Source organism: Pleurodeles waltl, chromosome 10, assembly GCF_031143425.1.
Source record: "Pleurodeles waltl isolate 20211129_DDA chromosome 10, aPleWal1.hap1.20221129, whole genome shotgun sequence".
Taxonomy (NCBI): Eukaryota; Metazoa; Chordata; class Amphibia; order Caudata; family Salamandridae; genus Pleurodeles; species Pleurodeles waltl.
Window position 1 is genome coordinate 55,043,294 of NC_090449.1, and position 288,358 is coordinate 55,331,651.

Genomic DNA, 288,358 nt, shown 5'->3' on the forward strand with positions numbered 1-288,358 from the left:
ATGCGGACCCTAATTCATTCAAACAGGTGAGATTTAAGTTGATCACTGATGCATGCATAATTTAGGGTGAAATTTGTTCTGCTTCCCAAAATACTTCATTACACTTTTATACATCTTTCTGGAAGAATCCATCTTTGCTGTCTAGCTTTCAAGATTTAATTGTGAGGGTGTGGTACTCCTGTGGGGATAAAGCTGTTGGGCAGCTGTTTGACCAGCAGGGTTTTTCTACCTTTACAGCCCTTAAGAAGTAATTTAGTCTTCCTCATAATAATTTCTTCAAGTATCTTCAGATCCCGGATTATTTTTTGTGTAAGGATATTAGTAAGATTATTAGTTATGACCTGGAGTTACTATCATATATATACTCAAGGGACATAAACTTACTATTTGGATGCTGTATCAGTTAATAACTGTCAGTAAGGAGAATAACCTTGGTATCCTTGCACAAAAAGTGAGCTCTAAAATCAGCTTGCCTGTTCGGGCAGCAGACATTAAGGATTCCTTTGAGGCTACCTACTCTTCTGTTGTGTCTGTAAAGTTGCAACAATTTAGAGCCCTTTGTAAGCTGTACTACACTCCAGAGAAGGTGGAGAACTAGTGTGGCTGCCCAAGGTGTGGAATAATTGTAGCAGATATAGTGCATATGATTGCTAGTTGTCCGTTATTAACACACTTTTGGAGTAATGTAGTTCAACGTCTCGCTCAGCATCTGAAGGTTGACATGCAGTTAACTGTTAGAGATACTAGGCTGGGCAGGAAAGCCAACGTAGTTCTACATATATCGGGAGCCATCTCTGTGGCTACTATCGTAGCGTGTTAATGCATCACTAGATAATAGAAAGTGTTTGCACCCTCTACAGTCAATCAGTGGTGGGCATTATTGAGGCAGATCAGAGAGACAGAGTTTGCTATTCTTCGACTTAGGGGTAAAAAGGGCATACAACGTATAAATCAAAACTGGTCTCTGACATGAGTATGTAATTAGTTAGGCAGAGATCCGATATTCAGCTACTTCCTGTTGTTATGGAGATTGTTTTCCTCTCTTGTGTTCCTTGTTTTTGTCATTTACATATGTGTATATAGTGCATATTTGTACCGCATTTGATTCCAAATAAAGCTATACACACACACACACACACATATATATATATATATATATATATATAAAGATGTTTTTAAGGCAAAGTTTTTTGGTAAGTCCTCTAGTTTGGAGTTAGGCAAATCCTTGATCAATTTTACGATTTTACAGATGGGGTATAATTGCTTTCGGCGGTTTATCACGTCCATCAAGCTAATGCTGGTTCATTAAGAAACTACATTTGCCAAAAGCTAGCAAATGTTTCTGAACAACAATGCAGATTTTTTCATATCTTTCTTTCAACTCTCGGCCAATGTAAGAATTTCCTACCCTGAAATGCGGAACAGGTTAAATTTTGAAGTGAAAATTTTAATGAAGAAATTGTATTCAGTGAAAAAAACAAAGGTTAGCGTAACTTTATATTTAGGTGAATATAGTTCAGTGACAACTTTAACGTTTTGAACTAAAAAAACACAGAACTTCACCAGTTATCGTTAGCAGAGCTAACTATTACTTGTTCCCCTTACTGCTCATGACCTCCTGTATTACATCACTCACGACGTTCTAAAACATCATTTATGACACGCACAGTGTAGGGCTGGCTTTCGGGCTCTGGGGACCATGGGCCTATTGGGGCATTGTATCCCTACCTTGCCATCTTCTACTTTGTTTTCAAACTTCAGAACAGGCAAATAAGCGCCAAAGTCCTGTGATGGGTGGCAGCAAAATGTTTTGATGTTGCTGGCAGCCTGTCAAAGCACTTGCCCCAGCTAAAGTCTGACTTCCATGGGAGCGAATTGGCCTGAGGTGAAAACTATTGCCTGGGCCAATCAGAACATCTCATTTTTTGGTTCGATGCTCCCACAAAAGTCTTAGGAGACTAGGGCAGACCCAACCGTTCAGATACACCTTCATTTCTAAAAATCTACTGAATGAATTTACATCAAAGCACAAAAAGCACAATCTGGGGACCAAGGTCTAGCTTCTTGCCAAATTTGGTGTAATTCCATTCAGCAGTTTTTGCTGTAGTGCTTCTATGAAGAAATCTGTGGAAAATGAAGAGGGGTTTTGCGTTTTGGCCCTGCTTGTTGGCTCTCCCCAAATCTTTCCATGCACAAAATAGTCAAAAAGTAGCACCTTTTTGTAAAGACTCATGGAATTAAAGTTATCTCACAACAAAAAATGCTGACCTGTCGATGGGCAGCGGGGAACGCCACTGGGTTATATATGTGTGTGTGTGTGTTTGTCTGTGTGTGTATAAATATATATATATATATATATATATATATATATATATATATATATATGTGCTTGAATATATCTATTTAACCTCTGGCACCCTGACAGATTACCATCTACCAGATTTAGAGAGCTCCACAATCCCAGTAGAGATTTCTGTCATTCAAGAAGCTGCAGTAACCATTGTGATTTTGATGAGCATCTGCTTAGCAAAAAAGATCGGAAAAGATAATGAACCTGACACCTGGAAGTTTTCTCCAAGGGTGTGGAGTTAATATTTCTTTCTTGTGGGTGGAACCAACAGGCTTTTTCCAGAAGACCTCATAACATCTGCTCTAAATAGGCTGTATGTCCTTTTGGGCATCGGTCTATGCTTTCCACTAGCGGAGCCAGCAGGGGGCAGCACTAGAGGAACAATATTGGTCAGTCCTCTAAACTCTAACTAGAGCAGGCGGACCATCCGTTTGGGAAACAGTGTACTCCTCCGTGTGTGAGTCAGTGTACCCTGTTCACCAACATCTAACTAAGGCTCATAATTCTGTTATTGACTGATTATAATGAGTGGCTCTTGCGTTGGTTCAAAATATTTTTTTTATTTTTTTTATTTTATTAGACCAGTTATAATGTGTTAATCAAGTGCCTCAGTGCTGCCTGAAGCAACATGATGCATGGCCAGCAAGTGAGGCTATAGACAGAGTCAGGTGCCTTTACAATGCAAACTGATGACAATAAATGTGTAGCAATAGTGAAAGGATCAGAATAGGACCAAACACTTTAATGCATTATTTAAATTGTATTTACTTGAACCGAATAAAGTTCTTCTAAACTAAAAAGAAAAGAAAAATTGAAAACATTCTGCAAAGTGGTCTTTCAGAACAGTAATTCAACCACTTTCTACCGACTGCTTTACTCGGACGTAGGGGCTGCATGGAGTTATCTGACGACTAGTCATCTGTAAGAAGGAGGGCAGAGAAAGGCTTCAACCATCTGTGGGATGTGAGGTGGTCTTCCCGGTCAGCTCGCCCTACTCAATTGTCTTCCAGATACATCTTGGGCCTTTGCTCGGGACACAGACCTGGTTCTTCCTCTGGTTCTCACCGTCACCGCCTTCGTACTGCTCAAGGGTGCATGTCCTGGGTTCCGATGAACAGGGTTGAGAACTACATGGCACGACCTGTTGTAGATATTTAAAAGACAAACTGGTTACCAAAAGACCACAAACGTAGTCTCTAGTAGTGTTAATGTTTGAAGATGTCATTCAGAGCAAACATAATGAAGAAACTTCAAACACGGTATCATCAAAGCTGACTTTAACTAAATTGTTATTCTTCAAACCTTTAAAAATGAGTTTATTAAAGAGGTTGCTCACTGTGATTGTTACATCGAATATTGGCTTTTAAATGAGGTATCAATGTTTCCGTCTGGAGAGAAGATGTAAAAAACGTGCCCTTGCTACACAAGGTGCTCAGAAGGGCTGGTGATGTCTTGGGCAATTCTCTTTAATATAAATGTCCCAATAATAGAATTAAGACGTAGCTTTTGAGATGATATACGTAAGATTAACCCCTGAGAAAATGAGCCATGTTAAGTGAAGAATATAAATTGGATTTGTGGATTTAAAATCATGTGTTTCATTTTCAAAGTGTTAGGAGGTCATTTAGACTTCTGAAAAAGTGGGAAAACGCGTCACGCCCAAGTTCGCATTTATTGCCATTTGGAGATGAGCATGAGCTCTATTCTCCCCTGGGTCTGCCCGAGCAGTTAATCACTAGAAGTACATTGTGATAACTGTGTTGTAATGCTTAAGTGAGTCATACTTGGAACCTTGCCGTCCCTGTGTTCCAGGACTTACTTCTGGAGTTGTGGGACGCGAAGGTTCTGAGAGAAAGGCGGTTGGGGAGAGCTGAGGAGTTGTAAGCTGACGGAGCACGGATCCTATCTTGGGTTGTTTTCCTGCAATAAATCCTCGTTTAACTTGCAGTGTTTGTCTTGCCATAACACTGGCGACGATCTACCAACCCTGAACCCACGGACTCGTCGGCCACTTGATTTTTGGATCCGCGTTTCCGCTTATGGTGTTTGAGACTATTAGTCTACAAACTGAAGATTGCTGGAGGAGTACTTGAGGTACTGTGCCACAACGGAGATTTCAGTCGTATTTTATTTTTTCCAGCTCTTCCCGTGTGGAGACAGCTGTCGAAGCTCGTGCTGTGGGCGTTGTTGTCTATCGTAGCGCGCCCTCTCTCTCGTGCACCCTCGCGCCTCCTTGCGCGCATGTTTATTTGTAGAACTGGGCAATCCTGACGTCACGCGTGCCTTGGGAGAGCGGTTCAGGATCTAGACCGCTACGTGCAGAACTTGGCAACCAGTATCTTTGGTGTTTTGTGCAAGCGGTTAAAGATTTCAGGATTGATCTACAGCTAATGAGTTGTGTGTTAAACGTCCAAGCCATAATAATCTAAATATAATTGTCTCTCTCTCTATCCATCGGTTTCCACAATTTCAACGAAGGAAAAAAAAGGAAAGAGAACTCAAATTTTTCTTGTTTTCTTCATTTATTTATTTTTACTTGTGTTTCGATTTAAACTTAATTTTCTTGTGCGCTACTATGGCTACACCTACTATGTCACAACCACCTCCTTTCTTATCTGACAAAGGTGACCCCATTCTTCCATGGAAAAGGTGGAAAAACCTTTTTGATTCTTATTTAATAGCTATTGGTGGAGAAAATTTTTCACCAGCCAGGAAACAAGCGGTTCTTCTACACAACTTGGGAATTGAAGGCAGAAATATATATGACAGTTTGGAACCTTTGGCTATTGGTGGAGCGGATGGTGAACCTAGAGATATTTTTTAGATGTCAGTGGCAATCCTTGCAGCACATTTCGAATCCAAACTTAATGTTGTTTTGGAGAGACATACATTTTTCGCAAGATCTCAAGGTACCACTGAGAGCGTGGGGAATTTCGTAGCTGCCTTACGTACTCTGGCACGCACCTGTGATTTTGGTGAAATCACAGACTCTCTTATTCGCGACCAAATTGTGCGCTGTACCAACAGTAAAAAGGTTCAGGAAAAACTTTTAACGAAAAACCCCGACTTAAGAGAAGCCATTGCCATCGTTGAAGGAATGGAGAGTACTAGCAACTGGATCAAAGAAATGAGTCATACTAAAGGGGACAATATGGCTACTGTGCATTTACCAAAGGTTCAAGAAGAAGTTTCTAGGGTTAGCAATGACTTTAAAGCACAAGCATCCATTCAAGAGAAGAAAAGAGACATTAAAGGGTTGCGTTGTTATCGTTGGGTTAATGCGGGTCATGCTGCTAACAGTGCCAATTGTTTTGCATGTAACTCCTTATGCAGAAAATGTGGGAGGAAGGGCCACTATGCTAGAGTTTGCAACAACGATAAGAGCAACATTGATTGTGTTACCGATAATATCAATAAGATGGTATTATGTGTGTGTCAAGAGATTGACCATGTTGGGCAGGTTTCGGGCACAATTGATGAGGGTCCCGTGGTCATGCCTGAATGCACTATTAAACTTGATAATAGAACAGTGGTGGTTTTAGCAGACTCTGGTTCTCCCTACACTATGGTTGGTGTTAAGAACTGGCAAGCCATTTTTGGGGAGTCTCTGGACTCTCTCATTGAACCCGACATCAACCCGGTCAGCTATGGGGGAACCAGAATAGAGATAGTAGGATATAGAGTTATGAAGATACAATTCCAAGACAGAGTGACCATAGGAAAGGTTTATGTAGCTAAACGCGGTAATAACTTGTTAGGATGGCGACACCAACGAGACATGGGTATTAAATTAGATCCCAATGCAGACAATCAAGTCATGGTGGTAAACATTGAAGATGATACGTTACAGATTTGTAATGAGTTTCCGAGGATGTTCAGTGATAGTTTAGGGTGTCTAACTAATTTTGAACACAAGATTATCCTAAAAAAAAATGCTGTGCCAATAGTACATAAAGTTAGAAGAGTACCTAAGTTAATGCTAGAACCTCTCAAAGCAGAACTTAATAAGTTACTTGAAGCAGGAGTTATTAAAGAGATAGAGTTTTCAGAGTGGTTGGCCCCTGTTGTTTTGGCACCCAAGGATAATGGGAAACGCATCCGGATGTGTGTGGACCTCAGGGATCTTAACAAATACATTTGGATAGATCGCCAACCCCTACCTAACATTACAGAGGAATTGTCAAGTTTAGGTGGGTCTAGAGTTTTTAGTGTATTGGATCTTTCCTCGGCTTACCATCAGATTGTCTTGCACCCCGAGTCCAGGCACCTCACCTCCTTCGTTACACCTTTGGGGGCTTACCAATTCTTGAGGATGCCTTTTGGCCTAGCCTCGGCGGCCGCGTGTTTCCAACGCATCATGAAAAAAATCTTGGGGGAGGTCGCAGGCACGTTGTGTTTCCAGGATGATATTCTAGTTCATGGTAAGACGATAGCTGATCATGACAAGGTATTAAGGGTAGTTTTAAGTAAGTTAGCAGAGGCTGGTTTTACTGTTAAGAAGGAAAAATGTAAGTTCAGAGTCACTTCTGTGTCATACCTGGGACACACCATTTCAGGTGAAGGGATCAGACCCAAGTTGGAACTAGTGGATGCTATAATGCAGGCACCTGAACCTAGAGACAAGGATGACGTGAGGTCATTCCTAGGGTTGGCGGAGTATTATTCTAAATTTATTCCCAATTTTTCTAGCGCGACTCAACCCTTGAGAGCCCTTTTAAAGAAGGGGTGTGAGTTCGTCTGGGGGGAAGAATGTATGACTGCTTTCTCTTTTGTCAAGAACTGTATTGGAGTGATGCCCACCTTAGGACATTTCGATGTAGGTGCGAAAACGTTCTTGTACACTGATGCTAGCATCAAGGGTCTTGGTGCTGTTCTTCTGCAGAGAACTGGTCAGGAGGAGAAGGTAATAGCTTTTGCTTCTCGTTCTCTTAAAGGAGCGGAACAAAACTATTTGGTCATAGAAAGAGAGGCCCTTGCCTGTATGTGGGCGGTTAAACACTTCAGGTTTTATTTGTGGGGCCTACCTTTTGTGGTGAGGACGGATCACAGACCCCTTGTCCAAATCTTTTCTCCTAAGAAAAATGAAGAATTGACCCCGAGAATACGGAGGTGGACGGAAGGATTGTTAGAGTACAATTTTATTGTAGAGTATGTGCCTGGACCGAAGAATGTTGTGGCGGATTTTCTGTCCCGTTTTTCGGTTGACAGAGGTGATGAAGTGGATGATGAGGTCATGGTTGGTTGGGTAAGGGAAACGGCCATCAACGAAGTGGAGTGGAAGTTAGCTGCAGAAAAGGACTTGGACAGACATAAGCTTGGTGAATTTATTATTAGGGGATGGCCAGAGTTTAAGGATATACCTGACTCATTAAAAGGCTATTGGAATGTGAGAAATGAACTTTTCTTAAATGGGAGTGAGTTGTTTAGGGGAAGCAAATTTATTCCTCCCATGGGGCTGAGAAGTAAAATTTTGAATCTGGCTCACGAGGGGCATCTGGGCAGGAGTTTAACTAAATCCAGACTTAGAACTATCTATTGGTGGCCAGGGCTGGATAGTGAAGCTGAAGCTGTTGTGAAAGATTGCTTGAGTTGTGCACATAATGACAAGAGCAAAGTGGTGGCGAGAGCGCCTCTCTCTCCTGTCGAGGTCCCGGATAAACCCTGGGTGAAACTAGGTCTTGATTTCATGGGACCCTTTCATCTGTTACCACCGAATGAACGATATGTCATGCTCATGGTGGATTATGCATCCAAATGGGTTGTGACTAAATGTGTGAATTCAATTGATACCCGTACTGTGATTGAATTTTTGGAAGAGGAGTTTTCTAAAGAAGGAATACCTAGTCATTTAGTCACGGACAATGGAGTGCAGTTGATTTCACAAGATATGAAGAAATTTCTAGACTCCCTTGCTATTGTGCATTTGAGAACGGCCTTGTACCTGCCACAAGCGAATGGTTTAGCTGAGCGTATGAATAGGATGGTGAAGGCTTGTGTGCAGGAAGCTGTTCAGACTAGGACTCCCTTAGCCATTCTTCTAAGAGATCTGTGGTGGGCACATCGCAACACTCCTAATAGCATCACCAACATAGCCCCTTTTGAGTACATGAGAGGAAGGGTGGGTCGTACTAAGTTATTCCCGGCATGGTTCAGTAACACTCTACATCGGGTTGATTTGGACCCAGATAGGTTTGATAAGGCACCTAGTCTCCGAGATAAGTACCAACACAATTACAAGTTGCGTTTTGATGCTAAGCATTGTGTTGGCAAGGTGAGGTGGAGGGTTGGTGACCTAGTGTTGGTGAAGATTCCGAGTTTTAAAACCAAGGGTAAATCATCCTTCAAGGGCCCTTTCCGCATCAGGGAAGTTAAAGAAAATGTTGTGATCCTGGACAATGGGGATGTGTGGAGCATATCCAGAATAGCAAAATGGTCTGGTGTGGAGAACTCCTCTACTGGTGTCGAGAGCTCTTCCACCTTGAATGATTGGAGAGGAAATCTCTCTACAAAAATGTCCATGGAGTCTACTAATGTTCCGTCCAGACTACGCTGTAAACCATGCTGGATGAAAGACTATGTTTCTTAACGTGTTGTTAGCTGTGGGTTATTTTAATACTGTATTTTTCCATCGCTTCATTTCTTTGCTTGTTTTTGTTCTGTTTGGGCTCTGGGACATCAATGTATAGGGAGGGGGATGTGTTGTAATGCTTAAGTGAGTCATACTTGGAACCTTGCCGTCCCTGTGTTCCAGGACTTACTTCTGGAGTTGTGAGACGCAAAGGTTCTGAGAGAAAGGCGGTTGGGGAGAGCTGAGGAGTTGTAAGCTGACGGAGCACGGATCCTATCTTGGGTTGTTTTCCTGCAATAAATCCTCGTTTAACTTGCAGTGTTTGTCTTGCCATAACAAACTGCGTGTGGAAAACACTGTGCGGAGGGGTTAACAGACCCATGGAAGCAGGTTAATTCTCATGTTTTACTCAGAGATGTAAAAGAGCCGCAAATAGCAGCGCATCCCATCACAAATGGTGTTTCCTCCTTGGTGCGTTTTGCAGCCTAATGTACTTTCCGGTGTAAATAATGGACAAACAGGCACACCATTGGCATTAACACACAGAGTGAAGGCTTGAGCTTTCTATGGTGATTAAGATATTGCAAGAATATTATTCAAACAGACATCACAGCTTTGCTTTCCTCCACTAACGCTGCATGAGGTATTATTGTGAGATTTTCTAAGGCACAGACAATGTCAGCTCACTATAGGGGTGACCTGGAGCCAGATTCCAGCAGTGAACAGAAAATGAATTGATCTTATATCGAAATTGTTCTGGTGAAGAGCAGAGAACAACATTATTGATGTGTCTCATGCCTTGTCAATTTTGCCGTCTCTCCTTCATTGATTATCTCTCCATTCAGGTGTTCAGTTCCCCTCCATCTTCCTGTTGCTCCCCCTTTTTGCCCCCTTCCCTCCCCCTGCCAGACTCCCTACCTTCTACTTATCTGGTAGCCCTGATAGGACCCAGGACCAGAGACACACTCACCTTACATTCACATCCTTCGCTGTAGGCGCCCTTGACGCCCAAGATTCGCTTGGGAGACAGCCCGCTCCAAATCTCGATGTAGCTGCAGCTGCTCACTGTGAGGTCACCATTGTTGTTGTCAGCTGGTCAGAGAGAGTGGAGAACGTAAAAAAGCATCCATTAGATTCATTACAATGAACCCTCTTACTAACATGTGTAACCACGCAAACTTTCAGTTTCTTCAATTCATTAAATTACAGGTGAGTTGAATTAAGACTATGGGCCTGATTTAGATCTTGGTGGACGAGTCACTCCATCACAACGATGAACGATATTCTGTCCGCTGAAATATAAATCCCATGGGAAATAATGGAATTTTTATTTCGGCGGCCGGGATATCCGTCAACATTGTGATGGAGTAACTCGTCCGTATCCGTCCGTCAAGATCTAAATCAGACTCTATAGCTTGAGAAATAACCTGATACATTGGTTCCACTGGTTAGCACAGGGCTCCTCCGCTCACTGCGAACACATGATGGCTCCTACATGTGACAGTCTGGATCCATGTTGCAGATTGTAAACATCTTGAAGGACTTTCATGGGATTGTGGCCAAAATACTTGTGAAGAGAAATCAGGTCTCCTTGCAGCATTAGTAATTCATTTGCCCTCTTACATGACCGATACCACCAGGAAAAAGTATTTCATGAAATCCAGCTTTTAGCTCTACAGCTCAAGAGAGGGGAGAGGGGAGTCTACATTCCATGCAGTCACTGGATACTCCAATAACAGTTTCTTTAAAAACAGCTCATCTGTCAACAGATAACAATAACTAAGTTAGTTCAGTCACCCTTTTTTCCTTCCTTTAACCTTGAAAATGTTACTTGGGCTCCAACTTTGGCCTTAGGAATTATATAACTATGTCTCATGTTATCTTTAGTCATGTACCAGTCACACCCACTCTGCCCTCCCCCTGCTCCCACTGAACTATAAAGTACCAGTCATGATCCCCATAATCTCTCATTCCCACTGTAATTTCCTCAAACCTTTCAGCATCCTACATGTTCAGGGGAAATATAAACATGCCCATGCTCATTCTAAGATCTCTTCATGTCTCTAACAGGGTAACTGATTCTTCAGGAGTTACAGGCGTCTCATAATGAAATCATAGTACATACTCCATGACTTGAAGTCTTCATTTAAAAATTACTGCAATTTTTAGGGTCATAATGAAGAGGGCAGGACACTCACAAAGGTCCACAGATATAGTAAATAGAAGTGTGGGGTATAATTGACCCACAAATGTCTAAAACGTAGAATGGGATTTTAGACTACATGTTCTTTTCTAGAAGCCACTCCACCATGAAATGCAATGTATACTAGTATCTGTACCTCTTGATAGTAAAGCATTAATCAAAAGCATTTTTCACTGTACACCTCATATGAGCTCAGGCTCAAAGTAGCAGTGGTGACAATAAATTCATCTTACCTGCATAGCCTGTTGTCTAAAGGGATCACAATCTACCTGAGCTCAAGTGAAGTTCATGCCAAAAGACACTTATCGCAAGGGACCATAACACATTCACATCTCTTGTTCTATCTGCCTGCCAGCTTGTACATAAAATTACTGACAACAAAGTGCATAACATTACAGGGAGGAAACGCTGAGGGCTGTCAAGTACAACATTTGTGAGTGAACACTCAGACAAGACTGTCTGTGCAGTGGGCTGAACTGCCAGAGACCCAAGTGGAGTTCACATTTGAGGAAGAAACTCTCCAGGTTAGATTGTGAATTCATGTAAGGCTGTGTAATTATCGATGCCTCGATGTGTGAAGTCAGAAAATGATGTGCTCCTCTCTGCCAAAATACTAGAACTGGGATGACTAGGATTTCGTTTTTTTGTTTTTTTGGGATTGGCTAGGTCTCACTGCCAAAGACTGATTCATCAGTTAAAGGTCCCCTCAGGTCTCACTGAAAGGAGAGAACTGGCCCCAGGATTGGTGGCACCAGTCTTCTGCTGATGTACATGGCTGGACTAAGTGGGGTTTAGGAATTGCAAGAAAATTGTGTATGTCAGTTGGAACTTTTCTCCGATAGCAGGCAGGTACAGAATCCCCTGAAGAATAGGACACTATCCTCCAAGGAAGAATTCCAGTGGCTCGGTTAGACCTGGATGGTTTTTTTGGGGGAAAATTAAAGCAGGGTTGCGGGACTGGTCAACAGTAGTCTCAAATACCAGTTCAGAAGACAGGAGGAGTCTTCTTCAAGAAAGCAGTATAACAATGCTGCAGAACTTGTGAAAAACTGTAAACTTGTTACTTCTGGAAGACTGGGTCAACCTAGAAAACCTACCTGAAAAAGAAGCAACTTCAGCAGCTTTGATTAGAATTTTTCCTCCTTTGATCTTTTCTGGTGGGAAATTTCAGGTTGCTACTGGGCCGCTTGACAAAAAACCCAAATTTGTCGAGCCTTTCCACATGACAGCTTGCCATGCTTAAGGAAAATGATGATCAGAAAAGTTTCCAAATTTAAAGGTAAAAGCGTCCAATGGGACCTCCCATCAAGTTCTCTCTGGCCCTATTCAGTAGCAGGTCGGTCACAGTGGGTGTCATTTCTAATCTGATAACCCTGAGTAACTTTTTCATACGCTTTTCTCTGTAGAGTTTTTTGCATGTTTCGTAAATGATGATCCCTACAAACAATTCCCTTTATTTTTTTACATTTTACTTATTCAATGTGTGTGTTTTTATCTAATGTGGTTTAGGTCTCTTAAGTACTTTATTTCCTAATGGAGTCACATTAGGCAAATAGTTGCAAATTTACCAGTTACTACAAATGCATTTTCTCTGGGGAAGCCTTCTTGTACTTTTAAGCTACCAAGTGTTTCTCAGAGAAACTGGGTTGCATTTGTGTGTTTCAGTCCTGTAGAATCATTGTCACACCACAAATCAAGAGTTCCGACTATAGTCCCTAGCTTAACACTGTCTAATAATTCCTTGTGGACTGAAAGGACATGGCTAGATCATTCTAAAGGTCTAGGTAAGGACTGAAAATGCAACAGCACGTTTCCATTTGCAATAGAAAGTTTTTCCAAGCACACTTGAGGAGGATGAATAAATTGTAAGCCTCTATAAATTTTTGTTTGTATTGTTATAAGGGTTCGTCCGTTTCAGAGTGCGTGTGCAGAATTTGAAAGCACAGATCTGAGCTTGAGCATTTTTTGCACGCATTGGAGCACTTGTAATTGGACTGCAACCAGTGACAAAGAAGTGGACATACTATGTCTAATTCTTCTATTTTTCTGGCTTATTTAGATCCCAGTGGAGGGGGATACTCCATTACAAATGTGACGGATATCCTCTCTGCCATATTATGATCCCATTAAGGCCTGTGGGGATTGTAACATGTCAGATGGGCTATCCATCACATTTGTGACGGCATAGTCCCTCCAACAGGATCTTAATCAGGCATTTAAGGACTAATTTAGAGTTTGGTGGACGAGTTACTATGTCACAAATGTGACGGATATCCCATACGCCATATTACAATTTCCATTTGAAATAATGGAATCATAATATGGTGGACGGACATCCTTCACGTTTGGGATGGAGTAAACCCCTCTGCCAAACTCTAAATCAGGCCCTTAATCTTCTCAAGGTCTGTCACTTCTTTTTTTCATAAGGATTTTAAAATCTGTTCATCTTAGTAAATCACCAGATGGTGGCTACAGATTTTTATTTGGCTACATCAACAGTTATCTCCACTTCCTTGTGGCATAGAGCGAGAATTATCAGAATTACTGATAATTAGGAGACAACTGGGGAACTGAATGACCCCTAAATCTAAGAATTGTATTGCAGGTAAGAACCCTGTTGGTTCCAATTCATGTTTTTGAAGTTGATAAATTAGGTGGTATTCAGTCTAGTAATAATACCTGTTTAAGTGTTTTGAAACTTTAGTAAGCACTCTGTTATTAATGGCACTATCAAAGGTATTTTTATGTCAAATGAACAGTTTGAGAGTATGTGTGTGGTAAGGGATGTATAGGAGTGTACAAGATGGGTAAAGATGTTTCAGATTGACTGTCTGAGAAACAGCAATAGAGAAGTTGCAGGAAATCACAAGGTCCCATCTTAAAACCTGCCTGAAGTTACATTCTTCAGAACCATACCAGAGATGGCTTACCTATGATCAAGTAATCCACATTGAATCCTTTGGGACTATGATGGTATTCACAGGAGGTCCCCTTCATCGAATCGATAAATGTCACTGACTTCAATGCATCATCTCCTCTCAGTACCTTGCATGAGAAATTAATAGGTTAAGGCATATCTGCACATAAACTGCATACATTAACAGATTATTTACAAACAAAAAAAGTCATACATTTTTATTTCTCAGTCTTGATTCTCCATACTTGATGACTGAGACATATTAGTTGTGCCAGTGGCTTGAGGCTGAGGGGAAAAAGAAGGAGTACGGACAGCAACACTGCCCCATTTCATTGGACACCTGAAGATGTGTAAATATAATTTCATAAATCCTTGCTCTGGAGATTACCAGAATGAGGAGAAAACCTCATTTTGCCAATACTTTTTTCCTTTTTATTAATTTTTTAGCCATACTTCGATTTCTATTGTGATCCTTTTGTGTTTAAACTACACCTTCACATTACCATAATCCAAAACCATTATCATCTACTTTAAATCAATAAGAACCATATTTTCCTCTCACATCCATTCAGGCTAAAAAAAACTCTCTATACCTATGCTAAGTACACCTGCCTGATATGAGGAGTCCCTACTGTTTTTTCACATATATGAAATGGTTATGTTTTTTAAGCAAACATTTGACTGTCATATCTTTTATTCTCTTTGTATTGTTCTGGCATATGCTTGCAATAAAAATTTTTTTTTTAAAAAACAACAATTGCAACAGCTTGCAAGGCCTGACCTGTTGGCTTTGCCAGTGCTTGTTAATAGAAATTGTTGCAAAGCATATTCAGAGGCTCACCAGTAGCATGTCCTATCTCTTTTACTCTCTTACTCATTTTTCACTTTCTTTCTCCTCAGGTCCTTTCCATTCTGTAATTTACAATGTCTATCTTTCTTGATGGTTCTTCCCTCTGAATTATTTTTTTTATTTGTTCACTGTGCTCTTTTCATTTTATCTCTCTCTGCCTCTTCCCTCCTCTTCTCCTTTTACTCTCTTCTACTATATATCATTTAAACTTCTGCTAATTTATTTCCCTCTTTTTTCTTTTCCTCCCCACTTCACCTTTTCCTCTTGCTTGGTTCTACTTCTTACTTTTACCCACCTTCATCTTTCTCTGTCTTTCTATTCTCCCTTCCTATTACTACTTTCTCAGATGGAGGTCACACCTAAAGAAACTCTGTGCTCGTTGTCTTTAGCAACTTCGAGGTGGGATTAAAGCAGAGCTGTTCAGCTAAGGCCAGATCTATTGTCTTTGCCAGTGTTTGTTTATTTGGGATGCAACACTCCATGGGAGAACATATGTTTCCTTACTTTCTCCCCCTGCTTTTCCCCCTACCTCAACACCCCACCTTTTACTTTACTTTCAATCCTCTCTTTGCAGCTTCCTAAAGCCGCAACCTCACAGCAGCCCCTCTCTCCATCTACCTCTTCATGTTAATTCTTTTATTTTTTTTGGTTCAAATTTTTTGCTTTGCACAAAGTCCGAGGAACTGTATAGTGCTGCCGTGGTACTTGCTTCGTTATTTGTGCTCCGTATAGAATTGTTTTTCACTTTTTTTTTTTTTCAGTTAAGGAACCGTTCTAACATGGCCAACCTCCACACTGGAATAATGAATTAAAAATGGCAATCATGCACCACACTGCATGTGTAGGCAAGCTTCAATATAAAGCCTGTCTTATATGCTCTTAAGGACAGAATAAAATGACCTTGAAGTAGTGTTTTGAATCTTAGCGGTGAGAATATTCTGTTGCAATGGGACAGAGTGGATTTACCACCATTATGGTCCACCTGCCAAATTTAAAAGCAGGCAGACTACAGCTTGACCACGACCAAGACTACCTCATCTACCCCCTGATTAATGTTTTCCAGTGACCTGATTTATTATGGTCATTCAACGAATCGGCTACATGTCAGTTCGTCCAATTAAGCTGGGTGGATCTATAGTTGTTTTTTACCGTCTGTCATTGCCATGCAAACCCTGGCGGTAAAGGCCAGTGAGAAAAAAAAATGCCCCCCCCCCCCTTGCCATTGGAGGTGACTACCAAGGTGAGGGCAGCATTGTGCATTCTTTTTGCCATAGGGCAAAGTTCCAATTTATTCGCAGACACCACCTTTGCAGTGGTTCCTTTGCATGCTAGAAATGTCTTGCTATACTACTTCCTAGGGCACCTCTCGCAGTGAAAAACCAGGAAGAGCATGGCAAGGTGTGTGTGGAAGAAGGAAACAGGACGGCGATATTCTGCTCGGCAGGACGGGAGGGAATCAAATAGAAGACACAGGAGGTCTTCTGTGGACCCACAGCGGCTGTGGTGCAGGAGAAAGCAGCTAAGGATGAGAGGTAGCCTGCTGTGCCAACTGGAGCACAATGGGACGAAGCCGACCAGGATTCCAGTAGTGAGTACTTCCACGACGAATGCCCAAGTACACCCAAGGTGATGAACCCAGCAGCCAAGGAGGACAGGAGAACGATGTAGTTCCCGATGCCATGACCCTGGGGGAGGGCCTTGTCCTCAGCCAAGTGTTGTTTGTTCATTATTGATCTATACGGCGGTGGAGGTTGGGGTCGCACCTTCCAGTTGACAGAGCTCAGTTAAGACAAGGGGGGGCATGCTTTGGGAGAGAGAGCGCTACACTGCAGAAGCACAGTGGCAGCTTCACTAGAGGTGAAAAGAGAGAGCCAAAAACAAAATGCTTAGTCTGGTGCATGGTTACTTTGAGGTCATAAACTCCCAAAACTGTCCAAATTATAGCCATATATGAGAAATATTATGAAATATTAACTTCTCACATTTCTAAACACAAAACAAAAATTATACATATATCAATAAATGCAAAATATGAGATTATTTATAAGGCATCCAACTGTGCATTAACTCTTAGAAGTAGACCTATAACAGAAAATCTGGAAAGAAAGAATTATGCAATATGTATTAAACCATATATTATAGGTTGTTAGACAGTTGAGATAGTAATATCGTACAAATCCACATATATAACATTTCAAAGGGAGATATTCCTGCCAATTCAACAGTGTTGAATTGGTGAACAGTAAGTCCTACTTAAAATAACAGTGTTAATGGGTGAGATGTCAATTGTCTTAATAACAGCATGACTCAAAACAATAATAAAAATGTCTTAATAAAGATAGGAGACAAAGAATAAGAAAACGTTTACGTGTGAAAATTAATAGAATATGTATTAGCTAGAAAGGGTTTCCAAATTTGGATGAAAATCCCAACATTATCTTGCAATCTGTAAATCAGCTTTTCATATGATGCCATGTTATACATTTCAATAAGCCATTCATCATGTGTAGGACGTTGTGGTGTTCTCCAATGTCGTAATACACAAATGTTTGCTACAGTGAGTGCAATAGCAATCAATCGTCTTGTATGGTTTGTTAGATTTGGGAGATCAGTAACATCATGTAATATAACTAATTTTTCTGTTAAAGGAATGGGCACATGTATAGCTCTGTGTATAGAGGAAGTTATAGAAGACCAGTATTCCGTCAAAACTTGGCATCGAAATAAAATGTGTAGGATGTCACAGCCCTCATGAGGACACCTCCAACAGGTAGAATGGTGTAGTAAACCTGCTGACTTGAGTTTATGTGGTTACCAGTACCAATTATGAAGAATTTTGAAAAGAGTAAACTTCATTCTTGCCTCTCTGATTCCTTTATCCATGTTCATAACAACATCCATCCAGTCCTCATTGGAATACGCTATATTAAGTGATCGTTGCCATTTGACGTGGAGTTGTGCTAGTAATGGTGATAAATGTAGTTAATGGACAATGAGATTATAAAATCCAGAAACCGCTCCTTTCAATTTGCCCCAAGTTTGTAAGTATTGTACGACTGGGGAATCCTCAGGTATCTACGGAAATGGTCCTAGTCTACTAAGTAGAGCTTGTTTCAACTGTAAGTATTTCCCCTTTTGAGAGCTAGGGAGTTGAAATTCTATGTGAAGCATCGTAAAGGTTTTAAGCTTGCCTTCTAAAGTGAATAAATGATCCAGCATTAGAATACCTGCTGTCTCCCATGTATCCCAGGAAATTGTCTGTTTCCCTATTCTAATATCAGCGTTATGCCATATGGGAGCCTTATTATGTAGCCTCGGATTACTCTTAAAGAGTTTGTGGGAGTGTATCCAAATCTTAAGCATAGACTGAATAATAGGGTTAGAACTTTGTAAAGCAGGCGATTTATGAGTATAAAACATTTGCAAACCTGAAGATACCTGTAAAGATTGCTTTTCAATAAGAACCCATAGTGGGGGGTCCTCCTGTATTGGCCAAAGATAAACCAATTGAGATAAATGGAGGGCTATATAGTAATGTTCAATGCATGGTAAACTAAGGCCACCAGATCGCCTGTGAGCAATCGGTTTGGAGATTTTGAGTCTAGGTCTCAGAGATCCCCAAATAAAGGTTTTAATACCTTTGTTAATGTCTCGCAGTATTGATATTTTAACTGTCAAAGGTAACATACCTAAAACATATGTGAAACGAGGCACTATAATCATTTTCACTGCCTGGACTCTACCCCAAAAGGACAGGTTAAGATGGGACCATTTTTCATATTCTGACTTCGTTTTAGCAATGAGTGGATCTAAGTTATCTTGAATCATACGTTCTAAACCAGTGTTGATATAAATACCTAGATACTTCAGGCGATCCGCTTTCCATTGAAAATTGTAGCCTAAGATAGCTGCTTTGGTTGTGCCAATGGGAGAGCTTCACTCTTATTCCAATTGACTTTGTATCCAGAAATGTTTGAGAAGTGAGAAATAGTAGACATGAGTGCCGAGAGTGAAGTAGGTAGATCTGTAAGTGTGAGTAATATGTCATCCACGTATAGAAGTAGTTTTGGGATGCCTGCTGGTGTAGGGATGCCTGCTATTTGTGAACACTGTTTTATATCTGCAGCCAGTGATTCAAGTGCAAGAAGAAATAAGAGGGGCGATAAAGGGCAACCCTAGCGGGTGCCTCTTTGCACTAAAAAGGTTTTTGGAAGGAAACCCCCACAATTCACTTGTGCAGATGGTGTCTTGTATAACCATTTAACCTTAGAGATAAAATCATCACCTAATCCCAGCCTACGCAAAGTACCGAACATATAGCTCCATTCAATGCGGTCAAAGGCCTTCTCGGCATCTAAGGATAATGGTACTGTGTCTTCTCCAGCATCCTTGGAAAACCAAAGTATATGAGCCAAAGTGCGGAGATGGCTACGAGAGTTTCTGCCTGGCATGAATCCAACTTGAGAATTATGTATGAGTTTAGAGATAACTTGTTTGAGTCTTTTGGCAAGAATGGTGGCTAATAGCTTTGAATCTGTATTCAGAAGAGAAATTGGACGATAGTTACTGCAGTATAATGGATCTTTCTCAGGTTTGGGAAGGACAGTTATGATAGCTTTATTTGAGAGTGAGGAGAGACTACCAGTTTCCTCTGCTTCTTTATAAACCTCATAAAGGGCATCTATTGCTTCTGGTTTTACCCAATGGTAAAATTCCCCAGGAAAACCATCTTCTCCCGGTGCTTTATTGTATGGGAGACTGGAGATTGCTTGTGCAATTTCATCCTTTGTTATTTCGCCAGTCAGTATGAGCCGGTCCTGTTCATTGAGACAGGGGAGTGTTATTTTATCAAAGAATTCCTGTTCTTTGAGGATGCCATCATCAACTTCTGGACTATATAACTTGTTATTATAATCTGCAAATGTATGAGCTATTGCTTGAGTCTCAGTTATTAGTTTACCCTCAGGGTTATATATAGCTGGAATAGCTGTCATAGCTTCTCGCTGTTTTAATCGTGCCGCTAGTAAACGGCCTGCTTTTTCTCCTTGTTCATAATTGCGAGCCTTAAATCTATATAGCATATATTCTGCTTTGGAAGTATATAGTGTATTAAGTTCCATCTTAGCTTTTTCCAATCTGCATCTGGAAGCTTCAGTTGGATTACTAAAATGAGTATGTGTCAGTGTTTTGATATCACTTTCCAAAATGGTCTGTTGTTCTATTCTGCGTTTATTTGTTATGGCAGAATCCCTCATAATTTGCCCCCTAATAGTGGCTTTTGCAGCTGCCCATAAGATTTGTGGAGAAGAAACTGATCCTTTGTTATCTTTCATATAAGTAGTCAAATGTGATTGTAATTGTGACTTTTCTGCCGGTAGTTTGTAGCGCGATATGTTTAATCGCCATGGTTTCCTACAAGGGCGTTTCAGACCCCAATCAAGCTGGAGACTGATAGGAGCGTGATCTGACAGTGCAATTTCTAAAATATCACAATCTAGTACTTGTGGTGTAATAGAATGTGAAATAAGGAAGTAATCTATTCTAGAATGGGAATCATGTACTGTCGAGTGATATGTAAACCCCTTATCTGATGGATGTAGTAAATGCCAGATATCGATCAAACCATGATCTTCTCTGATGTCTCCCAGTATGGCTCTATCTCTACCATGAGTTGTGTCCAGGGGACGAGTTGGCGACTTTTGGGCAGGAGGAAAGAACGGAAGGGGGTTCAAGCACCGCCACAGTCCTATGGTAATCCTGGGGAGGAAAAGACCCTACTGGAAAGCAAAAGGAAACCTAAGCAAGAGTATAGGTTAAAAATAAAAGGCTGAAAGCTATACCTTCGTATGCATATATGTCCAGGGCGGAATACCATTCTATTGAAAGTAAACAGTGGTGTTTGGTTTGATGATTAGCTGGGTGGCCGCTACAGGTCACCTGGCTCCGTGAAGAGGGAAATGGTCTGAGATGCGAAAGCTGCTTTTCTTTTGTTATCCCACTCCAAATTAAGGCCATACTGCCAACATAATGGCAGTGCCCTTCACTCAAGTTGTGAATTATATGAAACAGAAAAAAAAAAAAATTACCTCGAGGATGTGAACTTTATAGCCCTTCACCACATCCGTAGGGCTCTCTCCAGGCTTCTGGGAGGGTTCCAGGAATTTACCTTTAAGTACTGTCAGACAAAAAAGAGACAATCAGCACCAAATTACCATCCCTTAATCTTTTAAGTAAGGAAGGTTTCTATTACTACTTGAAAGACTAAGGAAAAAAGATGTCAGTTTTATCTAGCTGTGTGGCTTTGTTCTGTACTGGCTTTGTGAAGGACTACTAGAACATGGTTTGTTTGTATGAAAGTGCAAAAGAAACAAGAAGCTCCAGAAGGGCACTCTCAAAGGGACTAACATTCCTCTTAATCCAGTCCTGCATCTTAATCAATCACCAATGATAATTATGTTATCTTGTTTGATGATGTCAACTTGGGTTCTGAGATGTATTGTGACATGGTTCACTTGATACCCACTTTACATTTTCTCCCCTTGAAGATGGGAAATTTTACAACACTGGAAGAGGACTGTATGCAACATGTGTAGAGTCCTCCCCAGCAAATAACAATGCCACAGATGGAGCTGTAAATCATGTCTTTATTCCACTGAATGTACTTGTGAACTCAAACATTCTAAACCAAGCTTCCATTACATTCCATTCTATCGATTACATCATACCCATGAAGTGTCTGTTAAGAGCCAGAGAGGTTCCCTCCTAAAACATTCAAGACACTACAACGTGCATGCGTCTCAAATTAGTTTTGGTAGAAAATTATGTTTTCCAATAGATCCAGGAAGATTAGAGTCTTGGCAGGTGTTAAGGCCGTTAAATGCTGAATATAATGGCCTTCTTTGGAGTTTGGTGGACAGGGTGCTTTATTTAGCCATGCGAACCATTATGTTTCTGCTGGCAGAGTCCTTGCTGCCACTGCCGGCAGAAACCTTGGCTGAATACCCTATGAATTGACTTTTTAGGACGAATGCTCTAACTGTTTTCCTGGGAAAGCCTGGGAACCCTGCACAGAAAGAAACACAAATGAGCAACAAACCCTGAAAAACAAATTCCACGGGTGTCAGGCTTATTAGTGTTCCGATTTGCAAAACAAATGTTACAGAGGGAGCGTTTTGCTGTGGACACATCCGTAATGCAATTCTCAGTTTTTTTAAATTACATTTTTTATTGGGTTTTAACAATAAACCTGAGCTTGTTACACATAGGCCAAAGGCCGCCTCTTGTACCCTTAATCTCATATTACGAGAAGTGTTAAAAACAGCTCTGCATTTGTCACATCAAGCAACCAGTCCAAGACCCCAGGCACTGCCGGTGCTTTCTAGGACATTGCTATGCAGAGATTCACCAGGACTAGAGGCTGGTCCACAAAACTCCCCAGATATTTGGACTTGCTCGTGCGGTTGGCCGGGCTGAGTAGGCAGAAGATGGGGTGTTTAGGGATCACTGTGTCTGTGATGTCTGTCAGGGTTTGTGTTAGTTCATCCCAGGGTATAGACTACACTGCACAGTACCAGACTTTATGGAGGAAATCTGCCTCCACTAATGCACAGCGTGGGCAGTTATTTGTCGTTCCTTGATACATTTAACCTCTGCATTTTTGGGGCCCCAATACACATGATGTAAGTAATTAAAACATGTACATTTTAGTCTTGCATTTTGGAGACCGTTTTGACGCTTTCTAAACTTGTCCCTATTTAACGTCTGTGATCTCCAAATGCAGGCAGTCCATCCACCTATGATGCAGATATGGCATCGAGATGTCTCTCCTTTGCAATACTGCTGTATAGAGCGATGTATGACTCTTCCATAGTTCCTGTGTGTGACAAATACCCTCAGGCCTGTCGAGACCACTGGTTCCTTATGTGTAGTTTTGGAATTTAGCTGTAAGCGGGTCTGCAGTGCTCACTGTAATAGCAAGCTACCCGGTCCATATTATATTGGCTTGTCAATTCTTCAAAGGCCCTTGTTTAACAGGTCCCCGAGCTGTGAATCTACCTCCCACCATGATCTTGTGTTGTGATGGCGTGTGCGTCGAAAGCAGTCAGGATGTGTCCACAGCGGCATCTCTGATGCATATGGACTCTTACCGCCCTGTGATTAGATATATGTGTTCCAGTTCCATTTTGCTATTTCCATATATAATAGCTTGTCAGCAGCAAACTCAGATACGGCAACGCACTCTATGCGGGCACCACCCAAAAACTCTAAAAGAAATTGCAGAGAATCCCGAATGCCCCAGCCAGACTTATAATGAACACCCCCGCCACAGCTATCTCTGGTCACCTGAGAGGCCTTTACTGGCTCCCAGTCAACAAAAGAATAACCTTCAAGCTCCTCACGCACACCTAATAGGCCTTCCACAACATCGGACCTGCATACCTCAACCACCGCCTTTCCTTTTACATACCCACCAGACATCTATGCTCCACCCACCTTGCCCTGGCCACTATCCTAAGGATCCGCAAGACCTTGGTCAGAGGAAGATCCTTCTCTTACCTCACTGCGCAGACCTGGAACTCTCTGCCGCTACATCTCAGACAATCACCCTCACTGCCTCAATTCAGGAAGGACCTCAAGACCTGGCTCTTCTAATGAAATGCACAACCTCCCCCACCCTCCAGCGCCTTGAGACACGAACAGGTCATTAGCCATGCTCTACAAGAACCATTGATTGACTGATTGATTGATGAGTGCATTGCTGGGAATGTCAGCCCTCTCACGTGTCATGAGCGAGTGCAGAATGTCAGGCCATCTAATCATGTCAGCATGTCTTCCCATTCTGTATTTCAGGTATCAGCTATCCAGAACATCGGCCGTTGAAACTGGGGTGCAGCATAATACAGCTCATAGTTAGGGGTGCTACGTCCCCCTTCCACTACTGGCAGGTAGAGTCTTGATTGTGCCACCGTACATCTGCCAGCACCCCATATAAATTGTGTCAGCAGAGAGCAGAGTTCTCTGAAAAATGGTTTTCGGATATAACAACTCTACCCACTGGCGATAACGTCAGGGAGCACCAGAAGGAAATCGAGCATCACACTGTCACCACTTCTCTTACCATTAAGTAGGTTGCGCTGCTCGTGGTAACTCCCAGATACTTAAATGTATCAAGTCACCATTACATCTCAACCATTGGCATCAAGAGCATTTGCATTTCCATCAGAGGTGCGAACTAAAATAAGCATGATTTCCCCCAGTTCACACGAAGGCCAGATACTTCTGCAAATTCGTTCACCGAAGCCATCAAGAGTGGTAAATTGTGGTTTTCAATAGTGGAGGTACAATAGAGCATTTTCGAGATACATTAAATGCCATTGATTTGCAATTTACAGACCCCAGCTGGGATCCCAGCTCGATAGCAGGCATGCTAGGGGCTCTATTGCTGGAGCAAAGGCCAACAGCGAGAGCCAACAACAGTGTCTAGCCGCTCTTTCAATAGTGATATTGTCAGAAACCACTTACCCATGGGGATCTGTGCCAGTGGCTACATATAGAGGAGATGCATCTAACCCAGGAATCCCGGGCCTACCCATGTGATGCAGAGTACCTCATCTGGAAAGGCCATATTAGCATATCAAAGGCCTTATCTGTGTCTAAAGAGACCACCAAATGGTCTTGTTTCTCTGCGTTGGCCCAATCCATGGCCATGAAGAGTCTCCATAAGTTTAAAAATGTATTTTGACCCAGTATAAAGCTGTTCTGACCATTTTGTGCCAAGAGGTGTATAATATGCATGAACTAGTTCGCCAGAAACTTTCCTAATATCTTGCTATCTTGGTTCAGTAAAGACAGTGGGCCGTAAGATCCGACCTCCACGGGATCCCCTCTAGATTTGGGGATGACTACTAGCAAGGCCTCTCTCATAAAGAAAGGGCAGTAGGCATTTAACTTTTGACCCTTCTAGTACAGGTAGCAACTGTGGTGCTGTACACGAGGTGCATACTGCTTAAAATTTAACTGGTTAGCCATTGATGCCCTGTGTCTTATCCCCTGAGCATCTGTTTATTCTCCTCTATGAAAATTGGTTCCTCATGATCAGGATTCTGCATTTTAGAGATTCTTTGTGTCTCTCCGGGGCAGAGTACAGGGTACTTTAGTATACTTAGAAAGTGGTATTAGCTTCCTCTTTGGTGCTGTCAATAGCTCCCTGGTGTGTGTGGATGGCTCTGATGAAGATGTAGCTTGAGCTGAGCAGCCAAGAAAATAGGTTGCCTGTTTTGGTGTTACATATTCCTTAAAGTTGATATGGCTTAGTTTGCCCAGAAGCTCCCTATAAGACTTTCTACAGTCACTTAACTTTGACATAAGGCCCTTGTTCTGTAACACCTCCTTTTCAAGGTCGCTGATGTCGTCCAGTTTCTCAGATCGCCCTCAATGTGGTCTTAAGGCATGGGCCTCTGATAACCACTTTGAAGACGTCCCATTCCACTGTGGTTTCCGTTCAGTGCCCTTGTTCTTGACGAAGTATTGGTCAATGTAAATCCCCACTACCTCCTTCAAACATGGGTCCTTCAGTGTTTCTATATGAAGGTGACACCTGGGTGTATGTGAGCATGAAGATTTGAATTTGAGAAGGCTCTGTTCTCTAGTCTCTGGGTGGTGTGCCCGTCACTGCTCAACAACTTGGGTATGCATGGCTGATTTGCATAGGGCTCTGGAGCCCTTATCCTATATATGTCCCATAAGGGGAGAGTCGATCGGTTTAATGCAGTATCAGTCACCTTGTAGAAGTCCAATCCGCAAACGCAGGATGTTGTGTTGTAAAGGAGCAAAGCTAGGGTCACGTAATTTAGGAAAGTCACCAGTCCTGTGTTGAGGCATATAGAGCCACCAGCAGAAGTGGATTGCCATTTAATACACTTCGACAACAACATATCTGCCCTCTTGGTTGACTGATGAATGACTACCTAGAAAGGGTACTCAGGGCACTATCCAAATCAGGACTGCCCTAGCATACTTTGAGTTATAGGGGCCAGATGTAGGTAGGTGGCAAATTGCGAGTTGCAATTTGCGAGTCCTTCCGACTCGCAAATTGCAACTCGCAATTTGCTATGCGATAGGTGTCTCAGACACCGTAAGCGAGTCGCTATGGGGTCGCAAAGACCCACCTCATTAATATTAATGAGGTGGGTCGCAATTTGCGACCCCATAGCAATTCAGGGCACTCACGGGGATGGAGGCTTGCTGTAGTCAGCAGACCTCCATGTCCGTGACTGCTTTTAAATAAAGCAGTTTTTTTTTTCAAAGTGCAACCTGTTTTCCTTAAAGGAAAACGAGCTGCACTTTGAAAAATAAACCGAAACCTTTAGTTTCGGTATTTTTCAGGGCAGGTAGTGGTCCATTGGACCACTGCCTGCTCTGAAAAATTATTTTTTATGCCAGACACAAAGGGGAAGGGGTCCCATGGGGACCCCTTCCCGTTTGCGACTGGGTTACCATCCACTTGAAGTGGATGGTAACTGCGATTCCATTTGCGACCGCTTTCGCGGTCGCAAATGGAATTGCATCGCATTGCGAGTCGCAAATAGGAAGGGAACACCCCTTCCTATTTGCGAGTCGGAAATGCATTTTGCGAGTTGGTTCCGACTCGCAAAATGCATTTCTACATAGCAAAAGGGCTTTAGCGACTCGCAAACTGCGTTTTTCCCCGTTTGCAAGTCGCTAAACCTTTGCTACATCTGGCCCTAAGTACCCAAACCTATACCTTACCACCTCCTGTTAAATTTCACCAGCTCCTGGACAAGGTAGTGAGTCTCCTGTAGGCAGGTGAAATGTATATGCCTGCATTTAAGGTATAAGTGAATGCAGTATAGTTTAATGCACGTCGCCATTCCCTGAGCATTCCAAGTTAGCAAACTGTAATTATCCATCACCATCGCATGTGTTAGTGGTGAGAAGTACTTCCTGGGGTGGTTGTTTAGGGGCCTGCTGTGCTACTCTTTGATATTATGATATTCCTGCTTCTGTTCTCATTGTGTGCTGACCTGGAAAACCTAATAAACAGTAAGCCTCAACTGAGATGTATCATGACTGATGACCCCCATCCCCTTCAAACCTGTATGAGCAGTTGATCTCATATGATGGTATAAGCAGTCATTGGAGTAACATCTGGTCCGTCCTGTAGTTCAGATTTTAAGATAACCAACAAATTATCCTTCAAGACAGCAGTTGACTCAGGGGCTTGAGATCCAGATCCCCAAAAGGAGCCAGCATGAAGTTCCATAATGTTTCCTGGCTGCTTCTGTTGTGTAGAGGTAGCACTCCCAGTGTGGGGGATTCTCTTCACACACGCTGCGCATCACCCCATCAACCCCATTAGTCATGGCACCTGCTGGATCCTGCCCTGCAGGCCTTACTCGCCGGGGGAGGGCTTTGGGGTGTGGGGCTCACTGGTGTACCTTCCCTCCCCTCAGTCCCCTTCCTTGGTGGCCTTGATTAGCATGTGCAGCCCACTGTCTTCCACAAGGTATAGCTGCTTGAGGTCCCAAGACAAGCCTTGCCTCCTCGCTGATTCCAGCTCGTGCAGTCACTGAGAGCAGCAGCAACCGGCTGTCACCCTCGTCGCTGGGTCATCCATTTTACTCTGTCTCCGCCAAAGTAAGAGATCCGTTTAGCCTGCCAGAGTGGGCTCTGATGAGTCGGTGCTGGGGGGGGTGGAGGAGACTGTTGTCTCTTCCTCTGCAGCTCTGCACACTCCTCCTTGCCTTGGTCACTCGAAAACACCACTCACGCACTGGCAACTTTTCTCAGCTGCTCCCCAATTGCTCACAGTGGGGACCTCCCACCATGCAATGCTCTCCCATGTGTCCAGGTGTCCCCTGAGGTCCCTGCTGCTGACCAGGGGAGTGCTAGTGATGCAGGATGATGAATCAAGGGGTGGGAGGACGGTGCTCCTTACGGCATGTCTGCCCAGGTCACAATCTTGGACACGCCCCCACTCTAATGCAATTCTATGTTGACCACTCTCCAACCCTTATGCTCGAGTTTAGATCCACAGTGAGGCCATAGTATATGACTAGCATAATTTTGTTGAGTCGGGGACAGATCATAGTAAGAACCACATAACGAGTAGTGTCTATACATTATGTAGTTTACTACTGTTGGACCTGGTCCTATTTGCAGGGTCATCCCCAATCCTGTTGCCTCATTCCTCCTATTTTTTCTGACCAGTTTTTGTTGGCTTTAGGACTGTGGGCACTTTACCACTGCTAACCAGTGCTAAAGTGCATATGCTGTCTATGTAAATTGTATTGGTGATTGTTTTTTTCCCTGATTGGCATTTGTAATTTACTAGTAAGTTCCTAGTAAAGTGCACTAGAGGTGGCCAGAGCCTGTAAATCAAATGCTACTAGTGTGCCTGTAGAACTGATTGTGCCACCCACATGAGTAGCCCTGTAAACATGTCTCAGACCTGCCACTGTAGTGTCTGTGGGTGCAGCTTTAAACTGCCAATTCGACCTTGCAAGTGTACCCACTTGCCAGGCCCAAACCTTCCCTTTTTATACATGTAAGGCACCCCTAAGGTAGGCCCTGGGTAGCCCCATGGGCAGAGTGGAGTGTATGTTAAAGGTAGGACATGTACTGATGTGTTTTACATGTCCTGACAGTGAAAAACAGCCAAATTCAGTTTTCACTTTTGCAAGATCTATCTCTCTCATAGGTTAACATGGAGACTGCCTTTAAATATCTTTTAAGTGCAGTTTCCCTATGGGAGCAGATAAAGATTGGAGTTTGGGGTCTCTGAACTCACAATTTAAAAATACATCTTTTGGTAAAGTTATTTTTTACATTGTCGGTTTGATAATGTCACTTTTAAACAGTGAGCATTTTCTGGCTTAAACCATTCTGTGACTCTGCCTGCTTGTGTATTACCTATGTGGGTCAGACTGACAGCTGGGCTGGTTGTGAATCCCCACTAGACAGTGACATAGAGGGAGCTGGGGTGTAGCCTGCATATCCTGTTGGGTCATCTGAGATAGAGTGGAGGGAGGGGCTGACATTTACACCTGAATGGGCTGTGCCTGTCCTCACATAATGCAGTCTCCAACCCCCTGGTGTGTGTATGGTGCCAGGCCTGGGCAAGGCAGGATCTTGAGAACAACAGAGACTTTCCTTTGAAGTTTGCCTATTTCAAAGGCAAAAGGAATATAAATTGTGGACCCAAAACCCCAGATTTTCAGATTACTTCTGGAACCAAGAGGAACCTCTGCCAAGGAGAAGAGCTAAAGAGCTGGAGGAGGAGTACTGTCCCTTTGCCTGTGACTGTGCATTGCTGGGTTGGCTTGTAGTTGCTCTTCTACCTGAAAGAGGACAACGACTGAACGTTGTGGCATATTCCTGCCTGTGATATGTCTCCAAGGGCTTGGATTGAGCTTGCCTCCTCTTTTAATGTCTCATGGCCAATAAAGTCTTCCTCTGCCAGCACCTGGACTCCCTGCTGAGACTCCTACCCTGCCAAGTGGTGCCCTATCCAGTCCCTGGGCCCTTGAAAGATAAAGCTGGTGGAACCAAGGTGGAAATCCAGAGACCGGAGCCGTGCGGGGAAAATTTTGATGCACTACCTGCAATGCGCTTGTAAAAACGTAACGCCACCTGTCTCGCACCTGAAATTGGCTCACCACCTGCATCACGGCTTGGAAATAGACACATCACCTGCATTGCGGCTTGAGAAACCATGCAACATCCACTTGTGGCAGCTAAAATCGACGAAAACCCCATGCAATGCAGTTTTCCATCACCGTGCGGCTGGATTTCGCACACATCATCGCTGGGCTTCAAAATCAACACGAACCTGCGTGGATCTGGGGTGCTACTTCCGGAAATCAGCAGATCGCTCTCTTGCGGGAGAGAAAAATTATGCATCGCCTTCCCAACCGGAGAAGAAACGACACACGTCCAATCTTGCGAGTAAGCAATCGACGCATTGCTGACTTTTCCGGTGCACTCTCACCCGTGCGGCTTTATTTTTTACGCAAACCAGGTATTCTGTGTAACAACAACATTTCCATTCTTTTCTATGGAGTAAGATGCTATTATTTTAAAAATTCATAACTTTCCTTGTGTATTTTGGACTTTTGGCATTTTGGTCTTGTTCGATTTAGATAAACATTGGCTATTTTTCTAAACTGGTGTGGTGTCCATTTTGTAGTGTTTTCAATACTTTACAGATTGCTTTTGAGATAAGCCTTACTGCTTGTGCTGAGCTACCAAGCGGGTGAGCAGGGTTTTTCTTAGGAGTGTACCTCCCTTAAGCTTACTAGAGTGAGCCTCCCTGCTTGGAGAGAGTGCAAACTGACTGCCAACCAGGGACCCCATTTCTAACATTTACTTTCACATCATGTAAGAATAACCATATATGTGACTTAATCCTTTTTTAGATATCTATACCTTCTGAGATGATTATCTTTGACTTGATTTTGGTGGGTCTTCACATTTAGGGCAGGAGTTCTCATGGCATGACCCATATGTTTTCGTTCTGGAATGTTCTTATTGTTTGTCTCTGTCAATTCTCACATATGAAGATAATAGGCTATCAATTATGTCATTTGTTCATTATCAAACACCACAGCGGGCCCCCTAGCTTGCATCTCTTGGAAAGGACGCCATACTTGGACTTAAGCTTTACAGGTTCATGCAAACTGACCTGGTAAACACACTTTGTTTTACATATGCAAAGTGTGTGGAAAACTATTGGACTTGATCCTCTCTGCAAGGAGGTCAGCCCCAATCTTTTTGCCTTCACCCCTCCTATTTTGGTGAATTTGTTTTTGCTGGTTTTAGGACTTTACCAATACTAACCAGTGCTGAAGTTCTTATGCTCTCTCCTGTAAACAGCATAGAATGAGCTTACTCATGATTGACATACTTACTTTACTTATAAGTCCCTTGTAGAGTTTTACACCATATACTCAGGGCCTGCAAATTAAGTGGTACTAGAGGGCCTGCAGCACTAATTGTGCCACCCACTTAAGTAGCGCCTTAAAAACATATTCCAGGTCTGCTGTTGCAGCCCAAATGCAGTTTTAAACTGCCAATTTGACTTGGTAATATAACTCCCTTGCCACACCTTAAATTCCCCTTTTATTGCATATAGGTCACCCCTAAGGTAGGCCATAGATAGCCTAAAGGACAGGGTATGTTATAATTAAAAGGTGGACATGCACTATTAAGTTTCACATGTTGTGGTGGTGAAAAACTCCTTAGTTTGTTTTTCTCTATGGCCTACCTCTCCTTTAGGATAACATTGGGTTGCCTTTTTTACGTTTAATAGGTGCTAATTTTTGATTGGGAAAAGTAAACATTTCATGTTTGTTGTCTGAGAAAGTATAATTAAAAATTCTCTTTAACAGTAACGAAGGATTTTAAGTTACACATTTTCCTGCACTAACTAGTTGGGGCCTGTTACTGGGTCACATGACTGGGTGTAGTTGGCAGTTGGACTTTGTTTATTCCTCCCAGACAGTCACACACTGAAAGGATTAGGTGTGCCTGGATGGGCTATCAACAGGCAGAATGGGCGGTGAAGCTGGGTACATCCCCACTTGCAAATCAATAGGCTGTGATTTGTATTCACACAAAGGACTTGTCACCTCTGCATTGTTCAGGCAGCCAGATTTTAGCCAGAACAGCACAGTCAGGAAACATCAAGCACTTCAAAGGGAATTCTCTAGAAATGTCTCCTACTTCAAATAAGACAGCAGGTATAAAAATAGGGCCTTAAGATCCACTCTTCCATTCACTTTCTGGACCTGCAGAAGGCCCCTCAGTGAACTACCTGCTGCTGAGGCCTGCTGTGTACTTCAGAAGATAGCCTTGTTACATCTGGAAGTACTGCTGTGCTGCCTGGAGTCTGCCTTAAACCCTCACAAACCCTATTTGAGTCCTATTCTGCTGCTCAACTCAGGACTACCATAGTGACTTCAAGGGCTAGTTGGCTGGGATCCTGCTCAGAGCCTCAGGAACAGAAACGACTACAACCACCTTAAGCTCACACCTGTACCCAGCCTGAGTGAATCCTAACCCCCCCAAGTGGTGCCCCTCTAGTCCTGGACCCTTAGTTTTGATGCTAAATATGCCCTGATAGCCAAAATCCAAAACTTGGAACTTAGAAAATCGTGGACAAATAATACTCTGAGAACCTAGATGAGACCGGGACCAACCTGCCTTTCTATCCACCCAAGGTGCATTGCTGGTTGACCTGGCTTTGCAGCAGCTTCTGTTATGTTCTTCTCAGCACCAGCCAATCCTGTTCAGTGGTCCTTCGCCAAAGGGGGATCCAGTTTGTGGAATTTCTGTTGGCTAAAACCTTCAGCTTTGTCCCGTTGCAGATTTTCAACTTTCAAAAAAGTGACTAAGGGCTTGATTTTGTCAACATTAGGGCAGTGCGCGCTCTACCGGTGACTAAAATGCAAAAACCCAGCCTTTATGCAAGAGCATAATTCATGCATTGTGTTTATATGCAGTATGTTAACCTTTTGCATTTCAGACTTTAACCTTGAAAAACACTGTTAATGATGTTTGCAATAACTGTTCTTTTGCAAGGTATTGCTGCAGACTTACTGAGTGTGTTAGGGTGTGGTCCCTTTCTAGGGCCTTCCAGAAGCTTTCTCTGCAGCATGACTGGGTGTGGTTGTGGGCTGGGCCAGACTCTATATAAGGGAGCTAGCCCAGCTCCAGGTGCTCCCTATTCAGAGGTCCTGGTGCAGAGCAGCAGCAACTTCCTGAGCTCCTGTTCCGGAGGCCTACTTTGACCTTCCTGGCCTTGCCCTTCATTGTATTGGTGATCCTTGAACAGGGCGGTAAAACGGAGGTCGGGCTGGGCCCCCGACCCCGTTTTCAAAGTCATTCGAGTTTTTGGCCCTGGCTTTCATGTTGAAAGATTTTCCTTGTGCGTGTGAATGTGCTCGTGGTTTCTGGCATTTACATGTTGGTATTTGAATCGACAAGACACGCAATTCATTCTTGGCATTTGACTTTTGAGATGTGGGTCGGCAACAATGTGCGCGACCATTTCTTGACATTTGCATATTGGCTTTCGAATTGGCAAGACGCGCGATTCATTGCTGGCATTAAACTTTTGTTATTCAGTGTGAGCTACCATTTCTTGGCACTTGCATGTTGGCATTCGAATCAGCAATACGCGTGATTCATTCCTTGCATTTAACTCTTGATACTCATTGTGCCTGACCATTTCTTGGTATTTGCATGGTGGCATTCAAATCGGCAATACGCGCAATTCATTCCTTGCATTTAACTCTTGATACTCATTGTGCGCGACCATTTCTTGGCATTTGCAGGGTGCCATTCCAATCGGCAAGAAGCACGATTCATTCCCGCATTTAAAACCTTGATGTTCAGATCGCTTCCAGAGTGCATGATCATTTCATGGCATATGCATATTCTTGTTGAGATCGGCAGTGTGTGCGATTCATTCCCGCATTTAAAATCTTGATGTCCAGATCGCTTACAGAGTGCGCGATCATTTCATGGCATTTGCATATTCTTGTTGAGATAAGCAGTGTGCGCGATTCATTCCCGCATTTAAACCTTGATGTTCAGATCGCTTACAGAGTACGCAATCATTTCATGGCATTTGCATATACTTGTTGGAATCAGCAGTGTGCACAATTCATTTCCCGCGGTTAAATCTAGGAGTTCAGATCGCTTACAGTGTGCGCGATCATTTCATGGCATTTGCATGTGCTTGTTGGAATCGGCAGTGTGCGCAATTCATTTCCCGCATTTAAACCTTGATGTTCAGATCGCTTACAGTGTGCGCGATCATTTCATGGCAATTAAAACTTTAATGTGTAGTGTTTCCTGAAGTGCACACAATTATCCAGGGCCTTTTGAATTTTCTGTAAAGGTGTTAAATTCAAGATGTTACATTCTATGTGCATATTAAGTCCTTAGTACAATTCCTATTGTTTTCCAGGGAATGTTCAGATTACCTTTTGTCCTCATGTAATGAGGCAATGTTTGTTCTGGAACATAATTCTAGAAGGTTCTTTTATTTCTATACAGTATGTGACATTTCATGAAAAGTTCATATGAAACATTGTATTAACCATTCTTGATTCCTTCCCAGGTATCCAGACATCTTGAGGTCTAGTTTTAGTCCTATGTAGAGTTATCCATGGTTACAGTGTGGCAATGCTTAGAATCATAGTCTAGTGAAAATCAATGTAATAATAACTTGATATTGTGTTGTTTAACCTTTTGCTTCCTACAGGTCTCCTTCCCAGCTATTCCCATCCTAATCCCATTTTCCCCCGCTTGGACTCTCTCAGGCTCTGTGATATTTCTATCAGAGTTTTGGAGCTGTCTAGTGGTGGACATGTTGGGAGCGTACGCAGGCCCCGAGGATCTGGTCTCCCTGACAGATTTAGAGATTGGCGGAAGGGTTACTCCATCACAAACGTGACAGATTTCCAGTTCGCCGTATTACAATTTCTATGGGATATTATGGAATAGTAATACAGCAGATGGGATATCCATCAGGTTTGTGATGTAGTAACCCATTCACCAAACTCTTAATCAGGCCCTAAGTCTGAATGAAGAAATCTTTACCACAACATCATCCAGTGGCTCCCTGACAACAATGGCTCACCCTCCCTGGACACCGCCTGCAGCGTTGTCCCGCTGAACGTCTATCTTCTCACAGACTTTGTAGCGAAATTTCTTCTATGTCCAAAAGTAAGTGCCAACTAGGCCAAATCCATTCTTTGTATCCGGCCTGCGCTCCATTGTGGTTGGCCTTATTTCCCGACTTTGAACCTGTCATGCATGACTAGATGTCCACGGTTGTCACTTTGATCTTTTAGGTGCAGTTTCCACCTTAAACTTTAAAAATTCATAACTGTGGTTCTACTAATCAAATTTTTATTGTCAAATAGTTTATTAAAACATACTCTATTTTCTAAATTAATGGGGATATTTCTTGTGTTGTTTTCCCTTTACTACTGTTTGGGTGCTACATAAATACTTTACACATTGTTTTTAAGTTAAGCATGACTGCTTTTGCACCAAGATACCAGAGTGAAGCATGGGTTCCTTTAATGATTTTTGAGGTTCACCCTGCCAAGGATTGTGGTTATCCCAATTTCTCCCCAGCACACATTGTGTTTGCTACATTTTGGCATGTGTGCATGCCACTTTGTGATTGCATTTTGAATTATACTGAAATATGTTTGCTTAAGTCATGTATTGCTTCACCAGAGATCCTTTTTACATTGACTCCAGCAACAGGAGCTGCACGAGGTTCATTGGGTCAAATACTAAGCATTTATTATTGTCCACTTGCAGTACTCACATAGAGAGAATTATATATTGTAGGTCTTAAAGAAAGCCCACATGCACCTCTTAAAGGGGCAAGATGTAGGGCTGAAACACGTTGACTGGAATAAGGGGTTGAATTATCCCCCTTCTTTTTACAAATACCTATATGGAAACAGGAATAAATGTACTAGTAGTCCACCATTAAGTATTTCTAGCAGTTTTAATCCTCTGTACATATGTAAGAGAGGGCATCCCACCATCCATGTCCTGTTTAAGACAGCTACTCATCATAGTACTCTCATTGTGAAAACATCGCCAGCACCCCAAGGTTGTAACCCATGAGGAGCCTTATGATGAAGCATGCCACAAGATTGGTGGGTAAGGGCTACTGTTCTTCAAAGTTTTATCTCAGACAGCACATGACATCTACGGCTTTGTCCACATTCCCAGTGGTAAAAAAAAAAGGTCACAATTTGTTAAAATGCTGACAGTGTCAGGCCTGGTTTCTCCTATTGCTCCCAGCGTTCTGGAGTAAGCAGCAGGGCTTCAGGTCTCTCTCCAGCCATGGCTTCCACAGGGAGTGGGGCTGTCCACTCCCAAATGAACATCCCATTCTCCCACATAAGGTAAAGCTCTTCTTTTAAAAATAAAAAATAAACAGTTTTTGCGATTTTTGAAAAACAAACAGGAGTGTAAAGATATAACTATTGTACACAATCATGAACAGTAGCCTCTGAGCAACAGTCTGATAACTAGTCCCATGTCCCCTAGAGAGTGATGGTTCTGCAATTATGCATGAGGCTGGTCTACCCATTGTGAGGGGTTAGTCCATGAGGGGTTCCCTATGAAACTTTACTAAAGAAGAACAGTGGGGGGCATGTGGAAGGGCCAGGTTGTAGCAAGGAGGATCAGTGCAAATGGGGGTAGCGGTGGGCGGGCTGTCTTGTGGGATGTTGCCGGAGTCCCAACCTTAATATCAGAGTCAGTGGGGGATGTGACCTACTTGAGTAAGTGTTGTGCCAGGTGGAGGGTCTTTGAGGTGTCGTAGGCGGGATAAGAGTGCCAGTTAGTGAGGTCCCCTGGGAGGGGGAGAGGGCATGGAGTCTGCCGAGCCCTGGAGCTGGATATGGGAGGGGGCTGTGGGAGGGTGAGCTGTGAAATTAGTCTAGCAGTGTGTCCCAATCATTGGAGAAGGGAATTTTCCATAGCTGACGGGCCCCCTCATATCGAAGGGCCTCAACCTCAGCATTTCCCTACTTACAGACAGCCCTGTGCCATGCTGCCACTAGCAGTGCCAACGGTGCCCTCCAGTGCATAGTCAAAGTCTTCTTTGCTAATAGAGTCAAGCTGGCAAAATGGGCACTCACCTTGTGCCCTTTAGGGTTATTGAAGATGCCCAAGATGCCAGTCTCCCACTGGGCAACATCAGAGAGCTCCATGACGTCGCGAAGGGTCTTGTGTATGTAAGACCAATATTGGGAAAGGGATGGACAGGACCAGAACATATGGTGCAGGTCAGCCGATGGTCCGGTGCCAGCGGATGTATACATACAGGAAGAAGCAATTGAATTGGATGGGTGTAAGGTAGGCCCGATGTAGGATGAAATACTGCATGTTTTTGAACCAAGTGTTCTGGGAGACTGCTTGGGGGCATGACAAGGCTTTTTCTCACTCTTTTCCATGTAGCACAATTCCGAAGTCATCCTCCCACTTGGACCTCAGTGTCATGAGCGTGAGGCAGGGTGTGTTCCCTGAGAGTCTTTTAGATCCAGGTGATGAGGTGCCTCCTGGTTTCCATTTGAGCAGCATCGTAGGACCATGAGGGTTGGGGGCTCATTGTTCACTGCAGACCAAACAGTGCGGCAGGTGTTGCGGAGTTGACTTTAAATTAGGAATTTGCCTGGGGGTACCCTATGTTCTGCTTGAAGTTGCTCGAAAGTGAGCAGTCACCCATCTGCAAAGAGGTCCCTTATTGTGTCTAGGGAATGTTCACACCAGTGTCATAGATCTAGAGCAGTGTATGTCCCGGGGTGTGGAAGGCCTAGTAGTGGGAGCACAGGGGTGTATTGTGTGATATGATGGTATGGAAGTGTACCCTGACATACAGCATTGAACTTTTGTCTTTTGTGGGGCCCGGAGATGAGGGGGTGTGTTTATTGGGAACAAAAGACTCCTGACTGAAGTTGTTGTGAGGGTGTGAATCCCCTGGTCCATCTCGCCTAGATTCTGTCCCTCTAGCCAGCATGACAGCCACTGCAGGTGAGCTCCCAGATAATAAGCCCCGTAATTCACCCATGCCTGTTGGCATGGGTATTCCATCGCAGGTCAACCACTTGAGCATCATGGTCTGAGATTACTCATCCCAGGTAGCCTGCTCAGTGCACCATACTCAGGAAGGCTTGAGAGCAGAGGATGCTGTCCAGGCGCACATAGAGAATGTGGGGTGCAAGGTAAAAACAAGATGACCTGGGCTTTGGAGTGCTTTGCCCTTCAAGAGTTAGCTTGGAAGTATGTCCAAACAGGGTGGTACAGATAGTCATCAAATGATGAGGGGTCATGGCAGTGGGGCAGTGGACGGTGTCCGCAGGTGGAGCTGCTAATATATTCATATCATGGGAGGGCCAGGCTCGATAAGTAGCGAAAGTAGATCTGGATAGGGTGGGGTGGGGTGGAGTGGGGAGGGAAAGAGATATGAGTTCCAGGTCCCAGAGCCCAGGGCTACAGTGTGCCTGTGGTGAGGCAGTGAGTTGTGGGCGGGTCATGTTGTGGAAGGTGGCCATGAGCAGCAACACTCAGTTGCTGGGGCGATCATATCAGATTGTCCACGGCTTGCGTGGTCACCAACGGGGGGGAGGTCTATGAGTCCTGGAGGGGACCATGTGATGTACAGAGTCCTCATACATGGTAAAGATGAATGGCCCACTTTCCCCATCCATGGTCTCCACTCCATCACTAAGGGATGCGGCTGCCTGGAGAGCCTGGCGTCTGTCCACAATGATTTCCTTTAGGACAGGGGCTTTCATGGGCATGGAGGTGGGGGAGGGTCCTCACTGTAATCAGTTTCTTCTTTTGAATCTGGGGCACAGAGGGAGAGGGGCTGACACTTTTGGGACTGCATGGGTGGCAGTAGGTTACTTGTTTGCCCAGTCCCAGGCATCACAAGGGTTGGAGAAGAAGATTGACATACCATCTATTAGGATCTTGAGGGGACCTGAAAATAGCAGGATGTTTTGGACGTGCAGTTGTTGCAGGAATGTTTTTTTACTCCCAAGAAGGTAGCTCCCTGCCATTGTACAGCCTGGGTGTAATAGAGAAAAAGTATGACAGTCTTGTCTTCCGTTTTAGGAAGCACATTTATCCTACTTTGAAATGTAGGAGTTTTGCAAGCATTGGATGTGTCAGGGATCCTGGTGGGAGCTGTCAGGCTGGAACCCGATGGGTTCTCTCCAAGGAGTACAATTGAGTGAGATCCATAAAGTGCAGAACCAGTTCTCCAGGAACAATAGAGGGTCGTGGCCCTGGATGCCCTGAGGCAATCCAAGGATTCAGATATTGTGCCTTCTGGAGTGGGCTTCCGTGTCATCAGGCCACTCCTCGAGAAACTGGACTCTTCCTTGCAAGTCTTGGATGGAATGCTAATCCTCCGTTGTTTGCGGTGCTAGTGAGGCCAGCGACTTTTCTCCATCCACCACTCTATCTGCTAAATTTCGGTGGTCATCCCAAAGGAATCCCATCTCTGTCATGAAGAAGCCCAGCCTTGACTTTATAAAGGCACAGGAGTTTTCTACTGGTGTCAGGACAGCACCCAACTTATCTGCCGCTGCAGGTGTGATATGCTGTATGACCTCTGGAGTCAGGGTGTCTGGGACTGCAGTTGACGGGATGGTGGATGGAGGCACACTGGATCGCATCTTGCCCATGCCTGCTAATTTTTGAAGTGTGAGAAGCATAGGAAGGGGCAAGCTGCAGTGGGTGAGCCAGGGTGTCCATTGCCTCTGTGCGTGGCGGGCCAAAGTGTGGGGTGCCTTTCTCCATTTCTCCGTGAGGCTGGACAATGAATGTGCAGTCTAACTTTGCAATGCAAATAATTATGGTGACCACTCAGGCTGATGACCGCCTCTGCTGCCGCTTCAGCATCTCCCTTGGGTTGTGCTAACAAAGCATTGTGAGTCATCACCAGCACAACAGCGGACACCAATGGGCAATTTGGGGAGCCTTCTCCAAGTTGGGTCCTCAAAGGAGATAAAGTCTCCCTAGAGGCCACAGAAAGGAGCCTCAATTGGTAGAGGGCCCCCCTCCCCCGGTGTGTCCTGAGGGATGTGGCAGCTGGCTCCCCCTGGCACCTCCACCTCACAGCCGCAGGGTCTCCATTTATTTGTGCCTGTCTGGGGATTCCCATACACCACAGAACCCCACCGTTCTGCTGAACACTAAGGCCCTCATAATGAACACAGCAGTGTTTACCGCCGTGTAAAGGCTAACTGACCGCCAGGCCCCCTAGGGCCACGCCAGCCACATAAAGAACATTCTGCTGGGCCGGGACATTGCCAGCGGCTCCACATGGAGCCGCCGTCAATGCCTCTGTGCGGCGGGTGAAGCTGCACCCATCACGCAGATCACTGCCCGTAAATCGGGCAGTGAGCTGCGCGATGGGGCACTGCACAGGGGCCCCTGCACTGCCCATGCCAAGTGCATGGGCAGTGCAGGTGCCCCCAGGGGGGCCCCAGAGCACCCCTTCTGCCAGCCTTTCCATGGTGGGGGAACCCGCCAGGGGAAGGCTGGTGGCAGTAAGGATCATTATCCGAGGGGCAGCAGCACTGCCCTGTCGGATAATGATTCCCTCCACCGTTAGGCTGCCTGTTGGAGGCAGCCTGGTGGTGGAGCGGCCCTCCATGTGTTCATTATATGACGGTTCAGCCCACCATGCCGGTGGGGGTCTTTTCACCCGCTGCTGGCATAGTGGGCTGAACCGCTGGGGTTCATAATGAACCCCTGAGTATGGGGAGCTCCTCTTCTGCCCCAGGGCTCCACGTCTGAGGGCTGCCACCTTGCAGAAGTGTGCTGGTGGTATGTGCCTGGGCTGCCCAACTCCTCCCAGCACTAGCAAGAGAAGCAGGGGTGAAGCCTCACCACCAGCATCAAATGCTCATTGGGTGCAGTGATGCTGGCGGGCAGTGTCCTGGATAATCCAGGTCCTGGGTGGGGTGATCCATGTCCTGGTGGCAGGGTTTCGCTGTGTGCCCAATCCAGGGCCATTGTAGTCTGGGTCGACCCCACTGGATTTCTTATGCGGGCTGGGCACTGTTGAGCCAGGCATCGGCAGCGGCTTCAATGTCCGCTCTTCAGCTCTTTTTCATAGTTTGTGGAGTCCCGCTGCCTGGCTCCCCATCTCCATGCCTGGGTCCCTTTGATCTGAGGGAACCCCCAGTGGTGGTACTGTTAGGAGAGTGGAGCGGGAGATACACCACGGCCTCCCCACTGGCCTCACAGGAGAGTTGCGGCTCCGCCACTCTTAGGCCTCGATGTGTTTTAGGAGTTAGGGCGGGCCAGGTTTGCAGCAGTGTGGCTCAGGCCATCCGACAGCAGCCCCGCTGGGCTGACCTGGGCTCCTAATGACCCGCACCACGGACGGTTGCAGGGGTATCAGAGCAGCTGGGAGTCCAGCCCAGCTCACAGGTTGGTGATTTTAGCATTTTTTACCCCTTCCCCTTTGTGAATGCATGCAAAAACGTTTTTTAAGAGCAGGCCGTGGTCCCTCAAACCACTGCCTACTCTTAAAAAAATAAAACTGAAACATTTCATTTTTTTCTTTTCAAACTCAGCCTGTTTTCCTTTAAGAGAAACAAGCTGCGTTAAAAAAAAAAAAGATTGCTTTATTTAAAATCAATCACAGACATGATTGTCTGCTTACCCCAGCAGGCCACCATCCCTGTGATTTTTGCTATTCCCGGTGAGTTGCAAATTGCTATCTACCTCATTTATATTAATGAATTAGGTCTGTTTGCAACCCACAGGGAATCGCAAAAGAAACTCAGTCGAGTTTCTTACATTTGGAATTGCAATTTCCTAATTGGGATTCGTATGGAATCGCAATTAGGAAATCGCAATTCCAAATGTTCGTACATGTGTCCCTAAATACTTACTTTCAGCAAGTGTATGCATATCTATCTTCTGAGCTATGTTAAATCTAGCCATGTACCTTTTAAGGACACCACACAGAAAGCTTACAAATTTACTCCTTACTTCTTCATTCTCTGGCGAAGTGCTAGATCTGTGGGGCCTTTTCCTTTCATATGTTCTGAAACTATGCCTATCCTCCCGCCTGTGGACATAACACATCTCTTAACTCTCTAAACTTAAAAAAAATGATTGTGACCCACTTTTGACAGGAACTGTGCGAGGATTTTTAATGCTTTAGGGAAACAGAACGTTGCCTCCTTGAGCCATGTCCATGCCCTAGAAGGGCAATTTTGTGATCTCTGGTATGCTAAAACACGTTTTCAGCCTGCCATAGCTGGTATTTGTGTGCACACTTTTACCTATGGTATTCTTAAACATGTATCCAGCCTGTAATAGCAGGCCTGTGTGTGCACATTGGCACCTATGGTGCTTTAAAATGTGTCCAGCCTACCAATGAAGGTTTGTATGTGCGCATAGACATATATGCCCAGAGACTGTGTGTTTTCACTACATATGAGAGCTGCTCTGCCTATAGTTTAACATAGGAGAAGTACAATTACTTCTAGCTGCAATAGTGAGTTGCAGTAGAGCAGCCTCATCATGTTTCCTATCATTAGATCCTTACAGACAAACCCCTTCCCATGGTGAAGGTGTTTTGTTCAATAAAAACTTAGAAAATCCACTTCTAGGAAGTGGGCGTTTCTATACTCTAAAATGCTTTGCATGCTTTTTAATTCAACTCGAGTCCACACTAGAGGATGGGGGAGCACATCTGTGCATTCTCCAGCGACAGCTATAAAACTTTGGCACATAACTGGTACAACAGACCTCTGGTATTTGTGGGCCTTTCTGGATAGATTGGAGGAAGAGGTTTTGACACTTGGACTCTCAGGGCCAGATTAATGGCCAACTAAAGAATAAGGTCTGCATTCCACAGACCATGGCAGATAGGACTGAAATTTAGGGGAGACATTTGTGGTTTGAAGGAGAACCCTCTGAACCTTCCCAGCTTCAACTGCACACTACAGTATAACTACTAGTAGCACACTGCAGCAAACTGGAAATACACTTGTGGAGACGCAGGTCTGGAGTTACCAAGTGTTGGCGTGCACACTGCCAGAGGATCTGTTGTGTGCCAGGAGTAATTACAGCCCTGGGAAGGGACTGCACACTCTTCCTTAGGAGTGGCTGGCCTGGACAGGTTGCTGCTGCTGTGTGGCACCCCAAAGTGTGCTCTCCAAGGGCTTGTTGGCTTGCTCCCTGTGCTTTGGTGCAGGACTCAGGGACATCAACGACCTCCCGCAAGGGACCTACACCTTCTACCCATGACATCTGGAGAGCAGTGCCCTCTTAAGTGCCCACGTCGTCTGATGGTTCCCATCTGATAACAACGGTGTAAGCTTGGAACCAAGTATTGTGCCTGGAGAACGGATTGCCCAATGCAGGGCCCTCAAAGTACTGCTTGCATTTAAAGAGTGTGGCTCTTCATTGTGGGGCCTCTTACACACAGAAGCTTCTTGTTTGGGGTGAGCAGATTTACCGGTTGCAAGACCATGCGCGGCCCGCTTTGTCTGAATTGCCGCATTTTTCTCATGCAACACACCAGCTGCACCCTAATTGCGTGCTGTGTCCGATTCATGGGGTACAACCCTGGGTGGTGGAGGCATACCTGGAGCAGTGCTGCATTCTACCTCATGTGGCATCGCTGAACATTGCGTCTTTGTCTGTGGTCAGAATTTTCTGGTGCCACTCATGTCATCGCACACCAGACTAGCAGTGTTGCATTCTACCTCATGTGGCATCACTGAACATTGTGTCTTTGTGTGTGTTCTGAATTGTCTGGTGCCACTGAAGTCATCACGCATCAGACGTTGTGCCTCATTCGTAGGATGTACCGAATTAGTAACTCTTTGTATGTGTTCAGAATGGTCTGGTGTGACTCAAGTCATCGCCCATCAGATGTTGTGCCTCATTCCAGGCAAGTACGGCATTGGCAACTTTCTGTGATCAATCACAATTGTCTGGTGTGACTTAAGTCATCTCGCGCCAGATGTTGTGCCTCATTAGGGAGAGGAACGGAACTTGGTAAGTCTACGTGTGTATTCAGAATTGTCTGTTACGACTCAAGTCATCACACATCAGACATTGTAGTTTTATTGTTTTTGACACGGCTGGTCCTAGTACTGCTAGTGATATTTCCTAATGTGATTTACGCTAAAGGCGGGTGGAGCTCACGGAGTTCTACTCCATGGAAATACGAGGAGTTGACTAAAAACTCTGTGGAATTATGCAGACTTCTGCATGCGGCAGAATGCCGCGTGCCCTTTCACCACTCTGGCCTGAATGCACCCTAACCAGGCCCGAATCTGCTTAGCGTTTCCTAGGTCAGGCACATTCAGGACAGAGTGGTAATCCATAGGCAGCGAAAGCTGCTGTTTCAGGCCTCTCTTCTGCCCACCGGCCTGGAGCCTGCTGCTCTCAACCACATCTGCACACTTCCCTTCACCAATCGCCCTCCTTCACAAACTTGCTACGGAGACCCAAGCACACCCCCTGTCTTGCACCAGCCTTGCGATTGCTTCCTCTTCACTTACACACAGCCTCAGACCACCCTTTCTTTAGGGCCCAGCACTAGCAGCAGCAAACCAGCTCACCACCAGCAGCCTGGTATTTTCACAAAGAGCATAGCCTTGCTTGCCACTGGGCTCTAAGGCACTCTCTCAGGGTACACACATCTCTATCTGGCAGGAGCTGCCGAACTAGCACTCAGCAGCAGATACTCTCACTTCCTCTGGCTCTCCTTCCTGGCCTCAGCACCGTACCCCATAACACCAGTTCCTTTTCCAGGGGCTCTGGGGAGACGGGTTCTTTTCAAGTGGAGCTCTGACTGCAAGTTTTCTTTTTTCCAAGCACAGAAGCCCCTAATATGGAAATACTGTCCATGCCTAGTGCCATCCCCTGTGGGCACATAGAAAAGGAAGCAAAACAAGGGTCTGACCTGGGTCCGGGGTCCCCATTGCCTGTGGAATAGCTCTCTGCCTCCCTCTGCCCCCTGCTCCCGGGCAGCTGACGACAGTGAAAGGAGGGAGGCCTGGAGCTGGTGCCGGTGCAGCCCCTCAGCAGCAGCTTGCAGCAGCTCCACGGAACAGACTTTGAGGTGCAGCGGAGTTATGGGCCACACAGTGCAAGCGCAGACTGCACTTGCGAGTCTGCGCTTGCGCTGTGTGGCCCATAACTGGGATGCTGCGCATGCCGATGAGCTCCGTTTCGCTGCCATGGCCAGGGACGTTTTGGGCCAAACTCCGTGCTGTAATTGGAGCAGGGAGTGCCAAAAACTCGGTTAACTCTGCCAGCGGAGTGGAGCTCTTGTTGTGTTATTTAATGTCTATGTTGAATACAAATCTTCTTTACATATATCATGTGTGAAGTCTCTTTTATGATGCTCAGTGTATTTATCATACAAGTGTGCTGTGCCAATGTTTTACACATTGCCCTGTGATAAGCCTGACTGCTCAGTGCCAAGCTACCCAAGGATGAGAGTAGGTTATACAGTGAGTGCAATCACCCATTCCTGATGGGAGTGGTAAGTATTACCTGGCTAAGGCTTTGCCTCACCCAACCAGAGGAAGCTGCCACTTACAGCCCTCTACAAACTAGGATGATATTGCGCTACAGTCAGTGCCGAATTTGTAAAACAATAAGTGCCATGGCCCTTGTCAGGAGGCCATTGCAGCTTGAACCATTCATTGCCCCTCCAAGTGCTGTCAATGACAATACTAACACGACTACTAGCAACTACACTCCACAAGTGTCACAACTCTGATTATTCCAAGCTGCCAAAGCTACAAGATTGGCTTTAGCAGCAGGTATTTGTAATTTTTAATGTATATTGAATGAATGTACAACTGTTGTGCTCATCTCTAAATTAGACAAACAGAGTCAATATGTGGCAGACTGTCATAAGTGCTAGTGCCGAGCACTGGAAACCACTGGCTCAAATTAAGCACTAAGGGGGTTATTACAACTTTGGAGGAGGTGTTAATCCGTCCCAAATGTGACGGTAAAGTGACGGTTATACCACCAGCCGTATTATGAGTCCATTATATCCTATGGAACTCGTAATACGGCTGGTGGTATATCCGTCACTTTACCGTTACTTTTGGGACGGATTAACACCTCCTCCAAAGTTGTAATAACCCCCCAAGTCTTATCCATAATGGAAATCAAAGAGCTCTGTTGTAAGATGTTCAAGCCCACCTTGCTGTGTGAAGGATGTTGGAAAAGTTCATTAATGGGCAGCTCTGCAAATACTTTTAACAGGGTCATCTGTTACACTTCTCACAGTTAGGATTCAGACCATGATGTAGTACTGAATAGGCACAAGCGGAGTTAACAGAATCCATCAAGTTGGCACTTGATCAGGGGAAACATGCTGCTTGATTTTACTCGATCTATCCGCTGTCTTTGACACAGTGTTTCACTCTATTTTTCTGCAGTGACTGGAAGAAATGGGAGTCAGAGGTTCTGCTCTGGCATGAATTGGCTCTTTCCTCTTGGACAGAGGACCATTGTCCTGGATGGCTCTGTATGCATCTGACCCTAGAGTGACCAAGTTTAGAGTCCCTGAAGGCTCTGCTCTGAGTCCAACTCTTTTTAACATTTATATGGCTCTTTTGGCCTCTTTAGTGGAGTCCTTTGCGGTCTGGTAAGTGTTGTATGCTGATGCACACAGCTTTATCTTTCTATGGAAAAGAATCTGCTGAAGGACCTAGGACATTCAAGAAATGTCTAGTGGACTATTTTTAGTGGATGTGGGCTAGTCATTTACAATGTAATGCCAATCAAACCGAGATCTTGTTGTTTGGCTTCCTTTCCCCTTATTAGGGTGTGAAGTGCTGGCCGACATGTGCCACTGCATGGCCCTCTCCAGCCACTGTTGCTCAAACGTAGGTGTGAGATTGACTGCCAGTTAACCTTAGGCCAGTGGTTCCCAATCTGTGCGCCGCAGTCCCTGGTGCGCCGTCAAAACTAGCCAGGGGCGCCGCACACAGTTTGGAAACCACTCGGAGGTGCTTTGAATCGGTAGCTTTCATCGTGGTATTGTAATCAGAACACCCTGAATTAATTACTGTGACCAGAGGAGGGCGCCAAAGTACCATTAATAATATCCCTATGACAAAAGAACAAAAATAGTTTCCAATAAATTATTTTCAGCAACCTGAACGAGAGAATAAAGAAGACAAACTGTAAATAGTGTAGGTACAGGTAAATAGAGACAGACATGAGACTCCAGAGCGCCCAGCCTCTGTGACTAATCTGAATGTCGGAACAATGAAACCAGAGTTCATTTCTCTGGCGCTGACAAAGCAAGACGGATACCAGAAAGACATAGGCCCATATTTATACTTTTTTAGCGCCGCATTTGCGCCGCTTTTTGACGCAACAACGGCGCAAACTTACAAAATACAATGGTATTTTACAAGTTTGCACCGCTTTTGCGTCAAAAAGTGACGCAAATGCAGCAATAAAAAAGTATAAGTACGGGCCCAAATGTATGAAGGTGTCTGAGAAGAAAAGAAAATATCCAAGAAAAACTGAAAAATAATAACTGACCCATTCTAGCACAGGAAGGAGATTTCAGAAGCAGCCGCCAGATGGGTTACATCCTTTCACCAGTTTTGTCAAAGGAGGAGATGTGGCCTAGCAGTTAGAGCTGTTGACTTTAGAACTGGGGAACCAGGCTGGAGTCCTGGCGTAAACTACCATCCTTTGATTCTGTGCAAATTACTTAATCTCATCAGTGCCTATTTAAAAATAAAACCTGACCCTATGTAGTGTCATCTGGTGCTCTTCTAAAGCTCTCTAATGCCCTCATCAGCTTCATCCCAATTATTTTCCAGGCTAAAAATGGCAGTACACCAGAGGCTGGGATTACATTCCCCCACCCGCCAAAAAAAAGTAACATAATGGGGAGCCGTGGCCAACACGGCCAATAGGTCAAAGGAGCCGGGGATCGAAAAAGTTTGGGAACCACTGCCTTAGGCCCTCAGTTAGCGACAATAGTCGGTTCCAGTTTTGGGCTCTTAAAACCTGTAAACAAATATATTTATCTGCTCCCTTTCCAGGTGCGCAAAGTGATACATGTTCTTATAACTTCCCAATTATATTTGACCAATGTTTTATAATTGGGCCTTCTAGCCTATTTGTTGAAGAGGCTGTAGCTGGTTCAAAGTGTGGCTGCAACAATGTTACTAAGAGTCCATAGGTAGACGCCTAGCTCTTCTCATCTAAAGGCACTGCACTGGCTTTCTGTTAAAGAGAGAATTAAATTAAAAATATTAGTGCTGGTCCACAGAGCTTTTTATTGCACGGTCCCTGGCTACCTTTCTGCGAGGATTACTCACTATCGTCCAACCAGAACTCTTCACTCCTCTGATGTCGGGATAGTCCTGGTACAGAGAGTCAAGAATTAAAAATGGGGTGGCTTGTCCTTCTCCCACCTTGCTGCATGGTGTGGAATGCCCTTCCTCCAAATTTGCGTGCATTAAGGGAGGAAAATATTTATAGGCGCTCATCTGAAACCTTGTTATTCAATACAGCTTTTCAGTGAGGACACTATTGTGAAAGGCTTCAGTGAAGGGAATCCTTTTAAGCACCAAGACACTCTGTGAGCAGACATGCGCGCTATAAATCCCTGATTGATTGATTGATAGACAAAATGCCAGTCACTCAGAAAGACGGTGGAAGTATATTAAGTAGACAATAAAATCAAAAGATCTTGACTAACGGGTGGCATTAAAACGCAAGAATCTCTGTTTACAAAAAGTAAAGAATATCATTTTTTGTTTATTCTACTCACCAGCAACACCTGAGTTGCAGTAAGAGTTCTGTAGAACTGATGGCAAACATATGCAAGCTTCAACAGGGCTAGAGATCTCCAGGAGCAGAAGACCTGCCACAAGGAGGATGCACTTTCTGCGGTCCATGGATGTCCTGAGGTTCAGCAGTTGTACTTCTCTTGGGACTGTTGTAACAGAGACAAGAAATTAGGTGAGCATCATTGTAAATTGTGAACTGTTGAGGTTGGGTACAGGTGGCAAGGTGGTACCCCTCACTGCACTAAATCACAGAAAGTCCCAATACTTCTTGGGAATACTATAAATGTACTAATATTCTCCTGAGTGTGGGCATGCACTGCAAAGACAACGAATGTGGCCAGATTCACTGGAGTCTTTGATGTCCTTGACAGTGGTCAGTTTGTTGACAGCAGTTTATAATCTTCAGGTTGCACAGGCTGAAGTACAATTTCAAGTAAAGCATGCAGGTCTGAGAGGGGAGACTAGCAGGTAGGCAGCTTGAAAATTAAACTGTTGAGAAGTTGGAGGCCCGATTCACAAATCTAAGGCCAGTTGTTTTCAATGGTCATTTAGACCCAGATTTATGAGGCCTCATAAATATGGGGTAAGGCAAGGCAGTGCAAACCGCTGTGTTGCCTTAGTCTGTGCTAGAAAGGGATTCCATGGGCGCTGCTGTGAGTGTAACTATATAATACCCATTAATTTTGACGTATCCCCATATTTACAAGACCTTGTAAACCTGGGGATGCGCCAAATCCTTAAGCTATTACTCCTCATTTTTTTCCACTTTCTATGTGTGCTGCATTCTACTGCACACCTAGGAAGAGGAAAAAGTCTCCCAGGATTGTTTTTGTCCAGTAAGCTGCCCCTCTCTGCCCCTTTCTGCACACAAACAATCCTGCATGCAACACAGGCACCCTTGCACCATGGTGCAAGGGTGCCTGCATTGGGGCTATCCAGTCAAAACAGCCCCAGTGCAGGGAGAAAGGACAGGAATGCTCTGTATTGCTTAAAAATGGTGCATTCCTGCCCTTTATTTATCCTTGACACAGGGCAACGCAGCAAGGGGACTTGCTGCTCTGCCCTACGCAAAAATGTCATAAATAAGCCTTTAGTCCATTGTATAAGTTCAGCTGAAGTTTAAAAACCAACAGGTTCCAATTTTCAAACAGGAGCTGCGGGTAGGGGAAGGGCCAAGTAAAGAGTGCCAATGTTGCACTTACATTTCCAGATTGGCTTTCCATGCATAATAAAGCATTACATGCACCCAATGTTCAGTTATGCCTCACTGCCTGTGAGCCAGGGAGTCATGGTGCGGGGGCCTGCTGTCGTCAGGCACACCCCAATATCCATGTCACAACTGGGAACAGCTTTGACATGTATAGGTCTTAAGGGGCCCACATATGTCAATGATAATATTTACATTTCTACCTCTTTGGGAGACTTTGTAATGTGAATGTATAGTCCATTATTCATGCGTCACATAAAAATTGAGCAAGGGGTTGCAATGCAGATAAGGGACTCCTCGGTGTCCTGCCAACATCACTCCTTCCACAGTTGCAACCATTTGGTAGGTAAGATCTTCTATAGCAGAAGGGGTGTCTATCAGGAACCAATTGCATGGCATATCTCCATATTAGTGCATGCACTGCAATCTGCACTTCCCACCACCCCTCAGGTTGTAATAAAGAGGTTAGGGTTTCATACATGTAGGAATCTTCCACACAGTGTAGGGAAATGATTAAGGTGAATTACACTTTCAGATTACATTGCTCTTTCATGAGCCATTTACAAAAGGAACACACTCCCCTGTCCTGAATGTAGAATAATTCTGCATGAAGTTACGTAACAGTATACTACACACAATTGCCTATGGATAGGAGCTACGTACTACAAAGATGAAAAATTTAATATATACCTTTTTACTGATAACAGGGGGCCACACAGGAGTTCAATGTGTACATTAGATACATTGGTGTAATAACTAATGTTGTAATGTAAGAGGCTTCCTAACAGACCACGCCCATGCGTAATAAGGAGGAGAAATCTTAGGCAATCTAGTTTATTAATAACAGGATGACATGCACACTGTTTGCAAGTGTGGATGCATAAGGTGAAGACAAACCCAGCTGCAATAAAGTGTCCAGAGTCCTCATCAGGTTTCCCATCTTTCACTCTGCAGGAACTAATGTTTCCTCAGTGCCGGCACCTGCCTCATTCTCCTTTTTGAAAATGACTCTTAGCTTGTTTACCTCTTCTGACGTGCGTTCATTGGTTCTTGTGAGCCCCACAATAGCAGCAAACCTGCGGCTTCTCCTCTTTTGGCTATAGCAAGACACCATTCACTTTCTGCCAGGCTGTGAGTATATCAAACACCATTCAACCTGCTCAAGCGTCTTAAACGCACCCAGTTCATCGTCTTGTCTCCGAAACGTCATGTAAGGGCCTGATTGTGAGTTTGACGGACGGTGTACAGTCCCCAGGGTAGTAAGGGACATTGCCTCTCCCACCCTCACAAACTGTCTTCCGCAAAATTTAGAGATGCGGTCATTACTGTACCTTGAAAGGGAGGGCCATCTCCATTCCTTTTAATGTACAAAGTGTTTGCTAGACGGGCGCTGTCAGATTTCACGGCCGTTCACAAACATTTTTTTCTCCAGAAAACAGCTCCCAAAACTGGAGTGTGTTTCTGAAAAACAAAAAACTACTGACCCCATTCCTGATTTACCGTCCTCTTTAAATAAATACATTTAATTTTAAAAAATGTTCCTGCTGGTTTCTAAAACTGCATGTGCTGCTAGTCTTGAATGCAGCTGTAAAAATTTGACTTTCAGAAGCACAGCAACGTCTTGACTGATGATTTAATATGAGTTCTAATGCTCAAGAGCGAAGCAGTACACAGCCTATCTAGCTATCCATCTATCTCTCCTGAAAAAGGTTAAAGCAACATTATATTTAGGTGAAATGTTCAGCAACAACATAACATTTTAAACTCTAAAAAAACATAGAAATTCACCAGTTATAGTTATAGCTATGATAATCTCAAGTAACTAAACCTCATGCGTATGACCCGCACCCAAGCCATGCACAGTTTTCGCATCAATAATTTAATTGCAAATGTTGCAGGCAGTGATATTATCAGTGATGTCATAATTGATGTAATATGTAGGGTAATTTGCAGTGCATGGAAAGGGCGCGAGTTATAGTTACCTTAGGGCAGAGGTTCCCAATCTGTGTGCCGTGGCACCCTGGTGCGCTTCCAAAACTACACAGGGGCGCCACGACGTAAATATTCTGAGTGCAATTTCTTTCGTTTTTCAAGCTAGCTGTTTTGCTAAGATGAAACTCTCTCTAGTACCACTAGATGGCAGTGCGACATGCAAAATAGCACAGAAATTGCTCCTATCTGTCAGAACAGTTAACACAAACTATGAGCAATGCAGAAATAAAAACAGAGGCACGTTTTGGACTGAAGTATGTTTACGGTGTCACTTTTAAGGAAATTGTGGTATTGTTTTAATAAAATATTTTATTTAATCCTGAAGGGCACTGTTTTTAGTCTTGTTAATGTTAGTTGGTGGGAAGACTTTTTAACATCTTTTGTAGTGTAGGAAAAAGTTCTTATAACTACGATAGTATGCAACATGTTTAATGCATAAATGTGTTTTTACTTTTTTAATATGGTGTTATGTGGACCTCCATCAGAGTTTTGTACCATAATAAGAACTGAATTGACATGGATTGTGACACACGACTGTAGTGAGAAGGAATCAGAGACGGCAGACAAATATTGAGGTCTGAGATGGGAGAGTGCAAAGACTCCATCAGACACTAGAATAAACAGAAGCAAAGTTAAGATAATGGTGGCTGCTGGAACATTTAGTAAAGTACTTTAGTAAAGTACTTGAAAGTGAAATATAGTAGTGCTGATTAGTGGAGCTGCATTATTACATATCAAAAGTGGCTCCTTGGCAACTAGAATGACTTGAAGGAGAGCTCCCTGTGCTGAAGGCAATTTTTAAGGAATAAAATAATAGTTTAAAAGAAAATCATTATGCAGACCACAGTGCTGAAGAGCATTGTTTCTGCCTTAACCTATTAAAGTTTTTTTTTTTATTAAACAACTGTTATATATTTTTTATTTTGCAACATCTATGATTTATAATACCTTCATAGTTCCTACCAAGTATTTTTGAGGGAACAAAATGGAAGAACCCCAGAGGGCGGGCTTATAAGCCCCCCACCCCTCTGCCCCACTTGCTAAAACAAAAATAACACAGTGGGGAGCCGCAGCCAACTGACAATAGGTCAAGGGAGTCACAGGTCAAAAAAGTTTGGGGACCACTGCCTTAGGGTAACAAATATTGAATTAAGTTTTATTAAATTATTAATCTACATATATATATATTTAGACACACATACACACACCGAGAGAGAGATTTACAAGTGAAGGAAGAGGCACGGAAACAATTCTCTGAGTGCTTTCATTCAGAATTATTGCCTTCTGCTCAGAGCATTAACAGCTGTTATTTGCCCATCACTCAATCAGGGACAAGGCTGAAGCCAAATTGTGCTCCTCATACGCTGCGTGTTCTAAATTTAATATGCCTCTTAAAGTCCAAGCACTCCCTGGAAAACTGCCTGACAGCTTTTATCTCTGCTTCGATCAAGACGTTTCACTGTCTTTCTAGTAAATTAATCCACAGATAAGTGCAGTAGTACAGTCTCCATTTTAAACATGTACATACAGACCTTCCTCACCTGTTTCTTCAAGCTCAGCTGTACCGCCTCGAAGTCTGATGGTGCAAAAGCTTTTGCTTCCTTTCAAGAGATGATTGCATTGTGAGTGGACCTGAAGCCCTTTTATAAGACAGTCAGCGATGAGTAGGCAGGCTGGACCTGTTCCAGTGGGAGAGGCTCCCTGGCAGAGATGAACATGATGCTCCTCTTATGTGACACATATCCAATTTCAACTATGGCAAATACCACGTAAACAGCAAGGTATGGAGGGTTGGAGAGATGTTCTCAATAAAGAGCTATAGAAAACAATAACAACAAAGGAAAACAGTCAGGTAAACTAGGAAAAATTAAATGAAATATACCTAAGAAAGTTAAGGTAGAACTTAAAAAAATACTGAAGGTAAAATGAAACACGCATTGGCAAAGCCAGAAGGTCTCAACTTTAATGCACTGGAACAGACCTATTGGGTTTGCCAGTTCTTATTTACATTTGTATAATGTAATGCCCCTGGCATTTCAAGAAGGCCATCTATGCATGCATGTGGAAGAATAGGCATCCATTTTGGAACAGAGTTTGTCAAAGTATTTGCAAAATGACCACCATGTTTAAGCGCAAACACACACACGCACACACACACACACACACATGCTGGATGCTCTAAAACAGTAGTTTGATAATAGGCTAGTTTTCTGTTAGGAATCATCCATAAAATTGTCATATTGGTATTCGACTGAATGTCAATAACACACTACATGAATTTAGGGGAAAGACTTAGAGAAAATCGAGCTGCTGGCATTGTACTGTAAGGCTTGGAAAGTCAGGGGCAGCATTCGACTTTAGAAACATTTCCTGCTCCCAAGTATCCCCAGAATAGAACTGAATGCATGCTACAGGTAATTGCACATTGCAGCTAATCAAATCACCAAAAGGCTCGTATTTGGTCTCAGCTCTGGGGTATTTAAATTTTTAAGAAATGTTTCAGAGTGAGGTGTGAAAAAACATATGTGAATCGAATATAAATTGGGGGGCATATTTACGAGTCCCTTGCACTGCTGTTGCATCACCTTTTGTGACGCAACAGTGGTACAAACCTTTAAATCATATCTATGAGGCCACACAAAAACACATTAAGAGGCTTTGAAAGGCCTCGTAGATATGGAGTAAGGGGGAAGGCAGGGCAAATTGCTGTGTTTCTTTAATCTGTGTTAGGGAGGCATTCCATGGGCTTTGTGGTGGGTGTTCCCACACATCACTCATGAATTGTGATGCACCCCCAGATTTACAAGACCTTGTAAACCTGGGGATGTGCCAAAAACTTATGCCTCCCCAGGTTAGGCGCAATGAGGAGAAAAATCACAATTTCTCCTTTTTATCCTTTATGTCTGCTGCATTCTGCAGCACACATAGAAAGGGGGAGAAGCCTCCCAGGACTGTTTTTTTGCCATGAAGTTGACCTTTCCTGCACAAGAACAATACTACATGCAACACAGGCGCCCCCGCACCATGGTGCAAGGGGCCTCTGTGGCCCTAGGTGGCTGAAACAGTGCCAGCGCAGGGGGAAGGGACGGGAATGCACCTCAAGCTAAGGATACGGCCCATTACTCCATATGGGAGCAGGGACAGCATCATTTGCCCCCTTAAGAACTTACTGTCTGGGAGAAAAGGGGGAAAAGGAATAGGGAGGAATCAGATGGGGAGAATGGGTGAGGTAGAGGCATACCCAGATAATCCTGCATACAGACACAGTGTAACACTGCTGGCCTCAATCCGATTTGAGCGTACAGCGCAGTTTTATTACTTTCATTTTTATTTTTAAGAAAAAGACACCTCAAACACAGAAATATTGATGAGGTAGACTTATGGAAAATGTGTTTCTTTTTACCAAACTTTGATGCTTTTCATGTACCGATTCATGACCCAGTTATAAACAAACTTGTGGCAGCAAGAAGGGTCCTAGTAGTCGCTTCTCAGGGTTTAATTAGTCTGCATAAATGACAGCCTGTCACCTGGATTACAGGGAATAAATAGCCTGTATAAATTAATGCCTGCCTCCTTGACTTATTTGGTTAAACAGTTGTTTGACCTGCATTTTTGCATCAACTCTCTTCCTGTCATTAGGTGGACAGGTGGGTCTAACCAAGGCAGGAAGGACTAAGGGCCAGATGTATCAAAAAAAATTGCACTCGCAAACGGCAAAATCGGCCGTTTGCGAGTGCAAAATAGTGGTCTGCAATGCATCAAAGGCATTCGCAGACCACAAAATAGAAATTGCAAAAATTGCGATTTTTTGCGTTGCGACCTGGATTTTGCGAATCGCAATTTGCGATTCGCAAAATCCAGGTCGCAAGGCAATTCTGAAAAAAATCGCAAATTGCGATTTTTCGCAGAATGGTATTTTGCACATGCAAAATACCATGGTCTGCAACCAGGTGGTAACCTGGTGCAAAATTTTAAAATGCAGTAAAACTGCATTTTTAAATGTAACATGTAAAGCACACATGCCCTTTTGGCATGTGTGTACTTTACTAAAAAAAAAAAAAAAAATGGGGTGCAGGAGAGGGGGCCTTAGGCCCCCAGCACCCTGCCCTTTTGCATTTCCAAAATTGCGATTTCTGGTTCAGAAATTGCAATTTTGGAAATGCAAAAAATTTGCAGCTATGGGCCATAGCTGCGAATGGGGCCAGTATCGCAATTTGCGATTCGGTAATTGCATTTGCGATTTTTAAGAAATCGCTATTACAGATTCGCAAATGTGATACATGGCCCTTTGAGATTCGGTAATAGCGATTTCTTAAAAATCGCAATTACCAAATCGCAATGGGCCAGAATCATACATCTGGCCCTTATTTATCTAAAAATTGAATTATACTGTGTTCTATCCAGGGAGAGAACATCCTCACTACTACTCTCCTCATCGTTTCCCTCTAGCCACACAAGCAGTGGAACCAACATCAATTATAGGCTCTTGCATACATTATGAAAACAATCCTCTGCCATGTGGGGCAGAAAGTGAACTGGCAGGGCCCCTGCTTGTGTGCGAGCATCTTAGTTTTGGGCTATGCAAGAACCGTGTGGTAAGATGATCAGGAGGAATGCCCCTTTTCTGCTGTGAATGCTTCCTGCATTGGTCAGTCCAAAGCTTCCCACTGTGCTAACAGGGAGCTGTTAAAGCAGAAAGCAGAATCTCTGTCCCAGTGCACGTCTTTGTGGTAGAACTCTGAGAATTGTATGAATTACAAACTGCAATTCTGTGCTGCATTACAATGAAAACATGCACCATAACCTGACTGTTAGCAGATCTAACGTTGTGGGGATTAACACAATTGGGCAATGAGTACACATCTGTTTGACTCCAGACACATAATTTAAAATAAGTAGGCACACCTTTCTCCAAAGTTTCTATTTGTATTGAGCTGTGTTTCGCAAACAAACATGTTGCAAAGTTTATATAACGTCAGGAGGAAATTAGCAGCATTTCAAAATATGGGATTGAAACGTACTGCTTCCTGCCCATGACAAAAGGCTTAAAACAATCAAACACTCTATCTGTAGCAGAGTGCGAGTCATAATAGTTTTGTCGTCACTAATTAAATGAATTAATTTTAAGCAGAGAGTGTTGTAAGAGGGGCAGGGTTGTGATTGTGAAGGGAAACAAGGAGATGGGGAAGAAAGCAAGGAAAGATGCGTTCCAAAGTGTATTTGGCAGGAGAAGCACAAGAGGGAGAGACTTAGAAAACAACGCACTCACACAGAATGGTTAAGGAAAAAATGAGGGCCTTAATTATAAGGTTTTGGCGCAGGGCAGCGCCGCAAGGATTCTTGCAGCGTTGCCCTGCCTGAAAAGAAAAGGGCAGGAATGCGCTGTATCTATGAGATAGAGCACATCCCTGTCCATCTCCCCTGCTCTGGTGCACAACTGAGTGTCATGCGCCAATGTAGGTACCCTTGCAAAACGGTCCGCATTGTAGGGATGATTGTTTTTGCGCAGGAAGGGACATCTTCCTGCACAAAAACAATCATCAGAGGTGTTTTCCTATTTACATGTATGCTGCATAGTGGGGAGGAACAGGCTTTTGACTCATTTGCAGGTTCACAAAATCTCATAAATCTGCGAATTTGTCCAATGCCATGTGTGTTACGTGGGAACACCTACCCTAAAGTCCATGGCACACCTCCCTATCGCAGGGTGAAGCAACGCAGCAACTTGTGCTGCTCTGCCTCAGCCCATATCTACAAGCCACGTAGGGTGGTCTTATGTGGCCCTATAGATAAGGCCCTGCAGTGTACACCGCCAGACCGCCACTAACTGGCAGATCACAGGGGCTTGTAAATAAGCCGGGTAGTCCCTTTAGGTACACAATGGAAGGATACAAGTCAGCTAGTCACAATTATAGTAAAAAGGCTATTCTCAAGGGGAAGGACAAACACAAGAGAGAAAAGATAAACAAGGAAAGCCATACAATGAGAAGCAAGGAATTAAGAATAAAAATATAGCCAACCTATGAAAGCAGTGGGTGGGCCCTAAGCTGACTTTTCCTTCTTGGTAAAGCCCACCATAGATCTTTTGCAACCAGAGTGCTAAACGTCAGGGGCAGCTCCTTCTCTATGGCAAAAAAGCATCACCCTACTGGTTGTGCCAAGAGCAGAAAACTAAAACAATACTCCTCCATCATTTTATTCTTCTGCTTCTGGCACAGCAATGCACGGAGGTCTGGGGCTGGGCCACAAGAGGTGGGAGGGGAGAGTGCAGATGTGTGAGACAAGACGGCGGCTGTGTGGGTGTGGGCGGCCGAAGGGAGCCTCCTCCCTATTGACTTGACGTGCTGCAGGTCCACTAGTAGCATTTAATCTACAGGCCCTAGGCACAGGTAGTGCACATTACTAGGGACTTATAAGTAGATTAAATAGTCCAATCAGGTATGATCCAGAGTTACCATGTTTAAAAAGGAAGAGAGCATATGCACTTTAGCACTGGTTAGCAGTGGTAAAGTGCGCAGAGTCTAAAAGCCAGCAAAACAGGGTCCAAAAAGTGGAGGGAGGCAGGCAAAAAGTTAGGGGAGACCACCCTAAGGCATGTCAGGTCTAACAGGAGAGTGCAGATGTGTGAGACAAGATGGCGGCTGCGTGGGTGTGGGCGGCCGAAGGGAGCCTTCTCCCTATTGACTTGACGGTGTGAGCAGCTCTGTTTTCCCCTAATTGTGGAATGTGTGGGACCAGAGCAGCAGTGCTGATCGGTATGGCAGTGCTGTGGTATCAGCCCTGTAGCAGGTGTGGACCGCAGAGCCATGCCAGTGTGCATGGCTGCTTGGAAAGGAGGTGTTGGCAGCCGGGCCTGCTTAATATAGCCACAAAAAAAAACATCAGCACTCGAGGGAAACATGGTGCCGGCATATCCGAATGGAAGCAGCCCCTTTCGCTGGGGGCTGCTCCTGTTGACAGACGGAGAATGGCTTCGAAGCCCGTTGGGGGCAATCCCAGGAAAAGCCATGACCTGACTGAGGATTCTAATGTGGAGAATGGATCCAGGAAGGAATTACAATCCAGTATTGGTCCAGTGATCCTGGACATATTGAAAGCCCCTCAGCAAACAAAACGACCTACAGCTCCAACTGGGAAGGGTGTAACCAAATTTAGAACTGAAGCACAGTGGGAACGGCCACGGGAGCGGCTGGAAGCAGGTGTCATTCACCACAAAGTGGCAGAGTCGGAGCTTGATGTTAAAACCCTACCCGGTCAGTGACAGCATAACAGTAATTTTAGAAGATTCAGTAGTTGCCGGAATAAGCGATGGGGCTCTTTGATCTAACTTGGGGGAATTGGCCAGAGACCCCAGGGCTCACACAGGGGGGGTGGGAAATGAACTGAAACTACGCTTCGGCTCCAATAACTAGAGGGTATGAGGCGAAACAGGGTGATGAGTCAGGCACTGCAGCGTGGGAGTGAAAGCCCGAGGACTCATGCCGTTTTTGACAGCAGACCACCCAAGGGATTCGAACTCGAGCAGGGTGAGGTGGCAGAGAACTTTATTTTGCTTTCAGATCAATCTGGGGAGGGGTAGGAGTTTGGCTCATTAACAGAACTGGACTCTAGTAGTAGCTCTAACCCCTCTAATCCAGGGTCAAGCAAGGCACCTCCTAAAAAAAGGTTCTAAAAAAGTCAACTATGGGAAAAAAGAGAGGGCCATCACTGGGAAGAAAAAGAGAAAAAGGCTGATAGGGGGGCAAGGACAATGTCATGGGATTACTCTGCGACCCAGCAACTTCACGATAATGCAGATGCCTCCTTCACGGATCCTGGCCTGGAAAAGCCCCTTGAACCCCCTTCCCTGCACCTTATTTACCAAACTATGATGTTACAACACAATCAGACACAGAGTGATAGCAAGAAGGTAAGGGTTGCTAGTAAGCAGCTTCAAGTGGCGGTAATAAAAATTGAGAAATCTTGCTCGGAGATCGGTGAACGTATCACTGCTATAGAGACCCGTACTAGCATGTTAGAGACTGATATGGGCACTGTGACATAGCAATCTGCTAAACATAAGTCACAGATTACGGACTTTCTGTGGCAAATAGAAGATTTTGAAAATCGTCAATGACGCACTAACGTGCAAATTTTTGTTATTAAAGAAGGGGTAGAAGGCGAAGATATGAGGGCTTATATCATCAAATGATTTAGAGGTGCCTTCCCCGAACTAGAAAGCTTGGACTGGGAACAGGAAATACAGAGAACCCACCAGTTTCCGCTAAACTTGAAAAAAGGAAGAGAAGAATCTACGGATTATCAGCCACAACCTATGGCTGTCATTGTTCATTTTGGCAATTATTTTTGAGAAAGCCCTTCCTGATTCTAAAATTAATTGTGAGGATGTTTCTTTTTTTTCCCACCCGGACAACTGTCATGCCACTGTTAAACGGTAAACAGATACGACCACAGCACACAAAGCACATATAGTACAAAACAGGTGCAAATATTGGTATGACAGATCTGTTGATGAATAATACAATACTCTTCCCTGTGTTCCAGAAAGATATTTATTTAGATCAATAGTTGTGTTTCGATGAACACAGCCAATCAACCACAGCCAAAATGGTGATGGCATTTGCAACAAATGATAAGCCCCTTCCGGGAGAAAGGGGAAGAAGCATATTTACTGAACCCTGTACATCTAAAAACTGACTATAAGTGTACCGTACTGGTATTCTCCTCAGAAATGAAGGCCAAAGAGTATTTGGACAAACTGATGTACTTTTAGACTGTTAATGGTATAAGTCAGATAATTGGTCAACTGTGATACAGGGCAAGAGGCAGGCTGATCCCACAACAATGTAATGATTACGGAGGATTGTCTTTTTGTTTTCCTGTCTGTTTTTGGGTACTGTGTTCTTTATTTAAGGGGAGAGAAGGGAAAAGGAAACAAGGGTAAGGAAAGAGGAAAGAGAACAAAAAAGGGAAAGAGATGGGGGGGCGTAGCTAACCGGGATTAAAGTCTTTCAGAATCATTGAAGCTATTGGGTTGAGGAGGAAGCAACCTATCCATTTTACAGACCCAAAGTCTGGCAGTCTCATTTGGTAGGTTGGGGGGTGATCAGGTTGCGAGGGAGGCGTAGGGCTTTGGTGTGGGCTAAGGGGGAGCATAGGGGGTTGAGGAGTTTGGGGGGGCAGGATTAGGGGACGCACAGTAGGACATCGGATTGAATCACGAGCATTCACTTTTGGAATGGAAAGGGCACAGGTACATACAAACATCGGTGCATCTATATTTGGTGATGAAATGGCACAGGTACACACAAACACAGCTTTAAATGAGCTATGGCAGTAAACTGAGTATAGCCTCACTAAATAATTGTGGGCTAAACGACAGTTGGAAACAACGCTTTGTAGGCAAAGGCTTAAAAACATTGAGGGCCGATATTATTTGTAAGCAGGAGACACATGTTATTGGCTCCAAAAAACACTTGATGGAATTTCCGGGGCTTCAGCTATTGGCCTATACCACACAGGGAACAACAATAAAGGGAGTGGCAGTATTGGCACGCAATAGTACGGTAGAGGTTGTCGAGAGATCCATGGATAAATTGGTCCGCTGGGTGATTTTAGAGTGTACAACTGGTAGAACCAGATTTACTTTGTGTTCTTTTTATGGATCTAATCTTGGCGAACAAGAAGTAATTGATTTCATTAATATCGAATTAGCAGCTTGGGTTTTACCAATCATCGTATGTGGAGATTTGAATATACACATTGACAGCGACTCGCCCTGTCAGAAACCGGGACGGTATATGGGGAGGAAACCGAAAGTATACCATGCTCTTCAAGCTCTGGTTTTAAGCCACGGACTAGTTGACGTTTGGCAGCAGTGCAAGGCCTCCGACCTTGGGTTAACTTTTTTTTCTCATCCCCATAGGAAATCCTTTAGTCTAGACTATTTTTTTCTGTCAGCTACACTATGTGAGGGGGTAACGGTTGAGAAGTACCCCAGAATTATGTCCAACCACAATCCTCTGGTAATAGAAACGTCAGTGCTAAGCAAGGAACAACACCCCAAGATATGGTCATTTAACAGGGGACCGCTGTTGGCTCAGGCATTTATTATACATATGAATAAGTGGATACCAGAATTCTTGGAAACCAATCAAAGGTCTGCCCCTAGCAGGGTGATTTGGGACGTCTTAAAGGCTGGAATTCGAGGGGAGACTCTAAGCTATAGGCTAAGCAAGGTGAAACACCGCCCATAATTTATAAGTGCTGCTCAGGCCGAGTTGATAACACTGGAAGCCCAGATAGTGTAGGAGGTTAAAAACAAGTTACCATTACAGGAGACTCTAAATCAAATTGCTGCGGTGAGGGCCACAATCTTTCAGTTTTATTAGGAGCAAGATGTAGTAAAGATGCAGACGTGTCGACAGGAATGATACAAATTTAGCAAAAAGGTCGGTATGTTGCTAGCTTGAAAACCAGACAAAAGATGTTGCAAGGTATATTTTGTGCCGTCAAAGATAAAGATGGGCAGATAGTGAAGGGAAGCTTGGCAGTTCGATGGGTGTTTAGAGGATATTATCATATATTATATCATCAGAAGGCCTAGGATGCCCATGTTTGGGAATGCAAGCTTCACCAATATCTGGATGAAACCCTGAATGGTGGCTGCACGAGGACAAAAGGTGTCAGCTTGCAACCCCGATAACTTCTGAAGAGATAGCAGCTGCATTGAGCTCCTTGGCCACCGGAAAGGCTCCTGGTCCAGATATGATCCTCCTGGAGTTCTTTAAAGTGTTCTATAGGGAACTGAGCAACAAACTCCTCATATTATTTAATGCAGTGCAAGACGGAGCATATACTCTGACATCATGGCTGGTAGCAAATATTATAGCTTTTTTGAAAAAAGAAAAAGATCCTTTATTGTCGGGCTCTTACCGTCCTATTAATTTAATCAATGGGGATGCCAAACTTTACGCCAAGGTCCTTTCTAGAAGGTCGTGATGGCGTCACAGGGCCGCAGGCACTGCAATGGCGTCGGGTCGTCACGGACATTGGACTTCTGATACTCCGGTGTCAGCGAAGTAGGCGGGATCAGCGGCTGCAGTGAACCAAGGCTTAAAGGGTCATCAGACTTTCCCAGGGTCCACGGCCTGTGGGCATGCGGCATTGAGGGTCTGTGGTAGTGACATCAGCTCACAGGGTCTTCGGAGTAGTTGCACTCAGCGAGGTCCATGGCCTCGGGGCAAGCGGCGTTGGAGTTCCAGGCAGCGGCGTCCTTTGCAAAGTTGCACAGCGTCGTCCGACGTCATTAGATTGTTTTTTCTCCAGAAATTCACATCCAGTGGTCCAGGAACTGGCATGGCCCTCTCTGGCAAGCTAGAGTCCAGAGCAAGTAGACTCAGGTCTGGTTGGTGAAGCCTTTGCTGTCACTGAGGCTTGAAAACAGGAGGCAAGCTCTACTCCAAGCCCTTGGAGTTACTTCTCAAGCAGGAATGCAACAAAGTCCAGTCTCTGTCCCCTTGCACAGGCAGAAGCAGCAACTGCAGGACAGCCAAACACAGCACAGTCACAGGTCAGGGAATCACTTCTCCTCAGCTCTTCAGGTCTTCTCCAGGCAGAGGTTCCTCTTGAATCCTTGAAGTAATCTGAGTTTCAGGGGTTTTGGGTGCTCTTCTTATACCCTTTTCTGCCTTGAAGTAGGCCTACTTCGAAGGAAAGTCTCTGTTGTTCACAAGATCCTGCTTTGCCCAGGCCAGGCTCCACTCTCACACCACTGGGTTGGAGACTGCATTGTGGGAGGGCAGGCATAGCCCTTTCATGTGTAAGTGACTACTCCTTCCCTCCCCTCAGCCCAGATGGCCCTGATGGGCCACTGTCTAGAGGAGAGGTGCAAACAGCCCAACTGTCAAACTGACCCAGACAGGGAATCCACAAACAAGCAGAGTCGCAGAATGGAAGCAAGAAAATGCCTACTTTCTAAAAGTGGCATTTTCAAACACACAATCTAAAAACCAACTTCACTAAAATATGTATTTTGAAATTGTGAGTTCAGAGACCCCAAACTCCACATTTCCATCTGCTCCCAAATGGAATCTGCACTTTAATAATATTTAAAGGCATCCTCCATGTTAACCTATGAGAGAGATAGGTCTTGCACAGTGAAAACCAAATTTGGCAGTATTTCCCTGTCAGGACATAAAAAGCTAATTTGTATATTTCCTACCTTTAACATACACTGCACCCTGCCCATGGGGCTACCTAGTGCTGCAGACCCAGTAGTAGCATCTGATTTATAGGCTGTTGGCACCTGTAGTGCACTGTACTAGGGACTTACTACTAAATAAAATATGCCAATCATGGAAAGCCAATTACACATATATTTTACACAGGAGCACTTGCACTTTAGTACTGGATAGCAGTGGTAAAGTGCCCAGAGTAAGAAAAACAGCAGAAAAAGAGTCCAGCACACATCAATAACCGGGGAACAGAGGCAAAAAGTTAGGGGAGACCACACCAAGGATGCTAAGTCTAACAGGTTACAACTACATAACCTCAAAATTTCTTGGGTCACTAGAAAGGTAACCATGGATTTCAACATTGTTGGCATTCTTGCTATCACAAATCTCTTATTCTGATTACCCCCTTGCACCGCATATCACCACTGATTCCAACAAAGATTGATCCGTAGATAGTACCAGCACTCTATCAGGATATTCATGACTTGTTCTGTGAGCAGAAAGCTGCTCAGTTGCCTCCCCACAGGTCATATGACTGCCATATGGACTTACTTCCAGGGATAGCTTTGCCATGCAGTAGGGATATGCCCTTTCTGACCCAGAGACTCAATATCTTTGAGAATATCCTGATGATCTGTTGTCTGAAGGATGTATACGCCACTCTACATCTCCAGTTTCGTCACCTTTGTTTTTCGTGTCAAAACGGAATGGGGAACTGCGTGCTTGCATTGACTATTGACCAGTGAACAAGGCAAAAATAAAGAATCGCTATCCTTTTCCATTGATACCAGTACTACTGAATCAAGTACGCAATTCAACTATAAACACCAAGCTAGACCTAAGAGGGGCCTATCACTTAATTTGTGTGCATGAAGGCGAGAAGTGGAAGACTGTCTTCCCGGACAAAGTTCGGGCTGTACGTATATGCCGTCATGCCTTTTGGCCTCTGCAATGCTCCTGCAGCCTTTCAATTTTTTATTAATAGGTTTTGCAGGAGTTCCTTGATGTCTGCATTATAGTTTATATAGATGACATCCTTATTTATTCTGCTTCTACTGAAGAACATGTTGAACAAGTCAGAGCTATACTGCAGCAGTTAAGGGAAAACCAGCTGTTAAATTAGGAAAGTGTGTTTTCCATGCTCAGAAAATCGATTTTCTAGGTTACACCATTGCACCAGAAGGTATTTACATGGATCAATCTAAGGTGCAAGCCATCCGAAACTGGAAGAACCCAAAGTCAGTGAAAGTGATCCAACAGTTCCCGGGGTTCGTGAACTTTTATTGGGAGGTCATATCCCAGTTGTCCACAGTAGTGTCCCCAATTACTCACATTTCAAAAAGGAGTGACGTTTCACTGGGACTGACCCTGATACAGGCTGTTTTTACCCAGTGGCTTATTTCTCTAAAAAAAACTACTCTCTGCAGAGCACAATTACACAGTGGCTGAACATGATCTATTGGCCATCAAACTCGCCTTCCAAGAATGGCATCACCATATTTTAGGGGCCTGACATACCATAACCTCTACACCAACCACCATAACCTCCAATTCTTTCATGCCACCAGAGCTTTAAGACCCCAACATCCTCGGTGGTTGTTATTTTTTAACTGATTTGATTTTGTTATTACTTACAGACCAGGGTCAGCCCAACAAAAAGCAGACACCCTATCCAGGTTAGGTTTCACACAAGAGGACACAGATCAGAACAGATTGGATCTATCATACCTGCTGAGAAGATTGTGGCAATTTATTCACCCATGATTATCTTGACAATCTATGTATGGTTCAACAGACGGCAGACTGTCCACCAAAAGTTTCTTTAAAAGGAGGATTCCTTTATCATGCAGACAGACTATACATTCCCACATCAGATTTGCATGAGACCATCTTGCACTGGGGACATGATTCAACTCTACCTGGCCATTTGGGTGAGAAAAAGATATTAGGCATCTCTATGATGGTTTTGGTGGCCAACCCTGATGCAAGATGTCATGACTTACATCTGAAAGTGTCCTGTCTGCAGCCCAGACTCCTCATACTCCACCCAGTAGGGTTTCTTCAACTGTTACCCATCCCACCTGCACCATGGCACACCATAAGAATGGATTTCATTACTGATATTCCTGTCTCTAATGGGTACTCAATCATCCTGGTGGTAGTAGATTATTTAACTAAAATGGCCCATTTTACTCCCTTGAAGAGGGTCTCCAATCCTTCTGTTCTTGCTAGCTTGTTTATTCAGCACATAATGAGGTTGCATGGTTTGCCTTCCGCTATAGTATTTGATCGTGAACCCCAATTTGTCTCCCAATTTTGGCAAAGTTTTTGCTCAACCATGGGGATCATTGTGCATTTGTCCTTTGCTTATCACCTCAATTGGATGGTCAAACGGAATGAGCTTATCAGTCCCTGGAGCAGATTTTAAGATGTTTTGTGTCCTCATGGTTCAGCAAACGGGAAAAGGCTGTCAAGGAGACCAGATCCTCTGGGCCTGCGCACTTTCCCAACATGTCCACCACTAGACAGCTCCAAAGCTCCGATAGAAATAAAACAGGGAGTCTAAGTGGGGGAAAGGGGGATTAGGTAGGGAACAGCTGGGAAGGAGACCTGTAGGAAGCAAAAGGTTAAACAACACAATATCAAGATAATAATCACATTGATTTTCATAAAAACTCTCTGTTGAATCTAGGGTCCAATGATACTCGAAACATGAAATAACACTCTGTTGAATCCAGGGTTCAATGATATTTGGAACATGAAATAACACTCTGTGGAATCTAGGATTCAATGATATTCGGAACATGAAATAACACTCTGTTGAACCTATGGGTCAATGATATTCGGAACATGAAATAACACTCTGTACTGAAGAAACATGAATGGCCTAGAACTAGACTCCAACTAGGCCTAAAAAAATCTAGGTACCAGGAAAAAATCAAGACTGGGTTAATACAATGTTTCATCTGAGCTTTTCATGAAATATCACATGCTGTCTAGAAATACAAGAACCTTCTAAAATAATGTTTCAGATCAAACATTGCATTTTTACATGAGGACAAAAGGTTATCTGAAACATTCCCTGGAAATAGGAATTGTACTAGGGACTTAACATGCACAAAGAATGTCACATTTTGGATTAAGCATCTTCACAGGAAATCCAAAAGCTTGGGATAAATGTGTGCACCTCAACAAACACAACACACCAAGTTTTAATTGCCATGAAATGAATGTGCACACTGTTGCAAATCTAAACGTCAAGTTTTACATGCTGGAAGTGGATCGCACACACTGTCGATTCGAACAAGAATATGCAAATGACATGAAATGATCGCGCAAGCTGTTGCCGATCTGAACACCAAGTTTTACATGCGGGAAATGAATCGCGCACACTGCTGATTTGAACAAGAATATGCAAATGCCATGAAATCATTGCGCAAGCTGTTGCCGATCTGAACACCAAGGTTTACATGAGAGCACTGAATTGCTCACTCTGAGAGTTTTACAAGTAGGCCCAAAACTCGAGAATCTTTGAGAACGGGGTCGGGGGCTCAGCCTGACCTGCGCCTTACCGCCCTGCTCAAGGATCACCAATGCAATGCGGGGCAGGCCTGGAACATCAAGGTAGGCCTCCGGAACAGGAGCTCAGGAAGTTGCTGCTGCTCTGCACCGGGACCTCTGAATAGTGAGCACGTGGAGCTGGGCTGGATCCCTAATACTGAGTCTGGCCCAGCCCACAAACCACACCCAGTCATGCTGCAGGGAAAGCTTCTAGAAGGTCCTAGAAAGGGAACACACCCTGACACACTCTGTAAGCCTGCAGCAATACCTTGCAAATGAACATTATTTACCAACATTATTAATAGTGATTTCAAGGTAAAACTCTGCAATGCAAAAGGTTAACAAACTGCATATAAACAAAATGCATGAATCATGCTTTTGCATAAAGACTGGGTTTTTGCATTTTAGTCGCCTGTAAAGCACGCATTGTCCTGATGTTGACAAAGGCATTACCCCTGGTGGAGTTTGTGTACAATAATAGCACTCATGCAGCCACGGGAGTGTCCCCATTTTATTTGATATCTGGTTGACATCACAGAATGCTTCCCATTTTAGATCCAAATAATCCCTCCAAGGTACCTTCTGTACAAAAGCACAATGTTCAGTTACGGGAAATTCAATCACAGGTCCTCAAACATTTAGAACAGAACTGTATGCAAATCAAAAGGCAGGCTGATAAACCTAGACAACCATCCCCCGTTTATCAGAAAGGTAACCAGGGTTGGTTATCCACAATGACTCTCTGGCTAGCAGGATCATGAAGGTTACAACCCTGTTTTATTGGCCCATTTCTCAACCCAAGAATCATGAATCCGGTAGCTGTTGAATTAGTCCTACCCTCAGACTATAAAATGCACCTTGTATTCCATGTGTCCTTATTCCTCCCCAATTTCCCAGACATCCACCCTTAACCACCATCTCCCCCCTTGAAGGTAGCTGGGAACTGGGAATATGAAGTCACCAAAGTGTTGGATTACAAATTAATTCATGGAGTATTACACTATCTGTTGGCCTTGAAGGTATATGGTCCCGAGGACAATTTCTGGGAACCAGCTAGTTTGGTCCGTGCCGCCCATTTTGTCTGTCAATTCCATCTCCGGAGTCCAACCAAGCCCCGTCCGGGTGGACATCCTTTGCTGGGGGGGACTGTTGTGATTCCCTCACCTTTATCTGCTTTTTGTACTGTGTGTAATAAACTACCACCGGGTTGTTGGCTTGATCATGTTCAATTGGGGTACTTATGTTAAGGTGTAATGTTTACAGTTATTTGGCCAAAGCTTGTTGCCTTTGTAGGTTGAAAAGTATGTACACCATGTTTTTACCAAAGTTTGTTTACCCAACGTTGCTTGATTTTATCAAGGCTTGTTTACTCAACCTCCACAAAGTTCTTTGGAGCATCTACGGGGTTAATTAGAAACACCTGAGCTCCTGCACGTTGTTGGACAGCTGTCTTCTCTGATTTTTAGGCAGCACTCGTGTTTTCTGAGCCATGTGCTAATCATGACTCATCACTCAGGACTCATTCCTGCACAAACTATGAAAAGCCTCACAGGTATTTGTCAGCGTTTGGCTTTGTTCCGATTCTTCTTGAAGCTGACATCGAGAGCCTGCTCCTGTGAATGCCTTGCAAAGCTTCTGCATCATTGCTGGGCAACAAGAGAGGAAACAACTTCTTCAGCCTCTGTACCCTGGCAGCTGTTTACATAAGCTAAGTGGAGGAAGCGCACTCTGTTGAGCGAATTTGTTTTTCAGATTAAGAATTTCAGTGTGTAACTAAAGGACTTAATTTTCAAGAAAAGTAAAAGTTTTGAGGTTGATTGAGAGAATGCATGAAATCGCTTAAAGCTTTGACATTTATTGTGCATATGTTCCTGGCCTTGTTGATTCATTCTAAAATTGGAAAAGACATCAGGCACACAAAGAGAGTGTTGTGAGATGAACAACCTTTATATGTGTGTGACTTTGCTAATTACGTCTGTGTCACTTGTTATGATAATAATCCTCATTTTGCAGGAACTCTTTAAGTATTGTCTAGAATTGATATCAGTGATTCCTCAAAAACAGAAAAAGCAGGCTTTCACATGACTGTATAAATCAGTGTAAGTTTTTTCATTTTTGGAAAGAGTTTTTGTTGTGTGTTTATGTGCTATAGGTTTTCAGTGTTAACAACTTCCCCCAGATTAATTACTCTAAGCAGTATGAGCAGAGAGAAGATCCAGGCAATGATGGTGCATTCCTGTACGCCCAAGTGAGTGGAAAGGAAGTGCGAGGAACAAGTGGCAGCTCTGGTCACTCAACAACTGACGCTGACAGCGATTACCTGTATCCCAAAGCATCAGGAGCCCAGCTGGCCCAGGCAGCAGAGACAATATCTTTCTTCTCTCTCTCTGTCATCCAATCCTCCCACCCTTTTGGGGATACTTGCTGTGACTCCCGTATTATGTTGGCACTGTCAAGAGGTGTCCTGGAAGGACGGGGGAAACAGTCATCACCCCTGCAGACAACCTGCCTTTCAGGTGAGTGGTCAAGCTCTTACACGTGCCTCAAAGGAGAGCTTTGGGCACCAGCACATTTTTATTTGCAAACCAAGCACTGACTTTAGCACTTCTCCATGTTAGGTATTTTGGCCAATTTAAGCACTTTGCACATGTGTTGAAATTTTGGAAATCTTCTTGGAAACACACATCATTCTCGATATAACTTTGATGTTGTTTTTACAAGAAAATACCATTGCCCCTAGGTCCCCTTCATCATTAGTCAGGTGAACCCACCTTGCCAGAAAGAAGAAAGAACAGAAGAATACTAGTATTGCCCCTCCCCATAGGGCTGGAGCCTACATAGGCAATACTTACCCAGCATTCCTCCAGTTCTTTTTTGTATGTCTTTTAGACAAAGAGGACAAGAAGAGGGAGGCTCCGGCGGGGCACGAATTTCATGGTACTGTTATATCCAGCCTTCATTGCAGTGAGGCAGGAACGATGGCTGGTTTACAGTGAAATATGCATCTCTCTGCAGTATTTGGAGAAAGATACTGAAGGCTGCATATTACATGGGTGGCTGCAGTGAGAATTCACGCTTCTGTGATTTGCTGAGATTGCTCCCTCCTTCTTGCACTGCACATGCACCAGTGTGAGTCAGTTTGCAGTTCTCTCAGTGACCGAGGTTGTAGGAGGATAAATTGCCAGCACTGAGGTAAGTCCTCATAGTGGTCTTTGATTATGGTGTTGACAGCAATTGTAGCAGTTTGTATGATGGGCAAGCAGTCAAAGAAGAGGTGTCATGAGAAGCCAGTTCCTCCTTCTCTGTTTTTTCTGCCTCTCCCCAGCCTTCTAAATGATGCAGAGAGAGTAAGGAGGACAGATTAAACAGCAGTGGCTCCTCCACTAGGGCGGAGGAGAGTCGCCCCCCTAGCAGCAGAAGCTGCAAACCTTTTACAATGAAAGGATAATAAACTATGTTTATTATCCTTTTGTTGTGAAACGAGCGGGCCTTGTGGGGTGACCTGGATGAGGGGAGTGTACTGTGCACTCCCCTCAGTGTGCATGTATATTTGGTCGGTCGTCTCGGGCCGGCCAAACAAACATGCGCAGTGTGCTCTCTACAGGCAGGCACTGTGTTTCCGGGCTAGAGAGAGCAGGCAAAGGTTCACAGTCTGCCTGGGCGCACCTTGGCTGGGTGATCCCAGCAATCCTAAAGCTGCTCTAAGCAGTGTCAGGATTGGCCGCAGGGCAGGCTGGGATCCTGTCTCTGCCTTCAGCGATGGTAGAAAGAGGAGCGTCGCAGCGGCGGATCAGGTAAGTTTTTGTTTATTTTTATTTTTTCATTAAATGTTACCCCTAATCCCCCCCATGCGCCGTACCCACCCTGCCTCTTGTGAGCGCAGCGAGCTGGGGCTGAGATTAAAGCACCTGATCAGAGAGATTTTGTTGGAGCGAGCTCCTGATAGGGTCCGGTTCGTGCTTGGCAGCTGTCCATGTCTTTGGCTGCGTCAGACTCTGATGGTGAGGCTCCCAGTACAGAGGAACATAAGGGGAAATATATTTTGAAGGACCGTGTTTCTTCAGGGTAAGTGGTCTCTCTGGGAAAGCAGACACTCTCCTAACTGGAGGGAACTAACAGCTGTATTCACAGCAGTGATGGAGTTCAAATGGCATCTAGAGGGCTGCAATCTGGTGGTCTATTCAAACAATTTAGTCATGGTGGGCAATCTGAACAATCAGGGAGGTACTGGGTCCTGCTCGCTGAGTGCAATGGCTGTTCTCCTGTTTCAATGGATGGAGAGTCATTTGCTGTCTTTTGCGACTGTCTATATCAGAGAGGTGGACAACTGGAAGTGGGGAGGGCAGATTCCTTCAGCTGCATTTTTCCTTCTTACCAGAAAATGTCTTTAACCAGGGCAGTTTTCCATCAGCTATGCAGGAAGTTGGGTTTTCCTTTCCTTGACCAATTTGCTCAATGTATAGTTCCATGGTTTTGTGCCAGGAGTCTGCAGGTAGGAGCCTGGGTTGGATGCTGTGACACTGCCTTTGCGAAACATCTGTTGTATGCCTTTCCACCCATCCCCCTCAATCCCAAGTTGCTCACCTGGCTGTTGGTGGAGGACAGGGAGATGTTAGTGGTGCTGTTTTAGCCCAAACCCTCTTGGTTTCCCATACTCAGGGTCTTAGCCGTTCAGGGGCATGGATGATCCTTTGTCATCCTTCTTCATCTGGACTTCCCCCATCCTGTCTTCTCTGAGGTTTTGCTTCCCAGTATGGAAGTTGAAAGGAGGGCATTGCAGCATAAGGGTCTGTCCTGGAATTTCGCAGTGGCCATTCAATCCTTTCATAGACCATCCACATTAAAACCTTAGGAAAGCTATTGGGGTAGTTTTAGGCAATGTTGTTATCCTCAATATCTATCCCCATTAGATTGTAATTTATGTGATGTCCTCCAGTTTTTCTTGGAGGGTTTTGCGAAGAGTTTGTAATTTTTCACCTGAAGTGCACAGTAGCCAGCTGTTCGGTCTTTTCGGGTTTCATGGGGTAACCTCTCAGATACAGAGGACTAGGTGGCTCAAATATTGCACAGCTTTTCATAGTTCAAACCTTTGGTCAATCCTTTATTTACTTTGTGAGAATTGCCTCTGGTATTGAATGCCTTAACCTCTCAGCACTTTGAGCTGTTAGAGACTGCTAACATCAAGTTTTTGATGTTGTTTTTTCTGGTGACAATTACTTCAGCCAGATGGGTTGAATTGGGGGCTGTTATGGCGAGAGAGCATTTTTTGACCTTTTTTTCAGGATGGCATGGTCTTATGACTGGATCCACCATTTGTCCCTAAGGTTTTTCACAGTTTCATAGAGATCAGGAGGAGGTTCTTCTGCATTACCACTGGAAGAGAGTTCTGTAGTTGAATCTCAGTTGAGTTGATTGGATGCTAAGAGGGCTCCCTTGGTGTATCAGGACAAAACTAAACCATTTTGAAAGTCAGATTCCTTGTTTGTGTCCTTTGGTGCTTCCCATAAGGGGGATAAGGCTTCCTCCTTGTCTATAAGTAGATGGCTCAAGCAGGGGATCGCTTTGCCTATTCTTATCCGGGGACTCCTCTCCCAGCTGGGATTCAGGGTAGGTCCACCTGAGGGGCTTTGGCTATCCGGGGTGAATTAAAAGAGGTTTCCATCATAGAGATTTGTCAAGCTGCTACTTGGGCTACTCTAAAAACATTTGTAAAACATTACCAGTTGCAGAATGTTTCATTACTTACCAGTACTTTTCATTACTCCTGGTCCTGTTCACCTCGCCCCATTAATCACCCCTCTCCCCCATCCCGGACAGCTAGTTTTCATTTGTTGTGGCTCGGTAGTTCAGAAGGAATGCTTGGTACGTTTCACCTATATAGGCCCCAGCCTTATGCTGAGTGGCTATACCAGCATTCCTCTGTTTTTTTTTCTGTCTGGCAAGGTCTGTTCACCTCACTTGTGATGAATGGGAGGAGGACAACAGGAGCAGGAGTAATGAAGATTAATGGTAAGTAATAAAGCACTACTCTTAATTTAGCAGCTGAAGTAAGAGACAATTGTAGACCAATTTGCAGTGCTGTTATACCTCATGAATGCACTGGCATACTGTTAGTTCTTAGCACTTATGATTTAATGAAACGGCGTAAATGGGGCCCAGAATTTACCTTACTATGGGACATTAGGAGATTGGCAAGAGCTGGTTGTGAGCACTCACACTACCGCAATTTGAGGCCATGGCAACTTTGGAGCTCCTTGATGCTTGTGGGCTAAAGGATGAGGTGTTATGAAGAGGTTATTAAATCATACCGTTTTGATGAGGACTTTGTTACACCTGTTCTGCAATTCCTACTTTAGAAACTTCTAATGTTGCTCTCACTGGAAAAGTTTAAGGAAGACCTTGAGTCTTGTTGAAATGTAAAAAAAGCAGTCCACAATGTTTTTAAAAGTGCTGAGGATGGAGGCCCAGATTAAGCGTCTTTTTCTTTACAACAAAATTAACAGCAGTCAAAGAGAACTGCATAAAACACCAAATTACATTGCCCATGAAGCATACACTTTACTTCAGCAGGTCATCCACCAATCCCTGTGAACTCAACCCCTTAAAAGTGAGAGACACAATCTTGCTGCCATTTTACTGGCAATCAACAAAAGTGTATCTCACCCCACTTTTCATAATATGTAAAATATAATTTACAAGTAATTTTGTGCTCAATGTTTCTGTGGATAAGGTTGGCAAGACTTCACAATGAGTGCGCTTTCCCTAAAGTCCACCAGTGTAGTGAATGAGAGCGAGGCTTACACTGAGCCTGGCATGGAGTAAGCTGCATGTAATGCTTCATTCAGTTCCTTCATTTTTATATTGTTTTTTTACTTGTTGTGGGTATCAGATGCTGGGAGGGCTTCTTAAGCACTGCCACCATCAGCTCAAACCAAATTGAGAATAAGTGTGTTAAATTACAGAGGTGAATTGTGGCTGAGCCAGCAACAGGTTATAATGTAATGAAATGGCTCCTTCCTCAACAAACTCCGGATAATGCCCCCATATGCAGAGTCAGCTGGTGCTGCAACAATTAATCTACAGGCTTTTCCCGAGGAACTGAAGGTACCCTTCACTAGAAGCAAGCATTGGCCTGCAGAATAAAATACCTCAGGCTTGTGAGGTGCTGCTCCCCCCTTCTGGCCCTTTCTCATTGAAACTTATTTGACTTTTCCAAAAAGGACAGCACAACTCTGCTAGGTGATGACTGTGTCCGAACCACACAATATGGATGAGTATGAACAGTATGATGATGGCTCTCCAGAGAGCTAGTTGGAGGATGGGCTGGTTGAAGCCCTCAACAACTTAGTTCAATTATGGGTAAACGAGCCCTGGTACTTACCCTCACATATTATACTATTCAAATATCAACCATTGCCCTCAACAGCCTCAACACCAGCAAGTGCAGAGGGACAACCAAAGAAAGCCAAAGTCAAATCCAACAAGAGGTCAACTTCTGGAGACATGGAAAAATTGTTACATAATTATTGACCAGATCATGTACAGTGCTCTAGAACCTGAACACAGGTAAAACCCTTGACAAGAACTGTCCCTCCCGATAACTCAGTCAAGGATTTGAATCATTCAGAACAATACATCCCGCGCCTCTACCCCCCCACCAGAATTAAAGAATTGCAAGTAGGCACGGGTAGTGGGACCGCAATCATATGCAGCCAGATATCTTTCAAGCTTCTTATCATTTGACTCAGATAAGATAGCCCACCTGAGGTCACTAGATTGGGTCCCTCCCTTCACCTGCAGTAGGGGACTACATTCAATTTTGTCAATGTAAAGTTTTGAGAAGGAAGTCCGCAACTGTGAGGGCGCGAGTTACAGTTACTTCAGTGCACAGATACCTATAACTGGTGAATTTTAGTGGGTTTTTCATTTAAAACAGTATGTTTTAACAGACAGTTTCACCTAACAATAACATCTCTTTAACCTTTGTTTCTTTCAGAGAATTGTAAAGGTTTTTTCATGCAAAAACATATTATTACCTTACCTAATTAAAACGTTGCTTTAGCCTTTGCTTTGTTCAGTGAATTTATAAGTTTTTTTAAAAACGTGAAGTACTATTTTATTACCATACCTAACGCCAGCCCCACCTAGCCTTTGGCTGTGCACAGCATGGGGTCAGCCTCAGGAACTGGCAGAGCTACTGACTTTGTGAAGGGCTCAGAACATCAAAATATGAAAAGTGTGCTTATTGGCTATAAGAAGGGGTCAGAATATCAAAGATATGTAAAGTAGGCCTGGGTATAATTGTAATTCCGCTGGCATAACCGGCTTAATTTAGCTATTGCTTCATAACTTTTGATGCAGAATTACCGATAACAACAAGATTACTCCTTCTCACATAACTAAGAATAGTTTGGGGGAAAATAATCCTACAGTAAGAGCACTTTTAGCTCTATTTCTTAATGCAAAATGCATCCTCATTCTGAGCTAAGAAAGTAGCACTAGGTGGCAGAAGTAAGTTGGGAGGCAAGTCTACCCCAACAGCACATTTAGTGCTATTTCTTAGTGCAAGTGCAAAATGCCTTCTTGCACCCATTTTAGATACAATGAGGAATTTTGTTTGAAGAAAATAGCACTACATATTGGGGATTAGTTGGGTAAAAATCCTACCCCAACAGCACATTTAACGATTGCAAGTGGCTACTCGCTTTTGCTATTTGCAGTCTTTTGCATTTGGCACTATTTCTTAGCCCAAAGTGCATTCTCAAGCCCAGAAGTTTTAAGTAATTCTATGAGACTGTGCTACACTAAATTACGTGAGTTACACCCACCCCCAATATAAAGCACACTTATTGTCTTTATCAAAAAATGATCAACACTTATAATGAAATGTATAAATCACTAATTCACATAGTTCAATGTTTACTAAAAAATGACTCATTAAAAAATGTAATAGAACTTTATTAAAAAATAATTACAAATCAATGGGTCTTTGAGTCTTTTTTAACATTTTCTTAAGCTACAAAGTCCAGCCGTAGAAGCGACCACATATGGGCTCTGCACTTCAGATGAAGAACACAGAGCTCCGGGGAAGTGTGCCTCAAAAAACAATGTGGTAAGGTCTCCTGGAGTCATGGATTTAATGACCCTGAAGATTTACTGTTTTTATTTTACATGTTGCTGGGATGCTGCTGCATTACTTGTCATGGCATAGAGTGCCATGGCATAGAGTGTTGTGGCTTAGCATGAAGTGGCGTGCAATGAAGTGGAGTGACGTCATACAGTTGAGTGGAGTGGCATCTTGTAAAATGGAATAGAGTGGAGTGAGTGGACTGTAACTCGTGCGTCCTCCATGCACAGCCTTGTCATCAATAATGTCATTTCAAATTTTGCAGTGATGTTATCAATGATGCTATAGAACATCTCACGAATAATGTAATATGTGGGGTAATTAGCTGTGCATGGCAAGATCAAGAGTTATAGTTACTCTAGAACACTACTTGTGAAAACTATAATGGGTGAATTTCATTGAGTTTTGGGGTTAAAATGCTAATTCTTCACTGAAAGTATCACCTAACTATAATGTCCTTTAACCTTTGTTTTATTAATTCAATTTGTAGGGCTTTTTAACCTAAAGTAATATATTATTACCATATGTAAAGCCAACCACATGCTGCATGCAAGTAACCCCAAGCTGCACACAGCCTTTGGAAGTGGAGGGTATGGGGTTGGCTACAGGGCCTGGACTGCAGCAAGGTCCTGGGTCCAACCACCACATGTGCAGCAATTCCCACACCGTACATGGATGAAGGCTCTGCTTGGTGTGGTGTAGGCCACACGACCTGGCCTGCAGTTCAGCCCTGCGTACCACAGGCCACCCCATCCCCCCTCCCTCGACAGCCAAAACCTCTCCATGTGCTTCCTTCTGGCATGCACGGCGTGCAATTGGTCTCGCAGGTTCTTGTTGTTCTCAGGTAGACTTACTGACTTTGCCAAAGAGTAACAACCCAAAAACATAAAACGAGACCCTTTTATCATCTTTCTCCAAAAATCACCATTGTTTTTGAATCTGGTGTATATTTCAGTAGTTCAATGCAATGTTTAATAATAGTGATTATTATTAAAATGTTTGATAACATTTTAATAAAAAGCATGTCTATGATTGTCTCGTTTAACGCTTTATGCATTATTGCATTTTGTGGGCTGAAATATTTTACAAAAAGACTCCATTACATACTTCTTTTAATAAAACAACATGTTTCTGAGTCTTCTTTTAATATTTATTAGCCCACAAAATGTAGTAAGAAAAAGAGACACAAAAGGGCCTTGCACTCCAGCTGAATAGCATGGAGCTCCAGCTAGGATACATGGTATTAATGACCCAAGAGACTAAGGGCCTGATTTAGAACTAGGTGGACTAGTTACTTCATCACAATGGTGCTGGATATCCCTTCTGCCAAAATCTAATGGGATTCAGATTTCATGGAATGGGGTATCCATCACCCTTGTGACAGAGAAACCGGTGCGTGAAGTTCTAAATCATGCCCTTACTGTTTGTTTGCTGTTGCTAGGGTGTTGCTTCACTTCATATAGCCTCCAAAGCATTAAAGAAAATGCTAAGTGGTGCCCCTACCTATTCTTAAGCCAACACAAAGTTTAATAAAATAACAAACAAAATAACACTCACAGGGCATTATGGGGTGCTCCTAGAAGGAGCAGAGAAGAGAAGTGAATAATGAATAAGTGGATTATGTGACTCATTTAATATTCATTTTGGTGTCATAGTGCTTACCTAGGGCACACTTTCTTTTAATTATTGGGGAGGAGGAATGTTGGTCCTCTCCCTGAGCCTTTGTGAATATAGGGACCCTATGCCTCAGGGCCTTTCTTTTGTATTAAGAGGAAGAGGGCTTGCAGTCCCGCTCCCTGAGCCAATTAGGGCCCCTGGAACCCATTCCGTGGGACGTTTTATTTTTAGGAGGGGTAGTGCACACAGCCACCTTACCTCCGCCAATTGTGGCCTAGGGGACATGGTGTCCCTACACTTCTCAGGGGCTCAGCTGAAGCCAAGTCCCAAAATGGCTGACAACACTTCCTGGACAAACTGTTGGCAGCCAGACAGATCACTGCAGATCTCTGCACCAGCTCAATATTATGTGCAAAAGGTCTGTCATGTACCTCTTTTTCACTGAGGAATTCACAATTCGTTCATTATAGTAAAGCTCCGGATGGTGGTTAAGTACATTTATTTTGCTCTATCAACAAAAACGTCTCCACTCATTTCGATATAAAGTGAAAATTATCAGAATTAGGGATAATTATGAGACAAATGAGGGACTGGATGCCCTCTAGAGCAGAGAAATGTATTGCAGCTAAGAAGACTTGTGTCTTCAATTCATGTTTTTGAAGTCAATAAATTAGGTGGCATTCAGTTTAGTAATAACACTTGTTTTATGTGTTCTGAAAATTCAGTAAACAGTGTATTACATATATGTTACTATTGATACAAGCAAACCTTTTTCAGGTTAGATGTGTAGTGAGAGAGTATGAGTATGTGTGTGGTCAGGGTTGTACAAGATGGGTGGCTATTTGTAGAATAGACCACTAGAGTAGTTGCAGGCATTCCAAACGTCCTCTCTTAAAAATTGCTTGAAGCTACGTTTTTCACAACCAAACCAGAGATGATTTATCGATGATCCGTTACTCACATTGAACCCATTGGGATTGTTCTGGTATTCGCAGGAGTACCCACTAATCGAATCAATAAATGTCAATGACTTCAATGACTGATCCCCTCTCAGTACCTAGCATATAAACTGAAAAATAAGGTGTGGGTATCTTTGCATTCATTTCATACATTAACATATTATTTGCCACCTAACCAGTCACATTTCTCTAGCAAAATCATGATTTTCCATATTTGATTATTGGGATACATGCATTGTGCCAGTGGTTTCAAGCTGAGGGCAAAAAGTAGTACAGACAGGTACACTGCCTCATTCCCTTGGACACCTGAACATATTAAATATAATTTCATACACCCATTTCTTTGCAGTTTTTATACAGCGGGCTTTACGTGAGCACCAGTCACATTACACAGGGACACATTCATTTTTTGAAGGCACGAAGAATTAAGTGATTTGCCCAGAATCACAGGATGTTGAGCCGATGCTGAGACTCAAACAGGTTCCCCAGCTGCAAGGTCGGCAGCTCTGGCGGTTATGACAGATCCTCTACCACAGTGTAGTTACCATAACAATATCAGGTGTACTACAATGAGCATAGGCTTTCGAAGAAGGGAAAGTCTGAAAAACAAGCATTGTTTCAGAGGAACTTCTGCTCAATCAAATGGTGAAGGAAGATCCATGTGTGGGCGGAGCCTAAGATCCCTCTCACTAGTGCTTATTAAAGGTAAAGCTTGTTTTCTTTCTGTTGGTCACATAAAGTCTGGTGACACCTGAGCTCTCACACAGACCTGAAAAGTAAGAAGGGGACTGATTATCATGTACACTGCACAGTGACATCATTGAAGTGACGTCACAGGTAGTGAGCTCACAGGAAACTTGACCATGTCACTGAGGCCAAGACCCAATTTCATAGGTCAAGGATGGAACAAACAGTACATTTTAATTTCCTGTATTAGACATATAGGCCCTCATTACAACCCTGGTGGTCGGGGTTAAAGCGGCGGTAATACCGCAAACAGACCGGCGGAAAACAAAATGGGATTACAACCGTGGCGGAAACCGCCAACATAGAAAGCCACTTTAACACTCCGACCGGCACGGCGGTACAAACAAAGAGCGCTGCGGACACCACCAACACACAGGCAGAAGACAATGTACTGCCCACCCGAACACAACACGGCTATCCGCCACCTTTTCCGGGGCGGAATCAACGCGAATAAAAACACAGGGGAAACAGTACACAGAAGGGAAAACACTCACCTCTTCACACCCCACGAGGAACCAGGACGCCATGGAGCCCGAATTGCAGATCCTGCTGGCGATGGTCTTCCTGCTCCTCTATCAGGAGCTCCTACATCGGCGGCGACGACCACGGTGAGTACTGCACCTACAACACAGGGGAGGGGGAGGGAAAAGAGAGTGACACACACACGCAACACCCCCACCTCCACCCTCACCCACAACACCATACACACAAATACATGCTGCAACATTACATATACACCCCCACCACCACCCCCTTGAATAACACAAGGACAAAAGGAAATGATTGTAACGATTGTAATCAATAAAAATCCAATAGTCAAAAGTCAAAATCCAGTATATACAAATATGTACACCAACTACACAAGTCCGGATAGTGCACCAATCATTGTCCGTGGACCACTGGTCCCAAAATGCATGGGCAAGGCCGAAACATGATACCTGACTCCAAACGGAGAGAACACTGCAGGGGCATCACATAGAAAATATACAGGCACCTCAGGTGGAGGGGGAGGGGGGGCACCTCAGCGTGATGAATGCCCAACATCACAGCTCCACGAGGGGGCTCCATGCCCATTGATGTATCCTGGGGAGTGCAGAGCCACAGTCTCTCAAGTCTCTCCAGTGGGTGGTTTGCCCACTGCTTTATGCTGGGAAGTGCAAAGCCACAGTCTCTCAAGTCTCTCCAGTGGGTGGTTTGCCCACTGCTTTATCCTGGGGATTGCAAAGCCACAGTCTCTCAAGTCTCTCCAGTGGGTGGTTTGCCCACTGCTTTATCCTGGGGAGTGCAAAGCCACAGTCTCTCAAGTTTCTCCAGTGGGTGGTTTGCCAACTGCTTTATCCTGGGGAGTGCAAAGCCACAGTCTCTCAAGTGGATAACAGTCTCCACTGGTTCTGGAAGGGGCTTTGTGACCAGAGTGCTTCATCCTGCCAAGGACTGAGGTAGTGGATGTCAATCTCGACTGGTTCTGGAGGGGGCTTTGTGCCCAGAGTGCTTCATTCTGCCAAGGACTGAGGTAGTGGATGAGATACTCCACTGGTTCTGGAGGGGACTTGGTGCCCAGAGTGCTTCATCCTGCCAAGGACTGAGGTAGTGGATGTCAATCTCCACTGGTTCTGGAGTAGGCTTTGTGCCCAGAGTGCTTCATCCTGCCAAGGACTGAGGTAGTGGATGTCAATCTCCACTGTTTCTGGAGGGAGCTTTTTGCCCAGAGTGCTTCATCCTGCCAAGGACTGAGGTAGTGGATGAGATACTCCACTGGTTCTGGAAGGGGCTTTGTGTCCAGAGTGCTTCTTCCTGCCAAGGACTGAGGTAGTGGATGTCAATCTCCACTGGTTCTGGAGGGGGCTTTTTGCCCAGAGTGCTTCATCATGCCAAGGACTGAGATAGTGGATGTATCTCTCCACTGGTTCTGGAGGGGGCCTGGTGCCCAGAGTGCTCGTGGGGGTGTTCTCCGCCGTACAGGTTGGCGGCGACATGGACAGAAGGTGTGACACTGGTCCCTCAGTCGGTGCCACCATGCCCTCTCCTGACCTGCCCTTCAGTTTTTGGCCCTTCCCCACCTTTGAATGTTGGCGCAGCTGTCTTGCCACTTTCTCCTTTCGTTTTCCCTGACCCCTTGGTGGCAGGTGTTTTCGGCTTCTCCCTCTGGGATGTGGGACCTTTTTCACCTTGGCAGATGGCGGAATGTCCTTGCCCTCGCTCCGTGGCACACTGGCAGCCCTGATGGTTGGCGCACTCCATGACCCTGCAGTTGCTGGCACCACAGTGCCTGGGAATGTGGTGGCTGAGGTGCTGGGATGGGACTTGGAAAGCCTGGCCCTAGGGGAAGGACTGGGGGGAGGTGTAGGGAAGAGGTCAATATTAGCCAGGAAAAGGTTTTTAGACACACTGAGATGGGTAGACGGAGGGTGTTTGGGAGTGGAGGTAGAGGTAGTAGTTGTAGGAGGTGTACGTCTGCTGAATTTGGGTGAAGGTGCATGGGCTGGTGGCTGTTGTGAGGTGGATGGCTGTTGGGTGTGTGTGTGCCTGCGTTTGTGTACTTTGGGAGGAGGGCTCACTGACACACTGGGAGAGGAGACATGGGATGTGTGAATGGTAGTGGGGGTGGTGAGTGCACGTGAGCGGCGTGCTGGTGATGGAGGTAGTGGCTGAGGATGTAGTGCATGCAGGTGTGAGTGGAGACGAGACTGGGAGGGAGGAGGGAGATGTGGAGGAGGGGGACACAGTGGAGGCAGTGGATGTTGGTATGTGTGCATGGGTATGATGCTTGTGTGAGTGCCTGTGGGATGTGTGGTACTTATGTTTGCCTGATCCACCCTTGTGTGTTGATGTGTGTGCATGCTGGTCTGATTGTGTACTTGGGATAGGCTGAGGTACAAGGGATTGGGTCTGGGTGGAGGAAGTTGGAGGGGGGAGGCTGGACACAGGGACAATGGCTGCCATCAGTGCTGAGGCCAGAGCCTGAAATGCTCTCTGTTGGGCTGCCTGCCCAGAATGAATGCCCTCCAGGTATGCATTTGTTTGTTGCAAATGCCTCTCAACACCCTGGATGGCATTCAGAATGGTAGACTGCCCAACAGTGAGGGATCTCAGGAGGTCAATAGCCTCCTCACAGAGGGCAGCAGGGCTGACTGGGGCAGGGCCTGAGGTGCCTGGGGTGAAGGAGATGCCCACCCTCCTGGGTGAGCGGGCATAGGGGAACCCACTGCCCACCTCCCCCACCCAGACACCTCGTAATGCACGCAGAGTCAGCTGAATGAAAGTGTACTCACCCCTTTGTGGCTGCTGTGATGCCCTCAAGTGGCCATCCAACTCCAGATACGCAACCGCCAGGATCCGGAACATCAGGGGGTGATGGTGCGACAAGCACCCCTCCCACGTTGGGAGGCCATCCCCAGCTGGGCCTCCACTGTCTTCTTGCTCCAGCGGCGAAGGTCCTCCCATCTTTTCCAGCAGTGGGTGCTCCGTCTGTGGTGGACCCCCAGGGTCTGGTTGCCCTTGGCGATGGCACACTAAATAGCCTTCTTCTGGTGCGCGCTGACCTCGAGGAATAGCACAGGGGAAAAGGGAAATCTTTAACCGTCCGGACCGTCAGACTCATTGTCCCCCGTTCCCACCCTTGCCTTGACGCACATACAATAACCGTCCGCACATGCAGGCCCCAGTCCCCCCCCCATGTATCTTCCATCCACACCACTCCAAACAGGCATTGCCCATGCAGCATGCTCAAAGTGTACTCACCTGTTTGTCTGGAGGACCGTACAGTTGTGTGTACTGGGAGAGGACCCCATCAACTAGTTTCTCAAACTCCTCCGAAGTGAAGGCAGGGGCCCTTTCCCCAGACACATGAGCCATTGTCGCTTCCAGACTGAGGTCACAGCAGCACTTGCAGTGTAGGTCCTCTCCTGTTGAAGGTCAGGTATCAAGTGAGTGAACAGACAGAAAATGGCGGTCACGTCCGCGGAGGTGTGTACCGTCGCCGCCGGCGTACATAGTCATTGGCTCCTCGGACCCATAAGGTCCAATGTTAACCAATGCTGGATTGCACCGCGGTCTTCGGCCGCCTACCGCGACGGTATACAACGCCAGCGCAGTTACCTCTTATCCCCTTGTCCCACCTTACAGGTCAGGCAGCCATCATTTTTAGGGGGCCACATGACATTAATATTAACTGCGTCACACCAATTTAGGCCTTGAATACACACAGTAACAGGCACATTGCGGATCAATAAATGTGTGCAAATGACATGTTGTCATACCTCAGTGTTGGCTGACTCTCTGCTCGCTGTTCTCGTCCATAGGGCACGTCAGCTGGGCAGGTGATGAGATGGCAGCATCCTCCCGTGTACAGACCGCTGGTGGACCTGTCGACAATGGAAGAGAGACACGTAATAGTCACCTACAGACTTGATCGTGCAACAATCCATGAACTGTGTGCCCAGTTGGAGCCAGACCTGATGTCAGCTATCCGCCATCCCACAGGAATCCCCCCTCTAGTGCAGGTTCTGTCTGTACTCCATTTCCTGGCAAGTGGTTCCTTTCAAACAACAGTGGCCATTGCATCAGGGATGTCCCAGCCAATGTTCTCTAACGTGTTGCCCAGAGTGTTGTCTGCCCTGCTGAAACACATGTGCAGCTACATCGTGTTCCCTCAGGTGGAGGATTTGCCCACAGTGAAAGGTGACTTCTATGCCCTGCGACATATCCCCAACATCGTTGGTGCCATTGATGGTACACATGTGGCCTTGGTACCCCCTGAAGGAGTGAACAAGTGTACAGAAACCAGAAGAGCTACCATTCAATGAATGTGCAGATGGTGTGTTTGGCCGACCAGTACATCTCCCATGTGAATGCCAACTTTCCTGGCTCAGTGCTTGACGCTTACATTCTGAGGAATAGCAGCATCCCTTATGTGATGGGGCAACTCCAGAGGCACCATGTGTGGCTAATAGGTGAGGACAAGGACCCTATACAATGTGAATAGTTGTCTGGGTATGGGGTTGTCCATACGGGTTAGTGTGTGTCTAACAGTTGTCCCTCGACATTTGCAGGTGACTCTGGTTACCACAACCTGTCATGGCTACTGAACCCAGTGAAAAATCCAAGGACAAGGGCAGAGGAGCTCTACAATGAGGCACATGGGCGAACTAGGAGAGTGATTGATCGCACCTTTTGCCTCCTGAAGGCCAGGTTCGGGGGCCTCTATATGACAGGTGGTTCTCTCTACTACTCACCAACAAAGGTGTGCCAGATCATCGTGGCCTGCCAGATGCTGCACAACCTGGCTTTGCGACGGCAGGTGCCTTTTCTGCAGGAGGATGGTCCAGCTGGTGGTCTTGTGGCAGCTGTGGAGCCTGTGGACAGTGAAGAAGAGGAGGCAGAAGAATAGGATATCAACAACAGAAACAACATAATCATGCAATACTTCCAGTGAGACACAGGTAAGAAGATGTCACTGCCTCCCACATCTCATACTATTGTTGGAGCTAGCATAAGTCTGTCATTTTCATTCAGTGTATGGACCCAGACATGTCACTTTGCCTTTCCATTTCACAGATATGGGTCCCATTTTGTGCCCTCTGCTATATTTCCTCCAGCCCTACAGCTGTGTTACATCGGTATGTGAACAATTAAATTGACATTGCTATATTCCATGGTTATTGCAAGTACACGTGTGTGAAAGCACAGACTGACTCCAGATTGTTTTGTGATAGAAGTGTGTTTATTTCTGTGCAAATAAGTGGAGGGAGTTGTAAAATGGGCTGGGGTGATGGTGGAGGAATATCCATGGAAGAGTCCAGTCTATTTGTTTCACAGGTGCATTGTCCAAAGGGGCATAGGAAGTGGAGCAATGGCCTTTATAAGGATGGACAAGATGACAAAGTGGGACAGAAGGGTGACATTCAGGGGGTCTCATTTCCTGGCGGGGTCTTGGCAATGTGTTTCTGTCTTGTTCCTGGATCTCAGGGACCGTTTGCGGGGTGGTTCTCCATCTGCAGGGGGTGGGGTGCTGGTGTCGTGTTCCTGTGGCATGACCTTGTGTGCAATGGGTGAGTGACCTTGTACTCCAGTGCTTGCATTCTTGTCTTGGTCCTTGTGTGATATTTAGTTTGGGGTCTGTGTGGGTATCTGTAGTGTACATGCTTTGCTGATGGGTGTCCATGCTTTGATGTTGCATGCAGGGCTTGGTGTTGGGATGGGTGGGTTGTGATAGTGGGGCATATGTGAGGTGTTGGAGTGATGGGGGTGAGATTGAGGGTGGGAGTATGTGATGGCATGCAGGTAGGGTGGGGGATATAATAGTAAAGCTTTGACTTACCAGAGACCAGTCCTCCTGCTACTCCTACGAGGCCGTAGTTGTGGGGGAGGAGTTGGGGGTCCACCGCCAGTCCTCTGTACAGCAATCTGGTGTCTGGAGACCACGGAACACACCTTCCCTGTAGGTCGTTCCACCTATTCCTGATGTCATCCCGTGTTCTGGGGTGCTGTCCCACTGTGTTGACCCTGTCGACGATTCTGCGCCATAGCTCCATCTTCCTTGCAATGGAGGTGTGCTGCACCTGTGATCCGAATAGCTGTGGCTCTACCAGGACGATTTCCTCCACCATGACCCTGAGCTCCTCCTCAGAGAACCTGGGGTGTCGTTGAGGTGCTATGATGTGGTGTGAGTGATGTGTGAGGTGATGTGTGGGGTGATGTTTTGGGGTGTGTTGTTTTTTGTGCATGGATGGTGTATGAGTGATGGTGTTGTGTGCCTCTGGATGCTGGTGTGGTATTTGCTTTTCTGTCTCTATATTTTTTGATACATTTTCATTGTAAGGGGTTGTGGGTAATGTGGGTATGTGTTTATATTGGATTGGGTGTGTGGGTGTGGTGTGTGTATGTGTGTCTTTCAATTTGTCCAAAGTGGTTGTGTTTTGTAAATGTGTGTGTATTTTTAGTGCAGCGGTGTGTACCGCCAATGGAATACCGCGGTTGAAAGACCGCCGCGTGGATTTGTGGGTCGTGATACTGTGGGCATATTCCTGTTGGCGTGACGGTGTCAGTTTTGTTATTGCCAGTTTCTCACTGATCTTTGGTGTGGCGGACTTGTGTGGGTGTCTGTATTATAGCGGATTCCGAGCTGTGGGTCGTAATAGCTGTAGCGGAATTCCGCAGTCGCAGCGGTATGTTGGTGGTCTTCTGCACAGCGGTAAGCGGCATTTACCGCCAGGGTTGTATTGAGGGCCATAGAGTTATATATGGAGCGGGGAGGGGTCCCTGCTTTCATGATTAGCATCTCCAGATACACCCAAATATCTGGCTAGGGTAATCTACTCAACACTGGACTTTGGGTACTCGGTTTAGGCGAGAACTCCTTTAAGGGAAAAGGCCTCCAAACCCCAAATCCAGTACTTGAGATTCTATGCTCTGCTAAAGGTTACAGAATTTGTCCCAAAAAATGCTAAACTTTTTTTTTCTAAGATTGTTGTTATTAGGGTCAGCCTAAATCTCTGTTTTTATTTTCTCTCCTACTCTCTTACCACAAGGATACATTTTAGGTGCAGGTCACAAGTATTTTAATTTATTCACTAATTTTTTACCACATTGAACTGTTATTTTGTATTTACATTGCGCACAACCAGCCATTACATTGGCATCGCAGCACACCTGCTAGCCAGAGACATTCAAACCCCCAGGGTGCTGAGACTGGGCCTCTTTTACACTAAAAGCTGAGATGCAAACATTGATATATTGTTTATCAAAGCACATATATGTATACCACCCAGGACCGCCTCACAGACAAAACATACGTTTGGCTTTGGGCAATGAATCAGTGTACATTTCCACCAGCTTCTAGGTGCTTTTGGATGAAAGTAACCTAGTGATACATGTATGCGTACATAACAACTAGACCATTTGCACTGTATGAAGTTATGAATAAATGTCTACACCTGCGCAGCCACAGAATTTAACGGTTAACAGGGTGTGTACACTTCATTTAAATTTCAAACTCATACGGAGTCAAACCCATTTTTTGGAGGTATGTTGAAATCCTTAAATGCTATATCAATCTTGATTATATTCAGTGAGTGAGTGTTAAAGTTATTTCTGGCACTTTAGAGTTAAACACTTGTTTCTATTACTGTTCATCAGGGGGATTCATGACTGCATCAGCACCACACACAAAACACAAATAAAATAAGTATATTCACAAGGAGACATGTTTAAGCGTTTACATTTCATTTGACTTTGTGTATTCTTTAAGTGACAGAAGTTGACACTTTTAGTTGATAACGCATTTGAAGCCAGCGAGTGCTTAGTGAAAGGACAGAGGTGCTTCTCACGATCGCATCTTGTAACAAGGGGAGGACGAATTGGGGTGTTTATTGAGACAGGAGAAATTTACAAACATTTTTAATTTAAAAAAATTTGTACAATCGTGTTGTGTAAAACCCAGCGAGATCGGACCGTGAAGGAAATAAAAAGAAAAAGTAGTCCAGAAACCACGCTGAATACATGGAGCCTTGTATGTTTTCAGTAGTTGGCCTGTGTGCTCAAGGAAGGCTAAACACCGGAAAAGGCATTACGTATGCATGCCTTTTCACAAAAGGAATGAAACAAATTTTAAAAGGCAAGCCCATGAACCAATGAAAGTGACGAGCATGACATGGGCATGGTTAAAAGCCCACGGAGAGATTACAACAGAGGCCAGAGCGCTTGCATGCTCGACCCTAAAAATAGAGTGGCGGAACTAGCTTAGCTGTAGTTTACTGTCGTCAGATGAGAGTATTTTAAATCAGACTTCTTGGTACTGTCATTGGAGTAGTCAGTGACAGTACGCATGTGGAGTAAATGTATCCTGATTTTTCTATATGGGTGAGATCTTTCTCTAATTTAGGGATGAATGAGGCTACTGAAGTGACACTGAAAATGTAACCCAGGGGTAATCGTAATATTAAATATCTAGCTTAAGTTGAAACATGGAAAGTTGCAAGTTTTTTTTATAAAAGCCATGAGCAAAGTCTGTCAAATCCCAGGCCTTGCCTAATTTGAGTTTCTCATTTACTGGAATGACCGCTTTCTTCCAATTTATAATATTTAATCTGTCAATGTATTCCTTCATTAGTTTAGTATCACTGGACCCTAGTAAATAATAATTTGAATTTCCCATCTTTTACTTTTCCTGCATATAATGCTTGATAGAGTTCACAGAATAACAAGACTTTCTTTGTATGTATTGCTATCTTTATCCCATTTCTCCTTACCAAGTTTTTAGTCTGGATTTAATCATTTTTACCCTGGGTTTATCAGCTATGATATTTCCTGCAATGTTCTACTTCAGAAATACTCTATCTATCTAAATAGTTCTATCTTGTCTACAATCACTATCTGTATCAGGGTTCTTAAGGCTTAATTTTTTATATAGGCCTACTGGGATTTTTAGCTTTCTGTTGGGATTTCAATGTAACATTGCTGCTTATCAATTGCCATTTCCATTTCATTTCCAGGGATATGGATATGGCTATTTTATAGTGACCTGTATTTTCAATCCCTTCTGTTCAACACCTAAAAAGACACAGTCCCACATATGTATCTTTTGCTGGTGGTGCAAATGAAAATGTTTGTTTTCCATGTGCAACCCTGAATATGTTTACAAGACTCTGAGAATGCAGGGAAATACTCCAAACCCAGCAACTCTTCCTAAGTGTGTGGTCTCTGGTGTCATCCATTATTATGTAGAGATTACCACCTATAATCGGATCACATTCCAAAATGTTGTGGATTTCAGGAATATCTTGTGGACATATATAGAGTTGACTTTGAATTATTTGGAGCCGTGTCTATACATAACCAGTAGATATCTCCTCTGTTTATCTGCATGGACTTTGAGTTTCTTGCTAACAATGTCTGTGCTCTGTGGTTTTTGTTCATATTTGAAGGAATTCAGTGGCCTGGGCTACCCACTGTTTTGAGTCTTCCCCTGTTTTTTTTGTGTATACGACTCTCCTGAAGCTGCTAAATCCTTCCCTATCCACAGTTTCTTAATTTGAGTTTTAAAAATTTTAAAATTCCTATGAACTAGCCTAATGATGTCAACCAGGATTTAATCTCTCTCTATTTCGAAATTCCGTAACAACATGAATGTGATGTTTTAATCACTTCTGAAAAGGTCTTGGCTCTTCCCCATCACCAACAAACCTCAATCCTCCTTGAACATGAAGATTTACCAATCTATTCTACCTAAATGTTTAAGAGCTTAAGGACCATACTTCATTGTGTAGGCTTCTCATTCTAATTTGTAACTTAGAACACCCTCAACAGTAAATATTCTTGGAGAAACAAATTCCGAACGACCTCTGATCAAGTTGTTGTACCCTTAATTAACTCTCAAAGAGCCTTTGCCTGAGCCCTACTGCTTTCAAATAATTGGCACTCTTTCCTTTCTGGTTCTTATCCATTTCTCGATGTACCATATACCATCAATCAAATTTTCTTGATCTTCCAAGGATTATGGTTATGCTTCTGTTTTCAACATTTTCTTGCTTTTAGACCCTGGCTCACTGATCCAGTCCAAATGTTATAGAATGTATTTTTGGTTGAGGAATGTAAACTCTCCTGGCCATCCATTTTTGTTTTCTTTTGTTACATATACCTATCTGTTTATATGTAACATATTGACACATGGGTCTCTCTGGGCAAATTGTTTCATTGTTCAGGTTCTCATCATATGGTAGGGTTGCTTGAGAGATGCCATGTCTCTTTTCTGTTCCCCAATAAGCAGAAGTTTAAATTATCTTTGTTTGCTCATGGTTACAGATGACAAACCCTGACATAGTTATATTTATTGCCCCTTCATGCTACTTTGCTATCCATTCTCAATTTCCCAGTAACAGGTTGAGTTCAAGGGGCGCCCTGGTGTGATCCCGTCTAATCAAGGACAGGTCTGGTGGATTGTGCATCAGCTGCAGTAGCTTCAGCACATGTTACGCAATACTGTCATCTTCTGCACCCGCATACATTCCTCTTATGCAGACGGTATGTTTCTTTAAATATGCTGAAGCCTTTCTGCTTTTTCTTGAGATTTCAGATCTGCTCTTCTAATTTCAGTAGTTTTGATCATCTATTTTCCTGTTTAGCTGATCTTTTATCTATCAATTTTCCAATACAGCCAACTGTTCCACTGTTTCTTCACTAGACCCTTTGCATGCCTTTTTTAAACCTAGAGTATGGAGCCTATTCATTTAAGGCCTATTTTAGGGACACCCTTCATTTATCTTCTGATGACAGGCTGTTTATCTTTAGCCAGGAGAGGGGTATATTAGATTGTGACATGCTTTGCATCAGAGATTTGCAACTGCTTTCTCTTGAACATGTTGTTGTCAGCATGTCTTTTACAGATGGTTCCCTCTTCCTTTTGCCCTGGCTATGATCTATTTATTTTGTGGCTACCTTACCCTGTATAGTGATTGTTTAAAAACAGGAAAGGGGCAGCACATGTGAAAACACATTTATATTATCATGAGAAATTTACAAGAAGTGAGTGTTAAACTTGGCATCCTTGGTGTGGTCTCCCCTGGCTTTTTGCCTCTGCTTCCTGTTTTGAATGTGTGCTGGACTTTGTTTTTGTTGGTTTTGGTACTCTGGTATGGCTGACCAGTGCTAAAGTGCAAGTTCTCCCTATGTAAAATGTATGTGTGATTGGCTTTCCATGATTGGCATATTTGATTTACTAGTAAGTCCCTAGCACAGTGCACTAGATTTGTCCAGGGCCTGTAAATCAAATGCTACTAGTGGGCCTGCAGCACTGACTGTGCCACCCACATAAGTAGCCCTGTAATCATGTCTCAGACCTGCCACTGCAGTGTCTGTATTTGCAGTCTTGAACTGCCAATTCAACTTGGCAAGTATACCCACTTGCCAGGCCCAAACCTTCCCTTTTTTATGCATGTAAGGCACCCCTAAGGTGGGCCCTAGTTAGCCCCATGGACAGGGTGCACTGTATGTTAAAGGTGGGACATGTACTTATGTTTTTAACATGTCCTGACAGTGAAATACTGCAAAATTTGTTTTTCACTGTTGCAAGGCCTATCTCTATCTAGGTTAACAAGGGGGCTGCCTTTAAATGTTATTAAAGTGCAGATTCCCTTTGGGAGCAGATAGAAATCTGGAGTGTAGGGTCTCTGAGCTCACAATTTAAAAATACATCATGAAGATGGGTTTTACGTTGTGTCTTTGAAAATGCCACTTTTAGAAAGTAGGCATTTTCTTGCCTAAATGATTTTGTGAAACTGCCTGTTTGTGGATTCCCAGTCTGGGTCAGTTTGACATTGGGCTGTTTACACCTCTCTCTAGACAGTGACACAACGGGGGCTGGGGTGTAGCCTGCATATCCTGATGAGCCCTCTGTGCTGGAAGGGAGGGGAGAAGTGGTCACTCACACCTGAATGGACTATGCCTGCCCTCACACAATGCAGTCTCCAACCCCCTAGTGTGTGGCTGGGGCCTGGCCTGGACAAGAAAGGATTTTACAAATATTTGAGACTTTAGTTGAAGTTTGCCAACTTCAAAGGCAGAAAGGGGTTTAAGCATTGGACCCAAAACCCCAGACTTTAGATTACTTCAAGGATTCAAGAGGAACCTCTGACTGGAGAAGAGCTGAAGAGCTGAGAGGTGCTGCCTTGGACGGTGATTGTGCTGTGGTGGGCTATCCTGCAGTTGCTGCTTCAGCCTGTGCAAGGGGAAAGAGACTGGGCTTTGTTGCATTCCTGCTTGAGAAGTAACTCAAAGGGCTTGAGTATAGCTTGCCTCCTGTTTCGAAGCATCAGAGACAGCAAAGGCTTCACCATCCAGACCTGAGTCGACCTGCTGTGGACTCTAGCTTGCCAGAGGGTGCCATTCCAGTTCCTGGAACCCTGGGAGTGAATTCCTGGAGAAAAAACAGTCTAGCAATGCCGGACAATACCGTTTGACTTCACAAGGGATGCCGCTGCCTGGAACTGCAACGCCGCTTGGCCCGAGGCCATGGACCCCACTGAGTGCGATGAATCCAATGACCGTCTGAGATGATGCCGCTTTCCCAGAACCGCGACGCCATGTATGTTTGTACAAATACTTAACACATTATCTCTGAAGTTAAGCCTGCCTGCTCGTGCCAAGCTACCAAGGTGGTGAGCGGGGGTTAACTAAGTGTGATTCCCCTTTGCCCTGACTAGAGTGAGGGTTCTTGCTTGGACAGGGAGTAACCTGAATGCCAACCAAAGACCCCATTTCGAACAGCTTGAAATTCAGTGAGCACAGGAAGAGCTAAAAATTGGAGATAGCCATGCTGACTGGCCCGCTAGCCATCTCTTCCACAAGCTGCCAAGCAGATGGCCCAGGCCAACTTGTGACCTGATAGTCTGAGCCACCTGCTGACAGATAGCTAGGCCAGCTGCTAACCAGGGTGCGTAGGGGTACAAGAGCTGCTGATCAGAATGGCTATGCATGATGAGGCCAGTAGTCAGAGGACCCCAAGTCCCTAACTAGAGCCCCTGATTGGCTTCCCTCCCAGTGCCTCTGCATTGATATTTGGTCAGTACCCCTGACACTGAGTGCAGCAGCACAAGGCGGAGGGTTGCCCATGTACCTTGAGACATGAAGGTAAACTTCTGTACTCTGGTCCCCAGGCAAATGACTGTAACCACAGACTTTGAGCCCAGAAATCCCAGTTCCCTCAATGAAGCACATACACCAAACACCTGCACTGCTATTTTGTCTTGTACAGAGCGGGATTACTACTGCAACAACAATTCATCAATGGAGTAAAACTAACCTGTTTTAGGACAGTATAAACCCAACTCAAGTTCTTTATTAGAGGGTGAACAATCTAATGTTTGCTTAATTCTATTTCACAAAGATAGGAAGAGCCAGCATCAAAGCATCAGAAAGTGACATCTCTAGGAAAGCTTGGCCACTATAACTCAAATACTCCTGTGGTAACGTTTCTGACACTTTCTGCTTGAAACCCATAAAAATCAGAAGTTTCATGAGTGCTCACTTTCACACTTTGTATTCATACTGAAAACTGGGATCAAGGATCAAGAAAGCTTTTGTCCTTCTACTCTGTAGGTGGTTTCTACCCTTGTTGCACTCACCTTAGAACACCTGCTATATGGCTTGACTGGTGTAATGCCAAATCAAAACTCCCTACCTTTCACTGTCCCTAAATTGGTCACACTAAGTGGGCACAGAGCACTTGAAGCCAGAAGCAAGAGCCCCAGAGTTTTCGCTACCCATCTGGATTTAACCTGCAGCAATAGGACCACTCACTTGTCTACACCTCACATGTCCTTCTAAGTGCAATACTAAAGTCCAGCACAACAGGGTCAATTATAACAGAAGGTAGCAGTGGTTCACATTTCTCGCACATCCCCTTTATACGCCCATATTTAAGAAAAGTGGCGCTGCCCCCAGTGCAGCGCCACCGTTCTTGCACACCTTAGAGCCCTCCTAACGTCACCATGCGTGCTCTGTATGTGAGATATGGCACAGCATGGCAGTAGTTAGGAAACTAGTGTCATAATTTTATATGCTAGTTCAGAGTTTTGCAGGATTAGCATGCTAATCCTGCAAAGCCCATTGAGGCCCATTGTAAATGATGGTGTGCCTCCTATTAACGCCTGCTCTGAGGAGGCATTAAAAGTGCCGACAAAATGATGCAAAGAAATCTCTTAGATATTTGTGCACCATTTTTTCAGCCCCTTTGCATACATTATGCCTGCCGCAGGTATAATGTAGCGCAAAGGGTTACAATGCATTGCATGCATTGGGCCACTTTGTAAATATGGAGTGGGGATTTTGGCCTCATAGGGCCTCATTAGAGTTTTTAAAAATTACGCTAATGTGGCACAAGGAGGTGCTAGGGGCTCTTAAATCTGCCCCATAGTTTTCGTTTTACTAGATAGTATAGCTTTTAATAGACATCATTAACTGGGACGGCAGTCATCGTCTAGTCTAACTATATTCCTTTATGGCAATTTCCTCAGTGTGACCATTGTTCATAAAGGTGGCATTTCCATTTAATTTTCGGTTATTTTGTTCCCGAGAGAAACGTTGTATTACAAATGTTCAGCACTGGGGATGAGGAATGACGGTCGCAAAGTGTAAGGGATTACATGCAGTTGGTTTGTGTATATTTTTTTTAGCCGAACAGTTGTTCTCTGCATGTAGTGAAATATCCAGCTATTCCAAACTTTTTTTTTTTATAGTTTCATATAAAAAAGAAGTTAAAATATTTGTCATGGAAGTATCCAAGGAACCTATTTCAGGAGGTCCCACTCCCTGCCCAGATCCTGAACATACCTTTAATGAACCTGACTCAGCAATATATATGTTCTGTTAGCTTTGGGCGACAGAATGCCCATTTGGGTGTAGCTTCACACCACCCCTGTATAACCTAGCATATAATTTAAAACCCATTTAGCACCCATTGGCAATGTGTGCTTCTTGAGGCTGTAATGACGATGAGCAGCCACCATGATTCATGCAGATGCTTAGCACAAAAAAAAGTGGCAAATGACGTTTTTTTTTTTTCTCCTCAGAAGCCACCAGGTTGTTCCTGTCGGTCTGGAACAGAAAAAAGACCCTCAGAACATCTGCTCTACATGGGCATCATGTCCACATGGGCATTGATGTAAGGTCTCTGCTAGTGGGGGCTTTACTGTTGGAAAGACAATGGGTCGCCCGACCCTAAGTAGATCGCCCAGACCATCAGTTTCACACAGAGTTATCTGCTACATTGATGTTGTTGTTCCTTGTTTGACAAACTCTAAACAAGTCTCATGTTTTCTGCATTGATTGAATATAAGAAGACACTATTGCGTTTATTCCAGAACATTTGTTTTTTTTAATTATTGGATCAAGCCCCAAAGTGCTGCATGAAGCAATAAGATACATACTTAGCAAGTGAGACTCCAGAGATAAATGTGTACAAATACAGAAACATAGCAAACATTCTGAAAAGTTCCAAGGCATATTACAGTGGTCTTCCAGAACAGTAATTCACCCACTTTCTTGAGGATAATTTTGAAATGGATGTAGGGGCTGCACTTAGTTTTTAGACTACAACTCTGCAAGAAGGATGGCAGAGATGGATTTCAACCTCCTGCAGCTTGTCGAACAACAAGGCGGTCTCTCTGGTCAGCTCGTTCTACTCAATTGTCTTCCAGATACATCTTGGGCCTTTGCTCGGGACACAGACCTGGTTCTTCCTTTGGTTCTCACCGTCACCGCCTTCGTACTGCTCAAGTGTGCATGTCCTGGGTTCCGATGAACAGGGTTGAGAACTACATGGCACGACCTGTTGCAGATATTAAAGGGAATAAACTGATCACCTAGCAAGCACAAAAGTAGTCACCAGCAGCATTACTGTTTTAACATTACATTTATAGCAAAGGTGATAAAGACACGTACTTCAAACAAAGAAATTATCAAAATCAGTTTTAATATCCCACAATAATGTTTCTGTTTAGTCAGAAAATGTAAAAAAGGTACCCCAACTCTAAAAAAATGAGGTGATCAGTAGGGGCCATGATGCCAGGGAGCCAAAATCATAGACTTGAGACATTTGAGGGTTTTGCGATAATTTTTGTAAAATGCCACCTGATAAAATGAGGTGATTAGGTTCAATAGCTGAGAAATATGAGGTGGACCAGGTAAAGCACTTTACACGCATTTTTACCTTTTTTTCCTCATTTGGACATGGGTATAAATTCCATTCTCTTCTGTGTTTGCCTGGACGATAACCCACTAGATTTACGTTGTGATAACTGTCAATCAATTTAAAACAAGTTGCTGAGGTACTCACACACTCAATGGAAGCAAAAATAGTTTGCGCATTTTAAGCCCATTTTTTGCTCATACGTGTAAATGAACCTCAAATAGCATGCACGTCTTGTCACAAATGTTATACAGTAGTATCCATGGTGTTTTTTTTCTTGCAGCCACAATTTGCTCCTAAAAGTAAATAATGGACAAGGAGGCACACCTAGAAGACTTTTTGGATTATGGCACAGATCTCCATGTAAAGTCATCAGGCTTGAACTTTCTTTGGTGATTAGGTATTGAAGGAGTATTATTTATACAGACATAAAAGCTTTGTTTTCCTCTAATGAGGTATTACTGTGAGATTTTATATCGCACCAACAAATTGAGCTCACTATAGGGGTGTTCTGGAGCCAATTTCCAGGAGTGAATAAAACATTAATTGATCTCTTAGGGAAATTGTTCTGGTCAAGTGCAGACAGTAATATTCAAATAATGGAGAAAACGATATTTGCATTTGTTTCAGAATATTCTCTCATAATTTCCTTCACTGATTATCTATCCATCCAGGTGCTGCTGGTCCCCTCCATTTTCTTGCTAGTCCCCTTTTTTTTACTGTTCCCATTTACTGGCCAGACCCCTTTTTATCTACTTATTTAGTAGCCTGGATTGGGCCCAGGACTTGAGGCACACTCACTTTACAATTACATCCTTTGAGGTAGGCGCCCTCAACGCCCAAGATTTCTTTAGAAGACATCTCACTCCAGCGCTTGATGTAGCTGCAGCTGCTCACTGTGAGGTCACCATTGTTGTCGGAAGCTGGTCAGAGAGAGTGGAGAAAGGAGAAAGCTTCAATTAGTGTTCATTACAGCAACCACCTTCTTCATTGTAATAAATTCCAGTGGAAATGAATTAATTAAGACTATTTCAATGAACATTCTCTGACACATTGCTTCTACTGATTAGCACGGGAAACCTCCTCCACTTGGCTATTCCTGCATGTGAGCAGTTGGACATGGGGATCCGTGGCGCAGCTTCTAAACATCATGGAAGGTCTTGCATATGAATGTTAGCCAACAATTTTTGTGGAGAGGTATACAGTCTCTTTGGCACCTTAGAGGCTGATTTGGAGTTTGGCACAGAGGGTACTCCTACGTGACTGAGTACCCTCTCAACCAAACCGAAGGTCTGCCCACCTGATTAACAGACAGTAGGATCAGCTGCCCCCTGGCACCCATCCCTGAGCCCCGAAACACTATGTCAAGCTCCCCATAATTTCACATTACCCATTGTGGTTCGCTCAAAATATTCAGCAGCCAAGATGTTTAGTGGAAATATGTATAGGCCCATGGTAATTTTTGCGGAGCTCAACAATTCTTAAAGGGCGTCTTACAGGGCTGCTGGTTCTTCTGGAGTTACAAGCCTCTCATAATAAGATCCCCATACATTAATTTCAAAAGAGTTCTAAAAATGTTTTATTCATCTTTGCATCTTTTGATTCATAGGCATTCTGAAGAATCCTTCTTCATCAGCATACAAAATTAACTGTTTCTAGATTTCCCATGACAGCCCAACCATTCATGTCTTGTTTGTTTAAGCTCATAGTTATTTTAAATGTAGTTACATCATGCAAATCCTACAGCTACTGCATATAATGGGTCATATGTACTAATATTGGACTTGCAAAAAGTGGTTGCAAATTGCACATTGAATATTTGTGACTCCAATCCAATTCTGCAAAACATCCTTTGTACTAAAAGGTCAGTTCTCCAAATAGGGAATCATAGTGACTCAATTAATGGCATGCTTAAATAAGATTAATTAGGCAGGTCATAATTTGCAACACACTACGATTGGCTACAATATTACAGATGGAGATCTTCTAAGTTCCTTGATAAACACGGCTGTTATTAGTAATAAAAAGTTTTGAAAAGTTTCGGTGAAAATTGCCAGTGCTTCCCGAGATCACTGACTACTCCTCCTAAAGCAGCCACCCCAATTTACAAAGGAGAAGGGGCCCAAAGAGGATTCCTACCCTTTTGCTAAATAGTTAACACCCTGACTTTGGAGGGTATAGAATTTCAATGGGTTTCACCCAGATTCAACTTTAACACCTCAGTGTCCAAATCACTATTTGGAAGGTATGGAAAAAATACGCCCTTCCAAATACAAATTCAAAACTATTTCTAAACCCACTAAGCAATTCAGAAAAACTGTTCTGGATCTCTAAAGTAACTTATTAAATAAAAAATGTGTTTTAGGTGTCATAAAAATTAAATTTCAGCAATTTATAGTTTTTGCAAAACTTTAGTGTATCAGTCCATGATCCACACATGGTATTAAGGGCCTCATTTTTACTTGGCGATCTGTAAAGAAGACCGCCAAAGTAAAACCTGCCACTAGGCCGCCAGTGATGACTGTCTGAAGACCTTCCGGCATCTTTATGGTGGAAAGTCGCCAGCAGTCATAGAGGCGGTTGGCAGTGAAGAGGCGATTCCATCGCCGGCACCGCCACACCAGCAGGACTCCGCCCACCGTATTACAAGCCGTAATACGGCTTGGCAGAGTCCTGCTGGCGTCGGCGATTGAAGACCACCAGGACCCATCCCTCCCGGATGTCCTTCTCGATGGAGAAGGTAAGTGGGTATCCAAGGGGGGGGGAACAGTGTCTGTGTGTGTGGGTGCGTGTGTGCATGTCTGCTGATGGGGTGGTTGTGAATGCGTGCTTGTATGTGAGTGAATGTGAATGTGTGCGTGAGTGTATGGACGCGTGTATGGGGGTGTCTGTGTAGATGATTGTGAGTGAGGGGGGTGTCTGAGTGCATGTCTGCGAGTGAGTGGGGGTGTCTGTGTAGATGAATGCAAATGAGTGGGGGTGTCTGAGTGCATATATGCATATGCTGAATGGGTGCATATGTGTATGCATGCATGAGTGAAGGGGTGGGGGTGTCTGTGAGAGTGCGGACAGGTGGGGGATGTGTGCATGTGTGGGTGCATGTGTGTATCTGTGTGCCGGCGACAGGAATGAAGGACCGCCCGCCTCGTAATGAAGCCCTAAGCTTCATTACGAGGGTAGCTGGCTCGAGAGGGATGAGAGAACCAAGGGCCCGATGTAGGAAGCGTTTTGCATGGTGCAAACAGAGAATTTCGCAGTTTGCGCCATGCAATACGCACATCGCAATGCTCATTCCCATTTTGCAAGTCGGTAACCTGGTTACCGACTCGCAAAATGGGAATGCGACTCGCAAATAGGAAGGGGTGCTCCCCTTCTTATTTGCGATTCCCATCGCAATGTAGAATTGCTTTGCGACCGCAAACGCGCTCGCAAAGCAATTCGCAGTTAGCACTCATTTCAAATGGGTGCTAACCCATTCGCAAAAGGGAAGGGGTCCCCATAGGACCCCATCCCCTTTGTGAATGGCCCTAAAAACATTTTTTCAGGGCACCACTGCCTGCTCTGAAAAAATATAACAAAAACGTTCAATTTTTTCGAGTGTATTGCAACTCGTTTTCCTTTAAGGAAAACGGGCTGCAATACAAAAAAAAAAGTGCTTTATTAGAAAGCAGTCACAGACATGGTGGTCTGCTGTCTCCAGCAGGCCACCATCCCTGTGAGTGCTGCCAATCGCAAGGGGGTTCCAAATTGCGACCCACCTCATTAATATTAATGAGGTGAGTCTTTGCGACCCCCTTGCAATTCCCAGATGGTGTCAGGGACACCATCCTGCATATGGGTTTGCGACTCGCAAATTGCGAGTCACTCAGACTCACAATTTGCAACTCGCAAACCCATTTTTTGGTACATATAGCCCCAAATGTGGGAAGGAACACTCCATGTTAGACTGTGGGTGCATGCAACACTGCAAAATGATGGATGCCAAGGTGTGTGAACTCATAAAACGAAGGGTTAACCTTTGCTGAAATTCTGGAACTGGGATACCCAGGAATTTTATTAGGATTGGCTAAGCCTCAATACCAATGACTGTCTGATTCATCACTTAAGGCATCCTCCTGCGGTCAAGGAAAGGAGACAAATTGCTCCACGACTCATGGCATCAGTCTTCTACTAAATCACAGAGTTCAACTAAATAGGGTAAAGGTATTGCCAGAGACATTTGTGTATCAGTGAGGAACGTTCGTCTGGTTGCTGGTAGGTGCAACATTTCCTAAGAAGGACGACAGTATCCTGCAAGTAAGAATTGCATTGCCTGAATTGGAACTGGAATTTTGAATTTTTATAGGGAAATGAAAGCAGAATTGAGGGAACTCTCTAGCAGTTGTGAACGGTTAATTGCAGTTTGAAAAATGAGTCTTGAAGATCTGAGGATTTTTTGTTAGACCTTTCATAACTAGGATGACCTTCCTTCAAACGTTTTGCCTTCACACTATTTTTCTGATTTTGTTTTGCTGGTCTTAGGACTTTGCACACTTTATCACTGCTAACCAGTGCTTTTGCTTACTCCCTAAATCATGGTAAAACTGGCTCATACCTGAATGGCATACTTAATGTAGTTTTAAGTCCCTAGCAAAGTGGTATACCACATATCAAGGGCTGGTAAATTAAATGCTACTAGTAGGCCTGCAGCACTTATTGTGCCACTCACCTAAGTAGCCCCTTAAAACATGTCTCAGGCCTGCCATTGCGGTATGCTAGAAGTTTTAATTGCCCAATTCAACTTGGACAAACAACCTACTTGCCAAGGTTTAATTGCACCTTTTATTGCAAGGCACACTTACGGTAGATCCTAGGTAGCCAATAGGGCAGGGTGAATTTAAATAAAACGGCAGGCAAGTATTTTTAAGTTTTACACGTTGTGGTAGTTACTTTCATTTTTCACTGCTGCGAGGTCTACCTCTCCTTAAGGATAACATTGAGTTGCCTTATTACATTGATATGTGCTAAAGTTTGATTTGTAACCAGCAGACAAGTTATTTTTGGTGTCTTTGAAATTTTAATTTTAAACCATCTTTAATGGTAGCTATTTAGTGCCTGCAGCCTGTTCCTGGGTCATATTATTTTGTGTCATTGATAGTTAGGCTTTGTATATTCCTCACAGTCAAGCACACAATAGAGGGATTAGGTGTGTCTGGATAGGCCATCTCTGGCAGGATAATGGAGAGGAGCTGGGCACAGCACCACTTGCAGCTGAATAGGCTGTGTCCTTCCTACACACAAAGGGCTGCATACCCCCTGTAGTTAGGCTATAACCTGGGCCGGGAAGGCAGAAAATCTCAGCACTTCAAAGGGAAATCTCTAGAAACTTCTCCCCCTTCAAAGAAGGCACTAGGTATACATTTTGGACCTTAGACAATAACTCTTCGGTGTGCTTCTTGACCCATGGAAGACTCAGAAGAAAGACTGATTTGCTGCTGTGCTGCTGAAAGGACTGCCGCTCTGCTACCTTGCTGCCTCAGTGAAAAGGACTGGACCTGCACCTTGAACTCTGGACTTCCAGAGTGACTTCTAGGGCTAGTTGGCCATCCTCCTGATCCGAGTCTCAGGCACATAACAGGTGCCCTCTATTTCCAACCAGCACATGGACCCAGACCGAGTCATGACTCTCCAACTGGTGCCTTTCCTGTCTTGGACTCTTGGAAGTGATGCTAATGTGACCAGATAGCCTAAATGCAAAACCTGGGACTTGGCTAAAAAGTGCTCTGAGAATCAAGAGGAGACCGGGACCTTCCTGCTCACTGATAAGCCTGAGGTGCATCACAGTTTGACGGACTTCCCAATAGCTCTCACTATGTTGTTCTCTGCAGCAGCAATTTCTGTTCAACAGCCCATCTGTGAACCGATATCTGGCCTTGGAGAGCCATCCTTAGCTTCAGCCTGCAGCCTCATCCTGCTGGAGATATGCAACATCCATCTCAACAACTAAGTTCAAATGCAGAAATCTTAACAGCATCAAAGTCCAGCGACCCCCTGAAGATAACATCTCTTTCTCGGACACCGCCTGCAGCCTTACCCCTCTGAACTCTACCTTCTCTACCTTCTCAGTCATTTTTCTTCAGAGTTTGGCTAAGTTTGAAGGTAAACCATGGCTGCGCCTGATCCCCTCCTTGGGTCTGAACCATGCTCCATCACTGTCAGCCTTAACTTTTGACTTTGCCCCAGGCTAGTACAGGCAGATTCTTGCAGTTGGCACTTTGTTATTTTTGGTGCAATTTTTCGCTTTAAACTTCAAAAATTCAGTTTCTACTGGTTGGAGTTTTATTGTTTTGGTGTTGAATCATTTATTTAAAAATGTCCTATTTTTCTAAATTGCTCTGAGATTTATCTTGTGTTCTGATTTTTATTTACTACTGTTTTTGTAATGCAGAAATACTACAAGCATAGCCTCTAAGTTAAGCTTGATTGTTTTGTGCTACGCTACCAGAGGGTTAAGCACAGAATAATACTTTTGTGACTTTTATGGTTCATCCTGACAGGTATTGTGGCTGTTGCTTGAGCATAGTTACAACCACAATCAACCAACAACTCAATTTCTCACAGTTTTCCAAGAAACAGTGCTACAGAACTTGTGATAAGCTATAGACTTGTTACTTCTGGAAGACAGGTTCAACCTACAAATCTTCCCTGAAACAGATGTCAGCTGCCTCAATTTGCATTTTTCCTTCTTAAATTTTTTTGGGTGGAAAAGTAGAGGTTTCAGCTACCCTTTATCAAATAGCCAACTTTGAGAAGCCATTTCATGTGACAGATTGCTATCCTTAACAGATATACCATCAGAAACATTTTTATGTTTAAAGGTAAAATCTTTCATGGAATCTCCCACCAACTTCTTCCTGACCACATTCAGTAGTGGATCAGCCACAGCGGGTGGTATTGTTTAAATAAAAAAACGCTTCATTTCCCATGTCATAACAATGAGCAACTTTTCCTTATGATTTTTGTTGATGTTTTTGCTTTCTTTATAAATCAAGGTCTTTACATCTAGTTCTCTATTTCTCTGACTTTTTTTCTTACAAATTATATGTTTTTTTTAACTGATGTATTTAGGTCTCTTAAATTATTTTTTTTCTAATGGTTTCAATATTAGGCAAATTGTTTCACATTTCCCAAGCATGACACATCCATTTTCTCTGTGGAAGGCTTGCCTTTCCTTCTAACCTACCAAGGGTGAGACAGGGGTTCCTCACAGAAACCAGTTTGCATTTGGGGGTCGAAGTGTTAGGTTCCCGTAGAATCATACTCCCAGCACAAATCACGAGTTCAGACTATAGCCCCTAGTTTAACATTCAGATTCCATATTCACCCTCAACTATGTGTCTGGGTACATTTTGAGTGAACCCTCAACCAGGCAGTCTTCCTCTCTACCACACTGCTAAAGAACACTGCAAACAGGCTTACACATTTAAAAAACATGTTGTCTTCTTGGGAACAGTCAGCAGTAGCCTTTCCAGATAATATTTGTATGTCTAGTGATTCCTTTTGGATTGGAAGGACATGCTAGCACATTCTGGCATCTAGGTAAGGTTTGAAAATGCAAGTGCACCTTTCCCTGTGCAATAGAACAGTTGTCCAAGCTTCCTTGGGGAGGAGGAACTAATTGTAAGTCTGTGTGAATAATACACTTAGATTAACATTGTGTCAAAAATATCCTTTGTTGTGATTTTAGGAAATTGTGAATTTGGGAGTGCATATGCAGAATTTAAAAGCACAGATTTGAGCTTGTTTTTTCTTCATGTATTAGAACACTTGCTGTTGGGAGGCAGCCACTGATTGAGAGGTGGGCAGGTTACTGCACCCATTTCTGTAAGTTGCCTCTATTTCACTAAGCAGTTCACAATACTATCATCATATTATGGCTCTGGATGATGGCTACATACATTTATTTATGCATGGACATGGATAGCTTGCTTTATGTTGCTCCCTGCAACATAAAGCATAAGTTTTCCTAATTACTGATAATTATAAGGCAACTCATAAGCAGCATGCCCCTACAGGAGAGAGCTCTAATTGCGGCTAAGACCCCTCTGTCACCAATTCATCTTTACGAAGTTGACAATTTAGGTGGAATGCAGTATAGATATAACACCTGTTTATGTGTTTTTAAACTTTAGTAAGCACTGTGTCGTTAATAGCACTAGTAAGGTTGTTTTCATGGTGGATAAACAGGGAGAGGGTATGTATGTGTTCAGGGGTGTCCAAGATGGGTACAGAGGTTTCAGAGTGGCTACATGTAGTTGCAGCACTTCAAAATATTTACTCTTAAAAACTGCTTAACACTACATTCTTCATAACCACACCACAGATGGCTTACCTGTAAATAAGTACTCCACATTGAACCCACTGCGATCGTGATGGTATTCACAGGAAGTTCCGCTCATTGATTTGATGAATGTCACTGAAATCAATGTCTGATTGCCCTTCAGTACCTAGCATAAGAAGGGAATAATGTGGGGAATGAATGCACGTCAACTTTATATATTAACACATTATTTGTACATAATAATTTATAACTGTGTCTTGCCCTATCTTTATTCTCCATATTTGATGACTGAGGCATATGAGTTGTTGGTGGTTTAAAGCTGAGAGCAAAATAAGTAGTGCAGACGGCCATACTGACTCATTCCCTTACCCCAATGGAACAATTTCAGTTATAATTTAATTAAACCTTTGTCCTGGTTACAGAACCTTAATATTCAACCACTTACCGTCCCCATATGTCTCACTCAATACTCATACTTCTAAAATACCCTCCTTAAATCACCTCTCTACCTGGTTAAATACCTTCCTATTACCTGATGCTCACTTCTTTCAGTTGTTCATGTCATTATCAACTTGAAGTATGATCCATTTGGTATTATCACTACCTTGCCACTCTCTTATAAACCCTGAGTCATCAGGTGAACTAACATTTGTGTAAGTCTAATCACGATGCAAGAACCACTGTGAAAAACATGACGTTCTTTTTAGGCATAAAGACTGCTCTACAAGGGATACATTTTCTCTGTATTGAGAAATTCCCTAACAACGCCACATTGACGTTCTCATCACTTCTGAAATCGTCTTGGCTCTTGCCCATTACCTAACAAACCCCAACCCTCCTTGAATTTGAAGACTTACCAATCTATTCCACCTAAACATTCAAGAATTTAGAATTATTCTTCATTGTGTAGTGCTCTCATCCTAGTTTATAATCTTGAACCTCCTCAACAATGAGTATTTAGAGAAATTAATTTCGAGTGGTCTTTGAGTATGTGGTTTTAGTCCCAACTAGCTCTCAAAGATCCTCAGCGCAAATATTTTCAAGTATATCCTGCTGTACATCCTATATCATATTATTTTGTTATATATGCCTATGTATTTGTAGTTTACAAACTGACCCACGGGTCTGTCTGGTCAAATTGTTTCATTGTCCACTTTCTCATCATATGGCATGATGCTTTATATACTTCATGTCTCCTTTCTGACCCTCTCAAATAAGTAGATGTTTTAATTATCTTTAATTGTCCAAGGTTACAGATGAGAAATCCTGATATAGTCAAATTGTTCAGGCTTTTAAGTTACTTTGTTATCCATTTTCAAATTTCCCAGTTTGAGTTTAATGGGCAACCTGATGTGATCTCCTCCAATCAAGGACACGGCTGGCATATTTTCCCACAACTGCAGTAGCTTTAGCATGTATTATGCAATACTCTGACCTTCTGCAGCCACAGATATTCCTCATATGCAGATGGTACTTTGTTTGGTATTCTTTTGAAGTATTACTTATTTTTCTGGCAATTTATGTTCGCCGCTTCTATTTTCAATAGTTTTGACCTGATTTGTTCATGCTCACATGACTTTTCAACTACATCTTTCCAGGACAACCAATCTTCAATAGACCTTTTGTGTGTCTTTTGAAGCCTAAATCTATTTTCCCTTTAATTTGATTTATTTAAGGACACTCTCCATTTAGCTTTAGTAAACTGGATATTCATACTTCACTGAGAGCAGGGTGTCTTAAGAGATTGTGACATGCTTCCATCACAGCATTGCAACTTCTTTATATTAAACATGGTATTGATTTGTTTCTCTCTTGTCTTTGCCCTGGCCAAGATCATGCCCTATTTGTTGTGTGGATACCATAACCGGTATAGTACCTGTTCGAAGGCAGGTGTAGGGGCAGCCTATGTAAAAAAAATGTTTCTAGTATTATGAGAAAAATAAAGGAAGTAAGTCAGACCAACTCGTATTTTGTTCTGACATAAAAACATATGCAAGGACAACTTGTGGCATAAGGACGTATAAGGTGAGGATGGACAAGCCAAGAATTGGTGGTTATCAGTACTTAATACCAGGTTAATCTTGTTGACACATCAACGTAAAGTTGGCAAGGCTTGAAAACATTATCAAATCGCAGATGTTATTGCTCCAGTTGTCATGCTGATCTGAATCCTGGATCAGACATACACAGCATAAGGTCAGTTTTAAGTAAATGCGGAAGAGGGCTGTGGATACACCCCCAGTAAACTGTCCCCAGAGACAAACTAGAGGGATACTTAGTATACACCCAGTGAGTACCACTTTTAGTAGTGGCCGCTGGTGATGGGTGCAAGTGATAGGGCGTAAAAGTTCGGGATGTGTGCCCTCTGGTGAGTTAGCACAGCCTGCGAACCTGACTGGCATAAGGGGGGGTTAGAGGCAGGTTCTTGCCCCTGAGAAACTATTTAAAAAATAGTGGGTAAATGATGCACTTCGAAGCAAATGTGAAAAAGCAAAAAGGTTAATGAAGCAATTGCGAAAGTGTAGTTATGACATCCATAAATTTGCCTTTGCTGCCCCGGCTGTCCCCAGTTCCATAATTGTGTGCCACCTATTTTGCTTCAGGGTAGTGTTAGTGTGGCCAAGAGCAGAGTGTGTCCACACTGTCCACTCAAGTCTACTCCACTCCATAAGGGGATCTTGAAGATGAATGATCACACAAGGGAGACAAATTCGACTTGACTCCAGCTTGACCACAGCACAAGGTTTTGCTGAGAGAGGGGAGAGACAGGATGGTTGAGCAGCCCATCAACGGAAGAAATGGCTTCACAAAAAGCCATTACAGTGATTGGTCAATGCTTCGGCGGCAGAACTTCCCAACAATGGAGGGCTTTGTTATATGCACAAACTGTACAAGAGGCCTAGGCTATGCCTAGCAACAGTGCTACACAGCATGAGAGCAGCACCTGTACTGGCTTGAGTAGGCAAAATCACCACTCATTTGGACACCGGGGGTTGCAACTTTGATCAACCACTGGTCACTTATGTGCAGGTGGGGAGAGGCCTCTAGTGCAAATGTCAGGCTGGCCAGAGAAAGGCAGCCTTCCAACCCGACATGAGCACTTTGTGGGCCTAGGTGCTGTTTGCTCACTGCCTATCACATTGAAGTCCCACAACCTTCAGAGCTGCTGGCAATCACCCACGGCTCAAGGCTGACCACTGAGAGCATGGGCATTATAATATATAAACTTCAAAAGTTTCAATTACTTGTTTATTTTTTTATTATATACATGTAATGGGAGAAATATGAGTGGGGCATTGCCCCAACGCCGCATCACAACGCCTGCTGCAAGAGTCAGCAGCTGGGGTGAAAGGCAGGTCACATCACAGAGCATAATTTAAGCAGCTGTTTAATGCAACGAAAATAGAACATTGCTTTTATTTATCATGTGCTATTTTAATGACTTACAATGACAAGGAAAGAAAATAAGTTTATTTTTTGCACTCCTTAGGGAGAGAAATGGTAGAATCATTCTACATGTTTCTACACATTTTGAGGTGCTGCTGTTTTTTTTTTAACTAACTTGCTTTGAACTGTTTCTAAAATATGTTTGCAACAAATATCCAAAAGGTTTTGATGTGTTTAATTCTTCATGTTTGCAAACATGCTTGCTCTTTCTTGTGAAAGAGATATGCATCAAGGTTTTAAGTGGTTTGTGGGAAAGGTGATAGTGTGGCCATGTATTACATAGAATAAAATAACCCCGACGTACATTATAAGTGAATTAAAAGTCAAAACCTTGTAACCTTGCAAAGAAAACTCAGCCTTTATCCATGTTCCTCTATATGGTATGAACTCCTCTGTGACTTGCAATAGCCCTATAATGTATGGCAGGGGATACTTTATTCCTTGTATAATTCTGCATATGATAATCTGGGACAATTCCATCTCTTACACTCCTGCTAAACTGTTGTGTCTATGTCTCCTGAGGTGAAAGTCCTTGACTGGATTCATGGTTGCCTCATGTGCCTCATAAGGTTAGAGGCTGTTACAGAGTCTTTGTATTGCAGAGCTTACTAACTACTAGGCATGCTTGTGACCTTCAGGTGCAGTCAACTTCCCAGGACCGTAGGTATGACAAACACCTCACCAAGCAGTATGGATTATTACAGTTGTCTTCCTACAATGATAAATATCTATAAAAACATCTTGGCCTCTCCCCAAAATATGAAGTCTCAACCAAAATGCCATGAGTTTGGATGACTCACCCCTGATTTTCACAGCCATTTTCTCCCAAATTCCTCCAATAGGATAACTCCTATGCCTCAAATGTTTTAATTATTTGTGTGATAGTTTTTGATATAATGCCATTTAGGAGTGGCTGTGTGCTTTTTAGAGAAGATCCATTAAACATAAATTAATGTGTGCAGTAGGAGATCCGTGGGAGTGATGTATACAAATGTAGACAGCATCTAATACCATTAGTAACATGTAGGAGAATTTGTGATGACTAGCAAAGTTGGTGATTCATAAAAACATAAAATAAGGAGGGATGTATGTACAATTGTACAAAGCATTGACAATGCATTTTTACGTTACTTCTGGAAACCGTGTCTGATGCACAGAGGTGATCACTGTTGCTAATCTTGCATATAGTGGCTACTAATGTAATCTTGTCTGAGGTGGTCAGTGTCAATCAATCATTTACTGTTTAGTTAATTAAAATCATAACAAGAAAAAGGGCATACTTTATAATACAGTGTTAAATTACACAGTGATTTATGACATTTTTGTGTTCTAATCAATATAATTACATAACAGGGGATTAAAAGTATAAAGTAGTCCTAACTAGAAGTGTGCCTTTTATAATGCTTACGTGCATGAGCATAATAGAATAAGTGATAAACTTAGTGTAAAGTTTATTTTATTGTCATTTTTATGGTGTGGTCAGTATTAAAACTAATTATATCAGTAGCTCGGGAAGGATGTCATTGAACATGAGTGGCTCTCATGAGGGAAAATTATAGAGACCAGTGCATTAGAATCTGTATAAGCTTAGAGAACTAATAGGCACATTAACACTTTGGGGACAGAAATATATTTTTTATATATAATAAATATGATTCAGAATTGATGCATTTTCTAGTTTTACCACATTAAAAAAATGAGTACCGAGACATCCACAGTAATAAATTCTTCTCAAGCAGGAGCAAGTGGGTGTTCCAAGGCAAGCTTTGCCTTGAACGTTTAGGAGCAAATTCGAAGTTTCTCACTATTCTCAAAGTCCCTTGCAACCCATGCCCACCTTAAACAGTTGGAGACTTAGGGCCAGATGTAGCAATGGTTTTTCACGTCGCAAAGAAGCGAATTTCGCTGTTTCCAATGTGCAAAACCCACATCGCGATGCCGCATTCCCGTTTTGCAAGTCGGTAACCTGGTTACCGACTCGCAATACGGGACTGCGAGTCACAAATAGGAAGGGGTGTTCCCCTTCCTATTTGCAAGTTGCAGCGAGATGCTGCATTGCTTTGTGACCTCGAACGCGGTTGCAAAGCAATCGCAGTTACCACCAGTGTCACACTGGTGGTAACCCATTCGCAAAAGGGAAGGGGTCCCTATGGGAGTTTGCAGTGGGGCCCCTCCATGTACTTTGTGGGGGGAAGGGCCTCAAGTTTCCTTACATCACTGGGTATACCGCTATTAAATTGCATTAAAAATATTTTGCTTCCACTACATCGAACTAATCACTGCATGGCATGGCAATCCAGGTAGGTAGACATGATGTTACAAATGCTCATCACATGATTGTTTATGTCAATGTAGTAGTAGTAGTTGTAAGTAGTGAATGAGGTAATATTGCTGATTGATATTATCAACTTAATTATAGAAATGTATAATACAACTGACTGCAAATTTATTTGAAAAGTGCACAATGGAAAAAATTGAACTTTGTATACAATTTTAATTGATGATGGGCAATGTGAAATCACGTTTGGCTCTTATCCGTTGTTATGAAAATTGGGCAGAAAAATCCACTCTTTTGACACCATTCTTTCAAAGGCTTCTTGAGAAGGATACACCCCAATAATTCCTAGAGAGAGGGTGGCTTGTGGGACACACTATAAAATATTGCAATATTTTATTACTATTGCTTTAAGGTTTTCATTGATGTATGTGAATAGTATGCTGTAGAAAGTACCATTGGCCTTTTGTGCAACATTTTCTTAGCGGGGAATAACACCCCACATTCATAAGTAGAGCTGACTCTCTTTACTTGCTGGTGAAGTCACAACCAATAGAGTAATTGAAGATCCACGTTTTTAATGATTCACCACCTTCCCCTCGCAAGTCATGAAAGTAGGTGGCACTGGCTCTGGGCACCCTACTTTAAAAATATTTCAGGCCCTGGAACCTATGGTTTCTCATGTTAAGCAAGTTCTTTCATTAAAAACACACTGCAAGATTGCAAGTAATGCATGTGCATGTGTTTTTTGATTTGCAAAAAAGGATTTCCAAAGCCAACAGCTTGGCTTTGCAAAGTCAAGATGTATTTGGTATGCCTATGCCTCTTTTCTATGCTGTTAATAATGGTATACAACGACTGTGGTGTAGTGCTTTGAGTCCAAATGTTCCTCTCTAGCAACTAAACAGTCCATTCTTTGTGTACACCAGTTGCACATGGGGTTAATGCTTTAAGTCTAAACTATTTTGGTAACATATGGTCTTCAAACACATCCAAGTGGCTGCTCAGTGCAGGTATTAAATAGGTAGAAAACAGTGGTATTGGGGGGAGGGAGGATCAGCCACGTTGCTACCACAGGTCCCCATACCCTTGTTGCGTAGGCTCTCATTATTCTAATAAGACTACTGGATTTTTGGGCGGCAAGATCGTTCGCAGTGTGGGGGACTAAGTCTGACCCACGGTGAAGGGCCCTTGTCACCTCAAATCCAGTTTTGCTCCGGCTAACTAGCAGTGCCTCATCTCTCCCGAAGGGAAGAGACAATTGGGCAGCCGAGTGCATGACATCTTAGTACTTCCCAGGGAAGTCGTGGTCACCCAGGTCTCAACCAGTTCTCTCGTACACAGTGCGGTCTCATATATAAATGACAAAGGCAGTTTAAGTTTTAAAGATTGGTTTAATAAAACGACTGCATTTTAGATAACAAAGCATGAGCTGCAATAACCAGAACTATACAACACAGTAGGATTGAAATAGTAACGAGGAGAGTGAAGCACAAGAATAAGGCTATCATAGTGCAACTGAATACTCTCTAAGTTATATTTTGAGCACAGCCTGTGAAGCTCTAAGCCTGCCTTTCAGGTTCCCCCAGGAGGACATCAACCCTCATACCTGAGCAAACGCCTGTAATCTGCATCAGCATCTGCAACGGGGCAGTCAGCATATAGTTGTGGGTTCCTGGTCGGAATCTCCCTCTTACGTGTACCAGGACTAGAAAGTATTTTTATAACTAACACGCCGGTGTTCTAAGAAACGTCCCTGCGTAAGGATGTGTACTTGCTATGAACCCTAAAGACTAAACTTCTACCACGTCTATCGACAATGTACTAGACTGTATCCTTGACTGAAGCACAGAGCGAGCAAGAATGTATTGTTTGAGAACACAGTGCTGAAGTAAGCTAAACAGTGTGATAGAATGAAATAAAAACAAGACTGTGGAACTGGTTATTGTAAAATAACAGTGTGAGGCTGAATAAAATGCATCTAGGATAAAGTGCACAGAGGCCGAATACTTTAAGCAAACGTGCATAAAGCTACATTAAAAATGGCTACACTACACCCTGTGATAATGAAAATGGCATGAGATGCAAACTCTGCTTCACTTTTGTTAGTCTACTCCTAATGAAAGTTATACTGACAAAATAACAGCAATGCCCTTTACACAAGCTGTGAATTAAGTTAAACAGAAAAATCAAATTACCTTATCGATGTGAACTTTATAGCCCTTCTCCACATCTGTAGGGCTCGATCCGGGCTTCTGGGAGGGTTCCAGGAATTTACCTTGGAGTACTGTCAGACAAACAAACAAGACAACTATCACCAAATGACCATGTCAACAAAACATTTTATTAATTGAGGAAGTATTACTACTCATACAGCTAAGGAATAGAGATGTAATTGTCAATGGGCTTTGTGGCTTTGTTCTTTTCTGGCTTTGTGAAGAATTGCCAGAACTTGGCCTTTTGTTTAGGGTCAGGTAAAACCAGCAGCAGATTCCTTGCTGTCTCTGCCGGTTGAAACCTTTGACTGACAGACCCATAAATTGACTATTTAAGACAGACATTCTGACATACTATTTTCCTGTTTGGGACCACCAGGAAAAGCCTAGTGATTCTGAATAGAAAAAAGAAAAAATGGCACTCATGTCCTTGGACAAATCTCTAAGGATCTGAGTGACATTAGTGTTTTGATTTTAACTCATTTGGGAGTTTGTTAAAGAAAACATTTTGCTGAGTCAGCGCATGAAACATGGAGGATGTTCAGCAAAGCTATAGTGCCTCCAGAGGAGATGCAGTGACAGGGTTCCTTTGAAGGCACAGAGATCCAGGCCAGGTAGATGCAGATCCCTAAATATAGCTAGGAGTTTTCTGCCAGGGTGGTGGAGGTTATGACCCCTACCACTCAGGCAGGATGACAGGCCACCTGCTGAACCTTGAACAAGTCACAGTATACTTAAATGTATTAAACACAATTCCTTTTTACAGTTAATAGACCATCAGAAACAAATGTTCACTCTGGAAGGGAAATACATGTGGTATAAAATATAACAATGGAGGAGTCCTCCTTTTAAAAGCAATAGTGTACTCACGCACATGGCAATTTTGGCATGTAAATACCTTCCTACATTACACAAATCTTTTAGTAAAATAGCACTGAGGCCTGCATCCATGTATCTGCTCTGTTAGTCTGGCGTAAGTGGGGGCTTCGTGTTTGGAATGATCTGTGCATAAAGATCTGTTGTGGACTAAGCCTACTCCTTGTGCTTTGTCCACACTCCCAGGGATCAAAAACTGAAAGCCACACACTTTTTTAAAGATGCTGGCAAAGTCCTGCCTGGTCTCTCCCGTACCTCTCAGAATTCTTGGGCAGGCTGCTGGAGTCCAGGTCTCTCACCAGTCAGGGCTTACATAGGAGCACTGCAATCTACTCCCCAAAGAGCTGGTCCTCCCACACAAGTTGGAGCCCTTCTTCAGCCTTTTGTGGCCTGAGGCAGCACAGAAGTTCAGCCTACCAACCCTTGGTGAACACTTCTAGTCACTAGATTCTGGCAAGTAGTATGACACACTTTGGGCTTCTTCACTAGTAGGCTTAGACAGAACCTTCCTTTTTCGTCTTCACCCATCTTCATCATGTCCGGAATTTTTCAGATGAGGTGGACATATGGTGTGATTTTTACTGTGTACACTAGTCAGTGTTTGTGACATTCTGTGTCTACCTGCTTGCAAAACGTCCCAGAAGCTGTTGTTTAAGGTGGGAGGTCCCTTGTTGTATGTTTACAGCCCCCAGACTACCTAGGAACCACGCTTATAGCTATGCTTGAAAGGCCTTCTCCAGTCAACTGGGAAGAAAAGACAAATGCCTAAGAGGGATCAGTTGTTCGAAAGCTTCATTCTCATAAGCCCGTCCCAGGAATAGGCATGTCAAATGACAGGTCTTAACATTCATTCTACATTTTACCACCTGTTAAGCCTCAACTGCAGCATTCCAGAATGTGTGACTACTGATTTCCCCTCCCAGAAGCTGTTCTTTGTTTTACTAGTGGGGAAGTTTCCCGTTTCCCATGCCTCATCAGAGATTAATGACTGTTTAATTAGATTTTTGATAAACATTGTAAAGAAATAGTGAATGAAGACTTTCAAATCTCGCTAGATGGAATGGTTCCAATTAACATTAAAAACAACCTCCCATTTTTATTAATGAAACACAAAGCACTTTGGACTGTAGGGTTTACTTAGGCGTGACTTTAATGTGCAAAAATATATCTTATTACATGTCACAGCCTTTCCCCTTGTTATTTGTCTCTGCCTAGTTTAGGCTGCAGCCAGAAGGACTACAATAGTAAATATAGAGTGGGCACGTAAGTGACATTCAGCTATTACACCACTGGTTCATTTTTGTATCTGTTTAATGTTGCCTTACCTAAACGTTAACTAGGCCAAATGGACATAGCCAATTTTAAATCATGTTTTCAGGACAGAGTATTTGTGCTATAAAACTAAATTCCAGTCTCACATGGCCCAGAGTAAAAATATCAGCCACAAAACCCTGGAGATGAGGGGCATTTTTTACAATGAGACATCCAAATCCTTTGGCTTAGTGTAATCTATTGCACAAGGGAACATAATACGAACGGTCCCGAGCACGCATAGACTTGAGGCACAATCCCCATTCAGACCTGTACATGGGCACCTCTGGGAGGTGACAAATCACATTTATTACTTCTCCTTCTTTTGTGCCTAGACATAACAGTCCCTGCAGGTGTCATTCACAAAACATATAGCATGCAATACATACCTTCAGGTAGTGCTTGGCCATGTATTTCCTGTGTTCTCTGTTAAAAGTAGCCATGTACCTTAAGATTATTCCACACAGAAAGCTGATCAATCCACTGCAGGCATCCTGGGGATGCAAGGTATCTCTTAACCCCTTAACCTTAGAAAATACATAGTGACTGTGACCTTCTCTTTGGGGGGAGCTATTCAAGGATTAAAGTAAATGGAGCATTGCATCACTGAGCACTCCCCATTCATAAAATGTAGGTTTATGATCTTAATGAACGTGTTTATTTTTTCAACAAGGCTATGTCTTAAGACTGGTGCCACCTTACCTCGCATTATGGGAAATGAGGTTGTTGGCACATATTAGGAGACTGAAATTTGAATTGTTCCCTCCTACAGGGCATTCTGGGCAACTGAAAGAGCATCACTCAGGTTTTAGATATCTGTTCAAGTTACTTCTGTGAGAAATATTTTTATTTTTAACCAGGGAATTACTGTAAAAGAAAAAAGAAAAAGAAAATATTGGTTTTCCCTAAACAGTGAATTAAACCTTTAGATAGTGGGCAAACAGTGGGGTTTTAAAATTAGATAATTTCAGTTAATTTCTTTGGATGATGGCAAGTCCTGGTTTCTTTGGTTAGTCCAAACAGAAATAATGTATTTTACAAAAAGCTGTTATCTGCACCAAAGATACATATCAGATGTTTGTTGAATACCACACAAATTTATAAATTTCACAGTTCAGTTGCCTATAAAACAAGGCCACCCTAATTGCCCCATTTTGTGGTTTCTGAGAACAAAGGTATATCTAGAGATGTAAAAAGTATTGCAGACATTTTTTTATGAACAGATTTGTAATTTCAGCCAATGGTGTTGGATGTTTGACCCAAATGTTGAACCTCTTGCATGAGATTATATTTTAAGCTAAAGACATGAGTTAAAGTGTTTCATAATCTCAGGAAAGATGACGAATTTTGTATACTCCCTCGAAGTTGAAAACATCTGTGACTTTCCAACAATATCTGGATGTTAACTATCCTTCTAAGCTTCTGGAAGATTAAACAAATAGCTTCAGGCTCTTAAATTCAAAACTAAAATGGCCACCAATCTGTTATAGCTCTATTTGAGGTGTGCAAAGTTAAACATTTTTCCTTGATGCTAATAATTAATGTGAATACTACAATTTTAACATGCAGTTTATAACGTTTTCTGCATTATCGGTTCTCACATAAAATGGTACTACTGGTATAGTAATAGCTACAGCTAATGTTCTCTTTTAAACAGTTTAAGGAGAAGAAAATCATAAACATCTATCCCCTTGTAAAGTCAGGAGGAAAACAGGATTAAAATTGACTCACCAGAAAGTGGCACATTCATTTTTAGCAAGGAACTATTGCTTGTGGTGTGCAACAATGCAAGCACATAGACGTAAGATAATCTGAAAAGTGTGGGGGCTACAGTACAAACAGACCAATAACTGTGATCTATGCTAGACATTGCTGAAGCAATTAACACTTGGTACACCCCTTATTTCTATTGACTGTGTATCTTAAAAAGCTGTGATCAGGCTGACAGTGATACATTTCCTGGAGAAGTACATTTCTGACTTTTAACAAAACCAAACAAAGCCAAACAAGCAATGGCAAACACAATATGTTTAGAATTGGCTGCTAGTTTTTTGGCTTTGTAAATACTTCTTTTGAGATTTCATGATAATTTTTCAAAATACTTTGTTGTTGGAGGGAGGAGCAGTCGTTGTCAAGGCATTACAGTGGCTAAAAGCAAAAATCGGTTTTCATCTAAAAAAAACACTCATTGTAATCTCTGGCACTGAAGAGAACTACTTTAAGTGCTTCTTTTGATAGGGCTGTTTGCCATCACTCACAGTGCAGTCTGCCAATGGCTGAAGTGGGCTGATTCAGTGTCTCATGCAGCATGCTGTAGTGGGCATAAGGAAAGTATGAATGACACAACAACAGACCAATGGATAGGAAGGCTCGCTGGAAGGCCCTTTATGTAAATACATTGAATATATAATTTTAATAAAATGAAAAAGTCTTGGCTAACTCAAGAAATAAAAAAAAAATCAGAAAAAAGGGAAAAAATAGAATATTTCATTTCTTTGCATACTCACCAGCATTTGCATTGCATACTGAGTTCTGTAGAACAAACGGGAGACATGAGCAAGCTTCAACAGGGCTAGAGATCTCCAGAAACAGCAGCGCTGCCACAAGGGAGATATACTTCTTGGTGTCCATGGTTTTCATGAAGGCCAGCGTTTGTACTTCTGCTGGCACTGTACTAATGGAGAGAAGGAAAAGGCAAGCACAGTTTTTATGTTGAACAGTTGAGGTTGGGTATGGGTGGCAAGGTTATATCCTTCACTGCATCACAGGAACATAGCAATCCTGTCTTATATGTAGGGGTGAGGCTGCTCCCCAAATGTCCTAATGTTCTCCTTTGATCTTGTTTTGCACTGGAAACACAACTAATATGACTAGATTGACAGAAGCCTTTGACATCCCCAAATCAAGGTTATTTTGGTAAAAGCTGTTCATGATCACTTAAGGCTGCGCATGCTGAAGTCCAACCGCAAGGATAGCAGCCGGTTCCGAGAGGGAAGATTAGTAGGTATGCAGCTTGAGTATAAGAACTGCAGAGCATATGAAAACTTGAATCTTGAAGCTGTGACCATGCTAAAATAGAAGGGTGATGAGTAGACGTATACACCAAGGACGCGCTGGTGGGAATGTACAGATATTTATTAAGTCGATGAGACGCTCTGTACGAAGCCCTTCACCAACCAACAACCCTTCGGCTTCCAGCACCGTTGCCCCGTCAACCTTTCTCTCACGTTCTCCACACGCATCACATCACATTCTCTCGCCACATTCTCGCTCGTGCTTCGAAAGCCCTCACTAGGAAACCACACCACCTTCCTCATACCAAACTTTATGCTGAAACGTAACACTACTACATATTACTCTACGTAGTCCTAAACATATCATTGTGCATGAATGTGACTATACATAGTTACTAAATCTTTCTCTATATAGTCCTAAACCTAACATTTTGCATAAATATAGTCTTTAAGCCACAACGGTCTTGTTACATTTCTTTTTTGCCAAGTCTCCTCTGGATCTCGCAACTTAGAAACCCATGGAATGGTGCGAGTGCCTTGAGCAACAACATTCGATGGGATGGTTTGAGTATCTTGAGCAACCACACTGGGTCCAAAAACCTGGCCACCCTATTCAGGTTCCAAATCCGGTGGTCGTCTGTTTTCACAGCAGTCTTGAACAGTTTTATGACCTTAAAAGGTCCCTTGAACTTTGATGGTTTCCCTTCCTTTCTCGGAGATCTAATTTTAACATAATCCCCTTCATGCAGCACAGTTTTCTTTACAGCCTTTCGCGTGTCATATCTTACTTTCCTTTTATTTTTAACTTCTCTTTCTCTCTCTCTCTCTCTCCAACCTTCAATGTCATCAACCCGATCATCAATCTCTTTCCTTTTCTCAATTACCCACCTGGGTTCAATCTCACTGCATGGTGCCCTCCCTTTGAACAGTTGGAAAGGAGTCACCCCTGTGGTGGAATGCGGTGTTAATCAATATTCAGGAACTTTCTTCCTCACTTCACTTTCCCACTCAACCTCATTAACATGTGCCAACTGCATACACTCTTTCAGTACTTTTATGAAGCATTCAACAACCCCATTAGATTCTGGGTGATAGAGAGAAGTTCTTTTATGTCTAATGTTCCTTTCCTTCAAGAAAGACTCTGTTGATTCAGAGACAAACTGTACCCCATTATCTGTCAGCAGCGTAGACGGGAAACCCTCTCTCTCAAACAAGACATCCAGAAAATTAATGATGTCTCTCGACTCAACTGAGTTCACGAATTTGATTTCAGGCCAACGCGAGTACATATCAATGCAGACCAAAATGTATTGGTGAACGGATTTTCGTCTGATTGGGCCTAAAATGTCCAATGCTATCTCAACCCAGGGACCAGTAGCCTCCTCTCTTGTGACCAGCTGGAAGAAATTATTTTAGGGCTCAGAGTGTACAATCCTTGAAGAGCTTAATTCTTCCTCACAACAAATGGCAGGCAGAAGCACGGTCCTTAAACTTTCCACATAAGGCAGAGTGTAATACTTTTTAACTGCGCTTAATTTTCTTTTCTGCATGGTCCTTTAAACTTTCCGAATGTGCACAAAGCACAAATTTACAAAAAAGGGGATCGATATGATCTCACATGGAATCTGGAAGTAGGTAGTGGCCCTACAAGAATTTGAGTACGTAATTTCCTACATGCCTGGGACGTTAAATGTTCAGAATGATTGCCTTTCAAGACTATGGGCCTCATTCCGACCCGGACGGGCGGCGGACGCCGCCCGCCGGGCGGAAACCGCCCAAACACAGCCCCGCGGTCAGAAGACCGCGGGGGCATTTCAACTTTCCCGCTGGGCCGGCGGGCGATCTGCAAAAGATCGCCCGCCGGCCCAGCGGGAAAGCGCCTTCCACGAGGATGCCGGCTCCGAATGGAGCCGGCGGAGTGGAAGGTGTGCGACGGGTGCTGTGGCACCCGTCGCGCTTTTCAGTGTCTGCCAAGCAGACACTGAAAAGCAATGTGGGGCCCTGTTAGGGGGCCCCTGCAGTGCCCATGCCATTGGCATGGGCACTGCAGGGGCCCCCAGGGGCCCCACGACACCTGTTCCCGCCAGCCAGGTTCTGGCGGTGTAAACCGCCAGAACCAGGCTGGCGGGAAGGGGGTCGGAATCCCCATGGCGGCGCAGCTTGCTGCGCCGCCATGGAGGATTCCCATGGGCAGCGGGAAACCGGCGGGAGACCGCTGGTTTCCCGTTTCTGACCGCGGCGTTACCGCCGCGGTCAGAATGCCCATGAATGCACCGCCAGCCTGTTGGCGGTGCATTCGCTGCCCTCGGCCCTGGCGGATTCAATCCGCCAGGGTCAGAATGAGGGCCTATGTGTACACACAGGAAAGGATGAGGAGACAATTGAAGGAGGTTGTTTTGCAGACGTTGTGACTGATGAAGAATTAAAGGTCTGTGTTGTTACTGGAGGGATGATCTCAGAGTCAGTGTGGGAGGAAGAATTGTCAAAAGAAACCATTTTGCAGGAAGTACTAAACAAGGTAAAGAATGGCTGGAGTGTGAGGGAAGAACAAGTTGAAGAAATGTTGGGTTATTGGTATGTCAGGAATGAATTGTCAGTGGTGGATGGGCTGCTGATGAGGGGCAGCAAGTTAATACCGCCAGTAACCTTGAGAAGGAATCTCGTTGATCAAGCACACGCAAGCCACATGGGCATCTCTAAAACGAAGGAGAGATTAAGGAACGCCTACTGGTGGCCTGCCATACATATGATGGTGGAGAGAGAAGTGAGGAATTGCTATATGTGTGCACGTTCTGATAAAGTGTTAAAACATAGAACTCAAACTATGGTCACAAGAGAGGAGGCTACTGGTCCCTGGGTTGGTATAGCTTTGGACATTTTAGGCCCAATCAGACGAAAATCCGTTGACCGATACCTTTTGGTCTGCATTGATATATACTCGCGTTGGCCTGAAATCAAATTTGTGAACTCAGTTGAGTCGAGAGACACCATTAATTTTCTGTATGTCTTGTTTGAGAGAGAGGGTTTCCCGTCTACGCTACTGACAGATAATGGGGTACAGTTTGTCTCTGAATCAACAGAGTCTTTCTTGAAGGAAAGGAACATTAGACATAAAAGAACTTCTCTTTATCATCCAGAATCTAATGGGGTTGTTGAATGCTTCATAAAAGTCATGAAAGAGTGTAGAAAATGTGTTTTCAATAGGAATCTGTCGGGAGGAGAAGGGCAAGGTAGCAAGTACAGATGTTTAATTCACATTTGCAGCTTAGCTTTCCACACATACAAAAGTGCATGAACCCAATGGTTATTTCTGCATTTGCTCCTATAAGGAGCAAAGGCATGGTGAGGTGGGCCTGCTGGTGCCACCGGGCCTTAGCCTGAATTCCCATTTCACAAATGGGAAAATCATTTATATGTAGTTGTTTTTAGGGGCCTATAGATGTCAATGCTCAGATTTAAGTTTTTTCTCCTTCAGGAGAAGTTGGAGTGTAAATCTATGGTCCATTTTTCCTATAATGAAAGCAATCTGCACTTGCACCTGCCGACTGTATTAAGGAGTTGTTTTATGGGTATAAAGGCTACTCTGCGTGATATGACCTAATATGATATTACATGCAGTTGACTATAGGCTACAAAGACGAGAAAGCTTAAATATATGTCTTTATTGATAACATGGAGATGTACAGAAATTTCTTATGAACATTAGGTATATTTTTGTATTACCTAGTGGTATAATGTAAGAGGCTTCCTAACAAACCATACTCATGTTTTACAAAGAAGAGAAATCTTAGCTATTCCACTTTACTCATAACAGAGTGGTGCACAGGAGTTTCGAATGAACATTAGCTATGGTTGTGCATTATATAATGTTATGATGTAAGAGGCTTCCTAATAGACCATTCCCATGTTTTATTAAGCTATATGGAATATCTAATGTTTAAATGTAAGAGGCTACCTAATAGAACATACTCATATTGTATAAAGAGGAGAAATCTTAGATATACCTCTGCACTGATAACTGGGTGACACACAGGAGTTTCTTATGAACATTAGATATATTTGCATATTACCTAATGTTTTGATGTAAGAGGCTTCCTAACAGACTATGCCCGTGCATTGCAAGGAGGAGGAATGTTAGGTTACAGGATTATTAATAACATTGTAACATACACAGATTTATCCTATCCACACCCAGTTTTTACATATGATAATGGCAGCAGTGACGATGAAATCCAGCTGCAATCATGTTTTCAGAGCCGTCATCAGATGTTCAAGATTTCACTTTACAGAGCTGATATTGCATCCGAGCTGGCATCTGCCTTGTTCTGCTTTATTAAATAACTCCCTTCTCTTAGCATATTTACCTCTTCTGACGTGAATTCAATGGTTTTTGTGTGCCCAATAATGGCAGCAAACATGTCCAGAAGGAAATTAATCCTACACAATTTTGTCTACCATATGACACCACTGACACCATTGAGTACCTTCTACCCTTTAAGTTACACCTAGGGACTGATTGTTTGATGGACAAAGTATAGTTTGTCAAGGTGGTGGAAGACATTACCTCCATCACCATGAAGGTCTACACTCTACTAAATTTAGAGATAGCCCCAGACCCTGCACCATGTCTGTACATTGTAAAGAAGCACAATCGCAGCGGTTTGTTCTAATGTACAAAACATTTGGTGGACAGCTGCCATCGGTTTTGATGGCTGTTCACCAAACTTTTTCAAGCTTTTTGTTTTTCAGAACAAACTCCTGCTTTGGGAGTTTTCTTCTGAAACACAAAAAGAACTAATGACCCTACACCTTGAGAATTTTCTTCCAGAGAGTAGGGGTCTTTTTTCCTGTTTCTCACCACCAGATATTTACTGACAGTAAAGGACCGTTGTAAAAAACATTACACCATTGATCCTAAATAAAGCGGATGGTGCAATGTCCCTTCTCCGATGGCCCCTACTCCTTTGGTGTCAGAGAACGTTTTCTATTGATTGGTCCAATGGGTGGCTCCATCAACAGAAAACCTAATGTCCTGCTCCCACTTTTGGAGACTAGGACATACAGAGAAGGGGAAGGCGGAAGACAGAGAAAGGAGGAAGGGAAATAAAGGTACACTGTGACAAATGGAGAAACAGTGATAAAAAAACAGCAAGAGTGGGATAAAGGGCTTGCAGTGTAGAGTGGTGAAAGGAGGCAGGAGGCGGCATGAATGCTAGTCAGTATCAGGCTTGGTATGAGCAACCCTGGCATTCGCTAACAAGAGCAGAAAACATCTAACAACCATATTGGACTTCTAACTTTTACTTTTACTAATTAACCACTCCCTTTCAATAATGATAGCATGTAATATAAAACATGTTTTGCCTGATTAGTAAAACTACATATTTCGCAGATTTTTACTGCAAAAAGGTCTACCAATGTATATGCTTGTCTTACTATCAGAAGCACAATATCTTAACTGGCTAAATATGGGCTCAAGTGCTCAAATGGAAAGCAGTACACACAGTATACCCAGCTGATTGTTACGACCTATTGTACATTATTCAAAATATCTATCTATCTATCTATCTATCTATCTATCTATCTATCTATCTATCTATCTATCTATCTATCTATCTATCTATCTATCTATCTATCTATCTCACTCTGTGTGTGTGTGTGTATTTATATATATGAATGTGTATATGAGTGATTCTTAGTGGGTGTTCTTACAAAAGAACACCCTCTACGCCGGGACCACAGCCAAACTCCAAAACCGCCTGCAACGCATCCAAAACGCCTCGGCCCGCCTCATCCTCGACGTACCCCGCAACAGCCACATCTCCGCCCACCTGAGACACCTGCATTGGCTCCCAGTCAGCAAAAGGATCACCTTCCGTCTTCTCACCCACGCACACAAAGCCCTCCACAACAAGGGACCGGAATACCTCAACAGACGCCTCAGCTTCTACGTCCCCACCCGCCCCCTCCGCTCCGCTGGCCTCGCACTTGCTGCCGTCCCTCGCACCCGCCGCTCCACGGCGGGTGGGAGATCTTTCTCCTTCCTGGCGGCCAAGACCTGGAACTCCCTCCCCACCAGCCTCAGGACCACCCAGGACCACTCCGCTTTCCGGAGACTCCTAAAGACTTGGCTGTTCGAGCAGCGATAACCCCCCCTTTCCCCCCTAGCGCCTTGAGACCCGCACAGGTGAGTAGCGCGCTTTATAAATGTTAATGATTTGATTTGATTTGATATGTATCTATATATCAGCGGCAGCTCCTCCGTTACGGTGGAGGAACCTTGTCCCCCGCCAAAACCTTTAACAAACAAAATTATAATAAACCATGTTTATTACCATTTTGTTTGTTAAAGGGGAGCGGGGCTTTGGGGATGAAGAGGATGAGGGGAGTGCACTGTGCACTTCCCTCAGTGCCCATGTATATTTTGCCTGCCGTCTCGGGCCGGCAAAACACACATGCACAGTTGGCTCTCTCCAGCCCGGCATTGTGTTGCCGGGCTGGAGAGAGCAGCCACAGGCTCCCAGTCTGCATGGGAGAGCCCTGGCTGGGTGCTCCCAGCCAACCCTGACGCTGCCTTGAGCAGTGTCAGAATAGGCTGCAGGGCAGGATGGGAGCCTGTGCCTGCAGCGACATGAGAAAGAGGAGCAACAGGGCGACAGATCAGGTACTTTTTTTAATTAATTTTTTTATTACATTTTATACCCCCTCTGACCCTGCCCTGCGTGCCGCACCCGCCCCGCTCCTTGTGAGTGCAGTGAGCCATGACTGATCTATATATGTATTCACTGAAAAAAACAAAGGTTACAGGGACGTTAAAGAAATTCAGCAGCTATAGTTAGAGTTCTTTTAAGTAACTATAACTCACACCCTAAAGTAAATATAACTTGTGCCGTTGCCATTCACAGTTTTCTTAGCGATAATTTTATTGTCAATGCTGCAGTGATACTATCAAAGGTGCCATGCAAGATCCCATCAATTATATAATTTATGGAGTAATTAGCTGTGCGTGGCAAAGGCACGAGCTACAGTTACATTAAGGGCACAAGTTTAAGTTACTTAATAGTACCCTAATTATAACTGCTGAATTTCCATGGTTTTGTACAAGTAAATTCAGAACCTAACCATAACGTCCCTGTATCTTTGTTTTGTTCAGTAAATTTGAATGTTTTTTTAATGTAAAGCAATTTTAATTACTCTATGTTATTCCAACCCCTGCCGCATGCAGCGGGGGTTGGTCACAAAGCCTGGCCTGCAGCCAGGCCTTGCAGTCAAGCTCTTATAACCACCCAACCCCACGCCACGCACATCCTTTGTCTGTGGGCAGCACAAGTTGGCCACATTGCATGTCTCTGTCAGTGGATTTGTGAGTGGGTGTGTGAGTGTGTCTGTAAGTCGGTGTGTGAGTCTGAGTGGGTATGAGGGGGTGCATGAGTGTCTGAGTGGGTAGGTGAGTATATTGAAGAGTCTCTGAGTGCATGCATGAGTGAATGAATTAATGTATGAATGAGTCTCTGTTTTTTCTTTCAAATTTTTCCATTTTCACAAATGATTCACGGAAATTCAAAAATGTTTGCAAATATCGCCCATGGTGACGCAAAATTATTTTGAACCCATAATTTGCACCTACAACACACCTATAGCACACCGCTGGGGTCAGGGTACCTTTACCCTGACCTTTATGCAATTTTCAATTTGGATTTTCACCCCCCGGGGACTGTGGCCCGTGCAATAAAATGGTGACCGCAACTTTGTAGTCAGGTTGAGGTCAGCCAATAGCAACGCTTCTTTTTGCATGCGTATTCTTGAATTTTGTGAATTGTGTGCAAAATATTCATGGCCAGAGATATACAAATTTATTTTCCCTTTAATATCTCAAAAACTACTGAACGGATTCACATCAAATAAATGAAAGCATGATCTACAAACCAACAGCTAGATTTCTGCCAAATTTGGTCTAATTCTGTCCAGAAGTGAAAAGAAGCATTGCAATTGGCTGACCGCAACCTGACTACAAAGTAACAACTGACATTTTATGCATGGGACACGATCCCCTGGGGTTAAAATTCAAATTGAAAGTGGCATAAGGGGTCAGGGTGAAGGTACCCTGACCCCAGGGGTGTGATATAGGTGTGTTTTAGGGGCAAATTATAGGTTTATTATAATTTTGCATCACGGTGCACGATATTTGTGAAAATCCACGAATTTTCACAAATATCCGTGAATTAGTCACAAAATATTTGCGATTATGGAAAAATTTGATTCATTCATACACTAATTCATTCACTCATACATACATACACTAAAAGGCTCAGGCGCTCACTCATACAGTCATTCAGACACTATTGCACCCACTAAGAATCACTCATAAACTCACACACCCACTTTCAGACCCACACAGACACTCACACACCCACACACACATCCACTGACAGAGACATGCCCTTTTTATCCAACCTGCACTGCGTGTGGCCAAAGGCCATGCGTTGCCTGGGGTTGGGTGGTCATAAGGGTTTGGCTGCAAGGCCTGGCCGTATGCGGTTGGGTTGGAATAATGTATAATAATTAAAATTTCTTCACGTTAAAAAACCTTAGAAAGTCAATGAAAAAACAAAGTTTACGGGGATGTTATATTTAGGTTCTGAATTTACTCTTACAAAACCATAGAAATTCAGCAGTTACAGAGTTCTTTCAAGTAACTATAACTCTCGCCCTAAGGTAATTATAACTTGCGCCTTCGCCATGCACACCTAATTACTCCACATATTATGTCATTGATGAGATCTTGAATGGCATCTTTGATATCACTGCAACGTTTGCAATAACATTATTAAGAAAGCTGTGCATTGCAAGGGAGCGAGCTATAGTTACCTTAGGGCGCGAGTTATAGTTACTTAAACAAACTCTAACTATAACTGCTGAATTACTATAGTAACTATAACGTCCCTGTAACCTTTGTTTTTTTTCAGTGAAGACATTTATATGTATACAGACTTGTATATATACATGTTCAGTGCATTTGGTTGAAGCCAAGTTGTGTTCCTCATAGACTGCATGTTCTAAATGCAGCAGATGTCTTAAATTTCAAGCATTTCATATCAGTCAATCAATAAATCAATCAAAATAATTTCTTAAGCGCACTACTCACCCGGTAGGGTCTCAAGGTGCTGGGAGGGTGGGTGGGCGGGTGCCGATTACTGCTCAAAAAGCCATTTGTAAGTTCTTTCTGAAGGTTAGGAGGTCCTGAGTCTTGCCTAGGTTGGTGGGGCGGGAGTTCCAGGTCTTATCCGCGAGGTGGGAGAAGGATCTGCCGCCGGGGTTGGTGCATTGGATGCGGGGGACTGTAGCGAGGGCAAGGTCGGCAGAGCGGAGCTGTCCAGTTGGTATGTGGAAGTTTACTTGTTTTTTGAGGTAGCCCGTTCCGGTGCCTTGGAGGGCTTTGTGAGCGTGGACGAGGACTTTGAAAATGATCCTTTTGTTGATGGGCAACCAGTGTAGGGATCTGAGGTGGGTGGATATGTGTTTGTGGCGAGGGAGGTTGAGGATGAGAAGTGCAGCTGTGTTCTGGAGTCACTGGAGTTTTCTTTGAAGCTTGGCTGTGGTCCCTGCGTAGAGGGCGTTGCCGTAGTCCTGTCTGCTGCTAATGAGGGCGTGGGTGACTGTTCTTCTTGTTTCTAAAGGAATCTGTTTGAAAGTCTTGTGTAGCATGCAAAGGGTGTTGAAGCAGGAGGATGATATGGCGTTGATTTGCTGGGTCATGGAGAAAGATGAGTCCAGAACGATGCCAAGGTTGTGTGGGAGAGTGGTGGGTGTTGGGGGTGGTCCGAGGGTGGTGGCCACAAGGAGTCGTTCCATGTTGTCTTGTTGGGGCCGAAGATGATGATCTCTGTTTTGTTTGAGTTTAATTTGAGGTGGTTTGCTGCCATCCATTTGGTGATGTCGAGGAGTCCGGCGTGCAGGTTAATCCTAGCGGTGGCTGGGTTCCTGGTGAGGAAGATGATGAGCTGAGTGTCGTATGAAATGATGGTGATGCCGTGGGGGTGAAGGATGTTGGTGAGAGGAGCCATGTAGATGTTTAAGAAGTTGGGGCTGAGGGAGGATCTTTGGGGGACCCAACAGATGATCTTGGTGGCTGTAGACCAGAAAGGAGGAAGGCAAACTCTCTGGGTTCATTCAGAGAGGAAGGAGGTGAGCCAGTCCAGGGCCTTGTGGTGAATTCCAGCATCAAAAAGGCATGTGCGGAAGGTTTGGTGGCATACAGTGTCAAAAGCTGCAGAGAGGTCTAGGAGGATCAGGGCGACGGTCTCGTCCTTATCCACTCTGATCCTGATGTCGTCTGTTCAGGCGATGAGGGCGGTCTCAGTGCTGTGGTTCTTGCAGAATCCCGACTGGAAGGCGTCAAGTATGTTGTTTTCTTCTAAGAAGCGAGACAGTTGTGCGTTTACGATATTCTCAGGGACCTTTGTGGGGAAGGGGTGAGGAGAGATGGGTCGGTAGTTTGTGAAGTCTTCCGGGTCTGCTTTGGGTTTTTTGACAAAAGCATTGACTTCGGCGTGCTTCCAAACGTCTTGGAAGGTTGCGGTGTCGAAGGAACTGTTGATGATGGCACAGAGCTGGGGAGCGATGATTTGGCTGGCCTTGTTGAAAATGTGGTGGGGGCAAGGATCTGTTGGGGAGCCTGGGTGGATGGAGTTCATGGTTTTGCCGATTTCTTCATCATTGGTGGGGGTCCAGGTGTTAAGTTGGTTGGTGCGGCAGGGTGTTGTGGTGTTGGTTGTGTCGGTGGCAGTGATGGTGGGTGCTGATGATGTGAAGCTGTTGTGTATGTCTGCGATTTTGCAGTGGAAGTAGTTGGAGAGGGAGCTGCAGAGGTCTTGGGAGTGCGGAGGGTCGATGGTGCTGGATTTGGGCTTGGTGAGTTCTTTGACAACGGCAAAGAGTTCCTTGCTGTTGTGTGTTTTGTTGTCTATGCGTTCTTTGTAGAAGGACCATTTGGTGGTCCTGGTGAGTTGGTGGTGTTTGCACATGGCTGTTTTGAGGGCAGAGAAGTTGCACATTGAGGGTTCTTGGTGCCAGGCTTTCTCAATATTTCGGCATTCTCGTTTGGAAGCCTGGAGTTCAGTGATGAACCAGGGGGCGGACTTGATGGGGCGGGTGCTGTTGTTTGTTTTCAAAGGGGCGAGGGAGTCTGCGCAGGTTGCTTGCCATTTTGTGATGTTGTGGGCGGCAGTGTTGGGGTCGTTGGTGATGGGAAGTGGAGCTTGTGTGAGGTTGGAGATCATGCGTTCTTTGGAGATCTTGTTCCACTTGCGGTAGAGTGTAGTGTGTTGTTGGTGGTGGGTTTCATGAACAAGTGGACGCAGTGGTGGCCAGTCCAATGGAGTTCAGTGGTGTGAGTGAAGGTGATGTGGCTGCTGGAGGTGAAGATGGTGTCTAGGGTGTCTCTCGCTGAGTGGGTGGGTGAGGCCGAGGTTCGTGAGGTTGTCCAGAAGGGCTGTGGAGTTGCAGTCGTGGGTGCTTTCCAGGTGGAAGTTGAGATCACCAAGGAGTATGTAGTCTGTGGAAGTGAGGGCATGGGAGCTGATGGTATCTGAAATGGAGTCACAGAATGGGGGCTGGTCCTGGTGGTCTGTAGATGAGGGTTCCTCTAAGGGTGGTGTTGGCATTGATGTGTATTTGAAAGTGTAGGTGTTCTGCGTTCTCTAGGGTGTCGTTAGTGTTGGTGGAAATTTTGATGGTGTTTTTGTGTATTATGGCCAAACCTCCTCCTGGTTTGCTGATGCGGTCTCTACGGGTGATTTTGTAACCTTCTTGGATCGCTATGGCGATGTCGGGTTCTGATGAGGGGTTCATCCAGGTTTCAGTGAGGAAGGCGATGTCAGGAGAGTTTGTGGTGAGCAGGTCCCAAAGCTCAATGGCGTGCTTGTGGACTGAGCGGATGTTAAGGAGGATACAGTTAAGGTGATTGCAGGGTTTGGTGTTATTACAGTGCTTGCTGGTGTTGCTGGTATTAGTGTGAGTGCAGGAGAAGTGGCATGAGTGGCATGTGAATGGTCCGTGTGTGTTTGGGGTTGGCTTGGGCACCGGCGGGGTGCTGGCCTGGGTTGAGGGCATGGAGTTCTGTGGAGGAGTAGTGGTGCTTCGGGGGGTCGGAGAATCGTGGACCAGGGGACGGGCACTGGGCGCGGTCCAGGCGTGGAAGGGCGTGGACGGGCGCTGACAGGCTTGGCTTCGGCACTCCGGAGGCGCGCCAGTGGCTGCCATTAAGAACGGGAGGTGGAAGGGAGGAGCAGCTGGGAGGCCGGAGGGGAGAGTCCTATGGGGGCACAAGGGGAGCGGGGACGCAGGGGACGCAGCGGCAGTGATTGAGGAACTAGCAAAAGCCAGGAAGAAAAACAGGCACTATTGAGGCGCAAAATACGAAGTGGAGCACAGAATGGGCACAGTTAAAGTCAAAAACAGATCTAAAAACGAAAAACTAAATACAGTAAACAAAATACAAGCTATGGAAACTAAATACAGTAAAACAAAATACAAGCTATGGAACGAAAATACAAGACAAGACACTCCTACCACTAGGCACCAGGGATGAGGTGCAGGAGAGTGCCTGCAGGTGTTGGAGGGCCTCGTACTTCTTTGCAGCAGCAAACGGCGGGGTCGAGGGCACGGAGGCAGGCTGGTGGAGCCAAAGAGTACTCCTGGCCTAAAGCAGGTCAGGGGGTCACACTAGGCTGAGCGCAGAGGCCGCCATTAAGAAGGGGAGGTGGGAGGGAGGAGCAGCTGGGAGGCGGGAGGGGAGAGTCCAATAGGGGCGCGAGGGGGGCGGGCCACAGGGGTCGCAGTGACAGGGGTTGAGGAACCGGCGAAAGCCGGAAAGAAAAACAGGCACTATTGAGGTGCAAAATACGAAGTGGAGCACAGAATGGGCACAGTTACGGTCAAAAACAGATCTAAAAACGAAAAACGAAATACAGTAAACGAAATACAAGCTATGGAAACTAAATACAGAAAAATGAAATACAAGCTGTGGAACGAAAATACAAGACAAGACACGCCTACCACTAGGCACCAGGGAGGAGGCGCAGGCGGGTGCCTATGGGTGGTGGAGGGCCTCGAACTTCTTTGCAGTGGCAAACGGCGGGGTCAGGGGCACAGAGGCAGGCTGGTGGAGCCAAAATGTACTTCGGCCTAAAGCAGGTCAGGGGGTCACATATTTCTAAAACGTTTTCACCAAAAATCCCACGCCCCAACTCCACCAAATGATGTATTTCGTAAACTGCCAAACACCAAAAACTAATACAAAGGCCGTTTCCTCAATGTAGTAAGCTGGGATTTCTTACACAGCAGCAACACGAAGTTGCTCGTGTCCAAAATGAGAAATGGTGCAAGAAAACGTTTAAGAGGCTGAAATATGAGGTTTATCTTTCATCCGATACGTTAACAGATTAGAGAACAGGACTGGAGAAGATTTAATTAAGTAATGATTTTACGTGATAACGTTAAACAATGAGCATGAATACTATGGCATTTACTCTAAAATGTACTTCAAACGAACACGTTTATATTCGTCAAAGCACTTGCATTTCAAGCGGCCCCTCAAAACGCATCAAACGGAAAAGCTTTCAAAACAAGTATCACAAAGTAATCTCAAAATGCAAAGACATCGAACAGCATCCTCGTTTACAGAACGGGAATTAAACACGGACACCTAACCACATCTGCTAGAGCAATGGCAGTCATAGTCAGGGGACGCCCCAGACGTACGTATCACACATGTGCGCGTGCGACGGCCCTTTTAAAGAACATAGAGCATTGCATGGCAAATTCAATAATTGTCCATACTTCAATCAAAAAGTTTTACTGTGTTTCTATGCAGTTCATCCAGAGTAAAGTCCAGCCCTACAGTGTCCGTTTTAAGAATATTTATACAGACCTTCCTCACCTGTATCTTCAAGTTCGGCTGAAGCGCCTCGAAGTCTGATGGTGCTAAAGCTTTTGCGACCTTTCAAGATGGATTTTGAATGGACCTGAGGCACTTTTATGAGACGGTCGGCGATGAGCAGTCAGGCTAGACCTGTTCCAGTGGGAGAGGCTGCCTGGCAGAGATGAACACGCTGCTCCTCCCATATGACACATATCATGTATTATGGATGCAATAGAAGCAGCGAACAGCGAGGTAGGGAAGCGTGCAGAAACGTTCTGGATAAAGAGATAAAAAGACAATAACAGCAAGATAGATAATAAACAAAAGAAAAAAAGATAGGGAAAATTAAGGCGTATTAAATGGAACACGTTTTGGAAAATCAAGGTACACTGAAAACATGGAAAGTAAAATGAAACATGCATTGGCAAAGCCAGCAAATAGTTTCGGCTCAGGTTTGCTTGGTTGCTAATGTATAGCATCCGGCCACAGACTTTGTAACATTGCCGTCAGTGCATGCATGTGGGCGCCTGTGCACTCATTTTAGAACAGTTTTTGACAAAGTATTTGCAAAACGGTCATTCTAGAATGGTTGCCTCTGTGTTCACACTCATGCATGGGCGACCAATTGTTTAGCCAAACTACTTTATGGGTATTGTCAATAATTGGCTTTGGCATAGCCTACATTTCTTACCACAGTCAGAATTTGGCATGTAAAGCTCTGTCATCATCCACATAAGCCACCAAGGTACCAAAGCAGGCCCTCTTTCAATCTTATTGCTAAAGAAGTGCTTAATTTGTACATAAAAATGTGCTGGTGCCCAAAGCCCTCCTGTGAAACATGCAGCTGGTGCAATGAAATGTGCGAGCAGGGAATGCAGAGGCAGGGTAATCCTAAAGCCATCTCTGGCCTCTTCAATCCATTCAACATCACTCTTGCCCCTTCAACTCAGTCTTTCAGATTTCTGCTTTTTCTTTTGTGAAGTTTTTTAGTTTTTCTCTTCCTCAGTGTAGGAAAGTACAATCTTTCTTGGCATGTTACCCCCAATTTCTGCCTGTTTGTCAGTATGTTTTGCCTGTCTCACTGGGATCCTGCTGGCCAGGACCCCAGTGCTCATAATTTGTGGCCTAATGTGTGTGTTGTCAGTAGTGCTTAACTGTGCCACTGAAGTTCTGCTAACCAGAACTTCAGTGCTTATGCTCGCTCTGCTTCCAAATTAGTCACTATAGTTTAGTGACTTCATATTCCAATTCCTATTGGCACACTGGACCCCCCCCTTATAAGTCTCTAGTATATGGTACCTAGGTACCCAGGGCATTGGGGTTCCAGGAGATCCTTATGGGCTGCAGCATTTCTTTTGCCACCCAGAAGAATGTCAGACAAACCCTTCTTCAGGCCTGCCACTACAGCCTGTGTGAAATAGTGCACACACTATTTAACAGCCATTTTTCACTGCACTCAAGTAACTTATAAGTCACCTATTTTTTCTGACCTTCATTTACTGAAGGCTAGGTGTTAAGTGACTAAATGTGAGGGCCACAAAGGTGCCCCCACGCTGTCCAGGGCCAATTCCCCTGAGTTTGTGAAGGCGGGGATACCATTACACATGTGCCCAACATATAGGTCAATACCTATATGTAGCTTTCTAATGGTAACTCCGAATATGGCCATGTAAGGTGTCTAAGATCATGGAATTGTCCCCCAATTCCGAATGTGGGATTGGGGGAACAATCCCATGCATCCTGGGGGCTCCACCATGGACCCCCAGTACTGCCAAACCAGCTCTCTGAGGCTTGCACTGTAGCTACAGCTGCTGGCATCTCACAGACGGGGTTCTGCCCTGCTGGGGTCTGCGCAGCTCAGTCCCAGGAAGGCAGAACAAAGCATTTCCTTTTGGAGGAGGGTGTTACACCCTCTCCCTTTGGAAATAGGAGTTACAGGCTTGGGAGGGGTAGCCTCCCAGAGCCGCTGGAAATGCTTTGAAGGACACAGATGGTGCCCTTCTGGCATAAGCCAGTCTACACCAGTTCAGGGACCCCCAGTCCCTGCTCTGGTGGGAAACTGGACATAGGAAAGGGGAGTGACCACTCCCCTGTCCATCACCACCCCAGGGGTGGTGCCCAGAGTTCCTCCAGTGTGTCCCCTTTGACGCAGACTGTCCTAAGGTCCAACTTTTCAAATTTGGCAGAGGTAAGAACTGGGCTTCCTAGTTTGCGACAGTACGCCTGTGCACCCCGTCATCTCTAGCTCCTTGGGCTTCTGTTCACTTCTTCCAAGAATCCTTTGTGCACAGTGTAGCCCAGGTCCCCAACACTCCATCTTGCAATGCACAACTTGCTGAGTTGTTCTCCGGCAGCGTGAGACCTTCTTTCGTTGTGCTATACAAACCTCAATTTGCACCTTCTTTGCCCCCGTGTCCTGGGACTCCCGTGGGTGCTGCCTGGTCATCTGGTGGCTCTGTCCAGTGTTGGAAGCCCCCTCAGCCTCCTCAGTCCGAGTTGAGGCCTCTGGGTAACTCCTGGGTTCAGGCAGTGCCATTTTGATGCCAACCGTGACCTTGCTTGAACCACGGCTTGTTGGACGGATCCAGTGACGCACACTGCCTGCATCCAACTTCTGCATCACGCAGGAACCCACAGCCATCTTGTTTGGTGCTCTTCTGCAGAATTCTTCTAACCAGAGAATCCTCTTTTGCACCATCTTCTAGGTTGGCAGGGGATCCTGTCCTTCCTGGAATCTTCAGTGACTTCTGAACTTGGTCTCCTCTCTTCACAGGTCTTCAGGTTCAGGAATCCACCATTTGTTGCTTGGAGTCTTGCTTTGTTCCTGCAATAACTCTTATCACAACTTGTAGTGTGTCCTGAGGAAACTTGCAGTGCTTTATTCCAATTTTCCTGGGCTCTGGGTTGGGGGTATTTTACTTACCTTTGGTGTTTTCTTACCTCCCAGCGCCCCTCTATACACTACACTTGCCTAGGGGGGAATTAGTGATTAGCATTCCACTTTCTTAGTGTATGGTTTGTGTTGCCCCTGGGCCTATTGCATTCTATTGTATTTTCTACTGTTTGCACTATTCTATGACTATTTACTTACCCGATTTTGGTCTCTAGTGTATATATTGTGTATAATACTTACCTCCAGAAGGAGTATTGTCTCTTAGATATTTTTGGCCTTGTATCACTAAAATAAAGTACCTTTATTTTTGGTAACACTGAGCATAGTCTTTTATTTGTAAACGTATTGTGTAACTATAGTGGTATTGCAGGGGCTTTGCATGTCTCATAGTTCAGCCTCAGCTGCTCTGCTACAGCTACCCTTAGACAGCCTAAGCTGCTTGACACTGCCTACATTTCACTAATAAGGGATAACTGGACCTGGTATAAGGTGTAAGTACCTTAGGTACCCACTACAAACCAGGACAGACTCCTACACTCCGCCTTTCCCATTTGTTTATTTTGCTCACAGTAAATGCTTGAGGCAGAAAAATAAGTGCCAGCCCTCAAAAATAACTGCTGGTGCCCCACACCGGAAACCACTGGCTCAAATTAAGCACTGTGCTAAAGCAGTTAGTCAGCTACATAGATGGTGCACTCAGTGAAGCCGAGCCATGCACGTTAGTACAGCTACATAACTACAATGTTAAAAGGCATAAAGAACAAAAGTTACTGCAAAATAATCAACACAGGCAACAACAAAAAAGGAAAATGTTCAGTGTACTTTTATTTTACTTACTGAACCTTTTCATTCGCAAAGAAGAATGCTTGAAGCTCTAAAAGAGGGGTTTGATTATAAAATAGTGTGTAATTAAGAAACACCCAGGTTGTGGTCAGAATGAAATAACCGGAATCATATTCATGCAAATTTAATATCAGAAAATATGCTGATACCCAACTAACTTTCAATAACAATAAACGTTGAACATCTGATATTACTCGTACTCGTGAACTTGCTAAGTAAGCAGCGAGATTCCTCCAAATTTAAAAACAGGTTGTGCTCCCGCCTTTCACACAAAATGGAACTAAATATATCCAACATTTACTCGCCAAACACTACCTCGTCAAGAAGCCATTGTTTGGGCTCTGAAAAGTTTCAGAGCGATGTGTACAAATCCAAGGTAAATGGAGTTTCTTTTTTCTAAGTATGTTTTGTGTCGTCTTGATTTCCAGCCTGGATTGAGTGGTGGAATTCGGCATCCGGGTCAGTGGGGTGCGGCTTTCGGGTGATCTCAGTCGGGACAGCTGGAGAGGTGTCACAGCTGACGCACGGGTCGGGTGGGGGAACAGGTGTGTCAGCTGTAACAACGCACAGAAGATATAAGAGGCAATTTAATGGCGCAATGTGTTTGGAGGCACAGCGGGTGTTTTGTAACAGACCGTAGGATGAGAAGTGTGAAAAAAGATGAAAGGTATATGTATTTGAAAGTGTGTGGTGGTTGTGTTATGTTGTTTTTTTATCTTTGGTTATTTTCTAGATTTGTAAACACAGTGTTCAAGATATGTAATGGAGGGATACAAGAATGAAGAGATTCAAGTAAACTTAATGTTCTTTCCTGGAGGAAAGCTTTGGTTGAAATTACATAGTTGGCGGAGGGGCCGAGATTTATTTATGTTGATCAAATTATTCCCTGCCCTACGAGCTACATTCAGCCAGAGAGTCCCTTTTTCTTTCGGAAAAGCACACAAAAGACGTCAGAGTTATCATGTATAGTGCCCTGGGTGCGCAGTGGGCATGAGTGCTCACTTAGCGTACCCCTGGGGCACTATAGTATTAGAGAAGGGGCCACAGATGCTTATGTAATGCGATAGAGCTGGCGGACATGTAGGAGCAGTGCATCTTGAGAGGGTGCACCCTCACTGTGTTCCCTCATTTGCATGTAGGCGTGGCCCCATTCAAATCACTTTGCTCTGCACCTGCGACATATTATGGAATTGCGCACAGAGGCAAACATGCGTGTCAGTGCGGCTTCTAAAGGCAGCCCTCCAGAGGAGGGATAGGGGTCCCATGGATCATTCTCGCCCCCTCACGCAGGTAGATGCCACCCACTGCATCCATCTGTTCTGTGGAACGCTAAGTGGCCTCTAAGCAGCCACTCTGCATTTCACTTAATGTGCCGCCCCAGGGTAGCACTTTTATTGTAATGGAGTGCACAGTCCCTCTTTGCACCTGGTGCTCCTGTTTAAAGGTGTGCCACTACACAAACAGAGGCCCAGGTGTCCCAAGCCCACTCTTCTATGTGAGAGGTCTTTGGGACAGTGCATTCATTGTTGCTATGAGAGAAAGGGCAGTGGCAGGGGCTTCAGCACGCTGGACAGCCTGTGGTATGGGAGAAGGGAGGAGCCGAGGACTAGGCAGGAATTACAGGGGGGGGGATGGATGGGGTAGATCCATACACAGCTGCTTCTGCACACAGAACCGGTGTAACACTGCTGGTCTCAGTACTACTTAATATTATAGCACAGTTTTATTTTTGTTTTTTTTAGTCGAAAGAGAAAACACACTTCAAACACCAAACTATTAGTGAGTTAGAATTATGGGAAACAAATGTGTTCGTTTTTAGCAAACATTGATGCTTTTTATGCACTGTTCCATGCTCCGAATTGGGGAAGAAAAGGGGCTTAGCATAGCTTAAATAATCCACACTACCTGTCTCCTGGACATCAGTGGTTAAACAGTTGGTTGTCCTGCAGTTTGCATTGCCTTTCCTCCTGCCATAGAGTAGAGTGATGGTTCACACCAAATTATGAAGGAACTAGTTATCTGAAATCGGAATTTCGCTTTGTGTCCCAGGGTATACTTTCCTCAGCTTTTCCCTCTGAGCCGCACAATCAGTGCCATTTTACCAACATGAATTAAATGTTTGTGCATAATGTGTGAAACAAATCCTTTGCCATGTTCTGCAGAAAATGAACTCTGCAGAGCCCCTGCTTGTGTGTGAACACCTTGATTGAAGAATTGTGCGCTAAGGAGATCAGGAGGAATAGTTCTCCTGTGTTTTAGCAGATCTAACTTTTTTGTGATTAACGCAATAAGGCAAAAAATATGTGTGAGCTTCACTACAGGCACAGAGTTTAAAATAAGTAGGCGGACATTTCTCCAACATGTGTATTTGCATTTATCTGTGCTTCACAACCACAAATGGTGTAAAACAACCCATCAGGAAATCAGTAACATTTAGGATTAGAAAATACTGGTTCCCAAACAAGAGCAAAAGCTTAAAAATAACCAAAAAGGTATATCATTAGCAGAGTGCAAGGCAAAGGTTTGTTTTTGTCTTCAGTAATAAACTAATCAAGTGTAACTCTGAGAAGAACCAATCCTGGGGCACCAGGGTCTGCTACTCGCCCAACACTAGCTACGGACTGAGCCTTGATCAGCAGTGCCTACGGTCAAAGAGGCTGGGTAGTCAGTTCTTGGTTTTTACACCTTCAGATGTTGCTACTGAGGAGATTCAGATTAGGTTATTTTCCTCCATTTAGGACTATGCTTACATTTCAGTGGGTCACTGTGAGAAGATTCTCCTTTTCACGATGTCCTCCTCATTGTTTTCTGAATTTTAGTGTTTTTTTTCACTCTGCACACTGATAAATGGCAGTCCAGTCCCCAGTGTTTGTGCCCTGACCCCTAAAACATGTAGAAATTGGCTGATCCGTGAATTACATATTTAACTCTCTATTAAGGCTGTATTATATGTTGTAGAAACTCCACTCATGGCATGGAAAGTTAAATGTCACCTAAGGACTGCAGCACTTATTAGTGCTTTTACTAGCTTGTCAGAGTAAAACATGGCTTCAGGCCTACCATTGCAGCCACACTGCAGCAGTGCAACCTGTTAAAGTAACCCCTGCCAGATTAATACCTCCATTTTAAATATTGATAAGTAACCCCTGTGTAAGCCTTCTAGCCCACAAGGTAGACGTCATGATATTTAAATGTGGCACGTGTAGAAAAGTAATGTTACCATGTCCCTGACAAAGCCCTAACAGCTATTTTCACAGTTAGAGGCCTAGCTGTCCTATGTAGCAAACCAAAGTACAGATTAAACAGTAATGATGTATCTCAGTAATGGGACCAGGTAGAAAAAAACTAATTAACTATTTGTAAGAATTTCAAAAAACAATTCCTTGGTGAATTTGGATTTTTAATACTTAAGAAGAAGCAGTTTTTACAAAGGTACCTTTTACCTGCCTGAAGGCTGTGCTCAGTCCAGGACGAGGTGTGAAATTTACCCCAGGAGCACACAATAGACCATCCTGAATGGGCGGAAATAACTTCTCTGAGCTCAATAGGACATGCAGGGTGGGAGCTGTGGGCATTCTGTTGCCACAACAATGTCAGGTCCTACCTGATAGTTCTGTTGAGCCACTTGTAACACTTCAGTACATTTGAAAGGGAGGGAAAAGGAACCCAGGAAAATGATTGGGTATCCCCTGTCTAGTGAAGGACTGTGCTTTTGTCATCCAAGACATCTGTCTCTGAGTTTGTTGTCTGTATGGTGCCTGCTTCAAACTGGAACTTGATTTCTTTTACTTCGAGGTGGACACTGGTGATTACCATAGTCCCTTCCCCACTCACCCCAGCCTTCCGTGTGGTCAAAGAACTTCATCACCTTAGATTAGCACAGGCACATTGCATTTTGCCTGTTTGCAGTAAAGCAAACAGAACTACTGACAAATATAGCTAGGCTAGGGCCTTGGAAAAATTACTCCATTGGTCATAATGAGACTAGTAGTGTCTCAGAGGAGTGGTACGTAACCTTTTGACTTCTGTGGACACTCACTAAATCACTATTGGAAGTCGGGGACCTGCGCCTAAACAATTGCTACAATTTGAATTATACCCCAAAGTTACCAAAACAAGTAGATGCCAAATGGCACAAACATTATGAAATATTTCATTAGTTCACAGAAAACAAATATGCAACAATCTAAGGCCTTGATGTACGATGCGATTATGCAGTTGCAAAAGGCAAATTTCTCCTTTTGCAACCACAAAATGCCCTTTCCCAATGTACTATCCCTATTTTGCAAGCTACCATGTAAATACTGGCAAAATAGATATTGTGACTTGCAATTAGGAAGGGGCGTTCCAAAGGCGCCCCTTCCTACTTGGGAGTCGCAGGGTAATGTATTATTGTTTTGTGACCACAACTGCCGTCACAAAACATTCGCAGTTACCACCAATTGCAAATTGGTGGTAACTCATTCGCAAACGGGAAGGGGTCCCAACGGGTCCCCTTACACTTTGTGAATAGATGCAAAAATATTTTTTTCAGAGCAAGCAGTGGTCCCACATACCACTGCCTACTCTGAAAACACAAAAAGAAAACTTTTCTTTTTGTTTGAAATGCATCCCGTTTTCCTTTAAGGAAACCGGGCTGCATTTAAAAAAAAAAAAAACTGCTGCTTTGTTTAAAAAGCAGGTACAGACATGATGGCCTGCTGTCCCCAGCAGGCCACCATCCCTGTGAGTGCAGCCATTCCCAACGGGGTCACAAATTGCGACCTACCTCATGAATATTGTTGAGGTAGGTCATTTGCGAACCATTCGGAATCGCAAACAGTGTGAGTTACACTAATGTACATTTGATTTTGCAAGTCACAATTTGCGACTCACAAATGGGTCGCAAATTGCAAGTCTCAAAACTCCCTGTTGTACATCTGGCCCTAAATTTTAATGGGAAAGTTGGGGCTGTTAAAAAAATCCACTTTTAGGTGTAGTGGTTGCTAGCAAATAATGTTGTCTTTTTTGGTCCTAATCCAAGCTCTCCTGTTGTCAATGTATTCCGGTGCCTCAATTGAGGCCCCCAATCATCCCTTTTGTTTGCCTTGCTCCCGTGTTTCACCATAAGAACTCCAACTTACTTTTTAGCATCCAATCTCAAAGGGCTTTATATGTAAGGACCCTTTTAACATATTCAATTTTCAGTTTTCCTTTTTTATGTATATGTACTTTATTACTATGCAAATATGATTTTATTTTACAAGCAGTCCCAATCCCTCTGCTTAGGTGTTGTGGACCCCTGCGGGTCACAAACTACAGGCCAAGAACCCCTGTCTTATGGTGTCTTATGTAGGTGAACCATACAGGTTGAGCCCTTATCCAGCCTTGCTCCGAACAATGCTATACTTGTAAAAGTATACCAGGCAGACTGAACCTGCTGCTTGGACAGGAAGATCCCCAAGGATCATAAGGCTGATGCACTGGATAGTTCTAGGAATATAAAAATGCTGAAGTGGACATTTCTGTGAAGAATCTCAGCTGACCAGTGGCAGATGGACCTTTAACCAGAACAGATAGGATAGTGAATTTATCACTTTTGGTGGGCACCAATCCACCCCTACTAATAATCCACTTTCTCACAGTTGTCATTCTGGTTGATCATAGTAGGAGGCCAAAACTTAAGCAAGCAGACCTACCCCTCCGAGCAGGGGGTCCCCTGAGCAGGACCTCTGTCATGCATAAGCAGCAACAGCATGTCCTTTCCTGGATTGGAAATCAAAGCCAACATGGCAGGAGACAAAACCCGTATTTGCTTCCAAGGCAGTGTAGTCCACCAAGGCAGTGAGTGTGTTTAGCCATGGGGCATCACAGGGAGCCATATGGGGTATGCAGTAGGCACACAGGGAATCAGACTGGGCCAGGCACCGGTGAAGGCCAAGCATGATGGTGGAGTACCTGTGTGTCTCCAGCAAAGCAATAGAGTCCTCCTGCGGCCTGCGGAATTCCACCCAGTTCACTTTGTGATGGGGAGATCTAGTGAATGGATCTTGGACTAGGGGTTCAATCCCTGGGCGTCCTGGAACCCTGACCTGGGTCCAAGTCAGAGTTTTCCACTACACCAAAGCAAGGGAACCAACATGGGGTCTGTGATCTGGGCACTTCATGACCCAACAGGCTAACAAATAGAGGTCAAGCCCAGAAGTCCACACCCCCAGACCTACTGGAGGTCCTGCTGGATTAATAATGTGGGGTCCAGTTAGAGCCTTCCAGCCTACAAATAAAGAGGAGCCTCCTGTGTCCTGTTAAGCTGCATCCTGTTAAGCTGCATCCTGTGCACCTTGTGACATAGCTGTCTGGCGAATCAAGCCCAGGTCTAGGGGATGGCACCCATGATTCTGCTTGAGCACTGACCTGGGCCTGATAAGGTATTTTCACCTGTTGATGTATGTAAGCACTCTGGGACCCTGTGGCACCTAGTCCTAGGTACAATGCAAGTAACACTTTCCATTGCATCAGAAACAGGGACTGGCCATTTAGTCACCTCTATCAGCTGGGGGGAGCCCTTGCAACATCCAAGGAGAATAACTAGATAAAAAGTAGGTCACCCATCCACTCTCCCTACTAATCCAGAGAAAGACCACTAGCCTTTCTTGTAATATGTGCAAACCCGTTGGAATGGGGGAAGTGTCAGTGAAGGTATCTAATCCATTCAAGCTTGGGCTGGGCTTAAAGTTTCAAACCAGGCCTCAACGAGACTTGGAATCAAAATGTCACCAGTAACCTTGAAGCAACAAATTTCACAACCACCTGGGTGTGTTAAATGGCACCCAGGTCTAACTTTGCTCAGTGTAACTAAAGACATCGAACTTCCAACCACCTTGGTTGTGGAGGGTGGACATTTTGATGGAGAATGAAACTGAGCAAAAATTGTTGAACTTTAATGGAGGAGACAGAAGGTCGAAGAGAAGAATTAGGAATTGTGCAGAATCATTGAACAACAATTTTGAAAAATGATGCAGATTTAAAAAAAAGACAATTCATTGATTCGAGTTTCGAAAATAGACCATTTGAAATAGCAGCAGCTGTGAAATTTGGAATATTCTAATGTGAATTCTAATTTGCTGCAAACTATTGCTGGCCTTGATGAGTGAAGGTTCAAAGTGCTTCCTCTGAGGGACAAAACAGAGATTAGGAGGAACATATTTAGTTCTCATGGAGGCTCTTTCAAAGGCATAAAACATGCAAGGAGTCGTCATGGGCTGTATCACTGATCACCCAGGCCTTGGATAAGGTGTCCACAATACAACAGTCAAATTGAGGTGCATACAAGAGTTCTTCCTCTGTCAGTAGTCGATAAGTTCATGTGCCTTCCTGAGGTGTGAGATCGTGTTGTGGATCATTCAGGAAGCAGCTCTATCCTACCTGTGCTTGTAGACGGTTGTTTGAAAAAGATTTAATGAAGACAATGTAGAATGTATATAAAAGACTTGTTATACTAAGAAATTAAATTAAATGAATGACTCTTACATTGAATCCTAAATTTACCTTAATGGTTTTATTTTATTTATGGCATATCTCACTCAAAACACTGAGACCCAACGGGTATTGCTGTGTTTCGCATAGAAAAAGGGTACACTGCCAACATAGCAGGAAACAAAACCACAAATTAGAGGATAAAAGTATGTACAAATGGCAAAGAAGTGGTCCCGGCTAACCACTGACTGTTGTAAAGTAGCACAGCAGCCCTATTCAATTGTCTTCCAGCTGCAGGTGGTGTTGGTATTAGGGACACATGCCTGGTTTTTCTGTTGGTTCTCAGTTTGAGGATTGGCATCACCCTCAATCACACATGTGTTCTGTACCGGTGAGCAGGGCGGAGAAAAGCAGGAGATGATCTGATGAAGAGAATTAAAGAATTAAAAGCACAAACTGTTTAACACAAATGTAACTAATAGCAATATTAATGACTTAAAACATGTTTTAGCAAAGATGATGCTGAAACCAATAATTCACCCTGCGAAATACTAAACAACATGGGATTCATTTAGAAACAGGAGGTCAGGAGATATTCCTGGAAAATGCTTTTGCTTATGAACTTCTTTGTTAAGCAATCAGGCTTGAGCTTTCATTCACGATTACTGTAGTGCAGACTGCTTTAAATAGAGCCTTGTATCACTCTGGTGAGGGATGTGCTTGTGGTAAAGGAAAGGTAGAGTCCACCCACTGAAGTTTGAATGTTCTAAATTAAACAGAGAGAAACAAAAAGAACATTGGAGCAGAAGACCTGCACCAGCCATTATACAACCTGAACCATTCAAGTGTCTACCAATGGGGCTTTCAAAATCCCAATGTTCTAATTGGATTTATGAAATGATCCATGCCACACCTATTCTCTGCTTCCTTCTACTTTGGCCTTGTCAGATTTGACTCATTTCTGAGCTTTTTGTCTTAAGCGCAGATAGGAATCCAAAAGGTTTCCAAGTGCTTTCAGGGGGATGCTGTGTCAGATTCAACTTGCAGTTTATAATGCACAGACACACTGCTGATCTCATTTCAGCAAATACAACACAATATTGTAAGGCACATGGAATCCATTAGCCTGGTCAGCAGTGCCCAAGAATGTACTTAGGGACACATTTATCAAACATTTTTTCCTCGCAAATGGTGAGTGCCTTTGCAAATGTATGAAAGGCATTGGCAGTCCCCTTTTAGAGAATATGCAATTTTTTGCGATTCCCTAAAATTGTGACTCCAAATAGGAAATCGCAATAAGCGATTCCCTAAATAGGAAATCGCGAATAGGGATTTTCTATTTGCAATTCCCTAATCACATGTAAAAAGCATTTCCGCAATGCGAAATGGGCATTTAGGAAATGCTATTACCACCAACTCCCAGTTGGTGGTAACCATGTGAAATTTAAAAAAATGCATCAAAAATGCATTTTTTAAAGTGCCACGTAGAACACACATGTCCATAAGGCATGTGTGCGCTTTACATGTGCACAAATTATTTTCGGTGGGGCATCAAAGGGGGCCTTAGGCCTCGGCACCCTTGGTTTTATATTTCCCAATTTTATGATTTCATAATTGGAAATCACAATTTAGGAAATGCAAAAGCATGGCACCTATGGGCCTTCAGGCCCACAGGAACAAATGGAGTTGCAATCCCAAACAGCGATTCCCTAAAGCCGATTAAGATTCTGTAGTAATCGCTATTAGGGAGTCGCTATTTTGTTACATACCATTTTGCATTCTCTAAATATAGATTTATTAAAAGTCGCTATTTAGGGAATGTAAAATGGAATTTTGAGACATCTAGCCCTAAGTTTTGAAGGGAAATTTTGCAAGAAACGGCATAGCCTTGCTCGATTATTCTTGATTTTATCATTACAGCGAGTGTCTCAATAAAGGAGATTCATTGGTACAACGGGGCAGGTCAGAAGCCATTCCTGATGCTGAGAATACGAGGAAACAGTGTCTACCTTAGAAGGAATAGGCGTGGTCATCAGTGCTTGCAACTAAGACTGGGCAGAATTTCAATTCCGCTAGCAGAATCTAAGTAATTTGGTAATTCTGCGTTACTCTTGTAGCATGGAATTACTTACAACTCCGCTGCTCCACTGGCAGAACTAATCCGCAGTAAACACTGTTTCTAAAGTGGGCTAGAAAAAGGAGAAGTCCCTCTGGGTTTACAAATCACTGCAGATTAAAGTTTAATCTGCAGCAGCTCTTAAACATAATGTGACTGTGCCCTCTTGCGGTCATGTTTAGTGATTTAGGGCCAGATGTACCAAAGGATTTTCCCATAGACACAGAATGGATAAAATCCTTTCGTACATCTGGCCCTTAGTGATTACTGCAGAGTATGTAAGGGGGCCAAAGGGTATGCACTGCAGTGATAATTAAACAGGAGGGGGAGGTGTGAGCGGTCCCTCTATGTTTAAAAATCACTGCTGATGAAACTTTAATCTGCAATGCTTCTTAAACGATGAGAGACTGTTCTCTCTCTGGCCCTGTTTGAAAATCACTGCACAGTAGTGCATACCCCTCGGGGTCCTTACATACTTTGCACTGATTACTGCAGAGTATGTAAGGGCACTGAGGGGTATGCGTTGCAGAGTCATATATGCAGTGGTTTCTAAAGTTTAGAAAGCATTGCATTTTACTCGCCGGCAGCGACCACTGCAGAGTATGTAAGAGCACTGAGTGGTACTTGACTGAGCTACTTTCTTAGAGCAAAATGCATAACCGCTTCAGTTTTTCGATGCAAGGGTGGATTCTGGGCGAAGAAAATAATGCCTATTGCCTATTCCGCCATGGCACGAAATTCTGCGGAATCTCACAGAATTTTAATAGAATTCCGTGAAATCAAACTGTGCCAATTCTGCCCAACTCTACTTGCAACCTGGATTATTCTCAATTTCCTGTTTGTGGGTTCAGATGCAGACTCAACAGAATGTTACTGATATGGCATGACAGCAAGGAAATAGGGTGTGCTTGGTGAGCATGAGAGGAGGAAGTGACTAGGACAACACGAGAGCAGGGAATGAGAGTTAGATCATGAGACCTGGGATTACTGATACAGCATGAGACCAAGGGGTGGTGGGTAGGACTGAGAACAGGTGGTGATTGATATGGTATCTCTGTAGGGGATGCCACGGAGGGAATGACAGCAGGGAGATAAGTGGGATGGAATGAAAGCAGAGGGTGGATATGTGAGTATGACTCCAGGGAAGTGACAGGGCATGAGAGAAGGGGGGGACTCGTTGTGCATAATGGGCAAACAAAACTGGAAGGGCATGAATGCAGGGTCTACAAGGAGAGGAATGAGAGAGACGCTGGGAGCGTTTTAATCACAGTTGAGGACATTTACTACAAGAGAAAATCGAGTAGTAATGACCAGACCTACAAGAATCTCAACTACGATGTAGCAGAGAGGGGAATATAAGAGGTTGTGAGGGTTATATGGGGTCTAGGTGCCAGTGTGTTTAACCGTACGCAATAGTACATTGTATGAAGGTTAAGCAGTATCTTAGAGCCTTGAAATGAAATTATTTCTGATCAGATTTTTCTATATGAATATTACTTTTTTGTTACAATGAGGCACCCCTAGCAGTTTTTAAAATCAAATACCTTGAACCATATCATGGAAGGGCGTGAGTGTGCAAGTGGTTTATAGTTCATGATTTAGCAGCATGTTTTTGCCTTTCAAATTTAAAACAATTGGGTTAGGCAGGTGAACAATGTATAAAGCTAATGTAGGAGTATACTAATACGCATATTACTTGAACATAGTTATTAGTGCTAGCACTGACATATTTATCACATTTCCCAAATCTAAATAGTTAGAACACATGAAAAAAGGTAGACCTCCAAATGTAAGTTTCCATAATATGAGTGAACAATATAGGTGCCTCTATGTCGTGTCCAAAGGTGAAATGTGTGCCTTATGCACAACTCTAGATAAGATAATTCCTGCCACTGGGTAATAAAATTTAACTTTCAGGGTTGCCAATTTAAACCCTACATGGCCATGCCCAGTGAATCTAACTGAAACAGCTAATCCTACAGCTGTTTACACCAGATGAACCAGCTCAGGAGGATCCCAGTCTAAATCAGGCTGTAGAAATAGCCTGAGGCATTGAGTATCATATGTAAGGGAAATAAGAATAGTCGTCCAAAATTTGAGTCTAAGACACTTATGCGACGAAGTACCCTGTCCGTCAAATCCTAGGTCTGTCTGCTTCATTTAGAGATGGGTGATCCTTAGGGTTTCCTTTGTCTGAGCCTCTGCTGGCTCCATCAATTGAAATCGTCCACCAATGGCCCAATGGAGGAGGGCCCATCAAAGAAAGGATAGTACACAGCCAGCCCTATTTAGAATGAGTGGTGTTTTGCCTTTCTATTTCCATCTGTCACTTGAGGAAAGACCTGGTGGTGAGGGACATTAAAGAGCAATATTGATCCCCTACCCCTGGGAGAAAACTCACAGAGTGTGGGGGTCAAGAGTTTTTGTTTTTCTGAATCAAACTCCTGCCTTGGCGAAGTGCTCATAAAATTTATGGTGGCTGTCCACCAAACATTTAGTACATTGAAAGGAAATGACAGCAGACCTTTTAATTTAAAGAGATGACCGCTGAGCCGTTGGTCATAGGTAAATTTGGCAGACAATACTCCATCAGGGCAGCAGGGGTAACGTACTCCGCCAAGTGAACGGACAAAGTACATCCATGAAAAATGTAAATCAGGCCCTTAGTGGGGTGTAGAGTTCAAGGGAAGGAAGACAAAAGGAAGGAAACTAAAGGAATAAATGATGAGAAAGAATAGTACCATGGGTACAAGGGTAAAGATTGTTTAGATGTGGATTTACGTCCATGTGTAGAATTACAGAAATGTGTCTGGCATGCTCACAAATGTGCTATTCATGTAACAAAAAGGGACATTTCAAACGACTGTGCAAAGCAGTGTTGGGTGGAAATAAGAGTGTAAATAGCCTAGTAAAGTACAGTAGGAAGAAGGGATGGAAGGAGATTAATTAAAGAGTCAAAGGAAGGGCTGACCAAACTCCATATTGCAAAGTTAAGCAGAATAATGCAGACTTGCATATGACTTGGGAGTCAGTGTCTGTCTGCGCAGACATGGTGGAGGATAATTTGGGGAAAGCTGCAGTGTAGAGTTTACCAATAAAAGTTTAAGTTTTTCAAGTTGCAATGAATAGGTTACTGAATGTATTGTTTATAGCACAGAACTGAACATGTCTTGTGTGAGCAGAAGCTTGGCATCATATTGGAGCAGGAGCAAGTGTATGTATCAGCATGATGGGAACAGTAACTACCCTGAGTGAGATGATAGATTCTAGGAAGTATTTAGTGAAACTTTGTAGAGTCAAAGGATTCCTACACAAATTTCTGCTAAAGGGAATGCCAACCCTGTATGCACAAACTTTGCAAGGTACAGGCTAGGTTGAGGGAACATCTTGAGAGAGAGAGAGTTAGAAATTAAGCTTTGAGAGATGGACATAGTTGAAGAAATCAAAAGTTCGGAATGCAAGATCAATAAGACATTTAGCATGTGTGTGGACCTCAATAACAAACATATAGGTAGACTGCTACAAACACAAAGACAGCAACATCAGCGAATGACTTGGATTGTCTGAGACATCATTTGTTGTGTAGAGGCGTTGAACTCAAGAAAATCATAATGAACTCAAAAAATATGTCCCCAAAATTAGTTAAAATATAGTTGAGATTGTTTGGTGGGGACAGAATGAGTTGCATGCTAAGTTTGTGTCTCATTGTGCTGTGCTGTGTTTAAGACTTACTTATAGGGTAAAAATATTTTGCAAATTGATCATATGTTACTCACTTGCAGAATGATTGCAATTGATTGATCATCTTAGCACTAAAGGGACAAATCGTGCCACACTGTAGAAAGGAAAATGGCAATATGAGTACAATATAAAGTATTTTCCACATTCAAAATAAAATGCAGATTGTCAGTCTCTCTGATGTGCCAGGAGAAACAAGGATGAATTTGATGATGCAGAAGAGTGTGTGCTAACCAAGTGGAAGTGGTGCTAGTGGGGCAATGTCAAAAAATATTTGGAAGCAGCCTTGCTAATGTGAAAAATCTTCCCACGGTAAAGTATAACTTTAAGAAAACTGGAATGGGAGCTGATTATGGAAGAAGAAGCACAAATGCATGGGCCAGAGGATCTCATACTAGATGGTGGTGGAGTCCTGAGACTACTAGTAGTGTCACAAGACCTGATACAAGGAACTTGAGTTGGCCTGCAAGGCTCACATAAGCATAAGGGCCATGCAAGGCAGACTTGTAAAGACATTTGGTGGCCAGCTCTTAGTGGGTTAGTTTAATATGGGAGATATTGCACACTGTGTCCTATAAGTCATAACTCACTGGTTACTATGCCTAGTCTACTTAAAACAATTGTGGTTCCCAACCAACACTGGAAGAAGTTGACAAAGAAAGTAGTCGGTATATTTGTACATTTTGTAAAATCTCCCAAATATTCTTTGGCCATAATAAACTATTACTCAATGTGATTAAAGGCACAGTATATCAACATTAATAAAGGCATCATCAATTTTTAAGGGCGTGTTTAGTTACAAGGTTTCCTTTGACGAATTGATCACTAACAATGGAATGTAAGTGGTGTATATGTTAGGGTGTGGTATTTGTATAATGCATGCGTAGCCAAAAGGCAATGAGTAATTGAATAGCTGGATTCAAAGATCAGAAGTAAACTGTTACTCCATTGTGAAGTAGTATTCTTTAAAGAGTCTTTTCTTCATCTTGTTTGTAAGTTTGAGCACGTTAGAGGCAGTCCTGATTTATACTGGGATGTTGCACCAGATATTGGGTGCATAGATGGTACACATCTTTGCCTTCTCTCTGATTGCATCCTGGCAGCAGGTGTGCCAAGAGCCTTCAAATATAAAGAGCTTGTTGGAAATGGCCCTTCTGCAGGGTAATCCCCAGACTTTTTGCCTTCCTCCTTCTCTTTTTCTGACCTAATTTTTTCTGGTTTCTAGACTCTGCGCACTTTACCACTGCTAACCAGTGCTAAAGTGCATATGCTCTCTCCCTTTAAACATAGTAACATTGGATCATACCCAACTGGACTATTTAATTTACCTATAAGTCCCTAGTAATGTGCACTGTATGTGCCCAGGGCCTGTAGATTAAATGCTACTAGCGGGCCTGCAGCACTGGTTGTGCCACCCACTTAAGTAGCCACTTCCCCTTGTCTCAGGCCTGCCATTGCAAGGCCTGTGTGTGCAGTTTCACTGCCACTTCGACTTGGCATTTAAAAGTACTTTCCAAGCCTAAAACTCCCCTTTTTCTACATATAAGTCACCCCTAATGTGTGCCCTAGATAACCCCTAGAGTAGGGTGCTGTGTGGGTAATAGGCAGGACATGTACCTGTGTAGTTTATATGTCCTGGTAGTGTAAAACTCCTAAATTCGTTTTTACACGACTGTGAGGCCTGCTCCCCTCATAGGCTAACATTGGGGCTGCCCTCATACATTGTTGAGGTGGCAGCTGCTGGTCTGAAAGGAGCAGGAAGGTCATATTTAGTATGGCCAGAATGGTAATACAAAATCCTCCTGACTGGTGAAGTCGGATTTAATATTACTATTCTAGAAATGCCACTTTTAGAAAGTGAGCATTTCTTTGCACTTAAATCTTTCTGTGCCTTACAATCCACGTCTGGCTAGGTTTAGTTGACAGCTCCTTGTGCATTCACTCAGACACACCGCAAACACAGGGTACTCAGCCTCACTTGCATACATCTGCATTTTGAATGGGTCTTCCTGGGCTGGGAGGATAGAGGGCCTGCCCTCACACAAAGGACTGCCACACCCCCTACTGGGACCCTGGCAGACAGGATTGAACTGAAAGGGGACCTGGTGCACTTCTTAGCCACTCTTTGAAGTCTCCCCCACTTCAAAGGCACATTTGGGTATAAAACAGGGTCTCTGCCCTACCACCTCAGACACGTGCTGGAGAAGAAACCTGAACCAGAACCTGCATCCTGCCAAGAAGAACTGCCTGGCTGCTCAAAGGACTCACCTGTCTGCTTTCTACAAAAGGCTGCTGCCTTGCTGTTGGCCTGAGGCCTTGCTGAACTCTTGTCTGGCTGCAAAAGTGCTCTCCAAGAGCTTGGATAGAGCTTGGCTCCTGGTCCCTGAAGTCTCAGGACGAAAAAGACTTCTCTTTTTTATTTGGACTCCTCGTGCGCCAAAAAATTCAACGCAAAGCTTGCTCCGCGGTGAGAAAATCGCTGCACCCTCATCCAGAAAGACGCCGCTCGATGCGATGCCTGCGGTGCGACCGGAACTTCGACGCACAGCCTCGCATGGACAACGCCACCCGCCTTCCAGAGAGGAAATCAACGCGACGCCTGCCGAGAGGAAGAACATTCCACGCACAGCCCCCTGGAACGACGCGCAGCCGGATAACAAGCCGAGGAATCCACGCACAGACCCTGGGACATCTAGTAATCCCGCGATCCACAGAAAGAGACGGTCCGCGTGCCGGAAAACGACGCACGGCTTCCCCGAGTGAAAAATAACGAAGCAAGTCCGTGTGTGACAGGGCGTAACCGACGCACACACCATTTTTCCACGCATCTCCTCTTCTGCGGCCCTATCTGGAGTTTTTCCACTCCAAACCAGGTACTTTGTGCTTGAAAGAGACTTTAATTACTTTTTAAAGACTTAAGACACTTCATATCATTTTTCAGTGATATCTTTACATATTCATGTTGCATCTTTGATCGTTTTGACATGCAAATACCCAGATAGATATTATAAATTTTTCTAAACACTGTGTGGTGTATTTTTGTGGTGCTATATTGTGTTATTGTATGATTTATTGCACAACTACTTTACACATTGCCTTCTAAGTTAAGCCTGACTGCTCGTGCCAAGCTACCAGAGGGTGGGCACAGGATAATTTGGATTGTGTGTGACTTACCCTGACTAGAGTGAGGGTTCTTGCTTGGACAGAAGGTAACTTGACTGCCAACCAAAAACCCCATTTCTAACAGAGCTGTTTTGGTCATGATGGCTTTGTAAATAATACATTTAGTTGTGAAGATAGTGGAGACTCGACAAGGAGGTAGTTTATTTCCCTTAGAATGGAGATTGTATTGTCAGATTTTTTAAGGCCCTGGATGACACATGCTGCAGCATTCAGGATGCCCTTAAGGTGTTCGATGAAGAGTTTTGGAAGCCATGTAGTAGTGCACTGCCACAATCCCGATGTGCGTGTTCATGGGAAAGAAGAGTAGTTCTGAAGACACTTTCTAGGAGGAGCGGATTTCATGTTCTTTATTAGATAGACTTTTTACAAGGCCATCTTTGATTTCTTGGCAATGTTTTCCTTGAGGGTGAGGCTGTTGCTCAGGGGGATTCCAGGCAACTTGGCAGTGGGTGGGGGGCGGTGACGTTGGGCAGATGCACGCTTGAAGCTGAGCTCCCGGCGGCCATTGGAGGGCCTTGGATCTCCTGCAGCCCTGGATGCCCTGAGAGTGGGGCCAAGAAGCGCCGAGCGGACCAGTGGGACTAGAGCACCAGCGCAAACACCTTCTGGGGTCTGGAAACACCCCTCAGCTCCATACAGAGTATCCTGAAGACGGACAGCTGCGGGACAAAATGGCGACTGCGAGCCACAGACAGGAGAGGCCGCGGTAGCAGCGCTGCACATCGGCACGCTCCCCTGAGTGTGGATCAAGAGCACCGGTGTGAGGGAAACCCCGGCGCTGCATGGTGCGGAAGGCAACCACCCCCCTGCCTGGCTGGAGATTATCGGAGGGACGCTCTGGGGGTAAGTGGGGGCCGTGCTTATTAATGAGCAGGCGGGAAGGCTCGACCCGTTACAGGCGCACCGGCCCCCATGAAACAGTGACTGGGGTTTTGCCCAGCACCCCCTCATCAGCAATATGTGAACATCGGGGACAGGGGAGAAGCGGTTCCACCCTCATTGTGCTGGAAACTCTTTACAGCATTGGGCATTGCGGAGTAAGAAGATTATAGGAGCCACAGATAACAAGGGTCTGCCAAGAATTGGAGAAAAATGCCATAGAAATCTGACCTATATAGGAGGTGTGGACTAACACGCACTGTCACACTGATATGGATCCTTAGTGACTCAGGGCCTGATTACGACCCTGGCGGTAAAAACCGCCAGGGCCGTGGTCCACGGGAGCACCGCCAACAGGCTGGCGGTGCTCCTTTGGGCATTCTGACTGCGGCGGTACAGCCGCGGCCAGAAACGGAAAGTCGGCGGTGTACCGCCGGCTTTCCGCTGCCCAGGGGAATCCTCCATGGCGGCGCAGCTTGCTGCGCCGCCATGGGGATTCCGACCCCCATACCACCATCCTGTTCCTGGCGGTTTCGGCCGCCAGGAACAGGATGGCGGTATGGGGTGTCGTGGGGCCCCCGTAAGAGGGCCCCACTTAGAATTTCAGTGTCTGCTTAGCAGACACTGAAATTCGCGACGGGTGCTACTGCACCCGTCGCACCCCTTCCATTCCGCCGGCTCCATTCGGAGCCGGCTTCCTCGTGGAAGGGTGTTTCCCGCTGGACTGGCGGGCGGCCTTTTGGCGGTCGCCCGCCAGCCCAGCGGGAAACCCAGAAGAACCGCGGCGGTCTTTTGACCGCGCAGCGGTATTCTGGCGGTTCCTGTTTGGCTGGCGGCGCCCGCCGCCAGCCAAACTCGGAATGACCCCCTCAATCATTCCCCTGCATAAGGCCCTGGGACTGTGAAGGGGGGCCAATCCCAAGTTTGTAGAACCAGCAGTTTGCGGAGACACACTCGGGCTGAGGCCAGAGCCGGAAGACTAAGGGCCTATCTCTCGGACAATCTGTGACCAGATATCCCTCTGCAACTAGTGGCGACCTGTCCTCATGAGGGAAGTGGAGACAGCGTCCACCACGATGGGCAAACCCAAAAGGAAAGAGGGACTGGACAAAGATAATGTGGAGGCGATCCTGCCGACGGGGCAAAGCACTGGCACAATGGGAGGCGGCTGCAGCCTATCCCCAGAGACCCCCTGGACATCATACTCCATGCGATTCAGGCTTCCCAGGAGGCCCTTGAACAAAACATTGACACTCTGATGGTAGATATGTCCTTGCTCAGGGACGACCATCGCCGGTTAACAGATAGAGTGGTCTCTAATGAAAAAGCTCTTGAAAAATTAGCCCCGAACCATCAAGCACTGTCTAAGAACCTGTCGGCTCTCACGCCCGAGTTAAGAAGCACATGCAGAAGACGCAGAAAATCGAGATCGCAGAAGTAATATCCGACTGGTGGGTCTCCCTGAAAAGGCGGAGCAGGAGGCGGCGAGTATGGAGACCTTCCTGGAACATTGGATAAGGAGGTGGTGGCCCCGAGGGCCTGTGGCCCTTTTTTGCAATTGAAAAGGCCCACAGAGTACCAGCAAGACCCCCTGCCCCGGGAGCAAGACCCCACCCGATTGTTGCCAAACTGCTCCACTTCAAGGATAGAAACTATGTTCTGACCTAGGCAAGACTAAAGGGGGAAATAAAGCTAGGGAACCAGAAGATAATGATTTTTCCGGACTTCACCAGAGAAACACAAAGACAAAGAGCATCATTTACTGAAGCTAAAAGAAGACTCCGTGAACAGGGAATCCAGTATGCCATGCTCTTCCTGGCTAAATTGAGGGTCTCCTTTAACAATAAGGTTCGCTTTTTTACCTCGCCTCAAATGGTGTGGGACTGGTTGGAATCTAATGACTCGTCAGCTACAAACCTACTGCAGGAACCAAGCAACAGGCGGCGCAATAGACCCAGCAGACGAAGGAGGACTGTGGAACCTCCGAACCACCGGGCTCTACAAGAAATTTGAGAAGCAGTGGATGTGGTGGCAATTATGAGTGGGGGAAGTCCTGAGTCGACCCACCCCTCTGAGGCCCTATCCGTCCATGATTCCAACTTTGGTAGTGCATCCCTTTCGTCTCATGGAATCTCCGTCAACATGCATAACGCCGGGAACATCAGATGATATTCTGTGAGCTCCGTGTACCTATGTGATGATGGGCTAATAGAGCAACCACACAGGAAAAATTTGACATTCCGCTTATTTCACCGAACAGTGAAGGATGACCTGATAAACAGTCTGCGGGCCCTAGAGGAAGAAGACCCGTTACCAGTCCAGGAAGGCTTGCTGCAGAGGCCAGCAGCCGGCGAAGCTCCCACCGGACTACGCACAGTGACACCGGTGTTCAATATACTGGTGCGATCAGATGATGATGATGAGACTTGATTCTGATTAACTGGGCCCCTGCATACCTAATGTTAGCTAAATCTTTAACAGTTTGGACGGGGATAGTTCTAGATACTGGTCCTGGGGAGAGGGAGTTGGGGTATTGGGGTTACAGTTACATGTTTCGTAGTTTGTTTGCTCCCAGCAATTCGGCCTCTGATGCATTTGAAACTGTTGTGAACGTCTCCTTGATAGCTCACTCCAAACAGATATGGGGGGGGTGGTGATCCCCACGCTTTCCACACCCCACACTATGGAACGCCCCCTTGACCTACAAAATACTTACCTGGAATGTGAAAGGTCTGAACAGTATGCGTAAATGATATAAGGTCTACGGTCAGCTTAAAAGAAACACACCTGTTAGAACAGGAGGTTAGGGCCCTCACGAAGAAATGGCGTGGCCAAATATATACAACAACCTATTCAGCTTTCGCTACAGGTGTACTAATATGGGTGAGTCCTGGGGTGCCATTTCACATGAAATTATAGACAAGAAGGGATGCTATGTTCTGGTAACTGGGAGACTGGAGGGCAGAGATATAACGATTGGTGGCATTTATGCACCAAATCAGGAACAGGGTGGCTTTTCTCGCAGCGCTCTCCCGTGATCTGGGACCCCACCTTACGCAGGAAACTATTATAGGGGAGATTTTAACTGTATTGCTGACCCAGAGTTAGACAGATCACACACCCCCGCAGCGTTCCCAAACTATTAAAATAGCTAAATCATTTGCTGACTGGCAGCAACAATGGGGTTTCACTGATAGTTGGAGACACCTCCACTCCACAGACCAAGATTATTAATTTTACTCCTCTCTACACGACCTGTACGTCCGGTTGGACGCATTTCTTGCATCCCCAGAGGTAAGTAGCGTGGTGGAAGCAGCGGAATATCTCTGCCGCACAGTTTCAGATCATAACCCCCTACTACTGATGCTGGCCTGGAAAAGAGAAAAACCACGTATACCAAATTGGCGTTGCAGAGCGGAATTGCTCGAGGATGACGCCTTCAAACACTCGATTGCAACTGCAATAGGAGATTTTTTCGACCATAACACGGGAACGACATCATCCCGAGTGGTTGAATGGGAGACATTCAAGACGGTCATTAGGGGTAAATGTATAGGGGAGGTGGTGGGGGTTCAAAAGACCCTAGAGCAAGACGTCCAAAAATATGAGAGTACCCTTAGAGATATTGAACGCCATAGACCGAACACTCCGGAGCTGGCCCCCCTTCTTACGGATGCCTGAGAAAAGGTTGCAACAGCAATAGAACATTTGAGCCATTTTGATAATAAACAGTACTTATTTAGACAACACACGGAGGGGGATAAGGCAGAGTCATTGTTAGCCTGGCTTGCGACTCCGCCGCGACTCCAGGCCTTGTTAATGGAAATTGAGGACTCTACGGGATGCTGACTGTATGGGCAGAATGACATTAATGACAGGTTTACTAACTATTACTCTTTGCTGTATGCCCCACCTGCAGAGGCTTTGAGCCCAAGGCAGTTACGAGATTTAGATGATCTTCTCCCACAGTTGAAGGAGGATGACCGACTGGCACTCGCAGAACCAGTCTCCGCTGCAGACATTAAAGCGCCAGTGAAAACAATGGCTCGGGGGAAGGTACCGGGGCAGACGGGCTCCCTCTGGAGTTTAATAACACATACTTGGAGCAACTGTCCCCACATCTCTGTGCACTCTACTCGGAAGCGAGGGAGAGAAGGTTGCTGCCTCAATCCACGAACAAAGCCATAATGACACCACTCTTCAAACCTGGCAGGCCGGCAGTGGATGTGCACTCATATCGCCCTTTGTCCATGCTCAATATGGACTACAAAATACTTAGCCGGATACTGGCTACCTTGCTTTTACCTCATCTGACAACACTTATTCACAAAGACCAATCTGGGTTTGTCCCCCAGCGCAACACAGCTCTGAATATAAGACGACTGATCTCGATCCTACACTCTAATTCCCCAGCCTTACAGAATGTGGCAATTATTGCCGTAGACATTGAGAAAGCTTTTGATAGCCTTAGGTGGGAATTTTTAGATCAGGTAGTGCTACGCATGGGGTTGGGGCAAGACTTTGTCCGGTGGACGAATCTGCTCTATACAAACCCAATGGCATGAGTACGCACAGGTAGGACAGTGAGAGAACCATTTATGATCGGTAGGGGCACCTGACAGGGCTGCCCCCTGTCGCCTCTGCTCTTTCCGATATCGGTAGAGCCGCTTGCACGGGCTGCGAGATCGGGAGCCTACTATGAGGGGCACCATGTTGAGGCACGAGAACACCACATTGCGCTTTACGCGGACGATATGCTGTTCTTTCTGGGAGACATGGAGGCCGGTCTGCCAGGAGTGATGGTAATGCTGGAAAGATTCAGAGACTCCTCCGGACTGCGCATTAACTGGTGGAAATCTCCTATCTTTCATTTGAGAAAGGGAGCTCTGAGGGTGGGAAACACATGGGGGCTTGATTGGACCCCTTCCACGTTTTGCTATTTGGGGGTCAATATATGGCATAAACCTGAAGATTTACTGGAGGGTAATGTGCATCGGGCAGTTAGGAAACTGAGAGCTGACATTCTATTTCGGAAAACACTTCCACTGTCGGTATCAGGGAGAGTGGGACTGATAAAAATGGTAGCATTACCTAGACTGCTGTACTACGTTTCCACACTCCCATTAGTTATCCCACAATCAGTATTCAAAGACATTAACACCACGGTAACTGGTTTTATATGGGGATCGAGCAGACATTGGTTAGCCTTGAGTACACTCCAGAGACCCACATCGGAATGAGGATTGGCTGCACCAGATGTGGAGGTCTATTATTTAGCCTGTCAGCGGCAATGGCTGGCGAGATCACTACAGGATGAACAAGAAGAATCAGATGTACAGCGTGGTATGGGTGAATCTCTCCATGCCCTCCTGAACATGTTACTGATCCCCGGGGGTCGACATGCACGGCACCCACTGATATTACATACTGTGCGCATGTCCTGGAGGCGTGGTCTGCAGCGCACCCGAGCCACGCTCCCATACGCGTCGGAAATACCGATAGGTGATTTGACAGAGTTGCCGGGGGGGCGGGCTCTGACAGGGGTCTTGAGACTAGCCACATATAATATTACAGTATTGGGGGACCTGTTTAGTAACGGGAAAATGCGAACCTTTGCTGATTTGAGGGAGCAATTTGATGTCCCCCCGGGAATGTTCCTCTCATATAATTCAATCACAAGAGTCATACAGAGATCCTGGAAATTAGGACCCCATGAGCAGCCTATACATGATGGATGCTGGGTTATCTGCACACGGGGTGAGGAGTGGTATCAGCCCTTTATAGGGCTTTACATAAAGAAACCTCCCTTCCTCTTGACAAACTACGTCTGGCATGGCAGACGGATCTGGGGACACCTATAGGCGAGCAGAGATGGGCAAGAATCACTACACACATACCCACAGTATCTAGGAACTCTCACTTCAAATGAATTAACCTCTATATCTATCACAAGAATCTGCGAGATACAACATCAGAACAATCGCACTCGGCCACTGGAACAGATGCTGATGAAGACCTTAACTCATAACTTTGCATAAAACTTAAACTCTTATCAGGTTTACCACTTCGATGGACCATGCAGGTCAAGGAGCATCTAACTGGTTGCTGGGAGTGGACACGGAGCGAGGGAACCGAGGAAAAGGTAGTTTAAACCATTTATTGTGGGTGTATGTTTTTTCCACCTGTAAACTAATAAGATATATATTAAAAGAAATGTAAAAAAAACTTGGGCCAGGTACATGTCATTTAGCAAGGTTTGGGCTAGCTATTGTACTTGATGTTAGGTGAAATGGAAGAGTATTTAAAGTAATAGGTTTGAAATACACTAAGGCCCTCATTATGAGTCTGGCAGTCCTGGGACCGCCAGACTCACAGTGGCAAGTGGATTGCCGCGATCGTGGTGGCCTGGCCGCCATATTGTGAACATGGTGGAGCCGCCATGTTTGAAACACCGCCAACACCAAGGTGCCGCGAGCCAGCAGCCTGGCGGTCTTGGCATTTGTAATGCTCCAGGGTGGCGCTGCATGCAGGGGCACCCTTGGGAATATGAGTCCCCTTCCGCCAGCCTTTTCATGGCGGTTAACACCACCAGTGAAAGGCTGGCAGAATGGGTGACTCGGGGCCACCTGGGGGCCCCTATACTGTCCATGTACTTGGCATGGGCAGTGCAGGGGCCCCATTCACAGTCCCGTCGTGCATTCCACTGGCTGAATTACAGGCAGTGGAATGCACGACGGGTGCTGCTCTACCCGCCGCAGCACCACATTGCCGCTAGCTCCATTAGGAGCCAGCATCAATGTAAAGGCCCTGTTCACCGCCGGGCCGGTTGGCTAAAACACTGTTTCTGCCCGCCGGCCCTGCGGTGAACGCATATTAGGGTTGGCGGGGTCATGACCGCACTGGCGGTCTTCCAGCGGGATGACTTCGGCCAGCGGCTGCCTGAGTAAGGTCTCGGCAGACAGGTTGCTCCATCACAAGAAGACAAATATCTCGTACACTGAAATCGAAATCCCATAGAACATAATGGGATTTACATTTCAGCAAACGGGATATCTGTCACCATTGTGAAAGATGAACCCATCTGCCAAGACCTAAATCAGGCCCTAAGTAATCTATATACCATTCTAACAGCAATGGTGTAGTTGAGTGCTTTAATAGGGTAATTACGATGCATTGCAACTGTCTTGTCAAAACAATAAGTTTGAAAGCGATTCTTTAAGCTTTGTGGTGGGCAGTATGCACCAGACCACCTCCTTGCACACAAGTGCTGCTGATAAAACGTTTGAAAGCGAGAGTGACTAGTTGCTTGCTAAATGTAGGATGGTTGCAACAGAAACAGAGCACCTGCCCAACGTGCAATGTAAAGTTCAGCACAAATACAGAAGAGAGGAAACGAGACTGGTTGGTGGAAGTTAGTGATGCTGTGATGGTGAAGGAACTATTTGGATATGCAAAGAAGGAAAAAGATTTTCTACATCAAAAATGCTGGTGAAAGTGTAGGACGATATTGTGGTACTGAATGATGGGAAGGGGAGGAATAAATATAAAGTGTATTTTTCCTCATATATTGAAAGATGAAGTTTGTAGGGAAGGCTGCAAGTTCAATGTTCAAGCTGCAAAAAAATATGCCACAGAAAAACAGGGTGATCTTGGGAGATACAAGAATAAACAATCATACCGGAAAGATTATGTCATGCTATGAATTGTATAGAATATGAGAATGTTTCTTTAATGTACATGGTAATAATAATTCCACGGATCACTTCAGGAGGGGGATGTGTCTGACCTCACTTGTGCATAGCTATGTATTGTAGGTTTGCTGTTGAAAGGTGGGGGGTTCCAATTAATTTTATTAATTTTGACTCCTAGTACAGCAGCTACTGACCATCTAGAATTGCTTGTCGACATGAGTACTTTGACTGAGATATAAAGTACTTCTCCTGTAGACACTTTGGCACAGATTTACGAGTCCCTAGCACCTCCTTGCACCACACTAGCATACATTTTTTTTTATGCTAATGGGGCCCAACAAGGCCAAATTCGCCGTGACAGATTTACAAAGTGGCACATTGTATGCAAGGGGGGCGTCTATAATGGCACAGTGGATTCTAAGAGATTTCACTGCGTCATTTTTTGCAGCTACTTTTAACGCCTGCACAGAGCAGGCCTTAAAAGGGGGCACACCATTGTTTTCAATGGGCCCCTATGTGAGGTGCAGAATTAGCACCAACATTTTCGCGCCAATCCTACACAGTACATCAATAGTGTAAAAAATGTTTACACTATTGCCCCTGGCCTGCGTCATGCTGCGCCGTATATTAAAGACGGCGCACACATGGTGGCGTAAGTGGGGCGCTAAGGAGCGTAAGAAATGTGGTGCTGCAGTTGCCGCAGCACCACTTTTCTTAAATCTGCCCCTCTGTGCCTGCGGTAGGCAGAGACCGATGTTCTGCAGTATGCTTTTGATCTACAAAATGTGATCATTGTATTACAGCTTTTTAATCTAGCCAAGATCATTGTGTAACTGTCTACTGTCCATCCAAATATTAATTCTTCTTTCTTTGCATCATTTTTAAACACTCTCAAAATAATCAGGACTTTATCAATGCTACAAGAAAAACAAAACATAAAAACCCAGTAATACACGTCGTACATGTTGCATATTCTAAAAATATGCTTTTGCTGAAATCAATATTTCACTGTCCTTGTTATCTGATGAACAGCCTAATATAGTTCATCGTACTTTTAATGTATTTAAAATATTTTCTGAACAGGTTGTGGGTGAAGAGTCCAGCAAATAATGGTCATCTACTTTCTCTATAATGAAAGTTCATTGATTCTGTATGATTGAGAGTAGTTGTGTAATTTCCTAATTCCATTGAATGTTAAATTGTTTGCCAGTTTTGTAATACAAATTGTAAATTGATTCAATGATCTGAAACAATAAAAATCCTAAAATATTTGATTCAGAATCGTCTTTCTTGTGCTCCATGTCTTATCCTCTCCTTTCAGCCAACTTCTTCGTTGAACAGGTCACTTTCCAGCTAATCTACTTTCTCCCCATCTTTGTATCCCTCTTTTTCTGCTTTTCCCCTAGTCACTCTCCTTCTCAACTTCTCTTTTCCCACTGATTTCACAGAAAGACCATTATCAAAGGCCCTCAGGTACTCACGTTGCGGGTACATCCTTCGCTATAGGCTCCCTGGATGCCAAGGATCTGATTTGAAGACAGCTCATTCCACGGTACGACATAGTTGCATCCACTCACACTGACATCACCACTGTTGTTGTAAGCTGAGTGGAAAAAAAGAAGCTTCTGTTAGCAGGTGTTACCCTATGGTCTCTAATTGCTGTGGTATTCAAATAATCTGCAATTACATGAATGTGCTGGATTGAAGTTGGGATTGAAGGCTTTCAGGCTATTTTCAGTAACCTCCATTAATACACAGATTACAATGTAAGCACTGGGTGCATGCTCTCTCAGTGAACACACTTTGCTGTCTCCTTGGGAAAAGGTGCACATTTGAAGATTCTGAAAGTCCTGGGGCGGTTTGGTTAGAACGATGTACCATCCTAGAACCTGGTCAACTTTACAGTGATGTCAACAGCAACATGGGAAACTACGTGAAGGTCATCTGGAAGTGTAGCTTTGCAGGGGAGGGGGCAGATTACATTCCACATTTATTGATCAGAGCAGGGTCGGCTTTAGCACTGGTGGTGCCTGGTGCAACAATCTTTTTTGGCACCCCCCAAAACCTCTGCCTTGGACTCCCTCACTACCACCCGGCAAAAGTGCTGGTAAAGGCTAGCCTTACTAATCCACTCAGTTATCCACGTAAAATACAGATCTGTTCTTTGCAGCAGGCATATTAACCTTCTGCGCTACTTTAAGGCCAGTCAACACTGTCACTAGTCAAAACCCTGGTCTCTCTCTAGCAGGAACTTTAATCACAAGAATTATCTTGACATATTTACTGCTGCCTGAAAACTGGGTGCATAAGGAATTCTACAGCAGGAACTTTTAAATCATAGGTTATTGCTCAACACAGCTCCCCCAATGAAGTCAGTGCCCCCTCCAGGTCAGCGCCCTGTGCGGCCGCACCAGTTACACCTCCCTAAAGCTGGCCCTGGATCCCAATAAGGATGACTTCAATTACTGTACTACGGAGACAACGTAAAAACACACCTGACATCAGGTAAATAAAACCAGGCAAATGCAACAATCTTTTGTCCTTCTATCTTTTAACTCTAATGTGCAACGTGATATCCTTGGGTGCTGTACAGCTCTGGCTTTATTGTGCGTTTTGTATTTTTTCTCATGTATCAATTACCTTCATCCTCATTGCTTTTTCAGGAATACAGATCTCTCCTGGTTTCTCTAACCTTTCTATGAGCACAAATCCCCCTGTTTTTTGCCGTAGACTCTATATATATGCGTTCCCTTTAACAGTTACTTATTGGATGATTAATATAAAATAACAGCAAATGAAATTGACATTTGGAGTGAAAGAACTGGGAAAACCTTCAGTAGAAAGCAGGGTGTTACAAAAAACTACTATGTTGAAAAATTTACAGAATAACTGATTGTCTCCACACACAGCATATGTCACAAAGACTTTAGTGCTAATACATACAGCTCCAACCATCATCCACAGTCTTCCCTGCTGAACGTCACAGCTTTTCACATAATGTGTCCCGGTGGAATAACAGGAACACAATTCTTGACCCTGCCCTGTCTTGTCGGTGATGCATTTATGTATGATGAAGAGGTTCTTGTTTAGAATGGGTTGGTTTTTTAATGCTGCTCATTGTTTTCTATAACACACTTATTTGAGCTATTGCAGTGACTCCTTACCTGTTCTTCACTGATTTTTTTCAATTTGACATTCATTGCAGTGAGTTTAAGTCACAGTGTTTCAAAAACTGCTGGAGGCCTTACTGTTTGGATTTTCTCAAGGTCACTCTGTGCAGTCCCATAAAGTAATTCCCTAATTCCAATGCTGCCTGGGTAGCATTTAACAGCGTACTAAACAACATTGAAGAAAATGCATAACTAAAAGGCCCAGAAAGATTATTTCTGACCACCTTTTCACTAAAAGTCTATCAAATCGAGAAATCCAACCAACTAATGCAAGCTCATAAATGCCTGGCATATACCTTTGAAAAACTGACAGGTAGAATCACTTTAATCCCTCAGTGAAGGCACCCCATGTTTTCCAATAAAATACTTAAACTGCTTAACTGAAACACTTGTGACACTATTTAAGAAGCCAAAGTTGTCATGCGGAAAATAATTCTCCCTGCCGGCTCACTGAATACCTCTGCAGAGTCAGAAGAAAGTAAGTAAAAATTGAAAGAAAGTGAAACTCCAACAATTCTGCAAACAATCCAGCAATTATCTAATTGCCAGGGTTTCCTGCAAATGCCACCCAGTCCGTGCCAAATCCTCCTAATTTTAAAAACTAACAGTTCTAGCCAAAAAAAGATACAAGTCACCTTAAACAAAATAAGCCATAGTTATTCCACCATTTTGCCATCTGTACATCAAGTGAAAAATGTTCCATATTGACGTTTCATGCTCTTAAGATAGACTATCTCAATAAGTTAATTAAATCTGTATTTAACAAGCACCTTTAAGTACATTATCCCTAATTCTATGAAACGTAAGTCAATTTATCTGCAGTACCATTTCCTTATCATGTGATCCTGAGCATTTTTAATGCTGGGTGGATTTCTTAAATCATGCAGCATCACAAAACGCCCAACCTCATATCAAGTACAAGTCAGTCATGAACCAAGTTTACTTTTCTTTGCCAAGATCCTGTTTAAGCTTGTTGCTTCTAAACTGTATTTTGAGATTTCTGAAAAAAAGAGTCTCACCGCCTTCCTCTCTAGATTTCAAATATATTACAATACTGAAGGGGATACATCACTTGTAAATGGTGATACCCTTCTCACTGGGGCCACCAGAAGAATTTCACCCCTTTAACCCTTTAACCCTTGTTTCTATTGCCTTTCTCAGTGGGTTCTCACACAATCCCCACTGACAGCCTGGCCAGAATCTAAGCTACTGAAGTGGGATTTGGTGCAAATATATATAATTCCTTCTCCTCTTTCCTGGAGAATCAATGTCAATGATAGGAGATGAAGTTCTGAATTATCATTAAGTTAGGTGTGCAAGATGTCTTTTTGTATTTTAATCCTGGAGTATTGTGCATCATTTAGGATGTTCTTACATGTGCAGCTAAGCTCATACATGTATATTTATTCAAATCCGCTAAAATCCACTGTATAGTATAGTTTTAAAGAGAAGTGTACTAGCAAAAAAATTGAAAGCCTGCTTCCTCTGAAAACACTGATATTTATTACACCAATGTATGTTGTATTGCTCACCCTCCAACTCATAGCTTAATCCTTGCAGCCCCAGCGCTGCGCTACTTGTGATTTCTTCAGGAATCTGTGCAGTTGGCAGTGTTTGTGCAGGATGTGAGAACTTGTGCAAGCATTAGTGTGCCTGCCATAAGAATAGAGCTGGAGACCTATTAGGGAACAACGCATCATGCCTGCTGTTGTTTTCTTTGTCTTAATCATCACACAGTCTGACTTACAAGTCATAAAGGACTGTGTACCCTTAAGGCACACAATCATACTATCCAAAGGAATTGGTAATTGGTAATTGTGACAACTCATGCAGGGTACATACTCCCTAATGAATACAACTACTTCGCACCTAAAGATCCAGAGGGACAATTCACAAAGCCGTGTGTGCATGTAAATGTGACTTATGGCTGCATTGGTAACAGAAAGTTATTTAAAAATGATGAGCTTCCAGTCCTAAATCATTTAACGCGCAAGTTATTTTTTTGCATGAGTGCATAATATTGTGCATGAGTAAAGCAATCTCAAGGGGAAATGACAGGCCATGGTTCCCTTTGAAAGTTTGAAAACATCCACTAACTTGGGAACTTTCTCATGCTCCTCTTAAGTCCTTGCTATCCTAGAAATATTCAGAGATGAACTTTCATCAAGGGCAAGGTCAAATCAGTTTCTAAGATGGGAAACAAGTAGAACACCATTTGTGGGGGTGAAGGAATAGGAGTCTCTCCACAGCAAAAAAATGATTCTTATACAGGCAAGACCTATGCTACTGCCCAAGGCTCTGGCATTTCATCATGGCTAGTTGTACAGTGTATACAGTTACACATTTGGGAAATACCTTATCTGAATCTAAAAAGCTGTTCCTAAAAATATTCCAGCATTGTGCTTGGAGAGCTGCGACTGGCACAGGCTTTCATGCAAAAAGTGAAAATGTATTGAGAATTCCTCCAAAGTAATTAATCTGCATTTACACAAGGTAGTAAACCTACTGGTGCATATTTGTGACTTTCTCTGTGAATCAAGCCCCTGACACCTGTGATTCATCATGCTTCATAGGTCTTTATACTGGGTAACAGTCATGTTGGACCTGGCCCTCTCTTTGGGGTAATCCGCAGACATTTTACCTCCACTCGTCCTATTTTAGCTGAATTCCTTTTTGCTGGTCTTAGGACTCTAACCAGTGCTAAAGTGCTTGTGCTCTCTCCCTAAAACATGATAGAATTGGCTTATACTCTATTGCCATATTTACATCACCAATGTGTGTCCATAGTAAAGTGGTACTACAGGTACCCGGGGCATGTGAATTAAATGCTACTAGTGGGCCCGCAGCACTGATTGTGCCACCCACCTAAGTAGCCCTGTAAACCTGTCTCAGGCCTGTCATTGCAGAACCTATGTGGGCAGTTTTAAACTGTTTGGTAGACCTGGCAAAATAAACCTTTTGCCAAGAACAAATCTTCCTTATTAATACATATACGTCACCCCTAGGTTATGCCTTGGACAGCCCGGAGGGCAGGGTGCAGTGCAATTAAAAACTTGGACATGTACATTTAAGTTTTACATGTTCTTGTAGTGAAAAACTATTTAAATTCGTTTTTCACTATTGCAAGGCCTATCATTCCCATAGGATAGCATTGGATTTGCCTTATTACAGTTTATAAGTGTAACTCCCAAATGGGAACAGGTGATCCCTTCACGTTTGGTGTCTTTTGGAATTGGGGTGAAAAATTGTTCCTTATGGTGAAGTCAGATTTGTCATCGCAATTTTGAAAATGCCACTTTTAGGAAGTTTGCATTTCCCTGCCTTAGCCATTTAGTGCCTGTATCCTATACCTGAGTCACATGAGTAGGTGTAGCCAACAGTTGAGCTCTGTGTATTCCTCTTACACAGCTGCACAGTATAGGGAGCTTAGGTGTGCCGGGGTGGAAGGATGGAAGGGAGGAGGCAGCACAGCCCCACTTACACTGAAAAAGGCTTCACAAAGGGATGCATACCCCCTAGTGTTAGTCTGGATCCAGGACAGGTGAGGAAGGAGAAGTTTGTCCCCCACTTCAAGGTCACAACTGGGAATAAATATTGGACCTCAGACACCATCTTTTCAGTACACTTCTGAACTTGTGGATACTCTGCCTGGAAGAAGGACTGCTGTACTGCTGAAAGAACTGCCACTCTGCTGGACTGCTGCTCTGAAGGAGCTACCACCCTGCTGTGCTGACCTGATGACTGTTGCCCTTTTTGCCAGGGGATAAAGATCTTCATCTTGAACCCAGGACCCCAGAGCGACTCCAACGGCTAGTATGCTGGCCTCCTGATCTGAGCCACAGGGACTTAAAAGGCTCCTCTAAAAAATTCTGGAGACAGCTGCAGCACGTTCCTGTCCCCCAAGTGGTGTCCCTTAGGTCCTGGACCCTTGGTGTAGCTCAGTGAACTTGAAACAAGCTTTTGATCCCTTCACAACCGCGAACAGGCCAGTTCACACGAGACTGCGCAGCTCGAACCGAAAATCAGAGCAGAGCTCCACCAGCTCGAATCTTTGCACTGCATTATCAACCACTCAAGTGGAAATGCCAAAGCAAAGCTCCAACCCACCCATCCGCAATGCCCAGCCTGATCTTTGCAGCATGCCAAGAGCCTCCCATGACACTCTTCTTGATCCTTGTGGCCCTCTCCAACGCAAACGTGACTCTTGGCACAACACTTGAGAACGTAAATCTTCAGCTGGACTAATCAAGGACTGTACCCAACCAATGCTCCATCACAGTCGGCCTTAACTTTCGACTTTGACTCAGTCCAGAATGACCAAATATCCCCAGCTAATGCTTTAGGCTTTTAGGTGCTGTTTTCAATTGAAATCTTTAAAAACTCATGCCCCTGGTTCTATTAATTGGATTTTTGTCGTTTTGGTCTTGCTTTATGTATTTAATTTTGCTCTATTGTTCTAAACTGGTGTAGGGTCGTTTTCTGTGTTACTGTTTGAAGTGTTGCACAAATACTTTATGGGGAATGCTAAGAACAGGCTACGTTGGCCCGTTCTACTTGTCAACACGTCACCAACTTGGTGATCTGATTGTCAGTGTGGGATGTGGTAGTGGTGGCCGGCTGTTCGATGAAAGGTGGGGGTGTTCCCCTTATGGACTAGGTGGTCTCACACACATTATAGTGTCCTGCTTCATCATTTGATCACCTAGTCCCACCCAGGTAAGATGATACCACCTGGGCGGACTCAACCTCGTTGTCAAAAGAACTCAGAGGGAGTGCTGAAATTATTCTTTCTGGATAGAGGGGATCCAGTTGAAAGGGAATATAAGCTAAAATTACCTCACAAATCACCTGTATAATTAATCCTTTAATAATTGTGTTTGTTGGTAAGATTATAAACAATTGAGACAATCTTGAATGTAATGGTTCATGGTATCATCCAATTTTTTATGGCCAACATGTTTCTGCCCTCTCCTATAGCCAAACTGATCTGGGGCATTCGTCACGGTCTAGGATCCCTCCTATTTATAGGGGTGGCTGGCTGAGCTCAAAAGTGAGCAAATACGTTGAAATGTACACTGGGCCTACCTGTTCGAGAAAACAGTTAGAAAGGCCTGAAGGGAAGACGATTAGTGAAATACATTAAATTAACAACATGGCGTGTACGCGCTGCGTGTGAAAAATCGCTGCAAGTCACTACACACAAGTGTGAAAAACCATGCTGTGGGTCACACAAACAGCCGTGCAACTCTATTGTGTTAGGGCCCTAAATAATATGCACAGGGCAGGGTCTCTTACCCTATGATGAAAAGACACATTGCCTCAGGTCTGGGAAGGGGGGGGGGGAGTTGCCCCTTGTAGTCACACTCTATGAAGGAATGAAGGTCCGAATCAGAAAGGAATGCCAGAAGAGTGTCATAGTAATAAGTAAATTATTCGACAATACATTACTCTTTAAGCTACCCAAAGCCTATCTAGAGCCTAGAACAAGAACAGCTAATTAATGTTGATATCTACATTGGTCAATTTGGAGAAAAAACAAGGTGTAGGGAATTGTCCAGGAATAGCTACAAGAATACAGGTACAGAAAAAGCAACCCATTAGGCTGCAGAGTCATGTAACAAAAAAACATACAAAACATGACAAACAATGTGGTCCCAGAGCGTGTTCTTGATGTAGTTCCCTGGGGGTACATGAAGAGGTCTCAAAGTGCATCTTAGATGTGGCCCCCTGGGGGGAGATGCCAGACTTACTACTCCAAAGGCAGCATCTCATTCTGCAACCTAAAGAATTCCCTGTCACAGCCGCTTGCTCGAGTGGGCCGGGTCATGGGAAGGCTAAATATAGCTAATCCGCTCCGACGTTCGGAGGACGATTGGGTCAGTACAGCTCACAGCGCGACTTGCGCATCAGCAGGGAGCGTCAGTGAAGGGCCCAGGCTTATGGGGTATGTAGTCCCATACGCCCGGGCACCTCGTCTCTCCACTGGGAGGTGCGTTGCAGAAATGACTTGTGGGAAAGGTAATCCCACAAGTCTGCTGCAAAATGCAGCAAGGAGAATGAACAGTGGGTCAATGGGGAGGGGAGAGGGGAACGGGGGAATTAGGGGAGGGGGAGAGAAGGGGAGAACACTTGATAGACTAACAGAGAGAAAAAAAGCAGAGGGGGTGGAAAAAAGGGAGGAGGGTAGGAAAGGGGAGGGATGAGGGAGAAAACAGAGAGGGAAAAGGGGTGTGCGTGGGGACGGGGGGAGGTGGCAGGGACAAAAGGAGGGGGAGGGGAAAAGAAGGGAGGCAGACAGAGGGATGGGGAAAGAGAGAGACCAAGACAATAATAGAAAAGAAAGATAATGTTGGAGAAAGAGGAGGGGAGAAGTCTCCTTAGAACTGAGGGAGAGGGAAAGAAAGTAAGGGAGGAAGAGGGGGGAGGAACACTGGAAGAAGAAAGGCCGAGGAAAAAAGTGGAAGAAATAGGAGGGAAAAGTGAGAGAGGCAAAGGAGAGGAAAGGGAAAAAACTGATATGAGAAAAAAGCAGGAGGAAGGAGAACAAGAAGGAATGAGGGGAGTTTGGTAGGATCAAAAAAGGAGAAAGATGGGGAGTGAAGGGGAGAGGGGGGATGAGAAAAACGGGGGTGGTGGAAAGAGCAGGGCCTACCCATATTAGCACAAATACTGTACACATTGCCTCTAAGTTAAGCCTGACTGCTCTGTGCCAAGCTACCACAGGGTTGAGTACTGGTTGATATGGGGTATGCTTGTGCCTTACCCTGACAAGGACTGTGGTTGCTGCTTCACCAGGACTCACACCCCTGTTAACCCCTTCTGTGCCCAGGACGTAATGGTTATGTCCTGAGGCACAGTGCTGCTGTGCCCAGGACGTAACCATTACGTCCTGTGCACACAGCCAACAGGGAGCGCTACCGCTCCCTCTGTGGGGTTCCCCCCCTAACTCCCAAGGCAGGGATAGAAGGGGAAGCCCTTCCCCTTCCTCCCCCGACCCTCACCACCCACCCTGTGACGTCAGCGCCCGATCGCACGCTGTTTGTCACAGGGCCACCTCCCATCACGCTGGAAGCTCAGCTTCCAGCACGATAGGAAGAGAAATGCTTTGCATTTCTCTTCCGATCACGTGGGGGAGGCCTAGAGAGGCTTCAAAGGGAAGGAAAGTTATTTCCTTCCCTTTGAAGTTTCTCTCTGCGTTTCAAAAGCCAGATTGCAAAGCAATCTGGCTTTTGAAACGCCCACTAGACACCAGGGATTTAATTTTAAAAAGGAAACTTGCATGAGGGAGCGGCCCCTTGGGCAAGGGTCGCTCCCGGGGGGGCATTTATTTTGAATGCCTTTTCTGCCCCACCTGGGGGCAGAAACCCCTAGGCACCAGGGATAAAAAAACAAATGTGTTTATTTTTTTGTTTTAGAGGTGGGGAGCGACCCCTTAAGCCTATTTGTATGAGGCCAATCTGCCCCCAAGGGGGACAGAAACCACTAGACACCAGGGAGGTTTTTTTTTGTTCGTGAATTTCACGTAAGGGGAGCGACCCCTTAGGCAAGGGTCGTTCCCCTGCTGGGGCAAATTTATTTTAGGCCAATTCTGCCCCCCGGGGCAGATCAGCCTATTTTAATTAGGCCGATCTGCCCCCAAGGGGGGCAGAAACCACTAGGCACCGGGGATTTTTGTTGTTGTTGCTGTTTAACAGATGGGGTGCGACCCCTTAGGCAAGGGTTGCTCCCCTGGAGGGGCAAATTGTATATAGGCCATTTCTGCCCGCTTTGGGGGCAGATCGGCTGATTTTAGGTCAATCAGCCCCCAAGGGGGGCAGAAACCACTAGGCACCAGGGATCTTTTTTTTTTTCGCTATTGCGCAAGGGGAGCAACCCCGTAGGCAAAGGTCGCTCCCCGGGGTGGCTGGGGGGGGGGAATTTATTTTAGACCATTTCTGCCCCCCCCTGGGTGCAGATAGGCCTATTGTTATTAGGCGATCTGGCCCCGGGGAGGCAGAAACCTCTAGGCACCAGGGCAAATTTTTTTTTTGTGTTTTTTTTTTTTGTTTGTTTGTTTTTTTAGAGATGAGGAGTGACCCCTTAGGCAAGGGTCGCTCCCCTGGAGGGGCAAATTGTATTTGGACCATTTCTGCCAATCTTGGTGGCAAATCAGCCGATTTTAGGTCAATCTGCCCCCAAGGGGGGCAGAAACCACTAGTCACTGGGGATCTTTTTTTTTGCGCCGTCACATAAGGGGAGCGACCCCTTAGGCAAGGGTCACTCCCCGGGGGGGTTGAGGGGGCAAACTTATTTTAGGCCATTTCTGCCCCCCATGGGGCCGGATGAGCTAGAGGCCAAAATCCACAGGTAGGCACTTTGCAAAAAACACCTGTGTTAGCTGTGAAAAATGTGATGTGTCCACGTTGTGTTTTGGGCCATTTCCTTTCGTGGGCGCTAGGCCCACCCACACAAGTGGGGTACCATTTTTATCTGGAGACTTGGGGGAACGCTGTGTGGAAGGATATTTGTGGCTTCTCTCAGATTCCAGAAATTTCTGTCACCGAAATGAGAGGATTTTTTTGGCCAAATTTTGAGGTTTGCAAAGGATACTGGGTAACAGAACCTGGTCAGAGCTCCACAAGTCACCCCATCTTGGATTCCCCTAGGTGTCTAGTTTTCAAAAATTTGCTGGATTGCTAGGTTTCCCCAGGCTCTGGTTTCCCTGAGCTAGAGGCAAAAATCCACAGGTAGGCTCTGTTTTCTGTGATAAAATGTGATATGTCTATGTTGTGTTTTGGGCCATTTCCTTTCGTGGGCGCTAGGCCTACCCACAAAAGTGAGGTACCATTTTTATCGGGAGACTTGGGGGAATGCTGCGTGGAAGGAAATTTGTGGCTCCTCTCAGATTCCAGAACTTTCTGTCACCAAAATGTGAGGAAAATGTGTTTTTTTAGCCAAATTTTGAAGTTTGCAAAGGATTCTGGGTAACAGAACCTGGTCAGAGCCCCACAAGTCACCCCATCTTGGATTCCCCTAGGTCTCTAGTTTTCAAAAATGCACAGGTTTGGTAGGTTTCCCTAGTTGCCGGCTGAGCTAGAGGCCAAAATCTACAGGTAGGCACTTTGCAAAAAACACCTCTGTTTTCTGTCAGAAAATGGGATGTGTCCACGTTGTGTTTTGGGCCATTTCCTGTCGCAGGCGCTAGGCCTACCCACACAAGTGAGGTATCATTTTTATCGGGAGAACTGGGGGAACGCTGGGTGGAAGGAAATGTGTGGCTCTTCTTAGATTCCAGAACTATCTGTCACCGAAATGTGAGGAAAATGTGTTTTTTTAGCCAAGTTTTGAGGTTTGCAAAGGATTCTGGGTAACAGAACCTGGTCAGAGCCCCACAAGTCACCCCATCTTGGATTCCCCTAGGTCTCTAGTTTTCAAAAATGCACAGGTTTGGTAGGTTTCCCTAGGTGCCCGCTGAGCTAGAGGCCAAAATTTACAGGTAGGCACTTTACAAAAAACACCTCTGTTTTCTGTCAAAAAATGTGATGTGTCCACGTTGTGTTTTGGGGCATTTCCTGTTGCGGGCGCTAGGCCTACCCACACAAGTGAGGTATCATTTTTATCGGGAGACTTAGGGGAACATAGAATAGCAAAACAAGTGTTAATACCCCTTGTCTTTCTCTAAATTTTTTCCTTCCAAATATAAGAGAGTGTGTAAAAAGACTTCTATTTGAGAAATGCCCTGTAATTCACAGGCACCCTGGAATTCAGAGATGTGCAAATAACCACTGGTCCTCAACACCTTATCTTGTGCCCATTTTGGAAATACAAAGGTTTTCTTGATAGCTATTTTTTACTCTTTATATTTCAGCAAATGAATTGCTGTATACCCGGTATAGAATGAAAACCCACTGCAGGGTGCAGGTCATTTATTGGCTCTGGGTACCTAGATTTCTTGATGAACCTACAAGCCCTATATATCCCCTCAACCAGAAGAGTCCAGCAGACGTAACGGTATATTGCTTTCAAAACTCTGATATTGCAGGAAAAAGTTACAGAGTAAAACGTAGAGAAAATTTGCAGTTTTTTTACCTCAATTTCAATTTTTTTCTTTTTAGTTGTTATTTTCTGTAGGAAACCCTTGTAGGATCTACACAAATTACCCCTTGCTAAATTCAAAATTGTATCTACTTTTTTCAGAAATGTTTCAGTTTCTGGGATCCAGCATTGGTTTCACGCCTATTTCTGTTACTGACTGGAAGGAGGCTGAAAGCACAAAAAAACGTAAAAATGGGGTATGTCCCAGTAAAATGCCAAAATTGTGTTGAAAAATTGGGTTTTCTGATTTAAGTCTGCCTGTTCCTGAAAGTTGGTGATTTTAGCACTGCAACCCCTTTGTTGATGCCGTTTTCAGGGAAAAAACCACAAGCCTTCTTCTGCAGCCCCTTTTTCCCATTTTTTTGAAAAAAACAAAATTTTCACTGTATTTTGGCTAATTTCTTGGCCTCCTTCTGGGGAACCCACAAAGTCTGGGTACCTCTAGAATTCCTAGGATGTTGGAAAAAAAGGACGCAAATTTGGCGTGGGTAGCTTATGTGAACAAAAAGTTATGAGGGCCTAAGCGCGAACTGCCCCAAATAGCCAAAAAAAGGCTCGGCACAGGAGGGGGAAAAGGCCTGACAGCGAAGGGGATAACTTACAACCCAATTTCTTACAAGTCAAATAAGTACAAATAGCTGCTTTAAAGTGCTATGGTGACAGTAAGCACTGTACTATTTTCCCATCATCATTATCGTCACTAGCAAAGCAGGGCCTTGGGTGTTATACATTGGTTTCAGAGATGCTTTAGAGGAGACGAAGCAATGGTGAATACAAAATATCCCCGAAGGACTCTTGAAGCTGCGTCCTACATAAAGATCTCCAGAGGGGGCTTACCTGTGACCAGGTACTCTACGTTGTAGTCACTTTCACTGTGATGGTATTCACAGGAAGTCCCAGCCGATGAACTGATAAACGTCAAGGACTGCAGTTCTGCACTGCCTTTCAATACCTGTCATAAAAAGAGAGTAAAAGCATGGGGATGTGACATTTCATAATATGAAATAAGATATTGGCTTTATAGATGTATGTGTTATCTAAATGCAGAAGTTACACCCACTCATTCATCTCTCTTTCACTGGGATAATGGAGACCGTGGGAGACCCTTGAGTGAAAGGCTATTGTATGCTGAAATACTAGTGGCAGATCATCTGTAATCTGCATTGTCAAGGCTATAAAATAGTGATGATTTTTCAAATACATGAGAATCATAGATTCGCTGAATTTCATTGTGAATAGGGACCGCTACACGCATCAAAGCTGCCATTTTCCCTGGTTTTTGAGGTCCAAGGGAGAAGAAATTATTTCAGAACTTACCAGTAAATATAGAAGAAAGAAAGCTGTCACTGCTGCAGCACTTGCCACCTGGCTGGTCTCTTCTACATGGTGTAAAGTTTTGCCGTTGCTTCTTTATGGCAAAATTACTTGGGGCCTGATTTAGAGTTTGCGGGTAGGGTTACTCCATAACAAACGTGATGTGTTTTCCATTTGTCTATCACGATTTCATAATATCCTATGGAAATAGTAATACGGCGGACGGGATATCCGTCACGTTTGTGACATAGTAACGTCATCTGCCAAACTCTACATCTAGCCCTTATTGTTCACTGCCCTACTAACGATCCTAACAGAATCAACAATTAAGTAATGCTGTAGAGTCTGAGAAGCACCGCTTCCTTCTGACGATATGGTATTGTGACTTCTGCATAGACTTTGGAGAGAGGGAGACCAAATTTAAAGGGCTATACCAATTTAGTCGAGGCATCGCCAATCAGTTGGTTGCACTTGCCGTAAGAGAAGCCACTATGGTGGCAAAACACTCAAGTGGAAAACCCAGTAATGGTTGTGGCTACTTGCTGGAAGTTTACCCCGAAATAGGCAACTGAAATATTGCAGCAAATTAGAGGCTAATTCTAGCCCGCCTACTATGCAGGGTGGGGGTTTCACAGTATGTTAACTGAAGTATAGAAGTAGGCGGGCCAGCCTCACTAGATTGGGCAGTTAATACGCAACCATGGCTGACACAATCAACCACAGCCCTTGGAAGAGCCGCTGTCAGAGCCAGATGATTCTGGATGCCCCATGAAGAGAAATCCACACATTTCCTATGGATTTCCAATAACAGCCCTACTCTAACTTAAACCCCAAACTCTAACAATAGTCTGACTACTTCCCACACATGAAGCTTCCTTTCCTCCTTTGTGATCCGTAAAGCATCCTTCTCACATGTATACCAAATATTTGGTGTTTCCTGTATGTCTATCCTGAATGGGGTTTTGGCACCTTGAAGGCCATTCCATGTCATGATGAGGTTTATCAAGTAGTTTCCTTGAGGGATAACTGAATCTGAGCAAACCAGCTTTTCTATGTGTTTTATATTAAGCAGGCTCCATGGTCAATGTCTGTGTCCTAATCATAAGGATCCTTCAATGTGTTCTGAGCTCCTCGATACTATTGGAAATAGAGGGATTGTTGGTTCCACATTTTTAAACTTTCTGCAAGTGTTCATTTATTGGGTTGTCATTTTTATAAAGTGAAACATGCTTTTTTTTAGCCATCAGTGCAATTTACATTTTCCATTTTTTCACACTGTCATTTCCATCTTTCCTACCATAGACATTTCAACCCTGATAATAGAATACCATAGAAGCAGTTACATACCAGTTTACACAAATATGTATAAGATATGCGGTCGATAAAACCATGCATCAGTAGTCAAAACGCTCTGCATCTAACAGTGAAGTCTGTGGTCAGGTATTGATTCTGCAACACAGACACCCTTCCAAAAAAAGACATGGGGGGAATCTCTCAAAGAAACCTCTGCTCCCACAATTGGTCATGCTGTCCACTAGGAGCCCATAAATGTTTCCAGGCATGTAGCACAATTGCAGTGGTAGAAAGAGGAGTGTGGGGTCTATAGTGTCATGGTATCAGTCATGGAATTGGAAGGGGAGTCCAAAGAGGCTGAATTGGATGGGTCTAACTGAGGGACAGCACAGCGGCAGGGGTCAAGGTAGAAAATGTTTGAGTTCATGGTAAGAGCATGGGCACATATAGGGATGGGGCTGTTTGGCAGGGAGCAGAGGTAGGGTAGTGAACAGCAATGGCCATCAAGGATATGGTGCTCAAAGAGTCTCTTATGTGTATTCTCTCAGTTGGCATGAGAAAGAGAGCAGATTAGGTGCTGAGCCCTCCACAAAACCACCTTCTACTGAACAGCCTTGTCACTGATTCAATATCATCAATGTGCCCTTCTTGGATGGACTGCTAATGGCGCTACTAAAATGACCCAAAGTCGGCTCCATGAAGTGAATTGTACTCTCTCAGCTTACTACTACTTCAATGGTTAATCAAGAACAGGGGTACTTTCTTGCAACCCATGAAGGTCAAATAAATGAATTGATGTGGGCTCACAGCAGACCTCTTACAAGTGGAATCATTAGGTTTAAACGTGAACTCTGCTTTACTCTAATAAATACACCAGCCTTCCAAACACAGAAAGTTCCTACATCTGAAGATGTGGGCTCTTCGAAGTAATAAAAAGAGATAGGTACCTCATCGAGTTGAATCTTATAGCCCGTCACCTGGGAACCGCTATCGGTAATCTGCATGGGTTCAATAAACCTCATTTTCAGCACTGTCAAATAAAACATGGAAAATCAGCATCAAATATTAATACAAAAGATGCCTAATAATTCAATGAATGGTAACACTCATAAGGCTAGAAGGAATTCTTTAACTTTGTATGTCTTCTCCTGGGAGTCTTTGTGGCACTAGTAAGACCTCCCTAGCTGAATGAAAGTGCAAAAGAAACAGAAGGATCCATAAGGAATTCCAGAACAAGCACTTTCACTCCTTAAGGAGAGGAAATACTGCACTTTGACAGTGTGTGTGAACAGTCATAACACTGAAGGGAAACTGTGTAAAGTATGAGGCTTCTAAAGAGTTCAGGTAAAACAGGGACTAGATTACCAAACTGAGTTTCAGCTATCATACCTTCTCACCCTCTTGCACTGGTTGTCTGCACTTTAAGTCAGCTTCTAAATTAGATTGTGATAGCTCTTGATTTAGTTATTTGGTGTATCTTGAAGAATGGCCCCAATGGACTATGAATTATGGTAATATTCATTTTGCAGCACAACTAACATATCACCCCACAGGTATTAGATAAAAACCTTCTAGGGGACTCTACTGAGGTTCCAATAATGGGCACATAAGGCCTTCTCCATAAAATAAATTAAAGAAAGCATTGTTATCATTTGGAGTTCCCTGAGCTCAGTGGCTTTCCTCAGGTTCCCATAGTCACGCTGAGTGTACGCCCTACAAACTTTGAAGATCAACCTCTGGAAAAAGTTTGGGAAGTTCAGCTTGTGAGATATTGAATACCCCATCTAGGTCTTTTAAACAATACCAATACAACTCTTAAGATAGAAATTAATTTATACATTGAGGGGCTCTCACATACAGCTCTTTAAAGCAACTCCTTTCTGGAATTAAAACAGTGCATTCCTACTTACTGTCAAAACCAAATAGAATATACCACAATAAAATGTAGATAAAAAACAATACATTTTAATTCTTTGAAAACTCACCACCATTTGAATTGCAGTAAAACCGCTGCAGGTGGTCTTTAATACATCTGCAAGCTTCTGCAGGGCAAGCGACCCCTACAAAGAGTAGAGCCGCCATGACGGTGATCCACTTCCTGGTATCCATGCTTTTTCTGAAGGTCAATGGATGTGATTATGCTGGGACTCTTCTTTCAAAGGAGGCAAGAAAAGAATGATCAACATGAAAGGTTTTGGTAAACGTTGAGGTTTTATACAGATGGCACTATGATACAGGTACATAACGGGCCTGACCTTGGAGCTGCTAGTGGTCCTAAAACGAAAATGTTAGAAATGTGCTGCTGCTCTGCTGTGCCGTGGTTGGCACACAAGGGGCATTTCATGTGCCAAGATTTACAGGAGCCCCTGAAGTCTTTAACAGTTTGTTGACAGCTGTTTTTGCCTCAATAGCCTGAAAGGCTGAAGCACAACTGCAAGGAGAGCAGGCAATTCTCAGAAGGAAGGGAGGCAGACATGTGAATTTAGTGCAACAACTGATGAGAAGAGAAACAGACACATGGAAGATATTTTAAATTGTTGGGTTTGAAATTCCCTTTCATCCATCGGTAAGATAAAGATTATATAATTTGTTATTATTTGTGCATAACAGAATATCGTTCTTACATGTAATTCATAGTCACATACATGATGGGTATTATGATGTAGATTTCTACTAAGTGGGGGATCTACAACATGAACAACGTCAGAAAGTTCGTAGGAAAACCTGGGTACCCATCTGAGTTTGCAGCTATTACAATGCTTGAGATATTTGATATTATTTTGCATGCCATAGTGATTCAGGGACAAATTTACAGGGATCTCAGGCCAATTCATCAACTATGTTGTGGCATGATTAGCGGGCTGCAGTGATATATCAATTGATTGAGTGAGTCAATGAGTGAGTGACTGAATGAATGTTTGAGTGAGTGTTTCAAAATATATATTGCATGCGCTGGTCAGAAAGTGTCTCCTGAGTGTTCAGTTAGGCAACTGTGAGCATTTATTTAATCCTTCTCACGAATGTCTCTGAAGGAGATCGTTTTTTGTCACAAATTCTGGTTTGAAACTGCCCATATTGCCCAATTATTTTTAACCATGTTATTATAATCAATTACATACAAGTGGGTTATACATGACACATTTTGCACACATATGTCTGTCAAGGGCCTTTAAGAGGTAGGTCCAAATTGTTCAATTTCAAATTTTAACTTGAACCAGAAAAATGACTAGGATTGTAAATGTATCTTTACTCAAAGCAGTACTTTTACTTGTTTTGGTTTAAATCTGATTAGCATTTTTGAGACATTAGAGTTTAAAGTGTGTTTCGATCTAGACATATAGAGCTTACATTTTAGTGATGCCTGCACCATTAATTTGCAAATCCATGGAGGACTTATGAATCGAGTTAAAAACATAAAGGCACACCATTTGAGTAGGGTTGGGCAGGCCTTGGCCAGAGGTGAAGTCCTAATGCTAGCCCCCTGCCCACGGGAGGCTGCGCACAGAAGAGATTGTTCTCACAAATAAGGTTGGGCCCAGGTGGATGTGGAATATGTTTAAAAAAAACATTCAATGAAAAACCAATTGTTAAATGAAGTTATGTTTGCTTTGCTGTTAATACCTCAACTTATTTAAAACTACACAGAAAATCATCTAAATAGTTAAAGTGCAGCTATGGTTATGAATTAATACTGAACAAACACTAAAATGTGTAAGTTGTGGTTAGCACCACACACCATAACTTGCATAACAGACATTTAAACTTGGACACCAAATGCAATGCACTGCTTATGACCTCACAATATTTATACCAATATCTAAAAGAAAAACTACATATAACAGCAACACATAGTCAAACCAGTTCATAGTAGTACATTCATAATCGTCTCTGTCAAAGTGGTAAAAGATATGTAGTATTATTCTGTAAGATTATTTACAACATTTGTAATTGCATCTGTTTGACCAAGGAGCATTGCATTTAGTATGCAAGTTGTGGTCTGCATGTCTATTGAACGAGTTATTCAATAAAGGGACTTGATAAACCACTTCAAGAGGTCTAGCAAAATCTTTTGTGTGGCGCGCTCCGTGTATTGGAACAATAATTAATCGAGGCCGACTGAAGTCAATAATGAATCAATCAAAGAGGAGAACTCTTACTGATCTGCATCCGACAAGTCTCTTCATCTTTCTTTATCATTTGCAGAGCTCTCTTGACTAATCTGTAATATTTGAGCTCTTTTCCACTTTCCACCACAATAAGGGCTCTGTCTTTACCACGAGCAAGGACATTTACCACACAAAACTCCATAGAACGCCCTGTAGTAACTTTTCTTACATGTTTGCATTAGCCGTATGGTTGGTGGTTTTCAGGTCCTAATGTCTATGTTACTGTTGCTGCCTTACATGGGAAAAGAACTAAACAGGAGTCTTGGGACACAACAAGAGCTGGTCTCCCACACTGCTTCTTTTCGTGAGCCCACACGCTTAGCTTCTGAAGTTCATTAGCTCACCACACAGTTACATAGCATATAACCCAGATATAATAAATAAAATGCTTAATTTGCGCCTGTGGCAGCAGGTGTTGGGCATTCGCATTTATTTTTGCGGACTGGGGCTTTATTTTCATCATCATACTTTGACTTTGACGCAGGTCAAGAGAGAGAAAGGCAGAAAAAGAAGATAGAAGGAGGAAAAAGAAGTTATGAAAACACTGACAAAGACATAAATGGTGGTTTACAAAGAACTGCAAGAGTAAGAAAGACACAGGAAGTGTAGGGTTGTAGAAGAAAAGTGCAGGAGATGTAATCAGACTAGGCATTTGATATCATTGCATTCAAGAAGAAAGGCACAGTTTCCCACTGGACTGGGTCAGGTCCACTGGCTTATTTGCCATCTAATAAGCCATCAGGTGGAAATTACTACTGCACATGATCATCCTGTTCTGGTTAAAATTCAAGTAGGCCCCTTATAAATAGTTGTTATTGAATCCAGTTTCCAGGGGTTTGAGCATTGGGGTATGTATCAGGAAGAAAAAAACAATACACATTGTACTGATTAGAAAATATGCATTTCAACCAATTAGGCAATGGACACAAAAACCCAGACCAATGAAGCTCTGTCATCACCTGCACTCTTAACTCATTACAAAGTATCTCGGGTGATGTACAAAATCCATGTGGTGGCAGCTTGATTCAGGAGAAAACAGTTGCAGCTGATCCACAAGAATTCTTACCAGGCCAGGCAGAATCTGAAATGAGTGTGGAAAGTTGTTTCACCCAATTACACAGTGTTGCTTTTGCTATAATGGGTCTAATGTACAAGCTGCAAGGAAAGCAGGCACTGCTTGAGCACAGACCGCATCTGCGCTTTGTGAGAGGTATGTGCTTGACTACTTCCTGAGCTGTACTTGTTTTGTGTGTGCGGGGAAACTTACTCTGCTGCTGTACAGTCTGCACTTGTCCTGCCAATAGCATTTGTGCTTTTACTGCTGCAGCTGTCTGTGTGAGTGAAGATTGCGCTAATGGTGCGTGCAGTAAACCTGTTCTATGTGAGGGGAAGCCTGCGCTGCTGCTGTCTATAAAATATTTGTCTGTGTGAAGGAAAAATGAACTGTTGTTGCGTGCAATAAATCTGTCCTCTGTGAGGGGAAGCTTGCACTGCTGGGGTAAGCCTGTACTGATGCTACCTGTGATATATGCCTTCCATGTGAGTGAAGATTGCGCTGCTGCTGCTTGCAATCAACCTGATCTATGTGAGGGGAAGCCTGCGCTGCTGCTGCCTGTGAAATATTTGTTCTGTGTGAGGGACAAGTGCACTGCTGTTGCTTGCAATAAATCTGTCCTCTGTGAGGGGAAGCTAGAACTGCTGCTGTTTGTGATACATCTGTTCTGTGTGAGGGAAGACTGCACTGCTGCTGTCTGTGATACATGCCGTCCACGTGAGGGAAGACTGCACTGCTGCTGCCTGTGATACATGCGGTCCACGTGAGGGAAGACTGCACTGCTGCTGCCTGTGATATATTTTTTCTGTGTGAGGCAAAACTGCACTGCTGGTGCCTGTGATACATGCGCGTTCCATGTTAGGGAAGCCTGCACTGCTGCTGCCTGTGATACATACGGTCCATGTGAGGGAAGACTGCACTGCTGCTGCCTGTGATACATGTGTTCCATGTGAGGGAAGACTGCACTGCAGCTGCCTGTGATACATGTGTTCCATGTGAGGGAAGACTGCACTGCAGCTGCCTGTGATACATGTGTTCCATGTGAGGGAAGCCTGCACTGTTGCTTTCTCTGATACCTGCGCTCCACGTGAGGGAAGACTGCACTGCTGCTGCCTGTAATATATCTGTTCAGTGTGAGTGAAGACTGCACTGCTGCTGCCTGTGATACATGTGTTCCATGTGAGGGAAGACTGCACTGCAGCTGCCTGTGATACATGTGTTACACGTGAGGGAAGACTGCACTGCTGCTGCCTCTGATACGTGCGCTCCACGTGAGGGAAGACTGCACTGCTGCTGCCTGTGATACATGTGTTCCATGTGAGGGAAGCCTGCACAGTTGCTGCCTCTGATACATGTGTTCCACATGAGGGAAGACTGCACTGCTGCTGCCTGCAATATATCCGTTCTGCATGAGCGAATACTGCACCGAAGCTGCCTGTGATACATGTGTTCCACGTGAGGGAAGACTGCACTGCTGCTGCCTGTGATACATGCGCTCCACGTAAGGGAAGACTGAAATGCTACTGCCTGCGATATATATCCATTGTGCGTGAGGGAAGACTGCACTGCTGCTGCCTGTGATACATGTGTTCCACGTGAGGGAAGACTGCACTGCTGCTGCCTGTGATACATGTGTTCCACGTGAGGGAAGACTGCACTGGTGCTGCCTGTGAATACATGCGCTCCATGTGAGGGAAGACTGCACTGCTGCTGTCTGTGATACATGCGCTCCACATGAGGGAAGAATGCACTGCTGCTGCCTGTGGTGTATGCGTTCTGTGCGAGTGAAGACTGCACTGCTGCTGCCTGTGATATATGTGTTCTCTGTGAGGGAAGACTGCACTGCTGCTACCTTTGATACAAGTGTTCCACGTGAGGGAAGACTGCACTGCTGCCGCCTGTGATACATGTGTTCCACGTGAGGGAAGACTGCACTGCTGCTGCCTGCGATATATTCGTTGTGCGTGAGGGAAGACTGCACTGCTGCTGCCTTCGATATATCCGTTCTGCGTGAGGGAAGACTGTACTGCTGTTGACAGTGATACATATGTCTCACCTGAGGGAAGACTGCACTGCTGCTGCCTGTGAAACATGTGGTCCACGTGAGGGAAGATGGCACTGCTGCTGCCTGTGATACATGCGCTCCACGTGAGGGAAGACTGCACTGCTCCTGCCTGTGGTGTATGCGTTCTGTGCAAGTGAAGTCTGCACTGCTGCTGCCTGTGATATCTGTTCAGTGTGAGTGAACACTGCACTGCTGCTGCCTGTGGTGTATACGTTAGATGCGAGTGAAGACTGCACTGCTTCTGCCTGTGATATATTTGTTCAGTGCGAGTGAAGACTGCCTTGCAGCTGCCTATGATACATGCGTTCCACGTGAGGGAAGACTGCTCTTCTGCTGCCTGTGATACATGCGCTCCACATGAAGGAACACTGCACTGCTGCCGCCTGTGATATATGTGCTCCACGTGAGGGAAGACTGCACTGCTGTTGCCTGTGATACGTGCGCTCCACGTAAGGGAAGACTGCACTGCTGCTGCCTGCGATATATCCGTTGTGCGTGAGGGAAGACTGCACTGCTGCTGCCTGTGATACATGTGTTCCACGTGAGGGAAGACTTCACTGCTGCTGCCTCTGATACATGTGTTCCACGTGAGGGAAGACTGCACTGCTCCTGCCTGTTGTGTATGTGTTCTGTGCGAGTGAAGACTGCACTGCTGCTGCCTGTGATATCTGTTCAGTGTGAGTGAACACTGCACTGCTGCTGTCTGTGGTGTATACGTTCGATGTGAGTGAAGACTGCCCTGCTTCTGCCTGTGATATATTTGTTCAGTGCGAATGAAGACTGCCCTGCAGCTGCCTGTGATACATGTGTTCCACGTGAGGGAAGACTGCACTGCTCCTGCCTGTTGTGTATGTGTTCTGTGCGAGTGAAGCCTGCGCTGCTGCTGCCTGTGATACCTGTTCAGTGTGAGTGAACACTGTACTGCTGCTGTCTGTGGTGTATACGTTCGATGCGAGTGAAGACTGCACTGCTTCTGCCTGTGATATATTTGTTCAGTGCGAGTGAAGACTGCCCTGCAGCTGCCTATGATACATGCGCTCCACGTGAGGGAAGACTGCACTGCTGCTGCCTGTGGTGTATGCATTCTATACGAGTGAAGACCGCACTGCTGCTGCCTGTGATACATGCGCTCCACATGAGGGAAGACTGCACTGCTGCTGCCTGTGGTGTATGCGTTCTGTGCGAGTGAAGACTGCACTGCTGCTGCCTGTGTTATGTGTGTTCTCTGTGGGGAAAGACTGCACTGCTGCTGCCTGTGATACATGTGTTCCACATGAGGGAAGATGGCACTGCTGCCGCCTGTGATATATGCGCTCCACGTGAGGGAAGACTACACTGCTGTTGCCTGTGATAAATGCGCTCCACGCAAGGGAAGACTGCACTGTTGCTGCCTGCGATATATCCGTTGTGCATGAGGGAAGACTGCACTGCTGCTGCCTGTGATACATGTGTCTCCCGTAAGGGAAGACTGCACTGCTGCTGCCTGTGATACATGTAGTCCACGTGAGGGAAGACTGCACTGCTGTTGCCTGTGATACATGCGCTCCACGTGAGGGAGGACTGCACTGCCGCTGCCTGTGATACATGTGTTCCACGTGAGGGAAGACTGCACTGCTCCTGCCTGTGGTGTATGTGTTCTGTGCGAGTGAAGACTGCACTGCAGCTGCCTGTAATATTTGTTCAGTGTGAGTGAACACTGCACTGCTGCTGCCTGTGGTGTATGCGTTCTGTGCGAGTGAAGACTGCACTGCTGCTGCCTGTGTTATGTGTGTTCTCTGTGGGGAAAGACTGCACTGCTGCTGCCTGTGATACATGTGTTCCACATGAGGGAAGATGGCACTGCTGCCGCCTGTGATATATGCGCTCCACGTGAGGGAAGACTACACTGCTGTTGCCTGTGATACATGCGCTCCACGCAAGGGAAGACTGCACTGCTGCTGCCTGCGATATATCCGTTGTGCGTGAGGGAAGACTGCACTATTGCTGCCTGTTATACATGTGTACCATGTGAGGGAAGACTGCACTGCTGCTGCCTCTGATACATGTGTTCCACGTGAGGGAAGACTGCGCTGCTGCCGCCTGTGATATATGCGCTCCACGTGAGGGAAGACTGCACTGCTGTTGCCTGTGATACATGCGCTCCACGTAAGTGAAGACTGCACTGCTGCTGCCTGCGATATATCCGTTGTGCGTGAGGGAAGACTGCACTGCTGCTGCCTGTGATACATGTGTTCAACGTGAGGGAAGACTGCACTGCTCCTGTCTGTGGTGTATGTGTTCTGTGCGAGTGAAGACTGCACTGCAGCTGCCTGTAATATTTGTTCAGTGTGAGTGAACACTGCACTGCACGTAAGGGAAGACTGCACTGCTGCTGCCTGCGATATATCCGTTGTGCATGAGGGAAGACTGCACTGCTGCTGCCTGTGATACATGTGTCTCACGTGAGGGAAGACTGCACTGCTGCTGCCTGTGATACATGTGGTCCACGTGAGGGAAGACTGCACTGCTGTTGCCTGTGATACATGCGCTCCACGCGAGGGAAGACTGCACTGCCGCTGCCTGTGATACATGCGCTCCATGTGAGGGAAGACTGCACTGCTGCTGCCTGTGATACATGCACTCCACATGAGGGAAGACTGCACTGCTGCTGCCTGTGGTGTATGCATTCTGTGCAAGTGAAGACTGCACTGCTGCTGCCTGTGATATATATGTTCTCTGTGAGGGAAGACTGCACTGCTGCTGCCTGTGATACATGTGGTCCACGTGAGCGAATACCGCACTGCTGCTGCCTGTGATACATGCGCTCCACGTGAGGGAAGACTACACTGCTGCTGTCTTTGATACATGTGTTCCACGTGAGGGAAGACTGCACTGCTCCTGCCTGTGGTGTATGCATTCTGTGCGAGTGAAGACTGCACTGCTGCTGCCTGTGATATCTGTTAACTGGGAGTGAAGACTGCACTGCTCCTGCCTGTGATACATGTGTTCCAGGTGAGGGAAGACTGCACTGCTGCCGCCTGTGATACATGTGTTCCACGTGAGGGAAGCCTGCACTGCTGCTGCCTGCGATGTATTCGTTGTGCGTGAGGGAAGACTGCACTGCTGCTGCCTGCGATATATCCGTTCTGCGTGAGGGAAGACTGTACTGCTGCTGACAGTGATACATATGTCTCACCTGAGGGAAGACTGCACTGCTGCTGCCTGTGATACATGTGGTCCACGTGAGGGAAGATGGCACTGCTGCTGCCTGTGATACATGCGCTCCACGTGAGGGAAGACTGCACTGCTCCTGCCTGTGGTGTATGCGTTCTGTACAAGTGAAGTCTGCACTGCTGCTGCCTGTGATATCTGTTCAGTGTGAGTGAACACTGCACTGGTGCTGCCTGTGGTGTGTACGTTAGATGCGAGTGAAGACTGCACTGCTTCTGCCTGTGATATATTTGTTCAGTGCGAGTGAAGACTGCCTTGCAGCTGCCTATGATACATGCGTTCCACGTGAGGGAAGACTGCTCTTCTGCTGCCTGTGATACATGCGCTCCACATGAAGGAACACTGCACTGCTGCCGCCTGTGATATATGTGCTCCACGTGAGGGAAGACTGCACTGCTGTTGCCTGTGATACATGTGCTCCACGTAAGGGAAGACTGCACTGCTGCTGCCTGCGATATATCCGTTGTGCGTGAGGGAAGACTGCACTGCTGCTGCCTGTGATACATGTGTTCCACGTGAGGGAAGACTTCACTGCTGCTGCCTCTGATACATGTGTTCCACGTGAGGGAAGACTGCACTGCTCCTGCCTGTTGTATATGTGTTCTGTGCGAGTGAAGACTGCACTGCTGCTGCCTGTGATATCTGTTCAGTGTGAGTGAACACTGCACTGCTGCTGTCTGTGGTGTATACGTTCGATGTGAGTGAAGACTGCTCTGCTTCTGCCTGTGATATATTTGTTCAGTGCGAGTGAAGACTGCCCTGCAGCTGCCTGTGATACATGTGTTCCACGTGAGGGAAGACTGCACTGCTCCTGCCTGTTGTGTATGTGTTCTGTGCGAGTGAAGACTGCACTGCTGCTGCCTGTGATATCTGTTTAGTGTGAGTGAACACTGCACTGCTGCTGTCTGTGGTGAATACGTTCGATGCGAGTGAAGACTGCACTGCTTCTGCCTGTGATATATTTGTTCAATGCGAGTGAAGACTGCCCTGCAGCTGCCTATGATACATGCGCTCCACGTGAGGGAAGACTGCACTGCTGCTGCCTGTGGTGTATGCATTCTATATGAGTGAAGACTGCACTGCTGCTGCCTGTGATACATGCGCTCCACATGAGGGAAGACTGCACTGCTGCTGCCTGTTGTGTATGTGTTCTGTGCGAGTGAAGACTGCACTGCTGCTGCCTGTGATATCTGTTCAGTGTGAGTGAACACTGCACTGCTGCTGTCTGTGGTGTATACGTTCGATGTGAGTGAAGACTGCTCTGCTTCTGCCTGTGATATATTTGTTCAGTGCGAGTGAAGTCTGCCCTGCAGCTGCCTGTGATACATGTGTTCCACGTGAGGGAAGACTGCACTGCTCCTGCCTGTTGTGTATGTGTTCTGTGCGAGTGAAGACTGCACTGCTGCTGCCTGTGATATCTGTTTAGTGTGAGTGAACACTGCACTGCTGCTGTCTGTGGTGAATACGTTCGATGCGAGTGAAGACTGCACTGCTTCTGCCTGTGATATATTTGTTCAATGCGAGTGAAGACTGCCCTGCAGCTGCCTATGATACATGCGCTCCACGTGATGGAAGACTGCACTGCTGCTGCCTGTGGTGTATGCATTCTATACGAGTGAAGACTGCACTGCTGCTGCCTGTGATACATGCGCTCCACATGAGGGAATACTGCACTGCTGCTGTCTGTGTTATATGTGTTCTCTGTGAGGAAAGACTGCACTGCTGCTGCCTGTGATACATGTGTTCCACGTGAGGGAAGACTACACTGCTGCTGCCTGTGGTGTATGCATTCTATACGAGTGAAGACTGCACTGCTGCCGCCTGTGATATATGCGCTCCACGTGAGGGAAGACTACACTGCTGTTGCCTGTGATACATGTGCTCCACGCAAGGGAAGACTGCACTGCTGCTGCCTGCGATATATCCGTTGTGCATGAGGGAAGACTGCACTGCTGCTGCCTGTGATACATGTGTCTCACGTGAGGGAAGACTGCACTGCTGCTGCCTGTGATACATGTGGTCCACGTGAGGGAAGACTGCACTGCTGTTGCCTGTGATACATGCGCTCCACGTGAGGGAAGACTGCACTGCCGCTGCCTGTGATACATGTGTTCCATGTGAGGGAAGACTGCACTGCTCCTGCCTGTGGTGTATGTGTTCTGTGCGAGTGAAGACTACACTGCTGCTGCCTGTGATATATTTGTTCAGTGCGAGTGAAGACTGCCCTGCAGCTGCCTGTGATACATGCGTTCCACGTGAGGGAAGACTGCACTTCTGCTGCCTGTGATACATGCGTTCCACATGAGGGAAGACTGCACTGCTGCCGCCTGTGATACATGCGCTCCACATGAGGGAAGACTGCACTGCTGTTGCCTGTGATACATGCGCTCCACGTAAGGGAAGACTGCACTGCTGCTGCCTGCGATATATCCGTTGTGCATGAGGGAAGACTGCACTACTGCTGCCTGTGATACATGTGTACCATGTGAGGGAAGACTGCACTGCTGCTGCCTCTGATACATGTGTTCCACGTGAGGGAAGACTGTGCTGCTGCCGCCTGTGATATATGCGCTCTACGTGAGGGAAGACTGCACTGCTGTTGCCTGTGATACATGCGCTCCACGTAAGTGAAGACTGCACTGCTGCTGCCTGCGATATATCTGTTGTGCGTGAGGGAAGACTGCACTGGTGCTGCCTGTGATACATGTGTCTCACGTGAGGGAAGACTGCACTGCTGCTGCCTGTGATACATGTGGTCCACGTGAGGGAAGACTGCACTGCTGTTGCCTGTGATACATGCGCTCCACGCGAGGGAAGACTGCACTGCCGCTGCCTGTGATACATGCGCTCCATGTGAGGGAAGACTGCACTGCTGCTGCCTGTGATACATGCACTCCACATGAGGGAAGACTGCACTGCTGCTGCCTGTGGTGTATGCATTCTGTGCAAGTGAAGACTGCACTGCTGCTGCCTGTGATATATGTGTTCTTTGTGAGGGAAGACTGCATTGCTGCTGCCTGTGATACATGTGTTCCACGTGAGGGAAGACTGCACTGTTGCCGCCTGTGATCCATGTGTTCCACGTGAGGGATGACTGCACTGCTTCTGCCTGCGATATATCCGTTGTGCGTGAGGGAAGACTGCACTGCTGCTGCCTGTGATACATGTGGTCCACGTGAGCGAATACTGCACTGCTGCTGCCTGTGATACATACGCTCCACGTGAGGGAAGACTGCACTGCCGCTGTCTTTGATACATGTGTTCCACGTGAGGGAAGACTGCACTGCTCCTGCCTGTGGTGTATGAGTTCTGTGCGAGTGAAGACTGCACTGCTGCTGCCTGTGATATCTGTTAACTGGGAGTGAAGACTGCACTGCTCCTGCCTGTGATACATGTGTTCCACGTGAGGAAAGACTGCATTGCTGCTGCCAGTGATACATGTGTTCCACATGAGGGAAGACTGCACTGCTGCTGCCTGTGATACATGCGCTCCAAGTGAGGTAAGACTGTATTGCCGCTGCCTGTGATACATGTGTTCCACGTGAGGGAAGACTGCACTGCTCCTGCCTGTTGTGTATGTGTTCTGTGCAAGTGAAGACTGCACTGCTGCTGCCTGTAATATCTGTTCAGTGTGAGTGAACACTGCACTGCTGCTGTCTGTGGTGTATACGTTTGATGCGAGTGAAGACTGCACTGCTTCTGCTGTGATATATTTGTTCAGTGCGAGTGAAGACTGCCCTGCAGCTGCCTGTGATACATGTGTTCCACGTGAGGGAAGACTGCACTGCTCCTGCCTGTTGTGTATGTGTTCTGTGCGAGTGAAGACTGCACTGCTGCTGCCTGTGATATCTGTTCAGTTTGAGTGAACACTGCACTGCTGCTGTCTGTGGTGTATACGTTCGATGCGAGTGAAGACTGCACTGCTTCTGCCTGTGATATATTTGTTCAGTGCGAGTGAAGACTGCCCTGCAGCTACCTGTGATACATGCGCTCCACGTGAGGGATGACTGCACTGCTTCTGCCTGCGATATATCCGTTGTGCGTGAGGGAAGACTGCACTGCTGCTGCCTGTGATACATGTGGTCCACGTGAGCGAATACTGCACTGCTGCTGCCTGTGATACATACGCTCCACGTGAGGGAAGACTGCACTGCCGCTGTCTTTGATACATGTGTTCCACGTGAGGGAAGACTGCACTGCTCCTGCCTGTGGTGTATGAGTTCTGTGCGAGTGAAGACTGCACTGCTGCTGCCTGTGATATCTGTTAACTGGGAGTGAAGACTGCACTGCTCCTGCCTGTGATACATGTGTTCCACGTGAGGAAAGACTGCATTGCTGCTGCCAGTGATACATGTGTTCCACATGAGGGAAGACTGCACTGCTGCTGCCTGTGATACATGCGCTCCACGTGAGGTAAGACTGTACTGCCGCTGCCTGTGATACATGTGTTCCACATGAGGGAAGACTGCACTGCTCCTGCCTGTTTTGTATGTGTTCTGTGCGAGTGAAGACTGCACTGCTGCTGCCTGTGATATCTGTTCAGTGTGAGTGAAGACTGCACTGCTGCTGCCTGTGATACATGCGCTCCACGTGAGGTAAGACTGTATTGCCGCTGCCTGTGATACATGTGTTCCACGTGAGGGAAGACTGCACTGCTCCTGCCTGTTGTGTATGTGTTCTGTGCAAGTGAAGACTGCACTGCTGCTGCCTGTAATATCTGTTCAGTGTGAGTGAACACTGCACTGCTGCTGTCTGTGGTGTATACGTTCGATGCGAGTGAAGACTGCACTGCTTCTGCTGTGATATATTTGTTCAGTGCGAGTGAAGACTGCCCTGCAGCTGCCTGTGATACATGTGTTCCACGTGAGGGAAGACTGCACTGCTCCTGCCTGTTGTGTATGTGTTCTGTGCGAGTGAAGACTGCACTGCTGCTGCCTGTGATATCTGTTCAGTTTGAGTGAACACTGCACTGCTGCTGTCTGTGGTGTATACGTTCGATGCGAGTGAAGACTGCACTGCTTCTGCCTGTGATATATTTGTTCAGTGCGAGTGAAGACTGCCCTGCAGCTACCTGTGATACATGCGCTCCACGTGAGGGATGACTGCACTGCTTCTGCCTGCGATATATCCGTTGTGCGTGAGGGAAGACTGCACTGCTGCTGCCTGTGATACATGTGGTCCACGTGAGCGAATACTGCACTGCTGCTGCCTGTGATACATGCGCTCCACGTGAGGGAAGACTACACTGCCGCTGTCTTTGATACATGTGTTCCACGTGAGGGAAGACTGCACTGCTCCTGCCTGTGGTGTATGCGTTCTGTGCGAGTGAAGACTGCACTGCTGCTGCCTGTGATATCTGTTAACTGGGAGTGAAGACTGCACTGCTCCTGCCTGTGATACATGTGTTCCACGTGAGGGAAGACTGCATTGCTGCTGCCTGTGATACATGTGTTCCACATGAGGGAAGACTGCACTGCTGCTGCCTGTGATACATGCGCTCCACGTGAGGTAAGACTGTACTGCCGCTGCCTGTGATACATGTGTTCCACGTGAGGGAAGACTTCACTGCTCCTGCCTGTTGTGTATGTGTTCTGTGCGAGTGAAGACTGCACTGCTGCTGCCTGTGATATCTGTTCAGTGTAAGTGAAGACTGCACTGCTGCTGCCTTTGATACATGCGCTCCACGTGAGGTAAGACTGTACTGCCGCTGCCTGTGATACATGTGTTCCACGTGAGGGAAGACTGCACTGCTCCTGCCTGTTGTGTATGTGTTCTGTGCGAGTGAAGACTGCACTGCTGCTGCCTGTGATATCTGTTCAGTGTGAGTGAACACTGCACTGCTGTTGCCTGTGATACATGCGCTCCACGTGAGGGAAGACTGCACTGCCGCTGCCTGTGATACATATGTTCCACGTGAGGGAAGACTGCACTGCTCCTGCCTGTGGTGTATGTGTTCTGTGCGAGTGAAGACTGCACTGCTGCTGCCTGTGATACATGCGTTCCACGTGAGGGAAGACTGCACTTCTGCTGCCTGTGATACATGCGTTCCACATGAGGGAAGACTGCACTGCTGCCGCCTGTGATACATGCGCTCCACATGAGGGAAGACTGCACTGCTGTTGCCTGTGATACATGCGCTCCACGTAAGGGAAGACTGCACTGCTGCTGCCTGCGATATATCCGTTGTGCGTGAGGGAAGACTGTACTACTGCTGCCTGTGATACATGTGTACCATGTGAGGGAAGACTGCACTGCTGCTGCCTCTGATACATGTGTTCCACGTGAGGGAAGACTGTGCTGCTGCCGCCTGTGATATATGCGCTCTACGTGAGGGAAGACTGCACTGCTGTTGCCTGTGATACATGCGCTCCACGTAAGTGAAGACTGCACTGCTGCTGCCTGCGATATATCTGTTGTGCGTGAGGGAAGACTGCACTGCTGCTGCCTGTGATACATGTGTCTCACGTGAGGGAAGACTGCACTGCTGCTGCCTGTGATACATGTGGTCCACGTGAGGGAAGACTGCACTGCTGTTGCCTGTGATACATGCGCTCCACGCGAGGGAAGACTGCACTGCCGCTGCCTGTGATACATGCGCTCCATGTGAGGGAAGACTGCACTGCTGCTGCCTGTGATACATGCACTCCACATGAGGGAAGACTGCACTGCTGCTGCCTGTGGTGTATGCATTCTGTGCAAGTGAAGTCTGCACTGCTGCTGCCTGTGATATATGTGTTCTCTTGAGGGAAGACTGCATTGCTGCTGCCTGTGATACATGTGTTCCACGTGAGGGAAGACTGCACTGTTGCCGCCTGTGATCCATGTATTCCACGTGAGGGATGACTGCACTGCTTCTACCTGCGATATATCCGTTGTGCGTGAGGGAAGACTACACTGCTGCTGCCTGTGATACATGTGGTCCACGTGAGCGAATACTGCACCGCTGCTGCCTGTGATACATGCGCTCCACGTGAGGGAAGACTGCACTGCCGCTGTCTTTGATACATGTGTTCCACGTGAGGGAAGACTGCACTGCTCCTGCCTGTGGTGTATGAGTTCTGTGCGAGTGAAGACTGCACTGCTGCTGCCTGTGATATCTGTTAACTGGGAGTGAAGACTGCACTGCTCCTGCCTGTGATACATGTGTTCCACGTGAGGGAAGACTGCATTGCTGCTGCCTGTGATACATGTGTTCCACATGAGGGAAGACTGCACTGCTGCTGCCTGTGATACATGCGCTCCACGTGAGGTAAGACTGTACTGCCGCTGCCTGTGATACATGTGTTCCACATGAGGGAAGACTGCACTGCTCCTGCCTGTTGTGTATGTGTTCTGTGCGAGTGAAGACTGCACTGCTGCTGCCTGTGATATCTGTTCAGTGTGAGTGAAGACTGCACTGCTGCTGCCTGTGATACATGCGCTCCAAGTGAGGTAAGACTGTATTGCCGCTGCCTGTGATACATGTGTTCCACGTGAGGGAAGACTGCACTGCTCCTGCCTGTTGTGTATGTGTTCTGTGCAAGTGAAGACTGCACTGCTGCTGCCTGTAATATCTGTTCAGTGTGAGTGAACACTGCACTGCTGCTGTCTGTGGTGTATACGTTCGATGCGAGTGAAGACTGCACTGCTTCTGCTGTGATATATTTGTTCAGTGCGAGTGAAGACTGCCCTGCAGCTGCCTGTGATACATGTGTTCCACGTGAGGGAAGACTGCACTGCTCCTGCCTGTTGTGTATGTGTTCTGTGCGAGTGAAGACTGCACTGCTGCTGCCTGTGATATCTGTTCAGTTTGAGTGAACACTGCACTGCTGCTGTCTGTGGTGTATACGTTCGATGCGAGTGAAGACTGCACTGCTTCTGCCTGTGATATATTTGTTCACTGCGAGTGAAGACTGCCCTGCAGCTACCTGTGATACATGCGCTCCACGTGAGGGATGACTGCACTGCTTCTGCCTGCGATATATCCGTTGTGCGTGAGGGAAGACTGCACTGCTGCTGCCTGTGATACATGTGGTCCACGTGAGCGAATACTGCACTGCTGCTGCCTGTGATACATGCGCTCCACGTGAGGGAAGACTACACTGCCGCTGTCTTTGATACATGTGTTCCACGTGAGGGAAGACTGCACTGCTCCTGCCTGTGGTGTATGCGTTCTGTGAGAGTGAAGACTGCACTGCTGCTGCCTGTGATATCTGTTAACTGGGAGTGAAGACTGCACTGCTCCTGCCTGTGATACATGTGTTCCACGTGAGGGAAGACTGCATTGCTGCTGCCTGTGATACATGTGTTCCACATGAGGGAAGACTGCACTGTTGCTGCCTGTGATACATGCGCTCCACGTGAGGTAAGACTGTACTGCCGCTGCCTGTGATACATGTGTTCCACGTGAGGGAAGACTGCACTGCTCCTGCCTGTTGTGTATGTGTTCTGTGCGAGTGAAGACTGCACTGCTGCTGCCTGTGATATCTGTTCAGTGTGAGTGAAGACTGCACTGCTGCTGCCTTTGATACATGCGCTCCACGTGAGGTAAGACTGTACTGCCGCTGCCTGTGATACATGTGTTCCACGTGAGGGAAGACTGCACTGCTCCTGCCTGTTGTGTATGTGTTCTGTGTGAGTGAAGACTGCACTGCTGCTGCCTGTGATATCTGTTCAGTGTGAGTGAACACTGCACTGCTGCTGTCTGTGGTGTATACGTTCGATGCGAGTGAAGACTGCCCTGCAGCTGCCTGTGATTCATGCGCTCCACGTGAGGGAAGACTGCACTGCTGCTGCCTGTGGTGTATGCATTCTATACGAGTGAAGACTGCACTGCTGCTGCCTGTGATACATGCGCTCCACATGAGGGAAGACTGCACTGCTGCTGCCTGTGGTGTATGCATTCTATACGAGTGAAGACTGCACTGCTGCTGCCTGTGATACATGCACTCCACATGAGGGAAGGCTGCACTGCTGCTGCCTGTGGTGTATGCATTCTATACGAGTGAAGACTGCACAGCTGCTGCCTGTGATATATCTGTTCAGTGTGAGTGAAGTCTGCCCTGCTGCTGCCTGTGATATATCTGTTCAGTGTGAGGGAGGCTTGCATTGCAGCTGTCTCTGCTGTGCCTGTCCTTACTGCACAAGAGAAGCTTGAAGAGCTGAAGCCTGTCAGGTACCTGTGCTGTGTATGAAGGGGAACCTTCTTCTGCCAATGCATATGTGATTCCTGTTCTGCGTGTGCAAGGGAAGCTCACTTATAGTGAGCCTCCCATACAGGGCCAGCTTCAGCGTTGGTGGCGCCCTGTGCGACAATGTTTGTTGTGACCCCCAATGACCACCTCCACCACAGATTCCATCACTACCACTGTTTAACAGCACCCTTCAAGTCTCCATAACCACACTTTCTCAGATGCATTTAATTTGTTTTGTAGCACTACTCATGCCAGTGTAGGGGGTCAAAGCACTTTACATTGCACACACATTACACAGAGACAATCAATCATAGGTGTGTAAATCAGTGTATAAGAAATGTTACATAAGAGAGAGGACTACAAGGTGTAGGAGTCACATGTCATCCATACTGGTAGGCTATATGCTTTGAGTGCATGGTCTGGAGAAGCACAAAGAATTTAAAATGTAACAATATGGGTTGAGGTTCTCTTTAATAATAAGAATTGATTTCTACCCAAATAAAACAATTTTTGCAACATTAGGTTAATGAAAGGCTGGGGAAAAATGATAAAGCTCTAGTCTATGCCTTGCATGACGTTAATAGCATACTGTTCTATTTTAGGATTTAAAATTATAAATTGCAAGTAACAAAAGGACCTCTTTGGCAAAAGCAGTAACCCACTGACCTATTTGCAGTATATGCACTTTGCGATCTGCATGGTACACATTCTTTGCAGCAGGCATATTAACCGTCTGTGCTGCCTTAAAACTTTCACTATAGCAAACTCCAATCACTCTCACAGGCAGAACATTTAATCACCAGTTATATTGACATTTTTATTGTTGCCTGAAAATAGCCGGAGGCAAGGAACGCTGCAGCGGGTGCTTTTAAAATCATAGTCTACCTGCATACACGGCGCACCCACACAAAGTCGGCACCCGGTGCGGGGGCACCGGTCGCACTGCCCTAGAGCCGGCCCTGCTCCCATATGAGTAAGATGCGGCTCATCTGCAATAATACTTTTTCCGCAGCCGCCTTCAGCTTTTCCGGGGTTTTCACCTTGCAGCCACCGACATTAGAGCTATCACGTGATCCATTCTCCCTTTTGAAAATGGCTCTCTACCTCAATATATATTCACCTTATCTGATGCAGAGCCAGTGGTGCGTGTCTGCACAACACTGCCGGCAAACACACCGAGAAGGGTGAGCGCTCCTTCCAATTTTGCCTGCATCAAGACAAGCGAATCTGCCAACATCAACAGAAAACAGATTCAAGGATGTAGCTTTCACAAGTGAGGGTAACATATCAGGGAGAGCACTGCCTTCAATGCTCTGTGCATGCTGGGACCTGTAGTTTCACCTTCTCCATCATAAGCACCGGTTGATGGAAGTGTGAGTGCGGCTACAGTGAGCAGATTTCAGAATGAAAAAAACGAACAGCCACATGGAAGCATGATTAAATATTGGCACCAACCACGGAAGAGGAAAGCCTCGAATGCAGCAACCAACTGGCATAGAAGTAGAAAAAACACTGCTAAATACCCCCATTTTAAAAGGAAAGACAAAATGTATGAGATTGTGCACTTTGCTATATTTCAGAAAGTTCTGACTAGCTGAGAAAGGAGATCATGTCACTTATTCATTTCAATTTTCCTTGCATTCTGGGACTCTTTGGGGAAGATTTACTAAGATTTACCACGTTTTAACACAAGGCAGCACCGCCACAAAAGTAGACACTTGAAATAGAGAGAGGGCGCAAAGCAACGCCATACCTACTGAGATATGGCGCAGTTTCCCTGCCCCCTGCGCTGATGCAGTTTAGGCTCCCTTGAGCCAATGCACACACTCCTGGACTATATGGCAAGCGAGCGTGTCACATTAAACATAGGTTTTGTTCTGGAAGAGAACCCTTGTAACCGGGCAAGGCTCCTCCATTAACCATTTACGCATTGGTTATGGGTGACAGAATTTCACCTAGAGCGATGACACTAGGTGGAAGTCCACCACACACATATTTCACTGTGGCAGTGCCTGGAGTTATCAGGACTCATAACTGCAGACCCAAACGCCGCAGAGACCGCAGGCAGCAGCAGCCCCGCCCGTCCCCTACCTCGCCACTCTCTGCAGGGGCACAGGATGGGCAGACATAGCTCCCAGAGGCACTCGAGCCTGCCCTAACCCGCTGGTCCCCCACATCACCCTCCACCCCACCGGTCCTATTCCTGACACTTCGGCCCGCACAGATCAAGCAGGAAATGGCAGTGTTTTTATTCAATTGAATTAGGGAAACTTGTAAGGGAAGGGACCCAGTGTCTCTCGGTCGACATGGTTATTCCCTGTTCCGGGGAGAAAACTTGTAATGAGCCGATTTTGGCGAGGAGATACAGCCGATATTGGAAAACCCATCCCTCCCAAACCCAGAACCAAGATCATCCAAGCGCATAATGGAGGGCTATCCTTATAGGACACAGGTACATTTGAGTCACAGTTGTTCTAAAGTTGCCAATTTTAACCTGTCAAATGGTCCCATGTCATGTGACGCCTTCATTTAATGCTGGTAATGCCAAGCAGTGGTGTAACGAAACGTGAGGGGACACCCCTGCAAAGTACATGTAGGGCCCTCCCCCCGTTCTCAGAACTCTCCCAGGAGCTCTAAGGTCAGGGCACTGTGCTGAAGGGGGGGGCCCTGGAGCTCCCCTCCACCCCCTGCACCGTGGGGGCTGCGGGGGCCTTTGTTACTCCAGTGATTCCAACAATATACGTGCTACGATATGTGGACGTATTGGCGCAAACCCCAAGCCACCCAAAATGCCACACTTCATCAGAAGGGGCGGGGAAAAGAAGAAAAAAACAACAGAAAAGAAGATATGCTGCGTCAAAGCGGCTATATTGACACCCCCCCCCCCCCCCCCCCACACACACACACAGAAATGAAAGAATAATACATGGTTGAGGAGGACCCTGCCATGAAAAAAAGAGAGAGAGAGGCAGGTCAGAGAATGGAAACATAATCTAGTCCACAAAGTTGCTCTTCTCACGTCAAAACAAAAAACTGATCCAGGGAAAGGGGGAGCGGAGGGGGGGGGGGGGGCAGGTAAAAGACGAAGCAGGCCTGCTGGGGAGGAAAACAAAGGCTGACTGTGGTAAAACTAAACTGAGATGAAGAAAAAATCGTTTAAAACACTTTCTTATTTTTGGGAAATTGTTGGTACTTCTAAAACTTTAATGAGAGGAGTTTTGATAAAGAAAAGTAGATTAATGAAAATAAAATGAATTGAAAAGGAGCTTTGAGTGTAGGTACATAATTATCTTACTGTACACCGCTGTTACATTTTCAGTTGACGGCACTTGCTGAAAATAATGAATTGGTCCTGTAAGTTATATTACATCTGAAAATGTGAAATGCACCATTCGGGCGCAAGGGCCTACTGAGAGTTGAATACATCTAGGAATATGCAATACTTTGAGGATAGACTACAAATAATCTATTTAGAAAAGGCTCCCGCAAAGAATCCTCTTAGAGCGCCCCCTTTCACTCATCCCTAGGCACATATCTTGCACTGTGTCTTAGGCACTGACTTTGATCTTATCCTAAGGAAGGGCACAAGAGAACACAAGAGTGTTATGGAACCGAATGCACTAAAAGATGTACAGAGGGCATCTTGCATGAGGATGGCTGCTTTCATCACTGTCCATTGCCTTTGGAGATGCTCATCAATGGCTCAGCTACACCGTACAGTAACAGGCTATTCCAGAGTGTTCCTACGCATGCACACCCATCTTGCAGAACATTTGGCCAAATTAAACATGACCAACTTGAGCCTTGGCAATGTGCAAGCAATGGCTTCTTCCCCCCCCCCCACGCAACAATGCGTTAAAAATAGGCAAAGCCTCCTTAGGGGGTCCGCGTCTGCTTAGAAAATTAAATAATATTAACAGATTAGACCCCCCCCTGCTTACAGTAATGGCTCAGTGGGGGGTCCCCGGATTCAATAATGATTCGGTGGGGTTCCTTGGGTTCTAGTAATGATAACGTGGGGGTCCACAGAAGTCAAAAGATTGGGAACCACTGGTCTAGACAGATGACCCTTACCTGTGGCTTCAGGCTCATCACACACTCTCAGGTTCTCTGTGGTGCAGCAGCTTTTGGAAGCGGGGCCTTTTATGATCACTGGACAGGCCCGGATGAGCAGCGGTCTACACGTGTAACACTGGGATGGGCTGCCAGGAAACCCTTGTTCCTAGAACATACTGTCCCTCCTGTATGACAGGTTGCCAAAGAATGAAACCAAACGTAATACATCAAAGGAAAGGTTGGAGAGAAGTTAGACAAAGAACAATCAAAGGAATGTGAGAGGGTTCGGTCTTACAGTCAAAACTGCACACTTTTGACGTGGTGTGCCAGGTTCGAGTCTCGGTGTCAGCTACACAAACATCCTGTAGTTCTGGGAAAATCACTTAATCTCTCTGCGCCTAAAAAATAAGAAATGTGATCTTATGTAATGTAAATAGAGCTCATGCAAAGCACTCTGTTACCTTCAGGTCTATATCACGCTACATAAAACTGCATAAAAGTAAACTGAAGGACCGCAAGACCTGGTTCTTCGACTGATCCTCAGCACCCACCCCTACTTCCCCCAGCGCCTTGAGACCCTCACGGGTGAGTAGCCGCGCTTTACAAATCCCCGATTGATTGATTGAACATGTCTAAATACTTAGCGATAAATAAATCTTTCCAAAAATCTGAAGGAAGGCTACAAGATTCCTATCCATGGCTAATGGGGATTGTAGTAAATAATGTGTAGTGCTAATGGGGATTGTAGTAAATATTGTGTAGTGCAATATTGATGGTCTTCCCAATGTAATGTGAATAGGGCTGCATTAGGGCAACCACACACACCTCCCACATGGCTGCATTTTGCCTTTTAGGTTTTATCTCTTTGTGAACATTATCCAACAACCCTATGTTATTTCAGATTTTCCCTGTTGGTGGTTCGATACAAGCTTTAAACTTGAGGTTTGTGCAAAACTGTAAATCTACTGTAAAGTTTTTCAAGAGTTTGTCACTTTTCCAAAATATCACCTGCTGCCATCATTTTCGGGAAAAAATAATGTTCACAAAGGTGCCGAAGTTGATGAACAGTGGGTAAGAGTACACCAATAACTTCTGTTTTAGAGGTTTATTTTCTAGTATTTTCTTTCTGCTGTCTTCCACTGTTTTTTCTAAGTCTGACAATTGTATGCAGTCGACAAAGTTTGTGAAGTGCTCATATATTTAAACAAAGATGTTTCACAACCCTTGTTGAATCACTAAAGTCTGTTTACAGTTGGCACTCTGATCCAGGGTGGGGTCTGCTGGTTACTGGTGAAGAAGGGAAGTACTGTTGCAGAGCCCTTGGGCTCCACAGAAGTGAAAGTTAAGTCTCCATTACCTCCTTGAGCTTCTTCCTCGTCCAGTCCTTACTACATAAGTTATCTTCCTACCTCAGAGACGTTGTTTACTTAAGTCATTCTCAAATGTATTTCTAATATTGCGTCAACATACCAACAAGTCATTAAAATAGGAACTCGCCAGGATCATTTCCTGTTTTTTCATCTATCTTAGATCATTTACCTTCCTTACATTTAGAGATGAGAATTTTGGTCGTTAAACCTTTAATTTTGTGATTTATATATTCCTTTTTCTTTGTTCTTGAGGACAGCTCCAGCGAACACGTGTATCGCAGGTATTGGTCATTACCACCTTGCTCTGCAGACAGGACTGGGTGTTCTCGTTCTTGCGACTCCCAGAGCGGCCATCTGAAAGCAGCACCCCTCTCTTGTTTTAACAAAGACCTTCTGAGCTTTACATTGCTTCCCAAATTGTTTAGATGCTTTGAAGGGGAGAATATGTTTTAATGGGTCTCTATTCTGTGAGCTCACTATGCCTGACTCCAAGATGGCAGACTCTTATAATCTCCTAAACCACCAGATTTTGTTGCCCTTGTAGCCACCATATAGTGGGAAGCTTCTCCTGGTTACTGTTGATAACCAGGGGGGTCTGGCCATTATCTGTAGGTCTACGCTGGCATGCACATTCATTAGTTCTTCGACAGATTCATGTGAGGCAATGACATTTACAATTTCTCAAAACAGTGGGGTACTACTAGAGGGGCTGTTGATATATCGTCCACTGGGACCGACTAAAAATTTGTTACAGTCTTGGCCTAAGTTGATAGAACCTATGGTTCTGTCTGCAAAAGCTGTGATATTGGGTGATTTTAACATGCACTTTGATGAGACGTCAACTCCTAAGATCTGTGAATTCATTGACTTTATGGAGGCCCTGGATTGGACCTCCAGAGTCTCGTCGGCCACCCATATTGCAGGGCATATTCTGGATGGGGTGTTTGCACGAGCTACTCAACAGGTGGAGGTAACCATGATACAGTTGAGTTGGACGGATCATTATCTGCTGAAATTTAAACTCGCCTCAAAGAATGTTGGGGCTGCTAACGTGGAAACGAACAAGGTAGCCAGGTCATGGAAATAGGTTAAAGTAGAAGAATTAGGCCCAGCTTTAGAAGCTGGTTGGGATAAGGCTAAAGCTATGGCCTTGCCCCTGAATGACAGCTTTCTGAAAGGAGTGGAAATGACTATGAAAGAAATGGTACCCCCATAATTAGAAGGCCCAATAGTGAGAAGAAACCAGGTCACCCTTGGTTTACAAAAGACCTCAAACTCCTTCAAAGAAAGTATCGACAGCAGGAAAGACGGTGGAAACTTAATCCAGTACCTGAGGAAAGGGTGGCCCTTAAGTCCACTCTAAAGGCTTATAAAGCAGCACAATTTATGGCCAAATCTAAATTTTATACTACCAAAGTAAAGGAGGCTATTAATGCCCCCAGGGAACTTTTTAAGACTATTAAGGCCCTAACTGTGCCCATGAAGCCGGCTGGTCTAGAAAACTCTCAGGGTTTCTGTGACAAAGTTGCTTTTCATTTTGAAAATAAGATATTGCAAATACATAGCAACTTTGATACCCAGATTATTCCCGAAGTATTACCCCCCATGATAACAGAGAGTGCTATAGCAGATGACCAGTCACTAATGTCATATTTCCAACCCCCTTCCATGGATACTATTAAAAAGAAGATTCTTGAAATTAAATCGGGCTCCCCTCTGGATCCCTGTCCTCCTTCCATTTTTCACTTGGTTCCGGATTTAATGGCACGGATGTTGGTCCCCATTTACCAAGATGTAGCTATGTCTGGGGAGTACCCATCTATCTGGAAAGAAACAATAGTAGTACCCCTCAAGGAAAAAACAGAGGGGGATAATCAGGACATGAGTAATTTGCGGCCAATAGCATGTCTCCCATTTTTGGCAAAGATTCTAGAAAAAAAATTGAACTCTGAATTGATCGAGTTTTTAACAAAAGCGGATGCTCTTGATATCTCCCAACACGGGTTCAGAAAAGGGCATAGTACTGAAACTGCCCTAATCTCATCCTCTGATACTATTCGAAGGATGGTTGATGAAGGCAAGGGGGCCGTCTTGGTTCTTTTAGATTTATCTGCTGCCTTCGACACTATCTCTCCCACACTATTAATGTCCCGTTTGCATCATGTGGGTTTGAGGGACAAGGCGCTTAAACTTTTGAATTCTTTTCTTACCAATAGATGGACCACAGTTAGCTGTGGTGATTTCAAATCTAGACCTTATCTTCTGCCATGTGGGATTCCGCAGGGATCTTTCCTCAGCCCCACATTGTTTAATGTGTATGTAGCGCCTTTGTCTGGTCTAATTCGTACTTTGGTTTCACTCCATCTTCCTATGCTGATGACTCCCAGCTTATTATTCCTATTAATCAGCCATGGGAGGAGGTTGCAGATCGGTTTAGCAATTGTATGGTGGAAGTGAGTAAATGGATGAAGACCAATTGGCTAAAAATGAATGCCACCAAAACTGAAGTTTTATGTTTTGGACCTAGAAAGAATTTATGGAACTCACGGTGGTGGCCCTCTGAATGTGGTAACTGCCCTGTGCCCACTACTGTTACTAGACACCTAGGCATCTTGTTCAACAAACATCTGTCTTTTAAAAAACAGATTAATCATGTGGTAAACATCAGTTTATGGTCAATTAAAATGCTCAGAAAAATCTTCCCCTAACTGTTACATGAATGGAGAGTATCTGCTATCCTGGCATTGTCACGGTTTTCAATGGGCTTACCGTCGAAGTTGATGAGGGTTGGGGAACGACCCCGGTTCCGGCAGGTTCTGCTCTGGCCGAGGTAGGGGTAACCCCTTCCGGTAGCCATGGTGCTGTTTGACAATAGCAAGTCACTACAGTCCGTGCCCTCCAGAAGGAGTCCCAGAGGAAAAACCCCAATAGGGTAAAAAACCTCCAACAGGAACTCCCTGAAGCAGAAGGAGGACACCAAAGCGTTAGAGCTGAAGATCCGAGGGTACAGGAAGACTGGAGACGAAGACAGGTCAGGTAATACTGGATTCACAAGAAAAAAACAGCCGGAGCGTGACTACCACCAAAGGAGTGTTGCAACGCAATGAACAAGCAGCTGAATTCCCCTTATATACCCCTAGACAGGAAGTAGGAAACAGGAAGTAGAAACACCACCATCTTGGATTGTGGAAAAGAGTATAATAGTGAATAAAGTACATGTGTCCAAACAAAGAGAAACAATGCATGCTGGGAAGAGAGAAAGTGGGCAGCATGCTGGGAAAGGGAAAAGGCAGGCATAAAAACACCACCATGTGCAAGTATTCGGCTTTTGCCTGTAGACACTGGTAAGTGGTGAGCAGATGTTTATATAAATTAGTCTGAAATGTAAAGCGCACTAAATGCGCTATGCACGGTCAGGTCTGAGACCCACTCGGGGTCTCAAGCCCTGCCGCGTCTGCCTTTGTGGCAGAACTGAAAGAAGGGGGCGCGGCGAGTGCTGCGACCCCTGACCAGGCTTGCGGCTTCTCCCGTGGCTTGTACGCAAGCCGCAGCTTCTCCCGCGGCCTGTGTGCAAGCCGCGACTTCTCCCACGGCCCGCACACAGGCCGCGGTGTGAAACAAATGCCGCACCGCAGCGTCCCGAGTCTGCGGCCGCGGCCGCCACGGGAGCCGCGGCGTGACAGGCATTGGTAATGTCCAAGATAGACTACTGTAATGCACTGTTCCTGAATCTGGATAAGGGGCTGATAAAAAGACTCCAATTAGTTCAGAATTCTGCTGTCAGAGCGGTTCGTAATCTCCCACGATGTGTATCAGTTAGAGAGAGTCTTAGGAAATTACATTGGTTACCAGTGGCGCAGCGTATCCAGTTTAAGTCGCTCTGTCTTGCTTTTAAGGCAGTTCATGGAATAGGACCACGGTACCTGACTTCCAGATTCCTCCTGCATGTACCTAAAAGAAGCTTGAGGTCTTCCCAAGCTCACTTGATTCAGGTCCCTCGCACACATAAAGCCAAATGGGGAGACAAAGCTTTTACAGTAGCTGCAGCCAGAGGATGGAACTCTCTCCCACAGAATATTAGGCAAGAATCAGGTTATATGAAATTTAGGAAAATGGTGAAAACTTGGCTCTTTCCTCGTTAATTATTTGGTACATCAAGATCAGGGTCTTTGATTTAGTTTATTTCAGTTTCTTCTATTGGATGTTTTTCTATCTTCATTATTTCTGTTATTTTTCTTATCCTCTGTCTATTTTTTACTACGTGCTTTCTTCCCAGCGCTTCGATGCTCTCTGAGTAGGAACGCGCTTTATAAATCTCGAATTACATTACATTACATTACATAACAATGAAGGAGCCAGGCAGTTCCAGGTAGTGCCAAGGTGAGGACATCCCTCTAGAGAAATGTGCTGGACCCTAAGCCTTTTTTCCCTCCACAGATGCAGTTCAGTACATTTTATCAGCTGTTGTGGAAGCAGCATTTAGAGCCAAAGAGGATTCTATGCCTCCTAAAGTGCCTAGGGTGCCACCACATGACGATGTAGGCTAAACTCTCTGTTAGAAATGGGGTCTTTGGTTGGCAGTCAGGCAGTCAGGTTACCCCCTGTCCAAGCAAGGACCCTCACTCTAGCCAACGTAAATCACACACAATCCAAATTATCCTGTGCCCACCCTCTGGTAGCTTGGCACTGAGCAGTCAGGCTTAATTTAGAAGGCAATGTGTAAAGTATTTGTGCAATAAATCATGTAGTAACACTGTGAAAATACCACAAAAAGACATCACACAGGTTTAGAAAAATATAAGATATTTATCTGATTAAATTAAAGTAAAAAATAAGCAAGATTTGATAATCGCTAGTTGAAAATATCCCTTTGATATCAATGAGCATAGCCTTAAGTTCTTAAAAGCAACAAGTGTCTCTTGCAAGCACAAAGTACCTGGTTTGTGTCAGAATGACATGCACGGAGACCACAGAGGAGGAGATGTGTGGAAAACGAAGGGTGTGCGTCGGATTTCCGGGCACACGCAGACGATGCATTGATTCTTTTCCATGTGGCAATGGCTTTGCGCCGAATTCCGGCGTGCGTGCTTGAATTCTTTTCTGAGATAGGGGGTCTTTTGACGCCCAGGGACGATGCAGAGAAATCCTGGGCACGCAGGGTGAAGACAAAGATGCTGCGTCGATTCGGTGGGCGAAGCCCCTGAGTTTCTGTCGCACAGCAGGCGATGTGTCAATTCCTCACGCAAAAAGTCGTGCTGTGTTGTTCCGGTTTGGCGATGCATCGATCCGGTGGGCTGTGCGTTGAAGTTCCGGTCACAATGCTGGTGCTGTGTCGATCTCCACTCAGGAGCCAGGCTGCCTCGTTGCGGGTCGGGGATGCAGTGATTCTCTCACCACGAGACAGGTTGTGTGTCGATTCTGGCAGGCTGTGGGTCGATTTTCACCGCACAAGGAATTTCTTTGCAGAGAGGAAGTCTTTTTGGCCCTGAGACTTCAGGAACAGGAGGAAAGCTCAATCCAAGCCCTTGGAGAGCACTTCTCATCAGAGCCGGAGGCCAGCAAGGTAGCAGGGCAACAGCAAGGCAGCAGTCCCTCTCAGAAAAGCAGTCCAGGTGAGTCCTTTGGGCATCCAGGCAGTTCTCTTGGCAGGTTGCAGGTACTGGGGCAGAGTGTCTGTCCCAAGGAGTATCTTGAAGAGTCCAGAAGTGTCTAAATCGGTGGGGTCAGAGACCTATGTTATATACCCAAAAATGCATTTGAAGTGGGGGAGACTTTGAAGAGTGGTTTTGAAGTGCAGCAGGTCCCCTTTCAGTATAAACCTGTCTGCCAGGGTCCCAGTAGGGGGTTTGGCAGTCCATTGTGTGAGGGCAGGCCACTGTCCTTTGAAATGTAAGTGTCAGGCCCTCCACCCTGCCAGCCCAGGAAGACCCATTCAGTATGCAGATGTGGGCAGGAGTGACTGAGCATCCTGTGTTTGTGGTTCTCTGGGTGAAATGCCTAGGGCCTACCTTAGTGGTGACTTAAATGTAAAAATGGGAATTTAAGGCTTAGCAAGTACTTCTAAATGCCAAGTCAAAGTGGCAGTGAAACTGCACACACAGGCCTTGCTGTGGCAGGCCTGAGACATGGTTAAGGAGCTTCTTATGTTGGTGGCACAATCAGTGCTGCAGGTCCACTAGTAGCATTTAATTTATAGGCACAGGGCACATGTAGTGCACTCTACTAGGGACTTACAAGTAAATTAAATATGGCAATTGAGTATGAGCCAATGTTACCATGTTTTAAGGTAGAGAGCATATGCACTTTAGCACTGGTTAGCAGTGGTAAAGTGCAGAGAGTCCTAAAACCAGCAAAAACAGTGTCAAAAAGTGGAGGGAGGCAGGCACAAAGTTGGGGGTGACCACCCTAAGGCAGTCAGGTCTAACACTCTCTGTATCTAATGTTGAGGATTTCTTCTTGCAATATCAGCTCTTGGAACCAGAGTCCCTCACTCTTCATAGCGCTGTTTGTTACTTGTTATCTAACAAATCGAAAGACTTAGAGAATATATAATTCCTGGGGTTTCTTACCAAGCACTACCGCTTAAAGAACTTTAAAGAGGAGTTCCCAACAGCGGTTAAAGTGGGCAATCCAATGGCTGGCTTGTTTATTGAAGGCACAGCAATATCTCAGGACACTCTGCCTTCTAATCCAGTTGACAAAAAGACAGGGAGTGCAGTTAAAAGGGCTTATGCCACTTCAAACTTTGCTATTCCGGCTATCATATATACAACCTACACAGTACAGCCACTACTTTATGATTTTGAAACACTTGTGGACCAGATGCAAGAGAGGGTGCATTATTCTACAACACTGTCTTTAATGGAACAGTAAGTCCATTTTGAGTCGAACATATCTTGTGATTATTTGTGTGCATCTGTGTAGGGTCGGGAGCATCAATTGCAGCTTGCAGGCACACTTGGAGGCAATCCTGGAAAACTGATGCATCCCAGAAAGCTATTCTTATGAAGCTGCCATTTTGAAGTTCAAAGGTGTTTGGCCAGCACATGTAGGGTATGAAATCAGTAGAGAAGAAGAAGTTGATAGCTCTGATTTGATCCTTTACCAGAGGTCGTGATTTTGAAACCAGAAGAGCTTTTGGACCTGGAAAAGTCAATGGTAAGAATTAGCACTCTCAAGGCAGGAGTTGTGGCCAAATGGGTCTTCGTGCTGAAAAATCCTGGATTCAGAAGTTAGATTTCAGGTATTTGATTTGAATTTCATACTTGCCCAAAAGTTTTTAGGGGACTTCCATCCGGCTCTAAATTTGAAAGGTGTAAACAATTGTATCCCTCTCTGATCCTTCAAATTCATGTTGGTTCAGGCAATTCTTCCCTCTATCACAACAGGAGATTTTTTTGTGCTCAATCAACATGCTATAAATGCTTAACTCTATTTACCAATCCATCCAGGTTCCAAGAGATTTATTAAAGTAAATGGCATCCATTACAAGTTACAAGTACCGCCTTTCAGCCTTGCGTTTTTTCTAAAATCTTGGATCCTCTGGTAGGTATGTTACATTCTTCAGGTATTCAAGTGTATAAATGCCTAGATGATTGGTTAAATGCATCCTATCTCTCCAAGGCAGGGGAAGACGTTCAGCAGGTCTGCAGAATGCTCCAAGAAGATGAATTTCTTCTCAACTTCAGGAAATCCCACCTCAACTCATGACAGAACGTACAATTGATTGGGTGAAATTCCCTACGGGTCTGGAGCAGATTTTCCTGACAAAGGAGAAAAGGAAAATGCCATCCTCTATTTTAGCAAGCTTTCTGACAAGAATCAATCTATCCTCTGGTGATTGAGAATGGGCCTGGGGACCTTCTGATTCATCTTTCCCATCTTCAGTGTTTCTATGTCTATGCCTCTTCCTTTGTCACACAATTGCAGGCATTTTCGTCCTCCCATGGTTTTATTTCTTTGTCATGGAAAAGAACACCCTTCTTCCTACTTTTGCAGCCTAGTATCATCACAGAAAACTGGGGTGATAGATGCCAATGCGATTACTTGGCCTCCAGGTCTCCCGTACTGTTTCCCTTGCTTTCAGCTAATCCCCAGTGTGGTAAGGGAAATTTGTGAAGACCAAAAAGAGGTTCTTCTGATTGTTCCAGAGTGGTTCACAAGACTGTGTTTCCCAATCCTTCTGCAATTGTCAGTAGTCTTCTGGTGGAAGTTTCTGGTTTATCCCTGTCGTCTGAGGATGCTTCTGTTTTTAGAGGGTCACAGGTCAAATAGAAGTTCAAGGGCTCACATTGTGACAATTAAAGTCTTTAGTTACTGGTGTCCTATGACCCTTCTTATCATATGTGGTAAAAGTGTGCCTTTAGCACTTAACTAAGGGTAGGTAGGCAGAGCAGTTCAAGCCTTCCCCAGGGAGTTACTAGTGACTAGAAGCACATAACTCAGCAGTGTAACAAATAATACTCAATAACCCAATCTCCAGCCTGAACTTTTACTTTAAAAAAAGGAAAACACTTTAATACACACACAATTAAAGAGGAAACAAAAATTACAAATATGTACAAAATGGAAGGAAGAAAACACAGTGGGAACATCCTTTAAAGGTTCGTACCTATCACGTCTGTGTGTATCACAGGAAGATCACAGTGATCAACCACCCCTCAAAGGAAGATTTGACCCTAAAGCTGCAATGGTTTGTGAACCAGCAGGTCATAACCCTTTAAATCACAATAACCTCTCAGAAATTATAGCAAATCAGGTGTTATGCAAATATAAAAAGCAGGACTTCTGGTCCACCTAGGGGGATGCAGTGCACACGAGGTTTCCAGGAGTAAATTGTAGATCCTGCTTGGGGTTTTTCAGTCACAGCAGATTCACGTGACCCCTAGGTTAGCCACTGCAATATTTACAGTGCATACATGCACAGCTGGTTCTTGTGAGAGTAACTCCATCTTAGTGGGCCAAATTATTCAAGGGGTGTATTGATTTGCTCTTTTTCTCTTTTTCCAGCCTTGTGGCCAGGGCCTACTGCCCCCAAATTTCCAGTGTTAATTCTGGATAGTTCATTTACAGTCTCTGGCATTTCAGCTTCCTCTCCTTCAGTAGGTTGACTGAAGAGCCTGGACCTGCCCTTATTTCAAGTCCAAATGTATACAAAAAAGTGATGGATGGAATGTTTGAATTGCTATCAGCCACTGGTAATTTCTCTGGGAGGCATCCTAGTCCATCGTTATTTTTCACACTATGTCAACTCAGTTAGGACCCAGCCTTATGCAAAGCTGTCTTGACCCTGATACAATAGGAACAGTCCAGCCCAAACCAGTGGGCAAAGGACTCCCTGAACTAGAATACAGAAAAACAAGACCGGTTTTGCCCTAATTGTTGTTCTTCAGTCAAGTGTAGCTTGGTTCCGGTGGCACAGTAAGTAATTAACCGACATCTGGGCACAGCATTGTCCCGGCCACCCCCCATTCTACTTCCCTCATAACTGCCATCCTCCCAACTGTTACCCAATACGTCTGTTTCTTCTGCTGGCTCACACTTATATATTCCTCCTTCGCGTGCCCTCCATGACCTACCTTCCTCCTCACTATTACCTGCCTCTTCTTCAGTTCCATTTCCCCCATCTTCCCTCCATGTTCCCGTCCTCCCTGCCCTGTAACCCTTTTATCTCAATCTCCTCCTGTTTTCCTCCCATTTACCTCAGCTTATTGTTCCCTGTGCAAACTTTGTTCCAATGTTCCATGTAAGACCTGCACATTACTGTTTATGTTTACTGTAAAGCACTTCTTTACTTTAGAGTTATTACTGCTATATAAAACTGTTAAATAAAATGAATATGTTTTGCATTTGATTAGGCTTTTCATAGGATAGAAGATATTGGTTATGCCCAATAGTCAGATGACTGGATATCCTTAAGGTTATAGATGCTGTAGCACATATTATAAGAGGTGACAAAAGTCAGCTGCAAGCTGGGCCATGATGTTTCTACACAACATAGGAAAAGGCTACCATTAATACATCTTGCTATATGCACAGGATTGCTATTTACATGTTTGTACTCAGAGGCCTATATAGCGAATGTATTTAAATGATCTCTAGATATTTTAACTTCAGTCTGTATTTTTAATTGCATTTATTTTATTACTTATTGTAAAGGTTTTTATTCACTATACTTTAGTGATTCTTGGCTGTTTGCATTTGGGCATTTTCTCAGAGGGGCTCCAGTAATTTTGTGAATGCTCAAGAGAAAGCACTGTAGTTGTTGAGTTATCTGTTAGACAACACCATTTAATGTTGAAGGGTGACATCAGTGTTCAATCCTTGTGTTGAACTTTGCAGTGCTCTTCAGGACGTCACTGGTTGGGAGTACTGTAATTACTGCGGATTTAAACTGTAATCAAATTATCTTTCCTTTGCACTGAACAATTTGTTACACAACTTTTTGTTTAGTTGGGCAACCTAGTCTGTACCATTATAATTAGGAACAGAGGAAACAATGTTAACAATTGTGCAATTCAGTTTAGTGTACCTTGCCAGGAGGAAACATTGATCCTAACATTGTATCATGATTGCATGACTGTAGAAGAATGATATAGGATATATTGTGAAATGTCTTCCATTCGAGCCCTGCTTGCTCAATGAGATGCCGCCTAAGTAGGTCAGAGAGTGTTTGTCACCTCTATGGACTTGGGCTAGGCTTGCAGGTTGAACCAGTTGACAGGTAGAACTCCATCCATCAGGGCGGCAGAGAACATTATGGCCCTCATTATGACCCTGGCAGTCTTGTGATCCCCAGGGTTGATGTGGCAGTATCACCGCCAACATCCTGGCGATTTATACTGCCACATTATGAGTGTAGTGGGTTGGCAACCCGCCACAGCTCCACTCATACCACCATGGCAGTATGAACCGCCGGGCCAGAGATGTACACCTCCGACCTGGCGGTCCACAGCGGACCGCCGGGACATTATGAGCCGCCCTACCGCCATGGTTTCCGTGGCGGTAGCAAAGCCATGAAAACCATTGCGGTAGGGCAACCGGTGACAGGGAAGCAAGGATAATTGCTTCCCTGTCACCAGTAGACTGCTTCCCCACCCCCCCCAAGCAAGCAACTAACCCCTCCACCCCCAGCCCCATAGCAAGCACCTGACTCCCACCCCCAATCCATACACTAACCTCCTACCCCCGATCCATACACTGACCCCCACCCGATCCATACACTAACCCCCCTCCCATACACGCACACACCTGCAGACACGCACATACACTCACACTAACGACACCCATTCATACACAAGCAGACAAGCACCCACCACACAACCGCCCCACCCCCCCCAGCCATACATGCACACAGCCATACACACTCACATCACCCTACTCCCCCCACCCCATACATGCACACAGACACCCACACGCACCACGCATACACCCATCCACCTACACTTCCAAACAAACATCCACTCACACTCATCTATACATGCATTCACTCATACATACTCACACTCATCCATGCACACTTTCACACAGACATACTCACACGCATTCAGGCACGCATACACACAGACATGCTCACATGCATTTAGGGACGCATACACACAGACATGCAGACACGCACTCACTTCAACATTCATACCCGCATTCACTCACATGCATACAACCACGCATACACCACAACAGTCACAGACGCATTCACACACACACACAAACACATTCATACACACATGCAGACGCCACACACAACAACCCCCCCATACCCACCCCCTCCCCTGTCGGACGCCTGACTTACCTTGTCCGGTGAGTAGGCCATCCGGCAGGGAAAGGGTGCTGCTACCGCTGGCAGCACTCTGCCAGCAGGACACCACCAGGCCGTATTAATGGTCCTAATATGGGTGGCAGCGTCCTACTGGCAGGGTGGTAGCAGCGCCAGGACGCCAAAATCCACCAGCATGGCTACTGCTAGATTTCCGCCCAAATTGTGGAAGAAATCCAGCAGTGTCCATAATATGGTGGGCGAAAGACCTCCCGCACTGACAGTCTTCTGGTGCCTCATGAAGAGACCGCCGATGTCCTAATGAGGGCCTATGTTTGCCATCCTGAAGGGCTACTAGTTACCTAATTTACAGATCAGACTCGAACAAAGCTTCATGTGCCTCTCTCAAGAGATCTGCATCAATCAGGCTCCCCAGGTTTCATGGTCTACATCCTGTTCCATATCAACGACCACTGAAGATAACTCCTCTTATTCATGATCACACAGAATCGCTCCCATGACTACCACCACATTTACTCACTCAGGCAATGAGTAATTTGGTAATTGCCACAACATCCACTTTGAACTGCTGGTGAAAAGCTGCATGGTGGCTTTTTGTTGGGGGGATGCATCACTCCATATAAAGAACAGCGGAGATGCTCCAAGGGATTTTATGGGAAGGCAGAGAGAACTGCAACTCTTCGGAAGTTGAATTACCGCACCTGGACACTTGCAAAGTGACCCTTGTCTCCACAGTCACATCAATGAATCCACTCATGCCACTGACACCTGCATCACAATTGAAAGGATACCAGGGCGGGCTGCAATGGAAAGAGGACTGCCAATGCCACAAGGAACTGGCAGTGGAGGTGGGGGCTATAGGCATCTGACCCACCGGTACCAAACAGCATCACAAATGGATTTCAGCCACACTACCGGGCTATGGGACTCAAATGGAGTAAACTGAAAACAGATGTGTACACTACCACTACTCAACGTAGACGCCTGATAACTCACAGAAAGCATGCACAAATACTGAAAATCCTTTCTGCCCTTCCAGTACTAGGATGAAGGTGCATCGGATTCAGCATCTGAACCAACACTAATAAAGTCTATAACTGCACAATAACTACTGTCATCAAAGGTTTGCATGCCCATGTAATTTCCCTCCTATTCGAGTGCTGCCACCTGTGCAATGCTGCCCTGTCTGGATGCATCCTTTCTCTGCTGACTCAAAGTGTGAATAAAGAAGATATTTCCATTCAACTCTAAATCAACCAGTGTTCAGACATTGATCAAGGAAACAGTACAGAGAGACCGCACGCATTTTGAGGTGCCTGCTGAAGGGAGTCATAAAGTATGTTGGGAGAAGTGAAAATTGAGAGAATTGGTGTTTTTAGATCCTCCCTGAACTTAAGGAGGAAAGAGTCTGGGGGTGTTGGAAATTTCACAGGGTATGGATGTATCCACTGTTTGTTTCAGTCTTTAGACCCCAATGACTTTAACCTCTGCTTTTGTATGATGTCTGGTAAACAGACATCTGCCACTGTACGCCCTTGGCGCAAATTGTATGCCCTTCACTTTCACTGCAGTCGCTGCTATCGCAAAAAATGCCCCGACATGAGCGGAGAACACCAGCAGAAGAAGAACTTATGTTTTACATCCTCTCATTCCTCCATTTGATGCCCTTGGACCTCCATGTTTTCACAGCTGGGATACCTCCAGGCTTCGGCAGCTTCGAGACCACAACAATGCTGGCTGGAAAGAGTTGTTGCTGTATTTATTTCCTATACCTCAAAAAGCTAAGCTGAGCTCCAAACTTTTAAACCTGATGGACATTAATGTGTTTTTTTCTGCAGTTTATAAGTAGTTTTGCCTTGAATTCACATATCAGAAGCTGAGTATGGAATGTTTGATCTGCTTGTAGAAACACAAAAAAGAACAAAACATTCCTATTTCTTTGCCAGATGTCAAGGTAATTGGGAGAGGGAGAATTTACTCAGTGCTAAGAGTTGTAGAAAGATTCCTTGGTAAATGGGAGTCATTGTTGAGTAGGAGGGATGATCCATCCTCCTGGGAGTCATTCATAAATGCATGAGGATATCATCATTCCCCCCCCATAAAAGACAGAGCGACAGAATAAAAATGTATAATCATAAAATCCATCATCAAACGTCATTCCGTTTCATGGCACAAGTTAATAAGATTTGAACAGGGTTATGTAATTGAGCTTGTAGAAGATCATGAACAACGAGTTCGTTCTTGGAGTTCATCAAACCACAATCGATAATGTTGTGTTCCGCATATTTTCTACCCACGGTATGGTCTGCACCATAAATATTTGAGACTGTAGTGAGCCACTGACACCAATCAATCCTCCCACTAGCCAATAGGTAACTAGCTGGTCATGACTCTCAAAATAGGGCTGCCTGAGTTGTGGAACCCCTCTGAGGACGATGGTAATAGGGGTTCTTCTGGTGGTAAATATAATGATTGAGATTTCTCAACTATGGGAGGTTTGGGGAAAAGGATTGTTTATTTCCCACCAAAGGTGCTGATGCAACAGAAATAAAAACATGCGCGGGCTAATCAAAGGCATATGGGTAGGGTTGAGAGAGCCAGTATTGTGGCCGTGGTGATCTGGCCAGTACAAGGTTTTGGTGGTTTGTGTCAACACTCAGGCTTCCAGTGCTCCCAATCCTACTCCAACTTTCCTACCACCCCTTCATGTATTTACTAGCACCCCTTTCCCTGGGCCTTTGCAGTACAAGCCCATAATCAACCTGAAAACCTATGTCTCCTTTTGTCTCCTTCCCATGGCAGGGACTAGTTATGTATCTTATAAGTATCAAGGATGCCCCATCAGCACTTCTCTTGACCTCTTTTACCATATCAGGGGATGGACACACTGGATTGGCTTCTACGTTTCCTTTTTTTCAGTAAACCGGGTGGCATTACATTGTATATGGTTAGGGTTAAGTCCTCCTTAAAGCAGATAAGGGAACACTTGAAGACAGGACAAGGGGTTTATGTAGTCACCAGTACGAGCCGTATACATTCCTAAGGATAAATTGACTGCATCGCAGTCTGACGTTGGATGGGAAAATCAATTTTATCCAATAGTGCATGTGACTTCGTATAGTTCCTTTGCATGAATGGATGTAAGCCGGATGTCCCTAAAGACATCAACGGAAAATCACTTGACGTTTCTGCATTTCAACCACATGGTAACTTGAAATTGAATGTAAAGTCTTTAAAAATCAACCATGATGTAAACTATAAGAGGCAGATTTATGGAAAAGTGGCACAGCACGGTGCTGCGCCAAAGTTGGCAACACTGCACTGCGTCACTTTAGAAACACAGGGATGTGCCGTATTTAAGTGAATACAGCGCACCCCTGTGTTGTCCCCTGTGCTGGTGCTAAATTTAGCTACCAGCGCGGGCATCCTTGCACCATCGAGCAAGGATTCTGCATTTGGGGGTGTGATTGTTTATGTACAGGAAGGTGTCCTTTTCTGCACATAAACAATTACTAATGGCGCTTTGGCATTTCTATCTGTGCTGCCCAATGCAGCACACACAGAAGTGCCAAAGCGTAATTTTCAAATGATTGTTTATGTGCAGGAAGGGCCACCTTCCCGCACATAAACAATCATTTCTGGCATTTTGCTCTTTGAATGCGTACTGCATTCTGCAAAAGCAAAAAACGAGGAGGAGGAATAAAAGTATTCCTCCTTGTTGCGCCCTGCTAACATCACCCCTGGGGGTGGCGTTAGATTTTGGCGCTGCCTCAGGTTTATGAAATCTCATAAATCTGCGGCAGCATCAAAATGCAATGGGTGTTGCTGTAGCACACCCACAGTAACACCCATTGCTCGCCCCTTCCACGCACAGTGCTGCATGGGAATGGGCCGTATTTAGATGGTGACATTAAGCCACAAAAAGTGGCTTAACGCCATCTTGTAAATACGGCACAGTGCTTAGCGCCACAGGAGTGTCACGAAAAGTGACGTTCCTGTGGCACTAGTGGCCTATAAATACACCCCTGAGGCCCAGATTTATACTTTTTCACGCAAAACTCGGCTGACGTAGTTTTGCGTGAAAAAGTATACTGCTGGCTAGCGCCATTTCAAGAGACCGGCCGGGCATCATATTTATGGAATGATGGTAGCTGGCGATAAGGGTGGGGGAGACGTACGGGGAACAGGAGGTTGTGCATCAAAGGATGACTCTAGTCTGGGTAGAGGGATAAAAATGCCTCTAACCAGACTAGCATCATCCTTTGACACACAAACCCCCTGGACATGACTCCTGCCTTAGTAAAGACAGGAGTCATGCCCACCACCCCAATGGCCATGCCTCGGGGACATATGTCCCCGGGGCATGGCCTTTGGGCCCAGTGTTATTTAGGGGGGCCCAAGTTAAAGCCCCAATGACACTTTAAAAATAAAATAAAATACTCAGCTGTACTTACCTTACTTACCTGGAATGGAGTCCCCCATCCTCTGGCATCCCTCTGGTGTGAGTGGGAGTGCCCCTGGGGCTAGGGAAGGGCACATGTGGGCCCATTTCATGGTATCTGACCATGGAAATGGGCCCACAGGTCCCCTAATGCCTGCCCTGACCCAGGAGTTAAATAATGGTGCTAAGCAAGCTTAGCACTATTATTTAAGGCCCCTTTTCCCCCATACTTGATTTTAGTACAGGGGATAATTATGGCGCTAAGGCTATATCGTCATTTTTTGCATGGGAACACCTACCTTGCATCTCATTGACACAATGTAGTGTCTAGCAAGCAAAAAATTACTTTAACTCCATAACTTTGGTGCTAGACAGGTTTAGCGCCAAAGTACAAATATGGAGTTACGTTTGCGCTGAATTTGCATTAAAAAAAAGATGCAAATTTGGTGCAAACAGGGTGGAAATCTAGGCCTGACTCCATAACTTTGGCACTAGACAGGTCCAGTGGCCAAGTATAAATATGAAGTTTGGTTTGCGCTGAATCTACATAAAGAAAAAATGGCGCAAATTCGGCACACACAGGGTATAAATATGGGTCTTAGTTTTTATACTTTTCTGGAAGACTGCTAAGCTAGTAAAACACCTGAAGAGAAATAAATATATATGTTCGGGACATTCAATCAATTATCACTTCAGGCTTATTTAATGAAAGGGATCTGGCACACATTTTGTGAATTCACTTTTTGTGCACACCAAAGTTGGACTCGGTAGATCACTTGCAGCCACCTGTAAAATGTGGCAAAATATGTGTAGTTTTTATAATGGCAAGGAGAGTTCTGATATCCCCTAGCTCCTCCCCATTGGTTGCTTCCTGGCTTCCTCCCTCCATCTTCCTCAATCAACTTTAGGCCCCTCATCCTCTGAATGGCCTGATTCCCCCCTCGCCATTCCTCTTTCCCGTAATTTCCTTCCCCCCGATTACTATCTAATACTTTGCTGTCTCACAGCACCTGTTTCTTCTTCCTTCACATGCCCTCCATGAACTACCTTCCTCCGCACCACTACATGCCTCTTCTGCAAGTTCACTTCTCCCCATCTTCCCTCTATGTACCCGTCCCTTCCCCTGTTGCCCTCTTATCCCTTCTCCTCCTGTTTTCCCCCATTTATCACAGCAAGTCTTCTGGTTCCTATTGTTCCCTGTGCCACCTCCGTGCCAATGTACGTGGAAAGACCTGTACGTCACTGTTTTTGTTTATTGTAAAGCACTCCTAAAGCTCATGGTGATTAGAGCTATAGCAAACTATTAAATACAAATAAATACACATGTTTTGCATCTGACTGGGTTTCGTGTAGGAGAGAACATACTGGTTGTGCCCAATAGTCAGGCCAGAGGACATCCTCAAGGTTATCAATTCTGGACCACATATTATAAGAGGCGACAACTCATATGGAAAAAAAGATTTCCAAATGTGTTAATTTCGGTCTGTAACTTTAATTGCATTTATTGTATTGTTCATTGTAAAGGTTTTTATTAACTACACCCAAGCCCAGTGGAATTATGCGATTCTGTGGCCAATGAGTTTTCTGCATAACTATAGATGTGGCACATTTGAAACATAATCCATCATCTGCTGCAAACTCTGCAGATTGAAACAAAAAAAATGTCTCTAGCTCAAATAGATAAATAGGTACTAGAAATATGGTTACATGTTCCCCCTCAGTGGAAGACCTTTTGAAAAGGTTGACAAGTCACCTTTCAGTTGCTTATTGCTGTATTTGGATGTTAAACTGCTACTAATGAGGTGAACTGAAGGAAATTGGGTTACTGGTTGGGGGAGGGGGGCGAAACCCTACTCCAGCAGCATCCCCAATTCCTGTCAAGGTGAAACACAAGCAAACCCCCTGGTAGCTTGGCACAAAAGTAGTCAGACTTAACCTACAGGCAATATGTAAGGTATTTATGCAGCACTTCAAAGAGTAATAGATTGAAAACACAAGAAACATCCCACCAATTTAGAAAATAAAGTAAAATCTAATAAATTGTTTGAGTCCAAAACAACAAAAATCCTATCAGTAAAACCAGAAATGTGCAATTTTAAAGATGAACTGAAAATAGTACCTACAAGAGCAAAGTGCCAACTGTGGCTATCTGGTCATTCTGGACCGGGACCAAGTCACAAGTTCAGCTTGACTGCAATAGAGAACGGGTAAGATACAGGCACCCAGTTAGGTCAGCTGAACAAAGTAACTTAAATCCTGGTTGCAAAGAGTTGCGAGATCCCGCATTGAGGATACGTCGCACAGCAAGGTTATGATGTTGAGCTGTGAGGAGATGCGTCGTGCAGCATTGGTTCTGCTCAACAGACCACAGCTGGATTCTTTTTACTACCAAGACATGTCAAAATTAAAATACATGACCCACTATTTATATACACTACACCCACCACATGTATCATTTAGGGCCTACCCCTGGGTGTACTTATATGTATTAAAAAGAAAGGTTTAGGAATGGCAAAAAGTTTACTTTACCAGGCTGAAATGGATGTTTACAAATGCACATACACGCTGCAATGGCAGGCTTGAGACTTGTTTAAAGGGTTACTTAAGTAGGTGGAAACATTAGTGCTGCAGGCCCACTATTAGCATTTAATTTACAGGCCCTGGGCACATGTAGTTCTACTTTACTATGGACATCAAAGTGGCTTAAATGTGCCAAATGGGTGCAAGGTAATTTGACCAGGAGAGAGCACAAGCATGTTAGCACTGGTTGGCAGTGGTAATGTGCGCAGAGTCCTAAATCCTGAAAAACGGCCTCAGCAAAAAACTGGAAGAGTAAGGCAAAAGGTTTGGGGAACACCACCTTAAGGCTGGAGGATCTAACATGAACCCAGGAGAATGTTAACATATACAAAAATTGCAAAATAATTAAGTAATTCTATAACAAAATGTGCTGCTTTATGCCACAGAATGTGGTTGTCCTTACTGAATAATTAAGTGAACCCAGCCGCATAATTTGATCCTTCTCTGCCACATACTTCCAGTGGCTTTTACTATACCATACATTTCTTACTTACCTTCTGTAGTTCAGTGGTGTAACGAACTTGAAGGCCCCTCCCCCTGCAGACTTATTCAGATCTGGGCACTGTGCTGAGGAGGGATCAGGGTTCCTTTTCACCATGGGGGCTGCGGGCCCTCTGTTATGTCACTGCTGTAGTGTGCATGTGTATTTTCTCTTGTCTCTTCACATTTGCACATTTTCTTGATGGGGCTGCTGTCTGTTTTTGAATGCTCCATAGACAACATTATAGTTGCTGAGTTATCTTTTAGACAACAGCATTTTAGTTTGAAGGGTGACGTGTGCGTTAGGTCCTTGGGTTGAATTTTGCAGTACTCGTCAGAACATCACTAGTAATACATCAAAGGAAAGGTTGGAGAGAAGTTAGACAAAGAACAATCAAAGGAATGTGGGAGGGTTCGGTCTTACAGTCAAAGCTGCACACTTTTGACGTGGTGTGCCAGGGTCGAGTCTCGGCGTCGGCTACACAAACATCCTGTAATTCTGGAAAAATCACTTAATCTCCCTGCGCCTAAAAAATAAGAAATGTGATCTTATGTAATGTAAATAGAGCTCATGCAAAGCACTCTGTTACCTTCTGGTCTATTTCATGCTACATAAAACTGCAAAAAATTCAACTGAAGGACCTCAAGACCTGGCTCTTTGACTGATCCTCAGCACCCACCCCTACTTCCCCCAGCGTCTTGAGACCCTCACGGGTGAGTAGCCGCGCTTTACAAATCCCTGATTGATTGATTGATTGAACATGTCTTAAGCAAAAATATAAAAAGTAACAAAGAAACCAATGTTAAGGTAAAGTTTCTAAAAAATGTAATGGAGAAAAGGAACAAAATACTTAGCGATAAATAAATCCTTCAAATTCCTATCCACTACTAATGGGGATTGTAGTAAATAATGCGTACTGCAATATTGATGGTCTTCCCAATGTAATGTGAATAGGGCTGCATTAGGGCAACCACACACACCTCCCACATGGCTGCCTTTTGCCTTTTAGGTTTTATCTCTTTGTGAACATTGTCCAACAACCCTATTTTATTTCAGATCTTCCCTGTTGGTGGTTCGATACAAGCTTTAAACTTCAGTTTTGTACAAAACTGTAAATCTACTGTAAAGTTTTTCAAGAGTTTGTTACTTTTCCAAAACATCCCCTGCTGCCACCATTTTCAGGAAAAAACAATGTTCACAAAGGTGCCGAAGTTGATAAACAGTGGGTAACAGTACACCAACAACTTCTGTTTTAGAGGTTTCTTTTCTAGTATTTCCTTTCTGCTGTTTTCCACTGTTTTTTTTAAGTCTGACAATTGTATGCAGCAGACAAAGTTTGTGAAGTGCTCATATATTTAAACAAAGATGTTTCACAACCCTTGTTGAATCACTGAATTCTGTTTACAGTTGGCACTCTGATCCAGGGTGGGGTCTGCTGGTTACTGGTGAAGAAGGGAAGTACTGTTGCAGAGCTCTTGGGCTCCACAGAAGTGAAAGTTAAGCCTCCATTACCTCCTTGAGCTTCTTCCTCGTCCAGTCCTTACTACATAAGTTATCTTCTTACCTCAGAGAAGTTGTTTACTTAAGTCATTCTCAACTGTATTTCTAATATTGCGTCAACATACCAACAAGTCATTAAAATAGGAACTCGCCAGGATCATTTCCTGTTTTTTCATTTATCTTAGATCATTTACCTTCCTTACCTTTAGAGATGAGAATTTTGGGCGTTAAACCTTTAATTTTGTGATTTATATATTCCTTTTTCTTTGTTCTTGAGGACAGCTCCAGCGAACACGTGTATCGCAGGTATTGTTCATTACCACCTTGCTCGGCAGACAGGACTGGTTGTTCTCGTTCTTGCGACTCACAGAGCGGCCATCTGAAAGCAGCACCCCTCTCTTGTTTTAACAAAGACCTACTGAGCTTTACAGTGCTTCCCAAATTGTTTAGATGGTTTGAAGGGGAGAATATGTTTTAATGGGTCTCTATTCTGTGAGCTCACTATGCCTGACTCCAAGATGGCAGACTCTTATAATCTCCTAAACCACCAGATTTTGTTGCCCTTGTAACCACCATGTAGTGGGAAGCTTCTCCTGGTTACTGTTGATAACCAGGGGGGTCTGGCCATTATCTGTAGGTCTACGTTGGCATGCACATGCATTAGTTCTTCGACAGATTCATGTGAGGCAATGACATTTACAATTTCTCAAAACAGTGGGGTACTACTGGAGGGGCTGTTGATATATCGTCTGGGACCGACTAAAAATTTGTTACAGTCTTGGCCTAAGTTGATAGAACCTATGGTTCTGTCTGCAAAAGCTGTGATATTGGGCGATTTTAACACGCACTTTGATGAGACGTCAACTCCTAAGATCCGTGAATTCATTGACTTTATGGAGGCCCTGGATTGGACCTCCAGAGTCTCGTCGGCCACCCATATTGCAGGGCATATTCTGGATGGGGTGTTTGCACGAGCTACTCAACAGATGGAGGTAACCATGATACAGTTGAGTTGGACGGATCATCATCTGCTGAAATTTAAACTCGCCTCAAAGAATGTTGGGGCTGCTAATGTGGAAACGAACAAGGTAGCCAGGTCATGGAAACAGGTTAAAGTAGAGGAATTAGGCCCAGCTTTAGAAGCTGGTTGGGATAAGGCTAAAGCTATGGCCTTGCCCCCGAATGACAGCTTTCTGAAAGGAGTGGAAATGACCATGGAAGAAATGGTACTCCCGTAATTAGAAGGCCCAATATTGAGAAGAAACCAGGTCACCCTTGGTTTACAAAAGACCTCAAACTCCTTCAAAGAAAGTATCGGCAGCAGGAAAGACGGTGGAAACTTAATCCAGTACCTGAGGAAAGGGTGGCCCTTAAATCCACTCTAAAGGCTTATAAAGCAGCACAATTTATGGCCAAATCTAAATTTTATGCTACCAAAGTAAAGGAGGCTATTAATGCCCCCGGGGAACTTTTTAAGACTATTAAGGCCCTAACTGTGCCCAGGAAGCCGGCTGGTCTAGAAAACTCTCAGGGTTTCTGTGACAAAGTTGCTTTTCATTTTGAAAATAAGATATTGCAAATACATAGCAACTTTGATACCCAGATTATTCCCGAAGTATTACCCCCCATGATAACAGAGAGTGCTATAGCAGATGACCAGTCACTAATGTCATATTCCCAACCCCCTTCCATGGATACTATTAAAAAGAAGATTCTTGAAATTAAATCGGGCTCCCCTCTGGATCCGTGTCCTCCTTCCATTTTTCACTTGGTTCCGGATTTAATGGCACGGATGTTGGTCCCCATTTGCCAAGATGTAGCTATGTCTGGAGAGTACCCATCTATCTGGAAAGAAACAATAGTAGTACCCCTCAAGAAAAAAACAGAGGGGGATAATCAGGACATGAGTAATTTGCGGCCAATAGCACGTCTCCCATTTTTGGCAAAGATTCTAGAAAAAATTTGAACTCTGAATTGATCGAGTTTTTAACAAAAGCGGATGCTCTTGATATCTCCCAACACGGGTTCAGAAAAGGGCATAGTACTGAAACTGCCCTAATCTCATCCTCTGATACTATTCGAAGGATGGTTGATAAAGGCAAGGGGGCCATCTTGGTTCTTTTAGATTTATCTGCTGCCTTCAACACTATCTCTCCCACACTATTAATGTCCCGTTTGCATCATGTGGGTTTGAGGGACAAGGCGCTTAAACTTTTGAAGTCTTTTCTTACAAATAGATGGACCACAGTTTGCTGTGGTAATTTCATATCTAGACCTTATCTTCTGCCATGTGGGATTCCGCAGGGATCTTCCCTCAGCCCCACATTGTTTAATGTGTATGTAGCGCCTTTGTCTAGTCTAATTCGTGCTTTGATTTCATTCCATCTTCCTATGCTGATGACTCCCAGCTTATTATTCCTATTAATCAGCCATGGAAGGAGGTTGCAGATCGGTTTAGCAATTGTATGGTGGAAGTGAGCAAATGGATGAAGACCAATTGGCTTAAAATGAATGCCACCAAAACTGAAGTTTTATGTTTTGGACCTAGAAAGAATTTATGGAACTCACGGTGGTGGCCCTCTGAATGTGGTAACTGCCCTGTGCCCACTATTGTTACTAGAAACCTAGGCATCTTGTTCGACGAACATCTGTCTTTTAAAAAACAGATTAATCATGTGGTAAACATCAGTTTATGGTCAATTAAAATGCACAGAAAAATCTTCCCCTAACTGTTACATGAATGGAGAGTATCTGCTATCCTGGCATTGTCACGGTTTTCAATGGGCTTACCGTCGAAGTTGATGAGGGTTGGGGAACGACCCCGGTTCCGGCAGGTTCTGCTCTGGCCGAGGTAGGGGCGACCCCTTCCGGTAGCCACGGTGCTGTTTGACAATAGCAAGCCACTACAGTCTGTGCCCTCCAGAAGGAGTCACAGAGGAAAAACCCCAATAGGGTAAAAAACCTCCAACAGGAACTCCCTGAAACAGAAGGAGGACACCAAGGCGTTAGAGCTGAAGATCCGAGGGTACGGGAAGACTGGAGACGAAGACAGGTCAGGTAATACTTGATTCACAAGAAGAAACCAGCCGGAGCGTGACTACCACCAAAGGAGTGTTGCAACGCAATGAACAAGCAGCTGAATTCCCCTTATATACCCCTAGACAGGAAGTAGGAAACAGGAAGTAGAAACACCACCATCTTGGATTGTGGAAAAGAGTATAATAGTGAATAAAGTACATGTGTCCAAACAAAGAGAAACAATTCATGCTGGGTTGAGAGGAAGTGGGCAGCATGCTGGGAAAGGGAAAAGGCAGGAATAAAAACACCACCATGTGCAAGTATTCGGCTTTTGCCTGTAGACACTGGTAAGTGGTGAGCAGATGTTTATATAAATTAGTCTGAAATGTAAAGCGCACTAAATGCGCTATGCGCAGTCAGGTCTGAGACCCACTCGGGGTCTCAAGCCCTGCTGCGTCTGCCTTTGCGGCAGAACTGAAAGAAGGGGGCGCTGTGAGTGCCGCGACCCCTGACCAGGCTTGCGGCTTCTCCCGTGGCTTGTGCGCAAGCCGCGGCTTCTCCCGCGGCCTGTGTGCAAGCCGCGACTTCTCCCGCGGCCCGCACACAGGCCGCGGTGTGAAACAAATGCCGCACCATGGCGTCCTGAGCCTGCCGCCGCGGCCGCCGCGGGAGCCGCGGCATGACAGGCATTGGTAATGTCCAAGATAGACTACTGTAATGTACTGTTCCTTAATCTGGATAAGGGGCTGATAAAAAGACTCCAATTAGTTCAGAATTCTGCTGTCAGAGCGGTTCTTAATCTCCCACGATGTGTATCAGTTAGAGAGAGTCTTAGGAAATCACATTGGTTACCAGTGGCGCAGTGTATCCAGTTTAAGTCGCTCTGTCTTACTTTCAAGGCAGTTCATGGAATAGGACCACGGTACCTGACTTCCAGACTCCTCCTGCATGTACCTAAAAGAAGCTTGAGGTCTTCCCAAGCTCACTTGATTCAGGTCCCTCGCACACATAAAGCCAAATGGGGAGACAAAGCTTTTACAGTAGCTGCAGCCAGAGGATGGAACTCTCTCCCACAGAATATTAGGCAAGAATCAGGTTATATGAAATTTAGGAAAATGATGAAAACTTGGCTCTTTCCTCGTTAATTTTTTGGTACATCAAGATCAGGGTCTTTGATTTAGTTTGTTTGAGTTTCATCTATTGGATGTTTTTCTATCTTCATTATTTCTGTTATTTTTCTTATCCTCTGTCTATTTTTTACTACGTGCTTTCTTCCCCGCGCTTCGATGCTCTCTGAGTAGGAACGCGCTTTATAAATCTCGAATTACATTACATTACATTACATAACAATGAAGGAGCCAGGCAGTTCCAGGTAGTGCCAAGGTGAGGACATCCCTCTAGAGAAATGTGCTGGACCCTTAGCCTTTGTTCCCCCCACAGATGCAGTTCTGTACATTTTATCAGCTGTTGTGGAAGCAGCATTTAGAGCCAAAGAGGATTCTATGCCTCCTAAAGTGCCTAGGGTGCCACCACATGACGATGTAGGCTAAACTCTCTGTTAGAAATGGGGTCTTTGGTTGGCAGTCAGGTTACCCCCTGTCCAAGGAAGGACCCTCACTCTAGCCAACGTAAATCACACACAATCCAAATTATCCTGTGTCCACCCTCTGGTAACTTGGCACTGAGCAGTCAGGCTTAATTTAGAAGGCAATGTGTAAAGTATTTGTGCAATAAATCATGCAATAACACTGTGAAAATACCACAAAAAGACACCACACAGGTTTAGAAAAATATAAGATATTTATCTGATTAAATTAAAGTAAAAAATAAGCAAGATTTGATAATCGCTAGTTGAAAATATCCCTTTGATATCAATGAGCATAGACTTAAGTTCTTAAAAGCAACAAGTGTCTCTTGCAAGCACAAAGTACCTGGTTTGTGTCAGAATGACATGCACGGAGACCGCAGATGAGGAGATGTGTAGAAAACGAAGGGTGTGCGTCAGATTTCCGGGCACACGCAGACGATGCATTGATTCTTTTCCATGTGGCAATGGCTTTGCGTCGAATTCCGGTGTGCAGGCTTGAATCCTTTTCTGAGATAGGGGGTCTTTTGACGCCCAGGGACGATGCAGAGAAATCCTGGGCACGCAGGGTGAAGACAAAGATGCTGCGTCGATTCGGTGGGCGAAGCCTCTGAGTTTCTGTCGCACAGTAGGCGATGGGTCGATTTCTCACACAAAAAGTCGTGCTGTGTTGTTCCGGTTTGGCGATGCATCGATCCGGTGGGCTGTGCGTTGAAGTTCCGGTCACAATGCTGGTGCTGTGTCGATCTCCACTCGGGAGCCAGGCTGCATCATTACGGGTCGGCGATGCAGTGATTCTTTCACCACGAGACAGGTTTTGTGTCGATTCTGGCCGGCTGTGGGTCGATTTTCACCGCACAAGGAGTTTCTTTGCAGAGAGGAAGTCTTTTTGGCCCTGAGACTTCAGGAACAGGAGGAAAGCTCAATCCAAGCCCTTGGAGAGCATTTCTCATCAGAGCCAGAGGCCAGCAAGGCAGCAGGGCAACAGCAAGGCAGCAGTCCCTCTCAGAAAAGCAGTCCAGGTGAGTCCTTTGGGCATCCAGGCAGTTCCTCTTGGCAGGTTGCAGGTTCTGGGGCAGAGTGTCTGTCCCATGGAGTATCTTGAAGAGTCCAGAAGTGTCTAAATCGGTGGGGTCAGAGACCTATGTCATATACCCAAAAATGCATTTGAAGTGGGGGAGACTTTGAAGAGTGGTTTTGAAGTGCACCAGGTCCCCTTTTAGTATAAACCTGTCTGCCAGGGTCCCAGTAGGGGGGTTTGGCAGTCCATTGTGTGAGGGCAGGCCACTGTCCTTTGAAATGTAAGTGTCAGGCCCTCCACCCTGCCAGCCCAGGAAGACCCATTAAGTATGCAGATGTGGGCAGGAGTGACTGAGCATCCTGTGTTTGTGGTTGTCTGGGTGAAATGCCTAGGGCGTACCTTAGTGGTGACTTAAATGTAAAAATGGAAATTTAAGGCTTAGCAAGTACTTCTAAATGCCAAGTCAAAGTGGCAGTGAAACTGCACACACAGGTCTTGCAGTGGCAGGCCTGAGACATGGTTAAGGAGCTTCTTATGTTGGTGGCACAATCAGTGCTGCAGGCTCACTAGCAGCATTTAATTTATAGGCACAGGGCACATGTAGTGCACTCTACTAGGGACTTACAAGTAAATTAAATATGGCAATTGAGTATGAGCCAATGTTACCATGTTTTAAGGTAGAGAGCATATGCACTTTAGCACTGGTTAGCAGTGGTAAAGTGCACAGAGTCCTAAAACCAGCAAAAACAGTGTCAAAAAGTGGAGGGAGGCAGGCACAAAGTTCGGGGTGACCACCCTAAGGCAGTCAGGTCTAACACTCTCTGTATCTAATGTTGAGGATTTCTTCTTGCAATATCAGCTCTTGGAACCAGAGTCCCTCCCTCTTCATAGCGCTGTTTGTCACTTGTTATCTAACAAATCGAAAGACTTAGAGAATATATAATTCCTGGGGTTTCTTACCAAGCCCTACCGCTTAAAGAACTTTAAAGAGGAGTTCCCAACAGCGGTTAAAGTGGGCAATCCAATGGCTGGCTTGTTTATTGAAGGCACAGCAATATCTCAGGACACTCTGCCTTCTGATCCAGTTGACAAAAAGACAGGGAGTGCAGTTAAAAGGGCTTATGCCACTTCAAACTTTGCTATTCCGGTTATCATATATACAACCTACACAGTACAGCCACTACTTTAACATTTTGAAACACTTGTGGACCAGATGCAAGAGAGGGTGCATTATTCTACAACACTGTCTTTAATGGAACAGTAAGTCCATTTTTAGTCGAACATATCTTGTGATTATTTGTGTGCATCTGTGTATGGTCGGGAGCATCAATTGCAGCTTGCAGGCACACTTGGAGGCAATCCTGGAAAACTGATGCATCCCAGAAAGCTATTCTCATGAAGCTGCCATTTTGAAGTTCAAAGGTGTTTGGCCAGCACATGTAGGATATTAAATCAGTAGAGAAGAAGAAGTTGATAGCTCTGATTTGATCCTTTACCAGAGGTCGTGATTTTGGAACCAGAAGAGCTTTTGGACCTGAAAAAGTCAATGGTAAGAATTAGCACTCTCAAGGCAGGAGTTGTGGCCAAATGGGTCTTTGTGCTGAAAAATCCTAGATTCAGAAGTTAGATTTCAGGTATTTGATTTGAATTTCATACTTGCCCAAAAGTTTTTAGGGGACTTCCATCCGGCTCTAAATTTGAAAGGTGTAAACAATTTTAACCCTCTCTGATCCTTCAAATTCATGTTGGTTCAGGCAATTCTTCCCTCTATCACAACAGGAGATTTTTTTGTGCTCAATCAACATGCTCTAAATGCTTACCTCTATTTACCATTCCATCCAGGTTCCAAGAGATTTATTATAGTAAATGGCATCCATTACAAGTTACAAGTACCGCCTTTCAGCCTTGCGTTTTTTCTAAAATCTTGGATCCTCTGGTAGGTATGCTACATTCTTCAGGTATTCAAGTGTATAAATGCCTAGATGATTGGTTAAATGCATCCTATCTCTCCAAGGCAGGGGAAGACGTTCAGCAGGTCTGCAGAATGCTCCAAGAAGATTAATTTCTTCTCAACTTCAGGAAATCCCACCTCAACTCATGACAGAACGTACAATTGAATGGGTGAAATTCCCTATGGGTCTGGAGCAGATTTTCCTGACAAAGGAGAAAAGGAAAATGCCATCCTCTATTTTAGCAAGCTTTCTGACAAGAATCAATCTATCCTCTGGTGATTGAGAATGGGCCTGGGGACCTTCTGATTCATCTTTCCCATCTTCAGTGTCTCTATGTCTATGCCTCTTCCTTTGTCACAGAATTGCAGGCATTTTCGTCCTCCCATAGTTTTATTTCTTTGTCATGGAAAAGAACACCCTTCTTCCTACTTTTGCAGCCTAGTATCATCACAGAAAACTGGGGTGATAGATGCCATTGCGATTACTTGGCCTCCAGGTCTCCCGTACTGTTTCCCTTGCTTTCAGCTAATCCCCAGTGTGGTAAGGGAAATTTGTGAAGACCAAAAAGAGGTTCTTCTGATTGTTCCAGAGTGGTTCACAAGACTGTGTTTCCCAATCCTTCTGCAATTGTCAGTAGTCTTCTGGTGGAAGTTTCTGGTTTATCCCTGTCGTCTGAGGATGCTTCTGTTTTTAGAGGGTCACAGGTCAAATAGAAGTTCAAGGGCTCACATTGTGACAATTAAAGTCTTTAGTTACTGGTGTCCTATGACCCTTCTTATCATATGTGGTAAAAGTGTGCCTTTAGCACTTAACTAAGGGTAGGTAGGCAGAATAGTTCAAGCCTGCCCCAGGGAGTTACTAGTGACTAGAAGCACATTACTCAGCAGTGTAACAAATAATACTCAATAACCCAATCTCCAGCCTGAACTTTTACTTTAAAAAAAGGGAAACACTTTAATACACACACAATTAAAGATGAAACAAAAATTACAAATATGTACAAAATGGAAGGAAGAAAACACAGTGGGAACATCCTCTAAAGGTTCGTACCTATCACATCTGTGTGTATCACAGGAAGATCACAGTGATCAACCACCCCTCAAAGGAAGATTTGACCCTAAAGCTGCAATGGTTTGTGAACCAGCAGGTCATAACCCTTTAAATCACAATAACCTCTCAGAAATTATAGCAAATCAGGTGGTATGCAAATATAAAAAGCAGGACTTCTGGTCCACCTAGGGGGATGCAGTGCACACGAGGTTTCCAGGGGTAAATTGTAGATCCTGCTTGGGGTTTTTCAGTCACAGCAGATTCACGTGACCCCTAGGTTAGCCACTGCAATATTTACAGTGCATACATGCACAGTTGGTTCTTGTGAGAGTAACTCCAACTTAGTGGGCCAAATTATTCAAGGGGTGTATTGATTTGCTCTTTTTCTCTTTTTCCAGCCTTGTGGCCAGGGCCTACTGCCCCCAAATTTCCAGTGTTAATTCTGGATAGTTCATTTACAGTCTCTCCTTCAGTAGGTTGACTGAAGAGCCTGGACCTGCCCTTATTTCAAGTCCAAATGTATACAAAAAAGTGATGGATGGAATGTTTGAATTGCTATCAGCCACTGGTAATTTCTCTGGGAGGCATCCTAGTCCATCGTTATTTTTCACACTATGTCAACTCAGTTAGGACCCAGCCTTATGCAAAGCTGTCTTGACCCTGATACAATAGGAACAGTCCAGCCCAAACCAGTGGGCCAAGGACTCCCTGAACCAGAATACAGAAAAACAAGACCGGTTTTGCCCTAATTGTTGCTCTTCAGTCAGGTGTAGCTTGGTTCCGGTGGCACAGTAAGTAATTAACCCACATCTGGGCACAGCATTGTCCCGGCCACCCCCCCAATCTACTTCCCTCATAACTGCCATCCTCCCAACTGTTACCCAATACGTCTGTTTCTTCTGCTGGCTCACACTTATATATTCCTCCTTTGCGTGCCCTCCATGACCTACCTTCCCCCTCACTATTACCTGCCTCTTCTTCAGTTCCACTTCCCCAATCTTCCCTCCATGTTCCCGTCCTCCCTGCCCTGTAACCCTCTTATCTCAATCTCCTCCTGTTTTCCTCCCATTTACCTCAGCTTATTGTTCCCTGTGCAAACTCTGTTCCAATGTTCCATGTAAGACCTGCACATTACTGTTTATGTTTACTGTAAAGCACATCTTTACCTTAGAGTTATTACTGCTATATAAAACTGTTAAATAAAATGAATATGTTTTGCATTTGATTAGGCTTTTCATAGGATAGAAGATATTGGTTATGCCCAATAGTGAGATGACTGGATATCCTTAAGGTTACCGATGCTGTAGCACATATTATAAGAGGTGACAAAAGTCAGCTGCAAGCTGGGCCATGATGTTTCTACACAACATAGGAAAAGGCTAACATTAATACATCTTGCCACATGCACAGGATTGCTATTTACATGCCTATTTCAGAGGCCTATATAGCGAATGTATTTAAATGATCTCTAGATATTTTAACTTCAGTCTGTATTTTTAATTGCATTTATTTTATTACTTATTGTAAAGGTTTCTATTCACTATACTTTAGTGTATCTTGGCTGTTTGCATTTGGGCATTTTCTCAGAGGGGAATATGTTTTGCATTTGATTAGGCTTTTCATAGGATAGAAGATATTGGTTATGCCCAATAGTCAGATGACTGGATATCCTTAAGGTTACCGATGCTGTAGCACATATTATAAGAGGTGACAAAAGTCAGCTGCAAGCTGGGCCATGATGTTTCTACACAACATAGGAAAAGGCTAACATTAATACATCTTGCTATATGCACAGGATTGCTATTTACATGCCTATTTCAGAGGCCTATATAGCGAATGTATTTAAATGATCTCTAGATATTTTAACTTCAGTCTGTATTTTTAATTGCATTTATTTTATTACTTATTGTAAAGGTTTTTATTCACTATACATTAGTGTATCTTGGCTGTTTGCATTTGGGCATTTTCTCAGAGGGGCTCCAGTAATTTTTTGAATGCTCAAGAGAAAGCACTGTAGTTGTTGAGTTATCTGTTATACAACACCATTTAATGTTGAAGGGTGACATCAGTGTTCAATCCTTGTGTTGAACTTTGCAGTGCTCTTCAGGACGTCACTGGTTGGGAGTACTGTAATTACTGCGGATTTAAACTGTAATCAAATTATCTTTCCTTTGCACTGAACAATTTGTTACACAACTTTTTGTTTAGTTGGGCAACCTAGTCTGTACCATTATAAATAGGAACAGAGGAAACAATGTTAACAATTGTGCAATTCAGTTTAGTGTACCTTGCCAGGAGGAAACATTGATCCTAACATTGTATCATGATTGCATGACTGTAGAAGAATGATATAGGATATATTGTGAAATGTCTTCCATTCGAGCCCTGCTTGCTCAATGAGATGCCGCCTAAGTAGGTCAGAGAGTGTTTGTCACCTCTATGGACTTGGGATAGGTTTGCAGGTTGAACCAGTTGACAGGTAGAACCCCATCCATCAGGGCGGCAGAGAACATTATGGCCCTCATTATGACCCTGGCAGTCTTGTGATCACCAGGGTTGATGTGGCAGTATCACCGCCAACATCCTGGCGATTTATACTGCCACATTATGAGTGTAGTGGGTTGGCGCTGGCAACCCGCCACAGCTCCACTCATACCACCATGGCAGTATGAACCGCCGGGCCAGAGATGTACACCTCCGACCTGGCGGTCCACAGCGGACCGCTGGGACATTATGAGCCGCCCTACCGCCATGGTTTCCGTGGCGGTAGCAAAGCCATGAAAACCATTGCGGTAGGGCAACCGGTGACAGGGAATTGCTTCCCTGTCACCAGTAGACTGCTTCCCCACCCCCCCAAGCAAGCAACTAACCCCTCCACCCCCAGCCCCATAGCAAGCACCTGACTCCCACCCCCAATCCATACACTAACCTCCTACCCCCGATCCATACACTGACCCCCACCCGATCCATACACTAACCCCGCTCCCACACACGCACACACCTGCAGACACGCACATACACTCACACTAACGACACCCATTCATACACAAGCAGACAAGCACCCACCACACAACCGCCCCACCCCCCCAGCCATACATGCACACAGCCATACACACTCACATCACCCTACTCCCCCCACCCCCATACATGCACACAGACACCCACACGCACCACGCATACACCCATCCACCTACACTTCCAAACAAACATCCACTCACACTCATCCATACATGCATTCACTCATACATACTCACACTCATCCATGCACACTTTCACACAGACATACTCACACGCATTCAGGCACGCATACACACAGACATGCTCACATGCATTTAGGGACGCATACACACAGACATGCAGACACGCACTCACTTCAACATTCATACCCGCATTCACTCACATGCATACAACCACGCATAAACCACAACAGTCACAGATGCATTCACACACACACACACACACACATGCAGACGCCACACACAACACCCCCACATTCCCACCCCTCCCCTGTTGGACGCCTGACTTACCTTGTCCGGCGAGTAGGCCATCCGGCAGGGAAAGGGTGCTGCTACCGCTGGCAGCACCCTGCCAGCAGGACACCGCCAGGCCGTATTAATGGTCCTAATATGGGTGGCAGTGTCTTACTGGCAGGGTGGTAGCAGCGCCAGGACGCCAAAATCCACCAGCATGGCTACTGCTAGATTTCCACCCAAAGTGTGGAAGAAATCCAGCTGTGTCCATAACATGGTGGGCGAAAGACCTCCCGCACTGACAGTCTTCTGGCGCCTCATGAAGAGACCGCCGATGTCCTAATGAGGGCCTATGTTTGCCATCCTGAAGGGCTACTAGTTACCTAATTTACAGATCAGACTCGAACAAAGCTTCATGTGCCTCTCTCAAGAGATCTGCATCAATCAGGCTCCCCAGGTTTCATGGTCTACATCCTGTTCCATATCAACGACCTCTGAAGATAACTCTTCTTATTGATGATCACACAGAATCGCTCCCATGACTACCACCGCATTTACTCACTCAGGCAATGAGTAATTTGGTAATTGCCACAACATCCACTTTGAACTGCTGGTGAAAAGCTGCATGGTGGCATTTTGTTGGAGGGATGCATCACTTCATATAAAGAACAGCGGAGATGCTCCAAGGGATTTTATGGGAAGGCAGAGAGAACTGCAACTCCTCGGAAGTTGAATTACCGCACCTGGACACTTGTAAAGTGACCCTTGTCTCCACAGTCACATCAATGAATCCACTCATGCCACTGACACCTGCATCACAATTGAAAGGATACCAGGGCGGGCTGCAATGGAAAGAGGACTGCCAATGCCACAAGGAACTGGCAGTGGAGGTGGGGGCATCTGACCCACCGGTACCAAACAGCATCACAAACGGATTTCAGCCACACTACCGGGCTATGGGACTCAAATGGAGTAAACTAAAAACAGATGTGTACACTACCACTACTCAACGTAGACGCCTGATAACTCACAGAAAGCATGCACAAATACTGAAAATCCTTTCTGCCCTTCCAGTACAAGGATGAAGGTGCATAGGTTTCAGCATCTGAACCAACACTAATAAAGTCTATAACTGCACAATCACTACTGTCATCAAAGGTTTGCATGCCCATGTAATTTCCCTCCTATTCGAGAGCTGCCACCTGTGCAATGCTGCCTTGTCTGGATGCATCCTTTCTCTGCTGACTCAAAGTGTGAATAAAGAAGATATTTCCATTCAACTCTAAATCAACCAGTGTTCAGACATTGATCAAGGAAACAGTACAGAGAGACCGCGCGCGTTTTGAGGTGCCTGCTGACGGGAGTCATAAAGTATGTTGGGAGAAGTGAAAATTGAGAGAATTGGTGTTTTTAGATCCTCCCTGAACTTAAGGAGGAAAGAGTCTGGGGGTGTTGGAAATTTCACAGGGTATGGATGTATCCACTGTTTGTTTCACTCTTTAGACCCCAATGACTTTAACCTCTGCTATTGTATGATGTCTGGTAAACAGACATCTGCCACTGTAAGCCCTTGGCGCAAATTGAATGCCCTTCACTTTCACTGCAGTCGCTGCTATCGCAAAAAATGCCCCGACATGAGCGGAGAACACCAGCAGAAGAAGAACTTATATTTTACATCCTCTCATTCCTCCATTTGATGCCCTTGGACCTCCATGTTTTCACAGCTGGGATACCTCCAGGCTTCGGGGGCTTCGAGACCACAAGAATGCTGGCTGGAAAGAGTTGTTGCTGTATTTATTTCCTATACCTCAAAAAGCTAAGCTGAGCTCCAAACTTTTAAACCTGATGGACATTAATGTGTTTTTTTCTGCAGTTTATAAGTAGTTTTGCCTTGAATTCACATATCAGAAGCTGGGTATGGAATATTTGATCTGCTTGTAGAAACACAAAAAAGAACAAAACATTCCTATTTCTTTGCCAGATATCAAGGTAATTGGGAGAGGGAGAATTTACTCAGTGCTAAGAATTGTAGAAAGATTCCTTGGTAAATGGGAGTCATTGTTGAGTAGGAGGGATGATCCATCCTCCTGGGAGTCATTCATAAATGCATGAGGATATCATCATTCCCCCCCCCCCATAAAAGACAGAGCCACAGAATAAAAATTTATAATCATAAAATCCACCATCAAACGTCATTCCGTTTCATGGCACAAGTTAATAAGATTTGAACAGGGTTATGTAATTGAGCTTGTAGAAGATCACAAACAACAAGTTCGTTCTTGGAGTTCATCAAACCACAATCGATAATGTTGTGTTCCGCATATTTTCTACCCACGGTATGGTCTGCACCATGAATATTTGAGACTGTAGTGAGCCACTGACACCAATCAATCCTCCCACTAACCAATAGGTAAATAGCTGGTCATGACTCTCAAAACAGGGCTGCCTGAGTTGTGGAACCCCTCTGAGGACGATGGTAATAGGGGTTCTTCTGGTGGTAAATATAATGATTGAGATTTCTCAACTATGAGAGGTTTTGGGGACAAAGGATTGTTTATTTCCCACCAAAGGTGCTGATGCAACAGAATTAAAAACATGCGCGTGCTGAGTCAAAGGCATATGGGTAGGGTTAAGAGAGCCAGTATTGTGGCCGTGGTGATCTGGCCAGTACAAGGTTTTGGTGGTTTGTGTCAACACTCAGGCTTCCAGTGCTCCCAATCCTACTCCAACTTTCCTACCACCCTTTCATGTATTTACTAGCACCCCTTTTCCTGGGCCTTTGCAGTGCAAGCCCAGCATCAGCCTGAAAACCTATGTCTCATTTTCTCTCGTTCCTGTGGCAGGGACTAGTTATGTATCTTATAAGTATCAAGGATCCCACATCAGCACTTCTCTTGACCTCTTGTACCATATCAGGGGATGGACACACTGGATTGGCTTCTACGTTTCCTTTTTCTCAGTAAAGCGGGTGGCATTACATTGTATATGGTTAGGGTTAAGTCCTCCTTAAAGCAGATAAGGGAATACTAGTCACCAGTACAAGCAGTATACATTCTTAAGGATAAATTGACTGCACCGCACGTCTGACGTTGGATGGGAAAATCAATTTTATCCAATAGTACATGTGATTTCGTATAGTTCCTTTGCATGAATGGATGTAACCGGATGTCCCTGAAGACATCAACGGAAATTCACTTGACGTTTCTGCATTTCAACCACATGGTAACTTGAAATTGAATGTGAAGTCTTTAAAAATCAACCATGATGTAAACCATAAGAGGCAGATTTATGGAAAAGTGGCACAGCACGGTGCTGCGCCAAAGTTGGCAACACTGCACTGCGTCACTTTAGAAACACAGGGATGTGCTGTATTTAAGTGAATACAGTGCACCCCTGTGTTGTCCCCTGTGCTGGTGCTAAATTTAGCTGACCGCGCAGGCATGCTTGCACCATCGTTCAAGGATTTCTGCTTTTTGGGGGTGTGATTGTTTATGTATGGGAAGGTGTCCTTTTCTGCACATAAACAATCACTAATGGCGCTTTGGCATTTCTATCTGTGCTGCACAATGCAGCACACACGGAAGTGCCAAAGCGTAATTTTCAAATGATTGTTTATGTGCAGGAAGGGGCACCTTCCCGCACATAAACAATCATTTCTGGCATTTTGCTCTTTGAATGCGTGCTGCATTCTGCAAAAGCAAAAAACGAGCAGGCAACCCCCTGGGGGTGGCGTTAGATTTTGGCGCTGCCTCAGGTTTATGAAATCTCATAAATCTGAGGCAGAATCAAAATGCAATGGGTGTTGCTGTGGCACAGCAACACCCATTGCTCGCCCCTTCCACGCACAGTGCTGCATGGGAAGGGGCCGTATTTAGATGGTGACGTTAAGCCACAAAAAGTGGCTTAACGCCATCTTGTAAATACGTCACAGTGCTTAGCGCCACAGGAGTGTCAAGAAAAGTGACGCTCCCGTGGCGCTAGTGGCCTATAAATACACCCCTCAGGCCCAGATTTATACTTTTTCACGCAAAACTGAGCTGACGCAGTTTTGCGTGAAAAAATATACTGCTGGCTAGCGTCATTCCAAGAGACCGGCCGGGCATCATATTTATGGAATTATGGTAGCTGGCGATAAGGGTGGGGGAGATGTAGGGGGAACAGGAGGTTGTGCGTCAAAGGATGACGCTAGTCTGGGCAGAGGCATAAAAATGCCTCTAACCAGACTAGCATCATCCTTTGACACACAAACCCCCTGGACATGACTCCTGCCTTAGTAAAGACAGGAGTCATGCCCACCACCCCAATGGCCATGCCTAGGGGACATATGTCCCGGGGCATGGCCTTTGGGCCTAGTGTTATTTAGGGGGGCCCAAGTTAAGGCCCCAATGATACTTTAAAAATAAAATAAAAGACTCAGCTGTACTTACCTTACTTACCTGGAATGGAGTCCCCCATCCTCTGGCATCCCTCTGCTGTGAGTGGGGGTGCCCCTGGGGCTAGGGAAGGGCACCTGAGGGCCCATTTCATGGTCTCTGACCATGGAAATGGGCCCATAGGTCCCCTAACGCCTGCCCTGACCCAGGAGTTAAATAATGGTGCTAAGCAAGCTTAGCACTATTATTTAAGGCCCATTTTCCCCCATCCTTGATTTTAGTACGGGAGATAATTATGGCACTAAGGCTATATCGTCATTTTTTGCCTGGGAACACCTACCTTGCATCTCATTGACGCAACGTAGTGTCTAGCAAGCAAAAAATTACTTTAACTCCATAACTTTGGTGCTAGACAGGTTTAGCGCCAAAGTACAGATATGGAGTTAGGTTTGCGCTGAATTTGCATTAAAAAAAGGAAGCAAATTTAGTGCAAACAGGGTGGAAATCTAGGCCTAACTCCATACCTTTGGCACTAGACAGGTCCAGTGGCCAAGTATAGATATGAAGTTTGGTTTGCGCCAAATCTAGATTAAAAAAAATGGCGCAAATTCGGCACACACAGGGTATAAATCTGGGCCTTAGTTTTTATACTTTTCCGGAAGACTGCTAAGCTAGTAAAACACCTGAAGAGAAATAAATATATATGTTGGGGACATTCAATCAATTATCACTTCAAGCTTATTTAATTAAAGGGATCTGGCACACATTTTGTGAATTCACTTTTTGTGCACACCAAAGTTGGACTCGGTAGATCACTTGCAGCCACCTGTAAAATGTGGCAAAATATGTGTAGTTTTTATAATGGCAAGGAGAGTTCCGATATCCCCAAGCTCCTCCCCATTGGTTGCTTCCTGGCTTCCTCCCTCCATCTTCCTCAATCAACTTTAGGCCCCTCATCCTTTGAATGGCCTGATTCCTCCCTCGCAATTCCTCTTTCCCGTAATTTCCTTCCCCCGATTACTTTTCCCGTAATTTCCTTCCCCCCGATTACTATCTAATACTTTGCTGTCTCACAACACCTGTTTCTTCTTCCTTCACGTGCCCTCCATGAACTACCTTCCTCCTCACCACTACATGCCTCTTCTGCAAGTTCACTTCTCCCCATCTTCCCTCTATGTACCCGTCCTTTCCCCTGTAACCCTCTGATCCCTTCTCCTCCTGTTTACCCCCCATTTATCACAGCAAGTCTTCTGGTTCCTATTGTTCCCTGTGCCACCTCCGTGCCAATGTACGTGGAACGACCTGTACGTCACTATTGTTTATTGTAAAGCACTCCTAAAGCTCATGGTGATTAGAGCTATAGCAAACTGTTAAATAAAAATAAATACATGTTTTGCATCTGACTGGGTTTCGTGTAGGAGAGAACATAATGGTTGTGCCCAATAGTCAGGCCAGTGGACATCCTCAAGGTTATCAATTCTGGACCACATATTATAAGAGGCAACAACTCAGATGGAAAAAAAAGATTTCCAAATATGTTAATTGTGGTCTGTAACTTTAATTGCATTTATTTTATTGTTCATTGTAAAGGTTTTTATTAACTACACCCAAGCCCAGTGGAATTTTGCGATTCTGTGGCAAATGAGTTTTCTGCATAACTATAGATTTGCCACATTTGAAACATAATCCATCATCTGCTGCATACTCTGCAGATTTTAACAAAAAAAATGTTTCTAGCTCAAATAGATAAAAAGTTACTAAAAATATGGTTACATGTTCCCCCTCAGTGGAAGACCTTTTGAAAAGGTTGACAGGTCACCTTTCAGTTGCTTATTGTTGTATTTGGATGTTAAACTGCTACTAATGAGGTGAACTGAAGGAAATTGGGTTACTGGTTGGGGGAGGGGGGCGAAACCCTACTCCAGCAGCATCCCCAATTCCTGTCAAGGTGAAACACAAGCAAACCCCCTGGTAGCTTGGCACAAAAGTAGTCAGACTTGACCTACAGGCAATATGTAAGGTATTTATGCAGCACTTCAAAGAGTAATAAATTGAAAACACAAGAAACATCCCACCAATTTAGAAAACAAAGTAAAATCTAATAAATTGTTTCAATCCAAAACAGCAAAAATCCTATCAGTAAAACCAGAAATGTGCAATTTTAAAGATGTAAGTGAAAATTGTACCTACAAGAGCAAAGTGCCAACTGTGGCTATCTGGTCATGCTGGACCGGGACCAAGTCACAAGTTCAGCTTGACTGCAATAGAGAATGGGTAAGATACAGGCACCCAGTTAGGTCCGCTGAACAAAGTAACTTAAATCCTGGTTGCAAATAGTTGCGAGATCCCACGTTGAGGATACGTCGCACAGCAAGGTTATGATGCTGAGCTGTGAGGAGATGCGTCGTGCAGCATTGGTTCTGCTCAACAGACCACAGCTGGATTCTTTTTACTACCAAGACATGTCAAAATTAAAATACTTGACCCACTATTTCAATACACTACACCCACCACATGTATCGTTTAGGGCCTACCCCTGGGAGTACTTATATGTATTAAAAAGAAAGGTTTAGGAATGGCAAAAAGTTTACTTTGACAGGCTGAAATGGATGTTTACAAATGCACATACACGCTGCAATGGCAGGCTTGGGACTTGTTTAAAGGGTTACTTAAGTAGATGGAAACATTAGTGCTGCAGGCCCACTATTAGCATTTAATTTACAGGCCCTGGGCACATGTAGTTCTACTTTACTATGGACGTCAAAGTGGCTTAAATGTGCCAATTGGGTGCAAGGTAATTTGACCAGGAGAGAGCACAAGCATTTTAGCACTGGTTGGCAGTGGTAATGTGTGCAGAGTCCTAAATCCTGAAAAACGGCCTCAGCAAAAAAACTGGAAGAATAAGGCAAAAGGTTTGGGGAACACCACCTTAAGGCTGGAGGATCTAACATGAACCCAGGACAATGTTAACATATACAAAAATTGCAAAACAATTAAGTAATTCTATAACAAAGTGTGCTGCTTTATGCCACATAATTTGGTTGTTCTTACTGAATAATTAAGTGAACCCACCGCATAATTTGATCCTTCTCTGCCACATACTTCCAGTGGCTTTTACTATACCATACATTTCTTTCTTACCTTCTGTAGTTCAGTGGTGTAACGAACTTGAAGCCCCCCCCCCCCTGCAGACTTATTCAGATCTGGGCACTGTGCTGAGGGGGGATCAGGGTTCCTCGTCACCATGGGGGCTGCGGGGCCCTCTGTTATGTCACTGCTGTAGTTGTGCATGTGTATTTTCTCTTGTCTCTTCATATTTGCACATTTTCTTGATGGGGCTGCTGTCTGTTTTTGAATGCTCAATAGACAACATAATAGTTGTTGAGTTATCTTTTAGACAACAGCATTTTAGTTTGAAGGGTGACGTGTGTGTTAGGTCCTTGGGTTGAATTTTGCAGTACTCGTCAGAACATCACTTGTCGGGACAATTGAATTTTTTCTGTATTTCTGATGTAATCAAGTTAGCTTTCCTGGGAACCTAACAATTTGGCATACACTTTAGTGTTTAGTTGGGCAACCTAGTTTGTGCAATTTTAATTAAGAACAGAAGCAGCTATGTGAAGAATTGTGCAACTCAGTTTGTTGTGCCCTACTCGTGGGAAGCATTGATCTTAAAATTGTAACACAGTTCCATGCCTGTAAAAGAATGGCGTTAGATGTATTGTGACATGTCTTTCAATCAAGCACTGCTTACTCAGTGAGGTCTCGTCTAAGTAAGCCAGTGAGGGCTTACACCTCTAGCGACTTCGCCTAGTCTTGCTGGTCAACCAGTCTCTGTGGTGGATAAGAGTGTGGATTGAACCTGGCATCCAGGAACGCCTGATATTTTGTGCTAGCTCTTTCGATTCCTTTGCTAATTGATGGGGTGAATGTGAAAATGTGCATCTGCTCTGGTATCACTTCCAGAAACATATGTAGAGCATCCACACCTTGTAAAAAGGAACAATGGAGATGGAGGGAACTAGGTGCTGAGAAAAACAAGGTTGTTCCACAAGTAATATCAATAACAATGTATCCTTGTGCTTCTACTCAGACAGGGGCTTCCAGTCATAGGTTGCAGGAGTCAGGGCATCTGGTGCAACCAAACACAGCAGAGATGACATTGGGCAGTGGACCTTTTAACCTGCACCATAAAGCACTGCTCAGGTTTGGTGGTGGTTGCCCTCAGCCCTACTGGACAAATCTAGGAATTGACGCTGGTGATCTGTCCACCAGACTTGGAGAGGACACTATGTCTACCACCCTGAAGGACTACTGTCTGACAAATTTACAGCTCGGAACTGAACAAAAATTAAGGTGCCTCTGTCAAGAGACCTTCGTGAATCAGGCTCCCCAGGTTTCATGGTCTACGTCCTGTTCCATATTAACGACCTCTAAATATAACTCCTTGTATTTGATGACCACACAAAATCTCTGCCAGGTCTACCACCACACATTCTCACTTAGGCGAGGGGTATTTTGACAATTGCCAGAAGATCCACTTTCAACTAACGGTGGCATTTTGCTGTGGGGTATATTACTTTATATACAGACAGTGCAGGTGCCCAAGGGTTGTTTACAGGAATGCAGGGAGAAGTGCAATCCCTCAGCAGTTAAATGACCACACCTGGACACTTCTCACTTCTCTTGTTTCCTCAGTCATATAAATAAATCCACTCATGCCACTCAAACCTGCATCGCAATTGAAAAGCTACCAGGGCCCTCTGCAATGGAAAAAGAACTGCTAATACCACAAGGAACTATCACTTAGGGAGCTGGCAGGAAACGCGGGAACCATGGGCTTCCAACTACATGGGTACCAAACAACATCATACGAGGATTTCAGTTAAATAACTATGCTATGGGACTCAAATGGAGCAGGGTGGGTTTTGGACACCAATGTGTAGTCTACCACTACTCAAGGAAGGTGCCTGTTAACTCACAGAATTGATGCACAGACTCAGAGAATTATTTCTGCCATTCCAGAACCAGGTTGAAGATGCATCATACTGCGTATTTGAAGCAACATTAATAAAGTCTGAAACTGCACATTAACTACTATCTTCAGAGGTTTGTATTTCCAGGTAATTTCTCTCCCAGTGGAGTGCTGGCACCTGGGCAGTGCTTCCTCTCCTGATGCAGTCTGTTCTCTGCTGATTCAATGTGTGAATAAAGGATACATTTCCACTCCACTCTAAATCAACCAAACTTCAGAGCTCGATCACGGAGGCAGTATAGAAAGATTGCAAGAAGTGAAAGTGCCTGCTGATGTCAGTGCATAAAGTATGTTGGGGAGGAGAACATTTGCAGAACTGGTGTTTTAAATCCTCGCCTAGCTCAAAAAGGAAAGGAATCTTCTTAGATCTATGTTCTGGCCATTTCGGAGACTTAGGTGATGAAATTTCATATACCATGGATTAATCGACATTGTTCACCCTTTAGACCCAAAGATTTTTTTAACCTCTGCTATTGTCTGATAAACATACACCTGCCACTGTACTCCCTTGGTGCAAAGTGTATATCCTTTACTTTCACTGCAGCTGCTGCTATTTCAAACAAGCCCTGACATGAGCTGAGAAAAATAGATTGCTGGAGGAAGGTATAAATACTAATATGTTTTATATTATTAGGTACGTGTTGACCTACAGTCTGCCCTTCATAACTACACAGGCTGGACTGCATTAGAGCATGTTTAGCTCTGTCTGTCAAGGACCGGATGCTGTGAAGGTCTCTCTGCATTCCTTCCTGGTTGCCAGAGGAAAGGATGATTACTGCCAGTACCCACAGTGCATCCTCTACTTAATATACAATGTCACATGTCTTTTTTAGAAGGCTCCAGTTCAGAAGTTCAGAGGAAAAGGCACAAAAAGCAGTAAAACCTTCTTGGTAATATTGTAAGTTCATAATTGTTGGTACAGGAATTGATAAGTAAGGCAAAACATATCCAGAGATAGGAAAACATTGGTAAACATCAACAATAAAAATGGAATATGCAACCATCATTGAATGTAAGGACAGCTATGCCTCTCTCTTTAGGAGAATGGCATTTCAATGAGGTGACTGGAGGTGGAAGAAGAACCTTATAATTTTACATCCTTCTGTTCCTCCGATTGATGTCCCTTGGCATTCATGCTTCCACACTCCACCACCCAATGCTACAGAAAACAACTTTGCTTTGAATCCAAAGAAGCTTGTTGCCAATGTAACACCCCTCCAGACTGTAGTGCCTGCAGGAACACAATATAGGCAGGTCAGAGATGTTGCTGTATGGTTCTCCTATAATCTGAAAAGCTAAATGGAGCATGCTTCCTCAGGCTTTTAGTCGACCCTTTCTGAAAACCAGGACCTGGGACAAATTTGCCGAGATCTGGTGGGACCGCTGATGAAAAACCAGAACTATCCTGGCATATCCAAGATGCCTGGTCACCATAGGCATTGACAATGTTTTGGATGAGGAAAGGTTGAAAAGAGGTGTGATCCCCTTGGGAGTGACTTATAGATGCATGAGGATATCATTTTGCCCTCTGAAGAGGTAGCCCTTAAAGACAATGTGATGTTGGCGAGGCCATCTGGGGCGATAGAAGTGAACGTATCTGAGGAGGGAATTCTAGTCAAGTCAGAATGCCATTTGGACTGTTGGCCAAGCCAAAGTATTCTGGTAATGTGTTTGTACATGTAAACATAGTTGCTGCCAAAGTTTTTATGAACTGACTGAAGGGGATTAGTGGAGCCATGGGGTAATGAATTCTTTATCATCTTTGAAGACTGCCCTGCTCTCATTGGTGATTTATGATATTTTTTCAATAGTAGTTATATGTTACTTTTGTAATGCCTCGTTGCAAGCTTTAGTGGGGCTTTCAGTGTGGTAATGTCAGTTGTGGTGCTTTGAATGACAAATTATGAGGTATTTCTTATTTCTCTCTGTCCTAATTCAGTTCTAACTTATTCGGTTTGGTTCTTTTGGTGTGAGGGTTTTTGTAATGTAGTGATGTACCACAGCATGTGACTGAATGCAACTACAATGGATGGAGCTGCTTTGATGAGTTTGGCTTTAACAACAAGTAGAAAAGTAAATATTTTCCTGTTAAGTTTTGATCACTTGTGTTGGCCTTTGTGAACTCTGTACTTTTTCCACACTTCCCCTGAGACTCATGTTTCCAGTGGTTTTGATCCTCCTCCGAACTTCTTCTCTTGCCCCACCTCACATAGTCACCACAGCCCTTTTCCATGTGTCACTCCAATGGAAGCCCAGCCTCGTTTTGAATGCATATATCTCGTATTCTCACCTCTCTGTGGCAGGGTCTAGTTATGTACGCTTACAAGTATCAAAGATGTCCCAACACCAATTTGTCCATCTCCTTTTTAAAATGTTTTACCATACTAGGGAATTTGTTCTCTGCCCTTATGACCATTGGGGCCACACTTGATGGATCCCTGTATTTCTTCAGTGAACTGTGTGCCATTAAATTGCATGGGGTTAGGGTTAAGTCCTCCATAAGTTCAGAAAGGGAACACTTGAAGATACGACGATGGAGTTTAAAGTTGTCATAAGAAGCGATATACATTATCAAGGACACATCCATTTCCTTATTCTTCTGGCATTGGATGGCAGTATGGATTTTATCAAGCTGTGCATGTGAGTTTGTGTAGTGCCGTTGCGTTAATGGGTGTAAGGCCCGTGTCTCTAAAGACATTAACGGGAGGCCACTTGACTTTTCTGCATAGCAACAACATGGTCACTTTAAATGGAAGTCTTTAAATTCCACCTATCGTCTGAAAAAAAGGTTTTATGTTTTTGAGGACTGACAGGCTGATAAATAACTTTACTGAAATAAAACATATTGGAATCATTCAATGAATTAATCATGCAGGGTTTTTTTACTGACCCGTCACTCAAAGTGATCTAGTTACAAATTTCCAGGAGTTTCCTACAGTACACCAATTTAGGAATTTGTAGATTATGTGCAACATTTCATTAACAAAGGGCAAAAGAGCTGTACATCTTATAATGGCAAGGAGCGTCCTTGAGCCCCCTAGTTCCTCCTCTGCACACCACCATCTGCCTTCACCCCCCATACCCCCGTTTTCTTCACTCCCTCATGCTCCTTCTCCTGAACTCCCTCAGTTCTGTTCCTCTTCCCCAGTAATTTTGTTCTCCCAACCATTATTCAGTACTTCTGTCCCTTTTGCTCACTCACACTCTCCGTCATGTGCCCTCCATGACCTACCTTTGACCCACCTCTCTCCATTTCCCCTATACCTTCCTGTAATGGTCTTACCCCTTCCCCTCCTGTTTTCCTCCCCTTTATCTCAGCGCCTCTGCTCGATGTAAACCCTACTTTGGAGGATTAATTAATTGTTCAATCTTTTTCCTGATCAGCTTTTGGGTCAAAATAGAATATGCTAATATTTGAGAATATCAAATTAAGAATAATAATTTATGGACTCTTGATGATTATTGAAATATGAGGAAACTTTAAATGAACATAATAGGCGATATGAGAACATGTTAAATATTTGATTTATTACAGGTGTAATCATGTAATAATTTTATTATGTGATTAATTCTATTTTATAGTTTTTGTTTTTCCTGAGTCTCTGGCTATGTTTACTGTAAAGCGCTCCTATAGCTCATGGGTTAGCTCAGAGGCCTAAAGTCAGTGCTTAATTTGTACTTATTGTTTCCGGTACAGAGCACCTGGACTTATTTTTGAGGGCCGGGGCTTGTTCTTCTGCCTCAAGTATTTGCTACGAGCAAGAGACACATAAAGGAAAGACGGGAGGAAAGGAAAAACGAAAAAGCGTCACAAAGGGAGAAAGTAGAAAGCTGATAGAGTGAGCTGAATGGGCAGGGAGTGGCTTTATATGGATTGAAGAGGCCCGAGATGGCTTCAGGATTACGCTGCCTCAGTACTCCGTGTTCGCACATTTAATTGCAGCCGCCACGTGGAGGGCTTTGGACACCGGCACTTTTTTATTTACAAATTAAGCACTGACTAAAGTAAAATTATGGGGACCCGTGCACATTGTTACCTGGGGGCCCTGGATTATGCCAGACCTGCCAGAAGGGGTGAGGGCCCAGTTAAAGAGTAGGAACCCACCCCCACCCCCCAGCAGCAGCTGCTGTGCCCCTGCCTACACTCTCCTCTCTGTCCGCCAGCAGTATTTACGTCACGGATGTGTGATTCTGTCTGTTTCTGCTCGGGAAAGCCGAGTGGTTCTGCTGAGCTTTTAGCAGTTTCATATCCCATGACAGTGCGCGCATTGCAAGGACTGAGGGGGCCTCCTCCGAAACAGAGAAGCGTAGGGGGGCTCTGCACCGCTAGGGCTGCTGGGGGCGCCCCTTACGCCCTTGTTTAAGCATTAAACTTAAAAATGTGGAATACAAATAAACACGTGTTTTGCACCTCTCCGGGTTTGTCATAGGAGAAGATGGCCCAGATGGCCCGATGGTCAGAGCAATGGACATTAGTATCACATGTTGCTCAGCTGCCTGCTGCACCGTGACGTTTCCAGACAAAATCGGAAAAGGCTAAAATTATAAAATGTTGTCACTTGAACAAGATGGTTGTTTACACGTTAATGCTCAAAGGATAATATAGCAAATGTATTTAAATATTTTCAAAATATTTTAACCTCAGTCTGTAATTTTAATTGTATTGTTTTCTGCAGATGTTTTTTATTAACTATACATTAACTTTATAACTTACTTTCTACAACTATGCATCTGTTATTTTCTCTTTTTGCATTTGAATATTTTCTCAAAGGGAGCCTGTATCTTCTGAAGGTTCAATAGACAGCACTATAGTTGGCTTATCTTTTGCTCCACGGCACTTTCGGTTGAAGGTTGGCTTCAGTTTTAGGTCCTGGAGTTGAACCTTGTAGCGCTGTTCAGGACGTCCCTGCCTGGGGCAACTTAAACTATTGTGTAGTTCTTATGTAACTAAGGCAACGTTCATGGGAACTTAATATTTAAGCACGCACTATTTTGTTTAATTGTGCAACCCAGTTTGTGCATCTTTAATTTAGTCTGGAAGACTCAATGTTAAGAATTGTGCTATTCAGCTCAGTCTACCCTGCGAGGAGGAAATATAAATTGTGAAATTGTATAATAATTCCATGACTGTACAAGAATAATGTCAAATGGATTGTGAAATGTCTTTCATTTGAGCCCGCTTGCTCTCTTAAAAAGGCACTGTGTGCTTGATATCTCCAGGGACTTGGCCCACTCCTTCTGGTCAAACCAGTTATCTTGGGTGACAAGAGTTATCTTGAACCTGGCACCCAGGGGCACCTGGCAGTCTGTGCTGTCTGCTTCCAGTCCTTTGCCAGCTGGTGATGTGAAGGTACAAAGTTGCAGGTACTCCTGCATCACTTCTTGTGACACACTTAGAGAATCCTTGTGAAGAGGAACAATGCAGGTGGAGGGAGCTAGGTGTGGAGAAACTGAAGTCTTTTCCACCAGTAATCTCAACACCAGAGTCCCTTGTGGTCCTTCGAAACCAGAGCAGGGGGGTATCTCAGTCAATGAGATTCAGAGGGCGTGAATCTCCAATTCCACACCTAACAAAGAACCTGCGCCCATGAGAGCACACAATCCTTTGGCCGCAGATATCTGACTGTTACAGTTGTGCTAATGGCTCTCTATTTAATCATTTTCTTTGGAGAATTGTAATGTCATACGAATTGCTGAGACCCACATTTGTTTCAGATTTTGTTGGTGGGATCACCAAAGCATTCTGGAGAGGGGTGGACCCTTGCTGCGCTACAAGACTGTGATTAAAGTCTTTGAGCTCTCATTCTATCTTTGTGATCCGAACCATAGAAATACCTAAAGGTAGTATTATACATATCAAGCACTGTCCCGATTGGACCCAGCTCACCTTTAACCAGGTATGTTGAGCGGAGAGAGGGTCAATGTGCCCTATTCCAGATTAAAGCTGTGACTCCAGGGGAGCTGTAAGTTCGTGTCTGCCTTGAGGGCTGCACATTAGGATAGACAGACCAGCTGTTTGGAGTGACTGATCCATTTTTCATAGGATATGTGGCAACCCAACCTGCTTTTAAAAGGGGTCCCCCTGCAGGTGGGTGCAGTGATTGACGGCACCCGCACGCAGGAGGATGCTTGAGGATCTCATGGGACATCATTTCTTCCCTTTCAGGGGACTATCTTTTGCACAAGGTTGCACTGCCTCTTAATGGTGCACAGTGAGTATGCCTACTGATGGCCTTTTCCCCATGCGCTAGGTCCATAATACATCGCGGGTGTAGAGGCAGTTTTGTTTCCCTCTTTTGCATGGGGCCATGGTCTATGTTGCAATCCACCTCCACCCCCCCCAAAAATTGAAAAGAAACCATTGACGTTTATATCTCGCTCCTATTGACATTGTGGGCCTAGTTTACAAAAAAACAAATTGCAACCCAGAATTATGCATTTAGGTCCTTTATGTATCCACTAAAGATACCAAGCATTTAATAGTGCATAATTGTATAACCCAGCTTAATATAATTATATATTATTAAACCACAGACAATTATGAGAGGCAATTTCCTCCTTCTTTGTCTGCTGCAGAATGCAGCACGCATAGAAAAAGGAAAAAAAAGCAGAAATAAAGGTATTTCTCCTTTTTGCACCTCCTTACGTAGGCTTTTGATACATTCCCAAGTTTACAAAATCTCGTAAGTCTGGGAATGTGTCAAATGCCGTGGGTGTTATGTGGGAATACGCACTGTATCGTCCATATCACGCCTCCGCATTGCAGGGTGAGGCAACGCAGCTACTTGCTCTTCTTTGCCTCAGTCCACATCTACAAAAAAATGAAATGCCACGCAGGGTGGCTCTATGTGGCCTTGAAGATAGGGCCCTGCAGTGTGCACCACCAGACCGTCACTAAAAGTGATTTTCCAGTGGCGCACAGGGACTTGTAAATATCCCCCTTAATGTTTAAAATGGAATACATTGGGCTATGTAAAAGGTGGCAACACTGTGCACTCCTTATTTTTCACGTTGCCCTTCATCCTTTGGCCTTTTAGGAACAAACATAATCTCGCAGGACTCATTCTAGGCAAAGAATTTGCAAGATAATGTAGACTCCCAACTACATACTTTTTGCATTGTGTGATAATTTCTCTTTTATTTTATCAGGTGTGTTAGAAATGGGGTTTTTGGTTGGCAGTCAGGTTACCCTCTGTCCAAGCAAAAGCCCTCACTCTAGTCAGGGTAAGTCACACACTATCCAAGATTATCCTGTGCCCACCCTCTGGTAGCTTGGCACGAGCAGTCAGGCTTAACTTAGAAGGCAATGTGTAAAGTATCTGTGCAATAAATCATACAATACCACCATATAGCACCACAAAAATACACCACACAGTGTTTAGAAAAATATATAATATTTATCAGGATAATTGTAGGTCAAAAAGAATAAAGTTGCAATGGAAAATTGTAGAAATATCACAGGACAGTGATATAAAGTGTCTTAAGTCTTTAGAATATAAACAAAGTCTCTTTTAAGCACAAGTACCTGGTTTGGAGTGGAAAAATCTCCTCAGAGGGCCACCAGAGAAGAGGTGCGTGGAAAAAGGATGTGTGCGTCGATTTCTCCCCAGCACACACGGACTTGCGTCGTTATTTTCCACGCAGGGAAGTCGGTGTCGTTTTCCGGCGCTCGGACAGTCTCTTTCTGTGGATCGCGGGGATTACCAGACGTCCCGGGTCTGTGCGTGGATTTTCCTGCTTGTTCTCCGGCTGCGCGTCGGTCTGCGGGGCTGCGCGTCGAAATTACGATCTCACGGCAGGCGTGGCGTAGATTTCTCCTCTGGATGTCGATCTGCGGGGCTGCGCGTTGAAATTACGATCTCACGGCAGGCGTCGCGTCGATTTCTCCTCTAGAGGTCGGGCGGCGTTGTCCTTGCGAGGCCGTGCGTCGGATTTTCGATCGTCCCAAGAGCGTTGCGTCGGTCAGCGTCGGTGTGCGGCATTTTTCTCGCCGCGGAACCAGCTGTGCGTTGAAATTTTCAGCGCACGGAGCGTCCAAATAAAAGAGAGAAGTCTTTTTGGTCCTGAGACTTCAGGGAACAGGAGGCAAGCTCTATCCAAGCCCTTGGAGAGCACTTTCACAGCCAGACAGGAGTTCAGCAAGGCAGCAGGGCAACAGCAAGGCAGCAGTCCTTTGTAGAAAGCAGACAGGTGAGTCCTTTGAGCAGCCAGGCAGTTCTTCTTGGCAGGATGTAGTTTCTGGTTTAGGTTTCTTCTCCAGCAAGTGTCTGATGAGGTAGGGCAGAGGCCCTGTTTTATACCCAAATGTGCCTTTGAAGTGGGGGAGACTTCAAAGAGTGGCTAAGAAGTGCACCAGGTCCCCTTTCAGTTCAATCCTGTCTGCCAGGGTCCCAGTAGGGGGTGTGGCAGTCCTTTCTGTGAGAGCAGGCCCTCCACCCTCCCAGCCCAGGAAGACCCATTCAAAATGCAGATGTATGCAAGTGAGGCTGAGTACCCTGTGTTTGGGGTGTGTCTGAGTGAATGCACATGGAGCTGTCAACCAAGCCCAGCCAGACGTGGATTGTAAGGCACAGAAGGATTTAAGTGCAAAGAAATGCTCACTTTCTAAAAGTGGCACTTCTAGAATAGTAATATTAAATCCGACTTCACCAGTCAGCAGGATTTTGTATTACCATTCTGGCCATACTAAATATGACCTTCCTGCTCCTTTCAGATCAGCAGCTGTCACTTCAACAGTGTATGAGGGCAGCCCCAAGGTTAGCCTATGAAGGGAGCAGGCTTCACAGCAGTGTAAAAACGAATTTAGGAGTTTTACACTACCAGGACATATAACTACACAGGTACATGTCCTGCCTTTTACTTACACAGCACCCTGCTCTAGGGGTTACCTAGGGCACACATTAGAGGTGACTTATATGTAGAAAAAGGGGAGTTCTTGGCTTGGCAAGTACTTTTATATGCCAAGTCGAAGTGGCAGTGAAACTGCACACACAGGCCTTGCAATGGCAAGCCTGAGACAAGGTTAAGGTAGCTACTTAAGTGGGTGGCACAACCAGTGCTGCAGGTCCACTAGTAGCATTTAATCTACAGGCCCTAGGCACGGGTAGTGCACATTATCAGGGACTTATAAGTAAATTAAATAGTCCAATCAGGTATGATTCCAGGTTACCATGTTTTAGGGGAGAGAGCATATGTACTTTAGCCCTGGTTAGCAGGGGTAAAGTGCGCAGAGTCTATAAACCAGCAAAAACAGTGTCCAAAAAATTGGAGGGAGGCAGGCAAAAAGTTAGGGGTGACTACCCTAAGGCTGTCAGGTCTAACATGTGTCCCCCCCAGCTGAAAGTGGGGAGAGCTACCCGACCTCCTGGGAGCTCTCATCGCTAAGGCGGAAGTACCTGGAGAGACCATCAGCATTGGCGTGGTCAACCCCTGGGCGATGTTCCACCGTAAAGTCCATCCCCTGTAGGGAAATGGACCACCTCAAGAGTTTTGGATTCTCACCCCTCATCTGCATGAGCCATCTGAGGGGCCTGTGGTCTGTCTGAACCCGGAAGTGAGTCCCAAACAGGTAGGGTCTTAGCTTCTTCAGTGCCCAGACCACAGCAAAAGCTTCTCTCTCAATAGCACTCCACCTCTGTTCCCGTGGTAATAGCCTTCTGCTAATAAAGACTACCGGTTGATCTCTGCCCTCCTCATTCAGCTATGCTACGACTGCCCCTATGCCATGCTCTGAAGCGTCTCTCTGCACGATAAATTCCTGGGAGTAGTCAGGGGCCATGAGCACGGGGGCCGTGCACATGGCTTTCTTCAGGGCGTCAAAGGCTTTCTGACAAGCCTCTGTCCTATTCACCAACCTAGGTTGTTTCTTGGAAGTGAGTTCTGTCAAGGGTGTTACAATGGTACCATAGCCCTTGACAAATCTGCGGTAGTATCCTGTGAGGCCTAGAAAGGCTCTCACCTCAGTCTGCGTTCGCGGTGGTTGCCAGGCCTTGATAGTTTCAATCTTGGCCTGGAGGGGCTGTACCTTGCCACCACCCACTAGGTGTCCCAAGTACACCACGGAACCCTGCCCAATCTGGCACTTACTAGCCTTGATGGTCAGGCCTGCCTGTTGTAGGGCCGGAAGCACCTCCTTGAGGTGAAGCAGGTGTTCCTCCCAGCTGGAACTGTAGACAGCTATGTCATCCAGGTAGGCTGCACAGAAGGCATCCTTGCCAGCTAGGACCCCGTTAACCAACCGTTGGAAGGTAGCGGGGGCATTTTTCAACCCAAACAGCATCACCCGGAACTGGTAATGGCCATCCGGGGTTGAAAATGCGGATCTTTCCTTGGCCCCCTCAGTTAGGGCGATCTGCCAGTACCCTGAAGTAAGATCAAACGTACTCAGGAACTTGGCAGCGCCTAGCCTGTCCACGATCTCATCAGCTCGGGGGATGGGGTGAGCATCAGACCGTGTGACTGAGTTGAGACCCCGGTAGTCCACACAGAACCGGAGTTCTGGCTTCGCACCTGGGGAAGTAGCCTTAGGGACAAACACCACTGGGCTGGCCCAGGGACTACTGGATTTCTCAATAACCCCTAGAGTCAACATTTTGGAGACCTCCTCCTTGATGCTGGCCTTCACCTTATCCGACAACCTGTAAATTTTGTTTTTCACAGGGAGACTGTCACCAGTGTCAATATCATGAACACAGAGGTGGGTTAGTCCAGGAGTAAGGGAGAACAGGGGGGAGAATTGCTCCAACAGCTCATAGCAGTCTCCTTTCTGATTTAGAGTCAGGGAGTCAGACAGAATGACCCCGCTTACTGACCCATCACCTTCTTGGGCAGAGAGGAGGTCGGGGAGAGGTTCACTCTCCTCTTCCGTTCCTTCATCTGTGACCAGAAGCATGTTGATCTCCGACCTCTCAAAATGAGCTTTTAGTCGGTTCACATGGAGCACCCTTAGGGGATTCCTAGGGGTTTGGAGGTCCACTAGGTAAGTGGCCTCCCCTTTCCGCTCCTTTATTTCAAATGGGCCAGACCAGCGGTCCTGGAGAGCTCTGGGCTCTACTGGCTTCATTACCCGCACTTTGTCTCCAGGTTGAAACTCTACCAGGGTGGCCTTCTGGTCATACCATTGTTTCATCACCTCTTGACTGGCCTCAAGGTTATCTTGGGCTTCTTTCCAGAAGCGGGTCATCTGGTTGCGGAGGGCCAACATATAGCTGACCACATCCTGAGGGGGTGTCTTTGGAGCTTTCTCCAATCCCTCCTGGACAATGCTTAAGGGTCCCCTGACAGGGTACCCGTAGAGAAGTTCAAAGGGACTGAACCCTACCCTCCTCTGGGGGACCTCTCTGTAAGCAAAGAGAAGGCATGGTAAGAGGACGTCCCACTTACGCCTCATGGCCTCAGGGAGGCCACCAATCATGACTTTCAGGGTCTTGTTGAATCTCTCCACAAGACCATTAGACTGGGGGTGATAGGGTGTGGTGAACTTGTAAGTTACACCACACGCATCCCACAGAGACTTCATGTATGCAGACATGAAGTTAGTGCCTCTGTCAGACACTATTTCCTTGGGGAATCCCACACGGGTAAATATCCCCATCAGGGTTCTGGCCACCACTTGTGCAGTTACGGTCCTCAGAGGGATTGCCTCTGGGTAACGGGTGGCATGGTCCACCAAAACCAGGATGAACCTGTTGCCTAAGGCAGTTTTGGGGTTCAAGAGACCAACAATGTCGATGCCCACCCTTTCAAAGGGGGTGCCAACAACAGGAAGTGGAATCAGGGGGGTTTTAACCCTTTTTCCTGCTTTACCACTGGCCTGGCAGGTAGGACAGGATCTGCAGAACTTATCTGAGTGTGTCCTCATTTTGGGCCAATAAAAGTGGGTGACAAGCCTGTTAAAGGTCTTGCCCTGCCCCAAATGTCCTGCCAGGGGAATGTCGTGAGCCAGACCCAGTAGGAAGGTTCGGTAACATTGGGGGACCACCAGCATACGTGCTGCCCCAAAGCCCGGAACCTTAGGCTCACTGTAGAGGAGATCATTCTCCCAATATAGGTGGTGATCGCCAGAGGCGTCGCCTGCTGCCTGGTTCGAGGCTTGTTTCCTCAAACCTTCCAGAGTGGGACATTCTTTCTGCGCCTTGCAGAGTTCCTCCCTGGTGGGTCCACCCTCAACTTGCCAGCCAGCAAGCTCAGGTAAGTCACCTAGGGCGGCAATGTCTTCCCCAGTTGGCTCGGGAGCCTCCTCCTCAGGAGCCCCGTCAGCCACTGTGGGAACTTCTGGGGCCGGTTTCCCGCACCCCTGGTCCCTCCTCCTGGCAGCTCTCTGGGCCATCGTTCCAGGCTCCAGATGCCCTTGACTTCCCTCTCGGTCAGCCATGGACCTTGTGGTCATGCAGACCCACTCAGGTAACCCTAACATCTCCAGGTGAGACCTGAGCTCCACTTCTTTCCAAGCAGTGTGCTCAAGGTCATTGCCTAACAGACAATCTACAGGCATGGCAGGACTCACAGCTACTTTCAGAGTACCAGAGACCCCCCCCCACTCAAAGGGAACCAGAGCCACCGGTAGGTGACTCTAGCGATTGTCAGCGACTCTGACCTGGTGGAATGTATTAGGTACTATCTGCTCTGTTGACACCAGCTGACTCTTGATAGTAGTCATACTGGCTCCTGTGTCACGCAGAGCCTCCACCTTCTGCCCATCAATGGTGACCCACTGCCGTTACTTGGAAGTATTTCTGGGCATGTGGGCCTTGGGCACCATTTCTCCTTCTCCCAGGGACACTAGGGAAATCTCTACCTGCTCCCCAAAGCTATTTGGGTCCATCTCCCCCCGAGCGCTACACTAGTCAACCCAGGTGCCTGTCCGGTAGTGGACGGTGCCCTCTTGGGGGCACTGTGGATCGCCTTTGTAGTGACCATACTGGTAACACTCCATGCATTTGGGGCTAGATTTCCCTGAATTGTCATATGTCCCTGGCTTTTTCCCAAATTTGGAAAAGGAAGGGTTGCCACCCCCTCCCTGGGAATTCTTTTGGGGGCCTTTAGAGAGTTCCTTATCTGCAAGTTTATCTCCCCCCTCTTTCTTCTGTTGGGAACCCTGACCACCTTTGTGGGAGTCCCCCCCAGGTACCTTCTTGGACACTCTGGTGCTAACCCAGAGGTCCGCCTCCTCAGCAAGCTTCCTGGGATCAGTCAGCTTACTATCCACTAGGTGCTGGTGCAAATCTGTATAAGTAACATTAAGCATATGCTCTCTCAGAATCAAGTCATATAAACCTTTATAATCTGCTACTTTGTTGCCCCGCACCCATCCATTCAGTGCCTTACTGGAGAAATCAAAGAAATCTACCCATGTTTGTGTGGTTTGTTTGGTGCTGTCCCTGAACCTCTGACGGTATCCCTCAGGGGTCAGCCCAAACTTGGCAAGTAAAATGGCTTTCTGAAGTGGGTATGTGTTTTGATCAGGTTGATCCAATGTGAGAAGTGTGTCCCTCCCCAATGGCGGCACATAACCCCACATAGCTACCCCCCATTGCCCTTCAGGAACCTCATGAGCCCTTAGTGCAACTTCATAAGCAGCTAACCATTTATCTATGTCATCTCCCACCACAAAACTGGGCACCACATTTTTGGGTATACAAACCTTTTTTTCTCCAGCAGGTCCTGTCTGTATGCTGCCACCATTATTGCTGGATTCTGACTGGCTCGCCTTGATCTCCAGCTCCTTGAGACTCAGTTCATGAGCCAACAATAGTTTCTTTTCAGCCAAAGCTCTTTCAGCTTCCACTTGTTTGGCTGCTCTTTCAGCTTCCGCTTGTTTGGCTGCCCTTTCAGCTTCAATCTGTTTGGCTGCTCTTTCAGCCTCCGCTTGTTTGGCTTCTCTCTCTGCCCTCTTCTCCTCCTGTTGAGCCTCAATTTTCAGTTTTGCCATTTGCAATTGGAACTCCCTTTCCTCTCTCCTTTCCTCTGCGGTCAGGCTTTGCATAGAGACACTGCTCCCTGGTCTGGAAGGGGGCACAATCGCAGTGGTAACACCATCCACAGATAGTGAAAATTCCTCTGAGGGGCCATGTTCTGGCTCCTCTTCCTCATCATCCTCTAAATGGGCTTCTGCCCAGGCCCTCAGCGCCACTTGAAAGTCCTCCTTTCTGGAGGCCCCTTGGGTGGGTACCCTCAATGCCCTGCAGAATCCTCTTAGTTGTTTGACCGTATATGCATCCAACTGGACTAGGTCAAAGTCCCCTGTCTGAGACCCAGTCAGAGACATGTTGAGTGAGGATTTAGTTTTTGAAAATGGTCAGGAAAAAATCAGGTTTTCAAAAAGAGATAAAAACCAAGTTGACCTTCAACTGTGGGTAGGTAGTGAAATACTTAGCTACTGTATGTCACTGCACAAATACAAGTCCTATCCTCACCGCTGATCACCAATGTTAGAAATGGGGTTTTTGGTTGGCAGTCAGGTTACCCTCTGTCCAAGCAAAAGCCCTCACTCTAGTCAGGGTAAGTCACACACTATCCAAGATTATCCTGTGCCCACCCTCTGGTAGCTTGGCACGAGCAGTCAGGCTTAACTTAGAAGGCAATGTGTAAAGTATCTGTGCAATAAATCATACAATACCACCATATAGCACCACAAAAATACACCACACAGTGTTTAGAAAAATATATAATATTTATCAGGATAATTGTAGGTCAAAAAGAATAAAGTTGCAATGGAAAATTGTAGAAATATCACAGGACAGTGATATAAAGTGTCTTAAGTCTTTAGAATATAAACAAAGTCTCTTTTAAGCACAAGTACCTGGTTTGGAGTGGAAAAATCTCCTCAGAGGGCCACCAGAGAAGAGGTGCGTGGAAAAAGGATGTGTGCGTCGATTTCTCCCCAGCACACACGGACTTGCGTCGTTATTTTCCACGCGGGGAAGTCGGCGTCGTTTTCCGGCGCTCGGACAGTCTCTTTCTGTGGATCGCGGGGATTACCAGACGTCCCGGGTCTCGTGGATTTTCCTGCTTGTTCTCCGGCTGCGCGTCGGTCTGCGGGGCTGCGCGTCGAAATTACGATCTCCCGGCAGGCGTCGCGTCGATTTCTCCTCTGGATGTCGATCTGCGGGGCTGCGCATTGAAATTACGATCTCACGGCAGGCGTCGCGGCGATTTCTCCTCTAGAGGTCGGGCGGCGTTGCCCTTGCGAGGCCGTGCGTCGGATTTTCGATCGTCCCAAGAGCGTCGCGTCGATCAGCGTCGGTGTGCGGCGTTTTTCTCGCCGCGGAACCAGCTGTGCGTTGAAATTTTCAGCGCACGGAGCGTCCAAATAAAAGAGAGAAGTCTTTTTGGTCCTGAGACTTCAGGGAACAGGAGGCAAGCTCTATCCAAGCCCTTGGAGAGCACTTTCACAGCCAGACAAGAGTTCAGCAAGGCAGCAGGGCAACAGCAAGGCAGCAGTCCTTTGTAGAAAGCAGACAGGTGAGTCCTTTGAGCAGCCAGGCAGTTCTTCTTGGCAGGATGTAGTTTCTGGTTCAGGTTTCTTCTCCAGCAAGTGTCTGATGAGGTAGGGCAGAGGCCCTGTTTTATACCCAAATGTGCCTTTGAAGTGGGGGAGACTTCAAAGAGTGGCTAAGAAGTGCACCAGGTCCCCTTTCAGTTCAATCCTGTCTGCCAGGGTCCCAGTAGGGGGTGTGGCAGTCCTTTGTGTGAGAGCAGGCCCTCCACCCTCCCAGCCCAGGAAGACCCATTCAAAATGCAGATGTATGCAAGTGAGGCTGAGTACCCTGTGTTTGGGGTGTGTCTGAGTGAATGCACAAGGAGCTGTCAACCAAGCCCAGCCAGACGTGGATTGTAAGGCACAGAAGGATTTAAGTGCAAAGAAATGCTCACTTTCTAAAAGTGGCACTTCTAGAATAGTAATATTAAATCCGACTTCACCAGTCAGCAGGATTTTGTATTACCATTCTGGCCATACTAAATATGACCTTCCTGCTCCTTTCAGATCAGCAGCTGTCACTTCAACAATGTATGAGGGCAGCCCCAAGGTTAGCCTATGAAGGGAGCAGGCTTCACAGCAGTGTAAAAACGAATTTAGGAGTTTTACACTACCAGGACATATAACTACACAGGTACATGTCCTGCCTTTTACTTACACAGCACCCTGCTCTAGGGGTTACCTAGGGCACACATTAGAGGTGACTTATATGTAGAAAAAGGGGAGTTCTTGGCTTGGCAAGTACTTTTAAATGCCAAGTCGAAGTGGCAGTGAAACTGCACACACAGGCCTTGCAATGGCAAGCCTGAGACAAGGTTAAGGTAGCTACTTAAGTGGGTGGCACAACCAGTGCTGCAGGTCCACTAGTAGCATTTAATCTACAGGCCCTAGGCACAGGTAGTGCACATTATCAGGGACTTATAAGTAAATTAAATAGTCCAATCAGGTATGATTCCAGGTTACCATGTTTTAGGGGAGAGAGCATATGTACTTTAGCCCTGGTTAGCAGGGGTAAAGTGCGCAGTCTATAAACCAGCAAAAACAGTGTCCAAAAAATTGGAGGGAGGCAGGCAAAAAGTTAGGGGTGACTAGCCTAAGGCTGTCAGGTCTAACAAGGTGTATATATAAAGTGCAACCCGAGCCCTAAGTGTTGTGGATAGCAACAGTATCAGTGGCCCACAAGCAAGGAGATTGAGACAAGGATGTGAACTGAGAGCAACACATGCGAACCAATAGAGGAAGAATATGAAACAGCAAAGGTTCAAGTACAGAAGTGTACTTCAGTGTACGCCAGTCTTCTTCTGAGTAGGAACTCTCCCCGTTCACTAAGCTACCTCACTAGGATGCGGGGCCTGCAACCAATAGTCAACTACTTGTCATCCACGAGAATGGATTGCTGAAACTTGAGTTCCATCCATCCATTCATTATTGAATAGCTAGACAGTCTTTGAACCTGCTGTACCTGTTCAGTTTCATCCATTCCCAGGTGGTACTCGTCTTGGTGAGATAGACCTTGTTCTTTGTCTGATTCTCAGACATCATCTTAATTATAGTCCTCAAATGGGCCTCTCAATATTTATAATTTCAGATGCGATAGCTGCCTCAAATCTCTAGTCTCTGCTGTAGAGAGCATGGATTTGTGGTCGTGAGGAAAGGGACATTAAAAACTAAATAGCCTCCAAAACCTGTCGAAAAACCTTTTAAACTCACCAGACGAGATTAAAAGAAACGTGCACTAAGAAAATTATTTGGTCCGTCTCACACGTCCGGGGTCATTTGTTTTAATTGTGAGGTTGTGAATGAGTCTGAACGGAAGGTGTGTATAGGTGGACTATTGGAATGAAGGGGAAAATATTTTTTTGTCTTACTTTGTCTAAGTGTTATTGTCTCGCCTGGTAAAGTTGAAAATATTATGTATTGTATTTTTTCTATTATAATGGTGCATTACAAATGATTTGGTGATGAAATACAAATAGTTGAAAAATAAAATTTGCAGTTTTGGTAATGAAAATGTCTTTCTCTCCTAGGAAAAAAAGTTGATAACTTAAACATTCTTTTCGCCAAGGTGATGCAGAAACCTCAAATAATTAACTTACCAAAATTGTCTCTAATTAGAATATATATAAGCACAGCCTCTAAAGGCGCATTCAATAAACGAGATTAATCAATGTGCTCATTACATAGTGGCTTACTCGTTAAATGGTTGTGCTGTCTTTTTTAGGGTCGAGCGCAAAGTGGTCTGTCCCTGTTGTTATCTCTCTATGGGCTTGTAACCACACCCATGTCAAGCCCATGAGTTTGGTTGGTTTGTGGGCTTGCCTTTTACAATTTGCTTCATTTCATTAGTGGAAGGCATGCATGCAAAAGTCATGCCTCCTCCGGTGTCTAGCTCTCCTCAAGCGCACTGACCAACTACTGAAAACACACAAGGCTCCATGTGTTCTGGATGGTTTCTGGACTACTTTTTCTCTTTATTTCGCAGCCAGTGTGATCTCGCTGGGCAGTAGTAAAACGCTTCGTATGACATCGACCTTGTTAGATGGCTAATTGCACTTTTGCCGGTTACATGGCTAATTGCACTTTTGCCAGTTACATGTATAATTGCACTTTTGCCGGTAACACGGATAATTGCACTTTTGCCCATATGTTTCACTGCAAGCAGACTTCTGTTCCCTTTTGTGTCTCCGTCACGCTTCATTGTGACCATGGGCTCACTTATGTGAAACTGTTTTACTTTTCAGTTCATGTGGCAAGAAAAGTCCGGTTAGGAGTTTAAAACGTAATAGCTCTAGCAAACGCATGACTCGTTGCATCACATCAGTGGTAATTTCAGCATTGGTAATCCCCTCAGTGGTAATCTCAGAGGTAGTAATCCCTGTAGTGGTAATCTCAGCAGTGTTAATCGCTGCAGTGATAATTTCAACAGTGGTAATCTCAGCAGAGGTAACCCCTGCACATTTTTCCCAGAGGTAGTAATCACAGTAGTGGTAACCTCAGCAGTGGTAACCCCTACAGGGGTAATCTCAGAGGTAGTAATCACAGTGGTGGTAATATCAGCAGTGGTAATCTCAGAGTTAGTAATCACAGTAGTGGTAATCTCAGCAGTGGTAAACCCTGCAGTGGTACTTTCAGAGGTAGTAATCACAGTAATGGTAATTCAGCAGTGGTAATCCTTGCAGTGATAATCCCTGCAGAGGTAATCTCAGAAATAGTAATCACAGTAGAGGTAATCTCTGCAGTGGTAATCCCTGCAGGGGTAATCTCAGAGGTATTAATCACAGCAGTGGTAATCTCAGCAGTGGTAATCCCTGCAGTGATATTCTGAGAGGTAGTAATCACAATAGTGGCAATTCAGCAGTGGTAATCTCTGCAGAGGTAATCTCAGAGATAGTAATCACACTAGTGGTAATCTCAGCAGTGTTAATCGCTGCAGTGGTAATTTCAAAGGTGGTAATCTCTTCAGAGATAATCTTTGCACTGGTAAACTCAGAGGTAGTAATCACAGTAGTGGTAACCTCAGGAGTGGTAATCCCTCCAGTGGTAATCTCAGAGGGGCTCATTTCAATGTAGTAGATTCTATGTAGCAGTATATGGACTCTGTTGTATTTTAGGTGGTGGCATACAACCATTCGTGCTGGGTCCTCGGTCTGATATGTTCATTGCATTTGCGTGTGAATAACGCTCAAACATTTTCTGTTTATAACGCACTTCCCTGAAGAACATGTTTTAAACCACTTCCTCCTCAGCGAGAAAAAGGACCTCTAAGCTGAGTACAGCACAGCGCCTTCCTGAGGGGCCCCACCCTCATCTAAAGGTAAACATCTACATTTGTTTAGTTTTTCTCAGCAAACTAGGGACTTATAAAACAACTCGGATAGGATCTCTTTCATCAGGGATGCTGTGCAACATGGCTAGAAACCATTATCATTATTTTGTGTCTCCGTCACGCTTCATTGTGGCCATGGGCTCACTTATGTGAAACTGTTTTACTTTTCAGTTCATGTGGCAAGAAAAGTCCGGTTAGGAGTTGAAAACGTAATAGCTCTAGCAAACGCAAGACTCGTTGCATCACATCAGTGGTAATTTCAGCATTGGTAATCCCCTCAGTGGTAATCTCAGAGGTAGTAATCCCTGTAGTGGTAATCTCAGCAGTGTTAATCGCTGCAGTGATAATTTCAACAGTGGTAATCTCAGCAGAGGTAACCCCTGCACATTTTTCCCAGAGGTAGTAATCACAGTAGTGGTAACCTCAGCATTGGTAACCCCTACAGGGGTAATCTCAGAGGTAGTAATCACAGTGGTGGTAATATCAGCAGTGGTAATCTCAGAGTTAGTCATCACAGTAGTGGTAATCTCAGCAGTGGTAAACCCTGCAGTGGTACTTTCAGAGGTAGTAATCACAGTAATGGTAATTCAGCAGTGGTAATCCTTACAGTGATAATCCCTGCAGAGGTAATCTCAGAAATAGTAATCACAGTAGAGGTAATCTCTGCAGTGGTAATCCCTGCAGGGGTAATCTCAGAGGTATTAATCACAGCAGTGGTAATCTCAGCAGTGGTAATCCCTGCAGTGATATTCTGAGAGGTAGTAATCACAATAGTGGCAATTCAGCAGTGGTAATCTCTGCAGAGGTAATCTCAGAGATAGTAATCACACTAGTGGTAATCTCAGCAGTGTTAATCGCTGCAGCGGTAATTTCAAAGGTGGTAATCTCCTCAGAGATAATCTTTGCACTGGTAAACTCAGAGGTAGTAATCACAGTAGTGGTAACCTCAGGAGTGGTAATCCCTCCAGTGGTAATCTCAGAGGGGCTCATTTCAATGTAGTAGATTCTATGTAGCAGTATATGGACTCTGTTGTATTTTAGGTGGTGGCATACAACCATTCGTGCTGGGTCCTCGGTCTGATATGTTCATTGCATTTGCGTGTGAATAACGCTCAAACATTTTCTGTTTATAACGCACTTCCCTGAAGAACATGTTTTAAACCACTTCCTCCTCAGCGAGAAAAAGGACCTCTAAACTGAGTACAGCACAGCGCCTTCCTGAGGGGCCCCACCCTCATCTAAAGGTAAACATCTACATTTGTTTAGTTTTTCTCAGCAAACTAGGGACTTATAAAACAACTCGGATAGGATCTCTTTCATCAGGGATGCTGTGCAACATGGCTAGAAACCATTATCAAAGCCAATAGGTTGCAAAGGCAACACCTGCTGGCTTTGCCAATGCTTGTTTTTTTGTTTGGCTGTTTTCTAATTAAATCTCTGCCTTTTTAAATCTTATAAATCCTCAATCTATATTAATTTGGTTAGTTGATGCACATTTACCACATTCATATTTTTTACTAGGACTTACAATGTCTTCCATGCATGAGACAGGAACTTCTCACAAACAAGGTTATGTTCGTGGGTCACATTATTTGAGTTTTGCAGGAGTTTCCCATCAAGACTGTGGCCTTAGCCTGACCATTTGATTCCCTACAGCCTCAAGCTGTGCGTGATGGTACACTTTGAGTCTAACACTTGTCATGGAGAGTCTTGGCATAAATGTCTTATTCCGGAAGGTGTTTGGGATCCTTTAACTAGACTAAAATGCAACACTGTTGAATAAGTACATTTATTTAACTGTATCAACAAAACTGCTAACTCTTTCTTGTTAGAAGTGGTTGGAATTATCAAAATAAATGTTAGTTGGCTGCTTTGAGTGGGCCGTGAGTAGTGTTGCACCCAGGGCCACTAGGGCCTCCAATTCATGCTTCAGAGATTGATAAATTAGGTCGCCTTCAGCTTGGGCCTTTAACGCAGGAGCGGGACTTAAATAGCCGGTAGAGCCCGCTATGGCGGGTTCTAAGGCTATATTAGAACATTGGAATGTTGCAAGCTCCATTGGAGACAATGGAGTGCTCTGGGTGTTTACTGGCTGTAAAAGCCTGGAGCCAACATTCCAGTGTTCTTTGTTCACAGAACAGCTGTGAACAAAGGCTTCATGGAACCCAAGAGGATTTCAATCACCTCAGGCTCCTGAGGACTTTGTTTTATTTAAAAGAACATTCTGCCCTCTAGTGGCAAAATGTTCTAATAGCCTTATAGCCCTTCCTGGCTGGGCTACACCAGCAATTAAAGTACTGCTCCCTTGTTAAAGGTAGGAGCGGGTTTTTTTTATGGCCGGTACAGCCCGCTACGGCAGGCTCTAAGGCTATAATAATAGGTTTATGACTTTTGATATTTTTATTGATAACCTCTTTATAATATGTCCACTACTCGCCTTACTAATCATCATTTATTTTCATGTGGAAGGAAAGGCAACTGAAATAGTGTATGGAAATATGTGTACCAGAATGGTACATTTTAGAGTGTCTCTCTATGGAGCACAGGAATTCACAATGCCCTTTAATAAAAAATGCTTGAAGCTGCCTTCTTCAGAATGATGTGTAGAGACGGATTACCTCTCACCAGGTACTCCACATTGTATCCGCTGGACCCGTGAAAGAAGTTGCATGGAGTCCCACCCATTGAATCAATGAAAGTCAGTGACTAAAATGATGCACTGCCTTTCCTCACTGTAGAAAATGGTTTTAGCTTTTGGAGGAGGGTAGAATGCCACTCAAGCGAAACCACAATCCCGTTAGAGTGAAGTCACAAGCAAACCCCAAATTAAACTGTGCTTAACACTCTGGTAGTTTGGCATAATAGCAAGCAGTCCGTCTTACATTAGAGACAATGTGTAAAGTATTTATTCAGCATTTAAAGCAGTAATAAAGTGAAAACACAACACAAGAAAAATCCCAGACCAATTCATAAAAACAGAGTAAAATTGAGTAAATTATTTGAGACCAAAACTACAAAAATGCAATCAGTAGAACCGGAGAAATGCAATTTTAAAGGCTTAAGGTAGGTATAGGTCCTAGAAGCGCAGAGCTCTAGCCACTGATTTCTGGTTGTGCAAGATCAGTTGAAAATCACAAGTTCAGGCCATTTAGAATGGAAAACAGGCCTGATAAAGGCACCAGGTTAGTCCAGCTGAAAGAACTTACCTTCTAAACTTTAGCATAGAGTGTCCTGTTCACAGTGGAGGTGGCTGAGAGGAGCAGGGTGGGCATTGTGGATGGTCGACCCAGTATCGTGAACAGCAGAACAGGTGTCATGGATAGTTGTCACGGTAGCATGAAGGTCCTGTTGGGTGCTACATACAGTTGTTGCTGGAGATTCCCATTGGCGGACACCACAGGCTATTGATGCTGTAGCGTGAAGGGCAGATCTTGTGTTGCTGAATGTCGTTGACAGTGGCTGTGGAGTAAAGAGTCAGGTTCAGTGGACCTTTGCATTGGTAGTCACTGAGGGTGAAAAGATCTTGGAGCAGACTGGCCCATTCATGGTAACGAAGAGTCCAAAACATCAGGGTTTCTCCTTTACATGAAGGAGGTTCTCAACTGATGACACACCAAGGGTCAAGAGCCCGAGGGGCATCACTTGGGTATCAGAAACTCACTTCAACAGAGGCCAGCAGGGTTCAGGCAGGCCCAGGTGCAGGTCCAGACAGCAGGTCAGCCGGGAAGTTGCAGGAAAGTCTCTGTAATGTGTCATATCCATGTAGCTCATACCAGGAGGTCAGCCAGATAACCTTTAGAGTTACTTCAGCCTGGGATGGATGTGTAGGTCCAGTCTTCCTTCTCGGCAACCAGAGGAGCAAACATCAGAGCAGCAGAGTAGCAGTCCGTCAGTCTTTCTCAGTCTTCCACAAGTCCAGAGGTGTACTAAAGAGCTGTGTCTCCGTATCCAATATTTATATTGGGTGCCTGCTTTAAAGTAGGAGATGGTTCTGGAGGTTTCCACCTCTAGAGGAGTTTTAAAGGTCCTGCCTACCTGTCCTTGCACCAGTTTGTCTGGGGGCATACAAGAATAGTGTCAAACCCTTTGTGAGTGTGCTGGGGCAGATTCTTTGAGATGTGCAAGTAAGTGGTAGGAGACAGCTCCTCCCCCTAACCAAGTCAAAGATGTCCCACCCAGCCAGCACCTAGACCTCCTTTGTCTCACTATCTGGGACCAATACACAAAGACCATCTGCCAGCTACATCTAGCCATGTGACCCAAGATACAAACTGCAGTCACCACCAAATGGTTTGGACAAGAAAATACCAACAATCTAAAGGTGCTTTAGGCAGAATTGTAACCTTAAAATCAGACTTTACCATTAAGGAGAGTACAATTATTGAGACACCAAACTCAACATTCCTACTTGGTCCCAACTGAAAGTTATCACTTATAAAATGCAGAAAGGGAACCCAATAATATCCTATGGGAGAGGGGGGGTCTTGCAGTAGAGAAAAACAAATTTCACTACCAGAACATGTAAATGATAAAACGTACACATCGAAAGTGCTTAATTGGTAAATAAAAACATGCTGGTGCCCAAAGCCCTCCTCTTAAACACGTGGCTGCTGCAATTAAATCCGCGAACATGGAATACTGTGGCAGCGTAACTCTGAATCCATCTCGGTCCTCTTCAACCCATTTACTCCTTGCCCCTTCAGCTTACTCGTGCATCTTTCTGCTTTCTCCCATTGTGACGTTTTCTTTTTGTTTTTCTCTTCCTCCGTCTTTCCATATATGTCTCTTACACGCTCAAAGCAGAAAATGAAGTTCCGGCCCTCAAAAATAAGTGCCGGTACCCGGCACCGAAAACCATAAGCACAAATTAAGCACTGCATGTCCAGTATTTTATATACACTACAGCCTGCCTTATTAGCTGTTTAGGACTACCCTAGACTGACCTATGAATTAAGAAGGAATGGTTTGGCCTGGCAAAAGGTTTATTTTGCTAGGTAGAAATAGTAATTAAAACTACACACACCAGCAGCAGTGGCAGGCCCGAGACAGGTTTAATGGCTACCTAAGTGGGTGGCACAATGGGTGCTGCAGGTCCATTAGGAGCATTTAATTTACAGGCCCTGGGCATATGTAGTTCCACTGAACTAGGGATTTATGAGCAAATTAAATGTGCCAGTTTGGTGCAAGCCGATTTCACCATGTTAAAAAGATAGAGCATAAGCACTTTAGCACTGGTTACCAGTGGTAAAGTGTGCAGAGACCTAAATGCCAACAAAAACGGGTTCAGAAAACAGGAGGATTAAGGCAAAAGGTTTGGGGATGATCCATCAGAAAGGGCCAAGTCCAAAAACAACCCAGAGTAAGAAGTGAATAGTAATGTAGGGTACTAGAAATTACATTAACATTAAATTATCTACGTGTCCTGCAGACATATTATAGTGTGCCCATCCCTTTCCTACTTTTTATCAGGGCAATGGGAACTGAGAGTAGAAAGTGATGACCCTCCAGGAACCAAAGAATGTGTGCTGAAATTTCAGTGGCTGCATACTTGTAGTCTGCATGGTAGAGGCTCCAGAACGGTTGTAGTTTTTTAATTGGATATAAATATTTGATTAACTGAATATAATAATAAGGGCCTCGACCCTCATCCAATAGGCCTTGTTCCCTATGTACAGAAATACATACTTTTACTCCTGTTTTACAAAATAGACACAATGATGGCACATTGTGGCTTTGGTCAAGGATAGCACATGGGCAGTGATGGCATATCACAGTCATAGCCAATGACGGCACATCACAGTCATAGCCAATGACGGCACATCACAGTCATAGCCAATGACGGCACATGGACAATAACAGCACATCATGGTCATGGTCAATGGGTAATTCACAGAGTATAAGGAATGAAATGCTTACAGTATGTGAACCTCCCTCACACTTTCCATGCAGAAAGTCTATAAAGTGAACTCTGCCATGGAAGAAGGAAGACGAGTCGACCCCGATCAAGCGGTCAATCTGCCACCCTAGCTGGGGTATTTAACTGCAACAACTGGTGGGGCCAATGGCTGAGCTGGATTAGTCTGTGTAGTTGTAATTCTGCCGTATGCTGAACTCCAAATAGGGTAGTCTGGCTTCACAAGCACACAAAAAAGTAAATCTACATTTTCTGGTGATTTTTGATTTCTAAATCACTAGCCTCTCAGACTTTTATTATTCTGGGAAGGGGAGAGAGATTAATTGGGATACAGGATACTGTCTCCCTAACTTATACACTTATCACAAAAGGGTGTCCTGTAACCATAATTACCCAGTCACCATCTGACTGAACTCCTTTTCAGAACCAATAATGCTGAGAAGTTTTTTTGAACCCTCACACCTCTTGGTGTCATGCTTCATCATCTGGTCTCATTCTGTTCACTATAAACCACGATGGGCTCAACCATTTTCCAGGGAGTACTGTGGATATTTATCTCAAATGGGGGCTACTAGTCATAAGACAAGATTAAAAATAACTAAAGATCTCCCCAGCATGCCTTAGTTTTGGGTGCCTTTGAAATGGTTAAATTGAAAGTCTGTTGGTGCTTGCAGAGGATTAAGGCCCAGATTTAACAGGGCCTAGAGCCACTTTAGCTCCGCCTTAGCGTCATTTTATTGATGCTAAGGTGGCCTTTTCCCTGCACCATATTTACAAAGTGGCGCAATGCATGCATTGCTCCACTTTGTAACCCTTAGCGCTACACTATGCATGCGCTGTGCATACTGTATGCAAAGGGGGAGTTCCCCAGTTAGGGGGGGGCACAAAAATGGTGAAAAGAAATCTCTTATCATTAGTCATTTTTTTCAGCACTTTTAACACCTGCTCAGAGCAGGCTTGAAAAGGGGGCACACAATTGTTTACAATAGGACCCTATGTACTGTTCAGGGTTAGCCGCAACATTTTGGCGCTAACCCTGAACAGAAGTGTCAACAATGTTGACGCCATTTCCCCTAACCTGCACTATGGTGCGCAGTATCTTACATACGGCGCATACATGGTGGTGGTAGGGGGTTGCTAAGGGGCACAAGGGAAGTGGCGCTGCACTGGGTGCGGCACCACTTTCCTTAAATCTACCTGTAAGTGTCCTTACACCCCAGAGTTTAGTCTAAACCCATCCTGGTTCATAGGGCTCATGATGAGAGCTGCCGATGATACGTGACACAATAGGGTGTGTGAGGCTCATAGAAAAAAATCCTCAGAGTCACTGGTTCTGAAAAAAAACTCTGTTAGATGGTGACTGGATGAATATGGTTATAGGATACCCTTCAGTGATAGGTAATGTTTAATTACTGTCATAAACATAATTTTCACAGTTAATAACGAAAAACTGAGCACCCTCTTAAACTGAAGTCTTCGTTCCCTACTATTCCCCCTCCAGCATTTATACCAAATAAGTGTCTGCCCTACAAGTGTGCCTGTGAATGGGATCAAGGCACTATGAAGGCTATTGACTGATTAAATAATTTCCAGAGGGGTAACTGTGCTTTCTGATTTCTTAACTTGCAATCTGCTCACCCTGTATATGCAAATCACCATTCCTGTGCAGTGCAGGTCTCATTGTCAATGTATGGGCCCAGTGTTACCTTGGAGATTTTGGGGGCTCTGGGCAATACATAGTTTGGGAATCCCTTTAAGGGACACATTTGTAGTTTATTGCCCATTTAAGGTTAAATCAAGCCCCCATGAAATCAAAAAATATTAAATTATGTGTTAAACTTTAACAGGATCACAGAAAACAGTTGAAATATATTATGCCCAGGACCCCAGAAATTCAGAAGATGGCAGGGGCTCGAGAGAGAGAGGAAAAGATAGACATATAGATTTGGAAATGTAGCTAGAGAATAGAATACACAGACAATGAAATGAGAGAAAGGTCATTTTCCCAGAAGGGCCCATGGAAAGTGGGGGCCCCAGGCAATTGCCCACTTTCGCCACAGCTTAAAACATTTCTGTATGTTTCCTAATCAGGCAGCCTTTGTGTAATTGTCCTGTAAATAATGTACATTGGATGAATGAATTAATAACTAAATGTAGGCTGCAGGGATTCTTGCAGCACAAGAAAGAGTGTTAGGGTAGGTAACAAAGCACAAGGGCGGAGATAGATCTTGGCAGAGAAAACGTGAATAACCATGGCAGTGCCTGAGAGCAGGCATTGACTTTAATGTTGTTTGTAGAGCCAATAAATCTACTCTGCTCCAGCTCTAGAGTGAAAGGCCAACCAATCAGCCACTTACTAAATATTTTCCATATATCTCTTTCCCTGCAGGGAGAGGAATTGGAATGCTTGTGAAGAGAGTCTTCTAAATCAGAGGCATTAAAAGCCTATCCACGTTTTTTCCCCGGACTGGATCTCTTATCAGCTAAATGCAGAACAATTGAGTACCCTGAAATTACAAACCCCCCCACTTTGAACCAAAGCTATTATGGCAACAAGCAACCGAAGCAAGTCATCGCGACCCTCATCAGAACAGCTTGCTTGCCTCTTCCATCAAAGCATCTATCAATTCATCATTTCATCCTTCCATCCACTCACTGATATTCACCATTTCAACATTTACATTCTTTCATCCATTCAATATTTCATCCATCATTCAGGCTAACATCATTCTGTTCATTCGCCCATCCATTTCCAGAACCTATCCATCCATCTTCAAACCTATTCATCCACTCAATCATCCATCCTTTCACTTACCGCCCCCTTTCAGGGATCCATTCATCCATCAATTCAATCATCCATCCACCCTTTCGCTCATCCAACCTGCCCTTTCACTCAATCTATCCATTCTATAACTCCATCCATCCATCACGCTCTCTTTGGCTCATTCATCCATCCACCCCTTTACTTAGCCATCCATCCTTACATTCATCCATCCACCCTTTAACCCATCCACTCATACATCCCTCCATTTATCCTTTTACTCAGCCATCAATCCTTTTACACCCTCATCCATCCATTTATTCACTCATCTATCCATCAACACACCCTTTCACTCACCCATACATCCCTCCTTTCACCCTGACACTCATCTGTCTTTACATCCATCCCTTCACTCATTCATTCTCCCTTTCACTACATCCATGAATCCACCCACTCACTCATTCATTCATCCTTTCACTCACTCTTCCATCCATCCGTCCATCCATTTATCCTTCCTCCTATCATTCATCGATCTATTCTTTCACTCATCCATCCAATCACCCTTTCACTCATAAACCCTCCCTCCCTTTCACATCTCCAGGTTTACATCCATCCTTTCACTCATACATGCATCTATCCATTTTACACCCTCATCCATCCATTTATTCACTCATCTATCCATCAACTCACCCTTTCACTCACCCATACATCCCTCCTTTCACCCTGACACTCATCTGTCTTTACATCCATCCCTTCACTCATTCATTCTCCCTTTCACTACATCCATTCATCCACCCACTCACTCATTCATCCATCCTTTCACTCACTCTTCCATCCATCCGTCCATCCATTTATCCTTCCTCCTATCATTCATCGATCTATTCTTTCACTCATCCATCCAATCACCCTTTCACTCATAAACCCTCCCTCCCTTTCACATCTCCAGGTTTACATCCATCCTTTCACTCATACATGCATCTATCCATCTACCATTGCATCCATCCATCTACCCAACCTTCTTCTCACTCACTCACTCACTCACTCACCCTCCGAGGTAATTATGAGCTTTTTGTCTTCCAAGCTGCAGACAGGAAGAGCCCACCATTCCCCTGATGCAGAATTTAACTCTCAGTCCACTAGTGCAATTGTTATCCGCAGCTGCTTTCTTCCTTCTCTTGGGCCTCTGCAGCAGCAAATGAGTCAAGAAAAGGAGAACTCTAAATGGAATGGCTCAGGGTCAGTTCCATAATGTGTTTTGTCAACGTGAAAGCAAATGCTGTAATAAACAGGTGTTACTGCAAGGAAAGCAGCCCCCTGGACCCCTCCTACAGCCTGCCCCCCTGTGAAGATCAACAAATTGGTACCACCTACTACCCACTTGCTCCACTCCCAGCCAGTGGAGTGAATGGAGTTTTCCTAACTCCTACCAGAGCCACTGTTTATGCACGCTCAAAAGCAACCCATCAATGATATTCTAACTCAGCACTCCCTCTCCTCTCACTGCTGTAACTTGTGCCTACAGGTTTAAAAAACCTCAGCTGGCTGGCACTTGCGCAATAGAACATCTGCAGAGCTCACTAGAGTTCACGCAAAAGATTTAGCAGCACAATATATGGGAGCAGTAACCCTTTGCTCTGTGTTTTATTTTCCCTTTTCTTGCCTCTCCCCAGAGGGTGGCAGGGCAGCGCCCTTGCAACCATTAACACCAGTCGCCCCTATTGTGATATAGTGCCTACCCTGGTTTAATTAACTATAGAAGTAATTGTTCCACCCTGGCCTTGTACACGTGTGTAACAGAATAACACTTTGCAAAGATGTTATTAGATATGGTAAGAATGGGTATATACAAAGATATGAAAAAAGGCTCCAATCCTAAAGTAACATATAGAAATATTTTTTATGTATGTGTACATATATGTATAATAATATTAGGCCTGCCATCCTTGCCGTGGTCTCCCCTGTCTTTTTTGCCTCTGTTTCCCATGTTTTGACTGTGTGTTGGACTCTGTTTTTGCTGGTTTTTGTACTCTGGGCACTTTTCCACTGCTGACCAGTGCAAAAGTGCAAGTGCGCCTGGGTAAAATGTATGTGCAATTCACTTTGCCATGATTGGCATATTTGATTTACTAGTAAGTCCCTAGTGAAGTGCACTATAGGTCCCAGGCCTGTAAATCAAATGCTACTAGTGGCCTGCAGCACTGGTTGTGCCACCCACATTAGTAGCCCTGTAAACATGATGCAGACCTGCCACTGCAGTGTCTGTGTGTGCAGTTTTAAACTGACGATTCGACCTGGCAAGTGTATCCACTTCCCAGGCCTAAACCCTCCCTTTTTACACATATGGCTATCCCGTAGCTATCCTGCAGTTGCTGCTTCTGCCTGTGAAAGGATACAAAGACTGGACTTTGTTGTGCATTCCTGCTTGTAAAGAATCTCCAAGGACTTGAACTGAGCTTGCCTCCTGTCTGCCAGCATGTGGACTCTCTGTTGAGACTCCTGCCCTGCCAAGTGGTGCCCTATCCAGTCCCTGGGCCCTTAAAAGGTGAAGTTGGCAGATAAGAGCTGAAATCCACGCACAGAACGTCGTGCAGAGAAATTTTCAATGCACCATCTGCAACGCGGCTGATAAACGATGCACCCCCAGCTTTGCGGCTGAAATCGACACTCCATCTGCATCACATTTGGGAGATTGACGCATTGCGGCTGGAGAAACGACATGCAACACCCAATTGCGGCTGCTGATAACGACACAAACCCCATGCAGCGCAGCTTTCTAATACCATGCGAGCGGATTTCTCACGCATCATCCCTGGGTGTCAAAGTCATCCCCACCCTACGTGGATCCGAGGTGCCCCGTCTGGAAATCGACGCATCACTCTCTAGTGAGGGAAAAAAACGATGCATCGCCCACCAGACCTGAGAAGAAAACGATGCACAGCCTCAATTGCAATTAAGGAATCAACGCTTCTTCGACTTTTTGGCGCACACTCGCCCGTGCGGCTTTATTTTTGATGCTAACCGGGTACTTGTATAAAATCGTTTCCATTGTTTTCTACAGAGTAAGACTCTTCTTCTTTTAGAAATTCATATTTTAACTTGTGTATGTTCGATTTTTGTTATTTTGATCTTGTTGGATTTAGATAAATATTAACTATTTTTCTAAACTGGTGTGGTGTCCATTTTGTAGTGTTTTCAATGTATTACTGTGCATGGGGGTACACATACTTTACACATTGCTTCTGAGTTAAGCCTTTCTGCCTGTGCCAAGGTACGAAGGGAGTGAGCAGGGGTTAACCAGGTGTGTTTCTCCTTTGCCTCGACTAGAGTGAGGGTCCTTGCTGGGAGAGGTGGTAACCTGACTGCCAACCAAAGACCCCATTTCTAACAAATACATATTATTTTACTAATAGTAATTTTACAACTGGGCAGACTCAGCAGTGGGAGAAGAGAACTCTGCCCTTTTGAGGTCATAAGGAGTGCATGGCAGGGACACAAGTTATTGATAGCTGTGCTAACTAGGACTGAGGAATTTCTGTGTTGTTTTTTTTAGCTCAAGACGTTAATGTTGTTACTAAGATATTCACTTAAGTATAACGTCACTTTAGCCTTGGTTTTCTCAGTGAATTTTTTATTTTTTTTAAAAAACAGTTACAGATTTTTTTATCACACCTAACTATATTTTTACTTTAACCTTTGCGTTTTCCGTGACTACCAAGGGTTTTTTTTTTACTCAAAGTAATTTGTTACCTTATGTAAACTCACCTCCCTCCCCACTGCGTACAACCTTTGGTTGTGGGCAGCAGGGGGTTGACTATAGCGGACAACTACAGACAGGCAGCTAACCCAGCATTGCACATATCCTTCTGCCATGCACAGCAGGGGTTAGTAAACCCCATCCAAAGACAGAGAAACCCCATGCTGCTCACTGCCTTTGGTCATGCGTGGCATGTGGTTGGCTGCAGGGATTGGTTTCCAGCAAGGCCCTTATTCCAACTCCACTCAGGCAGACTATCTCATGCTACACATTGCCTTTGGTTGTGCACAGTGGCATGTTGGGCACAGGGCTTGGCCTGAAGCCGGGCCCTGTGGCCAAACCCCCAGCAAGCTGCCAACCACAGTTGGAGTGTAGCTTTTATAATCAAAATTAACATGAACTGCTTGCAATGATGTATAATAAAGCTGCATAGAAAACGCATTAAAATGTTTCTAATATAGGCATTTGAAATGTGCCCATGGGTAGTGGCCACCAATGTATATGATGATTAATGAAATTGACTAATAATGAATTAATAATGCACTAATGTATGATTCTGTTTTAGCATTAAGAGTTATATGTTAAGGTTTTTCTGAATAAATTATTAGGACTTAGTTAGCAAGAGTCTGGGCCTAGCTGCCTGGTCTCATATTAAATGTGGTTTTCTAACATGCACTGTGCTGTCTTCCTGAAGGGCATAAAGCTGTACTTTTCCAGGAGCTAGAGATGTGTGTAGCCATAGTAAATTCTTTCTCATGAGACCCGACTTGCTCAAGGAGACATTCTTGTTTAATGCAACACTGTAATTCGCAACAGGTACAAGGTCACCTAAATTGGTAAAGACAATGGAGCTACTGACTGGAGTTGTGCGTGTAACTTTTCCTACCTGCCATCTCACCCGATGGAGACGTAAATCACAGGAGCCAATGAAATTCCAGTAATGTGACCACCCAACCATTGGGTAGAGATAGTGGTGCACCAAATACTGACCAATGAAAAATTAGAGACTTGTCTGGCAAATTCAATTTAACGTTGCGTCACAAGGAGACATTGGACATTAGAGGGACACCCCTGTTGTTATTCTGGCATTCCGACTTTACCTTTGCTGCTTTGATTCTTCAAACCATCCTCACCTTGTCTTGCCCGATATCCATTTCTTCTCCTCCTTAAGAGGGAAGAACTTTCTGCCCTAGTTTCTGAGACTTTGCTGTTCTATCCTGGTGGATGGCCAATCGACTACTGTCCTGAGAACGAAGACTGACTCTGTATGCTGACCCATTACGGAGGGTGACTATATGATAATGAAATTGTAATTGTCTGCTTGCCTTTCCTTTCTAGGTACCAACTGCTTTTGACAGAGACCGTAGATAGATGTTTTCCAAATTTGTGTTACTAAATTGTTTTGCATGAAGCCCAACATGCCGATGCTAATTTGAGGTTAGTTAAGGAGATCACTAATATTGGGTGCAATCAGACAAGATGACTGAATCCTTGCTGTGTTGAATAGCTGTGCTACTGATACTCCGCTAAATAAATACATGTTGACACCGTGTTTCATTTTGATGTTTATAATCTTTGCCATGCTCAAATCTTATTTGAGTTGCCACATTATAAAATTGTTGATGTGTTTTCTGATGTTGAGGCTAATAAACTTGCTAGTAGATTGTAATCAATAGGGAATAAATCTCATAAACCTCATTAAATTTGTGTGGTTATTCATGGCTGAAAGGCCATGGTGAGTTTTGATTCTTATTAATGTCATTAACTAATTGGATTAATTTGCTGCTGTGAATATTGATGAGACTATTGATTTATTGATTGATATGCTGAGTAGTTATCTCGTCTTAAGGTGTCTCCAATCAGGGTCAAAAGATCCATTGGCCTAAAACGAGTCCCAGACTAAGTAAATTACATAAGGCAGGATGCGTTATCACCACACAGCGCTCACATCCTTTGGCATGCACAGTGCAGGGTTGACTTTTGGGTCTCATGGAGCCCAAATCCTGGATCCAAACAATATATATTAAGGGGTAGGGGGTGCAGCCCCCTCCCAGAGCCTTGCGTGGCCCTGGGGTCCCCATAACCTGAGTCCGGTTTCTTTAAAAAGTGGAAAAGGCCCATGTCACCACCTCCACATTCTTTAAAGACCCCAGGGACTCCATCTCCTGGAGACAAATACAGTTATTCAGGGGAGAGGAGCATGCAGCACCTCTCTCTCAAGCTCTTGGGTCATGTAGACCCCATTCCTGGTGCCTAGATCTAAGGGAAGGGAGGCACGCAACTCTGCTCCCCAAGCTTTAATAGGCTCCAGGGACAATAACCCTCGGGCCAAATGCACTTAAAAAGGGGATGGTGCTACGCAGCCTCATCCCCGAGAGTCGTTAGGCCAAGGGGACCCCAACCCCAGGGCTATATATAATTTAAAAGGGGAGGGAGGTCATCCTGCCTCCTTGCCAAGCCTTCTCAGGCCCTGCGGAACCCATCCCCTGGGGCCTAGTGCACATAATAGGGGAGTGGGCTGTATGGCACTCCATTCCTTATCATAATTAGTCTCTAGCGAGAATAGCCCCGGGCTGAATATAATTCTAAAGGGGAAGGGAGCCATGCGACTTTTCTAAGCCTTCTAATGCCCAGAGATCCCAATCCCCAGGGCCCAATGAACTGCAAAAGGGTAGCAGGGTTGCGTGGGCCTCCTCCTCCCTGAACATATCTTACAACGGGAGTGGGGCCATGCAGATTACCTCACTGTGCCGACTTGGGCCTTGGACGCCATATTCCCCAGGGCTGTATTAATTTGAAAGGGGAAAGAGGCATTCAGCCCCTCCACAGGAGCCAGAGGAAGATGATCGTGTCGCCACCTGGGGCACCCATATACCATATGTTAGGGTCAACAGTGGGAATCTTATGGCCTGTGGCTCAAGCCAGCACCGTGCATGATGCAGGAGCTGGCATTGCTACGGTCAGGAGGGAGCAGCTACTTATACTTACGCCCCCCAGGCAGAAGCACCAGCCTGGAAAGATGTAGACAGGGAAACAAAACACAAGTCTACTCCAAGCTGGTGGGAGCATTTTTAAAACTCCTGGCAATATCCAACAATCTTCCCTCAGGGTCTCCCCCACAAGGCCTGGAGGAGTAGGGTATCCCTACCCTACACTCTTCTATATTTTTTAAAAGTTCGGGCAGGGGCTTGATTTAGATCTTGGCGGTATCAGTCGCATCATCGGATTTCTGTCGGAAAATCCATCTGCCGGCTTGGCGGTCCACCTGCCTGATTCGTGGTCCCATAGGCGATAGACCGTCCTAGTTCCACTGTCTCTGCCACAAATCTCCACATTGGAAATAGTGGCTGGCAGCAAGACTCCAGTCACTCTTACCATCAAGCAGATATCAATGTGCCTTCCAGCCAAGCCAAATGTGGCCAAAGGTTGCATTGCTAGCTCCACACCTGAGTTGGTGGATTGGAGGGGAAATGAGGTTAAAACCTACCATTTTGCACACATACACAAATTCCATTTTAGTGTCAGTATTGATTGCTAAATGAATTCTAGCACCACAATAACGTTACAATCACAGTTGTCTACTATGTCCATGTGTGAATATTGCAAGGGGACCTGTACCTGTAATATTATGCTTCCGGTTATGTATGTGAGTTAGTATGTGTATGTGTGTGTGTGTGTGTGTGACTGGATTGGCTGGTTGAGGTGGAGGGAGCTAAAGTGGGTGATATGTTTGTGTCAGTATATGTGCCACTTTCATATGGGTCTGAAGTTGTGTATGTTCGGTTGTGTGTTGTGTGGCTGTGTGCAATATTCATGTAAGTGTTGTTGTTGTGATGTGTGTAGTTGAGCTTTCGTGTAACTGTGCTTGTGTAGATAATGGTGTGGTTGTGTTGGTTGTTGTGTTGTGTGTGGGGGAAGTGTCAATGATGTGTGTCTGTTGTGTCATGGATGTATGGCAATGTGTGCCTTCGGCATGTAGGAGTTGTGGTGGAATGGCAATGGATAAAGTGTGTATGTAGTGTAGGGTGTTGTGCAGGTGGACGGATATTGCTAAGGTAGAGTGTTTATGTGTGACTTACCTCTATTCCATAGCCATTGCCATTATATGATGTCCATTGGGTCCCGCGACAGCCTTCCTCCATCAGCAATCCATGGCCAATACACTGCCTTAAGGCAGTGTAACATCTAAATATGGTTGGTGGGAGCCCGCCAGTCTGATGGCTAGGAAGAGCACTCCGTCATGGTGCTCAGCAGCTCAGCTGCAATACATCTAAATATGGCAGTCGGAACACTGTCGACTTGATGGAGTACACAGGTCTGACACCGCGGCGAATTGGCGATAATACCATTAAGATCTAAATCAGGCTCTTTGAGACCTGTAATGGCTGATAGCAACATTTTTCTCATGTTGCTGCAGCCACAAAGAACGTTCGCACCCATGGGAGTCTGATTCCCACAAGGGTGATTTGGCCCAAGAAAAAAATATCCCTGGGTCAATCAGAATGCTCAGTTTTTTAATTGGTGCTCCCGCAAAACTCTCATGAGCCTCTCAAAGAGCCAACCTTCCAGATATACAAAACTTTTTGTATCCTAATTTTTCAAAAACTACTGAACAGATTTACTCCAAGTCATAAAAAGCATATCGTGCTCAGCAGGATCTAGCTTCCTGCCAAATTTGGTGTCATTTGGTTCAGCCGTTTTTGCCGCAGTGCTTTTGAAAGGAGTCCATGGAAAATACATTGTTTTTTTACATTTTGGGGTCACAATCCCCCGCCCCCACCCTTGGCGGATTACCCCAAAACTTTCCATGCACAAACTAAGCCAAAAGAGCACTTTTTGTTAAGGTTTCGGGAAGATTTGTCTAAGAGTGCCAACGTTATTATCAACGGAAAAAATGCATTTCCAATGGAATCTCTGACCTAACTATAACTACCCAGTGGCAACCACCATTGGGTACTATATACATAGGTAGTTTTAGTTAGGACCAAGTTTTCATAGGAAAAGCATTTCCTCTTTTTCCAATAACTTTGGCACCATTTGACAAATCTTCCCAAGATTTTCAAAACAAGTGTGCCACTCACATTAGCTGCTGTCTTTTCCCATTGCAATTTTCCATAGGGTTATTAAACACAACTACAGCCTGAACTGCTGGATGTCTACCAAATTTAGCAGAAAGCAAGATCTTCATCCAGAAAGATCTGAAAATCTGTTCACTAGTTTTGGAGTTATTAAAGAAAAAATATTTATATATATGGAGAGTATTCACGCGCCAACAGCAATGCTGTGATTGGATGGCTGCAACCTGAGAGGAAAGTTGCAATCGCCATTTTGTGTTTTGACACTTGACCCTGGGGATGGGGGAAATAAAGCTGGAGACGTATAGAAGGGGTCAGGTTAGAGGTACCCTGAAAACATGGGACTGATGGAGGGGTCTGTGAGGGACCTCGCCATGCACTCACATAACAACTTCTATGACATCATTAAAAAAACTTGCAATAAAACTATTGATGAGAAACTGTGCATGAGGAGGGCACGAGTTATAGTTACCTTAGGGCGCGAGTTATAGTTACCTTAGGGCACGAGTTATAATTTCTTGAGACAAGTATAACTGCTGAATTTCGATGGTTTCGTGTTTGTAAAGTCTGAAACTAACTATAACTTCCCTGTAACCTTTCGTCCTTAAGTGAACATATCTATCTATCTATCTATCTATCTATCTATCTATCTATCTATCTATCTATCTATCTATCTATCTATCTATCTATCTATCTATCTTTCTATTTATAAAGTTACCTTTCTGCTAAATTTTGAGTAATTCTGTCAACTGGTTCAAGGAGCACGGCCCCCTCCCTTAGAGCCTGTGGGTCTCCCTTTAACTTCCTGAGTATGCAAAAGTACAAATCACCTGAAAGCTGCACCCACTTGGGCCTGCCTGGCCCACCATAGTAGTATGCATGTTTTCCCCCCTTTTGCCAGGATGATGGACAGCTTCCTGATAAGCTAAAGATGAGTTAAACCTGAGAGAGATAGGTGCAGTATGTGGAACCAAGGTAGACGGCACACTAGTTCTACATGGATGCCATCAGTTTTAACAGAAACAAGGATAGCTAAGCCCGCTTTTGGCCTGCTCACAGATGATGGTTTGCTGGCTAAAAATAAGCATGAAAACCATCAGTGCAAAACTCAGCTGCCGCCCTTGTCTCTTGACAGCACACTATATTACAGTCTTTCACTAAGTTCAGCCAGTCAATAATTTTGTACAAATACCAGCTAGGTTCCAAGATAGAAGTCTAAAACCCTTATCAACAGTAATGTGATTACTTTGGATGAGTGAAGTTACCTTAGGAATGGATAGGAATTCTGAAAAATGTGGTGTGAGCGCTGGTCAAACAAAAAACACAATCCCTTGCAGGGTGAAGCACAAAAATACACTAAATTAACCTGTGCTTAACCCTGTCTAGCTTGGCACAAAAAGCAGTCAGGCTTAACTTAGAGTCAATGTGAAAAGTATTTATGCAGTACACAAACAGAAATAAGGTGAAAACACAACACAAGAAAAATCCCAACCCTACTTACAAAAGTAGAGTAGTTGATAAATTATTTGGTAACTAAAATCACGAACTACAAAAAGATGTGTTAACCGCACTTGTGTTATCAAGGCTCGACTACTGTAACACTTTATTTGTAGCTATTCACCAGCACTTATTGCAAAAATTGGAATTCCTCTAGAACGCTGCAGCAAGACTTCTGAAGAACATTTCCAAGTCCCAGTCAGTTTCTGGGACTTTACAAGAGCTTCACTGGCTGCCAGTGAACAAAGGAGTCAGATTTAAGGCTCTTTGTCTTGCTCAGAAAGACTTAGACAGAGCTGCCTAAGATTATCTAAAAACAGTCTTACGTGGCTAAACCCAGAAGGCCACTTTGACTTATCAACTCTCGAACAAAGAATGTCCGTAAAATTCATTCACACTTCACTCCATCTCTGGAATAACCTACCAGAACAGTTGAGAAGCCAACCAACTTCCTGACTTTAGAAAACACCTTAAAACACAGCTTTTCTCTGGTCCTTAAATTGAGAGGCAAAAAATAGGCTTACTCTGTAGCTTACTCAGCAGGATTGTATCTGTTAGTATGGTAACACAGCACCAAGAGACCATTGGCATTCACACACTTTAGAAAAAATATCAATATCAAACATACAATCAGTGGAGCCAAAGTTATTAATTCTTAAAGTTTAAGGTTCAAAATAGTGCCTAAAAGGCCAAAGCACATACCGCAGACATCTAGTTGTGCGAGACTGGGTCAAAGTCGGCCTGGCCGACCACGATGGAGCACAGTTCGGATACAAGAAGTTGACTTGACCCGGTCGGCGCTCACCTTCAGACTAAGAAAAAATCTTGAAGAAAAATGTCTGAGAAGGTAAAGTTCAGTGGGGCAAGGCTGCAGGAAGTGCCTAGGAGGAAGCATTGTCTTCAGATGGCCTTGGGTCAAAGCCATGGTGAAGATTTCTATGTTTGGACTTATTGGACATGGAAGTCAAACAACTCCGGATTGATGAGGCAGAAAGCAGTAGCTGAAGCCTGTTCCATGAGCTTCCATTTTGTGAAGGACCACTGAATCAGATTTGCTGCTGTGGAGAAGAACGGAGCAAGAGGAGTCGCAAAGTCAATTTGGCTGATGTTGGAACAGATGGATAGGTGAGCAGGTTGGTCCCAATCTTTTCCTGATTCTCAAAGTACTTCTAGGGCAAAATTCCTCAGTTTTGGAAAATTGGCCATCTGGGCACCTTTAGCACCACAACCAAGTGTCCAAGACTTCTGGTTACCCCTTTGGGGTTTAGTACTCACTCAGGCTGGGTCGAGGTGTGGGTTCAAGATGGTGGGAGCCTTTTATGTCCCAATATAGCTCTGAACAGGAGACTAGTGAACTAGCCTTTGGGGTCACTTCTGGTAGTCCTGGGTGAGATGAAGATACAGGGCTCAACAGCAGGGCTGGCCTCTAAAGGATCAAGGCAAACTCCAGGCAGAAAAGCAGTCCTTCCAGGTCACTGTAGTAGGCAGTCCTCTGAGAGTCCTTCCGAAGTCCCAGTAGTAAACTGAAGAGTGTGTCAGAAGGTCCTATATTTATACCTTGGTTCCCTTTTTCTGTAAGGTGGGAGAAGCTTATGGAAAGGTTCTTTGAAGTGTGTGGGCTTTTCTGAAACCCCTCTCCTGGCTCCAAGATGGTTGCAGTGCAGGGACAATACAGAGTTGTCAGGTCTTTGTATGAAGGCCGAATACAAGCTAATTAGGTGTAAGCAGAGCTGTGTTCAGCTCCTCCACCCCATCCTGCTAGAAAGATGGCCCATTTAGGCACATCTAATCCCTTTATAGTATGACTGTCTGGGAGGAACTCACAGAGTCTGTTGAGCTTATTAAATGTAATAAGGAATCACTAATGTTATCCTATGGGATGGGTAGGCCTCATAGTAGTGAAAAACAAATTTAGGCCTTTTTCACTACCAGGAAATGTAAAACTTCAAAGTACATATCCAAACTTTTAATTACATAGCACCCTGCCCTATTGACTACCAAGGGCCTACCTTAGGAGTGACACATTTGGAATATAAGGGGAGATTAAGTTTTGGCAAGGGGGTTTAAATGCCAAGTCGACCTGGCAGTGCAGCACTGTATTCATGCTGCAATGGCCGGCTTGGGACATGGTTTAGAGTGCTACTTAAGTTGGTGAAACAATACGTGCTGCAGGTCTATTGGTAGCATTTAAATTACAGGCCCTAGGTTTATGGTATTTGTTAGAAATTGGGTTTCTAGCTTGCAGAGTTGTGCAGTATGCACCCTGCCCAAGAAGGGACCACAGTCAGGGTAAGTCAGATCTGCTCCCTAAATTAACCTGTGCTCAACCTCTGGTAGCTTGGCACAAAGCAGATAGGCTTAACTTAAAAGGCAATGTGGAAAGTATTTGTGTTACACACTGTTAGAAATGGGGTTTTTGGTTGGCAGTCAGGTTACCCCCTGTCCAAGCAAAAGCCCTCACTCTAGTCAGGGTAAGTCACACACAATCCAAGATTATCCTGTGCCCACCCTCTGGTAGCTTGGCACGAGCAGTCAGGCTTAACTTAGAAGGCAATGTGTAAAGTATTTGTGCAATAAATCATACAATACCACCATATAGCACCACAAAAATACACCACACAGTGTTTTGAAAAATATATAATATTTATCAGGATAATTGTAGGTCAGAAAGAATAAAGTTGCAATTGAAAATTGTAGAAATATCACAGGACAGTGATATAAAGTGTCTTAAGTCTTTAGAATATAAACAAAGTCTCTTTTAAGCACAAGTACCTGGTTGGGAGTGGAAAAATCTCCTCAGTGGGCCACCAGAGAAGAGGTGCGTGGAAAAAGGGTGTGTGCGTCGATTTCTCCCCAGCACACACGGACTTGCGTCGTTATTTTCCACGCGGGGAAGTCGGCGTCATTTTCCGGCGCTCGGACAGTCTCTTTCTGTGGATCGCGGGGATTACCAGATGTCCCGGGTCTGTGCGTGGATTTTCCTGCTTGTTCTCCGGCTGCGCGTCGGTCTGCGGGGCTGCGTGTCGAAATTACGATCTCACGGCAGGCGTCGCGTCGATTTCTCCTCTGGATGTCGATCTGCGGGGCTGCGCGTTGAAATTACGATCTCACGGTAGGCGTCGCGTCGATTTCTCCTCTAGAGGTCGGGCGGCGTTGTCCTTGCGAGGCCGTGCGTCGGATTTTCGATCGTCCCAAAAGCGCCGCGTCGATCAGCGTCGGTGTGCGGTGTTTTTCTCGCCGCGGAACCAGCGGTGCGTTGAAATTTTCAGCGCACGGAGCGTCCAAATAAAAGAGAGAAGTCTTTTTGGTCCTGAGACTTCAGGGAACAGGAGGCAAGCTCTATCCAAGCCCTTGGAGAGCACTTTCACAGCCAGACAAGAGTTCAGCAAGACAGCAGGGCAACAGCAAGACAGCAGTCCTTTGTAGAAAGCAGACAGGTGAGTCCTTTGAGCAGCCAGGCAGTTCTTCTTGGCAGGATGTAGTTTCTGCTTCAGGTTTCTTCTCCAGCAAGTGTCTGAGTGAATGCACAAAGAGCTGTCAACCAAGCCCAGCCAGACGTGGATTGTAAGGCACAGAAGGATTTAAGTGCAAAGAAATGCTCACTTTCTAAAAGTGGCATTTCTAGAATAGTAATATTAAATCCGACTTCACCAGTCAGCAGGATTTTGTATTACCATTCTGGCCATACTAAATATGACCTTCCTGCTCCTTTCAGATCAGCAGCTGTCACTTCAACAGTGTATGAGGGCAGCCCCAAGGTTAGCCTATGAAGGGAGCAGGCTTCACAGCAGTGTAAAAACGAATTTAGGAGTTTTACACTACCAGGACATATAACTACACAGGTACATGTCCTGCCTTTTACCTACACAGCACCCTGCTCTAGGGGTTACCTAGGGCACACATTAGAGGTGACTTATATGTAGAAAAAGGGGAGTTCTGGGCTTGGCAAGTACTTTTAAATGCCAAGTTGAAGTGGCAGTGAAACTGCACACACAGGCCTTGCAATGGCAAGCCTGAGACAAGGTTAAGGTAGCTACTTAAGTGGGTGGCACAACCAGTGCTGCAGGTCCACTAGTAGCATTTAATCTACAGGCCCTAGGCACAGGTAGTGCACATTATCAGGGACTTATAAGTAAATTAAATAGTCCAATCAGGTATGATTCCAGGTTACCATGTTTTAGGGGAGAGAGCATATGCACTTTAGCCCTGGTTAGCAGGGGTAAAGTGCGCAGAGTCTATAAACCAGCAAAAACAGTGTCCAAAAAGTGGAGGGAGGCAGGCAAAAAGTTAGGGGTGACTACCCTAAGGCTGTCAGGTCTAACATGTGTCCCCCCCAGCTGAAAGTGGGGAGAGCTACCCGACCTCCTGGGAGCTCTCATCGCTAAGGCGGAAGTACCTGGAGAGACCATCAGCATTGGCGTGGTCAACCCCTGGGCGATGTTCCACGTAAAGTCCATCCCCTGTAGGGAAATGGACCACCTCAAGAGTTTTGGATTCTCACCCCTCATCTGCATGAGCCATCTGAGGGGCCTGTGGTCTGTCTGAACCCGGAAGTGAGTCCCAAACAGGTAGGGTCTTAGCTTCTTCAGTGCCCAGACCACAGCAAAAGCTTCTCTCTCAATAGCACTCCACCTCTGTTCCCGTGGTAATAGCCTTCTGCTAATAAAGACTACCGGTTGATCTCTGCCCTCCTCATTCAGCTGTGCTAGGACTGCCCCTATGCCATGCTCTGAAGCGTCTTTCTGCACGATAAATTCCTGGGAGTAGTCAGGGGCCATGAGCACGGGGGCCGTGCACATGGCTTCCTTCAGGGCGTCAAAGGCTTTCTGACAAGCCTCTGTCCAATTCACCAACCTAGGTTGTTTCTTGGAAGTGAGTTCTGTCAAGGGTGTTACAATGGTACCATAGCCCTTGACGAATCTGCGGTAGTATCCTGTGAGGCCTAGAAAGGCTCTCACCTCAGTCTGCGTTCGCGGTGGTTGCCAGGCCTTGATAGTTTCAATCTTGGCCTGGAGGGGCTGTACCTTGCCACCACCCACTAGGTGTCCCAAGTACACCACGGAACCCTGCCCAATCTGGCACTTACTAGCCTTGATGGTCAGGCCTGCCTGTTGCAGGGCCTTAAGCACCTCCTTGAGGTGAAGCAGGTGTTCCTCCCAGCTGGAACTGTAGACAGCTATGTCATCCAGGTAGGCTGCACAGAAGGCATCCTTGCCAGCTAGGACCCCGTTAACCAATCGTTGGAAGGTAGCGGGGGCATTTTTCAACCCAAACGGCATCACCCGGAACTGGTAATGGCCATCCGGGGTTGAAAATGCGGATCTTTCCTTGGCCCCCTCAGTTAGGGCGATCTGCCAGTACCCTGAAGTAAGATCAAACGTACTCAGGAACTTGGCAGCGCCTAGCCTGTCCACGAACTCATCAGCTCGGGGGATGGGGTGAGCATCAGTCTGTGTGACTGAGTTGAGACCCCGGTAGTCCACACAGAACCGGAGTTCTGGCTTCGCACCTGGGGCAGTAGCCTTAGGGACCAACACCACTGGGCTGGCCCAGGGTCTACTGGATTTCTCAATAACCCCTAGAGTCAACATTTTGGAGACCTCCTCCTTGATGCTGGCCTTCACCTTATCCGACAACCTGTAAATTATGTTTTTCACAGGGAGACTGTCACCAGTGTCAATATCATGAACACAGAGGTGGGTTAGTCCAGGAGTAAGGGAGAACAGGGGGGAGAATTGCTCCAACAGCTCATAGCAGTCTCCTTTCTGATTTAGAGTCAGGGAGTCAGACAGAATGACCCCGCTTACTGACCCATCAACTTCTTGGGCAGAGAGGAGGTCGGGGAGAGGTTCACTCTCCTCTTCCGTTCCTTCATCTGTGACCAGAAGCATGTTGATCTCCGACCTCTCAAAATGAGCTTTTAGTCGGTTCACATGGAGCACCCTTAGGGGATTCCTAGGGGTTTGGAGGTCCACTAGGTAAGTGGCCTCCTCTTTCCGCTCCTTTATTTCAAATGGGCCAGACCAGCGGTCCTGGAGAGCTCTGGGCTCTACTGGCTCCATTACCCACACTTTGTCTCCAGGTTGAAACTCTACCAGGGTGGCCTTCTGGTCATACCATTGTTTCATCACCTCTTGACTGGCCTCAAGGTTATCTTGGGCTTCTTTCCAGAAGCTGGTCATCTGGTTGTGGAGGGTCAACATATAGCTGACCACATCCTGAGGGGGTGTCTTTGGAGCTT

The 288,358-nt window shown here is 44.8% G+C and overlaps 3 protein-coding genes across 6 annotated transcripts; all 3 read right to left on the reverse strand.

The window, feature by feature from the left end:
- Positions 1-3,090: 3,090 nt before the first annotated feature.
- LOC138261020 (metalloproteinase inhibitor 1-like) lies at positions 3,091-53,108 on the reverse strand. Its single transcript, XM_069209625.1, has 6 exons — positions 53,024-53,108; positions 48,265-48,429; positions 20,975-21,063; positions 14,052-14,166; positions 9,889-10,010; positions 3,091-3,491 (listed from the first exon to the last, which is right to left on the reverse strand). The coding sequence occupies exons 2-6, from the start codon at positions 48,389-48,391 to the stop codon at positions 3,342-3,344; spliced, it is 603 nt and encodes a 200-aa protein (XP_069065726.1). The 5' UTR covers positions 48,392-48,429; positions 53,024-53,108; the 3' UTR covers positions 3,091-3,341.
- A 42,465-nt stretch (positions 53,109-95,573) lies between these two features.
- LOC138261021 (metalloproteinase inhibitor 1-like) lies at positions 95,574-131,955 on the reverse strand. 3 transcript variants are annotated; one of them, XM_069209626.1, is made up of 6 exons: positions 131,809-131,955; positions 117,363-117,529; positions 112,651-112,739; positions 104,782-104,896; positions 97,212-97,333; positions 95,574-96,050 (listed from the first exon to the last, which is right to left on the reverse strand). In XM_069209626.1, exons 2-6 carry the CDS (start codon positions 117,493-117,495, stop codon positions 95,901-95,903), a joined length of 609 nt encoding a protein of 202 aa, XP_069065727.1. In that variant the 5' UTR covers positions 117,496-117,529; positions 131,809-131,955; the 3' UTR covers positions 95,574-95,900. The 3 variants fall into 3 exon arrangements, with proteins under 3 accessions (XP_069065727.1, XP_069065728.1, XP_069065729.1); XM_069209627.1 differs by having other exon boundaries at positions 131,800-131,951; XM_069209628.1 differs by lacking the exon at positions 131,809-131,955 and adding an exon at positions 130,440-130,460.
- An 11,088-nt stretch (positions 131,956-143,043) lies between these two features.
- On the reverse strand, positions 143,044-200,325 carry LOC138261023 (metalloproteinase inhibitor 1-like). Of its 2 annotated transcripts, none has more exons than XM_069209629.1 (6): positions 200,182-200,325; positions 178,425-178,591; positions 177,387-177,469; positions 174,670-174,784; positions 162,070-162,191; positions 143,044-143,403 (listed from the first exon to the last, which is right to left on the reverse strand). In XM_069209629.1, exons 2-6 carry the CDS (start codon positions 178,546-178,548, stop codon positions 143,254-143,256), a joined length of 594 nt encoding a protein of 197 aa, XP_069065730.1. In that variant the 5' UTR covers positions 178,549-178,591; positions 200,182-200,325; the 3' UTR covers positions 143,044-143,253. The 2 variants fall into 2 exon arrangements, with proteins under 2 accessions (XP_069065730.1, XP_069065731.1); XM_069209630.1 differs by having other exon boundaries at positions 178,425-178,588; positions 200,182-200,282.
- Positions 200,326-288,358: the final 88,033 nt, after the last annotated feature.

Coding starts and splice junctions, on each gene's coding strand:
- LOC138261023 (XM_069209629.1), bottom strand. CDS start 178,548: ATGGATACCAGGAAGTGGATCACCGTCATGGCGGCTCTACTCTTTGTA. Junction 162,192..174,669: donor CGTAGAGTACCTGGTCACAG/GTAAGCCCCCTC, acceptor TTTTCCACTCAG/CTTACAACAACAGTGGTGAT. Junction 143,404..162,069: donor GCGAAGGATGTACCCGCAAC/GTGAGTACCTGA, acceptor TCTCTTCATCAG/ATCATCTCCTGCTTTTCTCC.
- LOC138261020 (XM_069209625.1), bottom strand. CDS start 48,391: ATGGACCGCAGAAAGTGCATCCTCCTTGTGGCAGGTCTTCTGCTCCTG. Junction 21,064..48,264: donor CTGCAACTCAGGTGTTGCTG/GTGAGTAGAATA, acceptor TTTGTCTGACAG/TACTTAAAGGTAAATTCCTG. Junction 3,492..9,888: donor GCGAAGGATGTGAATGTAAG/GTGAGTGTGTCT, acceptor TATCTACAACAG/GTCGTGCCATGTAGTTCTCA.
- LOC138261021 (XM_069209626.1), bottom strand. CDS start 117,495: ATGAAAACCATGGACACCAAGAAGTATATCTCCCTTGTGGCAGCGCTG. Junction 104,897..112,650: donor ATAAAGTTCACATCGATAAG/GTAATTTGATTT, acceptor TTCTTATGCTAG/GTACTGAAGGGCAATCAGAC. Junction 97,334..104,781: donor TGTGGAGTACTTATTTACAG/GTAAGCCATCTG, acceptor CTCTCTGACCAG/CTTCCGACAACAATGGTGAC.